The sequence below is a fragment of the Pelodiscus sinensis genome, chromosome 11, assembly GCF_049634645.1.
Source record: "Pelodiscus sinensis isolate JC-2024 chromosome 11, ASM4963464v1, whole genome shotgun sequence".
Classification (NCBI taxonomy): domain Eukaryota; kingdom Metazoa; phylum Chordata; order Testudines; family Trionychidae; genus Pelodiscus; species Pelodiscus sinensis.
In genome coordinates, this window is record NC_134721.1 from 46,762,138 (window position 1) to 46,974,082 (window position 211,945).

The 211,945-nt window shown below is 43.7% G+C and overlaps 1 protein-coding gene and 1 long non-coding RNA gene across 10 annotated transcripts; one reads left to right on the forward strand and one right to left on the reverse strand.

Annotated features, from left to right (window-relative positions):
* Positions 1 to 3,721: 3,721 nt before the first annotated feature.
* Positions 3,722 to 182,788, forward strand: ATG7 (autophagy related 7). 9 transcript variants are annotated; one of them, XM_075939620.1, is made up of 19 exons: positions 3,722 to 3,973; positions 4,615 to 4,801; positions 5,091 to 5,145; positions 10,691 to 10,808; positions 19,294 to 19,371; positions 22,294 to 22,410; positions 27,924 to 28,073; positions 29,125 to 29,213; positions 31,376 to 31,497; positions 32,887 to 32,980; positions 36,305 to 36,449; positions 40,380 to 40,538; positions 45,047 to 45,241; positions 55,545 to 55,748; positions 56,004 to 56,119; positions 59,344 to 59,419; positions 69,104 to 69,184; positions 100,680 to 100,802; positions 180,700 to 182,788. In XM_075939620.1, the coding sequence occupies exons 2-19, from the start codon at positions 4,633 to 4,635 to the stop codon at positions 180,730 to 180,732; spliced, it is 2,124 nt and encodes a 707-aa protein (XP_075795735.1). In that variant the 5' UTR covers positions 3,722 to 3,973; positions 4,615 to 4,632; the 3' UTR covers positions 180,733 to 182,788. The 9 variants fall into 9 exon arrangements, with proteins under 9 accessions (XP_075795735.1, XP_075795734.1, XP_075795737.1 ...); XM_075939619.1 differs by lacking the exon at positions 3,722 to 3,973 and adding an exon at positions 4,010 to 4,164; XM_006117612.4 differs by lacking the exon at positions 3,722 to 3,973 and adding an exon at positions 4,267 to 4,500.
* LOC142830981 (uncharacterized) lies at positions 104,165 to 112,614 on the reverse strand. Its single transcript, XR_012906560.1, has 3 exons — positions 112,316 to 112,614; positions 111,887 to 112,029; positions 104,165 to 104,922 (listed from the first exon to the last, which is right to left on the reverse strand). It is a non-coding gene; the product is annotated as an uncharacterized LOC142830981 (long non-coding RNA).
* Positions 182,789 to 211,945: the final 29,157 nt, after the last annotated feature.

Genomic DNA, 211,945 nt, shown 5'->3' on the forward strand with positions numbered 1-211,945 from the left:
ACAGGCGGAGGCAGCCCCGCCCTTGGGCATGCGGCACATGGGCTGTTCCGGTCCCGGCGCATGGCATATGGGCAGCTCCACCCCTGGGCGTGCGGCACAGCAGCGGTGCTGGCGCTGGTGCTTGCCCTGGGAGTGCAGTGCATGGGTGGCGCCAGCACTGGGTAAGCGCCGTATGGGTGGCCCTGCCCCCAGGCAAGTGCATGACCCCGCCCCCGGGTGCGTGTGTGGCTCCGCCCCCGGGTGCCCAGCATGTGAGTAGCCCCACCCCCAGTTGGGGACTACTGCAGTACATCAATAGGAGTATTGCCAGCATTTCTAGGGAAGTGATTATTTCCCTTTATTTGGCACTGGTGAGGCCACATCTGGAGTATTATGTCCTATTCTGGGGCCCTCATTACAGAAAGGATGTGGATGCTTTTGAGAGAGTCCAGTGAAGGGTATCAGAATGTACTAGGGGTCTGGAGGTCATGATTTACGAGGAGAGACTGAGGGATTTGGGCTTATTTAGTCTACAGAAGAGAAGAGTGAGAGGGGAATTAAAAGCTGCCTTCAACTACCTGAAGGGGTGTTCCAAAGAGGATGGAGAGAGGCTGTTCTCAGTGGTGACAGATGACAGAATGAGGAGTAAGTCTCAATTTGCAATGGGGAAGGTCTATGTCGGATATTAGGAAACACTATTTCACTAGGAGGGTGGTGGCGCACTGGAATGAGTTACCTAGGCAGGTGCTGGAATCTCCATCCCTAGAGGTTTTTGAGTCCTGGCTTTACAAAGCTGTGCTCAGGATGACTTAGTTGGGATTTGTCCTGCTTTTAGCAGGGGGATGGACTTGATAACTTCTTGAGGTTTCTTCCAATCGTATAATTCTATGATAGATCAAGCATGGTCAAACTGTGGCTTTTTTACAATTAAAATGCAGCTCACAGAACCACGCCCCACATACACCTCCCCATTCTCTACCTACAAGACAGGGTAGGAGGAGGAACTTAAGCTTCTGCCCTGTGGCAGAGTGATGGAGCTACAAACTTCTGCCTTGTAGTGGGGTGGTGAGACTAAAAGCTTCTGCCTTACAGGGAGGAGATTATAAGGGCCTTCGCTATCCAGAAGTGGGAGGGCAGAAGCCCCATGCTCCAACCGATGCCACTTTACAGGGCAGAGTATGTATGGCTTGTGGTACTTGAACTTCTGAAGGTTATTGTATGTGGCTTGGAGAGTCAGTAGGTTTGGCTTATCCTGGTCCAGATAGGTAAGACAGGCAACGGGTGAAAAGGAAAAAATAAGTAGAGAGGTATAAAAAAATAGGTAGAGAGGTAGAGTGGCTTGTATAAAGACCCACATGTCACTGGTAGATGTGAGAACAGAACTACACAACACAGGACAGAATCTTATTGTCCTTTCAGAAAAAAGGAAGGACAGCTTTTCTCTTCAGCAAATCATCATAGCCTGCCAGTGAAAGTGCCACCATGTGACAAAAAGATGCTGGAGGTCAGTGTTCCCTTTAAGCTGTGTGGCAGCACAGCTTCACAGGTGATTAATCAGCCTCGCCCAGTCAGAGGCTCAGGACTCGATGGGAGTTGACTGACTGGGCGAGGCTGATTAATCGCCTGTGAAGCTGTGTTGCCACACAGTTTAGAGCAGCGGTCTCCAACTTTTTTATACCCAAGATCACTTTTTAAATGTCGGGACAAGCCAAGAACTACCCCATCCCTTCCCCAAGACTCCAGCCCTTCCTTGAGGCCCTGCCCTCTCTGCTCCCCTAAAGGAGTGAGTAACATACTGCATCAACAGAAGCTTCTGCAAGACAGAACTCTAAATCTTCAAAAGAAAAAAAATCCACAGCCTCTCAAGACCTTGTAATATATTTCTGGAATATGAAGAATTAGGTTAGCGTAGAAAATGGAAATAAATTCCTGTAGCAAGTCTCAGTACACAAAACTTGACTGAATTAATAGCATTTCCATGGTATGCCAAATTTTGACCTCCGAACCTTTTCTAATGACAGTATATCTTTTTTGAGATGAGGAGACTGCATCTGTACGCAGTATTCCAGGTGTGGGTGTATCATGGATTTTTTATAAGGGCACTAAGATATTCTCCGTCTTATTCTCTATCCCTTTTTTAATAATTCTTAACATCCTGTTTGCTTTTTTGACTGCCGCTGCACACTGCATGGATGTCTTCAGAGAACTATCCACGATGATCTCTTTCCTGATTAGTTGTAGCTAAATTAGCCCCCATCATATTATATGTATAGTTGGGGTTATTTTTTCCAATGTGCATTAGTTTACATTTATCCACATTAAATTTCATTTGCCATTTTGTTGCCCAGTCACTTAGTTTGGTGACATCTTTTTGAAGTTCTTCACAGTCTGCTCTGGTCTTAACTATCTTGAGCAGTTTAGTATCATCTGCAAACTTTGCCACCTCAGGGTATGTCTACACTACCACCCTAGTTCGAACTAGGGTGATAATGTAGGCAACCGGAGTTGCAAATGAAGCCCGGGATTTGAATTTCCCGGGCTTCATTTGCATATTGCCAGGCACCACCATTTTTAAATGTCTGCTAGAGCGGACTCCGTGCCCCGTGGCTACACGCGGCACGGACTAGGTAGTTTGGATTAGGCTTCCTATTCCACGAGGAGTAATGGTAGTTCGGAATAGGAAGCCTAATCCGAACTACCTAGTCCGTGCCGTGTGTAGCCGCGGGGCACGGAGTCCACACTTAGGGGACATTTAAAAATGGCGGCGCCCAGCAATATGCAAATGAAGCCCGGGAAATTCAAATCCCGGGCTTCATTTGCAACTCCAGTTGCCTACATTACCACCCTAGTTCAAACTAGGGTGGTAGTGTAGACATACCCTCACTGTGTACCCAATTTCTTCAGCCTTGCCTCATATCTCATGTTCTCTAGACCTTTTATCATTTGTGTTGATCTTCTCTGGACTTTCTTCAGTTTCTCCACATTTCCTGAAATGTGGTGCCCAGAACTGGACATGATACTCCAGCTGGGGCCTAATGTAGGCTCATTCCCTGCCTAGGGGACATGAGACTGGGTGGGTTAATTTCCAATCCTCCTGTTTATTCTTTTCCTAAGCCAGAAGGGCACAGTAGTTCTGATGGGGTTTGGAGAGGGGATGGAAGTCAGATCCAAGATCAATGAGCCCTGGGAAGTGGGCCCATTGAAAGGAGACTGGACCTGTGGATGCCTTGGGGGTCAGCAGCAAGGGCCTACTTTGGGAAGCCCCCTCTTTGGAGGTGAATGTGGCAGCATTGAGACACCACCCAGAAGCAGGCGCCACAGACACTAACTGCAGATTCATGGGATGGCTCTCATAGATCTTATGCACGTGCATAAGGGGATAGATCTGCAAGAAGGGAGGGGCAGTGGAGTAGTGAGGGGGCCAGAGGGGTTAGTTGCTCCTGGGAGAAAAATAATATAAAATGGATCAAAATTACAGGTGCTTTGTGAATATGCTGACTTGAGAGTGGAAAGATTTCATATTATCATATGTAGAATAGTGATAGAAATGTAGCCGTGTTAGTCTGGGGTAGCTGAAGCAAAATGCAGGACAATGTAGCACTTTAAAGACTAACAAGATGGTTTATTAGATGATGAGCTTTCGTGGGCCAGACCCACTTCCTCACATCAAATAGTGGAAGAAAATTGTCACAACCATATATACCAAAGGTAGCGTGTTTGCCCAGCCAATTCACAGCGGATTCAGCACTGGCTGCTCGGCAGGATTTCCCAGCGAGGCCGCTTGGCGCAGGGTGGCCCACGGGGAGGCTGCGCTTGCGAGGAGCGAGCCGGCAGAGAGTCGCCTCGGCACTGTGGTGCGGCTGGAGCGTGCTTTGCCCGGTGCTTTTCGGCCTTATTCCCCCCGCCCCTCTCCAGCGGCTGCCCCCATCGCAGCAAGTCCTGGGAGCAGCAGAAGCAAATGGAGGCGAGGGGGCTGCTCCGCTGCGGACATTTGGTACCTAAAATGGCGCCCGAGCTCGGCTGGGGCGGCCAGGCGGTGGGAATGGTGTCCGACCCGGCGAGGGAGCGGGGCGGAGCCGGGCAGGAGGGGGCCGCGGAAGGTGTCGGCCGGGGGTGGAGCCGGGCCGGAGGCGGAGCGCTCGGAGGGGCAGGCGGTGCGGGGGCTGGTGGCGGCCCGCGGCTGAGGTGAACAGGGCTGGGAGGCGGAGCCGGGAGCGGTGGGGCGAGGGGAGTGTGATTCTGCTGTGGCGCCCGCAGGGGGTCCCGCAGCCCCTTCCCCGAGGCCGGCCCTGGCTGCGGGGCCGCGCGTGGTCTGAGGGCCGCGTGCCTGTCAGCTTGAGCCGTTGCTTCCCCTCAGCACGCGGAAGAAAACGCGTCCCCGAAGAAGCGCGAACTGACATCGCGGGAGGGGCGCGGGCGCCCAACCCTTCCGCAAAGTCAGTTCCCGCGTCGTGCGTGTAGCGCGAGCGGGGCCCGTGCGCTAAACGGGCGGTGCTGGTTTGGAAGAGACGTTGAGCGGCGGTGCGAATAAAAATACCGTTAAAAGAGCCCTCCAACGGCAGCCCCTCCCCCCCCCCCGTCAGTGGCTGGCAGCAATGAGTCGTGTCCTAGCACTTGTGTGTCTCTTTTTAACAGCGCTGCTAGAATAAAGGGATGGCCAGTGAGACCTGCGCTCCCCGGGAGCCTCCAATCCCGCAGCTGCAGTTCGCTCCCTTCGCTAGTGCCTTGGATGTGGGGTTCTGGCATGAGCTGACACAGAAGAAACTCAATGAGTATAGACTAGATGAGACTCCCAAAAGTATCAAAGGCTACTATTATAATGGTAGGTGGAAACGCAACTTCTTATTCCGCAAAGCAGAATTTCTCCTGTGACTGTCTTTTAATTATATTTCTGTTCCATGCACAAAATATTCCCCACTCATAAGAGGGATAGAAAAAAAACGGGAGTTGTTTATTGGATATATAATTTGTAACTATATAAGAAACAGATTCGTATCCTAGTCATATATGCTTCAAGGTGAGGATTAGTCCCTTGATTCTGGAAACTATCTTTGTTTTTATTGTGACACAGATGCTGCTGCTGTTATTTAAAATAAACTGTTTTTATCCAGGTGATCCTTTTGGTCTGCCAGCTCGTTTAACATTGGAGTTTAGTGCCTTTGATGTGTAAGTATCTTATGTGATTTTGAAGTTTTTTTTAAAAAAAAAGGTGCATAATAATATAGTTACATTTAATGATAGTCACTTATGAATATGCGTGGTGTGCATCTTCTAAAGCGTTAGCAGAATTTAATGAGAGTCTTCTCACATTTTGAAATCTCGATGTGATTTTCATAATTGCCCTCACTAGGGATTTTAAATTTTGATTAATTAAATAATCAATTGGTCAATGGCATATCCATCGACTATTTGATTAGTCGATAAGGGCTAGCACATTCCGCCTTTGAAATACCACATGGAGCCCAGGGTCTGTGGGGGACGCCCCTGTGCTCCACGTGGCATTCCAACCTTGAAATGTACAAGAGTGCCTGCTGGGGCTATTGTACATTTCAAAGTGGAAGCGGTGCATGGCTCTTCCCCCACCCCCCGCTGACCCCAGGTTCCATGGGGCGCTCTGCTTTGAAATGTACAAGAGCCCCAGTGGGGACTCTTGTACATTTCATAGTTGGAGCTCTGTGTCCCTGCCCCCTCCCATGGAGGTGGTGGGAACCAACTTTTAAGCTGGCTCCCCCAGCAACCCCTCCTTTATCCCCCTCTTGCTGCCTCTTTGTGATAGAGGCAGCAAGGAGGAGAAGCAACTAGTCCACTAGGCTGTGTCTAGACTGGCAAGTTTTTCTGCAAAATCATCTGCTTTCCGGAAAAACTTGCCAGCTTTCTACACTGGCCGCTTGAATTTCCGCAAAAGCACTGACGATCTCATGTAAGATCTTTTCCGAAAATGCTTTTAATGGAAAAGTTTTCTGTTTAAAAGCATTTCCGGAAAATCATGCCAGTGTAGATGTAGGCCTAGTGTGTTGACTATCCCATAAGCTTTTGATGGTCTGGTAGCACTTCATAGACTAACAAAGCATGTAGATGGTATCATGAGCTTGTGTAGGCACAGCCCACTTCTTCAGATGACTGGAGTTACGATTAGGGGATAAGGAAACTCAAAATAAATAGGAGAAGGGAAGGGGAGGGGGAAAGATGTTCTGTCGCCCACCCCCCTACCTCCATGCATAAAGTATCAGGAGAAAGGGTGCTAAACCTGAGTAGATAAAGATCAAAGTCAGTGGATGGATAAGGCAGGAAGGATACCATTCAGAAAGTAAAATAGTGATAGAAATGTAGCCGTGTTAGTCTGGGGTAGCTGAAGCAAAATGCAGGACAATGTAGCACTTTAAAGACTAACAAGATGGTTTATTAGATGATGAGCTTTCGTGGGCCAGATCCACTTCCTCAGATCAAATAGTGGAAGAAAGTAGTCACAACCATATATACCAAAGGATACAATTAAAAAAATGAACACATACGAAAAGGACAAATCACATTGCAGAACAGGAGGGGGATGCGGGGGGGGGGGGAGGAAGGAAGGTAAGTGTCTGTGAATTGATGATATTAGAGGTGGGGAGAGTGGGATGTTTGTGAGTTAATGGTATTAGAGGTGATAATTGGGGAAACTATCTTGGTAATGGGTGAGATAGTTCAAATGTTTGTTCAGTCCTTTTTGGAAAGTGTCGAATTTTAACATGAATGACAGTTCAGAGGATTCCCTTTCAAGTGCAGATGTAAAAGGTCTTTGTAGCAGAATGCAGGTGGTTAAGTCATTGGGTGTGTCTAGACTACATGCCTCCTTCGACGGAGGCATGTAGATTAGCCAGATCGGAAGAGGGAAATGAAGCCGCGATTAAAATAATCGCGGCTTCATTTAAATTTAAATGGCTGCCCCGATCTGCCGATCAGCTGTTTGTCGGCAGATCGGGGCAGTCTGGACGCGACGCGCCGACAAAGAAGCCTTTCTTCATCGGCACAGGTAAACCTGGTTTCACGAGGCTTACCTGTGCCGATGAAGAAAGGCTTCTTTGTCGGCGCGTCGCGTCCAGACTGCCCCGATCTGCCGACAAACAGCTGATCGGCAGATCGGGGCAGCCATTTAAATTTAAATGAAGCCGCGATTATTTTAATCGCGGCTTCATTTCCCTCTTCCGATCTGGCTAATCTACATGCCTCCGTCGAAGGAGGCATGTAGTCTAGACACACCCATTGAGAGAGTGTCCTTTCTGGTTAAAATGGCAAGAAACTGTTTTTTCTTTGTGATCTTGTCTGATATCTGTTTTGTGGGCATTAATCCTTTGGCGAAGTGACTGAGACGTTTGTCCAATGTACATAGCAGACGGACACTTTTGGCACATGATAGCATAGATTATATTTCTGGATGCGCAGGAATATGTGTTCTTGATCTTATAACTCACTTGGTTAGGTCCAATAATGGCATCAGCAGAATGAATATGTGGACAAAGCTGGCAACGGGGTTTGTTGCAAGGGAAGGTACCAGGGTTGGTATTAGTGTGGTATGTCCTGTGGTGGTTGGTAAGAATCATCTTGAGGTTAGGTGGTTGTCTATAGGAGACTATGGGTCTGTCTCCCAGAGCCTCTTGGAGTATGGTATCCTGTTCCAGTATAGGCTGTAGTTTATTGATAATGTGTTGGACAGGTTTAAGTTGGGGGTTGTACGTGATGACAAGTGGTGTTCTATTGTTGGTTTTCTTGGGTCTGTCTTGAAGTAGATGATTTCTAGGTATTCGTCTGGCTCTTTCAATTTGCTTTTTTATTTCTCTGGGTGGGTAGTTGAGGTTTATAAATGCTTGGTAGAGATCCTGAAGCTTCTGGTCTCTGTCAGTGGGATTAGAGCAGATGCGGTTGTATCGAAGGGCTTGGCTATAGACGATGGATCGTGTGGTGTGTTCTGGATGGGAGCTGGAAGCATGTAGGTAACTGTATGAGTCCATAATTAATTGAATTGAATTTGCATATGAATTGTAATTCCAAGATTTCCTGTGGATTTGACTTGAGGAACTGGCCTGTGAAAAAACCCCAACCTTCAGATCTGTGAGATTATGGTTAGGTAATCAGAAATGTTCTGTCACTGGCTTCTGAGTATTTTCTTTACGTATATCTGATTTGTATCCATTGATTCTTTCACGTAGAGAACATCTAGTTTGACCAATATATATAGTAAAGGGGAACTGTTGGCATTTGATGGTGTAGATCAAATTACTAGATGAGCAGTCAAGTGACCCTTTGATTTTGTGGCTAGTGTTGTTTGCTCCAGTGATGAATTCGTCAGTATAAATATGTGGGCAGAATTGGCGTCTTTTCTGGTTGCAGGGCCGGATTCCTGGAGGCTTATGATGTGGTTGTGTGGCATGGTTATCAGAAAGAATACGTTTCAGGTTAGAGGGTTGTTTGTAAGCAAGAATAAGTTTTTCTATCAAGGCCTCAGAGTGAGGGATAATTTCCCAGGATGGGTTGTAGATTGTGTATAATGTGTTGGAGGGGTCTGAGTTGTGGATTGTAAGTAATAACAAGAGGAGTTCTGTTATTTGCTCTTTTGGGTCTGTCTTGAAGTAGTTCATGTCTGGGTACTTTTTTTGGCCCTGTCAATTTGTTTTTTCACTTCCCCAGGAGGGTATCTCAGATTTATGAATGCTCTGTAAAGATCATGTAGGTGATTGTCTCTGTCTGTGGGGTAGGAGCAAATCCGGTTGTATCATAGGGCTTGGCTGTATACAATCGACTGAAAAATGTGTATGGGATGGGAGCTGGAAGCATGAAGATAAGTGTAGCTGTCTGTGGGTTTACGATATAGGGTGGTTGAAAGTTGTCCATTATTTAACTTTACTGTAGTGTCCAGGAAGTGTATTTCCCTTGTGGACTGGTCCAGGCTGAGGTTGATAGTGGGGTGGATGTTGTTGAAATCCTGGTGGAATTCTTCAAGAGTCTCTTGACCATGTGTCCATATGATGATATCATCAATGTAGTGTAAGTAAAGAAGGGATGTTAGGGGGCAAGAGCTGAGGAAATGTTGTTCAAGGTCAGCCATAAAAATGTTGGCATATTGTGGTGCCATGCATGTGCCCATGGCTGTGCCTCTGATTTGGAGATAGAAATTATTTCTCAGTTGGAAGTAGTTGTGGGTGAGGACAAAATCGCAGAGTTCTGTAATCAGGTGTGCAGTGTTGTTGTCGGGCATGGTGTTCCTGATGGCCTGTAATCCGTCTTCATGTGGAATGTTGGTGTACTGTAGAGGGCTTCTACATCCATGGTATCCAGAATGGTATTTTCAGGGAGATTATTGATGTTTTGGAGTTTCCTCAGGAAGTCAGTGGTATCGCGGAGATAGCTGGGAGTGTTGGTGGCATAGGGTCTGAGGAGGGAGTCGATATAGCCAGATAATCCTGCGGTGAGTGTGCCAATGCTGGAGATGATGGGTCATCCGGGATTACCAGGTTTGTGTATTTTGGGTAGTAGATAGACAGTTGTGGATTAGGAGGAGTGTTATTGTAGATTTGGTTCTGAGTAGCATCAGGACCATAAGCTTTTGCTTATCAGATAGTCGATTAGTCGCTTACATCCCTAGCTCTCACTAATGACTTTGAAATTATTTTCTTGTGGCCTCTCTTAAATGCCAGTCGTCGTCCCCCTCCCCCTCCAGAACTGGCCCCCGCTTCTCCCCTCTTTCCCTATGCACTGCTGCCTGTGTGGGAGTGTAGTCTGAAAAATGTGATTGGGGGAAAATGTATGGAGTTGACGCACAGTCGTGAAATAAAGACATTTCATTGGCCATCCTTCTCTTGGATCTTTTTCCTATTAAATAGATATTACGGATTGAATTAATCTTGCTATTCTGAGACTGTAACCATATCAACAAATATTGTGCATTTAAGTGGTTTCCTGATGGAATAACACTTTGTAAACTATTTTAATTATTATATTCTGTGTGAAGAGTATGCGTTGCGTTTTCACAAGACTGATGAAAAATGGATCAAATCACAAACCCCAGATATATGGTTTATTATAGTGCTTCATATTTTTGTTAATAAAAACCAATATACCGTTTAAGATTAGCATTCATCTAGTCACAGAACTGGTCTGTGCCTGTTATATTTTGAGTAGCTTGGAAAGAGGGGTTGCTCACAAGCCAAAAGCTGTGACCATTTTAATATTTTCAGGCAAAATATAACTCCTTTGTTCATGCGGTCTCTAAATCCCTTCTGAATGCCTCACAGAGCTCAAATAATGTCTGCTAGATCTGAATCTTTGGAAAACCTGTTTTGTTAGATCAAAATAAGAGACTGTCTGTCTTTGTAATCTTTGTTTAATCTTTGTGTAAAATGAAGTCTTCTCCAGCTCTTTCGTATATCCCATACCTCAGCAGCATTTGTCATTGTGTCATGAGGTATGCTATGCATTTCTAAACTTCCAGTTGATCAAATCACACTAATTACCGAATTGTCCATGAATTCAAGCACATTATTGTACTACCTGCAAACATTCTGAGTGGAACTGTCCTCAGCTTGCCTTCTGCCTCGTAATGTATATAGTCACACCTCTGCTTAGAAGTTTTCATCATTGGTGCTTAATGGGAGAATTTCCATTGGATACTGTTAATCAAAGTTCTGGCAAAAAAGGCTACTATGTGATTCCAAGAGTGTCCTTGTCTTTTGTCTAGGAATGCTGCCACCCCAGCACACTGCTGTCCTGCTGTTGGAACATTATATAACACCAACACTTTTGAATCTTTCAAATCCTGTGATAAGAAATCACTATTGGAAAAAGCAGCAAATGAGGTGAGGTTAGCCATTAAATACATTTACAGAGAAAATAGGATTTGGGGAATGGAGAGTCTGTGATTGCCCACTGACCCATCTAACCCCAATTTTGGGTTACAGTTACTTTTGGAGGAGGCAACTTGGTGTCTTCTGTTTGTTTTGATCAACTCTGAATGGCAGTGGTTTGATGATATTCAGTAATCTCAGTCCTGTCTCTCATGTATCTAATGTTAGCAATACTCTTGGACTTGCCCAGTTACTTGCATTCCGGGGAGCATTGTTTTTGTGAAACCCAGAAACCAGCTACTGCTCGCTTTTGGGTTTTCAGATTCTCATAATGCATTCTGGGGCATAAGTAATGGGATGAAGACTGAGGAGATGTAATAGTAGAGAGTTTACTCTACCTAGCCTTTCTGGGGGTACGTCTACACTACAAAGTTAATTCGAACTAACGGATGTTAGTTCGAATTAACTTTGATAGGCGCTACACTAGCGCTCCGCTACTTCGAACTTAATTCGAACTAGCGGAGCGCTTAGTTCGAACTAGGTAAACCTCATTGCATGAGGACTAAGCCTACTTCGAACTTACTAGTTCGAATTAAGGGGTGTGTAGCCCCTTAATTCAAACTAGTGGGAGGCTAGCCCTCCTCAGCTTTCCCTGGTGGCCACTCTGGCCAATACCAGGGAAACTCTATTGCCTCCCTCCCGGCCCCGGACCCCTTAAAGGGGCACGGGCTGGCTACGATGCCCGTGCCAGGTGCAAGCCTGCCAGCACCCAACCAGCAGACCCTGCACCTGGCATGGCTCGAGCCAGCCACCCGATGCCCCCCAGCCCTCCCCCTCTTCCCGGGACCAGGCTGGCGGCTCCCGGGAGCTTGCCCAGGACCGCAAGAGGCGGGCACACGCCTGCTGGTCTAGTGCGGACATCGTGGACCTCGTCCACGACCTCCACACTAGGCACAGGAAAGTGGCCATCTAGGGTAGGAGAGCTGCCAGCCTGGCCACCCAGGAGCAGGTGTGTATGAAAATCAAGGTGGTCCACTGAGACCCTGAGACCTGAGCTTACAATGGCCGTACTGGGTCAGACCAAAGGTCCATCTAGCCCAGTAGCCCGTCTGCCGACAGCGGCCAACCCTAGGGACCCTGGAGGGGATGGACCGAAGACAGTGACCAAGCCATTTGTCTTGTACCATCCCTCTCCAGCCTTCCACAAACTTTGGCCAGGGACACCACTCCTACCTCCCTGGCTAATACCACTCCATGGACCCAACCTCCATCACTTTATCTCACTTCTCTTTAAACTCTGTTCTAGTTCTAGCCTTCACAGCATCCTGCAGCAAGGAGTTCCACAGGTTGACTCTTTGCTTTGTGAAGAACAACTTTCTGTTACTAGTTTGAAGCCTGCTACCCATTCCTTTCCTTTGGCGTCCTCTAGTCCTTCTATTATGGGAACTAATGAAGAACTTTTCTTTATGCACCCTCTCCACCCCACTCATGCTTTTATAGACCTCTATCCTATCCCCCCTCAGTCTCCTCTTTTCTAAACTGAAAAGTCCCAGTCTCTTTAGCCTCTCTTCATATGGGACCTGTTCCAAACCTCTGATCATTTTAGTTGCCCTCCCCTCTCCCACCTTCTCTCTTCCCCTCTCCCACCTCCTTTTCCCAGTCTCCCCGAGTTTTGTTCAATAAAGAGAGATTATTTTTTTGACCACACATGTCCTTTATTTTGTACATCAGGAAGGGGGGCTAGGGAAGGGTAAGTGGAAGGAGGTGAGGGAGGAATGGGGTACGAGCCCCCGATGGGGAGGACTGGGCTGGCTCTGCGGGCTTTTGGGGGTGGAAGCTCTCCTGCAGCCCCCCAATAGCCCCCTCTCTCCAGATGGCAGCCTGCGGCAAGTGCAGCCGGTCTGATGGCCAAGTGCTGTGATGTGCCCAGTGTGGGCACTCAGGGCACTCCAAGCCAAGACTACTTTGCAAGCGGGGCACCCCTGAGAACTGTCTGTCCGGGGTGGGGGTCGGGTCCCTTTAAGCACAGCCCTCGGCTAGCCTGAAACAGCAACTCCACGCTCTAAGACCTCATCTGATGCCCTGCCAGCACTGCTTCCGGACATGCTAGTTCGAATTAGCAAAACGCTAATTCGAACTAGTTTTTTAGTCTGGATCCGTTAGTTCGAATTATCTTAGTTCGAATTAACTAATTCGAACTAAATTAATTCGAATTAGCGCTGTAGTGTAGACATACCCTATGAGAGGGGAGAAGGTCCGGTTGTCTGCTCCTTGAAAATAACTTGTACAAGAAGTCACTAAATAAGGTAGGGATGTCATTGTGTAGAGCAGGGGTCGACAACCCCTGGCATGTGTGCCACAAGCAGCATGTGCCGATTTTCCCGTGGCAGATCAGCCCTGCTCCTCCCCTCTGCTGCAGGCTGGATCACAAGCTCCTGCTTCCTGCTGGGAGGGAGGGGAGTGGGAGAGGCGTGCAAGTTTCCCTTGGGCTGCTCCTGTCCAGCCTGGGCGTGCAGCTTCCAGAAGCTAAGGGGTTAACACCCCCTTTTTTCCCCCACAGGCTTCCTGCTTCAGGAGGGGGCAGGTCTGGGCTTGCTCCAGAGAGCCAGGGCTGGGCACTTGGTCCTATGTGGCACGCACGGTCCTGGGCTGCTCCCCGTGGGCTGTGTGCGGTAGCGGGGAGCCGCTTCCCCAGCACTCCTCTGCACCTGGCCGAGCTGGAGCCAGCCCTGGCCTCTGTCTGCCCCAGAGCTGCAGTCTGCAGGTAAAGGGCTGGTCAGGGCAGGGAAGAGACTCTGTCCTTCCCCTCCCCCTGCTTTTCCTCGCTCCAGTGCTGCTGCTGACCGGTGAGTGCACTGGGGGCACAGAGATGTGGAGGTAGGAAAGAGGTGAAGGAGAATGAGGGGGCAGGAATTGTACTGAGAGGCATGGAGCGATGGCGGGGGGATCATGAGGCTGAGGAGAGTGAGGCTGGAGCAGAGGGAAGATGTGAGGGGGGAATACAATTTTACTTTGCAGAAGCTGCACTTTCCTTTACTCCCTGCTTCTTTGCCTCCCTCCCCAACTAGCTATTTGGCTGCATTCTCATCCTCTCACCTTTTCTGCGTTACTGCCCCAACTCCCTCCCACCCCACACCCGCTCCTGCCGCCAAACTCCCTTCCAGACCCTGCCCTCCTCACCCTATCCTGCATCCCAATCCCACTCGCTGGTAGCCCTGTCCCGCACATTGAACCCCTCATTTTTGTTCCCACCTTAGAGCCTAAGAGGGTCCACAAAATCCATTAACTCTGGAATCCCAGAGAAGTAAATGTGGCCTATGAGAAGTCCTGAACCTCAGTCCTCCCTGTCCCTTCCTCTCACACTGTGGGGGCTGGAGTGCCAGAAGAGTGAGGTGTCTCAGTTGGAAGCCACATCAGTGAGGATTGGGGGGTTTTGGAGGAGATTTTTGCTTCTCACTTGTGTGGTCTCCAACTGATTTCTCTATGGGTCAGTAACCCCGAACCCGAGAGAGGTTCCCCACCCCTCCCATAAATAAAGAAAACATTGAAACCTTTTACTTTGTTTGAAATGAAGTTTGATAAACTAACACAAGAAGATTAAAAAGCTTAAATTGTTCAATAATTTAAAAAATTTAAAAAACCATTTTCCCCAGTTGCAGCACTAGCAAAACGGCTCGGGTGTAATTAACAGTGAGTTTCCATTAGCAACTGGTATTGAGCCAGGTGATCCACGGGGGGCATGGTGGAGTGAACCGCTGCCAGGAGAGTGGCACAGCCCAAGACAGGAGGGTTAAATCTTGGCACTTCCTGGTGTAGACACCTACACAATTAACAGATAAGCCGAGGCTTAGTAGTTTATCTTGTCGACTACATGCATTCTCCCCCAATCCCCGCTTGCCATCTCTGTATCACAGGCAGGAAAGATGGGTAGGGGGAGCCGGTGTCTGTGGGAAGCCAGCTTTTAAGCCAGCTCCCCGTGAGCACTGGAATGTCTGCCCCGGTGAGGGGGGTAGGCAGGAGCCATTACGTGCGACGAGCTGGCTCTCTGCCTGTGTCAGCTCCACGAACCCACCTGCCCCCCTGCCCCATGCCGCCTACAGATGTGGGGGCAGGGCAGGCAGAGGCTGGTGCTCAGGGTCTGCCTGCACCCTCCTCCCCTTGCGCTGCTGCATCTACCAGAGGCAGCAGCAGGGGGAAGGCTGAGGGGGAAGGAGGAGGGTCTGAGCACAGGCTCACCATGGACAGTGGCTGATCAGCTGTTTGTCGGCTCAGCGCGGCAGCCATGTAAATTTAAATGAAGCAGCGATTATTTAAATCGCCGCTTCATTTTCCTATGTCTGGTATCCTAATCTACATGCCTCTGGCGACATAGGCATGTAGTCTAGACGTACCCTTAGTGAGTGTCACGTGCCAACACATATGACATCTGCAGAGGTGTAGGTCCATAAATCATTTCAGGGTCTCCTCTGTGACCTGTGGATATCATTCAGTTCAGTATCTTTCAGATGTTTGGGGGACTCCATTATGCTTTGTTTGGTGGTTTGGATGTTCTGCTGCAGTTTCATGAAGAGGAGTTTTTGGTTTTCTGCTTGTGCATTAGGTAGATTCATGGTTTGTTCAGATTCATTTCAGGGCAATCCAAAATTTGTGTGGTTGGTAGAGACTGGGGGAATGGTTAGAAGGGATGTTAAAATGCATTTATTTAGGTAAACGTGTAACCGCTGAAAATCTCAGCGGCTATATGTTTACATTCAGGGGATGCAGCTCCCTGGGAACCTAATGCATACTTATCACTTGTAAATGCTTAACAATCTTATATGAACCTCCAGTTTAAAACTATTTAGCATACAGTGATTATATATAACATTGCATATGAGTTAATCATAACATCACTCAACAAACAAGAAATGAATGTTAAAATAAATTAATTGGTTATTAGGTTTGTTTCTTACTGTGCACAACATGCCTCCTGTCTGCACTTCTAGATTTTTTTGTACTTGTGATCCTGCCACTGGGTTTTTATGATCAGTTTCAGTACCCTAGGTATCATTTTAGAGATTTAGGAGAACAGAAAAAACCTCATTGCTGCTCTGTTGGTTATGGCTCATCCGTCTGAAGAGCAGTTACTGTCGGAAAAAGTTAATAGTTATCATTTTTATGTGTAACAGCGTAAAACTTTGAAAATTTAAGCCTAGATATCTGTAGATATAGGCTCTGTCTGTCATATGGAAGACCTAATTCTGGATGAGCTCTATACTTCTGACCCTTACCTGGCAGAATGAAAATGAAATGTAAAGCCTCTGATAGTAGAACTGTCGTTTATAATTACCAAGACCTTAGCATAAAACAGTGTCTTAGGGTATGTCTACACTGCAGCACTATTTCGAATTAATTTATTTCAAATTAGTTAATTCAAAATAAACTAAATAGATTTTGTGTCTAGATGCGTTATTTCAAATTCAAAATAGCGTTTTGCTATTTCGAAATAGCGCATCCACACTGATTGGACGCTGGGTCGCATTTAAGGGCAGCTGAAACCAGTTCCAGCAGGGCATCAGTTAAGTAGTTGCTTTGTGTGGCTGCTGTCTGAGGCTATCTGAGGCTCGTGCCTGGACAGCCGGTTCTCAGCTTTCCCGCTTGCTTGCCTACCTCGCCGCGGGAGAGCAAAGCGTTTTCCTCTCCGCCTGCTTCGGTCACTCTTGTTTGGGACACCGCAGCACTCGGCACCATGGAGCCAGAGCCACCCCTGGGCACTCTGGTGTTCATGTTAAACGTCTTGCTGCAAGCCTGGCAGCAATTGCTGGAGGGTTCCTGGCACCTTCTGCTGCAGGCCAGCCCCCTGGCCCTCCATCTGCCCTCTCTGGGGGCCCTGGAGGCGCGGCACCCGGATGCCAGCGTGCCCCGCCGCATCTGGCGTCTGGACACCAGCAGTGACTGGTGGGACCACATCGTCCTGGAGCGCTGGGGAGACCAGCAGTGGACCCAGAACTTCAGGATGAAGGAGGACACTTTCCTGGAGCTCTGCGAGTGGCTCGCCCCTGTTCTGCGGCGATGGGACACATGCATGAGGCCCGCCATTCCCCTCCACAAGCAGGTGGCCATCACCCTCTGGAAGCTCTCCACACCGGATAGCTACCGATCCGTGGGGAACCAGTTCACCATGGGGAGATCCACCGTCGGAGCGGTGCTCATGCAGGTACGGCACTCACCGGCCACTGGGCCAGGAGGGGGAGCTACAAGGAGGACATGGGCTGCCCCAGGGAAAACGAGGGGGGAGGTGGTGTAAGTGCCCTCCCTGGGAGGGTTCAGTCTGTCCTGGCTGCGCTACTGACCGCCCGTGATGTCCAGGATTGCAGTGGGAGTTGCTCCTGGGAGTGGGGCGCGGGGCAGTGGTGGGGAACAAACACTCCCAGCCACCCGGGCACCCCAGTAACCCTCGGTTTTGTGTGTGTCTGCAGGTTGTGAAGGCCATCAAGAGGGTGCTACTCCGCAGAGTCATCCACCTTCACTGACCTGAACGCGGTCATCCAGGGGTTCGGCGCCCTGGGCTTCCCCAACTGGGGGGGGGGGGACAATCGACGGGACGCACATCCCCATCTGTGCCCCCGACCACCAGGCCTCCCTCTTCATCAAGAGGAAGGGGTGCTTCTCCGTGATCCTGCAGGCCGTGTCTGACCACCAGGGCCAGTTCACGGATATCAGCGTGGGCTGGTCCGGCAAGGCACACGACGTGCGGGTGTACCGCAACTCCTCCGTGTGCCAGAGGCTGCACGCCAGGACTTTCTTCCCTGACTGCCACATCAGGGTCGGGGACATGGACATGCCAGTGTGCCTGCTGGGAGATGTGGCCTACCCCCTACAGCCCTGGCTGATGAAGCCCTACACAGGACTCCTCAGCCCCTCCCGGCAGGCCTTCAATGCCAGGCTCAGCAGGGCCTGCATTGTGGTCAAGGGGGCCTACGGCCGACTGAAAGCACGATTTTAGGTGCCTCCTCATCCGACCCAACCTCTCCCAGCACAATATTCCGCACGTGGTGGCAGCGTGCTGTGTGCTCCACAGTTTATGTGAGAGGAAGGGGGAGGCTTTCCTGCCAGCCTGGATGGCAGAGGCTGACCGCCTGGCTGGTCAGTACGCACAGCCCTGAACTTCAGGATGAAGAAGGACACTTTCAGGGGGCTGTCCGCAGCCGAGAAGCCCTGTGGGAGAGCTTCCAGGCGGACAAGGACTGAAGTCCCCCTGGCGTGCCCCACTGGGGCCTTGTGCCTTACATTCCACCCCCGCCTCCTCCCCCGCAGCCCCCCTTCCTGATATACAATAAAACACCTGTGTTGCCACAAAAAACACTCTTTATTTAACATAACTGGGGTGGGAGGAGGGGGGAAGGAGGATGGGGGGGGAATCTGGGAGGAGGGAGCTGGAAGGGGGAGGCAAGGGGAGAAAGGGGGAGGGGAAGCTAAGGGTTGGTCGTCTTGCCGGCCCTCCCGTCTTGCAGCACTGCGGGTGCGTGGGCCTCGGCATTCCTGGGGTGGAGTGGGTGTGGAGGGTGGGGCAGGAGGGACGGGGGGTGCAGAAGAAGTGGGAGGGGGAGCAGGAGTGGGAGGAGGAGCGATAGCTGGGGCGGCCGCAGGGGCTGGAGCAACAGGAGCCAGCAATCAGTCTGCCAGGGCCTATAGGTGCTCGCGGAGGGCATGGCCCTGCTCCCACAGCTCCCGCAAGCTCTCCCGCCGCAGCTGCAGGTCCTCTTACACCCACTGCTCCTGACTTTGGACCTGCTGTACATGTAAGCGCAGCTGCTGCCTCTGGAACTCCTCCCACTTGCGGGTGTGCCTGCTGGCCCGCATGCGGGTGGATGGTCAAGGTGGGGTGGTGTGTCCTGCACTCGCAGGTGCTGCGGCTGCAGTGGAACAAGAGAAGTGGTCAGTGTCTGCCCCTTTAAGGGCTCGGGGGGGGGAGCAGATGAGTTTTCCTGGTTGTGCCCAGAGTGGCCACCAGGGCTTCCTAGGAAGGGCTGGAGGCCCCCTAATTTGAAATAACTGTCTACACAGCACTTATTTCGAATTAGCTATTTCGAATTTGGTGTTATTCCTCATAGAATGAGGTTTACCACATTCGAAATAAGGGCTCCACTATTTCAAATTTATTTCGAAATAGCAGTTTGTATTTGTAGATGCTATTAAAGTTAATTCGAAATAACAGCTGTTATTTCGAATTAACTTTGTAGTGTAGACATACCCTTAGTGAAATGCCTGCTTATGGGATGAACATTTGTTAGAGTATGGGCTGAATTAAGTTGGGCAAAATCATACCTACTGAAAATATTATTTAATTCTGCTTTGGCGCAAGGGCTTGGAGTTCACGACCTCTTGAGGACCCTTCTGACTTTACATATCTACGATTAGCTTTGATCTTTTAATATGTATGGAAGAAGGAAAAATGAATGAACCTCTCCGCCTGCTTTTTTGTGATTTTTTTTTTCTTTTTTCTTTCCACTCTCAGATATGGGAGACAATAAAATCGGGGACTGCCCTTGAAAACCCCATGCTCTTGAACAAATTTCTACTGCTGACTTTTGCAGTAAGTAAATGCAATTTATTCTATGAAAGTATATGTACCCAGTATTGCTCTGGTCCTTAAAGAGGAGCTCAGGGCAGGAGACTGAGTTGGGGGTGGGTGGGTGAGGGACTCAAGATTGGACGGGTGGGCGTAAGGAGAGGCTATGGGCAGGGGATTCTGTGTGTAGTTGAGGTGGCAGCAGGGTCCAAAGGCTTCCCACCCAAGATTTATATAAGGGATACTTGCTCTTCCTCTTCCTGTCCCTGTCAGGAAGAGAGAGCACAGTGCACAGCTTGTTTGCCCCCTGCGCTCCCTAGCCTGAGTGAGGAATGCAGCAAACTATACAATTTCTCCTCACTCTCTGACAAAGGGGAACAGCCAGCAGTGTTCCCGTATGCATTTTGGGGGGCTTCAACTCCCCTGCCCGCCTTAAAGGGTGCTTGGGGCAGTGGGGGGCTCGAGGCTGGTGCAGTCCCAGAAAGAAGGATGGAGCATTCCCAGCCATCCCCTTTCATTTGCCTTGTGATTCTTTCTCTTTTCTGAATGGTTTTATGAGAAGCAATTTCATTCCAGGCACATCCCATTTTCCTGGCACAACAAAACTCTTGCTTTAAGTTATGATAAGAGAAAGCTGTATACCAAATTTGATTCTGAGCTCTTACTGTTTAGGAGAGGTTCTTGAACAGACAAACTCTCTGAAATACATAGTAATTGTTGAATAGTAAAAGAATTTTTCAAGATAGAAGTTAATTATTATTTTTATCTGAAAAAAGAGATAGTTTTATGTTAAATCTTTCCTCTGATGAAAAATATTCGGAACAGTGGTATCAATTAAATGGCATGAGTTAATGTATTAAATTGTTCTTTCTGATTAAAAGACTTACAAATTCCCAATATAAAAGCTGCATTATATATTTAATCAAGTTTCCATATGCTTTGTGTATGTATGCATGAAAGAGTGAATGGATCTGTATGAGTGTATCTTTGTATCAATACATAATAGACTTGTATTGTAGATGCAACTGTGTAGATTACGGAAAAGCATGACCTTTTTAATAAAGCATGAATTATTTTAACCTTTTAAAGATCAGGTCAAATTAAAAATGTGCAGAGATAATGATCTTATAAACTGTGCTTGTTTTTACTTAATGCCAGTCTCTGTCTTACAAAGGAATATTTAAATAAAGAAAAGTTCACCATGTTTATTCATGGCAACAGTTTGTACAAAGCTGTCACTTTTGACAGCCATAGAGATAAAAAATGAGAATGCAGATTCAGATGTTTTGGTCATGGAAGGTGCAATCCTGACAACCATGTCAGTAAAGGAGACCAACAGATCTAGCTGGAAGGGAAAAGACGGAGAAGCCAACCCAAGAAAAAATGGTGGGATGTCATGAAGGAAGATATGTAGCATGTAGTGTGATAGATGATATGGCACTGAAAAGAGCATTTTGGAGGGACAGTGTTTATTGAGCAGACACCAGTTGATGGGATTCACATGAAGAAGATAGATAAAAATTAAGAGGGAAATCTAGGATGATTTGTAACTGGACTGTACTCAACTTTTGATCACAGATTTGTGGTGACCATTTTAAAACCAGTATAAATTCAATCTTCATCCATCTGGTCCATTTAAGTAACAAAAATTAACCATATTTATGATGATGTGTCATATTTAAAACTCTAATTTTGCTTAACAATAGAAACAGATGAATACATCATCCCAAAACACTTGCTAGTCTATAAGAAATGTAGAACTCATTTGTGTAGTTTTATAGTTTAACTGCATCAATCAGTTTAATAGCAGAGAAGCGCAGTGAGTTCCTTCTAATGTTAGTATTCTGAGATATTTTATAGTGTGTATATTAGATACCTCTCCTTCTGTTCTTGATTGCGTGGAAGTCCTTATATAGCATACCTATGGCAATTGCAGCAATTATTTACATGAAAAACTTTAGACATTTATTGTATGTCTAGCTGAATTTTAATGCAATCTAGCAACTAGAAATAAAGCTAGCTTAGTCTGTTTGTCCATGGGCCACCAGTAACTGCTTCACAAACTTGCAGCAGTACATGGAATACAGATTGAGAACCTCTGATGTAATAGTGGGTGATGAAAACTAGGTTATATTCCCTGCTCTGCCACAGATTTGCTGTATGTGTAATTTTGGGCAAGTTAGTTGATTGCTTAGTGCAGTGTTTCCCAAATAGTGTTCCGTGGAAATAAGGGTTCAGCAAGAAATACCCATTACAATAACATTTTATGATTTAAAAAAAAATTATGTGATTTTTGTTTTTAAATATGTGCAATTAAACTAAATGTTGATCTCATGACCTCCTTTAGCATTTGTTTATTATTATCCTTACTTATTTGTGATCTACTTTTTCAGTTCCATATATTATACTGTTATTAGGGGTTCCGCAAAATTCTTTCAAATTTAAAAGGGTTCCAAGGCCAAATAAAATTGGGAAACACTGCCTTAATGTGTAACTTTACCTATTTGTAAAATGACTTGAGTGATCTGTAAAACAGGAGTCTCATGAAGCATGGTGAATATTTGTAAAGCAGCATGAGACAGTCAGATGACAGGTACTCTGTAAGTGGTAAGTATTATTAGAAAAAGTGCATTGTACATTTGTGAAGAAATTAAATGCATTGAATAATAAAAAATTGAATTAATTCAGTTTCCTATTGTGTAGTTCCTCGACACAGATCTCATGGTTCCCTAGTCTGCAAACTACTTACATGAATTATTAACTTTACTCACTGACATGAGACTGTTCCAATGAGTAAAGTTAAACACCTGCATAAGTGTTTGCAAGACCATGACCATAACTGGAATTGAGAGTCCAATAATTGTTCAGTTTATAAGTGGCTAGTTGGGATAGTAACTGATAGTGGTAATTGTCTGCTAATATATGTGTATATATGTTTTCCTCTAGGATTTAAAAAAGTATCATTTCTATTACTGGTTTTGCTATCCTGCTCTCTGTTTACCTGATGGCATACCTATTCTTCAGCAGGCAGTCTGCCTCGGTGAAAGGTTCTCTCCAAGTCAGGTACTTAAACACCAGCTGTCACATCTTTAGTACCGATGATTCTTTCTTGTAGCCTGTAAAACTACATATTTTATCCATGAACTTGCTGAGTTTTAACTAGAGTAGCTATTTTATTTCAAAAATAATTTATTTCTTTAGTTTGTAAAATTCTCATTTTCATGTTTTATTGTCTTTTGAAATAGTCCAGTTAGCTAAAGAGGTTGGCTACATCTACACTGGGCCCTTTTTCGGAAGGGGCATGCTAATTTTGAAAGTGGGAATAGGGAAATCCGCGGGGGATTTAAATATCCCCCGCGGGATTTAAATAAACATGTCCGCCGCTTTTTTTCCGGCTTGGGGAAAAGCCGGAAAAAAAGCGTCTAGACTGGCCCGATCCTCCGGAATAGGGCTTTATTCTGGAGGATCGGGCCAGTCTAGACGCTTTTTTTCCGGCTTCGAAGTAGGAATTAAGCATTTCAGAGGCAGTGTTCTAAGACAGTAGGTTGCTAACAGACCTCATCAAGAAATACTTCTCTCATTCCATGAGATTTTTTGAGATTCTGAAAAAGTTCCCTGCCTGCTACCAGGGGAGAAAGCATCAAAATTTTTGCAAGCTAAAAATTAAATGAAAATGTTTAGATCAGGTCAGTTGAAATATGTTGATGATTGTTTCAATTTTGACCATTTTTAGATATTTTTGTCCTTTTTTACTATACATTAATTTAAAAGTCTAACTAAATAGGATGCTCAGAATCAAAAAACTGTTTTGAAAATGTCAAAACAGGACAGTTTCAAAACTCTATTCTTTTAAAATAGTCAGTTCATTGAAACAATGTTTTTCCACAACTGATTTTGGTTTCTACTGATTTGGCATTTTCCAATTTTAAAAGTTTCAACAAAAAATCCCAACTAGCTCTAGTAATTATCCTGGTTAGGACTATTGAGTTTATAGAGGGGCTTGATCAGAACTGAGGGAAATTTATTTAAAGGCTTTCACCCTTTTGTGTGTCTTATTTTACTAAAATATTAACTCTTCTGGGCAGTGAATGTTTCTTGTGTTTGCACACTACCTAGCACAATGGGGCCTTAATCTCTGTTGGAATGTCTGAATACTATTGCAATGCATGTATTTATAACTTTTGGATCTAGAGAACATCATGGCTGGCCTGGAAAGAAGGTTGAGGATATGGTGTATGATAATTTATCTGACAGAAAAAGAGGCTGGTGTGATAGAATCTTGTTATCACACCAGCAGGGAGGCGAAGGAGAAAAGGAGGCGGAGTTGCCCTGTATGTAAGAGAGCAGTATGATTGCTCGGAGCTCCAGTATTTAGAGAGAGAAAAGACTGTTGAGAGTCTATGGGTTAAGTTTAGAGGTGGAAGCAACAGCGATAATATTGTGGTTGGTGTCTGCTGTAGACCGCCGGATCAGGTGGATGACAAAGACGAGGCTTTTTTTGGACAACTGAGAGAAGCTTCCAGATATCAGGCCCTGATTCTCATGGGGGACTTTAATCACCCTGACATCTGTTGAGAGACCAATACAGCTGTACTCAGACAATCCAGGAAGTTTTTACGGAAAGTTGGGGATAACTTCTTGGTACAAGAGCTGAAGGAACCGACCAGGGGCCATGTGCAGCTTGACTTGCTGCTCACAAACAAGGAGGAACAAGTAGGGGCAGCAGAGGTGGGTGACAACCTGGGAAGCAGTGATCATGAGATGGTAGATTTCAGGATCCTGACCAAAGGAAGGAAGGAGAGTAGCAAAATACACACCCTGGACTTCAGAAAAGCAGATTTTGACTCCCTCAAAGAACTGATGGACAGGATTCCCTGGGATGCTAACATGAAGGGGAAAGGAGTCCAGGAGAGCTGGCAGTATTTTAAAGATGCCTTATGAAAGGCACAAGAAGAAACCATCCCGATGAGCAGCAAGAGAAGCAAATATGGTAGGCGACCAGATTGACTTACCGGGGACATCCTTGGTGAGCTTAAACACAAAAAGGAAGCTTATAAGAAGTGGAAACTTGGACAGATGACTAGGGAGGAGTATAAATATATTGCTCGAGAATGCAGGGGAGTTATCTGGAAGGCGAAAGTGTAATTGGAATTGCAGCGAGCAAGGGACGTGAAGGATAACAAGAAAGGTTTCTACAGGCATGTTAGCAATAAGAGGGTGATCAGAGAGGGTGTGGGGCCCTTACTGGATGATGGAGGTAAACTTGTGACAGATGATTTAGGAAAAGCTGAAGTACTCAATGCTTTCTTTGCCTCTTTCTTCACAGACAAGGTCAGCTCCCAGACAAATGCACTAGGCAACACAAAGTATGGGAAGGAGGTGGACAGCCTTTGGTGGGGAAAGAACAAATTAGGAACTATTTAGAAAAGATAAACATACACAAATCCATGGGCCCGGATTTAATGCATCCAAGTGTACTGAGGGAGTTGGCAAATGCCATTGTGGAGCCTTTGGCCACTACCTTTGAAAACTCAATGAGGGAGATCGGGAGAGATCCCGGATGCCTGGAAAAAGTCAAATGTAGTGCCCATCTTTAAAAAAGGGAAGAGGGACAATCCAGGGAACTACAAACCAGTCAGCCTTACCTCAGTCCCCGGAAAAATCATGGAGGGGATTCTCAAGGAATACATTTTGAAGCACTTAGAGGAGGGGAAAGTGATCAGGATTAGTCAACATGGATTCACAAAGAGCAAGTTATGCCCAACCAATCTGATTAGCTTCTATGATGAGGTAACTGGCTCTGTGGTTATGGGTAAGTCAGTGGATGTGACCTACCTTGACTTTAGCAAGGCTTTTGATACGGTCTTCCACGATATTTTTGCCAGCAAGTTAAGGGAATATGGATTGGATAAATGGACTGTAAGATGGACAGATGGTTGGACCCAATGGCTTGTGATCAATGGCTCGATGTCAGGTTGGTGGTGGGTTTCTAGCGGAGTGCCCCAAGGTTCAGTTTTAGGACCGGTTTTGTTCAATATCTTTATTGGATGAGGGGATGGACTGCACCCTTAGCAAGTTCGCAGATGACACTAAGTTAGGGGACACTATCCTGAAGGGCAGGGATAGGGTCCAAAATGACTTGGACAGATTAGAGGATTGGGCCAAAAGAAATCTTATGAGGTTCAAGAAAGACAAGTGTAGAGTCCTGCACTTGGGATTTGTGTTTGTTTAGTCTTCAGAAGAGAAGAGCGATGGGGGAATTGATAGCAGCCTTCAGCTTCCTGAAGGGAGGTTCCAAAGAGGATGGAGAAAGGCTGTTCACAGTAGTGATGGATGGCAGAACAAGGAGTAATGGTCTCAAGTTACAGTGGGAGAGGTCTAGATTGGCTATTAGGAAAAACTAATTCACTAGGAGAGTGGTTAAGCACTGGAATGGATTACCTAGAGAAGTGGTGGAATCTCCATTCCTAGAGGTTTTTAAGTTTTGCCTTGACAAAGCCCTGGCTGGGTTGATTTAGTTGGGATTGGTCCTGCCTTGCACAGGGGGCTTGACTTGATGACCTCCTGGGGTCTCTTCCAGCTCTCTGATTCTATAACAGAAACAGTTGTCTGATGAACTAGGCAACAGACTTGAACACAAGTAAGAAGTAGCAAAGGAAATGCGATTGGACTAGATCTCAAAATATAGAGAGACAGAGGGATGTTCTCAGGAAAACTCTTTGGAAAATAGGATGATTATCTTTTGACAACTTCAGGCGTCTTGATGAGAAACTAAAAGTTCACAACAATCAAATTCTTTAATAACATTGATTTTAAATCAGTTTTCTTTACACTTATGTCTTTAAATGCTTAGTTTAGTTTTGTAGAATTTGAAACATTTTACTATTTATGATACTATCCATTATGCAGCATTCTGATCAGTGTTTACCAACATCTGATCCTGTGTTAAGTATTTTTTGACTTTCTGAACAGATTAGAGCTCTCAGCCTTCCCTTTGTAACAATGGGGTGCATCTATTATTTAGGGGACTCTGTATTTGCAAGTTCCTTTTCCCTAGGAATAACACTTCAGTTTTGCATAGATCAGTTTGCAGCAGTGGTAGCAGTACATCTCCTGTCTAAAAACATTGAAGATACGTTTTTAGCTTTTATTTTTTGAAGCTACAGGCAGTCCCCGACTTACGCGGATCCGACTTATGTCGGATCCGCAGTTACGAACGGGGCTGCCCCAGAGTACACGGACTGCGGGACCTCGCGGTCCTGCTGCCCGTGTACTCTGGGGCTTTCTCTGCGTCTCCCTGGTCTGCAGACCAGGAAGACGCAGAGCAAAGCCGCGGAGGGGCTCGGGCAGCGGGGCAGTCCCGCTGCCCGAGGCCCCCCCCCCCCCCGCGCAGCTTTGCAAAGCTGCGGGGAAGCCGCTGGCTTCCCCGAGGCTTTGCAAAGCTGCGGGGGGGCTCGGGCTGCTCCGCTGCTGGCTTCCCCGAGGCTTTGCAAAGCCGAGGGGGGGGCTCGGGCAGTGGGGCACCCCAGGCGCGCCTGGGCTGCTCCGCTGCTGGCTTCCCCGAGGCTTTGCAAAGCCGAGGGGGGGGCTCGGGCAGCGGGGCACCCCAGGCACACCTGGGCTGCTCCGCTGCCGGCTTCCCCGAGGCTTTGCAAAGCCGCGGGGGAAGCCGGCAGCGGGACAGCCCAGACGCCCCGCGGCTGTCCCGCTGCCGGCGTCCTCAGAGGCTTTGCTCCCCGTCTCCCTGGTCTGCTGGTCTCCAGCAGACCAGGGAGACTGGGAGCAAAGCCGCGGAGGACCCAGGCGGCGGGACCGCGGTGCGTCTCGGTCCGCCGCCCATGTCTTCCTGGTCTGCTGGGGTAGGGGGGGTGCAGCTAGTACGCCCCCCCCCCCAGCAGACTAGGCTTTTCTCCGGACGCCTGTGGCAGAGCAGCTGGGGCGCTGCCGGTTGGTCCCGCAGCACCGCTCTGGGCGCTACTGGTCCAACCCAGCAGCACCCCAGCTGCTCTGGTCCTGATTTAGCCGCTGCTGGTCAGTTTCAGCAGCGGCTGAATCAGGACGCCTGGGGCAGAGCAGATGGGGTGCTGCTGGGTTGGTCCAGTAGTGCCGAGGAGCGGCGCTACTGGAGCAACCCAGCAGCACCCCAGCTGCTCTGCCCCAGGCGTCCTGATTTAGCCGCTGCTGAAACTGACCAGTGCTGACTACAGGAAGCCCGAGGCAGAGTTGCTCTGCCCCAGGCTTCCTGGAATCAGCTGCTGATCAGTTTCAGCAGCAGCTGACTTGGGGACGCTTGGGGTTCTTAAGTTGATTCTGTATGTAAGTCAGAACTGGCGGTCAGTTTCAGCAGCGGCTGAATCTGGACGCCGGTTCCGACTTACATACAGATTCAACTTAAGAACAAACCTACAGTCCCTATCTTGTACGTAACCCGGGGACTGCCTGTACTTAATAAATGGCTAACAAAGAAAAAAGTTAAAGTATTCCATAATCAGCTAAGAAAATATTTTTTGAATCACATAAGCATTGTTGCGTTAGGATAATTCCAACCATCTGTTATATTTTCTTTTCATTTGCAGATTCAGGCGCTCCAGAAAGCTTATGATGAACTTTGCCAGATGGAAGGAGTTACAGCCTTGCCTTACTTTGTAATCAAGTATAATGACAAGTCTGTTTGGGTGTCACTGCTTAAAAACTGGAATGATTTTTTCCAAGATCAAGAGGAGAAGGTAAAGGGAATTTTGCATTTATGCCAGAAATATTTGTGCTGAATGTACATATTGTTTGAGCTCTGGCTGGAATACTATACTGAGATACAGGTCTTGTCTGCAAAGAATAAGTCCAGTAAGTGTCTGAACACCAGCTGCTTCCATTGATTACACCTGGACTTCAGGGAGTGTAGTTTTAGGCGTCTCAAACTTGGTATCCAGAAGTATAGGCATCTTAAATTAGTTGACGGTTTGAAAATTTGGTCTTTGAGCTCTCTCTACACATGTGAGAGAGATAATAAAACTTACTTATTTTATGGGGTTGTCATGAGGATGAGTTAATATTTATTAATAATTTTGAACAAATATAGCATTCTATAAGTACAAAGCCCACTTATATTGTTTGTTTGCATATATTTTCCAACGAATATAGAATAATTCAGTTTTACAGTTATCACATTAGCTTTAAGTACACCTGGAAATGTATATAGTGGCCTTCTACAAAACAAAATATATAGTAGCCATTATAAATTAATAAACATATTAATATAGTCAGCCTGTATTTTCCAGAGTACCAGCTATAATGCAAGAAAAACTGGCTCCTTTTTAAACTTTGCCAGGAAAAAAATGCATTTGAATAGTGTAAAGTTAAGTAGATGTGATGCAGGCTAAATGTGGATTAGATGAGATTGGAATTTTTTATACTGTGACCATTCATCAACAGGGATGTTTGCTTAGGAATCCAGGGAATCTGATCACACAGTAGGCATCTCCAGGTTTTGTAAACATGTTTTTTAAGCTTTAGTAGTTAAGGAAATGCATGTTGTACAGTGAAGTACAAGTGAATGTTAGGTAGCCAAAATGAACAAAACTGGAAGCTGTGGGAGTTATTAAAGTGCATGAAATGGCATACAATGCATCACTGATTGGTAGGAGTTGATCATTATTTTTAAATACAATATGTGATTTCTTACTGACATAGCATTTAAGATAAAAAGGTGTGCTGATGGCTATTACTGTGAATCTTGTGCTGTTATGCATGAGGTGTTCAGTGGAGCTATTTTGTTTGTAGGTGACCGTTGGAGTTTATGATCCCTGCAATTTTACCCAGTATCCAGGATGGCCACTGAGGAATTTACTGGTCCTGGCAGCATACAGATGGTATTGGTTTTATGTCTTATTAGACTGAGCACTTTTGTTAGCCCAGCTGACTTACATAATACAGAAAGAGCCTTAACTTTGTCCCTGGTATATACAAAAATCTATGCAAAGATGAAAACAAAAAATTACTATGAGTTCATTAAAAATGGATCCTTTGAATAGGAATTAGAATTCCTTATCTTCAAAGTTTGTTATTTTAGTGGGCAAAGGCAAGGTACCCAGCCTGTTGCTACTTCCATATAGTTCTTCACTACTTACCTCTGCCTGCCACATTCTTAATTGCTAGTTTGAGCCCCATTTTCAAATTATCTATACTCCAAATTCCTCTCAAAATTTTTCTGAAATGTAGCCATTACATCCATAACAGAAGTTGTTTCTGAAAAGTTTGGTAAAAGTGTTTTAAAAAAAAAGAGGGGAAATTTGGAGCAGAGGATGGTCAACAACTGGATTTCAAAAGGAAACCCAGCTTCAACTTAAAGTAAGGAGCAGCTACTGCCACTTCAGCATATAGCACATTTCTATGTGAGTAGAAGCAACATCTGAAAGCCAGTTTATAATCTCTGGATTTATTTGTTGAGTAGTGCAGACTAACTGAGGATGGTAATATGTGTAAGTGCCCTTGAAAAGCTGTCTTGCTCCAGAGAATACAACTGCCAAATGACCAAATGAGTTCTTGAGATCCAAAGTCTGAAGAACTCATACTCTCAAAGTCTTCTGCATTGCATAGTTGAACTTTTTTTTGTTTTATTGCACACCGTCATCTTTTGCATTACAAAACACTATCTGTCAAACATTGAGTTGTGTGATTCAATAATTTAAGATGAAATTTCAAAATGTGAGAATCCCAAATTCTGTGATTTGATGCTCAACAGTGAGTGAAGATGAATAATGGGTGCTAAGTTGGTGAAGGGGAAGGAGATGAAAACTGATTAGGGATTCTGAGGAGCATGCTAAGCGTGGAGGAGGTAGGATGGCACCTCCTGCTGCTTTGGCATTGCAGCTGTATTACATTGTACTCTAGGACTTCTCTGTCCATTATGCCTCAAAACATATGGTGCTTTTAGTTCCCAGTAACACCGTGCAGATGAGCTGTTCACAGTGGGGAAGTGCCAAGTGCAATTTCAGTGGAGTTGCACCACAGTTTCCATATAATAATTGACTGCTTTGAGTGTTCCTTAATCATGTTCTGTTTCTTCATATTTGATCAGATAGAAATAGATACATTATTATACAGGCAGTCCCCGAGTTACGTGGATCTGACTTACGTCGGATCCCTACATACGAACGGGGCTTTTCTCGCCGCGGAGGACGCTGGCGGCGGGACCGCCCAGACGCGCACGGTCCCGCCGCCCGCGTCCTCTGCAGCGAGAAAAGCCGCTCCGTGTCTCCCTGGTCTGCTTGGAGGGGGGCCTCCAGCAGACCAGGGAGACGCAGAGCAAAGCCGCGGAGGAGCAAAGCACGGCGAGAAAAGCCTGGTCCACTGGGGGGGGGGGGGCACTAGCTGCGCCCACCCCCCCCTCAGCAGACCAGGGAGACGCTGGCGGCAGTCCCGCCGCCCGCGTCCTCCGCGGCTTTGCTCCGCGTCTCCCTGGTCTGCTGGGGAGGAGGGGGCGCAGCTAGTGTGCCCCTCCCCCCCAGCAGACCAGGCTTTTCTCGCCGACGCCTGGGGTAGAGCAGCTGGGGCGCTGCCGGGTTGGTCCCGCAGTGCCGCTCGTCGGTGCTACTGGACCAACCCGGCAGCACCCCAGCTGCTCTGCCCCAGGCGTTCCCAAGTCAGCTGCTGCTGAAACTGACCAGTGGCTGATTCCAGGAAGCCTGGGGCAGAGCAGCTCTGCCTCGGGCTTCCTGTAGTCAGCCGCTGGTCAGTTTCAGCAGCGGCTGAATCTGGACGCCAGTTCTGACTTGCATACAAATTCAACTTAAGAACAAACCTACAGTCCCTATCTTGTACATAACCCGGGGACTGCCTGTATATGAATTCAGTACCAATGGAAGATTTGTCATAGTCTTCATTTCCAAAAGATTAAAGTTGGATGACATCAGAGAACTAATTAAGTGAAGTTCCTGCTTGAGCACCCTTCTTTTCTGCTGGAAGAGTTCAAGATCTTTTGCTTTAGAACCTTTATTTATTTATTTATTTATTTATTTATTTATAATGCCAGGGGTGAGCATGTGCATTCAATTGAAGTGCTGTGCTTCAGAGACAGGACCATGCAAGGCGTGAGAGAGATAACACACAGCATCATCTTTGAAATAAAGCTTCCACAGATGTCACAGAGCTCAGGTAATCCACTGTCAAAGGATGGCTTTCAGAATATAGAAACTAATGTTACTTGACTTCTTTATAATCACTATGAAGATGGAAGAAAAATTAGTGCAGATAACTTGTTACTGATGTTAACAGCCACCTCAAATATTGTGCATTTTAAATTATTCAGATGTCTTTGTAAAGAAAACAGTTTTATCTTCTAGAAGGAAAGAGGATAATTTACTTTGAGAGTAAGATAGTTTGGCCTAGTCACCAAGTGTGTCTTTATGCTCTCATTCTAATTACAGGCATGATACAGCAACAGGTAATTTGTCATAGTGCTTATGTTATTAATGTATGTTGTCATTTCTTATTAGCAGTATTTAATCACTATGCCACCAAAACACACACATTAATATTGTCATTTCATAATGCATGAAATAAGGTACTTATGAGAGTACAGCATTAATTTCTAAAAATCACAATTTTGGTATGGTTGGGGTATTTTTTAAAAATCTGTTTCTTGTGGTATTAAGACCTGCAGGAAATAAGAGCAATGCATTGTAAATTTTGGAAACCTCTCTAGCATAAAAAACAGGATTCAGTTGCTATAGACAATATTTCATCAGAACGGAAGGAAACTTCTTATAGGTTCTTTTTATCTGAGGGTCTAATAATACTTCACCAATGATAGTGGTGAAGCAAAATTAACCTCCATGCAAGGTCCACAAATGGTATTATACTAATTTACAGATAAGGGTACCAAGGCATGGAGAAATGAAATGACTTGCTCAAGATTGCTTAAGCAGATTCCAGAGTCTTCAGAAAATCTGCATATGCACCTCTGTAAAGATGAGTGTAACTCGTTGCAGAATCAGAACCTTAGCTGGTCTGTGTCAGAGCTGGGAATAGAACACAAGTGTTCAAAGTAGGAATAAGAGATCCTCCGGAAAAGGGCTTTATTCCGGAGGATCGGGCCAGTCTAGACGCTTTTTTCCGGCTTTTCCCCAAGCCGGAAAAAAGCGGCGGACATCTTTATTTAAATCCCGCGGGGGATATTTAAATCCCCCGCGGATTTCCCTATTACGAAGTTTAAAATTAGCATGCCCCTTTCGTAAAAGGGGCCAGTGTAGACGTAGCCGTTATGTTTGAAAGCCCATTAGCTAAGACTTTTCTGCTAACTTGCTTTCAAAACTAAAATAAAGAAAAACCAGCACATAATATGGAAAAGGGGATACAGTCTACCACATTTTTGCTATATAATAGAATAACTATTGTAGTGAAGAGTTCTGTTAGTTAACACCCTTGATAAACTGGCAGTTTTGGGAAAAGTGAGGTTTTTTTTTTGTCAAGGTGAAATTTAGGTTTTTAATATCATGGAAATGTTTGTTTATTTATTCGTTCATTCATTTATTTAATGGAAAGTAGATTGTCCAAAAGCTGTTGGATGGGAGAAAAACCCAAAAGGAGGCATGGGTCCAAGAATGGTGAATCTCAGTGAATGTATGGATCCTAAAAGGTATGTGATGGTTTACAAAAATTTATACTCTGATCAGACCTGAAATATGTCAGGCTTCTGCCGGGGGAGGGGAGGAGGAGAAAATATAAGGTCCAAAGAAAACCTGGATCTCAAACGTGTTTTGTTAGGTAAGAAAATATAGTTATGTCGATGTTAGTACTCAGTCCTGCCTGCCATTTTTACTAGGTGCAATATATACTCGAAGGAAAAGTCCCATTGAAGACATGGAGCTTCTCACAGTATCTAGGAATATGTGCTTTCACTAACTTGAAAATCTAGATAAGTTAATTTTAATCTGTATTTCTATGTGTAACACGTTCTTGAGAAGCTGGTAGAGACCAAAAAATGAGTGTATACTGCATAGCTGTACACAATGACTAGATGTAATGCAGTGAAGTCCTCTGCAAAAAAAAAAAAAAAAAAAAAGTGATAAAAACAAATCAAATCAAGACTTAACATGAGACTGAAATAGGGGACCATGCTAAGTGTAAAGCGGGTTGGTTCTGACAGAAAGAAGGCTCCTGTAAGATTGTCATTTATCCCTATCATGGACAGACTGTTCTTATCTACTCTGATCAGAATTTTAAAAGCCCTGACGCATTTACCAGCCAGCAAATCCAACATAGACTGAAAATGAAACTGGTTAACTTCTTTGTTATCATTCAGAGCTTCCACACAGCAACCAATACTTGCAATCTGGAGGAGTCTGAGGGTGTTTGACTGAGAGGCTCCAAAGACAGAATTTAACAAAGTAGAAGACATAGAAATGGGACAAATTACCTGTGGCATTTGTGGAATCTAGGTGAAAGGCCACTTTTCATTTTCAAACTTAGGTCAGAGGCTGTTCACTTTGAAAATTTAAAATGTGGGTCAGCATCTTATCGGACAGGCTTTACGAGCCTAATCCAGTTCCATTAACTTCAATGGGGTTTGGACTTAACCCAGAGTAATTAAATCCTTCCCCCCCCTGACTTCCCCTGTACCATGGGGTGTGGATTGCCTGCTAAAATCATCTGGCCATCTCTCACCTCATCATTTCCCTGCCCATGGTCTCTTCTGTTTTCTGTCTGTGACAAACATAAGTTTAGTCTCCTGAGGATTTCAATGCCTGAGCCTAATTAGTAATATAAGAGAATTTGAGTGAAATGTAATGGCCTGTGCTATTGAGGAGGTCAGACTGGATGAGATAAATTGTCCCTTCTGAGACTAAATGCAATTCTGCCTTTTTTTGGTTTATTACTTATGGGCCTCTGGAGTATTTGATATTTCCTAGCATAAAGTACAGATAGCACCTCTCTGGTCTGGCAACATCCATGTTCCAGAAGGATGTTATTGGTCAGAGAGGGTGTGTGGGCTGTCTGGGAGTCTGGTGGCTAGTTGTGGGAGCCGAGGAGCATGAGGAGAGTGTGCGCTGAGTGGCAGGGAGCATTGTCCAGGAGCAGGACTGGGACCGACTATAGGACTGAGACAGTTGCAAGAGCCAGAGTGTGGTCATTAGCTGGGGGCAGCGGAGGACTCGAGCGGCGGGGGACCATATGCTCCCCACAGCATGTCAAAGTGGTCCCCAGCTGACTCTGGGCTCCCTGTGGCACTGCTGCTTTTAAATGCCATGGGGCTTCATGGGGTGTTTCAAAGTGGCAGCACCGCATGGGACCTGGGGTCAGTGGGGGGAGTCCCCAGCTGGCCCTGGGCTCCAAGCGACGCTGATGCTTTGAAGCACTCCTTCCTCCCCCAGGAAGCAGGTAGGGAGCGACTAGCGTGTCGACTGTCCGATAAGCATTTACTTATTGGATAGTCGACTAGATGTTCACATCTCTAGGTAGGGAGTGCAGCTGGAAGGGGAGCACAGTCGTCAGGAGGCTGGCATCCCTCCAGGAGAGTCTGGAGGCCAAAACTAGGCTTCTTTGGCCTGACAAACTCTGGTTCCCAGCTCCCTCTCCATCCAACGTTTATAGCAATCTTGTCAAGTACCCAGAGGGTAAATTTTTAAAATAGGTAATTACTAATTGTCTTGTTCTTGTTTGAACATCTTTGCTAAATCATTGGGACTGGTTCTGTTTAATATCTTCTTCAACAGTTTAGATATTGGCATAGAGAGTGTGCTTATTAAGTTTGTCCAGATCATTTTGAATTATGACCTTATCCTCCAAAGCAGCTGCAACTCCTCCCAGCTTCATACAATCTACAAACTGGAGAAATGGTCTGAGGTAAATAGGATGAAGTTTAATCTTAGGAAAGAACAGTCTCACACATACAGAATGGGAAGCGACTGTCTAGGACGGAGTGCTGCAGAACGGGATCTAGGGGTCATAGTGGACTACAAGCTAAATATGAGATAACAGTGTGATGCTGCTTCAAAAAAAGCAAACATGATTCTGGGATGCATTAACAGGAGTGTTGAGAGCAAGACATGAGAAGTCATTCTTCAGCTCTAATCTGCGCTGATTAGGCCTCAGTTGGAATATTGTGTCCAGTTCTGGGCACCACATTTTAAGAAAGATGTGAAGAAATTAGAGAAGGTCCAGAGAAGAGCAACAAGAATGATTAAAGGTGTAGAGAACGTGACCTATGAAGGAAGACTGAAAGAATTGGGCTTCTTTAGTTTGGAAAGGAGAAGACTTTGGAAAGGAGACGATAGCAGTTTTCAGGTATCTAAAGGAGGAGGGAGAAAAATTGTTCTCCTTAGCCTCTGAGGATAGGACAAGAAGGGAGATTTAGTTTGGACATTAGGAAAAACTTCCTAACCGTCAGAATGATTAAACACTGGTATAAGTCGCCTAAGGAGGTTGTGGAATCTCCATCTCTGGAGATAATTAAGAGCAGGCTAGATAGACATCTATCAGGGATGGTCTAGATGATACTGGGTCCTGCTGTGAAGGCAGGGGACTGGACTTAATGACTTCTCGAGGTCCCTTCCAGTTCTTGTATTCTATGATTTGTCAGAACCCAGTAAACATTTTAATAAAAGTTTATTGTGTTACAATTTTTGGCATATTTATTGTTATATGTGATGGAAATAGAATAGAATGTCAGAATTTGTGTACGGAAATAATGCTCTTGGCATGACACCTCATCTTTACCTTCTGTTATTTACTATATATCTGATCTACAAAGAGTTTAGTAGAATTTATGCATGGTTCTTTTAAGAATTCTGTACAAAGGCCAAGATATGTAGAATTTATGCATGGTTCTTTTAAGAATTCTGTACAAAGGCCAAGATATGTAAGAACAAATTGCATGGTGCAGTGCTCTAGTTAGAACAGAAGGTCAATATTGCATTAGAAAGTATTCAGGAATGATGTTTGTTTTTATTTCACTACATAGGTTAGCTGAGTCATCTGTAGATCTTAATCTTAAATTGATGTGCTGGCGATTGGTGCCTACTCTTGAGCTGGAGAAGGTTGTGTCTGCTAAATGTCTGCTGCTAGGAGCTGGTACACTGGGTTGTAGTGTAGCCAGAACCTTATTGGTAAGTATCAGAGTCATTCCTGAAGGTGACCTGCTGTCTGCGATAAAGACTGCTTTTTTCATCCTTGCATAAAAAGTGGAAGTATTCAAGGAGATCAACATATGTGTCACAAAAATATTGCTGATTTATTTATTTTTATTAAAAACTGGCCAGGTAACAAAATGGAAAATTGTGCTGAATAAAATAATAAATGAGTTCTCAATCAAATTCATACCAAAATATCTGAAATAAATAATTGTGCTAACAAGACACCATTTGTTGTGATCAAAAGGAGTTTAAGTATAGTTAGCTTCAAAAAGATCTCCCAAAATGAAGTGATTGGGCAACAAAATGGAAAATGAAATTTAATGTTGATAAATGCAAAGTAATGCACGCTGGAAAAAATAATCCCAACTATACATACAATATGATGGGGACTAATTTAGCTTCTATATAAAACCATGGTATGCCCACGTCTTGAATACTGAGTACAGATGTGGTCACCTCATCTCAAAAAAGATATATTGGCATTGGAAAAGGTTCAGAAAAGGGCAATGAAATGATTATGCGTTTGGAACAGGTACCATATGAAGAGAGACTGGGACTTTTCAGTTTAGAAAAGAAACAACTAAGGGGTGATATGATAGAAGTCTATAAAATCGCGAGTGGTATGGAAAAAGTAAATAAGGAATAGTTATTTACTTGTTCCCATAACATAAGAACTAGAGGTCACCACATGAAATTAATAGGTAGCAGGTTTAAAACAAACAATAGGAAGTTTTTCTTCACGCAGCACACAATCAGCCTATGGAACTCTTTGCCAGAGGATGTTGTGAAGACCAGGACATTAACAGAGTTCATAAAAACTAGATAAATTCATGGAGATTAGGTTTGAAGTAGTTCAGGACAGCGAAACAGTAAATTCAGGATTCACTGGTGTGGCATCCTGACAGGTCTCCTGCTCTGTCAGTGATGATAAATGTTCGGCTGTGTGCATTTTCGTATGTTCCTTCAGTATATCATGCCAGCTCTGCACAGATAGCTAGCACATTAGACTTCACAAGAGCCCCAAAGACTACATACTTGGATAAGATACAAAGGCACCCGAGTCAGGTTTATTGTCAATCGAAGTACATTAATAGGTGTCAGTAGCCAGATGTCATCCAAGCCCCTAAGTATTTGTACCCGAGACAATGGACGTAGCTCAGTCAATAATATGGATTTCTCTATCAACCCTTTGGCCAACCTAGGAGGTAAGTGAGGTACCCCAATATTTATAGACAGAAATGAACAATCTGATACACACTGTACGTATCGTCTTGCACACTAATTATATGTTTGGTACCTCCCCTCCCTTGTACTTTCCTCCAAAGCATTCACTGCCCAATGTTTTGCTTTCACTCTTGTTTCAAACTATTTTATCATGTACTCTGTTAGTTGTCCTTGTACTGTCCTGATGGCATGTATTTACATACTTCATGTGCTTCTATCCAAGCTAGTAGTTCTAGTGCTGAGAGACACTGACTTGCAGGCAAACGTTTGTTTTTGACACGGCCTGTCTGTTACGCACAGTATAACTCTTACTTTAGTTCAAACACCAGGCCCATGCTTCAGGCTCTTTCTTTCTCCTACAAGGTCCATTGATGGTTGTTAGCCGGGAAGGGTGTCCCTAGCTTCTGTTTGTCAGAGGCTGGAAATGGATGACAGGAGAAGGATCATGTGATGATACATGAGATAAATACATTAGAAGCAAGAAGGCGACTAAGGACAGGGTAGGCCCATTGGTCATTGAGGAGGGAGAAACAGTAACAGGAAACTTGGAAATGGCAGAGACGCTTAATGATTCTTTGTTTCGGTCTTCACTGAGAAGTCTGAAGGAATGCCTAACATAGTGAATGCTAGTGGGAAGGGGGGAGGTTTAGAAGATAAAATTTAAAAAGAACAAGTTAAAAATCACCTAGAAAAGTTAAATGCCTGCAAGTCACCAGGGCCTGATGAAATGCATCCTAGAATACTCAAGGAGCTGATAGAGGAGGTATCTGAGGAGCCCCTAGTTATCATCTTTGGAAAATCATGGGAGACAGGAGAGATTCCAGAAGACTGGAAAAGGGCAAATATAGTGCCCATTTATAAAAAGGGAAATAAGAACAACCCAGGAAACTACAGACCAGTTAGTTTAACTTCTGTGCCAGGGAAGATAATGGAGCAAGTAATTAAGGAAATAATCTGTGAACACTTAGAAGGTGGCAGGTGATAGGGAACAGCCAGCATGGATTTGTAAAGAACAAATCATGTCAAACCAATCTGATAGCTTTCTTTGATAGGATAACGAGTCTTGTGGATAAGGGAGAAACAGTGGATGTGGTATACCTAGACTTTAGTAAGGCGTTTGATATGGTCTCACGTGATATGCTTATCAATAAACTAGGCAAATACAACTTAGATGGGGCTACTATAAGGTGGGTGCATAACTGGCCGGATAACCATACTCAGAGAGTAGTTATTAATGGTTCTCAATCCTTCTGGAAAGGTATAACAAGTGGGGTTCCGCAGGGGTCTGTTTTGGGATGGGCTCTGTTCAATATCTTCATCAATGATTTAGATATTGACATAGAAAGTATGCTTATTAAAAGGGCTGGCCAAGATGCGGCAAGCCCCACTCGCCAGCTATGCGGTTTGGCGTGCTGCGCATGCGCTGACCGCACTTCGCGGCTGTGCCGGCTTGTAATCTACTCACTACGGGTGAGTAGATTACATTAATTATCGAGCCCTGCTTTTTAAATTTGCAGATGATACCAAGTTGGGAGGGGTTGCGACTGCTCTGGAGGATAGGGTCATAATTCAAAATGATCTGGACAAATTGAAGAAATGGTCTGAGGTAAACAGGATGAAGTTTAATGAAGACAAATGTAAAGTGCTCCCTTAGGAAAGAACAATCAGTTTCACACATACAGAATGGGAAGCGACTGTCTAGAAAGGAGTACGACAGAAAGGGATCTAGGGGTTATAGAGAACCACAAGCTGAGTATGAGTCAGCAGTGTGATGCTGTTGCAAAAAAAGCAAACATGATTCTGGGATGCATTAACAGGTGTGTTGTGAGCAAGACACAAGAAGTCATTCTTCCTCTCTACTCTGCGCTGGTTAGGCCTCAGTTGGAGTATTGTGTCCAGTTCTGGGCACCACATTTCAAGAAAGATGTGGAGAAATTGGAGAGGGTCCAGAGAAGAGCAATGAGAATGATTAAAGGTCTAGAGAACATGATCTATGAAGGAAGGCTGAAAGAATTGGGTTTGTTTAGTTTAGAAAAGAGAAGATTGAGAGGGGACATGATAGCAGTTTTCAGGTATCTAAAAGGGTGTCATAAGGAGGAGGGAGAAAACTTGTTCATCTTGGCCTCTAAGGACAGAAGAAGCAGCAATGGGCTTAAACTTCAGCAAGGGAGGTTTATGTTGGACATTAGGAAAAAGTTCCTAACTGTCAGGGTAGTCAAACACTGGAATAAATTGCCCAGGGAGGTTGTGGAATCCCCATCTCTGGAGATATTTAAGAGCAAGTTAGATAAATGTCTATCAGGGATGGTCTAGACAGTATTTGGTCCTGCCGTGGGGGCAGGGGACTGGACTCGATGACCTCTCGAGGTCCCTTCCAGTCCTAGTATTCTATGATTACCTGTTCAGTATACTCCCTCTTGGGCATCTGGTATTGGCCACTGTTGGGAAGACCGGATACTGGACTAGATGGACCTTTGGTCTGACCCAATATGGCCTTTCTTATGTTCTTAAAACTTTAATAACTTAATCTGCATTTAAACCTAGAATCTGAAATTGTGAAAAAAGTTCACTTATTCTTTTGATGCTATAGATTTAAAGGAGTTTGTTACATCCTTTGAACCAAGTCTTACAGTGTTCAATTAGTCATTACCAATTATTTTGATTTTTTTGTTTGTTTAGGGATGGGGAGTCAGACAGATCACATTTGTGGACAATGCAAAAATCTCTTATTCCAACCCTGTACGACAGCCTCTCTATGAATTTGAAGATTGTCTTGATGGTGGGAAGCCTAAGGCACTTGCGGCAGCAGAAAGACTGCAAAAAATATTCCCTGGAGTGGTAAGTAAAATATCTTGGTGATTAAATCTTAACATATTGAGAAGATATGGGTTTCAACCAGATATGGCTGGCTGAGAGTAGCTCCACGATAGTTCTTTACTCTGCTTATGTTAATGCTTAAAAAGAAAAGGGGAGCAGGAGACTAAAATGCAAGGAAACACATTTTTTTCTGCCATGTTTTCACATGCAGGGAGCTAAGGAATAAATTTGTGGCAATAAAAATATATAATAAGGTGAATTATTAGGCCTCATCTCCACTGCCTTTCCACAGAGTCATAATAAACAATCTTTCTCCAGTTTCTCTTCTGTGGTGTGCTCCTACAAATGTGATGTGCTCCTAAAAATGGCTGATTTTAGAACAGTTCCACTGAACACATCCTTACCAACCCCCATACTTTCCAACAAATGTCAGAATTTAAATAGATGAAAAATGAAAACAGTCCTTAAAAAGCAACATTGATATTTTCCATAGAAATGATAAAGATTTAGAAGTTTGAAATCTGTCAAGCCAATGTATACATAAATGTGCTACATCAAATTGAAAATTAAGCTACTGTAAATAGATATGAATATTGAGTTGCACCCTCTGCTGGTAAGTGAACTCAACTACATTACTGGGATCATTTAAGAAAACAGTTTTTAAAAAGAGAATGTATTTCAATAATCTTTTACACAATCTCAACATTTCAAGCATTGATCATGTTTCATGTGTGTCTTTCCATACTAAACTTTACACAAAGTGTGTGTGTGTGTGTGTGTGTGTGTATGTGTGTGTGTGTGTGTGTGTGTACACACACACACACACACACACACACACACACACACTCACACTTTACTAGCAGATGTACGAGGCATTGCTCAGGTCTGTAACTGAAGGAAGCGGTTTGGGTTTCTTTGAAAAAATAAATGAACAATAGACATGTTATTTCAATGATTGTATTTTTTGAAAATGAAGGCTGGAGTGAGAGTTCTGGGGTGAGGAGGAACAGAGGGTAGGTGGCTGAGGGCAGAGAGTTGAGAGGTGTTGGGGTGCTTAGAGCAGGGGGAGGTGCTGAAGTCAAGGCAAGAGGGAGATGTAGAACTCAGTGCAGGGGGCTCAGGACAAGGGGCTGGAAGGGCCGCCCAAGGTGGCAGGGATGGTGCTGCTCCGGCACTGATTCCTCCCATGGGGCTGGGACAGCGCTCCCTGCCAGCACCCTCCCCCCACAGTTGCCCTCCCCCACGGCCTGCGGGCTATCTGGGAACAGAGACAAGCTTCAGAGGCTGCCACCCCCTCCAGTCTCTCTCTCTTCCCCCTCCCCCAGTCTGTCTGGGAGGGAACAAGGCTCTGCGGGCTGCTGTCTTCCTGCAGCGCCCCTTCCCTGTTGTCTGCAGGCTTTCTGGGATGGCGGGAAGGTTCTGGGGGCTGTCCCTTTTCAATGGCTCCCCTCTGCAGCCTGTCTGGGGAGGGCGAAGCTCCAGGAACAGCCCTCCCTTTTCCTGGCATGCAGGTTGTCTGGGGAGGGACCAGGCTCTGGGAGCTGCCCCCCTCCTCCAGCATGCCCTTCCCCCACACCTTCCTCCAGGCTCTCCATGAGGTGGAGGCTCTAAGTTTGGGGCAGAGGGCTCCTTACCAGTGAGCTGGCAGGTAAGATGGTAGAACCCTAGCCATGCTGGCCACTCTCGTGGTGCTGTGGCTGTCACCAGTGGCCACTCTCAGTATCGCGTCCCTCCCCTCTTTGTGGCCTTTGCTTTCACATTCCTCCTCTCTCTGCCCCTCCCCTTTCATGTTATGGGAAATAGTTCAATTCCCGGCATTTCTCATTTTCCAGACACAACCAAACCCTGACCTTCGTTTAAGTTACAGTGAGTGGAAGCTACACACCAAATTTGGCATTCCTAGCTCTTATGGTTTAGGAGAAATTCTTGAACAAACGGACAGACAGATGCACAGATAGATATAGATAGATTAGCCTTGACATTCTAATCTTCATTGACTGTGTTTTGTCATGCCTGTAATTAACCTTGTGGACTGTGCAATATTTCATGTGAACAGGAAAAGTTTTAGACTTAAGGGTGACTATCAATTAAAAAATCACTTTCCAAATACCACCAGTATAATGCTGAAACAAAGCATTCATGTGTAAATTAGTGTCTTTCAAAAGCTTTTGTTTGATACTGCTGATTTCTTAGATGAGGAGGAGACATTTTGTTCTGATTGATTCTCAGATACTTTTATTTATAAAGCAGACAAGTGCAAAATGTCCTCTTACAGTTATTTCCCATTTTTCAGATTAGAATATTAGAACCCATCTTGTAATTATGGATATTATCCACCCATAAAGATTCTGATTTGCATTATCCTTTACAAATGCACATACATTTGAGGCCTGTGATACATTTGGTACATTATCTGCATTATGGGCAAAAATACAAAAATTACAGTGATATTAATAGGTTTATGAAGTTGTTTGGCACAATTTAAATAGCCATTCTTTTCAAAGACTAGAAGATGAATAACCAGTGTGCTTGAAATTCCATTATACCAGGGGTGGGCAATAATTTTTGATGGGCCAATCCAAGATTTTGGTAAGTGGTTAGGGGCTGCACATTTCTGTAGAGGGAGTTTGGATGAGAGGGAGAATTGTGATCTGGTGCAGGTTCTGGAAGGGCTATGGGTGCAGAAGAAGATTCTGGCCTGGAGGAGGGGTGTAGGAGCTTGGTCCTGCCTTGAGGGCGGGGGGCTGGACTCGATGACCTCTTGAGGTCCCTTCCAGTCCTATGATTCTATGAGTGGATGCAGCGTTTGTGAGGGAGTTGTGATCTGGGGATGGGTGCAGGGTCAGGGAGAGGGTATTGAGCAGGAGAAGATTCTGGCCTGGGGAGGAGTGCAAGAGGGAGTGCAGAGGGTTTGGTTGGTGACTTGGGTCAGGATGGGATGGTGACCGGGGGCAGGGAGTTGAGGTGCAGGGAAGGGGTGGTGTGTCAGAGGTAGGTTCTGCTCAGTAGGTGCTTACCAAGGCAGCTCCTGGCCAGCAGCCCTGCAGGACTCCAAGGAAGGCTTCCTGCCTGCCAGCAGCCCCAGACTACTCAAAGTGGCTAGCTGTTCCCTGAAGCGCTCTGCTCTGGATGCTGGGGTTAGGGGAGGCTTCCCCTGTAGCTAACTTATTGTGGCAAAGCTCTGGCTGTGCCCCAAGGGTTCTGAGCTTCTGGCTGATAGTGTTTGCTTCAAAGGCTCATTGTAACCCTCAACACCCAGCCTCTTTCCCTTTACTAGAGGTCACAGGCTATTGAGCCCTCCTCATCATAGACTAGTCCACAGTTTGGGGTGAAAATCCCTCTGTAGTGCTAGGGTCCCCTCTCAGGGGGAGACTCTGTAGTGGCATGGGGAGGATTGGGGGGAAACAATGTCTGCCCATTACTTTGAATTCCAGCCCAGGGACCCATAGGCAGCAGTAACAGACAGGGTTTCCTCTACTCCTAGTCTGACCGCTTCTTCCTTGGGCCACTTCCCCCACACAATCCCTCCCAGTACCTGAGCAAGTCCATCCTGCTCCTCCATGACACTCTGCCTTACTTGCAATTACCAGCTCTCACCCAGTGCACCTCTTCATTCTCAGACTTTGGGTTCTTTTCCTCCCTGCAGGGAGACCTTTTAAACAAACTCCAGCAGGCCTTACTGGGCTGCAGTTGTTTTGATTAGGCTGCTGCTTCTGGCAAGCTTTTAATTTGCCCCAAGTGCTCGCCTGATTATGCTACACTAGGCTCGGCCCTGGTTACTGAGAGAAGAGGAAACTGTTTACCAAAGCCCAGATATCTGCCTTCTATTAGTGTGTGGCAGCCTGCTAGTCTAAGTCTGTCACACTATATAGTGAAATTTGTCCGGTACTAAACTTAGACTTACTGGCATGTAATTGCCAGGATCACCTCTAGAGCCCTTTTTAAAAATGGGCATCACGTTAGCTATCCTCCAGTCATTTGGTACAAAAGATGATTTAAAGGATAAGGTTACACACCATGGTTAATAGTTCTGCAATTTATAAATGCTTTCCATAATCTAATTTTTGAGTTTTTATTCTTAAAATACTATTAATCTGATCTCACTCATACAAGCAAAAATTAATTTTCCTGGTGCATTGCATCAATTAATGGAATGCTGGAGGTGCTGCACTAAAGCTATGTTTACTTATGTATAATTGCAAATGAATTACAACCAGTTATTATTGGTAACACAGGCTTCAGCCATCTTCTGTCTTTTGTAGTACTCTCTATCATTGCATAGTGTGATTTCTGGCTATTCATTTTTAGCTATTTTTTCCTTATATCTAAGAAGTTTGGACTTTATCAAAGCCAACAGCTCATAAGGACTACAGTAGTACCCAATTGTTAACTCTTGTCTTGATCTTGACTGTTCCTACAGTAATTCAGTGTCTGTGGACATGAATAATTTGGCCTTTCTATGAATAATATCTTTCAGGTCTGTTTAATACATTATTTTGAAATGCTCATGTCCTGTGTGTTTTCCTCAGAATGCTGAAGGATTTAACATGAGCATCCCCATGCCAGGTCACCCAGTGAATTTTTCTGAAGTCACCATGGAACAGGCTCGAAAGGATGTGGCACAGCTTGAATGGCTTATTGATACTCATGATATTATTTTCCTGTTAATGGACACTAGGGAAAGTCGATGGCTTCCTGCTGTCATTGCAGCTAGCAAGAGAAAGGTACAGTATATATGCCTTTTTTTAATATTCCTATAGTCATACTGCAGCCCTCACTGAATTTATTTCCATATATTGTCAAAATAACTTGTCAGGAAGCTTTAGTCACTGACCAATCAGCTGGAATTACATCATGCCATTGGAGGAGTTTTTGCACTAGGCACTTTGTCAGTAGACTCAAAGATAAAAAAGCAGGTGAGAAAAAGGTGTATAATGAGGGAGAATGGCAATTTACATGGTATGAAAGAAAGACTGAAAGAATGATGAAACAAAATACAGAACTATGTAGCACTTTAAAGACTAACAAGATGGTTTAAAGTGCTACATAGTTCTGTCTTTTGTTTCAGCTAGACCAGACTACAGGGCTGAAATGAGATCAAACTAGCTACAGGCATAAAGGGAAACAAGAAGACCTTTTATAAATACATTAAAAGCAAGAGGAAGACCAAGGACAGGGTAGGCCCACTGCTTAGTGAGGAGGGAGAAGCAGTAACAGGAAACATGGAAATGGCAGAGATGCTCAATGACTTCTTTGTTTCGGTCTTCACTGAGAAGTCTGGAGGTGTGCCTAACGTAGTGAATACAAGCAGAGAGAGGGTAAGTTTAGAAGATAGGATACACAAAGAACAAGTTAAAAATCACTTAGGAAAGTTAGATGTCAGCAAGTCACCAGGTCCTGATGAAATGCATCCCAGGATACTCAAGGAGCTGATAGAGGAGGTATCTGAGCCTTTAGCTATGATCTTTGAAAAATCATGGCAGACAGGGGAGATTCCAGAAGACTTGAAAAGGGCAAATATTGTGCCCATCTATAAAAAGGGGAATAAGAACAACCCAGGAAACTACAGACCGGTCAGTTTAACGTCTGTCCCAGGGAAGGTAATGGAGCAGGTAATTAAGGAAATCATATGCAAACACTTGGAAGGTAATAAAGTGATAGGGAATAGCCAGCATGGGTTTGTGAAGAACAAGTCATGCCAAACTAATCTGATAGCTTTCTTTGATAGGATAATGAGCCTTGTGGATAAGGGAGAAGCGGTGGATGTCATATACCTAGACTTTAGTAAGGCATTTGATACGGTCTCGCATGATATTCTTATTGATAAGCTAGGCAAATATAACTTAGATAGGGCCACGATAAGGTGGGTGCATAATTGGCTGGATAACCGTAGTCAGAGAGTTGTTGTTAACGGTGCTAAATCCTGCTGGAAAGGGATAACAAGTGGAGTTCCGCAAGGGTCTGTTTTGGGACCCGTACTGTTCAATATCTTCATCAATGATGTAGATATTGGGATAGAGAGTACGCTTATTAAGTTTGCAGATGATACCAAACTGGGTGGGGTTGCAACTTCTTTGGAGGATAGGGACATAATTCAAAATGACCTTAGCAAGTTAGAGAAATGGTCAGAGGTAAACAGGATGAGGTTTAATAAAGAGAAATGCAAAGTGCTCCACTTAGGAAGGAACAATCAGTTCCATACATACAAGATGGGAAGCGGCTGTCTAGGAAGGAGCATGGCGGAAAGGGATCTAGGGGTCATAGTGGACCACAAGTTGAATATGAGTCAACAGTGTGATGCTGTTGCAAAAAAAGCAAATATGATTCTAGGTTGTATCAACAGGTGTGTTGTAAGCAAAACTCGTGAAGTCATTCTGCCGCTCTACTCTGCGCTAGTTAGGCCTCAGCTGGAGTACTGTGTCCAGTTCTGGGTGCCACCATTTCAAGAAAGATGTGGAGAAATTGGAAAGGGTACAGAGAAGAGCGACAAGAATGATTAAAGGTTTAGAGAACATGACCTATGAAGCCAGGCTTCATGAACTGGGCTTGTTTAGTTTGGAAAAAAGAAGATTAAGGGGGGACATGATAGCGGTTTTCAAATATCTAAAAGGGTGTCACAAGGAGGAAGGAGAAAATTTGTTCCTCTTGGTTTCTGAGGACAGGACAAGGAGTAATGGGCTTAAAGTGCAGCAGGGGAGGTTTAGATTGGACATTAGGAAAAAATTCCTAACTGTCAGGGTGGTCAAATATTGGAATAAATTGCCAAGGGAGGTGGTGGAATAACCCTCTCTGGAGATATTTAAGAACAGGTTAGATAGACATCTGTCAGGGATGGTGTAGACGGAGCTTGGTCCTGCCTTGAGGGCAGGGGGCTGGACTCGATGACCTCTTGAGGTCCCTTCCAGTCCTATGATCTCTATCACTATTCTGAAAGAATGATGATGAGGGGTAGAGAATGATTTAGAATGTCAAAACACTTGCAAACTGTTTCCAAAGTTGATTTGTAACTTTTGAGACCTAAATGCAAACTGTAAGCAAAAAAGTATGGATTATCTAATATTTAGTTAGTTAAAAAAAAAAACTTTGGATACTTCTGTATAAACTCATCTATCAGTACACAATATCCAGGCTGATCATATCTATCTAAGGTATTTGTGTCCCTCGGAAACATAATGTGAGTCCCTTACCATGTGTAATATAATTATCTTTACAGTGTCTGGTAAGGAAGTACTAGCCCCATGTCACAGATGGGGAACCAAGGCAGAAAGAGAAAATGGCTTGTCTGAGGTCACACAGGACGTCTGTGTGGAAAAGCAGGGAGTTGAACCTAAGTCATCAGTGGTTGGGACACTAGCCTGATACTCAGGAGGATCTTTTTTCCTTTGAAGGCAGTATGACTACACATGTAAGTGCTTCCAGGATCAGGATCTGAGACAGTCTTTAGGTGTTAGTTCTTTTACTGTCAATTCACGTGAACCAGATTAATAGCTACAACAGAATCAATGAATCTGAATAGATTTACCCATAACTTTTAAGAATCTGATCCTGAGAGTAATTTTTACTAGAGTGTAATAAAAATAAAAAAATAAGGTTGGGAGAATAGGAGAGAAACACTCTCTTTTAGGTTAAATGAGAATAATAGCCTCTCTAACTCATGCTCCCTCAGTTTTCTATTAGTCATGTTCTTGAGTATCAAACTGACTTCAGGCTTCTCCTGAATGGAAGGCGATTATCTCAGATTATAGAATCCTGCCACTGACATTTTTCAGCAAATTAATATGCCACACATTTGGTGCAGGTGGGTTGGTTAGGAAACTTAATTATATTGCTCTGAATATTTGATTTCTAAACTACTTTGAGCAAACTTTGTTAAATTAAGATGTTTACAACAACTTCTTTGTTACATTTTAAAAGAATTAATGCAAATTAAGTTTATTCATCTAAAAATTACAGTTGGAATATGCATGTGTTCAGGTTTTAAAACCATGATAATTCTACCACATTCCACGTCCCTTATGTTTTGTGACGTGAATATGACATTCTCAGCTATACAGTAAATTACAAATTTAATACACGAAAGAGCTGATGACACAGCTGAGTTTGTGTTGTTTTTGGAACATGTACTTTTGCACCTTCTGACTTTTTAGTGAATTTTAGCTGGGCAGCCTCTAACTTTTCATGAACTTAGTTTTTGCTTATAATTTCATAGTTGTTGGTTAGTGTTTTTTAAGAGTAAGAAAGTGAGAAAAGAGAGAATCTAGAATTGCCTGTGATATTTATAAGCAAGCATTTTGTCTTGTAATTTCCATGAGTGTATGCATTTCCATTGAAGTGTGCACCTATAGACTTAATCAGATTTTCTCTACACTTGCTTTTGGGTATTATAATATCACATTTAAATCTAAACCACTGATGTTCTAATCTAGTAATCATCTTTGATGGTTATGTCCATGTCAGGCTTTAAACATCAGATCAGAGGATAATGGCCTGTAGAATATGCTGTTAGAGAGTTGCCTGGAGTTGACTAGATTAGCAATATTGTTGGGTGAGCTAAGGTTACCACTATTGTGGCCTCTGTGACATGTAGTTTAGATTACTTCTCTGCAGAGGAAAAAGGTCAGTAAGTTAAGTGTGTATTTTAAATGGCTTGTCATCTTTTTAGTGTGTGTGGAAAGTTGTTTTATTTGAGAGTCTCCAGTTATGAAAGCTCATTCTTGATCTTCTCCTGTTTGCTATACATGAGAAGATCCAAAATTGTGAACAAACAGCATCACTTGCCCCATAACCTCTGCCATGCAGAACACAGTACCATCCACAGCCTCAGAAACAGCTCTGATATTATAATGAAAGAGGCTGACAACAGAGATGCTGTAGTCATCCTGAATAAGTTGAATTACAAACAAGAGCCTGCCAGGAAACTATCCCAATACCACATTCTAGAGGCCACTATCCTCTGATCCCAATGAGGAGTATTAAAAAGAAACTACGCCATCTGCTCAAGAAACTTTCTGCAAAAGCAGGGGGCCAGATCTACAAAGAATATCCTTTATCAGAGCTCTAGGGGTGTATCTATCTTCTACCCAAGATCCATAAGCCTAGAAATGAATTATCTCAGGCATTGGCATTCTGACAGCAGAGTTGTCTGGCTATGTGGACTCTCTCTTCAGTCTTTACCCTATCAGCACTCCTAGCTATCTTTGAGACACCACTGACTTCATGAGAAAACTACAGCACATTAATGATATTCCTGAATACACCATCCAGGTCATTGTGGATATGGAAGCTCTCTATAGCAGTACTCACAAGGATGGACTATTAGCTGATAGGAACGGTATTCCTGATGATGCCAGGGCACATCAAGTGGTTGAGCTTTGTAACTTTGCCCTTCACTCCAACCATTTCAGATTTGGGGACAGTATCTTCAAGTCAGTGGCACTTCAGTAGGTACCCACATAGCCCTACACTACGCCAGCATTTTTATGGCTAAGAACAACACTTTCTCAGCTTTTGTGCTCTAATTTCCCTCCTCTGCTTGTGCTACATTTATTACATCTTGATCATATGGATCCATGGGAAGGAGACCCTAGAAGAATTCCATTTTTTTTCTCTTCACCAACAGCCTCAACCTGGACCAAGCCACATAAGAGATCCACTTCCTGGTCATTACAGTGCAAACAAGTGGTGGTTATATAAATGTCATCTATTCTGGAAACCTACTGACTGCTATACTTACCTATATGCCTCCAGCTTTCATCCAGGACACATCATGTGATCCATTGTCCATAGCCAAGCCCTACAATACAACTGCATTTGCTCTAATTCAGGGGTTGGCAACCTGTGACTAACGAGCCAGATATAGCTCTTTTGGAGCCCCAGCTCATCCCCTCTTAGCTCCCCCCTGCAGAAGGGAGCCAGTGCTCATGCTACAGCCCTATGGCTCCCTGTAAGAGTGCAATGCCAGTGCCTGCTTCCTGTGGGGGGGGGGGGGGAAGGAAGCCCCAAGCCTCCCCACGCCTCCCCACTGGATCCAGTGTGCAGGGAACAAGCAGGGCCAAAAGCGGCTCTGCATTCTGCTGTTTTCCTTCCTCTGGCTGGGGAAATGGCCTCACAGGGATGTGCTTCTTGGAGGCTTCCCCTTTGCTCCTATTGGCCAGAATCCAGTGAATGGAAGGTGCAGGAGGCCGTGCTACAAGATACCTGCAATATGAAAGCAAGTAAGTGGTACCCCACCTCCTCATGCCCAGACCCCGTCACACCCCTCCTAAAAAGACCCCACACCCTCCCAGCCCACCCATTCACCCCCCTGCTGAGACTCCACACATCCGGCTCCCTCCCTTAGCCAGACACCCTGCCTCCAGCCTGTTCCTGCACCCTGCCCCACTCCTGGCCAGCAAGCTCCTGCACACCAATCCTGAGGCCATCATATACTTGAACCCTCCACGAGGAGAAAAGGTAGTTCGGATTAGAGAGCCTAATCCGAACTACCTATTCCGTGCTGCGTGTAGCCACGGGCACGGAGTCCGAACTACCGGGGCTTTAAAAATGGCGGCGCCAGGCAAGATGCAAATGAAGCCCGGGATATTTAAATCCGGGGCTTCATTTGCAACTTCGGTTGCCTACATTAACCATCCTAGTTCGAACTAGGGTGGTAGTGTAGACATACCCTAGTTATCTGAGTGTTTCACTAATGTCAATGAATTTATTTTCACTTTACTTTGGTGAGGTGAAGGGGTGTTACTAATCCCATTGAATAAATGGGGAATGACATCCTAGAGAGATTAAGGTAAAAAGTATCCACTTATTTTGGGTGTCCAATGTGACACTTCTAAGATCTTCAGTGGGTTGCCATCTTAGTTTGAATCTGCAAAAACAACAAGAAGTCCTGTGGCACCATATAGACTAACAGATTTATTGGAGCATAAGCTTTTGTGGGCAAAGACCCACTTCATCAGATGTATACAGTGGAAATTCAAGAGGCAGTTATAAATATACAGGCATAAGAAAACAATTCCAATCAAGAGTAGGGTTAGAGATAACAAAGTCAATTCAGTCAGGGATGATGAGGCTCCCTTCTAGCAGCTGATGTGGAGGTGTGAACACCAAGGGAGGAGAAACTGCTTTTGTAGTTGGCTAGCCATTCACAGTCTTTGTTTAATCCTAAACTGATAGTGTCAAATTTGCAGATGAATTGTAGCTCTGCAGTTTCTCTTTGAAGTCTGTTTTTAAAGTTTTTTGTTGCAGGATGGCTACTTTTAAATCTGCTGCTGTGTGTCCAGGGAGATTGAAGTGTTCTCTCATAGGTTTTTGTATATTACCATTCCTGATATACGATTTGTGTCCGTTCATTCTTTTATGTAGGGACTGTCCAGTTTGGCTGATGTACATGGCAGAGAGGCATTGCTGGCACATGATGGCATATATTACATTGATAGATGTGCAGGTGAATGAGCCCGTGATGGTATGGCTGATCTGGTTAGGTCCTGTGATGGTCTTGCTGGTGTAGATATGTGGGCAGAGTTGGCACCGACGTTTGTTGCAGGGATTGGTTCCTGAGTTAGTTACTGTGGTGTGGTGTATAGTTGTTGGTGAGAATTTGCTTCAGGTTGGCGGGTTGTCTGTGGGTGAGGACTGACCTACCTCCCAAGGACTGTGAGAGTGAGGGATCAATGTCCAGGATGGGTTGCAGATCATTGATGATGTGTGGGAGAAGTTTTAGCTGGGGACTGCAGGTGATAGCTAATGGTGTTCTATTGTTTTCTTTGTTGGGTCTGTCTTGTAGCAGGAGGCTTCTGGGTACACATTTTGCTCTGTCAATCTGTTTCCTCACTTCCTCAGGTGGGTATTGTAGTTTCAGGAATGCTTGGTGAAGATCTTGTAGGCGTTTGTCTCTGTCTGAGGGGTTGATGCAAATGCAGTTGTACTTTAGTGCTTGGCTGTAAACAATGGATCATGTGGTGTGTCTGGGATGCAAGCTGGAGGCACGTAGGTAGGAATAGCGATCAGTAGGTTTTTGGTTCAGGGTGGTGTTTATGTGACCATCACTTATTTGCCTGTAGTGCCCAGGAAGTGGATCTCTTGTGGATTCTGGTCCAGGCTGAGGTTGATGGTGGGGTGGAAACTGTTGAAATCACTGGGGTGCTAGTGGACGAGAGCTGAGGAAGCGTTGTTCCAGGTCAGCCATACAAACGCTGGCATATTGTGGGACCATGCGGGTGCCCATAGCAGTGCCACTGGTTTGGAGATATAAATTGTCCCCAAATCTGAAATAGTTGTGTGTGAGGATAAAGTCACAGAGCTCGGCCACCAGTTGTGCTGTGGAATCATCAGGGATACTATACTGTTCCTGACAGTTTGTATTCTATCTAAATGTGGGATGTTGGTGTAGAGAGCCTCTACATCCATGGTGGCTAGGATGGTGTTTTCTGGAAGATCACCAATGCATTGTAGTTTTCTCAGGAAGTCAATGGTGTCTCGGAGCTAGCTGGTGGTGTAGGGTCTGAGTAGAGTCCACATATCCAGAAAGTCCTGCAGTGCGAGTGCCAATGCCCGAGATGATCGGGCGTCCAGTATTTCCAGATTTATGGCACTCCTTTTTCACCTAATAAATCATCTTGTTAGTCTTTGAAGTGCTACATAGTCCTGTCTTTTGTTTCAGCTAGACCAGACTAACACGGCTGCATCTCTATCCCTATGCTAGCATCCTCCAGGCATCTATTCCAAAAATCCTTTTATCCAATGGGGCTGTGGTTGACTTATCCTTAGTTACGTTAACTGAGAGGTGAGTTCACAACCATCTATCTCAGTCACGTCTGTCTGATTCATCCAGACATACTTAGTACCTTGTTTTCTATTTAACAAAAGAGAAGGAAACAGGTTTGGGGAGCAGCGTGTATAACTCAGGGGTCCCTTGGCCAGGTAATTCGATATTTGGGTCACTAGTGCTACTCAGCAACCCCAGCAGGCAATCAGAGCAACCATTCAAATTTCAGAGCCCTTTAAAAGGTTGAGTTTTAAAGCTCGTAACATGGTGGCAATCAATGGGAACCCTCTGCTGCTTTTCTGTAATTTGCCAGTGCCGGTGTGGGAGGGAGATTGTGGGGTCCCTAGGTCCTGGTGCTGTTGGGAGGGGAACCCCAAGTCTTGAGCCTGCTGCTGGAGAGCTGAAAAAGGCGAGTAGGATCCTTAGGCAGAGGGATGATAAGGGCTGGTGCCCTTAGCCTGTAGCTTGGTGTCAAGGACACACCACATCCAGTGCTGGGAAAGGGGAGAAAGGACAATGGAAGAGGGAGCTATGAGGCCTTGGGAGACACCAGTTCTGGGCAAGGGAGCCGGATAGATCCTGACTGCTGGCATTCACCTGTGCTAAGAGGGGGCCACCTCTGCTCGTGGTGCCTCCTGCTGTTCGAAAAGAAAAGGTTCCGTCCCCCAAAGTGGAAGCAGGTCCAGAGTCAGGTTGCCCTGTGAAGGCTGCTGGAGTGGCACTAGTGAAGCACTAGGACCCTGCGGCAGCCAGCAGAGGGAAGAGCAAAGACGTGTCCCCTGAGCAGCTGGAGTCCAGAGAGGCTGCTGGCAAAATAAATAAATAAAAAGAAGAAATGCCCAGGGGCACGGGCCCAATGCCTGCTGCTGGCACCAGTCCCCACTCCTTAAGCTCCTGGGGCTCCCTGCTCTTGCCCCACATGCTCCGAAGCACAGGGCCCAAGGCATTTGCCCCAGTCTGTCCTATAGATGGGATGGCTCTGCAGGTTGGAAAGAAAAGGGCATGAGCTGGCTAGGGTGATGATATTGTCCCATTTTGGCCAGGACAGTCCCCTTTTTCCATTCTGTCCTGGCTGCCCCTATTTCTTCTCCAAAACTGGGCATTTATCCCTGTTGCAAGACTCAGGCTTTTGCAAAATACTTTAAAAACAATTGGATCATACAAGAGCCCTTTCTAAGTTGGAGGCAGGTATTTGTCTGAATCAGGGATCCACTAATGAAAGTAGTAGTAAGTTTAAAACAAAAGGAAGTACTACCTCACTCAGTGTACAGTCAACTTGTGAAAATTGTTTCTAAGGGATGTTGTGAAGGCCAAAACTATACTGAAAACAGATTTAGTTAAGTTCATAGAACAGCGTTTCTTAAACTTTTTAAGACTGAGGAACACCAAACAGTTTTTTTGTGTGAAGTACACCAAGGCTTTTTGGTTGAGGGGGAAAAGGTCAGGTGGGAGGCAGGGGAGTTATTGAGGGGGGGAAAAGGGGTTGGGAGAAAGTTATTGAGGGAAAAAAGGTCACCTGCCCCTTTAAGGGTGGCCATTTTGAATTCTGTTGTTCTCTGCAGCACACCTCTGACTGCCTTGTGGCACACCAGTGTGCCGTGGAACACAATTTAAGAAACACTGTCATAGAGGATAGGACCATCAATGGTTATTAGTCAAGACGGTCAGGGATGCCACCACTTAACCTCTGATTGCAGATGGTAGGAGTGGATCAGGGAATGGATCACTTGATAAGTTTCCTATTCTGTGCATTTCCGCAGAAACACCTGGCACTGGCCACTGTTGAAGGCAGGATACTAGGCTAAATGAGCTATTGGTTTGAGCCAGTATGGCCATTCTGAAGTTCTTTTGTTATGTTCTGAAAGTCTCATGGTATTTTTCTCCTCTTTTTAATAAAAGAGGTATTTTTTACATTTCTTCCTCTTTTATTTTCACAGCACACAAAATATCTTCCATAGAGGCACTTGTTTGTTTACCCTTTCAGAAAACACAATCCCCATCAAGTCTGAGCATAGCATTCTGTAGGGGTCCAACTCTGCAATTTACTTCTCTTCCGTAAATCTGACGTGTCTGATAATAGGATGTGTGGTTTGTATGTATTCTCCTAAATGCAGATAGTATTTTTGGAAATATAGCATATGAAGAAAATTGCGGTGATTTGGAATTCTGTAAAAGTGGTTATATTGGATTGTAGTAATAAACTTATATTTATCAAAACATAAGCTGCTTTTTCATTAGCTATTTGTGCTCTTCTTTATTTTTTATAGCTGGTCATCAATGCTGCATTAGGATTTGACACATTTGTTGTGATGAGACATGGACTAAAGAAACCAAAGCAGCAGGAGTCTGGTGATTCATGTTCCAGCAATCCCTCTAGCTCTGCTGATCTCCTGGGATCATCGCTCTTTTCAAACATTCCTGGCTATAAACTTGGATGCTACTTCTGCAATGATGTTGTGGCACCAGGGGACGTGCGTAGAACTTTGTGTGAATAATTACTGTGGTCCTATTTCATATTGTTTGGTTTTTATTGCATTAAAATGATTCCTTTAGGAAACCTCATTTGTCACCATAATTGAAGTTTATTTATAGCAAATCCCTTTTACTGTTACTAAGAGAGAGATTTCCATTCTTTATTCTTTGAATGAAAGTATTAAAAATGTATTACGTAAGTGGGGTAGCCAAGTTCAAATGTCAGATGTATGTAAAATTGTTTTTGTTTGTAGTCCACCAGGGATCGAACATTGGATCAGCAGTGTACAGTCAGTCGACCAGGATTGGCCATGATAGCTGGAGCCCTTGCCGTAGAGCTAATGGCTTCTGTTTTACAACATCCAGAAGGGTGAGTCATATTTTAGGAGAATGTATGATGTTTATAGGACAAAAGTTATTTTGAGGAAGGGAACAATTATCTCTGTTACTTTTTTGAGACACATTAAATAGATTAAAGAAGTCCTGAAAACTTGGAATTTGAATAAACATAACATGGGTATATCATGGAATGCAGACTTATTATTAAAATAATGCAGACAGGGTTTTGATTAGAAAAACTCGTGAAGTTCTTGTTAAAGAGTGGGGACATTTTACTTGTCTATTGTTTTTGTGCTTTTGTTATCTTTAAAAGAAGTATTGAATACATAACATTTTAGTAAGGAAAAAATCATAGGATTGGAAGAGACCTCAAGAGTCATTGAGTCCAACTCCCTGCTCAAAGCAGGACCGATTCCAACTAAATCATCGCAACCAGGGCTTTGTCAAGGTGGGACTTAAAAACCTCAAGGGATGGAGGTTTCACCATCTCCCTCGGTAACCCATTCAAGTGCTTCACCACCCCTCCAAAAGAAATAGTTTTTCCTAATATCCAAACTAAGTCTCCTCTTCTGCAACTTGAGACCACAGCTCCTCATTCTGTCATCTGTCACCACTGAGGACTCCATCCTCTTTGGAATCCACCTTCAGGTAATTGAAGGCTGCTATCAAATCCCCCCTCACTCTTCTCTTCTGTAGACTAAATAAGCCTAAATCCATCAGCTTCTCCTCATAAGTCGTGCTCCAGTCTCCTAATCATTTTTGTTGGCCTCTGCTTTACTGTCTCCAATGTGTCCACATCCTTTCTGTAACATGGGGCCCAGAACTCCAAATGTGGCCTCACCAGTGCCAAATAAAGAGGAATAATCACTTCTCTAGATTTTCTGGCAGTGCTTCTCCTAATGCACGCCAGTGTGCCATCGGCCTTCTTGGCTACAAGGGCACACTGTTGACTCATATCCAGCTACTCATCCGCTGTAATCCCCAGGTCTTTTTCTGTTAAACTGCTGCGTAGCCAGTTGGTCCCCAGCCTGTAGCAGTGCTTGAAATTCTTCCATCCCATGTGCAGGACACCGCACATGTCCTTTTTGAACCTCATTAGATTTATTTTGGCTCAATCTTCCCATTAGTCTAGGTAACTCATGACTTTATCTGTACCCTCCAGCATATTTACCTCTCCTGCTAGTTTAGTGTCAATTGCATACTTGCTAAGGGTGCAATCCATCCCCTCAGACAGGTCGTTAATAAAAATATTAAACAAAACTGACCCAAAAATTGACTCTTACGGCACGCCTCTTGATACCGACCCCCGATATGTCAAGCTGTTGATCACTACCCATTGAGCCTCACCACCCAGCCTGCTTTCTACCCACCTTACAGACCATTTATCCAATTCATTCTTCTTTAACTTGTTGGCAAGAATACTGTTGGAGAGCATATAAAAAGCTTTGCTAATGTCAATTTCCACCGCCTTCCCCATGTCCACAGAGCAAGTTACCTTGTCATAGAAGGCAGTCAGGTTGGTCAGGCATGACTTGCCTTCGGTGAATCCATGCTGACTATTCCTGATCACTTTGCTCTCTTCCAAGTGCTTCAAAATTGATTCCTTGAGGATCCTCTCCATGATTTTTCCAGGGACTGAGGTGAGGCTGACCTGGCCTTCTTCCCTTTTTTTAAAGATGGGAACTACATTTGCCTTTTTTTTTCCTTCAGTTGTCCAGGACGTCCCCCAGTCGTTATGAGTTTTAAAAAATAATGGCTAATGGCCCTGCAATCACATCAGCCAATTCCCTCCTCATCCTTGGATGCATTAGTTTAGTGTTTCTAAATAATTCTTAACCTGTTCTTTCTTGAGGGAGGGGCTGCCCTTCTCCTTCCCATATTATGCTTCCTAGTGCAACATTCTGGGAACTGATCTCGTCTTTGAAGACGGGGGGGGGGGGGGGGGGAAGCAGTGAGTACTTCAGCTTTTTCCACATCATGGTAAACTCCCTCATTCGGTAAAGGTCCCACACCTTCCCTAACTAGCTTCTTATTGCTAACATTCCTGTATAATCCTTTCTTGGTATCTTTCACATTCCTTGGTAGCTGCACTTCCAGTTGTGCTTTGGTCTTCCTGATTACACTGCATACTTGAGCAACATATGCATAGCCTTCCCTAGTTATCTGCTCAAGTTTTCATTTCTTGTAAGCTTCCTTTTTGTGTTTAAGCTCACCAAAGATTTCACTGTTAAGCCAAGCTGGTCGCCTACCATATTTGTTTTTCTTACTGTGCATCAGAGCCCTTCAATAAGGCTTCTTTACAATATAGGATTCCTGGATTCCTTTCCCTCACATGTTAGCATCACAGGGGATCCTGCCCTCAGTTCCTTGAGGGAGTCAAAGTGTACTTTTCTGAAATCCAAGGTACGTATTTTGCTGCTTTCCTTTCTTCCTTTGGTCAGGATCCTGAACTTGACGATCTCAGGATCAGTGCTACCCAAGTTGCCCCACACATCTGCTTGCCTTGCTAATTCGTCCCTGTTTGTGAGCAGCAGGTCAAGCTGCCAATGTTGCCAGTAATCTTAGGGTTCCTATGTCTAGTGACATATTTCTTTGTAATGAGGACTTACTTCTAACTATTTTCTATGAAGCTCCTTAGCGGCTTCATTGTGAGCTAAAAATTATCTTTTTAGCTTAAACCAAAGTTACTAGACTCAAAGTAGAAATCATTGGGGGAAATTCTTTGGCCTGTGTTATACAGGACATCCGAATACCTAATCATAATAGTCATAGCCATGGGCGAGTAGATTGCATTATTTGTCGAGCCCTGGTCATAGCTGACCTTAAAATCTATCAAAAGAAAAATTAAGGAAGTTATGATTTAAGTCTGTGATTGAGTGATACATTTCTGAGGCCCTGGAAAAGGATTGCTGGAAAAGACACTTGAAAAGGATCCTTGCAGGCCTGTCAAGAATCTGAAAGGATTCCTTTGTAAGATCAAAACTCTGAAGCATAAGCTAGTTATGGATGAAAACATCTTAAAGCTGATGAGAAACATTTTTTTTTTTTTTACCCTATGAAAATTTTGACAAAAATGAATTTTTTTGTTTTAATCAACAGTTTTTTCTCCTTTTTAAAGTTTTTTAGGTTTAAAATGGGGATGCTTTGATTTGTAACAAAAATGTTTTGTGAAGATGTCACAACAGACATTTCAGTAGAAACATTTCCACCAGTATTAGTCTTCTGTTCTAATTTTCTGTATTTGATTTTTGGCAGTGGTTATGCTGTTGCTAGCAGCAGTGATGACAGAATGAATGAACCACCCACCTCTCTTGGGCTTGTTCCTCATCAGGTCAGTGAGCTAGGAATAAACAAACGTATTGATATATGTAGTTACTAGAAGATTTACCAAGCGTTGTTTGGATACTTACCTTGACTGATTTGTGTTTTTCTTACATTTAATTACATTTCCTTCCTCACACTGGGGTGGGGCTGCAGTTGAGGGATTCAGTATACAGGCTGCCCCAGGGAGAAAGGACTACCCCAACATTCTCTCACCGCAGCAGCTTGGGGCTAGGTGGGAAGTGGAGGGAGGGGGAGGTAGGTGGGATGCCGGCACAGTCTCTGTCCATAGGAAGCTTGCCCCTCCCTCCCCCATGGACAGGGGCCAATTTTTAAACCAGCTTCCCTTGCAGACCAGTTCCCAGCTATCACCCCGACCTAGTGCCTCTGATACAGCAGTGCAGGATGGCAGGGGGTTCCCCGGAAGTGGGTCAGGAGTGCATTGGCTGCCTGCCCTGCTCTTGGAGACCATCGAGTGTAACTGTCCCTGGTTTCCATTCCTTATCCCCTGTGGTCATTATACAGCAGAGGTATACATTATACCTTTCCATTTTATGAGAAACAATCATATTCCAGGCACATTCCATTACCCTAGCACAACCAAACCCTTACCTTGTTTTAAATTATGATAAGAGGAAGCAGCATACCAAATTTGGTGGTCCTAGCTCTTACCATTTAGAAGGAGTTCTTGAATAGACAGACACATTCACAGACAGACAAACTCTCTCAAATATATAGTAGATGGGGACCTGTACAGAACAAATGTTGCACATTTTGTGTCTTGATTAAACATATGACATAAATGTAGTAGTGCAAAATGAGATATCCTAACTGAATAAGGAGATATACGGCGAGATCCTAGACTTCACTCTTGCTCCTTTGTGCTAGTTGGATGTGTGTGGAGGAGTTTTGTGGCAGTATGCACAATCCTTATCACGTTCCCCAAGGTAGACATGTTACAATGGTGTATCTTTTGTCCCAACAATGCTTAGATGCCAAGACTGCCTTTGGGGAAAGGAAGGAGGACCTTGGGTAGCCAACATAAAAGCAGCCTTGAGACTAATTTGCTTTATACCAGGAACCAGCAGTCAGCTAGCTACACTACTGATGGAGAAGGAAACTAAAAAAGATGTCTCAAAGCTACCTCTACTTACCCCCCCCCCCCCCCCCCCGCCACCACCACTGAGATAAAACATAGCTCATCTGCCACACAAAATCAGGGATATAATATTTCACTTGCCATAATGTTCTTCAGAATATTTGAGTATATGTGGAATAGCATAACCTGCTTCAATTGCAATCTCCCCAATATTATAAATTCCTCAGCAGCGTCCTGTATGTTCTACTTCTGTAGAGAAATCTTCTGGATTTTCACTTACTGCTTTTTAGAGCTTGAAGACTCATAGTCCAATCTTTTGCAAAGCTTGATATCCCTCTGCCAAACTAGCTACCAGTCTATCAACCTGGTCTATTCACCCCTGTTGACTGAGATTCACTTCTGGGGACTTAAAGCACAGGATTTCCAAGGTGATAGCCTGCCTTCCTCTTTTGTCCAATATCCTGTTTATTCAACAATTTCCAGTGTCCCTCTGAGAACTTTGGCTAATTGAGATTGTGTGGTATCCTGAATGACATTAATAAAGTGTTATATCATATATTTCAGCAGCATTTGGGGTATTCATACGTTTTAAAATCAAGACTAACTAGACTTTAGTTCTGTGTCCCAAAAAAGAGAAGATAAAATTGGCTGTTTATCTGGGTGTTTTGTAACATCCAGAGAATTAAAGGGAATGATCTATATTAAAATATATATTTAATTAAGTGTATATATTTTAAGCGATTAAAGATATTCTTACTTCCTATTCCATAATGATGGAAATTTGAGGAGATTAATTGAAATGAATGACTTTCTCCACGGATGGTTTTGTATCAGTCTCCTAGCATAGCATATATTAAATCTGAATTGAATGCAAATAAATAATGATTTCTGTATCTATCCAGTGAGGATTGTTTTCCTTTTGGGATAAGCAGAAGCAACAGCCAAAGCACAACTTCTTTCTTTTTACTGTACAGGTGTTCATTTCTCAACATGAAAACATATACTTCTTCAAGTGCTTGTTCACATTGATTCCAATCAGGTGTGCATGCATTGCATATACAAGTGTCAGAAACTTATTTCCCTAGCAGCTCCCGTAGGGTCATCTGTGGAGAACCCCTACAGTGCCGCTGCTATATCACCCTTCAATACCACTGCCAACCCTACCCCTCCCTCGGTTCCTTCTTACTGTCTGTGATGGCATTGGAACTCCTAGCTATCTTGCTTAGGCAAGATTCTAGTCCAGTGGTCACCAACCAGTAGATGGGGATATACTGGTAGATCTTGGAGCCTCTGACAAGTGATCCTGACTGGTTTGGCCAAGAAGCTCTCAAGTGCTGACACTTCAGTTGCCCCTCCACTCACTGTCATGCTGTTCCTGTCGTCTTGCCTTGGAGCTGCCCCTTGGAAGCCTCCTGCTTGTTGTGCAGGGTGTGGGAGGGCTGACGTCAGGCTGTTCCTCCTCCCCCCTCAATAGTAACTGATGTTCTTCGAGATGAGTGTCCCTGTGGGTGCTCCACAACCTTCCCTTCCTTCCTTCTACTTCGGGATCCTGGCCTTCTCAAGCCATCATTTCGGGGTAGAGAAAGAACTGAGGCGTAAGGCGGGAGGGGCTCAACTTAAGTACTTCGAGCTAGTCAATTTCTAGAATGGCGACTGGCCAGGAACATGCAAATCAAGCGCGGGACATTTAAATCCCGCGTTTCGTTTGCAATTTTGGGCGCCCTCATTAGCCTCCCTAGATCGATCTAGGGGACTAGTGTAGATGTACCCTCAGAGCTGTGAAAAATCCACACCTCTGAACAAGGTTGTTAGGTTGGCTTAACTCCCACTGTAGAAAGGTTTGGTCCATGGAAGAATTGTTCTGTCAGTCTGGTCTGTCATCCCTCTCAGGGATGTCAATTAACTATAGCAGTGGTATAACCACTCCCATGCCTATGGTGAGTGGCTATACTGAAAGGCTACATCTACATTTTTAGTTTGGAAAAAAGAAGATTAAGGGGGGACATGATAGCGGTTTTCAAATATCTAAAAGGGTGTCACAAGGAGGAAGGAGAAAATTTGTTCCTCTTGGTTTCTGAGGACAGGACAAGGAGTAATGGGCTTAAAGTGCAGCAGGGGAGGTTTAGATTGGACATTAGGAAAAAATTCCTAACTGTCAGGGTGGTCAAATATTGGAATAAATTGCCAAGGGAGGTGGTGGAATCTCCCTCTCTGGAGATATTTAAGAACAGGTTAGATAGACATCTGTCAGGGATGGTGTAGACGGAGCTTGATCCTGCCTTGAGGGCGGGGGGCTGGACTCGATGACCTCTCGAGGTCCCTTCCAGTCCTATTATTCTATGATTCTATGATTCTACACTACCCACTCTTGCACAAGGAAATATGCAAATGAGGCAAAGAGGTGAATATCGCCACACCTCATTTGCATACTTAATGAGCTGCCATTTTGCACAAGGGGCTTTTGCACAAAAAGGAGCCATCTATACAGCTCCTTTTTGTGATAAAAACCCCTCTTGTGCAAAAGCTGTTCTGCTGTTTTTTCAGGAAGAATGGCTCTTGCACAAGAGGGGGCTTTTGTGCAAAAAGGAGCTGTGTAGATCTCCTTTTTGCGTAAAAGCCCCTTGCGCAAAAATGGTGGCTCATTAAGTATGGAAATGAGGTGTGGTGATATTCACCGCTTTGCCTCATTTGCATATTTTCTTGCGCAAGAGAGGGCAGTGTAGACATAGCCAACTTGTACAGTGGCACAGCTGGAGCAGCAGTTTACCTTAGGATTGTTAACATAGCAGATGGTGACTGCTTTTTTCTCCCCAAAGTGGGAGTTTCCTCTGTTAGGTGTTGATACCCCTATTTATTCTTGTGCACTTTTTTGTGTGCTGGTTGCTTGCTGGTGTGGCCTGTAATAGCTGAAATAAAATTATGCTTTATTTGCAGTAGATGTTTTGAGAGGCATTTAGGCAGTTCCAGAAGATGCTGAGAAAAAACTGAGTTCAGGAACCTCTGAGGACAAATTCAGTTCTCGTAGATTATATTGCCTGATATCTGGTTTGCCCTGACCTCATTTGCTTACAGCTGTAAAAAGTTCACTGTTCAAAAAGTATCAGATATGGTCATTATGTAATTTAATGTGAAGTTATGGCTTGAAATTATGATTCAGTTCTTGGTAGACTGTTTAGCCTATGCCAGTCTCTTGTTAAAGTGTCTAGACTAAGCAAATCTGATGAAATTGATATCATAAATGAATTGTTGTGCAGTCATTTGCGGCCAGCTGTTGTCAATATGATGTTTGTCTTTACAGTATGAAATACAATATTTTTATGTTGAACTTATCTTTTTTTTTTGTCTGAAAAGTTTTTCTTTTCTTTTCCACTATACCCCATCTGCAGTAGTTTTTAATGTAGCTTTCCAACATCTATTAATTGATGTGAACGTGAGACCAGATTTTGACACTTCTTTCGGATTGGTTTTTTAGTTTTCTTAATGCTGTATTTTGTCCATCTATTACTGTTACTTCTCACCAAAATAAGAGAACATGGATCCTCTTGATAAAGAATGCTGTTGGGTTCAAAGTTTTTTGCACAAAAGTATCAAGAGTACAATTGGTCTGAATTGCCAGTTCAGACCTTTTCTGTATATTTTATGTTTCTTAAAATCTGGCCTTCCTCTAGTTGCAACATATGTTTGATATAAAGGTGGTTTGAGCAGAGAGGACACTTTTTGGTAAACTATTGATCATGAATAATTATATTGTCACAAGTGGCTAATTTAATTGAAGTGTTACTGTAGTCAAAGAACATGGCAAAAAAAAAAGTTTTGATTAAAGTGGAACAATGCTGCCGAATGAACTCTTTGGCAGTGTTATGGGTTTCTCAGCATAACCGATTTTCAAAATGGCCAGTATAATAATGGTGAAAATCTGTAATAATGTCAGTATCTTCCCACGTTTTGGAAGTATCTATGGGTATGTCTACACTGCATCCCTAGTTCAAACTAGGGATGCAAATGGAGACAATCGAAGTAGTTAATGAAGCGGGGATTTAAATATCCCGCGCTCCATTAACATGATCTCGCCGGCGCGCTAGTTCGAATCACAGCTGATTCGAACCAGGAAGTGCGCGCCGGGACGCGTTAGTTCGGACTAAAGCCCTTAGTCCGAACTAATGTTACTCCTCAAAAAATGAGGAGTAACATTAGTTCGGACTAAGGGCTTTAGCCTGAACTAACGCGTCCCGGCGCGCATTTCCTGGTTCGAATCAGCTGTGATTCGAACTAGCGCGCCGGCGAGATCATGTTAATGGAGCGCGGGATATTTAAATCCCCGCTTCATTAACTACTTCAATTGTCTCCATTTGCATCCCTAGTTCGAACTAGGGATGCAGTGTAGACATACCCTATAGTAGGAATGACCTTCAGAGATACCAGAGTAGAAATGGGGTAAGGTAATAATGTGTATATATTAATGCACTGTAGAACATGTTCAATAATTAGAATTATCTTATTATAATGTTGGGACACATTCTAAAGCAAGGAAGTTAGTGTTAGAGATAATCCTCTCTTCTACTTGGGTATTGGAATGATCTAATACAGGGCCATGCAAAATACAATCTGCAGGCCAAATCCAGCCTGCCAAGATGCTGGATCGGGCTCACGGCCCAGGGCTTTGGGGATGTGTAGGAGGGGAGTATGAGAATGAGGGTTATGGAGCTCAGAGTGGGAGGGTCCCATCTGGCATATGCCTTTTCTCTCTTTCCAGCTCCCCTTCCTCTCTTCCTCCCCCCCTCCCCCCCAGCTGCCAGGGACATTTTATCTCCCCCCAGACCCTCCCAGCAACCAGGGATGTTTTCTTTCCCCTCCAACCCTTCCCCCCAGCCATCAGGGATATTTTCTCTCCCTGCCAGCTCCCCACCTTGCCCCTGGCCATCAGGGGCATTCTTCCTCCCTCATCACTGCAGAAGACATTGGGTAAAATTGGAGGCTTTGACAGCCTGGTAAAGGAAGCAGAAATAGTGTGGAAACTGTTTTTCTCTATTGGGGACAACAAACTGAGGCTTTTGGCACTGGAGAACGAAAGAGGAGACCCATTCTCTCCTGCTTTGGGACTGGAACAGACTTGACTTAATTTTGGGAATGGGAGGGCTTGAATTCCCTGTTCTCCATTCTGATGACCTTCTGAAATACCTAACTACCCTCTGCAACCTGCCACTGAAAAATAGGTATGTTTCTTTTAAAATTGTCAATAGTGAAACGGTTAATGACATTTAAATTGCCATCATAATACCCACTATGATGAATGGGGTAGTTCTCATCTCAGAGGGCTATTGTTTTAAATTGTCTGCTGACAGTTTAACATTACCATTTATGTCATTAGTCTATATTCAGATCTTATGCTGAAGGCTATCTTTTTAAAAACATGAGTGAGATTCTGGCTACACGTTGTATTGTCACGAACTACAATGGGACTCAGATTTCACCTGATATCTATAGATACAGCATTTTTCAAATATGAAAATGTAGACTCTGTGGCAGTTTAAAAATAAATGGAATTATGTAATAATTCATGCAGCCTCACAAACAATATTTTGTGTTTCTCGAGAGAGAAGAATATGTTGCAGAATGATAAGAATGTTGTTAGAACTTGTCTAAAACTTTGACTCAGTCATTATTATTTTAATGTATTTTATTAGTTGTATATTAGTTGTATAGCAATGGCACCTAGAAATCTCAGTCACCAACCTACAAACACATTGTCTCAGGCACTGTATAAACACAGAATAAAAAGATGGTCTCTGTTCTAGAGAGCTTTCAGTCTAATTGCTAAATCTTCAGCAGGGAAAGCAAACTAAGTAAATAGTAGAGAAATAATAGTTGTATACAAAGAATCCCAGTGTCCAAATAGTTGATTAACAGCCCAGCCACTTCTCAGTTCCTTCTTACGGCCAATGATGGCTGTTAGAACTTTGGTTCTCTTGCATTGCAAAAGCTCCATTCTAACTAACTAGGTAGTTGATTTGTTTAATAATAGTTAATCGTTAGCCAATTAAGTGTTGTATCAGGAGGCTCAGGGTCCTCTGGGACTTGGAGCATGCCAATGCTCCAGGGCTCACACAGGATCCTAGGCTCCACCTCACAGGATGGCAGCTCTGTGGCAGAACCTGACTGAGCGGGTTCTCCTCCATAGTTGGAAATCTTGTACCAGATTCATGTACCTGGCAAAGTGGAGACAGTTCTTGTTCCAGTGCCTGCAGCACATCTTGGACCCTCTTTCTACCTCCATTTTGCAAGTGCTTGACTACCTCATGTCTCTGAAGCAGCAAGGTCTGGTGGGTGACCTCTTTGCTCCATGTGCATCCAGTGGACATCTTTTTTCACTCAGGAGAAGCAGGCCATGCAGTTTTCTCAAGGTCCTGGTATGGTGCTTTCTGAAGAGGATGGATAGGCTCCACCCTTCAGCCTCTCATCCTAATCCCATTTGGGACCTCAGCCTTATCTTCGCTACCCTCCCAGGTCCACCATTTGAGTTATTAGCTATGTGTTCTCTACTCTACCTGTCCTAGAAGGTGGCTTTTCTAGTTACCATCACCTTGGCTTGCGGGGGCTCCAAACTTTGGAGCCACTGTACACAGTCTTTCACAAAGACCAGGTGTGGCTTTGCCATCACCTGGCTTTTCTCCCAAAGGTGATTTCCAGTTTCCACACTGGGCAAAATATCTTTCTTCCCATGTTCTACTGTAAGCCTCATCAGAATGCCTGGGAATAATGCCTGCAGTTCCATGATGTGAGACGTGCACTAGCATTTTGCATCGAAAGGACCAAACTTTTTCATAAAATATTGCAAATGTTCATCGCAGTTGCTGATTGGGTGAAGGGACAGCCAGTCTCATTGCAGTGTATATTCTCCTGGATCACCATGTGCATCCACACTTTTTATGACCTGGCAAAGGTCTTTCCACCATGGCTTACTGAGCACAGGCAGCATCATCAAGATTCTTGGCTCATATACCCATCCAGGAAATCTGCAGAGCCACAACTTGGTCGTCGGTACATATCTTGACATCACACTATGCTGTTACGAGGTGTACCAGCCCATGACTGGGGAAACTGAGCCTAACCAGGCTCACCTGGCTGAAGAAGCCCTGCCCCTGCAGCTCTGCTGGGTATGCTCAGTCTACAGCCCAGGTATAAAAGCCTGTAGGGAGACTCAGTCTGGGCTGGCTGCTGAGGTGGAAGGAGGTACTGCCCGAGCTCCTGCAGATGAACCACCAGAGGGACTGGATCTGGAAACCAGCCAGCTAGACATCTGCACTATAGAGGATCTGGAGGAAGGACCCTGGAGAGAATACAGCAGAGAATGGTAGGAAGTAGCCTGGTAGGATTCCCCGCTGAGAGAACAGTGGACCATGCCCTGCTAATAGGGCCCTGGGCTGGGACCCGGAGGAGTAGGGCCAGCACCCATTTATTATTGACTCCTGCTGCTCAGCCGCACTGCTCCAGTGAGAGGGGCGTTGACTAGAGACTCCAGCTGCTAGGTCACACTGGTGAGAGGGACTTTTCCTAGATACTCCGGCTGTTAGATCGCCCTGCCCTGGTGAGTGGGGTTTTTACTGTGGTCTTTGGCTGCTAGGACACATGGCACTGGTGGGAGGGGTGTGGGTGTATCACCACAGTTGTGTTGCAGGATATGTGGGGTTGGTCATGGTCCCAAGAAGCCCAGGGACCGCAGCCCCCCGGGAGAAGGACAAGGGTAATGCCCCACAACATACATCATCATGCAACAGTCAAGGCAGGACACGGCTTTTGGTACCATGGTTCTCAAGTCAATTAGACTATGATTCCAGTCCCCGTCCAGGGTGCTCCACAGCCAACCCAAAGGATAGTAGCTAGGAAAAGACTTTTTGACAGTTGTGAACGTGGCACCTACACAGCTAATTGGAATACATATAAGCAAGCACTAGAAGAAGAAAAAACGGTTACTTGCTTTGTAAATGTTGTTCTTCAAGATGTGTTGCTCATAGCTATTCTGTACCCACCCTTCCTTGCCCACTGTTGGAAGAGACAGCAAGAAGGAATTGAGAAGTGGTTCAGTCAGCAGGGTAATAGGGTGTCGCACCAGCACCACTCCAGGGGTTCCACAGCCAACCCAACAGGTAGCAGCTAGGGAACATTTTTCCAAAAGTTGTGCATGTAGTGCACACATCTAATTTGAATAGCTATGAGCAACACATTTTGAAGAACAACAGTTGCAAAGGTGAGTAACCTTTTCTTATGACATGGCTTTTTATTTTATTGATGTTAACTGATTGCAGTCAAAAAGATCAAACTGCAGGTGGTGCTGTGCTTCCATTAATGTAAATAATATTGTGCTTATGTTGTCCTATCTTTACATGTTCCTGTAGAAAAATCAAGCAATTTGTGTATTATACCAGTACAGATTTAATAGAATGGACTATTGAGGCCATTAAATTAGCATTATCCTGATTTTGCAGAGGTAGAGGATTTTGTTCATCCCTTGGCTGAATATGTCTAACTCAGCTTGAATTTTGGAAATTACACTTGGTATAATTATGTGATATGAATGTACATTTTATTTCTTTCCAGATTCGTGGCTTTTTATCAAGATTTGATAATGTCCTTCCTGTCAGCCTTGCATTTGATAAGTGCACAGCCTGCTCTCCCAAAGTAAGTCTGGGTTGCTTGTATTTTATTTCTGAATGCACAATGGTTTGTGTACTTTTTTACCACCCGGTCATGTGGTATCTTAGGTCTGATTCCCCCTCCCTAACTATTTTCTGATTTTCCTTGGGTTACATAGAGCTGACAAGTCAGTTGCTGCTGTCTCTCTACATGAGTGTTTCATGGTGAAATATAAAAAAATAGATTCTGAGCAATGTTAGGAAGCCAATAGAACAGGGCTTTTCCCTTTGAAGTTCAGTGAACAAACACCTAGAACAACATGATGCTGTACGGTTAATCTCAAAGACATTTTGAAATACTTTAACTGTACAGATAAAGAAGGGTATTTTTTAATTATTTGAAAAATGATTTATGAGGTCTCTTTCTGCCTCTTTTTAGTGCTCTTACACTGGGAATCTTTCACAATTAGGTAATTTTGTCTATTTTGCTGGTGTTTCTTGATAAAGATTTACACGTAGGGTGAAGTAAAAATTACCTTTTATAACTGTGTAATATTGAATAGACTGCTTAGTTTTCATGCATCCTGACTTGACTAATGGATTACATCAGTTGCTATGATTCTGAGTTGAACTTTACTGGAACACTGGTCCAGACTATTCATGTGTCTGTGTAAGGCCTCCTCTTTGTTGGATTGTTTCCCTATATTATATGCTTAAAATCTTTATTTGGCAACATTTCTGAGGCTGAAGTGTAAGTCCTAGGGATCTTGACTGGGATATCTCAATATGAAAAGTCAATGATTCATGTCAAAATTTGGCATACCATGGAAATGCTATTAATTCAGTCAAGTTTTGTGTACTGAGACTTGCTACAGGAATTTATTTCCATTCTCTACGCTAAACTAATTCTTCATATTCCAGAAATATATTACAAGGTCTTGAGAGGCTGTGGATTTTTTTTCTTTTCAAGATTTAGAGTTCTGTCTTGCAGAAGCTTCTGTTGATGCAGTATATTACTCACTCCTTTAGGGTAGCTGATATGTTAGTGAGGTTCTCAAGAACTTTTTAATGTGTATATTCTCTTCAGAAACTCCAGTGCTAGATTTAAAAACTTGTTGTTCTGTTGAGAGCACATCTCTGTTCCCTTGAGCGTTTAAGCAATACAGTGGTAGTTTTAAAAAAAGTCATTTTCTCTTCTAGTATGTTTTTGCAGAGGTATTCTATGGGTAATTCTAGGAGTTTGCTTTATAAAAGAAAGAGAATCAGATTATCTTATTTGTTTTGAAAATATGGAATCTGATATTTTGTTCTAAATTTGTCCACCTAAGTAGCTTTTTCATCTCCTGTTCATCTGTCACAGGCCCACTGACAGGGAAAGGTAAAGGGGGCAATTGCCCAGGAATTCAAAACGGTTTGGGGGTGAGTGGGCTCTTTAAATTGCTGGTGGAGTGCCATGAGGGGGTGCCTTGTGCGAGACGATAACGGAGCAAGTAATTAAGGATTTCATCTGTACATCTCTGGAAGATAAGGTGATAGGTAATAGCTGGCAGGTATTTGTAAAGGACCAGTCATGTCAAACCAAGCTGATAGCTTTCTTTGATAGGATAACAAAAGTCTTGTGGATAAGGGAAAAGTGGTGGATGTGGGTATACTGTGGCAAAGTTCTGGCTGTGCCCCATGGGTCCTGTGCTCCTTAGGCAGTTACTGTATACCTCAGAGGCTTGCTATGACCCTATACGCGGCCTTTTGTGTTTCTCTAGAGATCAGAGTTACATCTTACTGAGCCATTTTCATCGTTGGCAAAGTCAGTGAATGGAGAGGGGGGAGATCCCTCCATACTCCTAGACCTCCTTCTCCCAAAATTAGTTCTTTCTGTGGTGTGGGGAGGTTGGGGAGAACTTGGGCTCACCTACCCACTACTCTGGGTTCTGGCCCAGGGATCCTAGACAGCAGCAACTGCTCAGGTTTTCACTCTAGCCCTGAGACAGCAGCCTTTTCCCTGGGCTACTTCCCGAAATGCTCCCCCTACTGCCTTTTCTGGTACCTACAAATGTCTCTGCAAACACATTTCTTCCTCTTGGTCTGTCCCTCTCCTCTTTCCTTACCTGGGGGAAACCTTTTAAAGCAACACTTCAGGCTTCTATTGGCTGCAGGTGCTTGATTAGCCTGCTCCTTCAGGCTAGCTATTAATTAGCCTCAGGTTGCCTGCCTGCCTTAATTATGGGGCAGTACACTCTGGGTGTTCATTCAGAGAATATAAAACTATTTATCCAGCACCCTGCATACCTGCCCTCCATTAGTGTGTGACAGGCAACGAGCCTGAGTCTGTCACAATACCTAGACTTTAGCAAAGCATTTGATACGACCGTCTTATCAATAAACTAGAGAAATACAACCTAGATGGGACAACTGTATGGTGAGTGCATAACTGGCTGGACTCCGCATAACTCTGAGAGTAGTTATTAATGGTTCACAGTCATGCTGGAGGGGCATGGCATAACTCGGGTTCTGCAGGTGTCTGTTTTGGGGCTGGTTCTGTTCAATATCTTCATCAATGAGTTAGATGATGGCATAGAGAGTACACTTATTAAGTTTGCAGATGTTACCAAGTTGGGAGGGGTTGCAAGTGCTTTGGAGGATAGGGTTAAAATTCAAAATGATCTGGACAAGCTAGAGAAATGGTCTGAGGTCAATAGCTTGAAGTTTAATAAGAACAAATAGAAAGTACTCCACTTAGGAAGGAACAATCCGTTTCAGACATACTGAATGGGTAGCAACTATAGGAAGGAGTACTGCAGAAAGAGATTTAGGGGTCATAATGGACCACAAGCTAAATATGAGTGAACAGTATGACCAGGGCTCAACAATCTATTGAATCTACTCACCCATGGCGAGTAGATTTCAGCCCGGCGCCCCGTTTACCAGTGGCACGTACATGCGCAATGCAGCTCTTGCGCATGCACAGTGCGGGCTGGTGAACGGCTTTCACCGCGATTCGTCAAGCCCTGAGTATGACACTGTTGCAAAAAAAGCAAACATGACTCTGGGATGCATTAACAGGTGTGTTGTGAGCAAGGCATGAGAAGTAGTTCTTCTGGTCTACTCTGTGCTGATTAGGCTCATTTGAAGTATTGTGTGCAGTTCTGGGCACCACATTTCAAGAAAGATGTGGAGAAATTGGAGGAGAGCAACAAAAACAATTAAAGGTCTAGAAAACATAAGGGAACAGGGGAAGAATTGGCTTGTTTAGTTTAGTTTAGAAAAGAGAAGATTGAGAGGGGACATGATAGCAGTTTACAATTACTGTATCTAAAAGGGTGTTACAAGAAGGAGGGGAAGAAAATTGCTCTCCTTGGCTGCTGCTGATAGGCCAAGAAGCAATGGGCTTAAATTGCAGCAAGGCATTAGGAAAAACTTCTTAACTCTCAGGGTGGTTAAACACTGGAATAAATTGCCTAGGGAGGTGTGGAATCTCCTTCGCTGTAGATGTCTATCCAACATGCTCTTAAATATTTATCAGGGGTGATCTAGACCCAGGTGTGGGCAATAATTTTTTGCCGGGGGCCACTTCGGAAATTTTTCAGGTGGCCCCAGGCCACACAGGAAGAGGCAGGGCATCAAGTGGAAGGAGTGGGGCCAAGATGCTTTCAGGTTCCTAACACCCAAACAGTGATTGGTCTGGGGGTGAGTGACTTTGCCCCCCATATTCTCCCTAGGTGCCCATGCCTCTGGCATGGGAGGAGACTTCCCGTGCTCCCCTGCTCTCAGGCCAATTAGGGCCTGGGGACAGGGGAGCACGCAAAGCCTTCTCCACTCTGCCCCCGCCCTGCGAGCAGCGCGAGGCACTTAAAAGCACCACGAGCACCTGGCATGGCGAGGGGAGCACGTGAAGCCTTCTCCGCTCTGCCAGCAGTGCGCAGTGCTTAAAAGCGCCACGTACTCCTGGCAGGGTAGGGGGAGGCTTTGCATGCTCCCCAGACTCCAGGCCAATTAGTACCTGGGGGCTGGGCAGCGGCAGGGCCTCCGTGGGCTGGGTCCACTGGCTTGGCGGGCCGGATCCAGCTTACGGAGGCCCTTTTACCTACTCCTGATCTAGACTCTGCTTGGTCCTGCCATGAGGGCAAGGGACTGGATTTGATTACCTCTCAAGGTCCCTTCCAGTTGTAGTGTTCTTGGATTCGGAAGGTGGAAGGGAGGTACCACATACTGGGCCAGTGCTATGGGCTGGCTGCCCATGGCCCCAACCCCATCCGCCTTTGCTCCATCCCCTTCTGGAAGCTTGGAGCCAACTTCTCCATGCCTGGTCCAAAGGCCAATGGAGGCTATTGGCGCCGTTGATGTACCCTACAACTAGAGATACTGACAATGTACGAGGGAACAAGAGAAACCATGAAACAAAATGCAGGTATCAGTTTTTGTTATCAACAATTTCCTCTTTGTGGTCAGTTTAAAAGAGCCCTCTTTTACATAAACAGACTTGATGATTTTAATAAAAACTGACTTGGATTTTAGTAGCTGTGCATTCCCGTAGAGATCACTTTTCATTCAGTTTGGGTATTAAATTACTTTTATGTTGAAAAGGTTGCTTCATTGGTACACATATTTCCTTACAGTAGAAACACAGCATTTGTTTATATGGCTAAATACCCTTTTTAGCATAGAAGTAGTCACCCCTTATTATCTGGAAATCTGATACTGCTACTTTAACACATGACCGATCCAATTATATCTTCATGTTTTTCTATGTGCATTTTTCTTAATGCATAATTTCATCATGGCTCATGTCAGATGCCATTGATTTTAGGTTTGCTTTCCTGTGCTGTAAATGTTTTTCTAAAAGCTGTTTTTGGTATTCATTATTGAAACTATTTTAACATTATTAATTTTCTGTCTTCTGTCCCTAGTCCCATTATCATCATTTTATACTTCCTTTTAATAATAAAATAAAATAAACAACCTCAAAGTTAAAATTTACAGGTATAGACGGAAGATGCTGAAGAAACTACTAAGCAAAGCTGCTTTAACATTTGGAGGTTAGATTTCGTTTTACTTCACTTTTTCATTTTTCTGGTGCTGTGGTAGAAGAGCCCTAGACATTCCCGCATGAAGCTGTCCTTTCCTTGTCCCAAACAGCTTCTTTAATACCAAAGAGGCTCTCATTCCCCTGAGGCAGCTGTTCAAGAATGTTGGGATGATCACAGAAGGGAACTACTCTGTTTTTTTATTTATTTGATTTTGGGCTGAATTTCTCTCCTGTAATCTCCCAGTTTTCATAGTGCTGCACATTCTGGTCTGGCAAGTTGCCTCCAAGATTAGTAACCCTGCAATGTCGTTTGTTAGTGGGTTCAAAAGAGCAGCGTAAACATTTCCTTTGGTGTCTACAAGTTTTACCACCACTGACCTGAGAAAAAAGAGTACCAATTTCTTCAGTACAGAATAAATCAGTTTATAATAACGAGTGTGTTTCTCATGGGATAAAGTTAAAGGTTATTAAATGTAGCACAAAAGTCTCTGATTATTCATAGGTTGAAATAAGGAAGAAAATTAGGTCACCCACTCCCAGGAAGTGTTCAGATATTATGGTGTACATGTTAATAATAAGCACACTCCAGTTGCTGAACGTTCTGAGAGTCCTGTTGGAGTGCCCCGTCCCATTCCACTGGAGTCCCACCAAATTCCCAGATCTGCTACTCCCAAAGGAAGTACATTTGCTTACCAGTTATACCTCAGGATCACTACTCTGTACAACACTTAGGCTACGTCTATACTGCAAGGCTTTTCCACAAGAGGAAATGGAAATGGAAAGCTCATTTGCCTATGTCATGCTCGTATTTGCATTTCCTCTTTAGATCCCTTTGGTGCATGTGGCACTTCTAAGCTCCTCGCAGGGTGGAGGAAACTTCATGTGCTCCCCCACCCCCAGGCCAATCACGGATTGGGGGCAGGGAGCTCACCGAGTTTCCTCCTGTCCTGCCAGGAGCATGCGGGGTGCTGCATGCTCCTGACAGGGCAGAGGATACTTCATGTGCTTCCTCCTGCCCACAGGCCTTAATTGGCCTGAGGGCAGGGGAGCGAGAGGACCTCTGCGGACCAGATCAACCCACTTGGCAAGCCAGATGTAGCCTGCGAAAGCCCTTTGCCCAACCCTGGACTATTCGATCTCACCCCCTCCCTCTTGCTGCTTTGAACTCTTAGGGTATGTCTACACTAGCTCGTTAATTCGAGCTAGGTAGGCAAATGAGGCAACCAGAGTTGCAAATGAAGCCCAGGATTTAAATATCCCGGGCTTTATTTGCATGTTCCTGTCCAGTCGCTATTTTGAAATTTCACTACCCCGAACTCACTGTTGCGCGGCTACACGCGGCAGTGAAACGTTAATTTGAACTAAGTCGTTAGTTGGAATTAACTGTTACTCCTTGTGGAATGTGCAGTAATAGTTAATTTGAACTAAGGATTTAGTTCAAATTATTGTGTCACTGCCACGTGTAGCCGCGCAGCAGTGAGTTTGAGCTAGTGAAATTTCAAAATGGCGACTGGACGGGAACATGCAAATAAAGCCCGGGATATTTAAATCCCGGGCTTCATTTGCAACTCTGGTTGCCTCATTTGCCTACCTAGCTCAAATTAACAAGTCTCCTCTCCCCTCCTCCACCTCCCCCCATTCCTCCGATGCTGCTCTGTACTCTGAAAGTGAGAGACCTCTGTGACGGGCTGCCACTTCTCTGTCCCTTTCAGAATTCAGAATGGCAGTGGAATGGGAACCAGGGGTGGGAGGTGGGGGCTTGTGCTGAGATGCTCACGGGACCAGCTGATGCTTCTTTGTCCCTTTCAGAATGTAGAGTGGCTGCACAAGGGAAGGTTGTCATGAGACCCTGCGGGGGACCAGAGACTGAACCAGCATCTGGGCATCCTGTGGCAAAAGTGTATTTTCAAAGCTTCTGCCTGAAAGGGGAGGGGGCGTATTTACGAGACTTAAATTTTATAAACTAGAGGGCCACATTGCTCACCTACTTAAGAGTTGTGAGCAAACCCAGGTCTTGTTACCCATCATTTTACTGAGATTGTGATAATTGTCTTTTCTTTCATTATAACTTTCATTATAAGAGGCTATTTCCACTATGGGTGGCAAAATGTAACTATTTGATATTAGATAAGAATAGAATTTTAAATGTTGTTCCGAGTATAAATAATATTTAAAAGGTAATCATCACCCCACCCCAAAATCTTCTTGTTTTTTTATATATGGGCACTGATGCCCAAGAGAAATGTGACACTGTTCCCGTTAAAGCAGACAAGACCTATTTAGGATTCTTTGACCATGTTTCCCTATGCTAAATATGGAACACTTGATAAAATTTCTCATATTTAAGTGAATTCAGTGATAATCCATTAGAATGCAATACAGCTGGAGTCTTTTTATATACCACCTTATCTTTAAGGTTCGCATGAAGAGAGCTGACCCACACACTCTTCCTTATACCCGTACACCTCTCCACATAAGGATGGGGGTGACTGACCCGATCCAACCCTCCCTTGCTAAGAGTTCTCTAGATGCCAGGCTGTTGCTTCCAGTGTAGACCCACCTCTCTTAATATCTGGTCCTGCGTCTTCTCAAAGCAACATGTGGGGCACGGTGGGTCACTGCCCCACTCCCAGATTTCTGTCTAGGTTCACACCAAACTACTGACAGACCAGCAGGGGAAGTGGCTGACCCCCACACACAGCAGCTTTGCCCAACCACCACCTCCCCTATTGTGGGGAACTTTACTGGCTTCTATACTACCCCGGTGAAATGGACCAGCAAAAGGATCTGAGTTCCTGCTCCCACTTTTTACCTAAAGGTCTCCCTGACTCTGAGGGCTCCCCTTCCACTCTCCTGCGTAGCAGGGTCCTCAAAATCCCAGCAAAGCTGGGCCCAGGTTTTCTGGTGCTTAGGGCAGGGGCTAGGGTGTCTACACTCTGGGGTGCTATCTTCTCACTGGATGCTTTCTTGACCCACTGCTCATTACATACAGTTCAAACCGAATACAATTTATTAAACAGCAACTGATTAAAAAGAAAAGAACAAGGAAAACGTGAAACAGGTTAAAAGAGAATGCACAGTCCCACTCTGAAGCACGGGGACATCACAAACAACAGTTTGCAGAGTGTAAGGACAGTTCACAGTCAGTCCCTTATAGGTTCCAGGGCGCTCTCAGGCCTTGGCTGTGCTGCAGGTGGGGGGGGCTGCAGGTTGGACACGCTTGCTCTGGCAGTGACCACACGACTTTAGGCTCTAGGTGGCAGAATCCTGCTCCAAGGCTGGCCTGCAGGGCCTCTTGGCTGGTAATATCTCCCTGCCCAGGGCCTCTTTTCCCCCCTTTGCTGGTCCCAGCTGCTCACCACACCCAGCTCTAGACTGTGCTGTTTTGCCAGTCTCCAGCTTCTTGTGTTGCTTCTCTGACCCTATTGGCTCTGGTCTGGTCTGGTCTGCTCCTCAGCACAGCTTGCACTCCTTGGACTGTGTGTGTCTGGCTCCGTTGCTGAAGGTCTGCCTGTCAGTACAGCCTAGACCCCTTGCTACTCTGCTTAGCTGTCTCCCCTTTTGACTCAGACCCAGAAAATCCCAGCTCACACGGAGGATGAGCCTCCTAATTCCCACATTGTCCTGTTCAACCTGTCAGTCAGGCTACCTGGAGTGTTGGCTTCTTCCCATTGTCCCCGGGGTCTGTCATTCTCAGGGCCCTGATTTCTCATGGACCCTGCCCCTTTTGGTACTGGGAGCTGGCCAACCAAAAACTCCCACTGAGTTTTAGTAAGGAGCTAACAGTTCTCTTACACTTGCACTCCTACCCCCATTATCAGACTCTGCTGGGGGATGGGTGGCTGGTGAGCCAGGATCCAGCTAGCAATAAGATCCATCAGTACTGATGGAAGGGGAGAGACACAAAATATGGGTCAGTTGGCTCATTTAAAAAAAAAAGGTAGGGACACCTGCAGCAGGTCTTATATATGGGATTGTCCCTTTAAAAATGGGGCATCTGGTTACCCTAATTTAAGAGCATTAGGAAAAAAACAAGTTTGTTCTTAGCAAAGCTGTGACTAGAAAAATTGACATTTTGTGGAACATAATCATCTTAGAAATCTTGACTGTCTGGGGGCTTATATTATTAATTTTTAGATGTTTATTGTTGGAGATTGCAATCGAGAAATAACTATTATAGAATTTATGCTCCCAGTATTCTGGTATGTTAACTATTGAGAAAAAATCTTAATCTTTTTCAGTGTTTTGCAAACATTATTTTTTGAGGAGCACCTTATTATCTTCAGCTACGATCTAATGTTATGAATTCTAGTTGGGCCGTGGAGTAGGAGTATGGATTTTGTTTCCTTTAAGTGATTGAAGATGAAAATTGTTTACTTGGTCTTTATTGCTTAGGAGTAATTCTGTATTGTTTATACTTAGAGCTCAATTCAACTCCATTGGAGTCAGTGGGAAGATTTCCACTGACTTCACTGGGAGTTGTATCAGGCCCTTAACATGGCATTTTGAAAAGCTCCTGAATCACACACATCCTGTGAAAGATCATACCTTTAAATTGCCTTATTTTCTTCACATTCCATGGAAATACTCATTTGTGGTCATAGACCATTCCTGTTGTGTAATCTGTCACATTACTCCCCTTTGTAAAACCCTTCTCTTTTGAGAATGGGAGTTCAGAACTTCATAGGCTTCGGGCATTTTAGGAGGCTTCAGTGAGAGAGAAAACCAAATGAGAGAAAAGACTATGGGTCCCAGTAACAAGGACTTTTTTTGCTGCCCTCTTACTCACTTCGCTTACCTCATCACAGGAAAATCTGTAGTGGTGCTATCTTTACTGCTTGGTGCAGGCTGTGATTAGCAAAGCTACTAGATTGAGAATCCAGCAGATGAGTAACACATTTTTGTCCTACTGAGCAGATCTGAGGAAATGACTTAAATTATTTTTATCTGTATTTTTTTTTAATTCAGTGAGGTTTTTAAAAGCTCCCTGATATATAAATGAAATGGAACATCAGTTACACTGATGTAGTGATAATAGCTTATTGCAGAGCATTCCAGATTTCTATTACCAGAACAGCTGCTGGACTAATTGGCCACTTAGTCCTGATGCGTTTCCTGGTTTCCAGTCCCAACTTAACTTTGCATTAAGAGAAACTAAATAAAAATGTATTGCTTTATTGACCAGATCACAACTGTGAAGAGGCGATTACCCCCGTATAATTGAGTGAGAAAGGGATGGTCCATGCAGCAACCTTTCTACTAAATAGCAATCAATTTATGCATAAGGAAACCCTTATTTAAAACTGTGGGAGTTGTTGTGCCATGTGTAGCTGTCAAGTTAAGAAGCATATTAAAAATAACACAATTACTCCTGTCTCTGCCAAAAATAATTAGTCCACATTATGGAGTAACTGTTTTACAAACTTTGTTTACATTAAGCTTGATTTTTAAGTTTGGTTCTACAAAAAATTATCCCTTCTAATGTAAAGATTTTGTGGTACTATAAGCTCCACTAGGGAGCAACGTTTTCATAGCCAAATGTAAATGGCAATGAGCATGGAAGCTTAACCTGAATAGTGAAAATGGCCATAGTACAATATCATCATAAGTTTCTTCTCATCAGCTGTCTCTTGAACCCAGTGATGTATAATAGTGTTTTTGTTTCCTGTATATGACGGTATGTTTGTATGTTCTTTTTACTCATGATTTCCTACAGCTGTCTTTTCTCCATGAAGCTATTGTGTTTTTTTCCTGGGTAATTCAAAAATATCTTAAAAACTCACTTTCATTTAAAGTACATTCTTACTTATCAAAGGCATTTTGAAGCAATCATGAAATAATAAAATCAGTGATTAGTGAATGACTGTCTCTAAACCAATAACATCTGTTGTGCTGTGACAGGGCTGATCTCCACCCTCCCTTAACCATCCACCCGAACCACTACCAAACACAAGAGAAATAAGGTTTTGAATTTCTGTAAATTTCCTTTCCAGAACTCATAAAGTCAGATTTTCATTTCACTGGATATAGGTCATTTATAACAGTCCCTCTCATTTCCTCAAGATTTTTGATAGGGTTGCCAGGTGTCTGGTATTGGCCCGGACAGTCCTGTATTTGCAGCTTCTGTTCAGTTTAAAAAAATAAATAAATAAAACAGAAAATACTGGACATGCTCAACCAATTTTTTTCCTGCCATTTTCGGTATTTTTTATGAAACTATCTGGCAACCCTATTTGTATATTTAGGGCCTGCTGCATTCTGTATATTTTCATTATTACTTTTATTTGTCAGTTGAACTTAGGGCTCTTTATGTGATTAATGAAGAAAATCAATGTGGAAGCAACATTTCGGTTCAAGTTCCACTTTTTTTATTTGTTTTTGTTTTAAGATCCACCATGTATGCACACAAACAGGCAGTGCCTTAGTTAGAGTAATGTAGTGTGCATATTTAAAAGATTAGGCCAAAATGGCACACAGGCAGGCTCAGCGACTTCTTTTAAAATGGTACCATTATTTCTCATTCAGAGAAGCACCACTTGTTTTAGATCCAAATGCATCTCCAGTATTGTCAAGTCTTACCAAGTTTGGTATTTTTCCTCAAAGCTTAGATCCAGGAGTTTTTTGGCTAAATGAGAATCTCAACACCCACACTAATAGATGGACCTTTGGTCTGATCCAGTATATCTGTTCTTATGTTATGATACAGATATAGATATAAGTAAGTTTCTAGCTCTCCTGGTGATAGATGACATCTTCAAGATGTGACCCAAATGCTTTATAAAGACTCAGAAATCAAGCAAAATTTAAAGAACCAAAATGTATTGTTGTTGCAATTATATGATTTTTTTGGGCCCAACTTGTGATTTTGGAACTCTTAGGGTTGTGATTTTAGAACTCTTAGGATATCTCTTTTTCAGATATCCTTTTGATATTATGTGTTTTTTACAATGAAGTAGCATAAGCTTCCTAGCAGATCATGCATTTTTCTGTGTTTTCATGTTCCATACTTCATTTCAGATCTGTAAACATCTGTACTCATTTTTCACATTTGAAATTTGCAAATTGAAAGCCATTTTTCTACTGAGTAGATACACATTATTTATGCTTTTTTTAAAAAAACGGATCTGCACAATTCATGTCATACATTAGATTAATAAAGTGATTTTGGGAATTGTCCACATCAGTTTTTACTGAGTGGGCTATTAGAGTTTAGGATTTCAGGACATTTTTTTTCTATTTTCTTTGTAAAATAAAAAGAGTGAAGGAAATTGACTTAAAGCTAAATAAAAATATCATTAAGTATCTGACAGAAATTGATGGAACTCAATAAATTGGTATGATTTGGGTCAAGTCTATTGTTCCTCAACCCTGTTTGGCTGAGGTATTGCATCTCCTCCAGATTATGAAAACTTAGATTTTTAACTAGTGACCTGATTTTTCAGAGGTGCTGAGTACCCTCAACTTTAATTGAAGACAGAGGGAGCCTTTGGGAATTCAGCTGTGCCAGATGAAATTTGTTTTCCTTCTGAGTTGTAGGAACTCTTCTGTTGGATGACTCTTCTATTGGAGATAGGTATGTAAAGGGTTAACCGGTTACCCCTTACCAGCATGCTTACCGGGATAACTGGTTAACCAGTGCAGGGCTGCTCTGACTGGACCCAGCCTGGCTAGAATAGCACCCTCATTTAGGTTAATTTTTTTACATAAAACATTTACACTTACATGAGCTGAGACTATTTTCTCCCATATTGATTGTATTACTTTTAAATATGAATTACAGGAAAATGCGGAGACAGTTATGTATACATAAGGTTTTGTCAATACTTGGTCACCTGCCAAAAATGATGTCATAACTGGTTCTTGTATGTAAGTATCCAACTATATCAATATAATCCCCCTCCAGCTTACACCTGGACAGGGGTCATTTTCAGAAGTTTAATTTTATGAATGAGATCATAAAAATAATACAGTTGTGTGTGTGTGTGTTTGTACTCTCACTCACTCTCATACATGTGCGCAATACATAGTGGTGTGATGTGATGGTTTTATTGGCATGAATTTGGGATGGGTACATTATAAGTGGTACAGTCATAGTAAGTGATGACTTGCATAAATAATTTATAAATCTTTATATCATTCATTTTTATATATGCCTTCCACCTGTTATAGTAAACTATTTTATAGGTGATTCAGTTCTTCCTTGAGTGCTTGCTCATGTCCATTCTGTTAGGTGTGCGTGTGCTATGTGTAGTGTTGCCAGATATTTTTCCCGCAGTGGTAGCTGTGGGGTTGCCTCAAATGCCCTTATGTGTCTTGCACTTATGTGCCAGTATAAGGGGCACTGCCATCCCACACCCTATGAATTCCTTATTACTGTCTGTGACGACTTTTGGAACAACTTCTCCTGCTTCAGCAAGGCATTGTTCTGTGGTTTCTCTTCAGCTTGGTTTATTAGATTTGTTTTAGTAGTGGAGTAAATACTATAAATAGTATTACTGTAGATAGTTAGACCCTTCATCCCTGGGCTTTGGCCCTGTGCCGCCTGTAGCAAGCCTTTGTGAGCGACTCTCACGCCCAGTTGTCTGGAGTGTCTGGGAGAGGCTCACATACAAGAAGCGTTGTAAAATCGGTTGGTACAAAGAAAGAGAGGCATGATTTCGGGCTATCCTAATGTAAGCCATACTTAGCCTGGCATTGGAGCCAAGCAGTGTTCCCTCTAAGATTTTCCATCCATGAGCAGAGTGAATTTTGTCTTATGCGCCAATATTGAGCTTATGTTCACTTGTTCAGATGTGTGCCACTATGACACTCACCAGTTACTAACATGTCTCTCTCTCTCTCATACACATACAAACACACACTCACACTCACCATTATTATGGCTGACCCTAAGTGCCAGTGTACTGTATCATGCCATCAGTTACACATAAGATAAAAAGACATCCCTGGTCACGTTTTCTACACTTTCAGTCATTTTTGTTGCTCTTCTATGGACCTTCTCCAATTTTTCCACATCTTTTCTGAAATGTGATGCCCAGAACCTGACACAGTACTCCAGAGGCCTAATCAGTGTGGAGTAGAGCATGAAAGAATTACTTGTCTCCTGCTCACAACACTCCTGTTAATACATCCCAGAATGATGTTTGCTTTTTTTGAAATGGTGTTATACTGTTGACTCTTATTTAGCTTGTGATTCACTATGATTCCCAGATCCCTCTCTGCAATTCTCCTTCCTAGACAGCCATTTCCCATTTTGTATGTGTGCAGTTGTTTCCGCAAACTTCGTAAGTGTACTTGCATTCTCATTAACCATAAAATGTCATTCTAAATACCGATTGCCATTTAAATGCATTTATACATATATAAATACAACACAATTCTGATTGGTGCTAATTAGTTATTTCAGTCATGTGACCCTAGTTTTGGCTCAGATGAATTAGTGGGAAACCAGAATCTAATTTGTTGTTTATCACAATTATATACTAAAGGTGTCTCATAACATAACTGTAGTCAGCTAAACAAGAAAATATTTTATAGGGACATTAGCTAAAAAACAAGGAAAATGTATTCGTAAAAAATATTCTCTGGGGATGGAAGATAAAATGGTAGCGTTAAAGCGCTCTAAGATGTGGAATCATGAAGTTAAATGTAACAGTTTATTAAATTACTTTTTGTATCCGTAGCTAGGATTTTATTTCTAGGATTCTACTTTAATAAATTGCCTTCTCCCTCTTTGTATCTGACATGCTAAACAACAAGAAACAAACAAAAATCAAAGTGGGTATGCAAACAAAAGTTTTGAGGGCTTCCTTTAAAAGTGTGCTCATTTTCATGAGGTTTTCTTGAGTATAACCAAGTATTCTCAGAGCTGGAAATTACAGTTGTACTCTTTATGAAAAAGCTGTAGACCCAGGCCAGAGTAAAGATAAATTCTGGCTTAAAGCTTTTTACCTTAGATAAGAACAGTTGTTTAGGGTAAGAATTTCCATGTAACAAGTTTCTTAGTGGCTCAGAACCAGCTGGTGTTTTTCGCTTGTTTTAATTTGGTAACTTCTTCTGATCTGATTATTTTCATTTGCAACTGCTTAAATCCTACTTTCTATACTTAATTAAAACACTTTTTAATTTAACACTGTTTATTATCAGGCCCAGTGTAAATAATTGATATCTGGGATTGGGTGGAGAGCGTACCTCTCCACTAGCGTTGGCAGCACCGTATTTGGGCCGGTGGAGGGTACCTCTTCCCTGGCCATGGCTGCTCTTTGCTGGAGCTGGAGGAGTGTGCCTCTCCTCCAGCACTAGCAGGGATCTGCTGTACCTGGAAATGATACTCAAATAGTCATCTCATAGTTTCATTGATAATTTGGTCACAGCATCCCTGTCCAAGATTGCTCTATCAATCAGCAAGACCCCATCTTTTTCTCCCACTTTAAAAAGTATGGAGAGGAAATACTATGTGCTATCCAAGGGTCATGTGTACTCTCACCCATCTCCTGGATCTCTTATGGTTATTGTTGTTAATTAGAAGGCTAGGCAAGTGCTAATCCCAAGTATTTTAAAAAATTAGACTGTTTGGCAGAATTTTTTTTTCCATGGGTGGTTTACAACTTTCTGTTTCAAACCAACAAGGAAGTATGAATTCAATATTTGGGACTCTGTGGTCAAGTTTAAGGAGTCATTACCTCAGGACTCTAGGCAGGAGTTTTCCATGTTGTCAGAGGAAGGGAAAATCATAGCCAGAGCCTCACTTCAAGTGGCCCTTGATACAGCCATAGTGTTAGGCAGATTAATGGCTTCTGCAGTGATCTTGAGGTGATACTCATGGCTTCAGTCTTTGGAGCTACTACCAGAGATCCATCAGTCATTCCAGGACCTCAAATTTGAGGGTACCTACTTCTTCTCTGAGCAAATAGACACAAAGCTCCATAGTCTGAAAGACCAGGGTTACCTTCAGATCCCTGGGTCTCTGTTCCCTAGCTTATTTGAGGAAGCATTTCAGGCTCTAGTGGCTGGCCCATTTTTTGGTTCTGCTACTGTGTCAGGACCTGTTCAAGAAAAGAAGCCGGGGTGTAAGCAAACATCCCCATCCACCTCAGTGTTACTAACATGATCAGACAGATACTTGGGATGCCCCAAATAGAACCTTTTGAAGGTATACTTGAGGGTACTCAGTTCTGACATTAGATCCTGCCTCCTTTTTGTTTTCAGAAAGAGTCTCCAACTTCAGCCCAGCACAATCCCTCATCACCTCAGATTGCTGCATGCAATGGTGGATAAAAACATAAGAAGGGCCATACTTGGTCAGACCAAAGGTCCGTCTAGCCCAGTGTCCTGATTTCCCAATAGTGGCCAATGCCAGATGCCCCAGAGGGAGTGAACAGAACACAACAGGTAATCATCACGTGATCCCTCTCCTGTCATCCATTTCCAGCCTCTGACAAACAGAAGCTAGGAACACTGTTCCTACCCATCCTGGCTAATAGTTATAGATGGACCTAACCTCCATGAATTTATCTATTTTTTGAACCCTGTTAAAGTGAAGATTAATTGTGCACTGCATGAAAAAAAACTTCCTTTTGTTAGCTTTAAACCTGCTACCTTTTAATTGCATTTGGTAACCCCTAGTTCTTATGTTATGGGAACAAGTAAATGAGGGTATGTCTACACAGCAAAGTTATTTCTAAATAACTTTACCAGTGTCTACACAGCCAAACTGCTATTTCAAAATTAAATCGAAATAGTGGATGGCTTATTACGAAATTGGTGCTGTTCCTCCTGGAATGAGGTTTACCAATTTTGAAATTGCTAATTCGGAATAAGCATTGTGTAGACACTTATTTTGAAACAGGGCGTCTCCAGCCCTTCCCAGGGTGCCCTGGTGGCCACTCTGGGCACAACCAAGAAAACTCCTCTCCTCTGCCCCGCTCCCCCCCCCCCCCGCCACTGCCAGAGCCTTTAAAGGGGTAGACTCTGGCCACAGTGCCTGTGCCAGCTCCCAGCCTGCCAGCCCAGAGCCAGCAGTCACTGCCCCTGACCCAGCGACCCCAGCATGAACCAGGCAGCCAGTGCCAGCCAGCCCTCCACCGCTCCCCAGGACTAGTCTGCCAGCTCCCAGGGACTAGAAAAGGTGGGCGCCTGCCTAGTCCATTGTGGAGATCAGGGACCTAATTCAGGTTTGGGGGATGCCTCCAACATCCATGATCTCCTCACTAAACCGAGGAACACAACCGTCTATGGCAGGATAGCTGCCAGCCTGGCTACCAAAGGCCACGTGCGAACCCAGGAGCAGGTTTGCATGAAAATAAAGGAGCTATGGCAGGCGTATTCCAGGGCCACAGGAGGCAGCTCCCACCCAGGGGCAGACCCAGACCCCTGCCCCTATTTTGATGCCGTGGACCACATCCTGGGGGGCAGGACGGTCCATGCCCCCCAGGTAGTGATCCATCCTGGGGCAGAGCTTGCTGCTCCTGCTGCTCCAGCCCCTGCTGCCTCCCAAGCTACCGCTCCTTCTCCCCCTCCTGCTTCTTCCTCTCGGCACCAATGGTGCTGGGAGACAGTTGGGCTGGAGAGACCCCCAACCCTGAGCCCTGAGCTTTTCTTCCCCCTTCCTCCTCTTGTCTCCCTCTGCCAGCTCCCTCCTCTCAGGTTTCCCTCTCTCCTCTCCCATCCTCTTTCCCCCATCTCACCTCAGTTTAATTCCCCTCCCTACCCCAGTTTTGTTCAATAAAGAGGCTTTGTTGTAATGAACACGTGTCTTTTATTGTACAGCAGGAAGGGGGGTTAGGGAGGAGTAAGTGGAAGGACATGAGGGAGAAATGAGGCACAAGCTCCCAGTGGGGCACACCAGAGAGACTGTTATTGCCTGAAGAACGTGCTGCCAGGCTCACAGCAACACGTCTAGGAGAAGTACCAGAGTGCCCAAGAGCGGCTCCAGCTCCATGCTGCAGAGTGCTATGGTGTCCTGAGTGAGGGCAACCAGAGCACGCAGAGAAAAAAAATGCTTTGCTGTCCCTCAGTGAGGTAGGCAAGCAAACAGGGAAACCTTAGACTGGCTGTCCGTGGGGGTCCCTTTAAGCACAGGTCTCGATACCTTGTGTGGCTGCTGCCTGAGGCTAACTCCTGTCTTGATTACCTGCCAGAACCTGTGCAGGCCAGCCTGAAATGTGATTCAGCATCCTATCATTGTGGACGCACTATTTCAAAATAGCAAAACGCTATTTCAAAATGCATTTTGTGTCTACACGTGTTATTTCGAAATAACTATTTCGAAATAACACGTATAATGTAGGCACACCCTAACTTTTCTTCACTTTTTCCACACCAATCATGATTTCATAGACCTCTACCATATCCCCCCCTCAGTTGCCTCTTTTCGAAGCTGAAAAATCCCAGTCTTTTTAATCTCTCTTTATATGGGACCCGTTCCAAATCCCTAATCATTTTTTTGCCCTTTTCTAAGCCTTTTCCAATGCTCATATACCGTTTTTTGAAATGAGATGACTACATCTGAACGCAGTATTCAAAATGGGGGTGTACCATGGTTTTATATAGAGGCAACAAGTGTGTCAAAGTCATTTGTTAGCTCCCCATGGGTTCTGCGCTTCTTGGTGGTTTCTTTTGTGTCTCAGAGACTCACGGTAACTCCTTTGTTGCCCTGGCACTTCCTCAGAGGCAAAGGTCCCTACTTACCGAGTCATTCTCATCACAGGCAAGTCCAGGGTGGGGGAAAGACAAACCCCCTTTTCCTGGCCTTTGGTCTGTTCCTGTCTCCCCGGCGGGGTAGTCCTCCAAGAGAAGGGAGTGGGAGTCCAGGCCCGCCTACTCCTCTGGACTCCGGCCCAGGGGCCCTACAGGAGGGGTAGCTGGCAAGGCTTTTTGCCTCCACCCTAATACCGCTACCTCTCCCCTGGGCCACTTCACACACTGCTTTCTTCTATTATCTTCCACCTTTTACCTCTGGGTTTGACACCTCCCCACTCTCCTCTGCTCTCCAACTCTCCTCTAAGCCTCTCAAAACTCTCCCCTCTGCTGCCTGGGAGGAAACCTTTTATAGGGACTCAGGGGCCTTAACTAGAAACAGGTGCTTAATTAACCTCTGTTGCAGGCTGACTCCTAGGCCTCCATTGTCTGCACTGATTGCAGGGCTATGTTCAGGTGAGTCTAATTGGGAAACAAGAAGGCGTTAACCCACCTCCCAATATAGCTGCCTTCTATATTTGCAGTTCACAGGCTGTGGTCTGTCATACATATTCTCTCTCACCCCCCCCCCCCCCGCCCCGCTCAACACCAGGGGGTTGGGCAACTTGAGACGCCAAACAGTGCATGCAGAGTAGTCCATCAGCATTCCCGTGTTGGGTTCCAGCCCTATGCTGCACCCTGAGGCTGTGTGTCAACTACATCCCTCTTTCGACAGAGGGATGTAAATTAGACACGTCAAAATTGAAAATGAAGCAGGGATTTAAATATCCCGCACTTCATTTGTGTAATAGCGTCATGGCACTCTGTCAAAAAAGGGATGTAGTCTGCACGCAGCCTGAATTGAAAAGGTTGTAGGGATACAAATCACTAGGTGACCCTAATGTTCTTTTCCTTATTTCGCTGCATCCACTGTAGTGGGGTATGGTCCGTCACCAAGACAAAACATTGCCCAAGGAGGTAATATCGTAGCGCCTCCATGGCCCATTTTATGCAAAGCACTCCCTCTCAACTACCGCATACTTGTGCTCCTTTGGGAGTAGTTTCCTGCTAAGATACAACACTGGGTGGTGTTCTTCCCTAATTGTTTGTGATAGGACTGCCCCTAACCCCACATCCAATGCATCCATTTGCAGGATAAACTCTTTAGAGAAGTCTGGGGATATCAGTTCTGGCTTGATATCCATTGGTCCTCAAATGCTTTCTCAGCTGCCTTAGACCATTTAACTGTGTCAGGGCCCCGGGCTTTCACCAAATCTATTGGGGGTGGCATGTGTTGCAAAGTGGGGAGTATTATCGTCGATAATAGCCCACTACTCCTAGAAAAGCTTGAACTTGTTTCTTTCATTTAGGTCGGGGCCATCGTTGAATGGCCTCTAATTTATTTAACTGGAGTTTTACCACCCCTTTTCCTACCAAGTATCCAAGGTATTTGGCCTCCATGAACCTCACGGCATGCTTGGCTGGGTTTGCCATGAGGCCGGCCCGCCTAGAGGATTCTAAAACAGCCTCTACCCTCTTCAAATGGGTCTCCCAATCCACGGCGTGGATGATGACGTTGTCGAGGTAGGCTGCAGCATATGTGGCATGGGGCCGCAGCAGCTTGTACATGAGGTGCTGAAAAGTGGCTGGAGCCACATTGAGACCGAACGAGAGGACTGTGTATTGAAATAGCCCCTCTGGGGTAGAGAATTCCATCTTCTCCTTGGCATCCTCGGCCAATGGCATCTGCCAATAGCCGTTTGTCAAATCTAGGGTGTCGCGCTTGGCCCAGACGGTCTACAAGCTCATCAATGCATGGTATGGGGTATGTGTCGAACTGGGAGATCTCTTTTAGTCTCCAGAAATTGTTACAAAAATGTGTGCTGCCGTCAGGTTTCGGCATCAGTACTATGGGACTAGACCACTGGCTATGGGATTCTTCGATGATGCCCATTTTTAGCATCTTTTGTACTTCCGCCCTTATCTCCTCTCTCTTAGCTTCTGGGACCCGGTAGGGTCTCATTGTCACTCAGGTTCCAGAATTGGTAATAATTTGGCGGATGGCTTCTGACGTTCAGCCGGGCTTCTCCGAAAACACATCCCTGTTCCGAGCAATCATGTTAGAGACCTCTTACCTTTGGGCCGGCGTTAACTCAGGGCCCACTTTCACTCTCCCCTCTGCTGCCTGAGAGGAAACCTTTCATAGGGACCCAGGGGCCTTAACTAGCAACAGGTGCTTAATTAACCCCTGTTGCAGGCCTCCATTGTCTGCCCTGATTGCCGGGCTGTGTTCAGGTGAGTCTAGAGGTGAAACAGGAAGGCATTAACACAACTCCCAATATAGCTGCCTTCTATAAGATATTTGCAGTTCACAGGCTGTGGTCTGCCACATAAGATGTTTTCTGTCTTATTCTCTATCCATTTTTTAATAATTCCTAACATTCAGTTTGCCTTTTTGTCTGCTGCTGCACATTCAGTGGATGTTTTCAGAGAACTATGCACAATGACTCCAAGATCGCTCTCTTGAGTAGTTATAGCTAAATTTGTCCCCATCATATTGTATGTATAGTTGGGATTATTTTTTCCAATGTGCATTACTTTACATTTATCAACATTAAATTTCATTTGCCATTCTGTTGCTCAATCACTTAGTTTGGTGAGATCTTTTTGAAGCTCTTCACAGTCTGCTGTGGTCTTAACTATCTTGAGCAGTTTCATATCATCTGCAAATTTTGCCACCTCACTGTTTACCCCTTTCTCCAGATGATTTATCAATAAATTGAATAGGATTGATCCCAGTACGGCCTCTTAGGAGACCCCACTAGTTACCTCTCTCCATTCTGAAAATTTGCCATTTATTTCTGCTCTTTGTTTCCTGTCTTTTAACCAGTTATCAATCCACGAAGTGACCTTCCCTCTTATCCTATGACAACTTACTTTACATAAGAGCCTTTGGTGAGGGACCTTGTCAAAGACTTACTGGAAATCTAAGTACACTATATCCATTGATCCCCTTTGTCCGCATGTTTGTTGACCCGCTCAGAGAACTCTAGTAGATTAATAAGGCATGATTTCCCTTTACAGAAACCATGTTGACTCTGTTCACACATCTACACAAGCGATTTCATCACTGAACTCAACCACATCAGCCACCGCATCAGAGGCTCATTTAACTGCACATCCACTAATGTGATCTATGCGAGCAATGCCCCTCTATGTATATTGGCCAAACAGGACTGTTTCTATGGAAAAGAATTAATGGATACAAATCAGATATCTGAAAAGGCAAAACAAAGAAACCTGTTGGAGAACACTTTTGCCTGCCTGGGCACTCATTAATGGATCTCAAAGTCGCCATGTTGTTTCAGGCCAATTCCACAAACAAAATACATAGGGAAGCATTGGAAATTAACTTCATTTACAGATTTGGGACCCATCACAAAGGTATGAATAAAGACGTTACCTGGCTAGCACACTACCTTCCGCATCCAAATGACTTCAAAAAAATAAGCAATGGGTACATTGGGAACAATTTGCACCTTCTCTATCAGCTTCCTGTAACATGAACACTCTAATTCACTATTTTCCCCCTTTCCCCCCTCCCCTAGTTATTTTTGAACTGGACTTTTAATAACTTCATTCATCTGAAGAAGTGGGTTGTACCTACGAAAGCTCAAGATATTATCTACATGTTTTGTTAGTCTTTACGGTCCTTTTAATTTCTGTTTAACTAACCTCACTTCTGTGTAATTCCCCTTTCTGAAATTAAATGCTGTTGGGTTGCTGAGGTATTTTTCCCACCACAGGGACATTCAATTTGATTATATTATAGTCACTATTTCCAAATGGTGAGTTATATTTCTCTCTTGGATCAGATCCTGCGCTCTACTTAGGACTAAATAAAAAATTGCCTCTCCCTTTGTGGGTTCCAGAACAAGCTGCTCCAAGAAGCAGTCATTTATGGTATCATTAAATGTATCCCTGAATCCCACCCTAAGGTGACATGTACACAGTCAATATGGGGATAGTTGAAATCCACCACTATTCTTGAGTCTTTTATTTTGAGAACTTCTCTAATCTCCCTTAGCATTTCACAGTCACTGTCCTGGTCAGGTGGTCAGTAATATATCCCTACTGCTAGATTCTTCTTATTAGAGCATGGAATTACTATCAACAGAGATTCTGTGGGACATTTTGGTTCATTTAAGATTTTTACTTCATTTATTTCTACATTTTCTTTCGCATGACCTGTTCTGTCATTTGGATATATTTTGTACCCTGGTATGACTGTGTCCTTTGACTGTCCTCATTCCATCAAGTTTATGTGATGCCTATTATATCAATATCCTCCTTTAACACGAGGCACTTTTAGTTCATCCATCTTGTTATTTAGACATCTAGAGTTTGTGTATAAGCACTTTAAACGTGTCACTATTTATCTGTCTACCATTTCCTGGTGTTACACTCACTTTCATTTGATTGTTTCTTATCTGATCTTACCCATATTTATCAACTTCCATCCTCTCCCCTTTACTAGAACATAGAGAATCTCTATTTAAAAACTGCTCTGCAAACTTTTTAATGTTAAGTGTTAAAAATCTGGTTACATTTTGGTTTAAATGGATCCCATCCTTCCTGTATAGACTTCTCCTTTCCCAAAAGTTTTCTCAGGTTCTAATAAATATAACCCCCTCCTTCCTACACCATCATCTCATCCACGTATTGAGACCCTGAAGTTCTACCTGTCTGCCTGGCCTTGCGCATGAAACAGGAAGCATTTCAGAAAATGCCAGTATGATACTAGTATGTCCCTTGTTTTTATAGCCTTTCCATGACAGGTAATCTCATATCTTAAAAGCTGTTATGTTTTCTTATCTAGAAAAATCTGTTACTGTTATAAGACTGAAACTTGCTTGCATCTCAGGCATGTGCAATATTGAGGGGGGAAGGAAGAAACACTTTGGAGTTTGATTATTATTTAAAACAGTCTTTTGAGGCTGCTTGTGGCTTTGGATGATAGAATGGATTCAGATGACGACAAATAGTGGGTGCAATGTCATTGGAAGGATGGAGCAGGGATTTTAGGTTTTAATCACTTCACATTCCTGAAAATGCTAGCCATGAGTCAGGTACCCCAAAATAGTGAGATGGGCTTAAAAATAAAGATATTTTTAAAAGTAATCAAAGTTGGGTTCTTGTAATTTGCATTTTGGGTTTTGAGCCCCTGGGGTCAGTTTTTTCAAGCTTTTCTCTACAACTATAAGGACAAGACTTTAGCTGAAATCCTCATAAAATTGTGGGATTCTAAAAATATTTTAAGATAAACTTCAAATATCAGAAGAGTTACAGTAAAATTGAGTGTTCATGATACTGTTTCTGCAAACTTAGATTTGTTTTTGCTTGGGGCCTTTGCCACAGGGAACTGGGTCCTTTGTCTTCAGTTCCTCTCATGCTTTCATAGCTAGGGCCAGATTAAGAAAGGGTCTTAAGGGGCTACAGCCCAGGTGCCCACAAAAAGATCTCTGGGTTTCCAAAAGTGCAGATCATTGTCTAACAAAATGTAACTTACTGTGAGCTTCTTATCTTTAAAAGGTTAAACATTTGTTTCCTCCACCCCGCTTTTTTAGGAGGGGTGGGAGACACACAGAGGCGAAGGACAAGTACCAATGCAAGTTCTTTTACTCAAAACCAATATTTGGGAGGGGGGGGGGGGAGGTTGAGCGCAACCTTAGGTGACTTACAAAGCCATATGTATTATTTAAAAATAACTTTTCAAAATATAACCAATAAATCCATTATCAGTAGAAGAAATCTCACATTTTATTTGCCCTGAAGCTTTTTCAGGCTTTGCAGCTGTATTAATAACTTTTTAAAAGCTTAAACATCACTAAAGAATACAAAAAAGTGATAAAAATGAACATTTAAACTTGAGCCAATTTGTGCATCAGTGACAAGCAATTAAAATCAGGAGCTTGCATTTCATATTTTTACTTAGCCATATGGTAAATATGATCATATGATGTAGTACTAGAGACAAGAGATTCTCTTATTGAATCTCTGTCCAAGAGTTCAGACTTATTTGTGGTGCAGACCATTAAAAGCATCTAGCACCACAGATATACATCTGCTTTGTGTTTCAAAACAAGCTCTTTTACACTAAATCCCCTATGTTATTCCCCTATAAACACATTCCCCCTATAATCACATTCAATTCTTTTACTTTAGTAAGCAGACTGGACTAAAAAAGATCTGCTAATAAAATATATCAATTACAAAAATAGTTTCAGTAATCTTCATGGTTATGCAGATCCACAAAGTCTTTTATTTGTTTTTAGAACCATTACGTAAGCAGCTCCTTAGGCCAAAGCTCAGCAACGTGAAGACTGGAAGGGAGGGTGTGTCACAGCCTTGGAGAAAAGCTACAATAATCAAAGACACATGCAGCTGCATTAGAAAGGAAAATGATTTTAAAATATGGATCAATATAACTCTAATAGTGGAATGTACATGAAGTGCAGAGGAGCATGCTAGTTTGCAGGTCCCTTTTCAACAAGGGTCTGAAGAGGGACATGCTGCATAGAAAAGAAATCATGGAAGAAATACAAGGAGGAGGAGGTGGTGGATAATTCCTTAGTTTTGTGGTAGCTCAATTTGTCCACATCTTTCCTGAAAGGTGGCATCCAGAACTGGACGTAATAGAGGTGGGACCTTTATTTTGGGTCTGCACTTCCTAAACTCAAACCTCCGGTCATCTGAAGAAAGGGGCTCTGCCCATGAAAGCTCATGATACCATCTACATATTTTGTTAAGTCTATAAAGTGTTACCAGACCATTTGTTATTTTTCTTTGGAACCAGTTATCCAGCCAGTTATGCACTTACCTTACAATTGCCCCATCTACGTTATATTTCCCTACTTTATTGATAAAAAGGTCATGTGAGACAGTATCAAATGCCTTACTAAAGTCTAATATATTTGTAGAATATGTCTCTAGCTAGATTGACCTCATTTTGTACCTTTGTCTTTCTAATCTTGCCCCTCCATACCTGCATTGTTTGCTTATATTCATATTGCTAATATTCATCGTTTGTAATTTGACCTAGTTTACACTTTTTATACGACTCCTTTTTGATTTTACATAATGTAAGATCTCCTGGTTATGCCAAGGTGGTCTTTTACTATACCTTGTATCTTTCCTACTCAGTGGTATAATTTGCTTTTGGGCTCTTAATAATGTCCGTTTGAAAAACTGCCAACTCTCTTCAATTGTTTTTTCTCTTAGTCTTGTCTCCCATGGGGCCTTACCTACCAGCTCTCTTAGTTTACTAAAATCTGCCTTCCTGAAATCCACTGTCTCTATTTTGCTGTTCTCCAAGCTAACACCAAGAATCATTCAGTTGTTTACAACTTTGGGTATTGCTGTTCTCTGTTCACATGTGGGAGAGAGAGTGATAAGCCCTCTTAATAGTAATGCTTAAGTTGCTAGAGGCTGGTGATTTCAGGAATGGATGCACCTCATTACCACCTGCTCAGTCTCACAACCCTGGCTATCCTTAGGGAGCATTATAGGAATATATTTGTAATAGACATCTACAATATATAGAAGGTTGCTTCGCTAACACTATATCTCAAATATTTGTCCTTCAGAAAAAGCCTTGTTCAGACCAATCAGGACTCTATTAGCATCAAAAAAAAAATCTAGTGAACCAGGAAAGTTCAGGCAGTCCCCGGGTTACGTACAAGATAGGGACTGTAGGTTTGTTCTTAAGTTGAATTTGTATGTAAGTTGGAACTGGTACATATCGTAGGGGAAACTCTAGCCAAACATTTCTCCAGAGCTCAGTTTTATTTTCCCACACCTCACTTCCCTCAGTCCTTTATTCTCAAGCTGAGGTGTCTGCTGAGAAAAGCCGCTCCGCGTCTCCCTGGTCCGCTGGACGGGGGGCGGGGCGGCACTAGCTTCGCGTCTCCCTGGTCTGCTGGGGGGAAGCAGCTAGTGCGGGGTTGCCTCACCCTGTTTGTAAGTAGGGATCCGATGTAAGTCGGATCCATTTAACCCGGGGACTGCCTGTACTGAGGTCAGTAATCTCTGCCTGCATTTGCAGAATGTGAAGCAATCTCTCTGAGAGGCACACTACTCTGTGGGTACTAACTCATCTCCCCAATGATAATTCTGCAAATGTCCATGTTGTTAATTATATCATTGCTTATAAGTATGTAGAAAAGGAGAAGGATCAAATTATATGGATCAACACAACGTACTCTTTGTTATTTCTCATTTCAGCATTACACGCAAATGGATTTTTGAGATAACACTAGTGATCTTCCCCACAAGTGGGAGAAAAAAAAGCCAATGCCAAATTCTCAAGCAGAGTATCTGAACCTTGCAAGAAGCCTTGCAGTAGGAACCTAACAGAGCTCATGTGGATTCAAACCACACAAAGGGGAGCTGAGTCCAGATATCTCCTACAGCAGTGATCTCCAACCTTTTTACACCCAAGATCACTTTTTAAATCTCAGAACAAGTGAAGATCTACTGCCCCATCCTTCCCCCAAGACCCCACCCCTTCCTTGAAGCCCCGGCATCTCTATTCTCCTCCTTTCCATCACTTGCTATCCCCAGCCCTTATACACTCTACACTGCCACTTTTTTCCGATTCTTCTGTAGGAAGAGGTTTTTCCTTCTGAAGGCGGGCTTGTCATTTTTCACTGGTGACACCACGAGGGCAGGAGAGCCTGGGGAGGGGGAAGGTGCTGGGAGAAGGCTTGAAAGAAGGGGTGGGCATGAGGAAGGTGGGGATGGAGCAAGTCATGTATGAGGGAATAGGGGCATGAGAGGAACAGGGGCAGAGGGTGATGAAGGGGTGGACATCAGGGAAAAAGGGGCAGTAAGGGAAGGGGGAGGCACCAGGAGGGTGCAGGGCTAAGGGAAGTTGCAGGTGCCTGGGGATTCTGGGGGTGAAGCAGAAGGGCAGGCACCTGCAGGGGAGGGACCAGCACCAGAGGAGAGAGGCAGGGCAGGTGTGCAGAGGGAGGTGTTAGAGGGGATGAGGAGGGGTAGCTCACCTGATCAGAGTGGGGCTACTGGAGGAGTGGGCATGGGGAGGGGGAAGAGAAGGACTGGTGTAGGGGGGCAGGTCTCAGGAAGGCTGAGGGCAGTAAGAAGGGCAGGAGTCAGGACAGCAGAGAAGAGTGAGGGGTTGGGGGGCAGCAGGCAGCAGGGGAGTTGATGGAGCAAGGGGAGGAGACATGGCAGCAGAGGAAAAAGGTAGAGGTTTATAAGATATTTATTAATAACTTGAATGCCACAGTGGCACATCCAAACAAGCCACACGAACTCAGTACTGGTGCACAACACAAAATTCATTCTGCTCATGGGAGGAAACTCTTAGAGCAGGGGTGTCCAAACTTTTTTCAAAGAGGGCCAGATTTGATGAAGTGAACATGCGTGAGGGCTGACCATTTTGCCTGACATTCTTTGAACCATTAAAATTAAATGCAAATTAACTATTTTATGCAAAGTTTATTGCAAACGGCATACTTTTCATTTCGTCACATGGATGACAAATCTAAACAGGTGTTAAATCACTCTGCCTTTCATATCTGAAGGCCAGATGGAAAAAAAAATCCAGGAAGCTGAAATATATGTCAGGAACATTGTAAAGTACATTACATATTATTGGTAATAAAGGTTGTTTGTCAACTTTTAAGTTAAAAAAATATGAACAGGAACATAACACCAAGTATATATGTTGTGTCCAAATATATTTATAACTGATTTAGACCAACTGACATTAACTGAGATTTTACAATGTATTCATCTCAATACATATGGATTTGTTGGGGGCCATAAAAGATAGATATTGCCAAATTACCTGTGGGGCCATATTAAACCAGAACACGGGCCGCAATTGGCCCGCGGGCCGGACTTTGGACATGCCTGTCTTAGAGGGAACACTTCCCCCAACTTTTCTGCCCCTGAGTTAATGTCACACACATTGGGTTAATGCAATTGTAGGATAGTTGGATAAGGGGAGTTTGGTGGGGGCCAAATTACTCCCTATTGGTAGGAGGCTGGTGGGAAAAGTCCTTGGCGGGGGGTCACATGACACTTTTTACTTCTGGTCATGTGTCCATCTTGCCCCCAGAGTGCTACCTCCAGAGGTAGGGCTAATGGGAATCAGAGTGTGTGGCTAATGGAGGTCAAAGAGTACATTAAAAAAACCTCTTTGGGTGTACACCCTAATGAAATGTGTTGCACACGCCTATGCTAGGATCTCATGTTGTCTGGTTTTCGTAGGATAGAAAGGGACACAACTTGGGAGAGCGAGATTTAGCTGGTGCTCTAATTCATTGGGGTTAAGTGGAAGCAGCAGGGGCACAAAGATTGTACCAGGGATTTGACATGCGTAACAACTAGTTCAATGCTCCCAAGCTGTTAATATTAACAAAAGAAAATCCACACGATTTCTGAATAAGCCTTTGAGAGTTTTATTAATGCTACTAGAAGAGTTACCTGGCATTGCTCGGGTGCTTCAGGCTGTGGGTGTAGGGGAGTACAGGAGTCAGGGCAGATGTTTGGGGGGTCAAGGGAGGGATTGGGGTGCAGGAGTCAGGCAAGAGTGTATTTATCTCCTGCTTGGGGAAATGGAGGTCTTAGGGCAGGGGGCTGCTCCCTGGGGCTTGCCCAAAGTGGTGGGGGGCTGTGCACCCCAGCCGCTAGTGGAGGCTGTGCTGGTGGCCAACAGTTGTTCCCTAGGGCAGGGTCACTTGCTGTCCGCATGTGGTCAGTGGGGAATATAACTATAGCCCATGCTTATAGCTCCCCGTGGTCATTCGAGCATATAACCATCGCTGCTGTGGAAGAAAACATTGTCCTCACTCTGCGTTTGTAAGCAACAAGTAGCCAGAGGCAATTTTATTACGAGCTGCAGCAAGGGAAAAACTGGTTTGGACGGGGGGAGGCCTCCCCCCCCCGAGGTAGATCTTCGAAAACAAGCAATTATGAAGCAGTTTATATACTGTCCATTAGATGTAATAATAACATTTAGTCTCCTTCCCATTACAAACACCAATGGCTAACAGTTATTTTAGTTCCACCCAGATGCTCCTTATCTCAAGGTCCCTGCCAGAGTCAGCATTCTATCCTTATCTCTGTATGGAGGCGAGAGGCAAAGGCAACATCTTATTACAGCTCTCGCGTTGTCAGGCCACAGACTTTGCCAAGACCAAGATGGTTGCACACAAATTCCCTTATTCCCTTTTCCTGCCTCCACACTGCTATTGCAGTCCTTTCTTTCCATGTGATGAGAAACAATCACACCCCCTGCGCGTTCCATTGTCCTGGCATAACCAAACATTTACCTTGCTTTAAGTTATGATAAGAGGAAGCCGCATACCAAATTTGTTAGTCCTAGCTCTTACCATTCAGGAAGAGTTCTTGAACAGACTCATGGACAGATGGACACACAGACAGACGCACACATTTTCTCAAATATATAGTATATGTCAGTGGATCCCGTATTTTTTTTTAAGTATTTGCTTATCCAAACGTAGTTCATTTTAATGGTAGGCAAGGACCAATATATTATGTTGTCATTTGCTTTGTATTCGACATGTTTCTAATTTTCAGGATAATGTTACAGTTCAAGGTCTGTCGACTGTGTATTGCTGTTACATACTGAATCTGGACTACATCATTAAAGAGATATCTTATAAACTCTGTATTGTGGTACCAGCAAAGTAAATTACTAACACATAATTTAATGATAATCATGATAACTCACCAGACTATATGCAGGCCTAGCTCTGAACACAGTCAAAGTTTATAAATTGATTTCTTTACGCAGTGTTTGATGAAGAGCCAGATTCAAGAAACTTCGGCACATTTGGTTGCTATTATATACACTTTTCATTATCTATAATGCTTGGAAATGTCAGTACAAAGTAGCTAATATGCATACATGTAAGTGTGTGTGTGCGTGTGCGTGTGTGTGTGTGCCCAGAGAGTACTTTGTAAAGGTTTTGTGGTATATGCTAGATAATGTTAAGAAAGGCATATCTCAAATGGAAGACTAATATTTCCCAGTTCTCTTCATATACATTGTGAGCAACAATCACTTAGATAAGGGTAGTGTTTTTTCTATTTCTTACGAATGAATTTTAAAAATACCATAAGAGAGAAATACTCGTACATATGTAAGCAGTTTGTCATGTTACTCAGATTAACTTCTCACACGGGCTTATGCATTAAAGAGAAAACACAAACCTTTGTATGATGACATGCCTCTCTGGTATATTAATAACAGTTTCTCCAGATTTCCTATCAGAACATACAGTGCTATTAATATCTTAGCCTAGGTCTACACTAGACCAGGCAGGTCCGCTTAAAGTACGCCATCTAGTTACACAAAGGCTGTGTCTAGACTGCATCCCTTTTCCGTAAAAGGGATGCAAATTAGACATATCGCAATTGCAAATGAAGCGGGGATTTAAATCTCCCCCGCTTCATTAGCATAAAAATGGCTGCCGCTTGTTTCCAGCTCGGAGCTTTGCCGGAAAAAAGCGCCAGTCTAGATGCGGATCTTTTGGAAAATAAAGCCTTTTCCGAAAGATCCCTTATCCCTCTTAAAATGAACCCTCAGTTCTTTAATGTGAGATTCTCTGTAGCGGGATGAAAATGTTTGTAATACTGTCAGTTCTTCACTCCTGTCTCACTGTGATTTTCTTAATTAGCAATTTCACAATTATTGTATGGGTGTGCAAAAAGCATCTCTTTATATGTAGCAATTTATAAAAGTAAATCATTTACATGTTATCTTTATATCCCTTTCTTTCTGTAGGTCCTTGACCAATACGAGCGAGAAGGATTTAATTTCCTGGCAAATGTTTTTAATTCCTCACATTCCTTCTTAGAAGACTTAACAGGTCTGACTTTATTACATCAGGAAACTCAAGATGCTGAGGTAAGAAAATACACTTCAGACTTGCGGTGCCATTTGTTTAGGCTCTAGTCTTTATCATTCAGCTTTATAAGTATAGGAGCAAATATTTCACTGTTAGTTGATTGGTGATACTTGGTTTACACAGTAAGGCTATGTCTAGACTACAGGGTTTTTTTCGAAAAAAAGTGGCCTTTTTTCAAAAAAAACTTCACTTGCATCTAGACTACTGCCGCGTTCTTTCGTAATTAAATCAAAAGAAGGCAGCAGTTTTTTCAATAGCGGTAAACCTCATTTTACAAAGAAGAACGCCTTTTTTTGAAAGAGCTCTTTTGAAAAAAGTCATTCTTGAACACAAACAGGGCTTTTTTGAAAGAGAGCATCCTGATTGCCTGGGTGCTCTCTTTCGAAAAATCGGATCTCTTTTTCGAAAAAAGTGGTGGCTGTCTAGATGATCTCTTTCGAAAGAAGCGTGTTGTCTAGACGTACCCTGAGATAACAGTGTAATATCTTAGTATTACAGGCGCATTTAATACCATTGGAAAAGTAAAGTAACCAGTTCTTCTAAGAACATATGGCCTATAGTTCTATATGGTATAAATGTTCACTTCCGTTGTCCTGCCTAGTGAATAGTGCCCAATATGATATTTCCTAGAGAAAACAGTTGTCTTTTAGGTCAGTCCAAAGTTGATTTCTATTTTGTTGTGGGGAATGTGGAAAATGCCACTACCATCATAGTGACAAAGAAAATTGAAACAGTTTTTGTCTTATGGAAAAATGCAATGACAAAGGATACATAAACTCTTGATTGTGTGCTGCTTAAGTCAGACAGATATAATTTCCAAACAGTGTTTTGTTTTGATGATTTGTAACCCTTTTCATGTGTAAAAGTCTATATTGTAGTACATTTTATAATTAACCTTGCAGTATGGTGTCAAGTATCAGAGGGGTAGCCGTGTTAGTCTGATTCTGCAAAAGCAGCGAGGAGTCCTGTGGCACCTTATAGACTAACTGAAGTGTAGGAGCATAAGCTTTCATGGGCAAAGACCCACTTCGTCAGATGCATGTATATGCATCTGACGAAGTGGGTCTTTGCCCACGAAAGCTTATGCTCCTACACTTCAGTTAGCCTATAAGGTGCCACAGGACTCCTCGGCGCTCTTGCAGTATGGTATAGTAATATTGCATGACTGTTTGTTTTTAAAGTTGGCTTTAAGAAGTGATTATTCGGTTATCACAGCCTGCATAAAGGGTTTTAGATGTTTTTTCAGCTGGAAATGGCTCATCAGTTTTGCTTAACAAGTTTCTGGGATAATGCTGACTTGGCTTTTGGTCTCATGTTTTGATCTTTAAAATAATTGCAGCAGATGCTGGAGACAAGAAATCATATAATGATTTATTAAATCAGATTGTTAACCCCGCCTCTCCCCAAAATCTTTACTTGCAATGATAGGATCCAGTAAACAAAAGTAGTACTATACAGTTTTCCAGATAATACTTATAAGCACAATAATGATGTCTTGGTCTAATTGCCATACATCAATAAGTTTTTCAGATTGCTTAGAAGAACTGTGCTGTTCTAATGACACTAATAAAGAGAATAGTATAGCGTATCTTTTCAAATGTATTAGTTTACGAGTATCATCTGCAAGTGTCAGAATGTATTCAGATGTTTGCACCAGACCATTTGTGGCTATTCTATAATCTACAAAAATATATAGAGTGATACAGCTTGCTAGGAAGTTGAGGTATTTTAAGTCTGTTGTTAAAATTTTCACTTAAATGATAATTATTACAAACGTTGAACATATCCGTTTAAAAAATGTATGGGCAGGGGAGCAGATTGAGTAATGTTACACAAATTGTAACTCACGGATTTTAAAAACTTGGTCTTTTTTTACTGAATTACAGAACAGTTACGTAATATCAATATTTTCTAGCATAAAGAATAAATACCTTCTTTCAGCAGAATGATAATTAATTGAAAAACTGGTAGTACATTGCATTCCATGCAATAATAAAAACAGTATTAATAATTTTTATTTCACTTAGGGAACTTTAAAAATTTTCCTCGGTGCTTAATGCTGTCATGAAATATACAGTTGTCTTACACAGCTGTAAAACAAACAGATCCTTTTCATTTGAGGGAAAATTAAAAAAAAAACAATTGTTAGAAAATGTTTTGTGTGTGTTTCTCTTCTGAGTAAAAAGTGCGACGCAACATAAGACATACCTTAATTCTTACTCTGTACTGTTTGGTATTTTGAATTTTAAAACAATTCCTTTATAGATGACAGTCATTGTTTCAATTTGTCACATAAAACAATCAGATTAGTTCTATTAATCTCATGAAGAATCATGACTGAATTGTATTTTCCAGTTTGCTTCTATTGTCCTCATATTTGCTTGAGAAATCTTGCTGTTCAAAATGGAGGAATCTTAGCATTTTGGGTTTGCCGATACTTCAGGACAATATCATTTGTTCAATAGGAGCCACAGTGATCTCTATGACCAATCCATTGCACTATAGGAATTCCCATTGGTTTACTGATTAGGGTCCAGAGTCTGCAAAGACTTATGCAGGTACTTACCTTGGACATTGGTGGAGTTGCTCACAGTAAGTAAAGTTAAATGTATTAAGCCTACAGTTCCATAAGAACCATTTTTATAGGAGTTAAATTGAGGTTCCTGGCAGGAAAATTACTTTGTAACCCATAAACAGCATCTGCAAAGCTTTTACATCATTAGCCCTAGTATCACGGTATTGTACATGCAAATAAACTTTTCCTGGTTACTTCCCCACTCCTTTCAAGATAAACAGAAATTCTTGGGATGAATTAGAATTGCTAAACCTTGGAATAAATAAGCTCTTTTATAGTTTATGAGAATTTGTGTCGCTTGTGATGTCCAGAATTGTGTTTCTATATGGGTACGTCTACTCTACAGTGTTATTTCGAAATATCTTAACTTGAAATAATTAATTCGAAATAAGTTTTTCTGAAATAACGTGTCTACACACATAAAGCATTTTGAAATAGCGTTTTGCTATTTCGAAATACCATGTCTACACTGAGTGGACACTGATTCGCATTTGAGGCCGTCCGGAACCAGGTCAGGCAGGGCATCAGGTCAGGACTTACTGTGTGGGACTGCTACCTGAGGATATCTGAGGCCTGTGCTTAAAGGGACATCCCCCTGCTCCCCCGGGCAGCAGGTTCTCAAGTGTCTCTGCTGGCTTGTCTACCTCGATGAGGGACAGCAAAGCATTTGTGTCTCTGCGTGCTCCGGTTGCCCTCACTTGGGACACCACAGCATTCTGCAACATGGAGCCAGAGCTGTCCCTGGGCACTATGGTGCTTCTCGTGGATGCATTGCTGTGAGTCTGGCTGCACTTTCTGCAGGGTGCTATCCGGGAGGTCCATTGGGGAGCTGTCAGTATCCAGGAGGCCCTGTGGGAGAGCTCCACCCTGAGGAGCACTAAGAGTTTCCCTGGTCTGCCCCACTGGGGGCTTGTGCCTCATTCCTCCCTCATGTCCTCCCACTTACCCACCCTCCCCCCAACCCCTCTTCCTGATGTCAAATAAAAACACGTTTTTTCATAAATACAAACTCTCTTTAACAAAATGAGGGGGGAGGATGAAACTCTGGTGAGACTGGGGAAAGGAGGAGGGAGAGGGGAGGAGAGAGGGGGGGAAACCTGGGAGGAGGGAGCTGGAAGGGGGAAGAAGGGAGAGGGGAAGCTCACAGGTGGGGGTTTCACCGGGCCAACTGTCTCCCAGCACAGCGGGTGCGGGGGCCTCAGCATCCCCAGGAGGATGGGGATGGAGGGTGAGGAGGGTGTGAAGGGAGAAGCGGGAGGGGGAGGAGTGGAAGGAGAAGTGGTAGCTGGGGAGGCAGCAGGCGCTGGATAAGCAGGAGGCAGCACGCTCTGAACCAGGGTCTGCAGGTGTTGGCAGATGGCACAACCCTGGGCAAACAGCTCCCACCAGAATTCCCAATCTTCTTGCAGCCAGTGCTGCACGGTGCGGTCAGGGCTCGCAGAGTCCCCAGGTGCTGCTGTCGGTACCCCTGCAGTGTTTGCGTGGTCGGGTGCAGGAGCATGTCCCAGGCGGGGTGGTGCGCCCTGCACACGCAGCTGGTGCAGCTGTGGAGAAAGAAGAGAAGTTGACAGTTCTCCTTGGGGACACTGTGGGTGAAGCCAATCCCCCCTCTGCGAGGTGAGAATGGCCATGCCCTGCACCGTCAGAGCCGATGTGCTTGCACAGAGGCCATGTTCGAAATGTCCAGCTATCCCTGGGAGTGGGAGCTGCCCTGAGACCGCACCCATGCCCCTGTGCTGTGTATAGTGTGGCTGAGATGCAGGGGAGATGTCCTCTGCCTCTGTGTAGAGGGGGGCTTGTGAAGGGAGGGCATCCTGCTGTGTCCCACCCTGGGGTCAGGAGCATGTCATGTCTCTTCATGCATGCATGTGGCTATCAGGCCAATGCCCCTGTGTGGCAGCCAGCTGGAGCCACTTGCCCAGGGGTGGCGTGGTACATGCTTGCATGTACGCAGGTTGCTGCGTGATCCGTGGTAAGCAAGGCCGACGCATGCGGGACCTGGTCTCCCTCCCCACCCCCTGCCAGTAAGGGGACAGTGATGGCACTAACATGTTGTGGCCTCCCCAGATGACCCTGGTAATTCTGCTGCTGGAACAGCTTGGGGGTCCTGGCGGTATGGCACCCTCCCTCTCGGCTCCTGCGGCTCCTCCTCCACACTCTGGTCAGGGCCCTCTGCTTCCGGATCAGTGTCCCGTGGGGTGGCATGGACCATTCCACCACCCCAGGATGCGGTCCAGGTCACCAAAATAGGAGCAGGTATCTGCCCCTGTTGGGGAGCTACCCCATGTGGCCCTGGCATACGCCAGCCGTAAATCTTTTATTTTCATGCACACCTGCTCCTGGGTGTGCATGTGCCCTTTTGTGGCCATGGTGGCAGCTATCCGGCCGTAGACGGCTGCATTCCTCCATCTAGTGTGGAGATCATGGACATTGGAGGCATCCCCCCCAAACTTCAATGAGGTCCATGATGTCCGTACCAGTCCAGGAAGGCGCCCGCTGTCTCCGGCCCCTGGCTGGCTCCTGGGAGCTGGTGGACTGGGCGGTGGACAGCTGGCTGGCACTGGCTGCCCGGCTCATTTTGGGGCCACTGGGTCAGGGGCAGCGACTGCCAGAGTCTACCATTTTAAAAGCTCCGAAGCTGTGGGAGAGGAGAGGAGTTTTCCTGGTTTGGCCCAGAATGGGCACCAGGGGAAACTGGGAAGGGCTGGAGGCCCCCTATTTCGAAATAAGCAGCTACACAGCGCTTATTTTGAAATAAGCGCTCCGCTAGTTCGAATTAAGTTCGAAATAGTGGTTTGGCTGTGTAGATGCTAGGAAAGTTAATTCGAAATAACAGCTGTTCTTTTGAATTAACTTTGATGTGTAGACATACTAACTCTAATAAAATCAGAGTATTTATGAAAAACAAAGATCCAATAGGCTGGAAATTAGAATAACATAGAGCCTATTTACCAGGAATAATCATTACTAACCTCTTTCTTTGTTCCACGGTGTCTCCTGTATTATAATGTTCTCTTTGTTGCATTTTTGTCATTCCTGGCGCTTTCAAAACAATAAGAATGAATCTTTTTTCAGAGGGTAAAGTTTTGTATAAATTGTTTTATAGAATGTGCACAACAGAGTGTATGTGCTACTATTTCTTCTGATTTTTTGTTACCCTTAATGACTCACTTGTGTAAATTGCTTATTTGAAGCCAATGTACTTGCACAGTAAGGCTGCTACACCTTATACTGGTGACTTTTTGGGGAGCATTGACCAATGCATTATGAGGCTTACTCGGGGGCATGGTGATCACTGAGCTACCTTCTGGGTAGCTGATTTGCAGCATTCAAGGTCTGGAAAGAGGGGGTAGGAGCAGGGACGGAGCAGGAATCAGCAGATTCATGGCCCTCTGAAAGTGCTGTGAGTGAGCAGGAGGAAGTGTGGGGCTGCAGTGTGAGAGAGGCACATGGGGGAGGGGAGCAGGCAGAGATGCACAGACCACAGGTAAGGGCCTCTGTGTGCAATAAGTTGCCCACCACTGACTGACACACTAACTCACTCTTTGTATCTCAAACTTTTTAAATCTGGCAACCCTGGGAGAATTTTTGGACTATGGGAAGATGCTGGGGTGGGGTCTGGGAGGGAGGGTGGGAGATGGGGAGTGGGTGCCTCTCTCCCAGGAGGCCCACATGGCTCCACATTCCCCCACCACTCTCAGGCACTGGCCCCCACTGCTCCCATAGCTATAGGAATAGCCTCCGGAGAAGTGCTTCATTGTGCTGCCGTTCCTCCAGTGCACAGAGATGCTTCCTCTGCCCCCTGCTGGGGTCCGAATTATGGGTGTTCCCAGGTGTATAAAATTCTCACAGCAAAATGACTGACCAAATGCTATTATATTATCAACTACAGTTGATTAATAACATAGTAAAATCATCCTGATTGGTTAATAACTTAGATGGGTTAATAATTAAATCTCAGAGTTTTAATATCATGGTGATGCAAAGAGCTGCAGGAGATGCATTAAAGAGCCACTTGAGGCTCACAAACCTCAATTTGAGTATCACTATATTACATAAAGCATTTCTGTTGACATTGAGTTTTATGAATCTATTATCTTCCCTACACAAGTATGATACCTACTTGTAGATCTGCATTTATTCTTACTGTAGAGTTTAAGTGCCTTAAAGTATGCAAGATTTTTGTATTTACTGGATGGGTAGTTTACAATTTTTAATATCATTCATCCTGTAATATTTTGATATTAGCAATGCCACTTTATAAATGTTGTAATTCATCTTTTTAAATCTACAAATATAAAATATGTTAGTAACAACACACATTAAGAGCAAGAATCTGAATTGCATTAAATCGGAAAGTAAATTTTACTCCCCTTCAGGAAAAAAATGTCATCCAAAATACTAGCTTTTATATTTCAGAGAATGAAGCATTTCCCTCTCTAATAACATAAAATGCATTATGTATGAAAGGTATTACAGACATCTGATATGACTTCATTGGAATGGCAATTTATTGCTTGGCAAAGTAAATAATACAATTAACACATGTTTCTGCTGGGTCTTTTGAAACGACATTAAGTTTCTGGCTTCTGCATCTCACATCTGGTTTTAATATGAGTGCTGTGGAACTTTTTTTTCACAACAGTTAGATATTTATGTACAGCTTCATGAACAGTCATGATGAAACAGATGGCTTTAGAGGCTAATAGAAGCTGTGGGAAACTCCCACACCAGCACTGAGATCTTATTTCCACAAGAGACGGTTCATTTTGGGAGCAGACCCAGCTTACTTATGAATTCCATCTCTATTTCCTGAAATACTTTTTCAGCCCACTCCTAATCTTAACTTGCTCAGCATGCATCTAGTTTTTATAACCAAAGACATATCTTCACTCTTAAAAATTTGAAGCATAGGGGTCAGAGGAAAAATGCCCCAAAATGAACCACTTCCAGGCTTTACCTTGTCCTGGTCCTTACAATAAAGAGTTGTAAATTACAGTGCATCTCTAAAATCTGCTACTGTTCATGCCATCCAGTTCAGGCATAACTGCAAAGTGTGTAATGTTTAGTTAGTTTTCAAAATGTATTAGATTTAATGTATCCTAAAATGATAGTTTTCTTGTTAGAAATATCACTACGAGGTAGTGAAGAGGCACCTGTACTGATGTGCTAGATTGCAGCTGTTAAAGACTGAAGCTATGTGTACACTGAAAAGGTTTAGTAACAAAATGCTGTTGACATGCAAAAGTCAGCAGAAGTGAAAACTGGTCAAACTATTTTTTCTGCCTCCCATTGTTAACATTTCATGGCCACATTGCTGGCTCCCCTGTCGACAGATAGAGCAAAACAATGTGGTTAAGCATCCCACAGTGCAGTGTTGTGGGAAGGCAGAGCTAATCCCTGTGCTTCTTGGGATTCTCTCCAAGTTCTCCCACAGCATTCACAGCTGCTGGGAGCAGCATCATGAGTAGCTCTGTGCAATCTCTCCAGCCCTACCCCTGCAGCAGCACAGCAATCTCTCCAGCCCTACCCCTGCAGCAGCAGTCTGCCTTATGCTGTGCTTCTAGCAGACAGAATGGGAATATTCCAATGATTTGCTCTTTTTATTTGTTCCCCAAACAGAGCAGTTCACTCAGCTGTCTGATACTTCCCAGGGCTTTGAAAGGGGAGGAGTGCATGCCTACAGGGCAGCAGAGATCACAAAACAGTGAGCAGAGCCATCACGGCAAGCATAGTGGAATACTGGCAGAAGTCAGTTCTCTCAACTAATTTAAAAACTACAGCATCCACACAGGCTCTTTGTTAACAATAAAAGGCGGGGAAAAGACAAAAGTCTCTTGCAGAGTTGGAAGTGGTTTATTGTCAAAACTGTGTATTCTTCTTTGAGGAGTGTCCCTGTGAGCGCTCCAATGTAGGTGTTTCGGTGCCCCTGAACCTCTAATTGGAACTTTTTGGCAGCAGTATGTCCCCTAGGTACTAGCGTGCACGTGTAGCACTGCTTATGACATAGTGAGCGTGCCAACGCGCATGCGCTGTCAACCATCACCTCAGTTCCTTCTCAACCGCTCCTCGTTTGGTCAGAACAGAGCAACGCTCCATAATAGAATAGCTAGAGTTGATAGATTTGTATTAATTGTTAGTTATTAGTGTACAGTTTAATTAGTTTTAGCAAGTTACTCACGTTTCTTCCCCCTCCTCTCCATTAGTGTTAGTTTAAAAAAAAGAACAACTTTTTTATTCTATAGTTCTTGTAGTTAGTTTATATATGCCAGGTTCACCAGGCTTCAAGACATGCCTGACTTGCAGGATGTCCATTCCTATCTTGGATGGACATGCCCAGTGCATCAGATACCTGGGTAATAACCGTTCACCAAAATCCTGCCACCACTGTAAAAAGCTCTCAGCCAGGTTGTTTGGCCAATACTGACACTTCACTCTGTTCTCTAAGGGGCAGCACTCAAAACTCTTGGTATGTACGTCCCCCAACAGAAGGAAAAAGTCAATCGAATGTATATGCCCCATGGAAGAGCGACATTCTATCCACCCCAGAAACCCTATGACTTTAGGTGCCGCCAGAGACATCAGAAGCGGAGATAGCCATAGGATCAGCAAACTACGCCCCAGTCCGCCAATGGCAGGCAGACGTTTTGAGCCTCTCGTCGGGAGTTCATTATAGTTGCCTCATGCTAGAAGTTACAGATTCAGTCTTTTTATGACACCTGAGCTGCAATAACAATAGACAAGTGGGTCCTAAAGGTCCTGGACAAAGGCCTAGCAATCCCATTCATCAGCTTCCTGCCAGCCCAACCCCCTTTCACGCATGAGAACTTTTCAGGGACCCTTCTCACGAGCCCCTATTACAGCAAGAAATAAACAAACTGCTACAAAAAGGGAGCAATAGAAATCATTCCAGAACATCACAGAGGAAAGGGGTTCTACTCCAGATACTTTCTCTCACCAAAAAGTTGGAAGGATGGAGGCCCATATTGGACTTATGCAGGCTGAACAAGTACTTAAGAGAGCAACGATTTACTGTGGTAACACTGGCAAAGATCATTCCTGCATTATGAAAAGGAAACTGGATGTTGTCCCTCGACCTTCAGGATGCATATTTTCATATTGCAATAAGACCGTCTCACAAGAAATTCTCAGATTCATGCTAAACAGTCAACACTATCAGTACCGAGTGCTCGGCCTCTCAGCGGCTCCCAGGGCCTTCTCCAAAATTCTGGCCGTGGCAGTCGTGCATCTAAGAAAATCAGTCAAAGAAACCATCCCTTACCTGGACTATTGTCTGATAGTAGCTCCAACTGAACAGCAGGCCAAACAATCCATAGCAGCCACAATCCAGCTTTTTACAGAGCTGGAGCTACAAATAAACGCACAGAAGTCCAACCTGACACCATCGTAAGAACTCAAGTTTATAGGGGCCACACTCGATTGTATACAAGCACAAGTGCGGCTACCTCTTCCAAGATTCCATGCGCCCACCACATAAGCACAATCTGTCATACACAGACAATGCCTGCAGTTACTAGGTCACATGTCAGCAACAACTTGCATAGTTCCTCATGAAAGGTTACGCATGAGAACTTTTCAGGCCGGGTTGTGCACTTGCTTCTCATTGCACAAAATCACAGTCCCACAAACGGGGTCAACACAACAACCTCTGCTCAAGTGTTCCTTTCCACCAGCCAATTCCACCAATCCACATCACAATCGACACTTCACTGGAAGGTTGGGGAGCCCATATGCAGGCTCTCACTATCCAGAAGACATGGTCTCCCAGGGAGTCGAGCATGCACATCAACATATTCGAGTTAAAAACTGTAAGAATGGCATGCAAACACTTTCTCCCTCTAATTCAGGGCAAGGTCGTCAAGGTGTATCTTGTGTATATAGTATCAGAGGGGTAGCCGTGTTAGTCTGGATCTGCAAAAGTGACAAGGAGTCCTGTAGCACCTTATAGACTAACAGAACTATTGGAGCATAAGCTTTTGTGGGCAAAGACCCACTTCGTCAGATGCAAGATGTATATAGACTACACCGCCTGCATGTTCTACATAAACCAACAGAGCAGAGCCAGATTACATCAGCTATGCAATGAAGCAGTTGCCCTGTGGACATGTACATACTTCATCAAATAGACACATCCCTGGTATATCTCCCAGGCAAACAAAATGCCACAGCAGGCCAGCTGAGTCATTGTTTTCACCAGAAGCACAAGTTGGAGATTCACCCTCAAACCCTGAATTCCATCTTCCATAGGTGAGGCTTTGCGGAAATAGACTTACTCGCAACATTACTCAATTCCAAATGCCCTAAGTACGACTCCAGGGTGGGCCTGGGCAGGAACTCCATGAGTGACACCATGATCAATGACTAGCTTTACAGACTTTTGTATGCCTTTCCACCCTCAGAGGCAAGGTCATTCACAAGATAAAGCACGATTAGGTGAAGGTGATTATGATAGCACCTGCATGGCCCAGACAGACAAGGTTCCATTACTTGTTGCAGATGTCAATTGCTCCTCTGATTCCTCTTGCTCTATGGCCAAACATAGTCTACCAGGACCAGGGCTGGGTTCTGCATCCAGATGCTCACAAGCTTCATTTGGCTCCTTCACGGTTAACAGTACAACCCTTCACCTGCTAGGAAGAAGTACAAAACATAATCCTTACTTTACACAAACAGAGCACAAGGAAAACTTACCTGTACAAATGGCAGCGTTTTCCCAATGGGCTACTTGCTCTTTAGCACACCTTTCCATGAAGGTAGCATTTTTCATAGCAATTACGACAGCCAGAAGGGTCAGCAAACTAGCCACCCTCATGGCCTACCTACCATTTACAACATTCTACAAAGACAAAGTCGTACTAAGACCATATCTGAAATTCTTCTGAAGATAGTCTCATGTTTCCATCCCTATATACTTACCAGTCTTCCATCAGAAGTCTCATCCGGCCACCAACGTGATACGGTTCCCTTCTGCAGGGGGTGGAGTTGTGCCTTGGCGCCCTCTGCTGGGGGCGCGCCCAGCCCACCGGCCGACGCTAATCCCCGCGGCTGTGGGGCTCCGCTCCTCGTGGTGCTCGGCGGGCGCACCTTCCCACCGGCACGCCGGTGAGGCAGCCCCTCTCGGGAAATCTGCTGGGGCTGGGGCCGCTGCCCGCCCCATTCTAGTGCGGGCCGCTGCCGGCCCGTCACACAGGGACTGAACTGCTTGTCTGCCTTCCTTTCTAGCTCCTAAAATGCTTTTAATGCCGAGCCGCAGCTGGGACTGAGCCAGGCTGCTGACAAGCCTGCTAAAAAATGTACTGGCGGGGTGGGGGGAGGAGAATGCATATAGTTTATCGCATTAACCAGTAAGCTTTTGTTTATCGGTTATTCTGTTAATCGGCTATACTATTACATCCCTATTATGGACCTCTCAGTGGATTTTCATCTTCTTTAGTACTAACCGTTTTACAAGAGTCCAGTCTATTTCTGTGGCATGGTTGAAAAATGTTTCAGTTGTTGAAATTTATAGAGTTGCAAATAGGATTTCAGTACATACTTTTGCTTAACGTTAAGCCTTGATTCATGCTTCCAGATCAGATGCTGCAGATGGCAATATCGTTCTGTCTTCAAATTTAGAACCAGCTCCTAAACTTCTCTTCTCTTCTCTTCTCTTCTCTTCTCTTCTCTTCTCTTCTCTTCTCTTCTCTTCTCTTCTCTTCTCTTCTCTTCTCTTCTCTTCTCTTCTCTTCTCTTCTCTTCTCTTCTCTTCTCTTCTCTTCTCTGTCTGCTGAAAAACATATCCATAGGGACACTACTTGAAGGAGAAAAGGGTACAGTGTCTTATGCAGTAGTAGGAGTTCTTCCTGGGTGCTTCACTACCTGTTCATCCTCATGAAGGGGTGCTCTAATACCCACTCATCGTCCCCTCTGCTTCAGAGCTCTATCTCACACGACTTTGTGGTAGAGAAGGAACTGAGCACAGTTCACTTGTGCAGTGCCATCTATCATTTGTATGAAGCTGTCTGGAGTGCACATGGCAGCTGAAAAGGCACTGGTACTCCTTTGTACATAGCTTTTTCCACATCATCTGTTACCTCTCCCATTCAGTAAGGGTCCCACACCTTCCCTGACCACCTCCTTATTGCTAACATGCCTGTAGAAACCTTTCTTGTTACTTTTCACATCCCTGGCTAGTTGCAATTCCAGTTGCACTGTGTACTTCCTGATTAAATCTCTGCATGCTCAAGCAATACTCTTCCCTAGTCATCTTTCCAAGTTTCCACTTCCTTTTTGTGCACAAGCTCACAAAACATTCTGTATAACAGGGTAGGGTTTCTCTTTACGACAAATCTGTAGTCCACCTTTTTTCAGCAGAAAGGGTTTCTGGGTAAGTAAGGGCCTACCAAATTCACATCCATGACAAATGTGTTGCTAACATTGAAATCTAATAATTCCTATGAAATCTGATCTCCTCAGTGAAACCTGGGTAATGTAGGGGGATTGCAGCATTACCACCCCACCTAGTACAGTAGCCTTGCAACCTCCCATGGCTCCCTTTTAGGTCAGGGACTCCACTATTACAACACTACAAAATTTCAGATTTTAATATGTGAAACTATGAAAATTATTCTTTTTAAAATCCTATGACCATGAAAATGATCAAAATGAGCTGTGTCTTTGCTGGAGCTCTATGTATAAGGGACTCTTGGAAGCTGTGACTTTTCACCTGGAAGTATAGAGTTAAGAAATCTGGGTGTATAGGTAGCTGGATCTATCCCTCAAAAGAGGGGGAGACTTTAAGGGAGCGTGGTCTGATGGCGGGGTTCTTTGGAGGGAGGGCCTTGAAATGTGCTTGCAAATGGCAAATAGTTTAAACTTCACTTTGCCTCATTTTATCTGTATTCTGCTCCTGACATTCCCCACTGGACTTCTGAAAATGTATTCTATAAGGCCAAAATAATCCCTGGGTATTCCTTTTGTGAAAACTGGATTTTTGGCTCTGTGAAACAGTCTATGTTTCTCCGTCTATAGTATGGCAGTACCTTTCTTGTGCTTGATTAGCCCAGACAGCAGTGCATATTTCTGCAGTGTAAATCACAAAATCTTATTTTATGACTTCATTTTACCTGCTCTGTATTCAAATGAGGACTTGTCACTAGTGACATTGCAGAATTGGAGAAAATATTTGAACAGAAATAGGAATTTAGGAATTGTCAGACTAGATCAAACTAATATCCTGTCTCTGACAATAGGCAGTACCAAAAAACCTTGCAGTAGATAACTGAAGAATAATTTGCTGTCAGAATGATACTTCTGAATACCTATTATTTAAGCAAACCCTCATACTAATTATTACTATACACTGTTTCTCTCTAAGCACAATGGTAGGTGCCGTATTGCACAAATAGAAAGGGGGCTGCAGCTGATTAAGGTGTCAGTCGTGCAGAAAGGACGTGTTACAGAATACCTGTACCTCCCACAGACTCATTTGTGTAACCATTAAATGACAGGCGTAATGAAATGTGGCATTTTCATGTCATCTAATCATTTTGTTGTATAACAATGAACAAAAATGGAACATTGGAACATGGCGAAAGTACAGAACTCCAGAAACATGCTGAAATATTTTGAAGCATATGTTTTATGTAATAAAGAAAATGTCAAAGTAAACACTGTCAGCCTCAGTTGTACTCTTTCAATCACATGAGTGTTGTGATATTATTTTCCAGTACCAACCCCATCTTTTTTATCATATGATAAATTTGCTTAATCATGGTATCATGCTGCATATTTCAGCAACTAGTTCGTTTTCTAAATTTTCCAGCTATTTATTTCCATCTATTTATAATTGTCATTTAACCTGAACCATAATTTTGGTTTAGTGTCTGAAGCACAGGAGAGAATTAAAATTTGCACATTTAGAATATTTTAATAGTTCATTTTCAGTAGTTTTAATAGGTGGGGTTTCAGAATATATCAATTACTTTTTTTGTATAGTTAAGACTCATTTAAAAAAATTGAGATATTTATAATAACTGGGGGAGGGGTTTAAATCTATCTTACTTCATTCCAATATGTTCTGTTATACTAATGAATAGGCTGCTTGAGCCACATTCTGTTAGTCACTTGTGAAGACTTAGAAATTACAAAATATGCAGAAATACGTTGATAAATCTTTATAATTACTTTCCAGATCTTATCCATCGCCTTCAAACTCACTCTTGCTTTCGCTATTCTAGTCACTATTTCCTTCTTACAGTCTAGATCATATGTCATGTTGCTCCCCAAATACGTGAACTTCTCTACTTTCTTCAGTTCGATCCCATCTATACTGATCTTCCTTCCTATTTCCTTATCTCCAAATACCATTGTCTTTGTTTTATCGATATTCATAATCAGTCCATACCGCTTCCCTTCCTCATTTACCACCTACACTGTTCTTGCTGGCTTCTCTCCATCTTCCTTGATAACTATATCATCTGTGAAGTTTAAGTTGTTAATTCTCATCCCATGCATCGATATCCCTTTTACCTCTTCCTTGATCTTGCCTATTGCTCTCTCTAGGTGCATGATGAAGATACTCAGCGATATCAGATCCCCTTGCTTGTCCCTCTACTCGTTCTAAACCAACTTCCCAACTCTCTGCACATTCTCACTGCTGCCTCTGCATTATTGTTGATATCCTTCAACAACCGTATCAGTCTGCTATCCGCTCCGTACGTCGCCAACACCACCCAAGTCACATCCTGTTCTTTACTGTCAAATGCCTTCTGAAAAACGATGAAGCAATTGTAGAAGTTCTTGTTCTTCTTTCACCGAGCTTTCTCCGCTATCAATCTTAGCAGATTGTATTGTATGTTAATCAAACCATACAACCATATCTGCTGTATGGTAATTCTGTCTTTCCTGAATCCCTCTTGCTCATCTGCTAGATGTTCTTCTGTCTGCGATCTCAGTCTCTCTGTCAGTATCATCATCAGCACCTTCCTTAGATGACTCGTTAAGGCAATCATTCTGTAGTTCTTGCACTCCAACGCACTTCCTTTCTCGTGTATTTTCACTAGCACAGATCTTGTCCATTCCTTAGTGCCTTCCCTTCTTTCCATGATATATTACATAGTCGGTGTATTTTCTGAATCATACTTTCTCTGCCATGTTTGATCATCTCTCCCGTGATCTTATCATTTCCAGGGCATATTCTTTAGTTGTTTCACTGCTCTTTTTACTTCCTCCTTCAAAATATCAGTCTTGCTCTCGATGCTGGGTGGTGATTTCTCTTTCAGTTCTTCGATCAGTCTCTGAGACACTCGGGTCCAACTGTGCTTTATACAGGTAGGTACAATATCTCGTCCATCGCTGCACAACCTTCTCCTTGTTCATGAGAACCTTATCATTCTCGTCTTTGATCGCCATCTGCTTCGGCTGCCACTTCCTATTAATATTCCTAATCATTTTGTATGCCTCCCTGATCTAACACTTGCCGTAATACCTGTCTATATCTTCACACTGCTCCTCTAACCACTTCGCCTCATCCATTCTGACTACTTTCCTCACCATTTTGCATTTCACTCTATATTGCTGTTCCGCCCTCTCAGAGATATCACTTCTGATCTTCAGTACTCTCTTCTCTTGGACCAACTTCAGTGTCTCCTGTGTAATCTTACTGATCTTCTCTTCTTCCGGAACCATCTGCTCAATTGCCTTTTCTATTGCAGTACCTATCTTTTGGACTCTCTTTGGCTTAGGCTTCTTCCTATATATTATCAGATCTGACAAGATCACAGCATAAATAATATGGCTGACAGATAATACAAATAATATATTCAGGAATGCCTTTAAATATATATGTAGATTAATTTTGAAATCGCAAGATGCTTGTTTTTTTCTGCTACTTACCGAGCAAGAAGAAAAGTAAAACAAAAAGAGAAGGGTCATATCTGCTGAACCTGACAAGTATTAAATCATTGGGTTCCCCACAAGGGATGGAGTCAAGAGATACTATTTTAAAAAGTGCTATATTGTTGAAAAGATTTTCTAGTGTCTGCTGAAACTGTGAGCCAACAATAGCAAAATGAAACTAAATGTTAGTATGAAAAACACTGAAAAGGAAAAATAAAACTACTGCTGGACGAGTATGTGAAGGCCATAACAAAGCTATTCAAAAATATTACAGTGCAACAGCTGTTTTTGCTAATATGGTTCTCAGACATTGTTTAATTTCATGTAAGTTTCTGACTCCTTTTGTCTTCTAGCTTTGGGTAATTAAAGTATAATTCTTGCTATTCCATGAATCATTCTTCCTGGATATAGAATCTTGAATAGCAGTTGTAAAACCACACATTTTATATTCATTGTATTAGTTGGCAGTTGTATAGGGTTATTTTTTGGGGGGAGTGGTGATATATATGCACTAATCTCTGAATCTGTCCGTGCCACACATTCTGCATACTAGAACAATGATTTGGGATGTTGAGTAGCAATTAATTTGCTAGATTCATAGGGCTCGAAGAGACCTGGAAGGTCGTTGAGTCCAGCCCCCTGCCCAAAGGACCAATCCCAACTGAATCATCCCAGCTGGGGCATTGTCAAGTCGAGACTTAAAAACCTTTACGGACGAAGATTCCACCATCATTCCAGTATTTCACCACCCTTCTAATGAAATGGTTTTTCCTAATATCCAACCTAGACTTCCCCCACTGTACCTTGAGACCATTGCTCCTCGTTCTGTCATCCATCACTATTGAGAACAGCCTCACTCCATCCTCTTTGGAATGTCCCTTCCAGAAGTTGAATGCTGCTATCAAATCCCCCGTTACTCTTCTCTTCTGCAGACTAAATAAGCCCAAATCCCTCAGCCTCTTCTCATAGGTCATGTGTTCCAGACCCCTAATCATTTTGGTTTCCTTCCGCTAGACCCTCTCCTCAGCAATGCCGAATAAAGGGGAATAATAACTTCTCTAGATCCGCTGGCAGTGCTCCTCCCTAGTGCAACCTAATATTCCATACACTTTCTTGGCTACAAGGGCACACTGTTGACTCATATCCAGCTTCTCATCCACTGTAATCCCCATGGCCTTTTCTAACAAACTGCTATTTAGCAATTCGGTCCCCATCCTGTAACAATGCTTGGGATTCTTCTATCCCAAATGCAGGACTCTACACTTGTCCTTGTTGAACCTCATCAGATTTCTTTTGGCCCAATCCTCTATTCTCTCTAGGTCACTCTGGAGCCTATCCCAGCCCTCCAACGTATCTCCCTCTTCCCCCTAGCTTAGTGTAATATGCGGACTTGTTGTGGGTGCAATCCATCCCCTCATCCAGGTTATTAATAAAGATGTTGAACAAAACCAGTCTTAGAACCGATCCTAGGGGCTCTCTGCTAGAAACCGACTGCCAACCTGACATCGAGCTGTTGATCACTACCCGAGATTTCTATCCATCTTACAGTCCATTTATCCCATCCATACTTTCTTAATTTGCTGGCAAGAATATTGTGGGAGACTGTATCAGAAGCTTTGCTGAAGTCAAGGTATATCACATCCACCAACTTTCCCATATGCACAGAGCCAGTTACCTCATCATAGAAGCTAATCAAATTGGTCAGGCATGACTTTCCCTTGGTGAATCCAAGTTGACTATTTCTGATCACTTTCCCCTCTTCCAAGTGCTTCAAAATGCATTCCTTGAGGATCCCCTCCGTGATTTTTCCAGGGACTGATGTAAGGCTGACTACTCTGTAGTTCCCTGGATTGTCCTCCTTCCCCTTTGTTTAAGATGGGTACTACATTTGCCCTTTTCCAATCATCCGGGACCTCTCATGATCTTCTTGACTTTTCAAAAACAGTGGCCAAAGGCTCTGCAATGACATTTGCCAAACTCCCTCAGTACCCTCCGATGTATTAAATCTGGACCCATGGATTTGTATATGTCTAGCTTTTCTAAACAGTTATTAATCTGTCCTCCACCGAGGGCTGCCCATCTCCTTCCCATACTCTGTTGCAGTAGTCTGGAAGCTGAACACCTCTGTGAAGTACTTCATTGAGTACTTCAGCTTTTCCCACATCATCTGTCATTAGGTTACCTCCCTCATCCAGGAAGGGCCCCACATCCTCTCTGATCACCCTCTTATTGCTAACATGCCTGTAGAAACCTTTCTTGTTACTCTTCACATCCCTTGTTAGCTGCAATTCCAATTGCGCTTTCGCCTTCCTGATAACTCCCCTGTTTTCTCGAGCAGTATATTTGTACTCCTCCCTAGTTATCTGTCCAGTTTTCTACTTCTTGTAAGCTTCCTTTTTGTGTTCAAGCTCACCAGGGATTTTCCCAGTAAGCCAATCCAGTTGCCTATCATATATGCTTTTTTTACTGCACTTTGGGATGGTTTCTTCCTGTGCCTTTAATAAGGCTTCTTTAAAATATTACCAGCTCTCCCGGACTCCTTTCCCCTTCATGTTAGCATCCCAGGAGATCCTGCCCATCAGTTCTCTGAGAGAGTCAAAGTCTGCTTTTCTGAAGTCCAGGATGTGTATTTTTCCATTCTCCTTTCTTTTGTCAGGATTCTGAAATTTATCTTCTCATGATCACTTCTTCCCAGATTGCCATCCACATCTACTTCCCCTATAAGTTCCTCCCTGTTTGTGAGCAACAGGTCAAGCTGCACATGGCCCCTGGTCGGTTCCTTCAGCGCTTGTACCAAGAAGTTATCCCCAACGTTCTCCAAAAACTTCCTGGATTGTCTGTGTACTGCTGTATTGGTCTCCCAACAGATGTCAGGGTGAATAAAGTCCCCCATGAGAACCAGGGCCTGTGATCTGGAAGCTTCTCTTTGTTGCCTGAAGAAAACCTCGTCTACCTCATCCACCTGATCTGGTGGTCTATAGCAGATGCCAACCACAATATCACCCCTGTTGCTTCCATCTCTAAACTTAACCCATAGACCCTAGACAGGCTTTTCTCCCTCTATATACTGGAGCTCTGAGCAATCATACTGCTCTCTTATACAGTGCAACTCCTCTTTTTCTCCCGCACCTGTTATTTCTGAATAGATTATATCCTTCCATGACGGTGCTCCAGTCATATGAGTCATCCCACAAAGTCTCCGTTATTCCAATCAAATCATAGGGTATGTCTAGACTACATGCCTCTGTTGTCAGAGGCATGTAGATTAGACTACCCGGCATAGGGAAATGAAGCTGCGATTTAAATAATTGTGGCTTCATTTAAATTAAAATGGCTGCAGCGCTCTGCCAACCAGCTGATGATCAGCTGTTTGTCAGCAGATCAGGGCAGTCTAGGCGCGCCGCGGTTGACAAGGAAGCCTTTGTTGACTGGCGCATTTAAACCTGGTTTCACGAGGCATACCTGCGCCAGTCGACAAAGGCTTCCTTGTCAACCACGGTGCATCTAGACTGCCCTGATCTGCCGACAAACAGCTGATCATCAGCTGGTTGGCAGAGCGCTGCAGCCATTTTAATTTAAATGAAGCCACAATTATTTAAATCGCAGCTTCATTTCCCTATGCTGGGTAGCCTAATCTACATGCCTCTGATGACAGAGGCATGTAGTCTAGACATACCCAGAGGCTACGTCTACACTGGCCCCTTTTCCGAAAGGGGCATGTTAATTTCACAGGTCGTAATAGGGAAATCCGCGGGGGATTTAAATAGGAATAAGAGATCCTCCGGAAAAGGGCTTTTTTCCGGAGGATCGGGGCCAGTGTAGACGTTCTTTTCCGGCTTTTCTAAAAGCCGGAAAAAAGCGGCAAACATTTTTATTTAAATGCTGCGGGGGATATTTAAATCCCCCGCGGATTTCCCTATTACGACCTGTGAAATTAACATGCCCCTTTCGGAAAAGGGGCCAGTGTAGACGAGCCCAGAGTGTTTTAACTAGGCTAGGGCTTCTAATTCTTCTTGTTTGTTTCCCACGCTTCTTGCATTCATGTGCAAACACCTTAGACAACCAGGTGATTGCCCTACTTTCTCCATTCAAATCAGGGGTTCTCCTTTGTTGCTCCTCCCTCCTTGTGTTTCTTCCTAGTATCCAACTTCCATACTTAGCTCAGGGCTTACATCACCATCCCCCAACGAACCTAGTTTAAAGCCCTCCTCACTAGGTTTGCAAGCCTGATCGCAAAGATGCTCTTCCCTCTCTTTAAGTGGATCCCATCTCTTCCTAGCAATCCTTGTACGTGGAACTGAGTCCCATGTTTGAAGAAACCAAAGCCTTCTCTCTGACACCATCTGCACAACCATGCGTTTACTTCTGTAATTCAACGATCCCTACTTGGACCTTTGCCTTCAAGAGGGAGGACAGACAAGAACACCACTTCCAGGCTCCATGCAACGCTGCTGCTTTAAAATGCCACGAGGAGCCTGACACTGGGCTCGCCGTGGAAATCAAAGCAGCAGTGCCACATGGAGCAGCTGACCCCGGGCTCTGTGCCTGCTGCTGCTTTTAAGTACCCCCAGTCTTCCCCCCCTTGCTGCCTCTATCTAATAGAGGCTGCAAGGGAGCAGTGACTACTCGACTGTCCTGTCGACTATCCGATAAGCAAATAGCTGCTTATCAGATAGTTGACTAGTCCTTTACATCCCTAACAGTGATATGTGTATAGTGTGTGATACTTATCAACTTTGTACCAGGCAGTAAAGTATATATGTTCTCTGTAAGAATAAAATGCCGAGAATAATGTTTAACTCTCCTCCTTCCACCCAAACTAATGACCTGATGATTAGAAGTACCAGGTATCCTCTACATGTCTTCAAGGAAATCACTCATATGGTAGTTATCTTAGATTCTTAGGGATTTGTTCTCCTATGATGTATGAGTTAAACTCCCAGTAGCATTAATAGGAGATAATGGATAAAGCAGTTTTGAGTAGAAAATGAACTATATAATGTAACAAGCCTCTCAAAAATATTATGCAATTAGGCTGACTCATACCAAAACTCTGGAATATTAATCGAACAAAAAATCCCACACTCGGCTAAGTGACTTTTTGGTGTTTCAGGTAGAACAATTGAAGAACATTTATTATGCTTTCAGGTGAAACTGGCTGTTGTGTGGTCTATATGCTAATGTTCTCATGATCTGAAGTCATGGAAGTTTTACCTTGGAAGTGTGGTGGAGGTACTGTATGTTGTTCATACAGTAACCGAGGTTGATTCTGATAGAACAGTACACCATGCAGGCTCCTGTGAAGGGACTATATAGTGAACCAATGTTGAAGAGTTATAGGTTGAAATTTGTCCCATAGTTCTTAAGTCTTTCTATGACTTTAAATCCTTGTGGGACTATTTTCCTGGGACTTTTATACTTCCCATCCCCACCCTAAAGGAGTTGGAGGCAGATCCTGGTTTGAGTACCAAAGATGCTTTTCCATGTTCAGAATTCCCATATGCCTTGGTTTTCACAGGCATTTCCTCTTTTTTGAAGTTCCGTCTTCTGACTGGGCAGATTTGTCAAATAACAGGAAATGTCCAGCACTTTTGCAGAACAGATATTGCAGCTCAGAAAGAGCACTGATTGGTCCCTCTTCTGTATTCGCAGCTGATTGGCCCATCCCACTGCAGTGACAGCTACCAGTTCCCAACCACCTAGGGAGTAGCTTCCACTCCTGGAAAATGGGCTGGTTTTGCGCAAAAACTCTGTAGTATAGACCTAGCCTCTGTGGCCTGGGCTTGTGCCTGCCACTATATGTGGGAGTGAAACTCCCCCAGACGCTAGTGAGTACACCAGCTGCAGGTACCTCCTCTAGCACTCCTAACTGAACCTCTTCCTTGTCCCTGCAGTGTCCTCTTTCTGGAAACCTGAAATATGGTAACCCTATTACAAGGGCTATCAATCACAAAAAAAAAAAAAAACTAATAGTCTATTAGCACCTTAAACAATAACAAAACAGATAGATAGTATCATGAGCTTTCGTGGGCAAAACCTACTTCTTCAGGTGACTGGAGTATAAGTCCTGATCCAAGAATAAATAAGGGAAGGAGGGAGTAGGGGGGGGGGGGAGAAAGAAAAAGAGAGACAGTGAGTAGATAGTTCAAATAGTTACAAGAGGCTAAGAACCATTAGCACCTCCATTGTTTCATTGGTTGGTTAAGTCATTAAAAGTTGGAAGATAGTGTGTGAGCCATCCTATATTCCAGTTCACACCATTTGCATAAGAATTAAACTTGTGAATGAAGTTAAGTTTCAATCCTTCTCTGTGTATTTGGCTTGTGGAATTGGTCTGGAACACAATGGCGACTTGGAGATCCATTAATGAGTGTCCAGGCAGATTACAGTGTTCCCCAACAGGTCTTTGTGCCTTTGTGCCTTTTCAAATATCTGATTTGTGTCCATCAGTTCTTTCCCATAAAGATTGTCCAGTTTGGCCAATATATATTTCAGTGGGGCATTGTATTTGATGGCATAGATCACATTAGTGGATGTGCAATTAAATAAGTCTTTGATTTGGTGGCTGATGTCATTGGGTCCAGTGATGAAATCGCTGGTATAGATGTATGGGCAGAGTTGGCACCGCTGCTGATTGTGGGGGTAGGTTCCTGGATAATTATGATGGAGGTGTATTGCATGGTTACTGCAAAGAATTTGTTCGAGGCTAGGGGATTGTCTGTAGGCGAGAATTGGCCTTTCCCCAATGCGTCTGAGAGTGAGGATAGGTTGTATATTGTTGATAATGTGTTGGAGGGGTTTAAGTTTTGGACTGTAGGTGACAGTGGAATTCTGTTGTTGTTTTCTCTTCTGGGCCTGTCTTGAAGTAGTTCATGTCTGGGTACTTTTCTGGCTCTGTCGATCTGTTTTTTCACTTCTCTGGGTTGGTATTTTAGTTTTAAGAATGCTCTATATAGATCCTGTAGGTGTTTGTCTCTCTCTGTGAGATTGGAACAAATATGGTTGTATCTCAGGGCTTGACTGTATACAATAGATTGGGAAATGTGTCTGAGATGGAAACTAGAGGCATGAAGGTAAGTGTAGTAGTTGGTAGGTTTCCGGTATAGGGCGGTGGAAATTTGTCCATCATTTAATAGTACTGTAGTGTCAAGGAAGTAGATTTCTCATGTGGACTGATCTAGGCTGAGGTTGTTGATGGGGTGGAAGTTGTTGAAATCCCTGTGAAATTCTTCAAGGGTCTCTTTTCCGTGGGTCCATATGATGATGTCATCGATGTAGAGTAAAGGTTTCAGGGGGCAAGAGCTGAGGAAACGTTACTCAAGGTCAGCCATAAAGATGTTGGTATATTGTGGTGCCATGCGGGTGCCCGTGGCTGTGCTGCTGACTTGAAGGTACAAATTGTCTCGGAAATGGAAGTAGTTGTGGGTGACAAAGTCGCAGAGCTCTGTAATCAGGTGTGCAGTGTTGTTATCGGGGATACAGTTTCTGATGGCCTGTAATCCGTCTTCATGTGGAATGTTGGTGTAAAGGATGGTATTTTCAGGAAGCCAGTGGTGTTGCAGAGGTAGCTAGGAGTGCTGGTAGCATAGGGTCTGAGGAGAGAATCAGTATAACCAGGTACTCCTGATGTAAGTGTGCCAATGCTTGAGATGATGGGTCGTCCGGGATTTCCAGGTTTGTGTATCTTGGGTAGCAGATAGAAAACTCCTGGTCAGGAATTGGGGGGAGGGAATTAGTATAAATTTGGTCCTGAGTAGCATCAGGGAGTCTCATGAGCAGATGTTTCAGGTTTTTTTAGTATTCTTTAGTGAGATCACAGGAGAGAGGGTTGTAGAATTTGGTGCTGAGTTGTCTGGTCACCTCCTGTTCATAATCTGTTCTGTTCATGATGACTACAGCGCCCAACTTTGTCAGCCCCTTTGATTATGATGTCAGAATTGTTTTTGAGGCTGTGTATAGCATTGCATTCTGCATTTAACTCACATGATTTAATTAATCACATTTAACTCACATGATTAACTCAAAGTAATTGCAATTTAAAATCTTGAATAATTGCTATTTTAATTGCATTGTTAAAAATAATAGAATACCAACTGAAATTTATTAAATATGTTGGATATTTTTCTACATTTTCAAATATATTGATTTCAATTATAACACAGAATACAACATGTACATTGCTCACTTTATGTTATTTTTATTACAAATATTACACAAAACTCTTCCCCAGATCTGAGGAAAGCACTCACTTTGTCATAGCTAAATACAAAATGGCACTGATAGTTTAAAATAAGTAGTTAGCACATATTTCTATGGAACTTTCTAAGTGAAGTGACCTGTTAACACCCCTGTAGTCATGGGGCAGAGAGCTAGTGGGATACAGATTGTTGTAATAAACTAGAACTCCAGTGTTTTTAGATCATGATTTTTAGTATCTGGCAAAGCTATGAATTGATCTTGCTAAAGTCACTGAATTGATAACTGGCTATACCTAAATCTAATTTATACTATTTTCAGACTCAGTATTTTTCCCATTAAATAAGGTTTTCCAAAAAGCTATCTAACCATCTTTAGCTCAAAATCAAATCAGCAAATTAGAGAATCTGTTCTTTTCATTTTTCTTAAAAATATACAGTTTTGCTAAATAATAAAAGTAGCCATTTACCTCCTTTACTTACCTAGGTTCTTTTATAGCTACATCTTAGCGCTTCTCAAAAATTAGAATCAGCATTAATTTCTCTTCTTCCTTTGCTGATAAGTAGCACTCTTGGGTTTTTTTCCTCAGATTTGTGTTCATTTGGGATTATTTTTCTTAATATCCATTTTCAAATACAACTAAAATTTAGGAAAATGAGACCAAAAGCATTTATTATAAAATTATTTAAAATGTAGATTTGCATGGATAACTGCTAGTAGCTGGTTTATTAAAGTTGCCAGAGGGAAAAAAGATTTAAAAAACTGTCTCATAGCTGAAAATGGAAAAAATAATCACTCAGTCAATCACTATTTTTTAGTTTGTAGTGCTGTTGTAGAGACAATGTGGGTGAGCTAGCATCTTTTATTGAACCAGCTTCTACTGGTGAAAGAGACAAGCTTTTGAGCTCAACAGAGACCGTCTTCTGGTCGGAAAAAAGTACTTAGTGTGACAATTAGAATAATAGAATCATAGGGACAGAAGGGATTGCAAGGGTCATCTAGTCTAACCCCCTACTAGGATGGAGGATTTGTTGTGTCTAAGCCATCCAAGAGAGTTGGCTATTCAGCCTCCTTTTGAAAACTTCCAGAGAAGAAGTTTCTACTTCCTCCTATTGTAGGTCTGTTCCATTGTCTTTCTTTTCTTACAGTTAGGAAGTTTTTCCTGAGATTTAATCTAAATCTGCTATTAATAGTTTGAACCCACTGCCCTCTGTGGCAAAACAGGACAACATTTCTTCATCTTTTTTGTGGCAGTCTTTTAAATATCTGAAAACTGCTATCATATCCCCCCTCCCCTTAATCTCCTCTTTTTCAAATTGAACACACTCAATTCTTTCAGCCTTTGCAATTCATCCCTTTTATCATCTTTGTTGCTTACCTCTAGTTCCTTTCCAGTTTCTCTACATCCTTTCTATACTTTGGTAAGCAAAACTGGATACAGTATTCCAGCTGAGGCCTAACCAGTGATGAGAAGGACAGTACAATCTCCTCCCGGGGTGGGTGGAAGTGGAAGCACATCTCCCAAGCATTGCTTGGGAAATTCTGCAGCAAAAAAATTTAAAATTGTATGCATAGTATCTTAAAATCCTGCATTTTGTTTGTCAAAACACAGAATATAATAATGCCAGTGTAATTATTTTTATAATTTATTTTGAAATACCTGCCAACAAGTAGAATCATAGAACACATAGGGACCTCGAGAGGTCATCGAGTCCAGTCCCCTGCCCTCATGGCAGGACCCAATATCATCTAGACCATCCCTTATAGATGTCTTATCTAACCTGCTCTTAAATATCTCCAAAGATGGAAATTCCACAACCTACCTAATCAACTTATTCCAGTGTTTCCACTGTTCCAGAAAAGGGCCAGTGTAGACAGCCCAGTAGTCTTTTCCGGAAAAGCGCGTCTACATTGGCCACAGACGCTTTTCCGGAAAAGGACTTTTCCGGAAAAGCAGCCTGCCAATGTAGACACTCCTTTTCCGGAAAAACTGAAAACGGAATAGTATTCCGTTGTAAGCAGTTCCGGAAATTCATGCCAGTGTAGACACAGCCTCAGTGCCTTGGTTAGCTGGTTCTTGCCCCTCCCCTCCAATAACTTATCTTCTGAGCCTTAGATTTCAAAAACTCATACAATTCACATTTTCATATTGGAGCTGGCATAACTGTAGCACATTATATATTTTTAGACCTGGTAAACAACTTTCATGATTTTTAGTTTTTTGTTGTGGTAGCTTTAGAATGTCTGCAATTAGAGCTGGCAACAGACTTTGCCAGGCTTTGGACAATATGTGGGGGGGCGGGCGGGGCTCAACTCTGGGGGCCCCCAGGAAGGGCGGGACCATATGTGGAAGGAGTGGGTCTAGAGTATGGGTGGGCAATAAGCTAGACACAGCTCAAAAGGGTTAGCCCCTGCTGAGACACCAAAGCTTAGCCCTTCTAAATTGCCAGGCCCCAGAGCAACTGCTTCCTTTTACCCCTCCCATTCCCTATCAGCGGCACTGTCTACAATATTAAAGATCCCTCTTTCCCCCCACCCTCTGCAACAAGAAAAAATTTAAGCCAGCTGCCTTTTTTGTGGGAATGTTCTTATCTACAGTTCAAATCTCTGTACATTCTGATGAACTAATCAGGGTAGTAGAATTTCTAAACTGTTAGGGAGGAGGTGAACTTTTGGTAAACATAGTTCTTTGCGGCTTTTATTTCAGCAAAGTCTGAAAATCTAGTTTTTTATCTCTGGCAACTATGTATCTGTTCACAGAAAAATACTGCAAGTTCTTGGAATTGCAGTGATATCAATTAGCCAAACTTTCCTTGGCGAAGTACTGACAGAAGCTGCCAGTTGGTATTTTCCTGATGAGAACTACTGTACATTCTGAGCTAAAATCATCCAAAGCATTTCAATAAGCACTATGTGTTAGACTTCAATTGTTATTAGAGATAAGATATGGATTTGTGACTCTGGAGAAATACTGACCTAATTCTATATAGATTTATATGCCACTCTCATGATCATAAAATCTGAGCACTTTCATACTACATTTGTTTCCTTGGACATACTAAAATGGAAATGAAATTCTACTTGAGTATATTAATAATTTTGGAAGAGTATTCTAATCTAGGATGAAAATTAGTTGCTCAACATGTAAACAGGGAAGTCTGCATGCAATCTATGATTCCCAGAAATGGTCCGTATCCATCTGCAGATCTAAAGTGGATATCTGTAAATTTGCAGCGCTGTATCTGTTAAACAGTCTGTTCCTCCTGTTTAGCTATGACACTGAGTTCATTTCCCAGACCTGAAGAATAGCATTATGTAAGCTCAGAAGCTTGTCAGTCAACAGAAGTGGGTCCAATAAAAGATTCTTCCTCACCCACCTTATAAAATCATAGAATCATTAAAGTTAAGAGAGACCTCAGGAGGTCATTGAGTCCAACCCCATGCTAAAATCAGCATCAATCCCAACTAAATCATCTCAGCCAGGGACAGCTTTGTCAAGCTGGGACTTAAATAATAATGCAGACAGGGTTTTGGTTAGAAAAACGTGTGAAATTCTTGTTTAAAGAGTGGGGACGTTTGACTTGCCTATTGTGCTTTTGTTATCTTTAAAAGAAAGAAGTATTGAAAACATAACATATTAGTAGGAAAAAAATCATAGAGTTGGAAGAGACCTCAGGAGTCATCGAGTCCAACTTCCTGCTCAAAGCAGGACCGATCCCAACTAAATCATCAAAATCAGGGCTTTGTCAAGCTTGGACTTTAAAACTTCCAGAAATGGAGATTTCACCACCTCTCTAGGTAACCCTTCCAGTGCTTCACCACCCTCCTAATGCTAAAGATCAGGGGTGGGCAATAATTTTTTGCTGGGGGCCACTTTGGAAATTTTTCAAGTGGCCCCAGGCTGCACAGAAAGGCGTGGGGCATCAAGAGGAAGGGGCAGGGCCAAAATACTTCTGAGTATGATTGGTCTGGGGGTGAGGGAGTGTCTTTGCCTCCCCCCGCCCACATTCCCCCTATGTACCCATGCCCCTGGCATGGGAGGAGACTTCCCATGCTCCTCTGCCCCTAGGCCAATTAGGACCTGGGTTCGGGGGAGCGTGCAAAGCCTCCTCCACTCTGCCCCAAGCCTGTGAGCAGCTAGGATTGCCAAATGGTTGAAACAAAAATACCGAACACTTCCCCCCCCCAAAAAAAAACTGGGAAAAAATTCTGTTGAAGGGGGGGAAGAAAAGGGTAGGGGAGAGACCAAAGTTGTTGAGGAAAAATGCCAGGTGCCTGGCATTTTCACCTCCTGGCCGGGGAAAATTTCAGAAAATACTGGACATCTAAGGTGTCAGTGGGGTTACCAGGTACACCCCCCCCAAAAAATTGGACACACTTGATCACTGGGGGGGGGGGGAAGCAGAGCTGGGCGGGGGGGTCGGGAGCCACAAGGCTGGCCGAGAGGAAGGGGGGGCTGGGAGGAAGGGGGGGCAGGAAGCACAGCTGGGGGGGTCGGGGCCGCAGGGCCAGCTGGGAGGAAAGGGGGGCGGGAAGCAGAGCTGGCGGGGGGGGGGGGTGCAGCAGTGTTGGCCAGGGGAGATCAGGAAGAGGAACAGGCTGGCAGGAAGCAGAACTGGGGGGGGGGGTTGGGGGCCGCGAGGCTGGCCAGGAGGAAGGGGGGTGGGAAGCAGAGCTTTCCATCCATTGGTCCATAATTCACAGTTTCTCAGGCATGCAGCAATTGTTAAGCAGTCAGTAAGTATTCACTCTATATAGTCTAGCATTTTATTCTCTTATATTTAAACGTGTAAAGCAGAGTAGAGTACAGCTCATAGAAAATAAAATGTTCGATCAGTCGCTGGCTCTTCCTTTCCTTGGGAGATCATCAGCATTGTGGTAGTCAAGCAGGATCCTCTACTCCTTTTCCTGTTTTGCCCCTGTAGCAGCCTCCCTCATCTTAATCTGATTTATATTAGCTCTCTCCATCTCCCCTAGTTCCCATTTGTGAGTCTATTTATAAACTCCTACTGGGATGCCACCAGCTTCTTTTGTTATCCCTTTGGTAATTTTGCATTACTTCCAATCCCCCTTCCTTTCAGGCAGACTAGTCTTCTCCCAGGTAGAGCAAGCCATTTGTCCCAGGGTGTTTTACTTTGAACAGTCAGTCATTGGAGCGCTAATCATTCACCGTTTACTCTGGCCTGGCAAAAACATGACACAACCCTGCCAACTCGGGAATTAACATATATTTAGGCTTTCAATGACATAGTTATTTCATGATTCAAAAACATGATATTGACCATGATTCAGCAAGAGAACACCCAATCTATCACAGATGTCAAAATCAAGCTTGTGATGCAATTCACAAGCTGTTTAGTTTCATAAACAGTTATGGTCCCTGAATGCAATGATAAAATGTTGTATGTAGAACTGTTGCAGCCACGTTGTTTTTAAAATATTAGACAAAGTTGTTGCAGGAATATATTTTATTGGACCAACTTCTGTGGGTGAGAGAGAAGTTTTAGAGCTTATGCAGAGCTCTTCTTCAGGTCTAGGAAATGAGCTCAGTGTAATACAAGGTAGAAAAGACTATTTGACATAAGTAGTTAACACACATTTCAAGGGACTTATGATAAAAAGTTATCAATTAAAACTGATTCTGGAGCTGACATAGCCCAGATTAGGGCAATTTTTAAGGAAATCTACACAGACAGATTTGTCAGTACATTCTATTTCATGATGCATTTAATTCCCATTGTTGCTGAAGTTTCTCATACTTTTCAAGAAGAGGCTCTTTTGCTGTTTGAAGTTGTCAGTGACAACTACTGCTGGCCTGGCCTGTCTGTCTGAATATTTAGCAGATAACTAAATCACTGAAAATTAGTGGTTTCAGTGGAATTAGTATGTGTACTTTACATTTTTTCTGTTTTTCATTTTATTATCTAAAGTAGGGGTGGGGAACCTTTTTTGGGTCGGGGAGCCACTGACGCACAGAAAAATCAGTTGGGCGGGCGGGGACAGGGGCTGGAGTTCCAGCACAGTTCTGGGAGGGAGCCTTGAGCCCTGGGGGCCAGAAGTAGGCAAGCCAGGGACTGCATCTGGCCACGGGCCAAAGGTTCCCCACCCCTGATCTAAAGCAATTGTACAAACACTTACAATAATTCACTGTAGTTGAAGGAAAAAACATATTTCAATTTATTCCGTGATTGCCAAAACTTTTGATCAAAATGTGACTGCTTTCCTTGTTTAATTCTGAACATCTGAATTAGAGCTTTGATTTAATCTTAAATACAGATTAGGACCAGAGTTCCCTGTAAAATGAGCGCTTGGGCAACCACCCAAGAGAGATTCAAATGCCACCCACCTGATTAGCAGAGTACTTGCAGCCAACAGCATGTGTTTGTACTGGTGGGGCACATTTGCATATGCCATCATAAAATTTATTCTGACGTGGATGGAAAAAATTAGAGAGAACACTAATTGGGACTACTTTTTTAAGCATAGTGCCATAACTATTTGATTTCCAGTTATGCTCATTAAAGCTTTCTTTATTATGAGTTTTCAAGACAGCAGCCACTCAATAATCATTCTATACAATGATAATTATTTGCTGAAAGTGGGAAAGGGTGATTGGGTAACAAGTTAGCTGGTGGCCTGGCTGGGATGGAGTAGCCCGCCACCTGTGTTGTGCCAGGGGTAGAAGGCTGCTCCAGCCCAGCTGTGCTCGCCATAATCGAGGAGCTCCACCGGCCCAGCTGGGCCCACCACATAGCGGGGCGGGGGGGGGGGGGGCGCTCCATAGTTAACTGATTAAATATAGTGTTTAACTGGTTAATGTTTTAAACATCAGTTTACATCACTAATTTACTACATCCGTAAATGAGTGGTGTTATAGATGTACATAATATCGCTATCAACACAGAATATATATTTCATGTGTTGAAATTATGCTATTTAAATGGTTACTGTTGTTTTTCCCAAACGCCTGTTTGGGCCCTCTGTCTAACCCAGAGGTTGGCAAACTTTCCAAAGTGGTGTGCCAAGATTTTACCCTCCTGCCCTGGGCCAAGCTGCTGTTCTAGGCACACCCCAGTCTCCACCGTGCACCACTCTTGGTCTCCTACCCTGCGCTCCACTTTGGCTTTTCCTCTTGGGGAGCGGGGGGGGGGGGGGGGAGAGTGCATGTGCTTCCCCTGATGCAGCGCGGAAACTCGGGGCTTCCCCCACTGCTGAAAGCCGGCGCTGGCTCCAATCTTGTGGGGGCGGGATGCTGGATCGCCAACACGTCCTGGAGTCAGGGTGACTCAGGGGCGGGGAAGTTCAGGAAAATGGGTGAGGCAGGGGTGTTTGACCTCAAGATTTCCAGCCCTGCTGGAGGCAGGGTCCCATGGGGGTCTGGCACATGGTGCCTTCACCTTCCTGCCAGGGACTCAGGGGCCAATGTGGCTTTGGGGCAGAGGGACTCCCACACACACACACGCCTTTTCCTTTCCACTCAACCACCACCTCCCAGCCTTGGAGCTGCAGCCCATGCTGCACTCATCTCCTAGCGCAGTGGTTCTCAAACTTTTTGGTCCATGGACCACATGGCTCAATGCAGTCCTTTCTGCGGACCACCAGTTGCTAATGGAAACTCACCGTTAACTACATAATTACATTCGAGCCATTTTGCTAGTGCTACAGCAAGGGAGAACGGTTTAATTTAAATTATTAAACAGATTAAGCATTCTAACTTTCTCATGTTAGTTTATTAAACTTCATTTTAAATGAAGTAAAATATTAATGTATGTCCAACACAAAAGGTTTCGATGTTTTCTTTATATATGGCAGGGTGGGGTACTATCAGTTAGGCACCACACAAGTAAGAAGCAAAAAAAACCTACTCTAAACTCCAGACCTCTGAGCCTAACCCCATCACACCCCAGCCCCAGTTCCCCCATTACCTCCTCAACGTGGCCCCAACTTTCCCCAACTCTGACCCCTCTCCCCCAGCCCTTCCATGGGGGGAGGGGTCCCCGGCTCTGTGCAGGGTCCCTATGCCACCCTGTGGAAGCAGGCAGGGATCTGGGGCAGCTCTTGGAGGCACTGGGGGACAACTTCCTCACCCCATTGCTTCCTTGCCCATCACCCCATAGGCCTCAGCATCCCAGATCCTCCCCTGCCCATCTCACCCAGTGGATGCTGCTCGGGGATGGTTCCAGGCAGGCTGGTGGGGCTGGGGCAGGAGAGCAGCAGTGGTGTGTGAGCGGGGGTGGAACCTCTATCCCACAACTCTGCGCGGGATCCCTGTGTCTCTGCGCGGGATCCCTGGTGGAAATGGGCAGGGAGTCTAGACAACTCTCAGGAATACCGGGGTGGACTCCCCCATCCCATTGCTTCCTTCTCCCTGCATGCCAGCGGGGCCGCCCAGGGTGGGCGGAGGAGCAGTGGCGCACATGCAAGGACAAGGCCTCAATCCCGTGGTGGGGGGGGACGTCGTGGCTTGCATAGGGTCCCTGTGTCATACGGTGGAGGCGGGTGGGGAGCTTTCTTCACCTAACCTCCTCCTGTGCTCCTGGAAGCCAGAGCTAGTGCTCTAAGCCTTACAACTGTGCAGGCTCTGGAGGAGGGAGGGCTGAGCGCCTGCTGTGGATTCCATGTGCCACTGAAAATCGGCTTGTGTGCCACTAATGTCATGTATGCTGTAGGTTGCTGACCCCTGGTCCAAGCCTTCTACTTTCAGAATTCCTCTTAGAAATTCTGTATGTGGAGGACTTTGACTTTTGTGTGCTGAGGGCTTGAAGGATCATGCCTTTTCATTTTATCTTTACCATCATGATTTTTCTTGAAAAGTTTTACAGTGCTACTGAAAAACAAGATGTAATAAAAAATACATCAAAATAAATATCAATAGGCTTCAGTCATGTCATGTTCAGGGTATTCTTGAGAAGTGTAAGCCTATCAGGATAAATTAAATAACTCTGTAAGACAGCACTACCTCAACAGTCTCTTCCTCCTTTTATACAAGCCCCCCTTCCCCTTTTTTTAAGAAGGTTGTTGATTTTGGAAGAAGTAAAAGGCATTTCTTCTGAATCTAATCTAATCTCAGGGGAAAACTGTTGTCCTGTCTCTGCCAACATTCATTTCATAAGTATTCAGTGCCAATTTTCTTTTCACATGTGTGAAATAACAGTTTGGCACCTGGTAAACAAAACTTATACAGCAATGAAGAAAAGATAATTTTTAAAGGAAAATATGTAGTTTATGAACTGTTTTTTCATTTAAACAAACAGGGTTAAAATAAGATGGTATAAGAGATCCATAACTGTTATTTTTAAGACATGAAAATTCAAGGTAATGAAGTATTTTCATTTTATTAGGTTTTTCTTGGACAACATACAGTATCATGTGATAACACACCATCATATATGAGTAGTTTGCCAATACAAAATCCAAATATCACAACGTAATTTCCAAAGAGACCAGATGTTTATCAATTCCTTCTCATGGAACAGAACAGCAAAGTCCTTATATTTAGTTTGCCTACTTGAACTCCAGTTCAATTTCACAGTTGGCTTCCTTACAGAATGACTCTGAGAGCACTGATGTCTGACCCACAATAGAATTACTGTACATTAGACATTTTGAAAAATGGTTGTATACCATCTTCAAAAGTCAAAGCAATAGCCAACAGGCTGTAAAGTGAGAAAAACAACTGGCATTATGGCTATATTCAACAAATACTACATTTTGTGTGATTGTGGTTTACTCTGGTCTCAGTAGGGTTCTTCAATTTTTATGAGCTAAGAATTGTCCCTATTTTTTTATGAAATCTTCAGAGCCGATGGCATCATCTTCCCCTTCCTTTATTTTTCTTTACTGCCTCCCATACTCTTTGCAGTTCATTTTTTATTTATTTATTTTCATTTTGTGTTTATTCATAGATTCCATAACTAGAAGGGACTATTATAAGTATCTGGGCTGACCTGCGGTACAAAACAAGCCATAAAACTTCCCTAAAATAATTCCTAGAACAGAGCCTTTAAAACTGTAATTTTATAAAATGCACCAGTAGTATTTCTTCGGTGCATGAACAGTGCTTTTACAAAAAATAATTAAAACCTATGCAAGTTGATTGAAAGGCAGTCAAAATTAAAATGCCTAAAGAAGAAAAAAGAAGAAAAGACCTAGATTGTGGTCTAGTGGGTAGGGCTGTGCCACTGACCTTCTGAGAGACCATAAACATGTCACTTCACCTCTTTATGCATTTGTTATCCCCTCCTTAGCCTGTCACATCTGGTTAGATTATAAACTTTTCAGGGTAGGACCTGTATCTTTTACATTTGCACAATGTCTGTCACAATGGAGCACCAATCTTGTTTGGAGACTTTGGCTTGCCTGGATCCAGCCCCCAAGCTTCCTCCGCATTGGGGAACAAATGCTGGCACTCCAGCCCCCTTGTTGCCCCACCTTGGAGCAGGTGCACACAAAATCTACTAGATTGGGCCTGCTCAGCTTTGGTGCGCAGGAGGAATGTGGGGAATGACTTTCTCTTTCTCACTTGGAGGCCACATAAGTAAGGGGTTTGGTTTTGCTTCTCACTTGTGCATGGCCCCCGACTGATTTTACTGTCGGTCAGTGGCCCCTGACCCAAAAATGTTGCCCACCCCAGCTTTGGATATTATGGTAATGCAAATGGTAATAATGCAGACTTTCCCCAAATGATCCCTCGAGCCAAACCTTGTGACACTAGATAAGCCTTGCAGCATGCCTTTTGTAGGCTTGGAGAAGGAAGTTAAGTTGCTTGCTAGGTGTGGGTAAGAGTATGCAGCAGCAGCCGAGGAGAGAGCCAATTTCGGGCAAGAGTCCTAGCTAGAACTGGTCAAAACCATTTTTTTGGTTAAGTGAAATTTTGATCCAAAATAGAAAACCTATGTAGAGCTCTGAGTTCTAGAGCCATCTCTAAGAAGACACTACCATACTGGCCATTTAAAATAGAAAGTGGCTATCTCAAGTGACTTGGCATACAGGGAGACAAGTCCTTTCAAGAATCCAGGCTGCAAATGACTTAGGACGTTATTGGTCAAAACCAACAACTTGAATGATGTATACAGGAACAAATTGGAATGCAGCAGCTCCAGAAGAACAGGTGTACTGGATTGTAATGTAAGGAGGAGCACTGCTAAGAAAAGAGCTCTGTTATGCATGTGTTGACATTTTCAAGCCTTCTAAGTGAAGTGACCATATTTCCCTCTATTGAATATGGGACACCTGGTAAAACTCCTCATATTAAAGCAAGTTCAACGGTGATTGATCAGAACTATGCAGTGTGAACATTCAAATTAACATCAAGTTGACTGAACCTCTGGATTCTTTTTATTTGCATTCTTATCTTTTTAAGGCTTTAGGGTTTACACAGGTAGGGGGGACAGGCACATTCCTGTACACCTCTCTCACATGACAGGTGAGCGACAGGTCTGACCTTCCATGCCTCACTTTACCTCCAGGAGCCTACTGGAATAGTGCCGTTATAGCAGTCCTGTCAACTGAACCCCACCCTCAGTACCTTCTTACTGTCCATGACAGCATTGGAACTTCTACTGTCTTGTGTTAGCAAGCCTATAGTCCCTACTGCAGTACTTCTTTGTTTTATTTTTCTTTCAATTCTTATGTTTTGAGTCATTTAATAGTAGTTAGCAGTGAGCGGGCTTGCCTACACCTTTTGCCCTTCCCAGGTGCTGGGGCATGCAGAAGGTCCTGGGATTTAAATCCTATATTGTTAGCAAAAGGTCCATGCCATACTGACCCACATTACTTGTGCCTCAGATGCCTCGGAGAAAAACATCACACAGAGATATGAAGCCTTCACAAATGCACCTAGGATTGGTCAGGGAGCTACAAGTAGGAGCTCTCTTTCCCAAATGTGAGATTACAATGGAGAATGTTGAAATACTAATACTGATCCTGGAGAACACGACCTAGCCTATGGCTCCCCTGGCTTATGAAGCTGTATATTAGCCTTCTCAACAGCACCAAGGAATTACTTAACTACTGACCCAGGTGGAATATGAAATACGTTTTTAGTTATTTGAAAAGATGCTGATGCCATATACTCATAAGATTGAATCTATGAGAAAAATATCCCAATGTTTTGCTGTACAATATCTGTACAGCAAAGAGGGAAAGTTTCTGTTGGGGTGGAGGGCAAAAGAGAAGTCTGCTGAATTTAAACAACCAGATACAAGGGCTATTAGAAGATCTGAACACAGAACTATATGGCTCAGGGAGGCTTTCAAAGACCATTATAACAGTGAGCTTGAGTAGTGTGTGGTGTTGTAGTGTTCTCTATCTGTCCGTCCTCTTTTGGGGCCTAGGAGGACTCATGTAATGATTGCTGAGCATAGAAAAATAGAATATTGTTTGTGAATTATGAGTTGTGTGACAGGTGATGGGATGTACAGAACTCTTCAGCATGTGTTGTGAACTAGTTAGATTAATTATGTTCCAAATAATATAATTTTATTTTCTACAAAATTCATGCAAAAGAAGTGCATAATTTTAAAATAAATGCCATAAAACATTAACAAAATGTAATACATTAAGAGAACTGAATATATGAAGGGAAAGAATATTCATGCCCATTTCAGCTATGCATTCACCAACGATGGCTTTCACAAGTCAGTGTATGTGAAGTTTTGATTGTCTTTAATGTCCTCTACCATTGTGTGATAGGGGTAATGCAGCAAACCTGTTGCCACCTGGAATGCTGTGAGAAGCAGGGAGTTGTACGGAGGTCCCAGTATTGAGTTCTCAGTGTGCTGGAGAGGAAAAAGAACCTAGGATTGTTGAACCTGTAAGTTCATCAGTCTACAACATTTGTGTTTCTTGCCTGAAAAGCCTCATTATGCTCGGGTGCATCTCCCTCTCCTTTTCTTGTTGGGACTCCTCTGCCTTTCCTTCTGACGCCTATCTTCTTCCAGGCCCTCTGCCAAGTTTTAATGCAACACTGGCTTGCAGAATCCCAAGTCTACTTCGTTCTTCTTATCTGCCTCGGGCATCCAACAAGTGTGGAAAGGGAAAACCCGAAGGACACAATGGCAGCAAAGTATTCACTATGGAAAGCAAAACTTAAATGCTGAACTAGTTTCTGTGCTCCCCAGAAGTTTAAAGCTCCACATTCTAACCTCTGATTTGGATTGCTGGTGCACCACAACAATCATGGTACCAGGCACAGTGAGCATGGCCCATTAGGGGCTGGAGAAATGAAGAAGGAATTGTTTGGTTGCATGATTCCAGTTGTATAGATCAATAGCACTGAATACTGGCACCATTTTCTACAGGCATTGGTGATTTTAGCTGATATCTCACTCCTGAGTGTTAAAGAGGCTATTGGCATCCCAAAACTGTCCAGGCCCTTATGGTTGCTAGCTGGTATACTGCTGTGATGCCCTGCTGAAGTTATTGCTGAATAATGTGAGGAATTATCCTGCCACAGAGGAAGAAATAAAGCTGCCCTCCTGTGATGGGACACACTAGCCCCGCATTGGTACTGAGAGAGTTAATCCCACATTTGAGTGAGGAGGCCACACCCCTGGGATCCTGCTAGGCATGGTCCAACTGGAGAGCAGATATAAAAGGCAGTAACCCAGCTCAGTGAGGATAGATGGCCAGAAAGGAGTCATCTATGATGGAGGTGCCTGCTGAAGAGCTGCTGGTATCTTGGTTGGAAACCCATAGAGCCCAAAGAGCCCTAGTGGGTTTGCTTCATGGATGAAGCCCAGCAACCCCAACAGCCTGCAGTCGTCAACCTCCAGACACAAGGTAAATAGTGACCCAGTGAGTGTGCATGAGTGGTATCTCCCACACACTGGAGCTCGGTGTGTTTTGATGGGATTCCCTGCCAAGCTAGTAGTTGACCACTCCACCACTGATAGGGCCCTAGGTAGGGGCCCAGTGGAGATGGGTAGGCCTGGGCCCCCTCACCAGGGCTGTTGCGCCCAACCCCATAGACTCTGGCCATTAAGTCATGTTGCCAGGCATCCAAGGATGACTCCATAGACTTTAACTATTAGACTTTAACACCACCCCAACCACAGGGGGGAATTATATTAACTTGGGTTACAAGGCCACACTAACCTGATGGCAGGAGAATTTTGTATTTACTCTGGCTACTAGTTCACATCACCCTGATTGAAGGGAGGGATTTGTATTGACTCTAGCCACTAGGACTTACTGCCCTGAAGGCAAAGGCTGTGATAACTGAGTTTGGCCAGTAGGCCGCGCTGCCCTGAAGGCAAAGACCATGATACCTTACTAGAAACTTTTGGCATAAGATTGCAGAATACTTCCACAACAGTTTCTTTGTGATCTCCCAGGAAGATTCAAGGGACATTCCTGTATACGTAAACAAACAGTTTTGCATACCCCCCCACTGCCTAATTCTAGAGGGAAATTAAAAGCAGATAGCAACTCTGCCTCTCTTGCTCGGACCACTGCCCGCTCTAGCACAAGTAAATGAATAAAAAGTCAAAAGATGTCATGGTACTTTATGGGTACTGTCCCTGTAACTAAAAATTGTCTGCAGACTTACCTGATGGTCCTTCCCATGCATTGGACTTGCCTGTACTTGACTGGCAGGATTGTCTGGACTCTTGCAGAGTCAAATTCCTATGCAGCTGGACTTCTCGATTTTCCGTCCTGCATGATCCTTTTCCTTCTTATCTTTTCTCACTGTTCGTGTCAAGGGCTTGTGCCTTGGGCTCCTTAGAGGTAGCCACAGTGCTGGGGAAGTGAATATCCATTAGGTTTGTCATACAGCTCTTTGTAAAAACAGCAGTTCTCCAGCTAAGCAGCTAATAACTTGGTTGGCCTCACTGCTTTTCTGGTATGTATCCAGCATGGTCAGCTAGACAGTTGCGCTCGGCAAATGAGTGGAACTAGATGTGCTTGCCAAGCTGGGAAATCAGCAAAAGGAGTTTCCAAAATGTATGAGGTTTTAAAGAGAAGGGTCTACCAGTGTGCATAATCTCTGGGCAGTAGAGTTCACAGTGGTGACCAAAGCAGTTAGTGTGGAGCATTGTGTGACAACTGCTGGAGGACACATAGGGTGCATCTACATTTATTTTGACCCCTAGGTTGAAATAAGATATGCAATTTGAGCTATGCAAATTGCATATCTTATTTCAATCAAAATTTGAAATAACTTATTTCGACAGTGCCAAATTTTGAAATAAAGTGCGATTCAGAAACATCCTTTAGCCCTTGTGGAATGAGGGTTACAGGTATGCTGGAACAGCGCACCCATAATTTTGAAATCTGTTTCAAAATATGTGCGCATTTAAAGATGTGGAATGGCTATTTCAGGATACTTAGGCTACGTCTAGACAGTGGCGCTATTTCGGGATACCCTAAGTGTCTACATAAATAATGCAGTGCATTGTGTTGGCCTTAGTACATCAACTGTGCCTTTCATGCTGCTCAAGAAGGTGGCATTATTATGTCAGTGTAAGAGGGCCCTTACACTGTTTGGAGACAAATTTAAGTGTAGACATGTAGGTCGAAGCAAGCTGCTTTTTAGATCTTTTTCTTGACTTATCTTGACTATAGATCCCAATTTAGTGTTATCTGAAAATGTTATTCACATGCCATTTATTCCCTTTTCTCTTTGGCTAAAGAACAATAACAAGTCCAGTTATAACAAACTGCCAGCTGTTTTGCTTTATACGCATTGTGTTAGTAAAAAGTCCCCTGGCTCTAAAAGGTGAAATGGATTCTAATACATGGCTGCTTAGTTGCCTAGAATTAGGAATAGTTTTCTGGAAAGGAAAACTAAACAGATTAATCGTATCTGAGGAGCTGGTTTAAAACAGGAGGGGTTTTCCTGCAAAACTGTTTTCAAACTATTTTTGTGGTGCTGGATTAAACTAGGAGAAGTCTGTCTTTCTGAGGCTACATCTAGACTACGGAGTGCAATTTGCGTACCTTTTTCCGAATAAAAGCAGCAGTGTAGACATAGCCTGAGACTTCAGTAAAAACTTAAAAAATAACAAGTAGTCTTGCAGCACCTTAGAGACTAACAAAAATGAGCTTTCGTGGCCACAACCCACTTCTTCAGATGAATGGCATTGAAGGGGGTCCAGTTTTCAAATAAATAGCAGAGAAGGGATGGGGGAAAGCGGAGGGGGAAAAAAAGGAGGGGGGAGAAGAATGTCAATTAGAATGTCCATGCAAAATGAAGCTGATAAGAGCCGTAGTACCCACTTTAAGTGCTCTTTAGGATTTTTTATGTCATTAGGATGTGGAATGTAGCGAGCCATCCAGCCAATGTCTTTGTTTATTCTTCTGTTGTAGGAATCAAACTTGTAGATAAAAGTTAGGTTCTGTAACTACCCTGTTGAGCTGACTTTTGAAATTGGTTTGCAATAATACGGTGACTTTGAGCTCTATTAATGAGTGCCCCGGCAAGTTAAAATGTTCCCCAACAGGTTTGTGTGTTGCTTTTTCAGATATCTGATTTCTGTCCATTAATTCTTTCTTGTAGACACTGTCCAGTGTGGTCAGTATATATGATATACATGGCAGAGGGGCATTGCTGGCACTTGACATAGATCACATCAGTGGATGTGCAATTGTACGAGCTTCTGAAGTGGTTAGGTTCTGTGATGATACCGCCTGTATAGATGTGTGGATAGAGTTGGCATTGGGGTTAATTGCAGGGGTAGGTTCCTGAATGAGTATGATGGAGGTATTCTGCGTGGTTATTGGAAAGAATTTGTTTGAGGTTAGGGGGTTTTCTTTAGGTGAGGATTTCAACAGCTTCTACCATCAATCTTAGCCTATCCCAGTCCACACAAGAGATCCACTTCCTTGACACTAACAGTACAGTTGCACAACAGACACATTTCCACACCACATACCAGAAACCTACTTACCGTTATACTTACCTATGCCTCCAGCTTTCATCCAAGACACTTTTCCCAATCAATTGTTACAGCTAGGCTCTAAGATGCAACTGGATTTGCTCCAGTCCCACAGACAGAGACAACACCTGCAGGATTTATATAAGGCATTGTTAAAACTGAAATACCACCCGGAGAAGTGGAAAAAAAAAACAGATTGACAGAGCCAGACGACTACCCTGACATCAGCTACTTCAAGATAGGCCCTACAAAGAAAACAACAGGACATCACTTGTCATCACCTACAGCCCCCAACTTACACCCCTCCATTATCAACAATCTACAACCTATCCTAGAAAATGACCCCTCACTCTCACAAGCCTTGAGGGACAGACCAGTCTTCGCCTACAGGCAACCCTTGTCCTCTCTGTGCTATTTATTTGAAAACTGGACCCCTTAAACTCCATTCATCTGAAAAAGTGGGTTGTGCCCATGAAAATTTATGGCACCATCAACTTTTTTGTTAGTCTCTAAGGTGTGCTGCAAGACTATTTGCTGTTTTTTAAGTTTTTCCAGTTACAGACTAACACGGCTACCCCTCTGAAACTTTTGAGAATTTAGTAGTTATGGATAAACTCTCAGGAAGTTTTTGTTAATGGGCTGGGAGATTGGGTCTATTTGCATAAGCTTTAACACTGTTAGGGATGTAAATAGCCATTTAAGTAGTTGTAGGGTTAAACAATTAAAATGACACCTATTAACTGGTTAACCATTGGCAGGCTAGGAGGCAGCAGTTGGGTTAACAGAATTAATTTTCAAGAGATATTTTGCAACACTTTATCAAATCCTTTACTAAAATCTCTATTTATATTACATCTGCTATGTTTCCTCCATCCAGTAATTTTAAAATTCAGGTGTGTCTAGCAAATTATATTGTTTGTCAAACAGTTATGCTTGTTTATCCGTCCATTAATCTCATTATTTGTTTAGTTATTTTATTCAATGTATTTTGCATTAGAAATAGAAATTAAACTGAGACGGTATCTTTTTTCCTTATTTTGAAAATTGGTGCTTTGTTGACTTTTTTCTAATCTTTCAGTATTAGGAGGTTATAAACATATAAAATGTAGTAAGCTACATTCATAAAGCACTCATAATTGTGTGAAACTAGATCCTATTCTACTAAGTAAAGGCTATTATAATTTTTACAGGAAAACACACAGACATTATAATTTTCTATACATTTTTTGACTGTGTTCAGTTTTTAAATCTTACTGCTCAATGATTTATTTCAACAAGCCTGTAATTTCTGGATTTGTGTTATCATTAGCAGCATATTTGAATTGCACTAAACTCTCACATCAGACTTCCTGCTTAAAACATAATGGTCAAGTCATTTTGATAAAAATCTTAAGGCTACGTCTACACTGCAGGCTCCTTGCACAAGAATTGTTTTGCGCAAGAGTTCTTGTGCAAAAATTCTCACGTAAGAGCACGTCCACACTGCCATGTGTTTTTGCGCAAGAACATCCATGGCAGTGTGGACTCTCTTTTGTGCAAGAAAGCTCTGATGGCCATTTTAGCCATAGGGGTTTCTTGTGCAAGAACATCCCATCCATACTGCGCATCCATACTGCCTTCTTGCGCAAGGGATCATTCCTCATGGACAGAGGAATAACTCTTGCGCAAGAAGCCCTCTGTTCTAATGCCTTATTGTAAATTTACTTGCACAAGAACGTGTAGACGCTCTGCAAGTTTTTGCTCAAGAATGGCCGTTCTTGCGCAGAAAGCCTGCAGTGTAGACATAGCCTAAGTGTATATCCATATAAGAGTTGTCGTTGATTTTATTATTCAAGTAAGCTTTTAATACCTATTTTGTAAATTGGTTGAACATTTTTGTTTACATTGATGAATTATTCACAGAGTATTATTATCAGCATAACTGATCTTGTTGCATTGTGATATAAAAATAGAGACATTTCTTTACAAATGGCTGTTTATGTAAATGAGGGTTTCTGAATTGGTTTTCTCTCTAAGCATGGGATACCTCCTATTTGCTTATACCAATTACCCATGGAGATTGCTTCTTCTGAAAATTGTGTTGTCTTTACCTGGGGATACAAAAGCAAGAAAAATGCTAGTTCTGCCAGAGCCTCACAAAACTGCAATGTGGCAAATATTCAGGCTTTTTCCTGTCATCCGTGAGGCCTAGTTTTCCCTGAAGGAAGGCTCTTGTTGGTCTCTGAGTAGTTTCTTTCTTGCCAAACCAAACTAATTGAGTTGGAAAATATTTGCTCTTCCAAAAAACAATTTTTACCATATCTATTTTCTGCCAGTCTCCACATCTTCCAGTTGCTGATGTTCACTTTGGCATAAATAAGTTACATTCCCCACTGCAAATCAGTGTTCCAATTCCTGGAGAGTCTTCAGCTGGGAAGAATAAACCAATGTTCTTTACTATAGTAGTTACTTATAAAATTATACATTAAATAGAAAGCAGTGTTTTCAGTGTGTGGCTGATTTAACAATTGCCTAATAACACATTCTTATCAATGATAACTTAAGCACCTGTAAACTAGTGTTGCATATTGAACTTCTCATTCACTATTTAATTAAATATGTGCATAAGATTGAACTTCTAAAAATAAAGCAAGTGAGACTCTACTGAATTTTACCATATTTATAGTCAGAAGCTACTTTAAAATCCAACAACCATGTTCTAATGTAATTATCCAGTGTCATCCTGAGCACTGCTGAATCATGCATGGAAGCAATTTTCAAACATGACAATAACTGGTGGAGATTGCCATGTGATTGTAACTAGCTGTATGAACAGAGGTTTCCCTTTAAACATAACTATGTTTGCACCAAACTGCCTTATAAACTACCACTACTATGGTTCTAGCATGTTTTCTGTACCTGTCGCAATATGATGTATAGCTATATGGAGTGTGTGCAAATTGTCTTAAAACCACATTTGGGTGTAACTCTTCAAAAACAGTTTCAAACAAGTTATAACTTAAGGTAAAATCCTTACGTCGTAGTCAGTGAGGCAACGTCTACACTACAGATAAAATCAAAGCAGCTGCAGTTGATTTTCCAGGGTTCAAATTAGCGGAATTAGTAAAGACACGCTAATTCAAACTGTGGGGGTGCTGCTGTCGATGCTAGTCATCCTCCCTGCTGGTAGGGAGTGTGTGTTCCCTTCAACTTCCCGCAGTGTGGATGGCACCAAAATTCGAGTTAAGATACTTTGACTTAAGTTGCATTAATAGAGTAGCTTAAGTTGCATATCTTAATTCAAACTTATCCCTAGGGTTACCAGGTAGCTTCAGAAAAAATACCAGACACACTTGATCGGCAGGGGGGAGAAGGGACCAGCCGGGAGGGGGGGAGGATGGAAAGTAGGGCTGGCAGGGAAGGGGTAATCCTCTGCCAACATAAACTCACGGAAATACTGTGCTATCAATGCTAGGAGGTTTATTAAACTAAACTAGTGTTTTGATTTCAAACCCCACTATTGAAGTGGAAATAAAATGAAATTAGAAATAAATGCATACCTCTCTCTTTTTTGTCACAATATTAGTTGTGGCTAGCCTGTGTAATGAAACATATAGCTTATTGTTCAGAGAGATTAAGAACTGATTAGACATAAACTTGACAAAAATCATATATATATTAAGTACAGTAGTTCCCCTATGCTTGGTTTATTTTTTTTTTAAGTTTTCTCTGTGAAGGCCTCTATAATATAAGTATAAGTACAGTATACTTATATTAAATAAGACACACTAAAGTACAGTGTAATTTCAAGCAGTTCTCTGTCATTTGCAAGTATTTGATGAAACCATATAATACTGTATTATCTATTTTGGAAAACCTTTTTACATATTCACTGTTTTGTTCAATAAGCTGTTTGCATAGTTTAACAGTCCATTTAATTTATAAATGCTTTGGGAAATAAGGCTGAATGTTCATATCTTATGCTCACTACATGAAACATTAAATATTGATTGAACTAGGGCCCGTTGAATCTTAATGAGAGTGCGCTTAGTTTTTCCAGATCAAATGGTAATCTTTAGCAGAGATTTAGAAACTATAATTAAGGAAGTAAGCTATGCTGTATTTGTTATCCAAAGCTTCAGGATGATAAGCATATACGATACATTAGAAGCAAGAAAGGATATTTTACAAACCCATTAGCTTCTAATACCCGTATTTTAAATGGACCTTTGGCGTTCTTGCAAAGGTTTAAGTGGAAAAATCATCAGTGAACATATATGCAGTGTTTTGTGAATGCAACACTTCACTGAGCTCTGAAAGACTGAATTTGTGTAATCAATAAACACTGGAAAAGGATGCACTAGTTTTTACAGTTATTCAGTGAAGCTTCAGAACGGGTTGCGCTATTATCGTGTAAAATTTCTGAAATATGGAAATGTTAAAAAATCCATTTATTCAGGGTTTCTGTGGCCTGGCTCGGTCTATCACAGTGAGGAACTTATTTTGTAGAACTAGAAATAAAATTGACTTTAGACACTTTTAACAGTTTTTTCCTTGGACTAGGAAATCGACTTTTCCAAGTTCTGAATAGTAATCCTATAAACAAGTCACAGTGTTTCTTGTTCTTAATTCAGGTTCCTCTCTTGTTGATTGATTTGTGGGATTTCACATTAAGATGAAATGGTGTGTTCTTTTTCAGTCCCTCCCAATCATGAGATCTATCGCCTTATTACACTGTTGTTTTCAAGACTTTACATGCTCAGAGGGGTAACATGTAACTTTAAGTAGAAGTGCTGTGGCATCTGTGTGTGTGTGTGTGTGTGTGTGTGTGTGTGTGTGTGTGTGAGAGAGAGAGAGAGAGACTGACTGACTGACTCTACTAGAACTCGAAGGGACCTCACAAGGTCCCTCATGGCAAGACCAAGCACCATCTAGATCAGGGGTTGGCAACGTACATAAGTGGCACACAAAATGATTTTCAGTGGCACGCACGGTGAACAAGCTCCCCCCCCCCTCCAGTCACAATGGGGAGCCCATGCTGGCGATCCAGCATCATGTCTCCTGTAAGATTGGAGCCCGTGCTGGCTTCCTGTGGGAGGGAAGAGAAGCTCTGAGGCTCTGCACCGGATCTGGCCTGCGGGGAAGCGTGCGCATACTGCTCCTCCCCTCCCGACAGGAGAAATGGGAGCAGAGCCCAGGGCAGGAGACCAAGCAGGGCGCGCAGTGGAGAGAGTGCCTCCCCCTTACCGGGAGAGCGGCGTGGTCCAGCGCAGAAGGGTTAAATCTTGCCACTTCGGAAAGGCTGCTGGCCCCTGATCTAGATCATCCCTGATAGATGTCTGTTAAACCTGCTCTTATATATCTCCAAGGATGGAGATTCCACAGTCCCTCTAGAGCAATTTATTCTAGTGTTTAACCACCCTGACAGTTTTTCCTAATGTCCAACCTTCCTTGTTGCGATTTCAGCACATTGCTTCTTGTCATATATATATATGGTGCCACAGGACTACTCAGGGTTTTTTTAGATAATTTAATTGAGATATGATAATTAAAACCGCAAGTAATTCTGGTCCATGAGAAGAATGAGAAGGTAAACTGGGTGGCAGACCTCAACACACTAAGTCACTTGTAGAATCAAAGCCATTGAATATACTGACTCTTCTAAAATGATAGATGTATTTATATTACTTGTTGTGTTAGCAGTTTTCCATACCACCATTCTTTACTCTCCCTCCCCAAAATATTATGTAACAATTGATTGTTTTAGTAATCATCTATTTAAAGATGCTAACTCTTGTTCCCTTATAGCACAACTTACTGCAGTGACCTATATACTCCAGAAGCATACTGTTTGGTTCTTTTTCCAAATAAAAGACTGTGTGTATAACACAGGTGTGTCTTTAAGATGGCTATAATGTCGAGGGAGTGAAGATCTCCTATAGAATAATATTTTTCCATCTAAAAATGGAGACAGCACGGAACAGCAATAGACAGAAAACTGTCATCTTACCGATGATTATAGAAAACAAAATATTGGGGCATGTCTACAAAATGTGGCAATGCATACTATGGGGGTATTTTGCACACTAATTGATCCATTTAGACCATGCTGATGCACACTAAAAGTTCCCTAGTGTACTTTGACATAGTACTGTCTCAAACTATTGTTTCAAAATACTGTGGTGAAGATCACTGAGGAACTCTTAGTTCATACTAACAGGGTGCACACAGACTAATTAGTGCATAACATGTTAGTGATCTTTAGCAGTCACAATTCTAAAGTGCATATTGCTACACTATGTACAGAAGCCTTTGGTGAATTCATGCCTACATATCATCCGGTGAGATCCATCCCGTCTTCCAGTTCATAACTTTGATTCATTTCAAATTAAAACTTGCTACTATGGACTGTTGGAGCTCAGAACTCAGAAAGTGGGATTTTTACGTGGGTTGATTAGGTAGTTGGCTGGTTTTTACTGCACCCTAGAAACTCAGCTGCTTTCCAAGATGTCTATCATTTTCTCTAACTTTACTAATTAGATTACATAATCTTTTCTAATTCAAGTGGATAATCCACATGATCCTTGAGGGAGGGTCATTAGTGAGCCCTGGTAATCAGAAAATTCTCATTTGATAGGTCTGTTTGCCAGCTACTGAGAGGAGAGAAGCCTACTAGAACTCAATCCCAGAAACCCATTTCACAGGAAAGAAAAAAATCTTTATCTTACTTTCCCAGTCAAAGGACACAGGCCTTTGTTCCCTGGAAGACCATGAAGTATTAAACCCCAAACAAGCAGATTCTAAGACAGGTTTCCTACTTTGATCACTAATTAATATGGGTTCAGTAAGAAATTAAAAGTCTTCTTATGGTTATCCAAGAAATGGTATTTCATTCATCTGTGAAGAAGACAGCTGATCTCTTGCCTAGAGGCAAAATGTATTGAGAAGCAGATGTCCTAAATTTGAGACGCACCAGGGGATCATTGAAATTTTCACTCTTGTTTGAGTAAGTCTCATGTGCAGTAAGTGAAGCCCCCCCTTTGGGGATTCTCGGTCCTGGCTCTGCCCCTTCCACATGCCCTTCTCAGCAACCAGAGGTGTGAGGCTCTCTGTCCTCTTCCCATGCCTGGAGCCACACACGCCCCAGAGAAGCTCCAAGTACTCCCTACCTGTCTGAAGAAGCCTCAAGTCAGCCACAGCCTGGAGGGCCCTTCCTCAGCTGGAGAAGCCCCAGAATGGTCAGCTCCAGGGAGGAAACCCAGGATAGACAAATTTGTGTCTTCTCCTCCCCTCCCCAGACCCAACCCCTCACAGGGAAAAGTGTTTCCTCCCAGATGCTTTTGCTATGTCCCAAATAGGTTCTGGGGTGACATAAGAAGCAGTAGGTGCTATTCTGGTTCATGAGTTCCTCAGTAATCTCTCTGGACTACAGAAAAATTTGAATTGCACACTCTGCCTCATCAGCCATCCTGGAACCTGCAACCTGCATGGGGCATAATAAAGCAAAAACTTTGCTGTATAGCAAGGGGCCCAATGGCCGAGGCATACCCGCAACCCATAGCAAGGCTTTGTCTCAGTAGTTTTTGTAGTTTGTTCTTGTAGTTAGTTTTAAGCATAGTTTGTTTAGTGTGGGTATGTATATGTGTGTGTGTCAGTATGTGTATTGATGTATAAAAAAATTAGTAGATAGTGTTAGGTTAAATAGTTAGAAATCTGTCTCCCTGTCATTAAAGGGCTCTCTTTGCCCCCAGGTTCAGGCATGCTCTAGTTCCCAGGCTTCAGTCATTGTCCCTGTGGCAAACCTATATTGAACCCACATCCAGTTTCTGAAGTGTTTGGGAAAAACTCACTTGAGAGAGCAGTGCCAGATCTGTCAGGACTTTTGATCCTGTACAAAAAAAGCAGAGAGAGATCAAAATGAAGGCTGTTCTAATGGAAGACTCACTTCACTTGATCTCAGAGCCTAATCACTCCAATTGATCTCAGAGCCTCAGTTTTGTACAGAGCACTTTGTCCTCAGTATGAAGCACTCCTCTGGCAGCATGCATTTCCTGGCACCGTTCCCCATCTCTGGTGATGAGAAGCAGAAAAAGCAGCACACCAACAGATGGTGCTCACCAAAGCAGAGGAAGGACAAACACGGGGAAGGCAACCCACACTGAGCCATTCTTCTACCCCCTAGTCCCATGGCAACATCATGAGCTCCACCCAGACCATCGAGTCCAATGCCAGACATTTAGCCAACACCCAGAAGCCACCTGGTCAACAGCAAATTGACGGTGCCATCAATTCCTGAGGCCTTCCTGAGTACACCCAGGCATCCTCAAGCAATATATTTATACTCTTCCCTAGTCATGTGTTCACATTTCCACTTCTTGTAAGCTTCATTTTTGTGTTTAACCTCACCAGAGATTTCACTGTTAAGCCAAGCTTGTTGCCTACTATATTTGTTATTCTTACTGCTTACTGGAATGGTTTGCTCCTGTGCCTTCAATAAGACTTCTTTAAAATACAAACAGCTCTCCTGGATTCCTTTCTCTCGCATGCTAGCATCCCAGGGGATTCTGCCCATCAGTTCTCCAACGGAGTCAAAATCTGCTTTTCTGACGTCCGGGGTGTCTATTTTGCTGTGCTTTCTTCCTTTTGTCAGGATTCTGAAATCTACCCATATGAATTTTGTTGTTGCTTTGAAGATAGTACATTTTAAATTATCTGGACATAAATATAATTCCTGCATTGATGGGAGATAAACTTCTTCCTCTATAATGTACTCCAGTTGAAGTGAAAAACACGGCCACCTACATGCAACTCTTCATCCAGACAAGCTCACACATGTTCCTTTAAACCAAAAATTGTGGGGCATTTCTGAGTTTCTAGTTTAGTACCTTGTACAAGAGCGACCCTTGTCTCCCACCCTGTGAGTCTCTCCATTTGGCTCCTATACCAGGATGGGCAGAGTCAGGTCCCTGCAATATCGCTTCTCTCATTGTGCGAAATCGATAATGATGCTACTGTCCCTCCTTTCTCTCCATTCAGGAGGGTGAGGTAGGGGGGCTTGGGCCCACCCATTCTCATGGGCACCAGCCCAGGGCCCTAAAGACAGGCTGTAGTGGCATCCTGTCCGGCGGGTGGAGTTAATACCTGAAACGCACCAGCCCGCTGGCAAATCCTATGCTGCCCCGCCCTGGGCTGCTTCCTACCCCACTGGTGTTGGTACTGCAACGTCTCAACACCATCATCCGCCCATCTCTTATCTACCCTTCCTCCCCCGCTCTTGTGTCTTCCCTTACCCCCCTTTTAACTTCCTACCTGGGTCACTTTCTCCTGACATCACCTGCTGACCCGGGGCCGAGGATGTCCCCTGACGTCAGACATAGCCCGATGTGCAGGGTTCCCCGGCTACCAGCCCCCGCACTGGTCAGCTGGGCCACGGCTACAGAGCAGCATGCACAAGCAGCCCGTGTCTCCTGCCTGGCCCCGAGGAACAGGTGCGCAACCGCGGGGGAAGTGCAGGGCGGATTGGCCCCGTCTAAGTGGGGCAGCTCCGACCCGTCACATACCTCAAGAATAAAACAAAGTATATTGTACATTGGAAATGAAGTTAGAGAGAAATGGGTGCTTTCAGTAGGGGGGAAATCTTTTATTTGTAAGGGATCATTGAATGTTTGTTTTTTGTTTTTTATTTTTTATTTTTGTCTTAATGAAACATTATTTACAGTGTTGTCTTAATTCTTATTTCCTTTTACATAATATGAAAGAAATACTGTTTACACTAACATAGAGCATATAACAAAGGGTTTAAGATGGTCCTGGAAACACATCTTCACCTATAATGTTAGAATAATTATACTGCACTTGATTTAAAATGACTGCCAAAGCAACAATTACTAAATGCAGCTGACTTATAGAAAATAGAAAACATAATGAGATGAGATAAGGCTGTTCTTTGATTGGCTAGAGAATGTCTGTTCCCACTTGTCTAGTTCTAGCTGCAGGTATTCTTTTTTCCCTTGTAGCCCCAAGCACTTTGACATGTTGACACTGGCATTTGAATCACCATCATTTAAAATTAAGTATGAAACAACTTATTTTATCATTTCTAAGCTGCAGCCTAGGGCCAAAACAAGCAAAGCAATTTTAAAGGACTGGGTTCAGAAGTAGATTGGAATTCCCATTGTACAGCCCCTGGGAATATGACTTCAATAACCAACTCTACAGCAGATATTTATCATAATGACATCTGGTGCTTTTCCCATAATTGTTCAGTAGAGCTTTCCATTACTTGTTAGATAATTAGCCCTCATACCATACATCCTTGCAATATGAAAATTAGTTACAGTCTCCTAAGCCATCGCAAAACTCCTATATCATCTCATTTACTATTTGAAATTATTTCATACATTCTTACCTGCAAACTCAGTCTAGGTCACCATTTGAATGCTTCTTTTACAGAAAACTCTGATACATAAAACAGTATTTGCTGATTTTATGCTGCTAGCAAAGGAAATCGAAGATAGAAAAACTTTTATAGGACATTTATAACTGGGCTTATGTAATATGTATACGCCAATTATCATATTCTCCACTGAAATTTTCCTGAATGGATTTAAGAAGTGTAACATACAGAAAATTAAAATATGCTAATGGTATAGTGTAGTAAGGAGTTACTGTAAGGATGTGTTCTTGGGCTTGCTTTGTGGAGAGAAGAAGGTTGGGAGAGGGAAACAGAAATTGGGATCCCTACAAGATACTGAGTTGACAGCCCTGGAGAACAGGTGTGACGTAGCACGGGCAATGCAAATAATTCCACAGTGCCTCCTCCTAGCAAGAAAAAGAACAGAAGGTAGGTGATTCTCCTTCTCTACTGAGACCTTGATTCCTTCTTTTGAGTTTGCCACTGAATGCTGTTAGTTGTAGTAGTAGGGTGTTTTTTTTCCAGTGTAGACACTAGTCTGCAAGAGCAGGAGGTGGACTGAGGTGACTGAAGATTTTTCTCTTTAGAATTACAGGAGACTGCATGTAAAAGTATCAGTAATTCATTCATCTGTTTTATGTGCAAATTTGAAAACTATTTTTTCTTTTAAATCTGAGGGCTGAAAACATGTTTTTAGTAGACATCATGCCTTCCAGAATCATGATAGATTTCATGATTCTAATGAAAGAAAGAAGTAATAGCAACAGAATAAAGATAATGGACTTCAGAAAAACAGACTTTAACAAATTCAGAACTGTTCAGTAAGGTCCCATGGGAATAAAATCTGAGGAGTAAAAGAGTTTAGGAGAGCTGGTAGTTGTTCAAGGACACACTATTAAAGGCAAAATTGCAAATTATTGCAATGTGAAGAAAAGAGAAGAAATAGTAAGAGGCCATTATAGCACCATACGGTGCTCTTACTAGGAAATGTAATCCTACAAAAAATGGTAATATGGACAAATTAGTAAGGGTAAGTAGAAAAGAATAGCACAAGCATGTAGCACAAAATCAAGAAGACTAAGGCAAAAATCATTTGCACTTTACAAGGGACATGCAACACAATATGATGAAGTTCCTTACGTCTATTAGGAACAAGGGTAAGGTGAAACTGTGTAGACAGTGCCAAAAGCCGAAGTAAGCTATTTTGACTTCAGCTACGCAATTGACATAGCTGAAATTGCGTAACTTAATTCGACTTTTGCCTTGCAGTGTAGGCATTCCCTAAGAGTATGTCTACACTGACCCCCTAGATCAATCTAGGGAGGCTAATGAGGATTCCAGAATAAAGCCCCTAAATCGAATTAGGTGGTAAACCTCATACCACCTAATTCAATTTAGGGCTTTATTCCAGAATCCCATTTCACTGCCGCGTATAGACGCGGGCAGTTACTTTGGGCTAGTCAATTTCTAAAATGGTGACCAGCCGGGAACATGGAAATCTAGCACGGGATATTTAAATCCCGGGCTTGATTTGCAATTCCGGTCGCCCTCATTAGCCTCCCTAGATCAATCTAGGGGGCTAGTGTTAGACGTACCCTAGGATACTAAAGAAACTGCTGAAGCAGTTATAGAACAATTAGCAGTTATCTTTTGAGAATTCATGGAGAATGAGTGAAGGTCCTTAGAGGACTAGAGAAGGGCAAACATATATTACCTGTCTTTTAAAAGGGGAGCAAAGAGGCCCCAGTTTTTTATAAACTAGTCATCTTAACTTTAATAACAGGAAAGATATTAGAAAAAATTATATTAAACTTAGAATGGATTTCTCAAGAACATATGCCAAATCAACCTAATTTCCTTCTATGGCAGGGTTACTGCCCTAGCAGTTTGGCAGGGGAGGACAAAGTAAACATAATATACCTTGATTTTTAGTAAAGCATTTGGTACAGTTCCTCATCACAATGTCATAGGCACCTTAAAAAATGCATCCTAGATGAAATTATGATGAGATGGGTACACAATTAATTGAAAGACTATACTAAAAAAGTATCAGAGGGGTAGCCGTGTTAGTATGAATCTGTAAAAGCAGCGAGGAGTCCTGTGGCACCTTATAGACTAACTGAAGTGCTGGAGCATAAGCTTTCATGGGCAAAGACCCACTTCGTCAGTTATGCTCAAACACTTCAGTTAGTCTATAAGGTGCCACAGGACTCCTCGCCGCTTTTACTAAAAAAGTAGTTGTCTACAGTTCACTGACAAACTAGAAGGACAAACATTGTGGAGTCCCGCAAAAGTAAATCTCGAGTCTGACATTATTCAATAGTTTCATAAATGACTTGAATAACAAAGTGGGGAGTATTCTTATAAAATGTTCAAAAAACACAAAACCGCAAGGGGCTTTAAGCCAAGCACTTTAGAGCACAAAAATTAAATTCAAAATTACCTTGACAGATTAGAGAATAGGTAAGAAGTCAACAAGATGAAACTAAAAAGTATAAAGTACTACACTGAGGAAGGAAAATTCAGATGCACTGCTGCAAAATGGGGACTAATTGGCTAGGCAGTAATGTTGCTGAAAAGCATTTAGGGGTTCTAGTGGATTACAAATCAAGTATGAGGCAACAGTGTGGTGCAGTGGCCAAAAAGGCTAATATTTTGGGGTCCATTAACAGAAGTGTTGTGTATAAGACATCCGGAGATTTTTTTAGAAATTGGTGGTATTACCAGTTCTCCAGTTACCTGGTATAGAAGCTGATTTAAATGATGGCTTGTGTGCCAACTTAGTTCTGCAATTTCATATTTCAGTCCCTTCAGAACTTTTGGATGAGTACAGTCTGGTCCTGGTGACTTTCTGCTGTTTAATTTATCAATTTCATCTAAAACCTCCTCTGTTGACCCCTTAGTCTGGAACACATCCTCAGGTTTGTCACCTGAAAAGAATGGTTCAGGTATGGGAATCTCCCTCACATCATCTTCAGGAAAGACCGATGGAACAAATTAATGTAGCTTATCTGCAACAGCTTCATCTTCCTTGAGTGCCCCATAAGCATCTTGATCACTCAATGGCTCCATTGTTAGCAGTCTTCTTCCTTCTGATGTACTTAAAAAGTACTTTGTTCTTACTTTTTGAGTTTTTGGCAAGCTGTTCTTCAAATTCTTTCTAGACCCGCATAATAATATTTTTACACTTAACTTGCCAGAGTTTATGCTCCCTTTTTTCAATAGGACATTACTTCTGATTTTTAAATGATGACTTTTGCAATAATAAGTAAGAAGTCACCTGGGCCATATGGTATTCATCCATGAATGCTGAAGGAACTCCAATATGAAATTGCAAAACTTGTAAGTGTGGTGCATAACATATCACTTAAGTCAGCTTCTATACCAGATGGCTGGAGGCTTGCTAATGTGACACCAATTTTTAAAAAAATCACCAGAGCAATCCTGTTAATTATAGGATAGTAAGCCTAATTTAAGTATCAATCAAATTGTTTGAAACTCGAGTGAAAAACAGACACACACATTAACATGGGGAAGAGTCAACACAGCTTTTATTAAGGGAAATCATGCTTCACCAATCCGTTATATTTTTTGAAGATAAATGTAGATAAGTGTGATCCAGTGGATACAGTGTATTTGGACTTTCAAAAAAGTTTCACAAGGTCCCTCACAAGACATGATTAAGCAAGGAAAGCAGTCATGGATAATAGGAAAGATTTTATCATTGGCCAATAAGTATTTAAGAGAGGCAACAAAGAGTAGAAATAAAGGTTTCTCAGTGAAGAGTGGTAAATAGCAAGGCACTCCACAGAAGGACGGGTGGGAGAGAAAAGATGGAGTTGCACTTGTATGTAAGAGAGCAGTATGATTCCTCAGTGCTCCAGTATAAAATAGGAGAAAAACCTGTTGAGAATCTTTAGATTAAGTTTAGAGGTGGGAGCAGCAACAAGGATGATGTCATTATGGATGTTTCCTATAGACCACCAGACCAGAGGCCATGCGCAGCTTGACCTTCTGCTCACAAACAGGGGGGAACTAATAGGGGAAGTAGAGGTGGGTGACAACCTGGGAAGCAGTGATCACGAGATGATAGATTTCAGGATCCTGACCAAAGGAAGAAAAGAGAGTAGTAAAATACACATCTCGGACTTCAAAAAAGCAGATTTTGACTCCCTGAGAGACCTGATGGGCAGAATCCCTTGGGATGCTAACATGAAGGGGAAAGGAGTCCAGGACAGCTGGCAGTATTTTAAAGAAGCCTTATTGAAGGCACAGAAAGAAACCATCCCAATCCATAGCAAGAGAGGCAAACATGGTACGAGACCGGATTGGCTTACAGGGGAAATCCTTGGTGAACTTAAGCACAAAAAGGAAGCTTACAAAAAGTGGAAACTTAGACAAATGACCAGGGAGGGGTTTAAATGTATAGCTCGAGAATGCCGGGGGGGTATCAGGAAGGCGAAAGTGCAAATGGAATTGCAACTGGCTAAGGATGTGAAGGATAACAAGAAAGGTTTCTACAGGCATGTTAACAAGAAGAAGGTGATCAGAGAGGGTGTGCGGCCCCTACTGAATGAAGGAGGTAACCTAGTGACAGATGATGTGGGGAAAGCTGACGTACTCAATGCTTTCTTTGCCTCTGTATTCACGGAGAAGGTGGGGTCCCGGACTGATGCAAAATGGGATGAAGATCGACAGCCCGTGGTGGGTAAAGAACAGGTTAGGAACTATTTAGGAAAGCTAAACGTACACAAATCCATAGATCCGGACTTAATGCATCCGAGGATACTGAGGGAGTTGGCAAATGTCATTGAGGAGCCTTTGGCCTTTGAAAATTCTGGAGATTGGGAGAAATCCCGAATGATTGGAAAAAGACAGATGTAGTGCCCATCTTCAAAAAAGGGAAGAAGGACGATCCAGGGAACTATAGGCTGGTCTGTCTTAACTCGGTTCCTGGAAAAAATCATGGAAGAGATACTTAAGGAATCCATTTTGAGGCACTTGGAAGAGAGGAAAGTGATTAGGAATAGTCAAAATGGACTCACAAAGGGAAAGTCGTGCCTGACCAATCTGTTTAGCTTCTATGATGAGGTAACTGGCTCCATGGACGCGGGAAAGTCAGTGGATGTGATATACCTTGACTTTAGCAAGGCTTTTGATACGGTCTCCCACAATATTCTTGCCAGCAAGTTAAGGGAATGTGGATTGGATAAATGGACAGTAAGATGGATAGAAAGCATTGCTACAGGCTGGGGACCAATGGACTAAGCAGCAATTCTGTAGAAAAGGACTTAGGGATTACAGTGGATGAGAAGCTGGATATGAGTCAACATTGTGCCCTTCTAGCCAAGAAAGCGAATGGCATGTTGGGGTGCATTAGTAGGAGTATTGCCATCAGATCTGGGGAAGTGATTATTCCCCTTTATTCAACACTGGTGAGTCAACATCTGGAGTACTATGTCCATTTATGGGCCTCCCGTTACAGAAAGGATGTGGATGCAATGGAGAGGGTCCAGTAGAGGGCAACAAAAATGATTAAGCACATTGATTTATGAGGAAAGGCTGAGGGATTTGGGCTCATTTAGTCCATAGAAGAGAGGAGTGAGGGGGGATTTGATAGACTATCTGAAGGGAGACTCCAAAAATGATGGAGAGAAGCTTTTCTCAGTGGTTCCAGATGACAGAACGAGGAGCAATGGTTTCAAGTTGCAGTGTGGAAGATCTGGGTTGAATATTAGGAAACATTATTTCACTAGGAGGATGTTGAAGCACTGGAATGGGTTACTTAGGGAGGTGGTGCCACATGAGAAAATATTAATAAAACCAGGACTTTTCAGTTTAGTAAAGAGACAACCAAGAGGGGAGGGGGCTTATAGTAGTGATCTGTAAAATCATTATTGGTATGGAGAAAATAAATAAGGAAGTGTTATTTACTTCCTCCCATAACATAAGAACTAGAGCTTCAGGGGGTAGCCGAGTTAGTCTATTACAAAAAAGACAACAACAAATGGTCTGGTAGCACTGTATAGACTAACAAAACATGTAGAAAGCTCATGATACAATTTGTTGTTTTTTATAAGAACTAGAGGTCACCAAATGAAATTAATAGGAAGCAGGTTTAAAATATACAAAAGGAAGTATTTCTTCACACAGTGCAGTCAATCTTTAGAACTCCTTGCCAGAGGATTTGTGAGGGCCCAGACTTAAACAAGATTCAAAAAAGAGAGAAATTCATAGAGGACAAATTCATCAATATCTATTAGCCAGGATGGACAGGAATGGTATCCCTAGCCTCTGCCTGTCAGAGCTGGGAATGGGCAACAGGGAATGTATCATTTAATGATTACATGTTCTATTTGTTTTGTTCATTCCCTCTGGGCACCTAGCATTGCTTACTGTCCAAAGACAGGTAACTAAACTAGATGGACCTTTAGTCTGACCCACTGTAGCCTTTCTGATATTCTTATGGAAATCTAAAGCTTACTGCAAAGAGGTGGAAATAGTCTCACAAAATAGAGTGAGTAGGCAACAAAATGGCAGATGAAATTCAGTGTTGATAAGTGTAAAGTAGTGCACGTTGGAAAACATAATCCCAACTATATATACAAAATGATTAGGTCTAAATTAGCTGTTAACACTCAAAAAAAGAAATTTTGGAATCATCATGGAAAATCTTTTAAAGGCACAGTAGCAGGCAAAAAAGCTAACAGAAGGTTAGGAATCATTAGAATGAGATGGACAATAAGACAGAAAATATCATAATGCTGCTATAAATGCATGGTATGCGTACAACTTGAATACTGTATGCAGTTCTGGTTGTCCCATCTCAAAAAATATATATATTAGTATTGGAAAAAGTACAGAGAAGGGTAACAAAAATGCTTAGTACTATAGAACAGCTTCCACATGAAAAGAAATTTAAAAACTTGGACTGTTCAGTTCAGAAAAGAGCCGTTTAAGCATGGATGTGGTAGGGGATCTATAAAATCATGAATGGTATGGAGAAAGTAAAATGTTGTTTGCTCCCTCTCATAACACAAACAAGAGATCATAATGAAATTAATAGGAAGTGGATTTAAAACTAACATAAAAAAGGATTACTTCTTGCAAAGAAGAGTCAATCTGTAGAATTTATTGCCAGGGATATTATCAAGGCCAAAGGTATAACTGGGTTAAAAAAAATAAGTTAATGGAGGATAGATCCACCAATGATAGTTAGCCAAGATAATCAGGAACACACCCCATGCTCTAAATGCCCCTAAACCTTTAACTGCCAGAGCTGAATGATCCCCCTTTGTCATCTAGTTGCAGTGATTGCCCATTCATTCCCTCTGAAGGGTTTAGCAACAGCTACTGCCAGAAGAGAGGATACTGAGCTAGAAAGGCCATTGGTCTGATCCAGTATGGCCATTCTGATATTGAAATTCTCCTCATGTTGCCTATTGTGATGATATTTTAGTTCAATTATTTTCTCAGAGCCCTGAATTTCATACCATGAACTTAGCAAAAGGCTAACCTGTACCCTTCTCGCTGTTTCTACCTTTTTCCAGTAATATATAATTTTTTTAGAAATCTTTCGCTAAAGTGCTACTTATTCAACTAAATGCACACAGACACCAGTAATAAAAATGACAACGTTTTTAAAAATTGCTATAATTAACTGTTTGCAAAATCGTTATAGGAAGGATTTTGCTGGAAATTAACAATATATTACTGAAATTGGTGACCATTGAATCTTGACTATTCTAAAGAATTCATGTTGTGATTTCACATTTTGAAAATGTAGGCTCATTGAATAAAAGCAAAATAGCTCAACTGTTCCTTATTTACTATTACTTTGAGCTGATACTGTATGATAGGGTATTTACTACAACAATTTCATCAGTAATACAATAAAATTTTGATTATAATCTACATCCTGTTCACTAACGAGTAATTATTTGTTTTATCTATGGCTGGAAAAGCATTTATGAACTTAAAATGTGTAGTAGTTCTTCATAAATGTTTACTTAATATTTGATTTGTTCCCTTAAGAAATCTGATGTCTGAGGTCTTTCCCTCAAAACATAAACATACCAGATCACTTTGTTGAAATTAACACTGAAGTAAGTGTTCATATCCTAAACATTGGATATCTATCTACCTGTATGAATGGGGGGAGGAGAAGATGATGAGAAATGTTTAAGAACGCTTTATAAAGGTCTAAAATGAATATAGTGAATATATTTGAGAGATCCTGATTACTAGCTAATCTAAGTGTGTGAGAATGCAACAACCTCTAATTCCACAGACTTGTATTAATAGCTATTGACCTGCCAATGGTTCTTTCTGTCCGTGTGTGTGTACATGCATATGTGTATATTAATTGTGCCCTGTCAAAAACATTTCTTTGGGCTTGTGCTCCTTTTTGTTACCTTTTTTTTTCTTTTTATGGTGCATAAATCTGACAGGGTTTTAAATGTTTTGTTTTAACCTTAAGCTAGGTCTACACTAGAAACTTGACCTACATGACCTGTGAGAAGTGGCTATGGGATTTGGGCTTATTTAGTCTGCAGAAGAGAAGAGTGGGGTGGGGGGAATTCGATAGGAGCCTTCAACTTCCTGAAGAGAAGTCCCAAAGAAGATGGAGAGAGGCTGTTCTCAGTAGTGACAAATGGCAGAACAAGGAACAGTGGGAGAGGTCTAAGTTGGACAGTAGGAAAAACTATTTCACTAGGAGGGTGGTGAAGCACTGGGATGGGTTACCTAGGGAGGGGGTGGAATCTCCATCCCTAAAGGTTTTTAAGTCCCGGCTTGATAAATTCTTGGGTGGGATGATTTAGGCAGGGATTTGGACTTGGTCTCCTGAGGCCTCTTCCAGCCCTAGGATTCTGTGATTTTATAAACTTTTGCAAGTATAATATTATTGGATGGAAGTGTGTTTTGTAATTTTTATAACCAGCAAAAAGCCCTAGTGTAGATACATTATCTATAGACAAGAAAGTCCTTTTGCCAGTACAGTTTATTTTGTTTGGGAAATTGGTATAAACTACTTGAAAAATAATTCTTGCTCTACCCTTGCTATACTCCAGCAGACACTTTCTAGTGCATACAAACTTTCAAAATGGAAACATGAAGTCTGGTCTTTTCTGGAAGACCTTTGGGTGATCTTAGGGAATGCTTATTGTGAGCACTTCACATCTTTTGGAAGGGGTGAGGATTGCAGTCTTTAACAAAAGATTAATATGTTAATAAAAATACCTTTTTATATGGTCTAGTAGAACTCTTTTCCTTTCTCATTTATTCAACTCTTACTCTCTTGGATCTTGTGATCACACCATTTCACTAGTTACTCTTCGAGGGATGGCTCATGTGCTTCCAATAGGCAGATGTGTGCACCACATGCATTATTGTCGGAGAATATTTTCCTGAGCAGTACCCGTCAGGGTGGCTGTGGAGCTCTCTGGCATGGCGCCCTCAAGACGCAGTGTATAGGACACTCCCAACCAGTGTTCCCTCTAACATTTTCCATCCTTGGACGAGTTAAATTATCTTTTGGATGGGTTGAAATTTCTTATGTGCACCACCAATATTGAGGTTATATGTGGATGTGCAATCTGTCCCAGTACAAATGAAAAACCTAGGTATAAATATATATTTTAAATAGTCCATAGGCACAGCTTACAGGGACCTTAACTCCTAACCTACCTCACCATCTCAGTTCCTTTTTACCACCAGTGATAATCATTGGAGATTGTTCACACTCTTGCCTTGCAATCATGTTCTCCGTATCCATTGTTGTTGTTAGTCTAGTACAGGCCAGGCATCTCCTCTCACACTGTGCTGAAGAGGAAGTCCCTGAGGAATTCAGGGGCAGAGGTTTTACTCCCAATATTCCCTTATTCCCAATACTAAGAGCAGGCTCAGATCCACTCTAGACCTTTATCAAGAGGTTCAAGTTTCAGGTGGTCATCTTAGCCCACATCACACCTTCCCTGTAACCAGAGGATTGGTACACTGCCTTCAACTTGAAAGACATAAACTTCCATATTTCTATTATCACTATCCCCACCCTGTTATTAGCTATCCTATCAGAAGAATAACTATGTCAGAAGGTATAACTGGGGGAACCAGAAGGAGCCACCTAACTCCTCTAATAACTATGAGGACCCTGGAACTTTCCCTTGCAACAAACCCCGTTGCCAGCTTTGTCCACATATTTACTCTGCTGACACCATTATTGGACCTAAACATGCCGCTTACAAGATCAAGAACACATATTCCTGTTCATCCAGAAATATAATTTATGCCATCATGTGCCTAAAGTGTCCATCTGCTATGTACATTGGACAAACGTCTCAGACACTTCGCCAAAGAATCAATGCACACAAAACAGACATAGGATTCTCTCACAGAGAGGAAGCTGTTGCTTGTCATTTCTGCCAGACTGACCATTCCCTCAGTGACCTTAAAACATTCATATTGCTTCAAAGAGATTTTAACTCCAGACTTCAACGAGAAGCTTCAGAATTGTCATTCATGCTTAAATTTGACACTTTATGTATGGGTTTAAACAAAGACTCTATCTCACCCATCACAAGGATAGGTTCCCCAATGACACTAATGTCATTACCTCACAGAAACCAACCTTCCCCCCTCGCCCCCACTCTGTTCTAAAATTTGATTTGTCAGTTTCACATGCCTTCATTTTTTTGATTGTGTCACTTTGGTATATATGGTTGTGCCAATTTTTTTCCACATATTGATCTGAGGAAGTGGATAGTCTTTAAAGTGCTACATAGTTCTGTCTTTTGTTTTAATCCATAGAGATGCATTCTGTTTTCCAGAGAAATTGCTAATGATTAAGTTTTGGAAAAGTACAGATCTGGGAAGAACAAATTTAAACTCTAAAGCATGGGGATTGGGGCAGCCACCCACAAACCGTGCTATGGCCAGGACAACTCTGGATGAATAAAATCTTAACACAGTATGCCTTTTTGAAAGGATATTCCCTGGGGCCAAAAGATTGCATGTTAGGATGAAGTTTATGGAACTGAAAGGGGTCAAGAATCAAATGAACGTATATGGAGTTGCATACCAGAGTATAGCTTTTTAATGGATACATTGTAGCAAGAGTACACAAATTTACACAAAATGAGATCTATATTTAGGCATGTGGGTTATATGTTGCCAAAATAAAGAGAGCGATCAGAGTAGTAAGCTGTTTATTTTGAATAGAATCATTTGCCAGTCCTCACACTGCATCTATACAGTACAATCTTCTTCACCCTTCCCTGAGTTTAAATCCCAAACCCTCAGATTGACATTCTGAAAATGCTCATTAGAAAGTTTGTCAGACTTAAGAGAGAAGTTGCAAGCAATAGTGTTCTGCTTCTTCTCTTCTTGGTTCATATAACGGTCCTTCTGTGTTTTAGATTGCAGGTTTTGTTCTGAACAAAAAATATCAATCATGGAATCTTTTTAAATTTCCATCTATAATCATATTTTAAAGACCCCCAAAGTACTTTACAAACTGATAAACAAATATCAATTTTTTCACTATTAAAAAGCAAAAAAAAAAAAAGCAATTGTATCTTACATGATGACAACTGATTAGGGCAGAAGTGTCAAACTCATTTCATATGGGAAGGCCTGACCTGACATCCTGCCACTTGGCATGGTTTAATTTTGCTAAATTGCTGCCCAGCGGTCCCATTTGATCATTAAATCTTCCAATTGCTTACATGCCAAATAATTTGTTTTGGATAAACTTAAAAAACAAAAACCAGTCTGGTAGCACTTTATAGACTAACAAAACATGTAGATGGTATCATGAACTTTCATGGGCACAGCCCACTTCTTCAGATCACCAGAGTTTTGAGTTTAGGATCTGCTGACCCAAAATAAATAGGAGAGAAGGGGAAAAAAGGAAAAACAAGGACCAGAGGTTATGAAAAAATCAAAGAGGAAAACAGGAAGGCAGAATAGGCAATCAGGAAGTACCTGAAGATTGGATAGTTAAAATGAAGCAGATAAGGATCAGAGTCAATAGATAGGGGGGATACTAACACAAGAATCTGCATAAAGAGCTGTTTGTACCTGCATCGAATGTTAGGTTGGTAATGGCCCAGCCATCCCTCATCCCAGTTGAGCCCATTAGCATGAGAATTGAACTTGCCGATGAATTGTAATTCTAGCACTTCTCTGTGTATTTGACTGGTAGAATTTATTTGTGACAAGATGGCCACCTGGAGATCTTTTAAAGAGTGATTAGGTAGATTGAAGTGCTGTCCAACAGGTTTCTGTATGTTCCCTTTAAGTATATCTGTTTTGGCTCAGTCTTCCCTCCTCCACATGGGACTGCTTTGATCTAATGTGCAGACTAATGTTACTCACTGGGATTCAGACCCAACCTCATGTAGACATGAGACTGCTACAAGTTCACCACAGTTATCTTAAAAAAAAAAAAAGTAGATCTTGTCTAGACTACAGGGGTATGCTTTATAGCAGCAGTGGGGAACCTATAGCCTGGGGGCTGGATGCATCCCCTGGCTTGCCTAGTACCTGGGGCTCAGGGCTCACCCCAGGATTGGGGAGCCCACGCTGGTGAGGTGTGGGTTTTTTTGTTTCTCGCTTGTGTGCAGCCTCTGATTTTTCTGTGGGTCAGTGGCCCCTGACCCAAAAAAGGTTCCCCACCCCTGCTTTATTGACTTCAAGAGGGTGTTGTGATCTAACTCCTGTTGACATGTACTAAATATTCCTTAGTATACATTGATGTAATTCTGTTTGAAACCAGGGCAACGTTAATGCATACTCTGAGTCTACGTGGTGGGGAATTAATGCCCAACACACAGGTGCACTTTACAAATCACCCCCCCCCCCCCCCCCCAATCTCCAGTGGTGTGGACTCCAATGTTGTCTAGAAAATTCATGGGAAGTCAAAGACACAGACCATATCTGTTCCTTGGGCCCTATGTTTTGACATCCCTGGATTACAGCCATCTTTTTAATATCATCTGAAAGCCAACATCCCTAGAAACCTAGTGCAAAATCAGTTTCTGAAGATGGTGATGTGGACATTAATTCAGAAGGAAGAGTGACTCTCTCACAATGTTTTTTGCAACAGTAGAATGTTTTCTGAATCAAATGCTGTTTTGGCTTGACACGCCTTCATGTGAGTTATCTGCCAAGATCACAGCTCACAGTGGTGTAACTGCAAGCGCTGCTATATTCTGTATAATGTATACTTATCAACAGATTTTCTGTAACACATAAGTTATGTTTAAATTATAATGCTGTTTCATGGGAATGAGGGAGCATCATTTTGCAAATGTATATTCATTCATTTTAATTGGAGAATAGGAGCAGTTTGTGAAGAAAGTGTAGGGTTGACGATAACATGGAATTAGGGCTTCAGAGAAGGAGAAACAATCTTAATATTGCAGGGCATCTTCTGGTGATAGTACAAGGTATTTTATAGAAAAGGCATTTAACAGCCTTGGTGCATTTTTCCATTTCAAGCGCACACTAAATACATTTGCAGCCCTGAGATCAAACTGTTAAAAGTAGCTTCTCACACCATCACTCAAAGTGGGATTAGTGTGTTCTTTCTGCATTCCCTGTTGATCCATTAAAATGAATATAATTGCATTCATATAACAATCAGAAAGATCAAAGTAGTCCCATGTGGTGGAGAGAGGACTGTGAGCCAAAACAAGCTGTTTGGCTTGTAAGCAACTGGAAGCCTTTAAGGTGCGGAAGCACATCTGCAACGTTCTCTGCTTACAGAGCTACAGAGTATGGTTTGTCACACAATACTAGGAGAGCATAGAAATAGTACATTTGTTGCAGCATTTCAGCAGGCTTGGGTGCACAGAACAGAGTCAGTTTTGATTTAAAAAATAATTGTGCAGCAAGACAGCTGTTACTAGTGTATTGGGTTTATTTCATTTCTCCTCTTGAGAAATCAGTTTCTAGTGTACTCCAAATAATGTAGTCCAACAGAGCATGTAGGTAGTTAATTCTTAATGGGTGAGTTAGTCACTACAGTTAACGAAACAAATAATTTGTGTTCATAAAAGTCATATCTGAATGTATTAGAAGAAAAAATGCTGACAGTTTAAAATAAAGTTCATCTATCAAGCCAGAAGCTGGTTAAAGAGTATTCTTGCTAGTGCACTCTGGAAATGAAAATAAGACCAACAGGAGAACAAGTGGGTTTCCACTTTGTTAAAACTGCTCTAGGGGGACAGATAAAAAAGGAAAGAGAAAAGGGAAAGATTAAAAAGGGAAAGGGGAAAGATTAAATAAGGAGTTTTGTAAGCAAGGTCATATAGAGAAAGTATTCACAAAAGACCTATTAACCCAACAGATGTTGAATTTAACTGATCAACAAAAAATCTAAAGCAGTTTAAAGAGTCGCATCAGACTCTCCTACCATGTAAGTTCAATACTGGTGTGAAGATAAGTCTTTTACTAATCATTTTCATTGTCCATGTTTATTTAGTAGTTCTCCTATTAAAGCATGGGTTCCCAAACTGGGGGGCGTGAAGAAATTCCAGGGGGGGTGCTATGCAACCCAGCCCCACACACACACACACACACACACACACACACACACACACACCGTCAATCCCACCCCAAGTTTTGCTGCTATTTTTTGGGGAGGGGAGGCATGAGGTTTTCTCAAAAATCAAAAAGGGGGGACATGATGCCGAAAAGTTTGGGAACCATTGTATTAAAGGAAAGGGTAATATAAAAGCAGGACCATGTAGGTTGACAATGTTGCACAGACAGTATCAGTTTCTACCCCACAGCCTGCTTTATCCTGCTTGTCCCTCCACAATATAATAATAGAAATGTATGACTGGAAGGAACTTGGGAAATAATCAAGTCCAGCTCCTTGTGCTGAGGCAGGACCAAGTAAACCTAGACCTAGGTATTTGTCCGATGTATTAAAATCCTTTGATGATGGGGATTCCATAGCCTCCCTAGGAAATCTATTCCAGAGTTTAATTACCCTTGTAGTTAGAATTTTTTTCCTTATATCTAACCCCAGTCTTCCTTGGTATAGATTTAAACCCATTATTTCTTGACATAATTTCAGTGGGAAAAGAGAAAAATTGATTGCATTCCTCTTTATAAAAGATCTTAATATAGCTGAGCTCTGTTATCAGGTTCCTTTCAAGACAAAACATGCCCCGTTTGTTCAGCTTTTTTTAATAGCTCAGGTTTTCTAAACTTTTTATCATCTTTGTTGCTCTTCTTTGGGTTCTCTTCTCCGTGTCCACATCTCTTCTAAAGTATAAAAAGCTGGACCCAATACTCCACCAGTGGCCTCAACAGTGGTGAGGAGCGAAAGGACAATCACATCACCTGTCTTAAAACACTCCTGTTAATACACACCAGAATGTTAGCCTTTTTTGTAACTGCATCATATTGTTGACACATACTCAATTTGTGATCCATTACAGTCCTCAGATCATTTTCAGCAGTACTAGTACCTAGTTATTCTCCATTTTGTAGTTATGCATTTGATTGTTCCTTCCTAAGTGAAATGCTTTGCTTTCTCTGTTTAATTTCATTTTGTTAAATTCACACCAATTTTCTAATTTGTCACAGTCTTTTTGAACTCTAATCCTATCCTCCAAAGTGCTTGCAACTGCTCCTAGCTTGGAATCATCTGGCAAATTTTGTTAGCATACTCTTCATTCCATTATCTAAGTCATTAATAATAATGTTGACTGGTACTAGGGGTCAGACCAGGATCTGTGAGATCCTGAAAGATATGTTCTCCTGGTTTGACAGTGAACTATTGGCATTTACTCTTTGACTGTGGTTTTTCAACAGGTTGTACACCCTCTCTATAGTAAGCTTTATCTTGACCGTATTTCCCTAGTTTACTTAAGACACTGTCATGAGGGTTTATGTCAAAAATCTTGCTAAAAAAAATCAGTGGTGATGGCAGCTGCACCAGCTATCAAGGGATTCCATTCCTCTCCTGGCTAGTCATCCAGTTGTGGTCTGATTTTGTGTGGGGTCGTGATCGGGCAGCCCCTTTGGACCTAAGGAGACATCTGCGTTCCATCTCCAGGCTCTTCAGGTATAGCAGCAGAGGAGCAAGCAAGTCATCTTCTCCTGCCAGGGCAAATAATATTTCCTTACTTCCCACCCTTGTCCTCAGAAGGAGGATTTCCACCTCTTTTGCTTCAGGTCCTCAACAAAGTAAAATAAGAGAAACTAGTCACCATCCTATAGCACCATCATGCCCAAACAAACATGGTTTCCAGAGCTGGTTTGTATGTCCCTGCTGGCTCCTTCCCCCGATGGTGACTGACTACACCCAGGAGTTTGGATCTGTCACTCGCCCCTAACATCTTGGCATTTCACCTACCAGGGCTCTCTGGGATAGAACAAGTCCAATGCCCTGGGGTACAAACAATACTGCTTAACGTTAGGAAACCCAAAACAAGAAAAACCTTTCGGCAAACCCATCCATACTGGGGGCAATTGCCAGTCTATACCTCTAAATTACTGCCAGTTTCACATTGTTGATTACCTACTCAGCATAAAGACCAGGCCTTACTGCTGAGAGCTATTAAAGTTCCTCTAGCTGCCATCACACTTTTCCTTCTCCCTATCAAAAGGTTTTCAGTTTTCACCCATCAAGGCACTTGAAGGTTTATCGGAGACCTGTTTAATCTGTCCCCTTGTTTTAGGGAGTCAAGTCAACTATGGGACTTCATCTTGGTACTTAATGCATTGAGGAAACCTCCATTTTAACCTATGGTAACTTGTTCCCTCTTTTATTTGTTCCTCAAGAGTTTATTCCTTGTACCCATCACCATGGCCAGGAGAGTAGGGAAGCTTAGATGGCTAATCCACCACTAGAGACAGTGTTCTATGAAGATAAGGCAACAGCACACACTCACTTCCTAAAGTTTCTTCAGAATCCCACATGGATTGGGAGATTCACTTAGCGGTACTTCTCCCCAGGCCTCTTTCCTGAAGAGAAGAAACAAGCCTCCATACAATGCTTATAAAAAAAATTCACTTTTTACCAGGACATGGTTAGATCCTTTGAAGGTTCCCCTGAGCTCTTTGTCTCAATTATGCAAAGAATTAAAGGATGTACAATATCCTCAAAACAGCATTCTATTTGGGTATGTCTACACTAGCCCCCTACTTCGAACTGGGGAGGTTAATGTAGGCATTCGAAGTTGCAAATAAAGCCCGGGCTTTATTTGCATCTTCTCGTTCGGTTGCCATTTTGAAATTTCACTAGACCGGACTAACTGCCCACGGCTACACACAGCAGGGACCCGGTAGTTTGAATTAAAGCCCCTAATTCAAACTACCGTTAAACCTCCTTGCAGAAGGAATAACAGGAAGTTCGAATTAGGGCTTTAATTCGAACTACCAGGTCCCTGCTGTGTGTAGCTGCGGGCAGTTAGTCCGGACTAGTGAAATTTCAAAATGGCCACCAGAGAGGAAGATGCAAATAAAGCCCGGGATATTTAAATCCCGGGCTTCATTTGCAACTTCGAATGCCTACATTAGCCTCCCTAGTTCAAACTAGGGGACTAGTGTAGAAAAGGTACAGATTCTGGATGCATCCTATCCTGCTATAAAAAGGGTTCATACAAGAGGTAATTCATCATTCAATTAATGCTTGATCTGTGACACTCTGGAAGAATATACCTGTCTCAAACATCTGTGAGACAGCTACCTGGTTGTCTTCACACACTTCTCTCCTCACTACTCTCTTCGGCCTGTTTCCAGAGTTGATCCTGCTTCCAATGATGCTGTTCCATGATCCGTATTGAATACCTTCATGATTAAGGTACTGGTTGGGAGGCTCCTGAGCATTCAAAGGGCTATTACTCAAAGGAGGAAGAGTAGTTACTTCATGCAGTTGCTAGAATACTTCAAGCTATGTTTCCCTGTGGGTGCTCCACTATCCAAGCTCAACCTCTAAGTCTCTTGTTGAATATTCATGGTTGAGAAGGATCTAAAATGGCGGTAGATTCATTCCTCCCAATATACGCTCATGTTGGAACAGATGGGTATCTGGGCTGTGGGCACAGACCTGCCAACACAGTTGTCAAAAATTTCCAATCAAGAGTGCATGGGTGTGTACGAGTCCTCACATGGATCACCCATAGGGAAGCACATCTTGAAGAACTCCAGTAACTTAATCAGGTAAGTAACCTCTCCTTTCTATGCATATATTTATTTTTTCTTAGTTGCTATTTCCCTGATTTTTCTCTGGAATAAGTCAAAATTCCAATTTATCCTAAGGACCAAAGTCATTGCTGACTGATGGCCTCCACCCTCCGCAATCTCATTGAAATGGGTGGTATTCTCCACTGCAAATCCGATGATAATTTGGCTCTAAGTATTTTTCATGTGATCTAGAAGCACTGTTTTTTCTTAAATTAATTTGAGATTCTAATTCACATTAGAGTTTCAAAAGAGAAGTTGTCCTAGATGGGTATGAAATTTCTAAATACCTTTATATATGGAAGAGATTAGTTGAAATTCCAGTATATAACATCATTTTTTCATAAAACTATATGCAAGAGTTGTGAACCCCTTAAGTTCAATAGTAACCACTCATATTTTCATAGTCAGTGAGTCTCCTTCATTGATAAACTCCAAATAATTTCTACTGGAAACCCAACTGTGATTTGCCTTTTCAGTGACAAGGATTCTGTGCTCTGAAAGACAATTTGCAGGTATCAGACAAAAGGTATGTATCTTAAAGTTAGTTTCAGAGATGTAGTGAAAGAGCACTCAATTTATGCTATAAAAAAATAAATTGTATTATAATTATAACTGTGGTTAATATTCTCCGCAAAGTACAATTAGGGCATCAGCAGATCATCAAATCCACTTGAGTTTGGAGTTCTGTTTGACTCCAGAATATGAGAGACAGCATAATAGTCTTTATACCAGAGAGTTTCCTATTAAGGGAATATCATTCTAACAAAATAAACGCTTTGGACTGGAAAATGGCATTTTCTGTAACATGGCACCCCTGGAGAATAAGTCCCCTCTATTTTCTGCATGTTTTCTTTTGTTTCTGTGGTTTAGTTTTTTGTTTGATTATGTCAGGGGAAGGATGTGGGGGAGTTGTTTGTTTTTCATTTTGTTTTTTGGTTTCTTTGTGTCTTGCTTTTCCTGTTGTCATGAGATGTTCGAGGGAAACATTTGAAAAATTTAGTAGGGAAAAGCTAGGGGGTATATTTTTCACCTCGTTATTAACCAAGATATTTTTAATGTTGCTTGTGCAGCAACACAAAGACCTGCTTTTTTAATTTTGTAAATGTATACTTGGTTTTGTGATACCATGAATCCCAGATTTCTCTGTATTTTGTATGAAAGTGAATTCATGCCCTTCAGTTTATTAGTATCATATTCTGTAGTTTGTCATTTAGATTTCTGTCATATTCCTAACCTCTCTGAGCTCTTCTAATGTGGAGCTCACATCCAAATCGTTATAACCCATTCTCCCAGAGATGAACTATTACTCAGGTACAGCAGAAAATGCCCATCCCAACTGACAAGTCATGTCACAGATGCTGTCATTCATCAGGGTATGAATCCAGAACAAAACTAAGCACTTATATTTATGTCGTTGATACTCCTTTTATAGATGTTTCCTTACTGTTCATGTATTTTTGTGGGGGGGGGAGGGGGGGGAAAGAGGATGGAGGAATTGCAAAATATGTGTCCAGGACTAGGGTAAAGGTTAACTGATTACTCAGTAAGTATATGCCTCATCAGCATGCTTCCTGGGTAACAGGTTAACTGGAGGGCCCCACCAGTGACACCTGCTCCCTACCTATGGTAGCTTACCTGGCAGGACTCCATCCACCATGACTGGTATGGCTGGGGCAAAGCGGGGCCAGGCCTAGCAATCTCTGCTGGCCATGATGGGATCGAGATGCAGCAGCCCCCACGGCCGGAGCAGCCCCTGCCGTGCTGCAGCAAACCAGGGCCAGAGCAGCCTGCCTATCCACGACCAGCGGCTGGTTAAATAAATTGTTTAACTGGTTAACTTTTGGGGGAGTTTTTTACATCCCTGCTCAGGACATATTTTCAATGCTAATAAGTAGGGCGCTACCAAATTCATGGTCCATTTTGGTCAATTTCACACTCATAGGATTTTTAAAGTAGTAAATGTCGTGATTTCAGATATTTAAATCTGATATTTCATAGCGTTGTAATTATAGGGGGCCTGACCCAAAAAGGAGTCGTGTGAAGGATCACAAGGTTGTTGTAGGGATTACTTCTGTGCTGCTGTTGGTGACAGTGTGCTGCCTTCAGAACTGGACTGCTGGAGAGTGGTGGCTTCTGGCCAGGACTCCAGCTCTGAAGGCAGAACTCCTGCCAGCAGTAGCACAGAAGTAAGGATGGAATGATATGGAACTGTGCTTTCCTTATTTCTTCACTGCTGCCTACAGAGCTAAATCTTAGCAGGTGACATTCTCCGGGTGCCCAGTGCTGAAAGAAGCATTGCAGAAGTAAGGGCAGCATGGATATGGTATTGCCACCCTTACTTCTGCTTTGCTTCTGGCAGAGTACTGCCTTCAGAGCTGGGGCATCCAGCCAACATTACAACCACTGTCCTCCAGTTGCCCACCTCTGAAGGCAGCACAGAAGCAAAGGTGACAATACTGTAACCCTCCTAAAATAACCTTGTGATCCCCTGTAACTCCCTGTTTGGATCAGGACCCAAAATTTGAGAAACTCGTCTTCCCCGTGAAATCTATATAATATAGGATAAAAGCACACAAAAGGCTAGATTTCATGGGAGGACACAACATTTCATGGTCTGTGATGTGTTTTGTATGAGAGATGAAAGCAGGGAGTTGAATTTCATAATTTTCTCTTATCCATAATATGAAATTTTGTGTGTGTGAGATTAGTAAATTACAATCTCATTTGTGCTATTTTTGAAAGGTGACATCATTACAGGCTGCCCCCAACTTCCGACGTGATTGGTTCCTGGGATAATGTCACAAGTCAGGGGCATCGTAACTCGAACCCACATTTACGATAGGCACCATGTGCCATCATAAATGGGGGCCCATGACATAAGTCGAGGGCTTTCAGACCCTTCCGCACTTAAAAAAAGGGCTGCAAGTGCAGGGGGTCGCAACTCGGGCCATCGCAAGTCGGGGAGTTCCTGTAATTACCTGAAGAAAATTATTGTGAGACTCATACCAGGCGGGATCACAGACCTCAACTTTAGTCCGCTGGGTCCCCAGGCAGTGTTGAAACTGTGGCTGCCATGCAACACCTTATCTAAATCAGTGAAGGGGGCTAGCAAAGTAACTTGAACAGAGCCATACCCACAAAGCTTCCGGTGGGCAGGGGAGGAAGACATCCAGACCCACTGATTGCCTGCAATGTACTATTGAAGCCAAAGGAAGTTGTCCAAGCACCTAACTGAGTTGCTGTCTGGCTGCTACTATGGATCCTGCCAATATGCCTGCTTCCTGCCTCCTATCTTGTTCCTGCTCTCCTTATCTCAGACCTCCGTCTGCTCCCCGTTCTTGCTTTCATGCCTCACTCCAGGTCCTTGCTTTCATGCCCTATCCGGATACTGACTCCAGTTCAGACTCTTTACATGACTTCTGACTCTGACTTTGGCTGTTATCCTGGCTTCAGTTCCAGGTATCACTGTGCCACACAATGGGTCACAGTGGAGGATGACAAATTCAGGACAAACTGCTGAGAAATAGTGTAGACTCACCCCAAAGTGGCTACTGAAAGCCAATGGTTTCAATGGTTCATTACCCGGTCCCTCACTGTTAAAAATTTATGCCTTGTTTCCAATTTGAATTTGCTTAGCTTCAACTTCTAATCATTAGTTCATTTTGTACCTTTCTCTGCTAGATTCATTAAATTTGTTCCTCGTGTAGATAATTTTAGATTATAATCAAGTAACACTGTAGATATGTTAAATAAATTTGTATTTGTGAAGCTGATTATTCCTTCCGAAGTGTGGTACTTTGAATTTGTCCTTATTGAATCATAGAATCATAGAACACTAGAACTGGGAGGGACCTCGCAAGGTCATCAAGTCCAGTCCTCTGCCCTCACGGAAGGACTAAGCACCGTCTAGATCATCCCTGATAGATGTCTGTCTAACCGGCTCTTAAATATCTCCAGTGATGGACACTCCACACCTTTCATAAGGCTTCTTACCCTATCAAAGAAAGCTATCAGATTGGTTTGACATGATTTTTTGTTTAAAAAATGCTGGCTGTTACCTATCACCTTGTTATCTTCCAGATGTTTGCAAATGAATTCCTTAATTACTTCCTCCATTTTCTTCCCTGGCACAGAAGTTAAACTGACTGGTCTGCAGTTTCCTTGGAGGTTCTTATTTCCCTTTTTATAGATGGGCACTATATTTGCCCTTTTCCAGTCTTGTGGCATCTCTCTTGACTTACATGACTTTTCAAAGATGATAGCTAAAGGCTCAGATACTTTCTAAATCAGCGCCTTGAGTATTCTAGGGTACATTTCATCACACTCTGGTGACTTGCAGACATCTAACTTTTCAAAGTAAATTTTAACTTGTTCTTTTTATTTTAACTTCTAAACTACATCATTTCCACTAGCATTCATTATGTTAGGCATCCCTTCATCATCAAACTTCTTGGTGAAGACCAAAACAAAGAAGTCATTAAGCACCTCTGGCATTTCCAAGTTTTCTGTTATTGTTTCTCCCTCTTTACTGAGCTATGGGCCTACCCTGTCCTTGGTCTTCCTCTTGCTTCTAATATATTTATAGAATGTCTTCTTATTACCCTTTATGTCTAGAAAACAGGAGCTATGAGGAAAGACTGAAAGAACTGGGCTTGTTTAGTTTAGAAAAGAGAAGACTGAGGCGACATGATATCAGTTTTCAAGTATCTGAAAGGGTGTTATAAGGAGGAGGGAGAAAAATTGTTCTCCTTGGCCTCTGAGGATAGGACAAGAAGCAGTGGGCTTAAATTACAGCAAAGATGATTTAGGTTGGACATTAGGAAGAACTTCCTAACTGTCAGGGTGGTTAAACACTGGAATAAATTGCCTAAGGGGGTTGTGGAATCTCCATCACTGGAGATATTTAAGAGCAGGTTAGACGTATACCTGTCAGGGATGATTTAGACTGTTATTGGTCCTGTCGGGAAGGTAGGGGACTGGACTCGATGACCTCTCAAGGTCCTTTCAGTTCTAGTGTTCTATGATTCTTGGAGTCCATGATTTTATCTAGTTCTTTTTTGAACCCTGTTAAAGTCCTGGTCTTCACAACACTTAACAAGTGTCTGTGAGGTAATAACATTGGGGTGGTAATTGGGGAAGCTCACAGACACTAACCTTCCCCCCTTACCCTCCTCTGTTCTTAAATCTGATTCGTCAGTTTTATATGTGTTCATTTTTTTTGATTGTATCACTTTGGTATACATGGTTGTGCCAATTTTCTTTCACATATTGATCTGAGGAAGTAGGTCTGGCCCACAAAAGCTCATCACCTAATAAACCATCTTGTTAGTCTGTAAAGTGCTGCATAGTCCTGTCTTTTGTTTCAGCTAGACCAGACTAACATGGCTGTATCTCTGTCACTGTTCCTGCTATCACATCCCTCCCTTTCTGTTTGAGAAGAATGAATCACTTTCCATGCATACCCCACTGTCCTGGCACAACAAACCTTGCTTTAAGTTAGAATAACAGGAAGCAGCATACCAAATTTGATGGTCCCTGCTCGTACACTTTAGGAGGAAAGTAATAGAGATGTAGCCGTGTTAGTCTTTAAAGTGCTGCATAGTCCTGTCTTTTGTTTCAGCAAGACCAGACTAACAAGATGGTTTATTAGATGATGCGCTTTCGTGTGCCAGACCCTCTTCCTCAGATCAAATTGTGGAAGAAAATTGGCACGACCATATATACCAAAGGGATACATGATAGCTTCCCCAATTATCACCTCTAATATCATTCTCTCACAGACATTAACCTTCTCCCCCACCCTCCTTCTAAAATCTGATTTGTCTATTTTATATGTGTTCACTTTTTTTTGATTGTATCCCTTTGGTATATATGGTCGTGCCAATTTTCTGAGGAAGTGGGTCTGACCCACGAAAGCTCATCACCAATTAAACCATCTTGTTAGTCTTTAAAGTGCTGCATAGGCTTGTCTTTTGTTTCACTTTAGGAGGAGTTCTTGAATAAAGAGACTCACAGACAGACAGTCACACACACTCTCTCCAGTATATACAGGCAGTCCCCGGGTTACATGGATCCGACTTACATCGGATCCCTACTTACAAACGGGGTGAGGCAACCCCGCACTAGCTGCTTCCCCCCAGCAGACCAGGGAGACGCGAAGCTAGCGCTCCCCCCCCCCCCAGCAGACCAGGGAGATGCGGAGCGGCTTTTCTCAGCAGACCCCTCAGCTTGAGAATAAAGGACTGAGGGAAGTGAGGTGTGGGAGAATAAAACTGAGCTCTGGAGAAATGTTTGGCTAGAGTTTCCCCTACAATATGTACCAGTTCCGACTTACATACAAATTCAACTTAAGAACAAACCTACAGTCCCTATCTTGTACGTAACCTGGGGACTGCCTGTAGTAGATATAACATATTGTACACTTAACATATATGTGTGTGTGTATATATATATATATAGTGACAACACTCTTCTTTAAATTTAGCGGGTCCTGTGCTTTCATACAGTTTTCAGGCTCACGACAGCCCTTAATTTAGACACTGGCTTGCTGTTTGTTGAACTGCTATCATTTTGGCCACCCTGGGGAAAAGAAAAAAACCCAAACTTCATAGTCTTTGCAATCCCTCCCAGCGGTACAGGGTAGGACAATGCTTGTACCAAAACCAGTCTCTTTCTAGTACCAAAGTAATGTGCTGGTCGGGAGGGATGAGAGGCCCAGGCCCGCGCTCTGCTCCTGGTTCTAGCCCAGGGACCTTGTTATAGCAGCTGTCTGTAATGTTCCTGATGACAGCTGCATGATAGCCACAAATCCATGGGTCACTTCCGTACAGCCTTCCCTAGCACCTTCCTTGCCACAGGTTCTTCCTCCTGGTACCTGCTTACACTAGGGATGTTAGCTATCAGGTACTTGATCGGGTATTGATTACTCAACTATTCTGTATTCCCCAGGGATGTCAGCCAGTGTGCTCTAGCCCCACTTTCAGGGAGCCCCCTGCCACCCTGCACTGCTGCCTCTCTATCCGCAGGGGGATCCAAGCTCCCACGTAGCAGCCTCTGTCTGCTGTTAGCCTGGGCCTGAATTTAAGAATCTGTAAACTGAAGTTTAAACATACATTAGGTATTGAACATAACAGGAGTATTCATATAATCTGTTGAGATCTGTACAGACTGGGCAAGTTTGACAGCTGGTTCATTATTTGCCTATTTTGTTACCTCCCCTGTCATTAACTCTGGCTGTCCGCGGATGTGGGTTCCATCTATAGCCCCCCCCCCCTCGGTTGAGGAAGCCCAGGGTGGCAAATCCAACCACAAGAGGATCCAGGTCTCCCAGGCAGATGACTCTGCGCAGCAGGATGGTGTTAATGGCCCTCACCACCTGCAGAAGGAGACAAACAACGACACAAAACAGAGAATTAAAGTGTGTGTGCCTGAGCCCTTGGGAGGTCCCCAAGCTCCCCCTTCTTCCTCTCCCCCTTCCCCACCAACACCCCAGCAGCCAGCCCCTGTTAAGCCCCTCCCCCCCCAGGGCTGTGTGAGGGCGGGACTGCAGAACCCCCGGAGACAGGGCTTCCAGGCCACCCCCCACACACCCAACCCTCTTTTCCCTAGGGTCTCCCTTTCCAGTATGTGAGCAATCTGTGCTATATATAAATCCTATTTTGGGAATAAATTATTACAATTTTTCTGAAATATACTATGTCTCAATACCAGATGTTTGCATAATAGTTTAATACCTGTAAATTATTATCTTGGGGTGCAGAGCAGGCGAGGGCAGCATTACTCCGCTTCCCCTTGCTGGTGAATGCTAGAGGGCCGACCTTGTTGCTGGTACAGACCCCTGCTAGTCCCCTGAGCCACATCGCTTGGGGGAGGTTGGGACAAGAGGCGGGGCAGGGAGAGACGAAAGCAGGGCAAGAGTGGGCCCTGAGATGGAGGGGGCTTATCGTAGCCCTCCCCTGTGCTAGGAGTGGTGTGGGAAGGAGTCACACTGGGGTGGAGTGCAGGTCACATGACCCTATGTTCATCCTCACCAGTTGCCCCTGTGCTCAGAACAGAAATGAGGTACACTGCTAGCACAATGAGGGGAAACTGGATAGGACCCTGATATATTTTTTCCATTAATAAAGACAACTTTTGGAGCTGTTACTTTGACTTCTTTCATTATGTTTGTTTAAAAGAAAATTGTGGACACTGCCTTCAATTCATCCTACTGCGCAGTCTGTAAATATGTTTAGTATCTTCTGCTCACAAAAGAGCCAGGGTTAAAATCTGTCCTTGTTATTTTTACAAAGTTTGAAAAACTCAAAGTGGGGTTAGCTGAGGATGGAATATCATCCTGAACTTTGAATTTCTTGCCTTTTGTCAGCTTGATTCATACCATAAACTCTATTTAAAGATAATTCTTTCATATTTATTTTCCACATCCTTGACCCTGAATGTTGAGCTGGACACTTGTATTTTCATTGGCAAACTCTAAGCCACTCATCAACTCTTTTTTTCCGTTTGTAAACAAACTGCTCTGTCAGTATTTTCCAGAAGGATTTTTATACCACCATTTTGCAATGACTTCAGGAGTTGAGAAAATCTTACTATTGAAAAAACGTGCTTTACAGAGAGCTATATGTGTTATATGTTCCTGTGTCCAGTGTTTTGTGGGGCTTTGTCAGTGATTATCCAAATTCTAGAATGGTCATATTTTGCAGGGATAGGTGTTAATGGAAATTGTATACAAATATCAATTACAGTCCCTCTGAAAATGTAGTAGTTTTTATTTGTCAGTTTTGCTGATATTAATAAAATGCAATATTTACCCAATTTCCACCCATATGACAGCACTTTTAATAAGCAATGACAGTACAGGAATTTAACTCCTAAAACTCACATCAACAGAAGACAATTATATTGACTACTTTTTTGGTTTGGCTCCCACCCACAGGCCACAAACAAATGGGCCATCGGCCGCATGCGGACCCGCATGTTGAGTAGCCCTGCTTTAAGGGCTCTCTTCAATGTGGAAGGGGTGAGAAAGGAGAGCAGGAATGGACAGAAAGGACAGAAAAATTTTGGAAACAAGTTTTTGTACTGTAGTAATTAACATTAAAATGTGTATTTTAGATAAGGGTCATCTTCTGAATAATGTATTTGAAAAATTATATGTCTGAAGAGCCAAGCATTTCAGGCTAAAGCTGAATACTCAGATTGTGCATCTAAAAATGAAAGGGGAAACAAATTTGTAATACTGTATATACATTTTCAGATTGAATTAAATTAGCTGCTATTTGTGGGTCATACTGCTAGTTATTCTCAAATATTTGGGTGGTCACTGATTCTTCCAGCTGATCACAAATTCCTAACATTTTATATTGAAAATATTTATTATTCATCATTTGTTGTTTTCCTCTTATTTGTCAAACAATCAGCATTCAGAAACAATACTAAGGGACCAGCCACACACCATATACGATGAATAGCAAACAGCCAAAGTAATAGCTCAGAAAACCAATCAAGTTATTCTTCCAGACTATTATAGGAAATAACTACAAGTGCCCAAGTGTGTGTGTGCAACTAAAAAGATTGATTTGCAAATGATTTACTGATTTAAAAAATCTCAAATTCACTGAGCTGTTATTTCCATTAATACTATTTGACTACCTCCAGAATGGATGATCCATAATTTGAGTTTGTGGTTTTATAAAGTATTTTGGAAGCATACTTGAGATACTGAAATGTTCCTTGTTTTCTCATTACAGATTTGGGACATGAGTGATGATGAAACAGTCTGAAAGCCAAATGAATGAAGTGGAAGATGGCCTGCAATAGGCTGCAGTGATGTCTTTTATCTATCATTTGACAAGTTAATGATTGGCTCACACATTTTGACTTACAAATATAATCAAATATAATCTATATCTGTGCGATAATGGGACATTATCTTGAACTAAAAAAATAATACTGTCAGTGTAATTCACCTCTGGTTTTCATTTTTATCCTATGCATGAGGTAACTATCTTGCTAGAGCAGTATGGTTATGTTTAAATTCACTTTCTATTTTTTTTTCAGCTTCTTAACCATAGCTTACATATAAAATATGCCACTTTAACTAGCCTTTAGTGTTTTTATTTGTCCCAGTTTTCATTTTACTTGTCAATAGATGAAAAATACAATGTCACTTAGACATATCTTTCAAGAATATATGGCATTTTATAAATATTTTAATATTCAACTATAAGAAAATTCTCTTATAAGTGGGAATTAAATCACATTGTTATTTGAAGGAATGGGGAAACGGTAACCAAACACCCTCCTACATATTAGTACTATGTTAGAAATCACGTTGTAACATGCTAGCCCCTCTCTTTATTATAATGCAGTGGGTCATGCCTGCGCATATGGGAACAGTCTAAGTTTCAGAATATTAGAATCCTGTAAAAGGCTTCCACTGTAGCATGATTCCATACTGTGGATAAAGCATCATTTGACATTGCCTACCTAGTGAAGACCAAACTGTTTATTTCTTGATTAGGAGCTATAATGTTTATAGTAAGATCCATTCCACAGTAAAAATTTCTCTGAAAGTAGGACTTTGGCTAGATGAAAATGTACAGCATAACTGTGTATATATATATATATATATATATATATATATATATATATATAACTTGTTCTCCGGCTTTATCATTCTTAAATCCAACAAGCATCACATTCATTGACACCAAAACAGTGCTAACCTTAATCTCCCATTGGAGGCATCTGAAATGTTTCATTCTTGCTGGTGCAAAAGTCCAGAGTTTGAAACCACAGAGAAAAACAATAATTTTTAATCTCAAAATTTTAAAATATCAAGTGTATTACTACTTTAAATGTAAGGGGAAATACATCAATTGTTTTGCATCTTGAAATAGCTAAGAACAAAAAGTGTTGTAAGCATCTTTTCCAGCTTAAATCCAGTTATTTCCATGGTTTCATTCATGAGAAAAATGGAAAATAAATTATTGTTTGTTTTCTTCCAACCATTCTTTCCTTTGCATTTAAATCCATTCTGTCTTTTCTCTTAAGAAAAGGTACAATAATCTACCCAATTTGTCAGCCAGTCAAATTATCTTGTGTTTTTTCTCAACCTTTAATTAAGTTCCAAGTTTCTGAATATAGAAGTTAGATCAACTTGTACATTTACATGCTAAATTGATATATCATTTGGGGGGAAGATTTATAAAAGTTAGCTCACCCAGAGCACAGGATGCCCACAGCTCCTAAATTATGAACCTAAGCAACATCTTAATGAAATGCAGGGCCCTTTTCATGGGATATTAGTCTCATCTTCTTATTAAAACTTATATATTTTTCAAATACTGTAACCATAAATGAATGCCTCAGCTAAGTGTAATATAAAATATATTGTACTAATCTAGCTACAACATGAGTCATAAAGACTAGTGATCAAACAGAAAGCTGACATCTTGACTAGTTGATAATGAAAAGTAACACAGGGAAAGTAAAGTTTCCATTTGTATGCAAGGGAAAGTATGGTCTTTTGATGAACGCAAACTAACAAAATACATATGATAAATAGCCTTAGAAGTCCCTGATTCTCATGTATTCAAATGAGCTGTAATTTTTTCAGTTCTGCTGTCATCAGACTGGAGCTCAGGCTAGGAAGTATCAATATAATGACAGTCTCCATGGAGAAACCAGAATCTTGTATTATTCACAGTTACTGAGATAGAGAAGAGGAAAAATATAATTTGAAATTGAGCAGACTTGATTATCTGAAACTCCAAAAAAGAGTTATGTACCCCCCACCCCCAGATTTTTATTAATAAAATTGAAAAATCCTTCAAATGATCTGAAACCATGTTTGTCCAAATAAAGTTATGCTGCATTGTTAAGTAGTAAGTATCCCTTTAACTATTGAAGTATATAAGATCTAAATCTCAGGGTTAATATGACGTTTCCTTGCCTCTGTAATTTCAGTAAAGTACAACTGTGACAGACTGTGCTTCTTCCTGTACATACGCTTCCCAGATGTCTGATGTTCCAAAACACTCCAGTTAACTTGAAAAAGCTTCCATTGTCTCACTTTACTGTTTTCTTTCACCCTGAAAATCAGAATTGTTCTGTTTTGCTTCAAAACTGTTTTAATCGTTTAGCGAGGAGGGAAATATTGAAAGCATATATCCACATGAATGAAAGCATATATTACAAATGGTATGAGCAGCTAAGTACTTTTATTTACTGACTTACACTTACAGCACAAAAGTTTTAGAGGGGTAGCCATGTTAGTCTTTAACAGGAAAAACTTAAAAAACAACTAATACTCTTACAGCACCTTAGAGACTAACAAAACTTGTAGATGGTATCATGAGCTTTCGTGGGCAAAACCCACTTCTTCAGATGAGTGGAGTACGGTTTTGGCATAGCTCTCCCATCTGCTGCTGTTGCTGCTGAAAGGAGGAAATTGAAATTTGAACTTCATGTAGAGAATGGGGGGTTAATTTTATTTTTGCTGGAATGAGCTCATACGCAATGAAAGGGCAAAACTCATCCCTTCTGCAGGCCAACAGCTGCCACTACCATTAGGACGTTCACCCAATCTGGTTGGCGTAGTAGAATGTGTAGCTTCCTCTGACATTGCTGTTATTACCTCTTCAGAAAATACCTAATGTAAACGTAGCGATACCATAAAGCAGTTCAGGCAGCATCCTTGCTTTTAGAGACAACTGTGCCATCTGCATAACACATCTGTGGCTAATTTTAATTCTGCTGTAATTCCATTGACTTCCATGGAAATTCACCAGGTATAAATTTGATACAAAACCAGAGAATTAATGTCTCTGAAATTCATAGCTTAAGTCTCACTTTCAAACATCATCAACTGAAGATAATTTTTGTTGGTGCCATCTTGTCAATGATGTATTTGCTGGGTACAATCAAAATGTTGTCCAATATTAATACATTCATGAAAAGAAGAAACCTGATATTTTCTGTTTCAAAGTACATTTTGGACACAATTTATTTTAGGTTATTGCTAAATCTATAGCCATCAGGTTAATTCTGGGTGCTATAATCCCAATTTCATGGTGCACTTGCCATTTGTCTTTGTAATCTGTTTAAGCATGAAACTCACCCACCAGGGCAGATCTTCAGCAGGTATGAATTGTAACTTGCACCAGTTGCGAATCTGTCCCATGACAACATGACCATTATAAAAAGGGCACAAATATGTGGGAACTAATAAAAGGGTGACTTTGCACCATGGAAAGATTTCATGATGCAAAGACTCTTCCCATAGGCTGGCCTGAAAAAGCACAATGGCTCACAGGGTCTGTGTCAAGTGCAGGCAAGATGTGGCCTATGGTCCAGATCCAACCCACCAACCACTGGATCCAGCCTGCGGGCCACCCTGCCAGAACCCTCAGTCACAGAGCAGTCCCACACTGCTTTAAGCGGCTTTGCTCCCTGTGGCTCTGCTTTGGGCGAGCCATGGGGGAGAGGAAGGCTATGCATGCTGCCTCCACCCCCAGCACAATTTCACAGTTCCTGTTCACCGGTTCTGGCCAATAGGAGCTGAGAGATTGTGCTAGGAGCAGGGCACCGTGTGAAGCTTCCTCCTTTCCCCAGTGCCCAAAGTAAAGGGCCACAGGGAGTAGCCTGCTGTTTTGAACCTAGGTAAGCTCCACACAGTCAGAACCTGCCTCTTGGCACCCCACCCCTCCCCCACCACATTTCTCTGTCCCAGGTCATCACTAAAACCCTCTGCACTTCCTCTCTCCCAGCTCACAACTCCCTCCCAGCCCTACACCCCTTCATATACCTCTCCCTTTAAGCCAGATCATCTCCTGCACAATATCCCTTCTGGACCATGCACCCCAGTCCCCTATTCCAGATCACAATCCCCCTTTCACCCAAACTCCCTCACAGACCCTACGCACTCTCCTGCGCCCAGTCCCAGACCCCCACTCCACCTCCATAGAAAAGTGTGGCTCTTGACAGCAAAATCTTGGGAGTGGCCCCCCATCAGTAATTTTCGCCCACCCCTGCTCTATGTCCACACAAATCCAGAGGGCCCAAGATCTAGGTGAAATCCTGGCTTCACTGAACTCAATGACAAAAACGCTCATTACCCGAACTGTCATTCCCCAGTGCCTCTGGGGCAAAGGGTACACCCCAGTCTGGGGGCTTATGTGAACTTAGGCCAATAGGTTTGAAAAAATCCTCATTCTGCCTGCATAGGGCCTGGTTACCCGTAGCTCTTTGCGGGGGCGGCGGGAGGATTTCAGCCTAAGTGAACTCCAGTGCTATAAATTGACACACTCTTTTTGCTGGTTTTGATACCCGTTTTTGTCCCATACTTTCTAAATAAATCTCAGTGTGAAGATTGACTATATTCACCTTTCATGTGTGATGCAAGTACCACTAATGGAACTAAGGAAAATGTATATTTTGTCCCAGTCCAACCTGCCTGTCAGCTTTTAAATAACTGTTATTCTTCTTTGAGTGGTTGCTCATGTCCATTCGAAGTAGGTGTGCGCGCCGCGTGCACCACGTCTTCTGGAGTGTTTTCCCTAGCGGTACCTGTAGCGCCGGCAGGGCGCCCCCTGGAGTGGCGCCGCCATGGCGGGGCATAAGTACCCCTGCCGGCGCTGCCCCACCTCAGTTCCTTCTTACCGCCATGTCGGTCGTTGGAGCGTCTCTCTCTCTCTGTTAGGCTTAGATAGTTAATGGTTCCTGTTTCTCACATTGTTAATAGTTTGTGTAGTTAGATAGTTAGGTTTTTTGTTTTTGCTCCTTCCCCCCTTGGGGGTGAGGAATGCCAGGGCCACTGGTCCCTTTCCGAACGGTCCCTGCACATCAACGTCCGGGAACTGCGGGCGGTGAGGAGGGCCTGCGAAGCATTCCTGCCGAGGCTCTCCCACCGCTCCATCCTGGTGCGTATGGACAACACTGCAGCGGTTTTTTACCTCAACAAGCAGGGTGGGGCGCGTTTGCCACTCCTATGCAAGGAGGCCCTGCGTCTCTGGCACCTGTGTGTCATGCACAATATCACCCCTCAGGCGGAGTACCTCCCTGGGTGCAAAAACCTACTTGCAGACACACTGAGCTGATCCTTTGGAGCCCACGAGTGGTCGCTCAAGGACTCTGTCCTCAGTCAGGTTTTCCACAGGTGGGGCTGTCCCCACCTACACCTGTTTGCCTCGGCACGCAATGCCAAGTGCAGGAACTACTGTTCCCTGCTAGGGTTGGGGAAATTTTCCAAGGGAGACACCCTAACGACCACGTGGCCAAAGGGCGTTCTCTATGCTTTTCCCCCATTTCCACTAATTTCCAGGGTATTGACCAGAGCGAGAACTTTCAGGTCCTCGATCATCCTCATAGCCCCCAGGTGGCCCAGACAGTTCTGGTTCCCCATCCTGGTGGACATGCTGACCCAAGACCCTATAGCACTCCCTCCAGTTCGGGATCTGCTAACCCAACCTTGGGACGGGGGGATAATGGTTCATCGGATCTCCGGTCTCTTCACCTAATGGCCTGGTTTATCCGTGGTTGAACCAACCAGAAAAGGAATGTTCCCAACAAGTACAGATGGTGCTCCTTAGCAGCAGGAAGCCCTCTACTAGACGGTCGTACGCTGCCAAGTGGCGGCGCTTCTCGTCTTGGGCGTCCCGGAGAGGAGTACAACCATCTTCGGCCCCTATTCCAACTATTCTCGACTATCTCTTTCAACTCCGTTCTAGTGGCCTGTCCTTCTCTTCTATTAATGTGGCATCTCTCTCCGCCTTCCATGTTGGTACGGCAGGAGCCTCTCTTTTTTCTAACCAGGTAGTTAAAAGGTTTCTTACTGGTTTGGAGAAATTGTACCCCTCGGTGAGGGCTCCATACCCTGCCTGGAACCTCAACCTGGTCCTTCACAGGCTTATGTCCCCTCCTTTCGAGCCATTGGCTACGTGTTCATTGAAGCACGTTTCATTGAAGGTTGCTTTCATAGTAGACATTACGTCTGCTAGAAGGGTATCAGAGCTAAGGGCGCTGACTATAGAACCGCCCTACCTCGTTTTTTTGCATGATAATGTAAGGCTACGGCCTCATCCGACCTTCCTCCCGAAGGTGGTTTCTACTTTTCACCTGTCTCAGGAGATTTATCTACCGGTGTTCTTCCCTAAACCACATGCCTCTCCTAAGGAGCGTGTTCTACACTCCCTGGATGCCAAGCGAGCACTGGCATTCTATATTGACCGAACCAAGCCCTTCCGTAAATCCCAACAATTGTTCGTTGCGTTTGAGGATGGGGGAAAGGTTCACCTATTTCTACGCAAAGGTTATCAAGATGGGTGGTGTAATGTATAGCAGAGTGTTATCAACTGGCTGGGAAAACCCCACCCAGGGTGAAGGCACACTCGACCAGGGCACAGGAGTCCTCGGTAGCCTTTGGTGCCCAGGTACCTGTCACAGAAATTTGCAGGGCAGCCATCTGGTCTTCCCTTCACACGTTTGCAACACACTATGCGCTACCTCAACAGGCCAGGGAGGATGCAAGGGTGGGCTCTGCAGTCCTCGAATCTGTGATGTAAATATGTAAATATATAGATCCGGTTGTCTTTGTTCTGGGTTGGTGACTTGTCACTGTGTAATTGTTCAAATAAATCTGTTATTGTTCACCTTCCTTTATGACTGTGGTGCTATGACTGTTCCGACCCCTCCTCCATGGGGTTAGCTTGGTAGTCACCTATTTCAAATGGACATGAGCAACCACTCGAAGAAGAAAAGAACGGTTACTCACCTGTAACTGTTGTTCTTCGAGATGTGTTGCTCATGTCCATTCGACTCCCACCCTACCTCCCCTTCATCGGAATATCCGGCAAGAAGGAACTGAGGTGGGGCAGCGCCGGCAGGGGTACTTATGCCCCGCCATGGCAGCACCACTCCAGGGGGCGCCCCGCCAGCGCTGCGGGTACCGCTAGGGAAAATGCTCCGGAAGACGTGGTGCACACGGCGCGCACACCTACTTCGAATGGACATGAGCAACACATCTCAAAGAACAACAGTTACAGGTAAGTAACCGTTCTTTTCTCATGGGGGGTTTGGACATAACACTGAAAATTGAGCTCACACAATAGAACCTTCTTGTAATGAGATTTTTTTTTTCCTCCTCATGGAATAACTTCACTCTGTGCTTCCCTAGAATTGCAATTTGCACATTATAATACATTGCAATGATGAATCACAGGGCTACTTCAGGGGGAAGAGGTTCCCTGTTTCCAGCTTCTCTGTGAGCCCCATTGCATTCCAGCCCCATTCACCACACATCAAAGAATGTGAGAGTGCTAAGGAATCAAATCCTGTACAATTAGTTTTAATTTCCCAAGGAAGAAATTCCCCCACCCCAGCTGTGTCTGCTATGCATTCACACCTGGCTCCAAGCAGCTGTGGTGAGAGAGCGCTGGGGTAGTTCTTTCTCCTTGGGGCAGCCTGCATACTCAGCCCCAGCCCAGAGCAATGATTTAAATGAAGAAAAACAAAAACTAATTGAGTTAAGGACATGTGGAATGCCAGATAAATCTTCTAGTTACCTATGTTTTACCTAACTTTTTTTAAAAAGGGCTTTTTGTGCACCTCCCTCGCAGGTGAAGTCAAAATGGAAGGAATCCCCAGAGAGCATGGTCCATACCGGGGCAGCTTGGAGGGGTGTGAGCACAGTGGTGGAACATGGCAAGCTTCCTGCTCACCCTTTGTGGTGCAGCTGCTGCCCTGTGCCCGGGGCTTTTCCACACTGCACCCACTGACCACGCCAACTGCTGCCGGGCCGGGCTTTTCCTTTCTCCCTGCAGCACTCTGAGCTCCTTCGGCTCCCCAGCAGCAGGGCGCCACACACTCCAGCCAGCGCTCACTGTAACAGGCCATCCCAAACTGAGCTGGGGGCCTGCCCCGTCACTGCCTCCTCCCCTGGCATCATAGCGTCACTGGGGGAAATCTCTCACTCATGCCTGCCCCCCGTGCTCTGGCCGCTTTTGCTTCTCTGGGCAGGAACATTCTATTGCCCAGCAGGAAAAACTTTTTTTTCTATATATATAAAACCGTTTTTCCTGACACTATGTTCCTGCCAGGAGACAGAATGATGTCAGCAGGCCCTTTCAGTGAAGCGAAAGTGGCCAGAGAGGGGTTGGTGAGTATAGTGAGCAGGGGGTGCAGCCCCATAGTAGTGCAAAATCTTACACAAGTGACTCACCTTTGCAGGATCAGGACCGTAGATTCTGAGCTCTGTGGGAAGGGGCATGTGTCTTTTTATTTATTTGTGAAGCACTTTTCGGCATTACATAAAGAGTAATAGGAAGAGTGAAATCCAATCTCATCCTCATGAGCAAGGTCAGTAATGTTTCCTCTCCTTTTGTTCTCCTCCCCCTTTTCTTGGATTTAGTAGAGAGCTATTTAAATTTGATTTACACATCCCTGTCAAGAGTAAACAATGCTTCAGCAAGCTAATTGGTGCACCTGGAGGTGCAGGACAGCTTCTCATTGCTCTAGTTTCCAAATCAAACAAGTATGGCCTGAATGTGGGTGTGGAGCAGCACACACCAGGAACTGCTCCCAGCTAATGGAAACATCCCTGAGTGGTTCCAAAGCCAGTTCAGCCTTGGTGGAAATTAGCTTTTGGATTGTATTTTGGCAGCTTGGACACCAATGTCCACCGATGTACAGTACAACTGTTCTTTTTGGAGCCATTTTTTCTCAATTATTACTGTGCTGAGGCAAGACCTGTTCATTGGGATAAAATATGAATAAACATAAGGGGGAGCACTAATAACTTACATTTATATTTAAGCAACATGCCTCCCCCAAATTAGTACAAATAAAGAATAAAAGGATACTCTTACATTGGATTTATTTTGTTTATGTATTTTTTTTAAAAATACATATTTTTGTTTTAACTCTCCGAAGTCTTCCTCTTCGAGAGTAGTCCTGTAGGAGTTGCCACTTCCTCAGGAATCTATGACTCAGAGAGCGTATAAATAAAATGACATCACTGGCAAGCTTTGTTTGGCTTACCCATTTCCTAAATGGAGACTCTGTTGTTCTAACTTTAATGCTTGCATCAGTTGGTGGTGGTTTTTGAAATAGTTAAGGCATCCTTGCCAGCACTGACTAATACATGTTCAGTGCAATTATCTTTTTTAATCCTTTAAATTACCTATTTTGAAATTAATTTAAAGCAATAGACACCATACTTTAATTCAAGCTATTATTTGTGATTAAAATAATAGTAATGCACAGGATATTGTTGTTATACGGTATTCCTCATGTACTGCCAATATGTAATGGGTAAAACAGCCAGGAGCATGAGCATATATTTTTCCATTATTTTAACAAATAATGAAAAGAAAATAAACTTTCACTTTTGAAGCAACTTATTTTTACTATGGAAAAGAGGCAATAGCGCTCTCTGGAGGAAAAGCGTCATCCACTAAGTAGATGAAACAAAATACAGGACTATGTAGCACTTTAAAGACTAACAAGATGGTTTATTAGATGATGAGCTTTCGTGGGCCAGACCCACTTCCTCAGATCAAATAGTGGAAGAAAATAGTCACAACCATATAGACCAAAGGATACAATTAAAAAAAAGAACACACATGAAAAGGACAAATCACATTGCAGAACAGAAGGGGGATGCGGGGGAGGGAGGGGAAGGTAAATGTCTGTGACCTAATGGTATTAGAGGTGATAATTGGGGAAGCTATCTTTGTAATGGGTAAGATAACTGGAGACTTTGTTGAGACCCCCGCGTACAGTGTCGAATTTTAGCATGAATGACAGTTCAGAGGATTCCCTTTCAAGTGCAGATTTAAAAGGCTTCTGAAGCAGGATGCAGGTAATTAAGTCGTTGAGACAGTGTCCTTTCTGGTTGAAATGGCAAGAAACTATTTTTTCTTTGTGATCCTGTCTGATATCTGTTTTGTGGGCATTGATCCTTTGGCAAAGTGTCTGAGACGTTTGTCCAATGTACAAAGCAGACGGACACTTTCGGCACATGATAGCATAAATTATATTTCTGGATGCGCAGGAATATGTGTTCTTGATCTTATAACTCTTATAACTGTAACCATCTTGTTAGTCTTTAAAGTGCTACATAGTCCTCTATTTTGTTTCGGCTACACCAGACTAACAATGGCTACATTTCTACCACTAAGTAGAGGCTTTCATTTTTTATATCCCATTCTTCGGCTTCCCACTCAAATATTGCAAAGACTTCTACCTCCCTACTCCCAGTGAACATGCAACTTCAAACCCCTGAAGGCTAGTAGTAAGCCCCCAGTTGTATTTTTGTGAAAGGAAAACCTTTTCACTTAGAACTGTCTTTTAATACACCATTCCCTACTACTTTGTTGGGATTCACAGGTGCACCCAGGAAATGAGCTGTTCTCCCTTGGGCTTCCTGCTTGCTATATTCTTCTTAGCTCCAGGCCCACACTGCCATTCTTAGGGAAAATGCCCTTTGACAACACTGCAGAATATGGCCAGCAGACTATTAAAGGCAATTGAGCATCGTGAAGAGTTGGGTTGCGTGTCTTATTTTATTAAGTGCTTTCAGAAAAGAGTGTGTTGCACTAGAGTAACATGCAGTGATTTTTGTTATAAGAAACAAAGCAGTTTTTCTTTGTTTAAACAGCAGCAAAACAATGCCATTCCAGGAATAAATGGACTTTATGGCTACGTCTACACTGGAAAGTTTTTGTGCAGAAATGGCCATTTTTGCACAAAAACCTGCGGATCATCCACACTTCAAATGGGCTTTTGCACAAGTAAATCAGTTGTAAAACAGCAGAACAGAGGGCTTTTGCCAATGTAGGTAAACCTCCTTCTACGAGGCATAACTCCCTTTTGCACTACAGCTATTGCTCCAGAGGGGTTTCTTGCGCAAGAAACCCTTATGGGAAAAAGCACAGGTGCTCTGATGGCCATTCTGTGAATGGCCATCAGCTTTCTTGCGCAAGCGCATCCATGCAATGTGGACGTTCTCTTGCACAAAAGCACATCACTTTTGTGATGCGCTTTGAGATGTGGACGTGCTCTTGCGCAAGAAGTTTTTGCGCAAAACGCTTCTTGTGCAAGAAGCCTGCAGTGTAGATGTAGCCTCTAAGTAAGTCAGAGCCTATAGCTATATTCTCTAATTATGTTATTTCTCTCCTACCAGGATGAGCTGGCTTGGTTAAGGTTTAATGAGTGACCTCTGAAGAAAGCCCAGGTGCTCCTAGAAGAAAGTATTCTTTCTTCTGAGTACAGTGCAGTGTTTAAAAGAACTATGCTTTCACAGAAGTTATCTTTCAGATGAGAGACAAAAGACTTTAAAAGATTCCCCAATGCCTTCTGTAATGGAAGGCAGATTTATGCTGTTATAATTTCCTTTATGTTCCTTGCTGTCTGTCAGACTGTCATAGGGTACGTCTACACTACAACGTTAATTCGAACTAAGCTAATTCGAACTAACGGATCTAGACTAAAAAACTAGTTCCAATTAGCGTTGGGACCCTCCTTCCAGAGGATGTTGCGGTATCCTCTCGCACTAGGGATACCTCTGAGGGGGAGGGAACGCCAGTTGTTAGGAAGAGGCAGGTGTTAGTAGTGGGTTATTCGATCGTTAGAGACATAGATAGTTGGGTTTGTGATGAGAACAGCATGGTGACTTGTCTGCCTGGTGTGAATGTTGTGGATCTCTCGAGGCATCTAGATAGGCTGGGGAGGAGCCGGTGGTCGTGGTACATGTCGGTGCCAATGACGTAGGAAAGGGTAGGAGAGACGTCCTGGAGGCCAAATTTAGGTTGCGAGGAAAGAGACTGAAATCCAGGACCTCTATGGTGGCATTCTCAGAAATGCTTCCAGTTCTGTGCACAGGGCCAGGTAAGCAGGCAGAGCTTCCGAGTCTCAATGCGTGGATGAGACGATGTTGTAGGGAGGAGGAGTTTAGGCTCCCCCTCTCCCAAAAGTGTCCCCAGTTCCTAATAAATCTATACAGGAAGGATGGGCTCCACCTAAACCAGGGTGGAACCAGACTGCTGGCACTGAACATTAAAAAGGTCCTAGAGCAGTTTTTAAACTAGGAGATGGGGGAAAGCCGATTGGTGCAGAGAAGCACATAAATCGGATGGAGACTTCTCTTAGAGGAGAATCAATTGATAGAGGAGAATCCATTGATAGAGATTCTCTAGGCTGTAGTCAGAAAGAGAGGAGGGGAGAAGACAAACAAGGGGCCAGAGCAGACAAACAACCACATACAAAGGAGTATAATACATCAGGAAAGGGCAGACAAATAAACAGTGGCAAATTTTTAAAGTGCTTCTACACAAATGCTAGGAGTCCGACTATAAGATGGGTGAACTAGAGTACCTCGTATTAAAGGAGGAGATTGACATAATAGGCATCACAGAAACCGGGTGGAATGAGGAAAATCTGTGGGACACAATCATACCGGGATATAAAATATATTGGAAGGATAGAACAGGCCAATGTGGATGGTGGAGTGGCACTATATGTAAAAGATAATGTAGAATCAAATGAAATAAAAATCTTAAATGAATCAACATGTTCAATAGAATCACTATGGATAGTAATTCCATGCTCCAATAATAAGAATATAGCAATAGGGCTATATTATCGACCACCTGACCAGGACAGCGATACTGACACTGAAATGCTGAGGGAGATTAGAGAGGCTACCAAAATAAAAAACTCTATAATAATGGGGGATTTCAATTATCCCTATATTGACTGGGTACATGTCACCTCAGGAAGAGATGCAGAAATAAAATTTCTCAATGGCTTAAATGACTGCTTCTTGGAGTAGCTGGTGCAGGAACCCACAAGGAGAGAGGCAATTCTCAATTTAATCCTGAGTGAAGCGCAGGATCAGGTCCAGGAGGTAACTATTACAGGACTGCTTGGGAATAGTGACCATAATATAATAACATTTAACATTCCTGTGGTGGGAAGAACACCTCAGCAGTCCAGCACTCAAGCATTTAATTTCAAAAAGGGTAATTACTCAAAAATGAGGAGGTTAGTTAAACAGAAATTAAAATGCACAATGACTAGAGCCAAATCCCTGCAAGATGCATGGAAACTTTTTAAAGACACCGTAATAGAGGCCCAACTTAAATGTATACCCCAAATTAAAAAACATAGCAAGAGACCTAAAAAAGGGTCACTGTGGTTTAACCACCATGTAAAAGAAGCAGTGAGGGACAAAAAGTCATCTTTCAAGAAATGGAAGTCCAATCCCAGTGAGATAAATAGAAAAGAATATAAACACTGTCAAATTAAGTATAAAACTGTAATAAGAAAAGCCAACAAATATTTTGAGGAACAGCTAGCCAAAAACTCAAAGAACAATAGCAAAATATTTTTTAAGTACACTAGAAGCAGGAAGCCTGCTAAAAAACCAGTGGGTCCCCTAGACAATTGAGATATAAAAGGAGCAATCAAAGATGATAAAGCCATTGAGGAGAAGCTAAATGATTTCTTTGCATCAGTCTTCACGGCTGAGCATGTTGGGGAGATTCCCAAACCTGCACCTCCTTTGTGGGTGATGAATCTGAGGAACTGTCCTGGATTGAAGTGTCATTAGAGGAGGTTTTGGAACAAATGGAAAAAACGGGACTGGATGGCATTCACCCAACGGTTCTAAAAGAACTCAAATAGGAAATTGCAGAACTGTTAACTGTGGTTTGTAATCTATCCTTTAAATCAGCTTCTGTACCTACTGACTGGAAGATAGTGACACCAATATTTTAAAAGGGCTCTAGAGGTGATATTGGCAATTACAGACCGGTAAGTCTAACGTCGGTACTGGGCAAATTAGTCAAAACAATAGTTAAGAATAAAATTGTTAGGCACATAGAAGAACATAATTTGTTGGGCAAAAGTCAACATGGTTTCTGTAAAAGGAAATCATGTCTTACTAATCTATTAGAGTTCTTTGAAGGGGTTAACAAACATGCAGACAAGGGGGATCCAGTAGATATAGTACACTTAGATTTTCAGAAAGCCTTTGACAAAGTCCCTTACCAAAGGCTCTTGTGTAAATTACATTGTCATGGAATAAGAGGGAAGGTCCGTTCATGGATTGAGAACTGGTTAAAAGACAGGAAACAAAGAGTAGGAATAAATGGTAAATGTTCAGAATGGAGAGGGATTACTAGTGGTGTCCCCCAAAGGTCAGTCCTAGGACCAATCCTATTCAACTTATTCATAAATGATCTAGAGAAAGGGGCAAGCAGTAAGGTAATAAAGTTTGCAGATGATACTAAACTGTTCAAGATAGTCAAGACAGAAGCTGATTGTGAAACTTCAAAAAGATCTCACAAAACTAAGTGATTGGGCAACAAAATGGCAAATGAAGTTTAATGTGGATAAGTGTAAAGTAATGCACGTTGGAAAAAATAACCCCAACTATACATATAGTATGATGAGGGCTAATTTGGCTATGACAAATCAGGAAAGAGATCTTGGAGTTATAGTGGATAGTTCTCTGAAAACTTCCACACAGTGTGCAGAGGCGGTCAAAAAGGCAAATAGAATGTTAGGAATTATTAAGAAAGGGATAGAAAATATGACACAGAATATCTTACTGCCCCTGTATAAAACTATGGTACGCCCACATCTTGAGTACTGTGTACAGATGTGGTCTCCTCACCTCAAAAAAGATATTTTGGCCTTGGAAAGGGTTCAGAAAAGGGTAACTAAAATGATTGGGGGTTTGGAACAGGTCCCATATGAAGAGAGGCTAAAGTGACTGGGACTTTTCAGTTTGGAAAAGAGGAGACTGAGGGGGATATGATAGAGGTCTATAAAATCATGAGTGGTGTGAAGAGGGTGAATAAAGAAAAGTTATTCGTTAGTTCTCATAATATAAGGACTAGAGAACACTAAATGAAATTAATGGGTAGCAGGTTTAAAACTAATAAGTGAAAGTTCTTCACACAGCGTGTAGTCAACCTGTGGAACTCCTTGCCAGAGGAGGCTGTGAAGGCTAGAACTATAACAGAGTTTAAAGAGAAGCTAGATAAATTCATGGAGGTTAGGTCCATAAAAGGCTATTAGCCAGGGGGTAGGAATGGTGTCCCTGGCCTCTGTTTGTCAGAGGCTGGAGACAGATGGCACGAGACAAATCGCTTGATCATTGTCTTTGGTCAATTCCCTCCAGGGTACCTGGTGTTGGCCACTGTCGGCAGACAGGCTACTGGGCAAGATGGACCTTTGGTCTGACCCAGTACGGCCGGTCTTATGTTCTTATGTTCTTATACCATTTCTCACCCCTTCCCTGTCTGTTCAGCTGGTGATTGACGCCTCGGACAAGGGCTGAGGGGCCCACCTTGGAAAATTCCGAACACAAGGTATGTGCAATTAGGAGGGTCCAGCTGAGGGCTATAAGAACAGCTCCTGGGAGGAGAGCCATGGACCTGCCTGCTGCTCTGGAGGAGAGAGCAGTTAAGACCTGAAGGCCAGGAAAGGAGGAGGCAGCCTTTCTGGTACACGTCCCTATCCAAGACATCTACAGAGCCATGACATGGTCTTCAGTACACATATTCACAATACGCTACACCATGGCTACTCAACACACAGTCGTTGAGAACCTTTGAACATGGCCTCCACTGGGAACACGCTCCATAACAGCAAGGTGTCTCCCAAGCGGGGTGAGCATTGAAAGATGCAAGTGGATGAGCTACCTGGAACAGGTGGGTACAGGGTGTCGGCATTTCTAGCCTTCAGGGAGGAGGTGCCAGGAGCACCAGGGCATTGTGGGAAGTGCTTTGTAATCATGCTCGACAGTGTAAAATAAGCTATTTGCATATATATTTGCATGTATATGCGACTACACTTAAGTCGCTACCCTCAGCATGTGCTGTGAGTATCATTGTGGCCCCTGGGGCTTCCAAAGTTGAGTAGCCCTGCACTATACAATCACCCAGTGAGTAAAAGATGGCGCTAGATTTGGCAGAACTGTGTTGTAATTGACATGTAGATAAAACTCCTACCTGCCTTTGGTGGTACTGCTTGGGATTCACCTACAACAGAATGGATATGAGAAAGCACTTGAAGAAGAAAAGACAGTTGCATTTCTCATAACTGGCACTTTTCAATATGGACTCATTCTGTGACCTACCCTCCTTCCCCACTGTCAGAATTTCCAGCAAAAAGAAACAGGGTGTGGGTCAGGGGAGAGCTGGCCAGGCCCCTTATATCTTATACTACAGCATACAAACACCGCTCCAGAAGGCACCAAAACCAGTCCCTCAAATATCATTGAGAAAAAAAATAATGACATTGGTGCATCTGGCAAACATGCACACACCTACCATGGAATGCACAGGAGCAACACACCTGGAAGACTGCCAGTTACTAGAAAGGTGCTTATCCTTACGGTGCTGAGCATGCACATGGAGGGTTGTATGAAGATGCTCTCCCATCTACCAAACCTACGTATGGGTATGTCTACACTACCCCGCTAGTTCAAACTAGCGGGGTAATGTAGGCATACCGCAATTGCAAATGAAGCCCGGGATTTGAATTGCCCAGGTTTCATTTGCATAAGAGGGGCGCCGCCATTTTTAAATCCCCGCTCGTTCAAACCCCGTGCAGCGCAGCTACACGGGGCACAAACTAGGTAGTTCGGACTAGGCTTCCTAGTTCGAACTACCGTTACTCCTCATTCCACGGGGTTCGAACGAGCGGGGATTTAAAAATGGCGGTGCCCCGCTTATGCAAATGAAGCCCGGGAAATTCAAATCCCGGGCTTCATTTGCAATTGCGGTATGCCTACATTACCTTCCTAATTCGAATTAGGAGGGTAGTGTAGACATACCCTATGGGATAGAGAGGAGGAATGATCTTTTTCAGACTGTTCCTGTTTCTTCTGGAGTACTGAAGGTGAAAGAGGATTGAATTAATTTTTTGTAAGGCAGGTCCAATTGTGTGAATAATATGGCGATGAAACGGATTTTTCTGATGAGTGATTTTATTTGCTTGGACAGTGTTGGGGTATTTAATGAGAAGATGGGAGTTAACTGCAGGAAGGAGACAATTTTCCAAATGTAAATAAGTGTGTGAATATCCCTCCTGTCTTAAGTCACTTCACTTTCATTAATGATGTGCTCATTGAATGTGGGCAGGCCCATTATTGGCTCTGACCTTAAGCATTTCCTCAGGCTTTTCTCATGCTTCTTCTGAAAATTGGTGAGGTTTGGGCCTCAACTAACAGAGGGGTGCTACAGGAGAATCCTCCCACCTGTTATATTTCACTGTATTTCCAAGAGAAAAATGTTTTTGTGTTGGATTAAACAATGAGGTTGTACAAGTGTACATGAAGGAGTTATCTGATCAGGAAATCTTTTTATTACAGGAGACTTTGCATCATCCTGAAAGGACACAGTTTGATTCTCAAGCTCCAGATGAATTTATAAGCCTGGCAGGATGCCTGGCAGAAACCAAAGCATGTTGTTTATTTTTAAATAAACTCAACCAGCTTTGCCATGGAAATCTCAGATGCAAGAACCCCACTTGGTTTTTCAAAGAACTCCAGAACTTCTTGACACCTGAGCACTTGACCTCAAAACCTTAACACTGCATTCAGTGTGTCATTTTTGCATGTAATTTTAAAGCATTAATCTGACTGAGCTGCATGTGAGCAGAAAGGACGTTGAGGAGGGAACTGGCACAGAGAGTGAACACTCCTCGGAGTCTGGACTAACAGCACTTTTTGGAGACTAGCGTGAGGCAGAGTGGCCTCCCTCTGAACCCCATGCTGAGGAACCACTACATTTCCACCAATGGGCTGAGCCAAGCCAGCCCTTCCCTTTTGCCCGAAGCAGAGGGGACATGACTAGAAACATAAAAGAAGGCCCTGGAGCTCGGTTGGGCGGGAGGCGGATGTTTGAGCAGGAACCAGCAGAGGATCCGTGCAGTGCTGAGGACCTGAAGCAAGTGTAACCCCCAAGGAGATTGCTTGGATTCCCGGGGCCTTGTCTGCTGGCAGCTCAGGGAGAGGCTCTGAGTTTGCCTTGGCTCCCCCTCCCTACCAGGGCCAGAGTCTGCCCAGCAACCCATGGGGAGTGAAGGGCCCCTCCCAGGGGAAGGAGAGACCATTGTGGAGGGGAGTCTGGAGCCAGCAGGGCCGGGGGGGGGGACTGGCTGTGTGGGAGCTAGTAAGCCCCAGGCCTGCATGCAGGTTCCCCTGAGAACTGGCCTCTAAGGACCTGAAGGCAGGATCCCTCAGCTGGGTTTATGTCTCCCCTGTTGATTCCCGGTTGTGGAGTTTGCTGGGAGGCTTCCCCAGCCAGGCTGAGTTGGCTCCAGCTCCCCAGGTGAGACCAGTCACCGCATGGTCAGCTCGGCTCTAGCAGCAAGTTCAGGGCTGCTGCCTGCTGGGTGGGTCTGCATGCTGGGCGGGGAGGCTGTAGTTTGAATTTTGGTGCTGTTGTGTGGTCTGCATCTTGAGCCCTGCACCCCTTCGCGGTGAGGGGGAATCCTGGGACCGAAGCAGCCTGGTTCCTGCCTGAAGAGGACCCCTGGGAGAAGAGAGCAGCCCTCTGCAGAGACTGAGTCATCTCAACCTGAGGTCACCCATGGAGTGTGTGAGTGCACCCATTTTTAGTTAGTAAGTCAGGGAATTTGTTTGGGGATTTTATTACCTGCAGCATGTTAAACTGTGGAGGGATTTGCTGCCTTCTCCCATGTGTGAGTCCTTTGGGCTGTACTGGACCTAGTCAGCCCCACTGCTAAACCACTGCAGAGAAGGATTGTGTGGTCAGCAGTCATCAAGGGCCCCAACAAAGTACGGGTACCAACGGGACACTAACCTCACAGTTGCTGGGCACCGGTGACCCTAAAAATAGTGTTTTACCCTGTTCTGTTCTAATTGTCTCCTGTTTAATATACTTGTGTTTGTTATAGTGTATGTGATTGTGTTATTTTCTGGGAGTCTCCAACTATCTGGCAAATATGTGGGGATTATCCTGGGCTAGAATTTTCCTCCCAAGCTGCCCTGGTGACCCTGCCAGGAAGGAGTGAGGGGGGTGGAGGCACCGCCAAGTACATCAATCAGAAAGAATAAAATTGAGTAGGTGGCGGGATCCAGAAGAACCCAGACCTATCCATCCGAACCTGAAAGGAGATTGGCTTTAAAGAAGGTAACCAGGTGGAGAGGGGGCGCTGCACAGGGGTGAGGAACCTCAGGCCCAGGGGGCTGGATGTGGTCCCTGGCTTGCCCGGATCTGGACCCAGAGGCTCAGGCCTGCTTCCCCGAATGGGGGAGCCGGCACTCCAGCCCCCTACCCACCGTGGGGCTGGAACACACAAAATCTACTAAGCTGCCCCCCCCAGTGTTCTGGTGTGGGAGGGGAATGTGCGGAGCATCTTTCTTTTTCTCAGTTGAGGGCCACATTAGTGAGGGTTTATTTGTTTTAACGTCTCACTTGTGTGCGATCCGACTGATTTTTCTGTGGGGCAGCAGCCCCTGACCCAGACAAGGTTCCCCACCCCTGACCTGAAGGAACTAACAGAGCTGTCTACCAACTGGGACTCCAAGGAATTTCCTGGGCTGCTGCTTGCCCAATACCTAACTAGGCAGCTTTGTAATATTTAAAAACCAGACACACCAGCAGGAACCTGGAACCTCCCCTTTCCTCCCAGGACCTGCCTCAGGCCTCCCCCCCCCAGACTTCACCTCTGTCCTGTCCCTTCCTATGAGGCCCTGCTCCTGCTCTGTCCCGCCCCCACCCCCACCCTGTCGGAGCTCCTGTCTTTCCTTCTCCCTCCATTGCTCACTGCTTTTCCCTTCTCCCCCTCTCCGTGTGTAGTCCTGGAGAGAGTAGCCTGCAGATGAAGTTAGGAGCTGATGCTGGCTGAGTAGGGGGTGATGACTTGGGGCCTCATTCCTCTGCCTGCAGTAACTGCAGGGCCATCCTTAGGCACACATGAAATAGGCAGCTGTGAAGGCACCACTAATTTGGGACCCCTCTGTGCCAGCTGAGCTGTGCTAGTTCAAGCAGCCTCACTCCCTCACCTCCCCACCCCAATTCCTGCTGCACCTCCTGGCCCTGGCAGCCTACGGTGACCATATTTTCTGAACCAACTATAGGGACACAATAGCCACACCCCATCCTCTTAGGCCCCACCCATTTAGTGCCCACCTACTACCCCTGTATTTCTGGGGTCAAGATGGACACATAACTGGCAGTAAAGGGTGTTATGTGACGCCCTCTAAGGATTCCTCCCACCATCCTCTACCAATAGAAATGGGTTTGGGCCCCAGAGGAGCCCCCGACCATGCAACTGTACTGCAATTGCATTAACCCAGGGTCAAGTCCAGACCTAGAGTCCCATGACACTTCAGCACTAGGGGTCCAACCTTGATTCAAGATGAGAGCCAGGATCAGAGACCTATTACTTTGCAATGTAGATGCAGCCCCATTTGACTCAGGACCTGGGAATCTTCCAGAACTATCCCACAATGTCATGGGACAATTTCTTTAGTCCTCCTAACGGATGATGCTTAGCTGTTCCAATTAACTGGTAATCAGAGGGGACGGGAGCAACTCCCCACCTGCTGTGAGCAGGGGACTACTACAGCCCAGCAGGGTTTGCTCTCATCCAGATCATCCCATCGGTGGGGTCCTGTAGGCAGGGCGGGCACAAGAACGGTACATTTCTCATGGAGCTCAATGGGCCTGGGCTACTTTATACGTAAAGCTACTGAGAAATGTATATGTCAATACATGATGTCACTGCCTATATTATGTAAATAATACCTAATAAAATAATGGCCAAATGAGAGCACTTCCCCACCTGCTTACAAAGGGCTTGATCCAATTTAACCTTTAAGCTGGAATTGGGGCCAAAGCTATCTGTTGATCTGCCAAAGAAAATCCGATTAACATTTAGTCACCCTTCAAACATATAAGGGACAATTCATGAAAACCCTCCCTGTAGAGAGACGATACATCCTACCTCATGTGGCATCTTCACACTGGCTGGCTGTGTCTACACTGGGCCACTTATTCCGGAAAATCAGCCGCTTTTCCGGAATAAGCTGCGAGCTGTCTACACTGGCCCTTGAATTTCCGGAAAAGCAATGACGCTCTACTGTACAAAATCAGCCGCTATTCCGGAAAAACTATTCTGCTCCCGCTCGGGCATAAGTCCTTATTCCGGAACACTGTTCCGGAAAAGGGCCAGTGTAGACAGCCCAGTAGTCATTTCCGGAAAAAAGCCCCGATCGTGAAAATGGTGATCGGGGCTCTTTTCCGGAAAAGCGCATCTACATTGGCCACAGACGCTTTTCCGGAAAAGCAGCCTGCCAATGTAGACGCTCCTTTTCCGGAAAAACTGAAAACGGAATAGTATTGCGTTTTAAGCATTTCTGGAAATTCATGCCAATGTAGACACAGCCGCTGTGTCTAGACTGGCTGGTTTCTCCGGAAAATCAGCCGCTTTTGTGGAAAACTTGCCAGCTGTCTACACTGGCCGCTTGAATTTCCGCAAAAGCACTGACTTCTTACTGTAAGAAATCAGTGCTTCTTGCGGAAATACTATGCTGCTCCCATTCAGGCCCTTCTTATTGCCCTTAGCCCTCAGCCTTCCTGAGACCTGCCCCCCCCCCCCAACCAGCCCTTCTCTGCCCCTTGTGCCCACTCCTCCAGGAGCCCCACTCTGATCATGTGAGCTACCCCTCCTCCTCCCCTCTCCTAACACCTCCCTCTACACACCTGCCCTGCCTCTCTCCTCTGGTCCTACCCCTGCAGGTGTCTGCCCTTCCGCTTCACCCCCAGAATCCCCTGGCACCTGCACCTTCCCTTAGCCCTGCACCCTCCTGGTGCCTCCCCCTTCCCTCACTGCCCCTGCCCCCTTTGCCCTCTTTTTCCCTGATGCCCACCCCCTCACCACCCTCTGCCCCAGTCCGCTCATGTCCCTCTGTGCCCTCACACATGCCTTGCTCCATCCCCGCCTTCCTCATGCCCACCCCTTCTTTCCAGCCTTCTCCCAGCACCTTCCTCTCCCCCCTCTGATCTCCAATGTCCTTCCCCTCTCCTCTCCCAGCATCACCCTGTCCCCCTCCCACTGACACTGCCCCTCCTGCCCTTTTCCTCATTATCTCCACTTGACATTTGTCTCTCCTCTACCCTGTCCCTTGGTGCTTTCCCCTTTCTTCTCCTGCCCTGCCCCCCTCCCCTCAGCACAAGCCCCTTCCTCTCCCACCCCTGCCCCCTATTTTTCCTCCTTCCCTTCGGCTAAGCCGGCTTCTGCCTTCCAGTTTGCGGTTCTGGAGTCAGAGCCAGCCCAAGCTACAGGCCGGCTGGGCCTTAGCCCGGGGCACCTCACTTTAAGAGGCGCCATGTGGTGCTGCCAGGCCCGAGGACGGGGACGGGGCCCCGGGCACAGAAGGGGCTCCGCATGGTGCTGCCGGGGTGGGTGGGACCAGGGCCAAGGATGGGGCGCTGGGTGCAGAAGGGGTGCTGCCAGGCCACGCAGGGGCACCCCCGAGCGCAGAAGGGGCACAGGGCAGGGCCTAGGGTGCAAACATGGCTCTGGCTGGCATCTGTGGTCAGGCTCCAGCTGCTTCCACCATGCGCACGCTCGCTCTGCCCCAAAGTGCCCCGTAGATGGCCACAGGGAAAGTGAGGGGCTGCGGCTCCCTGTCTCAAATCCCCCACCTCCTCCAGGAGCCACTAGCCAGCCCGAGACATTAGGGTCTGCCTAGGCACACCCCTTGTGCACGCATATGAGCCCAGGGCAGTCTCCTGGGAGGAGAGGCTGGGGGTGCCTCCATTTCTGTGGTTCTCAATCTTTTTGGCCCGTGCGCCACCTGGCTCACTGTAAAACCTTTCTGCAGCCCACCAATTGCTAGGGCTGCACCTGGGGAGAATGTTTCATTTCATTACACAGATTAAGCCTGTTAACTTCCTTGGGTTAGTTTATCCAACTTAATTTTAAATCAAGTAAAATATGAATTTATGTCCAACACAAAAGGTTTCAATATTTTCTTTATTTATGGCAGGAGTGGGGCACTTTTTTTGGGTCAGGGCCACTGACCCACAGAAAAATCAGTTGGGGACCACACAAGTGAGAAGCAAAAAAATCCACCAAAACCCCCCCCGGCCCTCCTTGATGTGGCCCCCAACTGAGACACCTCGCTCCTTTGGTGCTCCAGACCTGTAGGGCAAGGGGAGAGAACTGATGGTCATGGTTTCCCATAGGCTGCAGTTACTTTTCTGGGGTCCTGGACTTAGTGGATTTTATGGCCCCCATTATGCGGGGCTCAGTGTGAGGGACAGGGCTGCCAGTGAGATGGGGAAGAGGTCGCGAGGTCGGATGCAGAATCAGGCTGTCTGGCCAGGTGGCGGGCTAGGCGCAAGAGACGGTGTCAGTGCAAGCTGGGGCTGCGGGAGCCTGGCGAGGGGAGTGAGAGGGATTGGGGTGCAGGGGTCTGGGCAGAAGGGAGGCACGTACCAGCTTCAAGCCCCTTTGAAGGAAAGCTTCTGTACAGGGCAGCTGCCAGTCCCCCCGCGGGAGCTGAGTCCCCCCCCTCCCACTGGGGCACCAAATCCGGCATCCTGCTCCGAGGCCCGGTGGAGGGGTAACAAAGCCCTGATGCCGCAGGCGGGCTCTGTGCACTGTCACCCCCCCCCCCCCCGCGGGAGCAAGCACGCACTTTCCGAGCCCGCGCATAGCGCCAGGGGATGGACGCGCCCCAGCCGGGTTCCACGGGGGCCCAGGAGGCAGCTCAAAAGCCCGGCGGTCCGGGAGCAGCTCCGTGGTGCCTTTTCCTTGGATTCGCCTGGCGCCCCCCCGCCCCTCCTGTCCCGGCAGCGGTGGCCACTGCGCGGAGCCCCACACGACACAGGCAGCCCCGGGGGGGAGGGAAGGGGGGCCGCATGGCACGTGGTGGTAGGGCAGGGGCTCGCCAGGTGGCATGTGGGGCACTCCGGCAGCCACCCAGCTGCCTGCCGGCGAAGCACCAAGGCAGGGCGCCCCCTAGTGCGCTGTGGGGAAAAGGGGGGGGGGGTTGCTGCTGCGCCGCGCTACGGGCCTCATTAGTCTCTGGCAGCTGAGGGCAGGGCCATGAACTGTGGTGGGGCGACCTTTGCTAGCTTGCGGCTTCTCCTGCAGGGCTTTTGGGGATGTTTGACAGGGACACCGGGACCGAGCATTTAAATCAGGGCCTGGCCCAGATTTTCCGTGACGTTTGGTCACCATATGGCAGTCCAATCGCCGGCCGCTTGCTCTGCCTCACAATCACGGCAGCCCAATGCCCCAGCCCAAAACCTCAGTTCCCACCCCCATCCCCCAACCTGCCACCCTGCCCTGGCATCAGAATCCCCCAGATGCTGCTCCCTACTTTGCCTACCCCCCCCCCCCCACACACACTTCCACTGGCCCCAATTGCCTGGCCCCCTGGCAGGCTGCATCACTCTCACATCTTTATCATTGGTAGGAAAGCATTGCCTTCTTCCTGTTAATCAGCGCTTCTAGTCAGACTGGCTATATATAGTCTTATACTGGCACCTGTGCCAAGCCATTCTTTCTCTGGCGTCAAAGGTGCATGTACACCGCAGGTACATACAGAACAACAGCTCTGTAGCCTGAAGACCTTATTGTTTTGCTTTAAAAGAAATAGGATTACTGGTTTCAGTTACTCATTAGCTAAAATAGTCCCACTTCCTAGTGGCTGCGACCCTTATCTTACTCTCAAATTCCTAAGGGAGATATGAAAGCTCCTAATAATGTCTCATCTGTAATAGTGTTCACTTCCACTGAGTGGTGTAGGTTAATGAATATAGGATTTCTGAAAAAATGAATTACAGGCAGTCCCCGGGTTACGTACAAGATAGGGACTATAGGTTTGTTCTTAAGTTTAATTTGTACGTAACTCCAAACTGGCTCCAGATTCAGCCGCTGCTGCTGAAACTGACCAGGGGCTGACTACAGGAAGCCCAAGGCAAAGTTGCTCTGCCCCCAGCTTCCTGGAATCAGCCACTGATCAGTTTCAACTGCAGCTGAATCTGGAGCCTGGGACAGAACAGCTGGGGCGCTGCTGGGTAGGTCCCCCCAGGACCAACCGGACAGCACCCCAGCTGCTCTACCCCAGGCGTCCACAACAAAAGCCTGGTCTGCTGGGGGGGGGGGGCGCACTAGCTGCGCTCCCCCCCCCCCCCAGCAGACCAGGGACACCCCGAGCAAAGCCACAGAGGCGGCGGGGTCCCGCGCCTCCAAGGCTTTGCTCCGGGTGTCCCTGGTCTGCTCGGGGTGTCCCTGGTCTGCTGGGAGGGGGGGTCCCCAGCAGACCAGGGACACCCAGAGCAGCTTTTCTCGCCCCGGAGAATGCGGTGGTGGGACCACTGCGCGTCTGGGTGGTCCCGCCGCCCGCGAGTTCCGGGGCGAGAAAAGCCCCGTTCGTAAGTCGGATCCGCGTAACTCGGGGACTGCCTGTATCTGGAACTTTTAGCAGTCCAACCTCAAGCAGAGCCCCAAGTGAAATGTCAGTGGAAAGGTATATTTCCATCATCACTACTTTAATTTCAGCATGTACTGGATTCATTAAATTATAGACAACTGTGACGTAGTGGGGGTACTTGCTGGGCTGTGGTGACCCCTGCTGTCTGGAACAAGACCCAGCAGGGAAAACCTCACTAGGCCAAGGTAATGCCAAACTTGTTGAACCAGTGGCCAGACACCCCCCATGGAGAGGAACAAAGGAAGGTGGATGCTGCCCTGGCTGGGGGGCAGGGCTGGAAGTTAGTTAGTTGGTTGCTGGCTGTCTGTGAGCATGGAGGGGAGCCTAGGGGAAGGGGCTGGAGTTTAGGGGCCCAGTCTCCCCATCTCAAGGGGGTCTGAGGCATCCTAGCCCAGCTCTGGGACCAGATTACATCTATGCTGTGCTGTATCCTGGAGAGGCAATAAACTTCCTCTAGTCCACTGGCTGGTGCAGTCTGTTTGTGCCATTTCGGGGTGCAGGAGATGGGGGAACCCCAACGCGCCGTCACAACAACCATATACAAGTGTTTTTTGGTTCAGCAGATAATGGGTTTTTTTTTAATATGGAAAGTTTTTTTTAATCTACTAAGTGTAAAATTTAGCTCTCAGGAGCTAAGTGGTGGTAATTGTGCCATTTAGTTTTCAAGAAACTGTATTCAGAGCAGTTGAATTATATATTATTTATACAACTTGCATTAAATGTCATATCTACACATACGGATAACAAATAAATTACTTCAACAGTTGAAAATATTGATAGTTTGACCCCTCATTGTTGAATATGAAAAGGCATTGTTGGCTCTAGCCTGAATTGCAACACATGCAATCAGAAGTATGCTGCTTGCATCATATTTGCCAAAAGTGAGTAAACAGTTTTCAAGATAAGCATATGTTCAACCACTGAATACAGTCTGGTTTACGCTACTTCTTCTTGACAGATGCCTTTGTATCCGCTTTGTGTTAGAGAGAGGACAGATGTCCTGCTTGGCATTTATAAAAGCTGCTTCATAACAAAATACAATGTAAAACCAGTGAATACTCCAACAGCGAACAGTGTAACTAGTCATCCTATAGGCAAGAAAGGCTGAAATGGTTTTATGTCAGTCTCATGAAGTGTGCTTTTACTGGAGCTGAGTAACTGCTTTGTCATAATTTAAAGAAGTCTATTGAAAGAGAAATTGTATTTCTCCACCTCTGTTGAGCTATAAATTCATGAAAATCAGAATGTTCATTTATGATTAATCCCACGCCAGCTGTGGCTAACAGAGACACATGTCAGTTGGATATAAATACTCCTCTGAAATGATACAGTAATTAGCAGCCTATGAAAGACTATAAATTAGCGTATTGTTGTATGATGAATTGGTCTCCTAATTCTACTACAAAGAGGAATGTGAGAATTTCATATTTAATGACGCCTAGGGATACTTTTGTAGGCGATCTACACTACACTGGTTTGTACTCTGAGGCAGACACTGGGGCTACGTCTAGACTGGCCACAAATTCCGGAAAAGGGATGCAAATCAGGTAAGTCAGCATAGGGAAGGATCTCTTATTCCTACTTCAAAGGGCTTTATTCCGGAGGATCGTGCCAGTCTAGACGCTTTTTTTCCGGCTTTTCCCCAAGCCGGAAAAAAAGCGGCGGCCATCTTTATTTAAATCCGCGGGGGATATTTAAATCCCCCGCGGATTTCCCTATTCCCACTTTCAAAATTAGCATGCCCCTTCCGAAAAAGGGGCCAGTGTAGATGTAGCCCCGAAGTGTTTCCTTGCAACTACAAATCTCAGGAATCGCTTGTGGCCCTCAAAGAAGGTGATGTGGAAGTACGCATCTTTGAGGTCAAGGGTGGCATACCAGTCCCCAAGACCCAGTTCAGGAATAATGGTGGCCAGGCGGACCATACAGAACTTGAAGCGGGCCATATATTTCTTGAGGCCTTGAAGGTCCAATATGGGTTGTAAGCCCCATCCCCCCTTTGCCTGGTTGCACCCTCTCTACTGCTCCTGCCTAGAGCAACTGGGATACCTCCTGCTCAGAGTTGCTTGAGAGAGGGGGTTCCTGAAGAGGGACAGGAGTAGGGGGGGAGGGGAAGAGGACAGCTGAAGGGTGTGGCTAGGACCCAACGATGCAACGTAATTTTCCTCCATGCCGGGTGGAAGGGATGGAGCCTGCCTGGGAACAGGCGTCCAGTATGTCGTCCATGAGTGCATCCTCGAAAGGATCACTAGCCCTGGGACTTCACCCAGCTGATCGACTGCTGGCCAGATAAAGGATGGTGGCCTTGCTTGCATTTTGGAGGCCTACGGTGCAGGGCTTGCGGCTTGAACTTCTCCCTCTCAGACCCAGGGATGTAGAGGCCCAAGGTCTTCAAGGTAGTGTTGGAGGTAGCGTGCAACCTTGTACCTGTCTGTTTTGTGAACAGGGCCAGGTCTTCAATGGAGTTCTGTGCCTCCAGGGACACACCTGAGAGGAGGAGCCAGGCCGCCCACCTCATACAAATGGTGAGGCCATTGTATCAAGCCTCAGAGTCCACAGCATCAGATGACGCTTGTAGAGCTGCCAGTGCCACAGGGGAACCTTCCTCAAGAAGGGCCTTAAACTCCTTGCGATACGCTTCAGGCAAGGAGGCCTCAACTTTGACCATCGCTCGCTGCCCCAGGTGTTCACACCATATCATGTGAACAGGGCCTGGTGGTTCACTACCCTCAGCTGGAAGCTGGCCAGGGAGTAGACCTTCCTTCCAAACAAGTCCAGCCATTTGGAGTTTTTATTCCTAGGGCTGGGTGCTGGCTGGCCCTGGCATTTCCTGTGGTTCACTGACTCCACCACGAGGGAGTTGGTAGTCATGGTCCCCTGCTGGGACAAGATACTTCCACTCTGCCCTTTTTGCTAGTGGTGGAACGGAAGAGGGTGTCTGCCAGAGCGGTGTGGCAACTTTAGCGACTGTCTCGTGCAGGGCCAATGACACCCTGCCCAGGCCTGCTCACCCCAGGACCCCAAACAGTAAGTCCGAGGATTCCTGCATTTCCTCAGCTTGGCTACCTTCCTGAGTAGGTCCTGATGGGCCTTCAAGTCCTCCTGAGGAAACACCGGGAGGATGCCACAATCACCTCCTCTGGTGATGAGGAGGAGGGGGACAGAGCCAGCTGGGTTTCTTCACCCTGCTGGGGCTAGCCCCCCTATGCCTGCCACCTGTTTGGGGGGGGAGGTGTACCCATATCGTTTTGGAGTTCCCGAGGCCCTGGCAGCACCAGTGACCAAGTAAGTAACCTGAAGGTAAACCAGGAAGCTGCAGGGAGTCCATGGGCACCATTAAGCCTGCCACTGAGACTGTGGCCAAGGCATGCCCTGCGACGGTGCTGGTGGTGCCCAAGTTGACGGTGCTATCTGTTGCACTGTCTGCTGCGCTGCAGGGATGAAGGCCACTGTCAGCATCATGATGCAAGAGCGAATACTTGCTGGTGCCCATGAAGACGGATGGGAGCGGTGGCCTTTCTGATGTCGGGTCTCTGTCATCGACGGAGACTGCAGCAACCAGGAATGTCTGCAGCACCAGTGGGAACTTCTGCACCACAACAATCTGTTCCTCAAGTCCAATGAATGGTGCAGGACCGAGGCTCCACAGTGCTGAGATGGGGACTGGGAGAAACAGGGCACGTCTCTGCAGCTGGATTGGCTCGGTGCCGGCAAGTACCTGCGGCCCAGTGAATGGTGCTGGTGCTGTGGCAAAGGGTTCTTTTGGCACCAAAGCGGGTAGGGAGAGTTGCTATCTCCTCAACGTCTGTGGTGGCGGCGAGCGTGTGCCTGCACAGGTCTACTTACCAACTCCGGCGATGCAGAAGATCGCACATCGTTCCCCAGTCTCTCAGGTGCAGACCTATGTGGACATAGTAGCATTCTCCTCTCAGACCCTGGGGGAGAATGTGATCGAGGACTGAACAGCGGTTTACTCTGGCGCCAGAGCTCCATGGGTGTCGGGCATGGAACTGACATGGAACTTATGTCCTTTGCAGCCTGGAAGGTCTCCAGTGTGGAGTCAAGACAAATCTTCAACACTGATGGGAATAACCCAGGTGCTGGGCTCACTGCCTTTTGGGCTTTTCCACCCTGTCCGCAGGCTGATCGCCCTTGTCTTTGTCCAGCTTCCTAGCAGGCCTAGGCAGGGCCAGGGGCGACGAATGGTGCCCCGTCATCGACAGCAGCGGCGCGCTGCGCACCAAGGCACCAGGACCCAGTGCCGAGTCTGACCGCTGGTCTGATGGAGGAAGAGCACTTTAAGCTGAATACTATACTCCTTAATAGTTCTGGGATGGAAGGAGCTGCAAATGCGACCTTTGTCCAACATGTGTCCTTCCCCCAGGCAGCGTAAAGAGTCAGAATGTGGACTGCTAATTGGCATGGGCCTGTGAGACATGCATAGGCTTGAAGCCGGGGGAATAGGGTGTCCTCCAAGCTGTCTTTTCACAGAAGTTAACTGTTAACAGGTCCTTCTCATTTTATTAAGGGGAACTTGGATGCAACAGGAGCGCTTGCCACGGCCAAAGCTGGAGCATGCTGTTCCAAGTTGTAACTGGTGGTAAGAAGCAACTGAGGAGAGCAGGGCCAGAAGATGCCCTACATAGTGCAGCGTGTGTGCACCACTCCAGAGGGCCCCGGGGATCCAGCCCATATGGGTACTGCTTACGGAATAACTTCCAGCACCGGTGCATGTGGCAGGCACACACTCCTATGTTGAATGGACATGAGCAAACACTCAAAGAACTGTTGGCATTTTTAAGTACGGCACTGTACCAGCCAAAACTGTGTAAAGTGTTACCAGCCTACAATCAGTTGCCTTTGCCAGTGGGGAAAAACAGCAGCTACCCAATGCTGTCAGTTCTGGCATGTCTCAAAACTTGTGGGTGAATGACTCTTGGTGCTGGTCAGAGCCATGACACCTTGGCTACGTCTAGACTGGCATGATTTTCCGTTAAAAGCATTTTCGGAACAGAGCGTCTAGATTGGCACGGATGAGCTTTGCGGAAAAGCTTCCGTGCCAATCTAGACGTGCTTTTCCGCAAAAAAGCCCCGATCGCCATTTTCGCGATCGGGCCTTTTTTGCAGAAAACAAATCTCAGCTGTCTACACTGGCCCTTTTGCGCAAAAGTTTTGCGCAAAAGGGACTTTTGCGCAAAAGGGACTTTTGCGCAAACGGGAGCAGCATAGTATTTCCGCAAAAAGCACTGATTTCTTACGGTAGGAAGTCAGTGCTTTTGCGGAAATTCAAGAGGCCAGTGTAGACAGCTGGCAAGTTTTTCCAGAAAAGCGGCTGATTTTCCGGAAAAACTGGCCAGTCTAGACACAGCGCTTGTGTATGAGCTACATCATCCCATATGTGTCCCTAGCTGCCATCCATCACTGGCTGTTTTCAGTTGGCTATATATGCTGCATGGAGCAACGGGGGTGAGAAGGACAGTGGTATAGATCTTGTCTCCATCTAG

Excerpts from the sequence above, each read along its gene's own strand:
- ATG7 (XM_075939620.1), top strand. The coding sequence starts at position 4,633 with ATGGCCAGTGAGACCTGCGCTCCCCGGGAGCCTCCAATCCCGCAGCTG. Across the intron at positions 10,809-19,293 it reads TGGAAAAAGCAGCAAATGAG|ATATGGGAGACAATAAAATC; the intron begins GTGAGGTTAGCC and ends TTCCACTCTCAG. Across the intron at positions 59,420-69,103 it reads TTGGGCTTGTTCCTCATCAG|ATTCGTGGCTTTTTATCAAG; the intron begins GTCAGTGAGCTA and ends ATTTCTTTCCAG.